We start from the raw sequence: 288,358 nt of genomic DNA, 5'->3' as shown, positions 1-288,358 counted from the left end.
AGTTCCTCAAAAAATTAAAAATAAAACTACCCTACAACCCAGCAATTACACTAGTAGGAATTTATCCAAAGGATACAAAAATGTTGATTTGAAGGGGCACATGTACCCCAATGTTTATAGCAGCACCAATAACAATAGCCACATTGTGGGAAGAGCCCAAATATTCATCAACTGACAAATGGATTAAGAAGATGTGGTATGTAGATATGATGGAATATTACTTGGTGATGAAAAAGAATGAAAAGTTGCCATTTGCAACAACGTGGATGGAACTGGAGGGTATTGTGCTAAGCAAAATAAGTCATTCAGAGAAAGACAGATATCAATCACATGATTTCACTCATATGTGGAATTTGAGAAACTTAAGAGATGATTATAGGGGAAGGGAAGGAAAAATAAGATATCAGAGAGGGAGGCACACCATAAGAGATTTTTAAATACAGAGAACAAGCTGAGGGTTGATGGGGGTAAAGAGCGGGGAAAATGTGTGACGGACATTAGGAGGACACTTGTTGATGAGCACTGGGTGTTATATGTAAGTGATGAATCACTGGATTCTACTCCTGAAGCCAAAACTCCACTGTATGTTAACTATTGAGAATTTCAGATATAAATATTTATACGTATATATGTATACATATGCAATATATATAATAAAAATAAAATATAAAAAATAAAAATAAAAAATAAAAATAAGCCTTCAATAACACATCAGACCAGATGGACTTATTAGATATACACAGAAAAGTCCATCTAAAAGTAGCAGAATATACATTCTTCTCGGGTGCACATGGAAAATTCCAGGAAAAATCATAGGCCACAAACAAGTCATAATAAATTTAAAAGTACTGAAATCATAACAAAGACTAGAGCAGAAATAAATAAAATAGAGACTAAAAAGACAATAAGAAGATCAATGATACTAAGAGCTGGTTCTTTGGAAAGATAAATGAAACTGACATAATTCACCAAGGAGGTGGGGGGAGAAGAGAGAGGATTCAAATAAATAAAATTGGAAATGAAGATGTGACAACTGATACCACAGAAATGCAAAGGATCATAAAGATTATAATGATATGCCAACAAATTGAACAACCCATTGAAATGGATAAATTCCTAGAAATAAACAACCTACCAAGACTGAGTCATGTTGAAATAGAAAACCTGAACAGAACCATACTAGTAAGGAGACTGACTAGTAAGTGTCCATCAATGGATGAATGATAAAAGAATATGATCTATGTATGTAGAGAAGGGACTAGTACAGCCACAAAAAAGAATAAAATGTTGCCATTTGTGACAATGTGGATGGACCTCAAGGGCATAAAGCTAAGTGAAAAAAAAAAAGTCAGAGAAAGACAAATTCCATATAATTCCTCTTATATGTGGAAGATTTAAAACAAAAAATAAGAAAAAAAATAAGCTCATAGATATAAGAAACAGATTTGTGATTCCCAGAGGCAGTAGGTAAGGGCAGGGGAATGGATGAAGAGGGTCAAAAGGTAAAAAATAAATAAAAAATAAACAAATAATAGTCTGAACGCCAGTGTGCCAGGGACAAATAAGAAAAAGGAGAGAGTAGGAGTTCAATCTTCGGAGACTGCATCATGTAGGGTCTTATGAACTATTGTAGAGATTCTGGCTTTTACTCTCAGTAAGATGAAAGCTATTGTAGGGTTTTGAGCAGAGGAGTGATGTGATTTGATATTATTTTTAAAGTACCATTGTATACAGAATAGACTACAGAGAGTCAGAAGCAGGGAGATGAATTTAAAAGGTACCATGGTAATTCAAGCAAGAGACGATAGTGACTCGGACAGTAGCAACAGTGAAGGTGATGAGAAATTATTTTAGTAATATTTTTTTTACAAGGGAGAGGCAACAGGATTTGCTGATGGATTACAGGTAAACTGTGACAAAGCAAAATCCTAGGTTACTGGCTTCAACCATTATGAATATACAGAATGCAAACACACACGTCATAAAGACTAAAACAGCCAACTTTGGTCTTAGTTATGAATCTGCCAAATAAGAAACAAAAAGGCAAACAGAAAACAGTAAGAATATTTGAACTTAAAACGAATACCTCATTTTCTCACTGGTCTAGCATAATTAACTGATTTATTACTGGAAATTCTGATTTTGATTTATCCACTTCCATTAATATTATATAGTATTCTATTAGTGAACATATCATATCATGTTTTCACTTAATGTTATATTGTACATATTTTCCATGTTATTTTTGTATCACTGTAAATGATATTATAATAACCATTTTTATACACAGAGCCTTTTCCTTTTATTGAAAAAATCAAGATAGGACCAGTGGTTCAAAAAGTATGAATATAAAAGGCTTACAAGTTGCCATATGGCTTTTCAAAAAATGAAAATTTTTAGAGTTGTTTGTAGTGTAGAAGCCCCCTTCTTTCACCAAACTCCATGCACTCAATTGCTCAAGGCAAAAACCTCGAAGGCATTCTGACTCTCTAATCAACAAATCCTATTGGATCAACCTTCAACATGTATTCAGAATCTGACTACTTCTCACCACCTCTACTGCTAACTTTCAGCTTTCCTGCTTTCACACTAGTACCTCATAGAGTCTATTCTCATTTTGTCCACTGTCCACTATGCTGACAAAGTGTATAGGAGGTCTGAATCTGAAAGACCAATTATGAGGCCACTGTGATAAATCAGTAGGAAATAATGGTGACTATACATCAGGGTGACAGTAACAGAATTAATGGTAAGTGATCAGATTCTAAGTATACTGAATATATTTTCAAGATACAGAGACAGTAATACTCTAATGAATGGAAGTGAGGTGTAAGAGAATGGTCTTTGTTGGAGATAAAAATTTGGGAGTTGTTGATATATGAGTATTTAGAACCATGAGACTAGGTAAGATCCAAGAAAATGAGTGTCAACAAAACAAAGAAACAAGAGCTAAGCTTCTGGGCACCCCATTATTAGGATGCAGGGAACAGTGAAGGAGTCAGCAAAGGAGTCTGAGGAGGAGCCACAAATAAGGTGAAAAGAAAACCAGGTGAGTCTAGCGTCCTGGAAGCCAGTGAAGAAAAGGAGTGAGGGACTGACTGTTAACAAATACTGTCGATAGGCATGCCTGGGTGGCTCAGTCAGTTAAGCGTCCAACTTCGGCTCGGGTCATGATCTCACGGTTTGTGGGTTTGAGCCCCACATCAGGCTCTGTGCTGACAGCTCAAAAACTAAAGCCTACTTCATATTGTGTCTCCCTCTCTCTCTGTCCCTCCCCCACTCTCTCTCTCCCTCTCTCAAAAATAAATAAACGTTAAAAAAATAAAATAAACAAAAAAACAAATACTGTTGATAGATCAAGTAATGTAAGACTAAGAATTGAGCAGGGGATTTGGAAAGGTGACCTTGAGACCTTGACAACAACAATTTTAGTGGTTATGGTCAAGATGAAACCCTGATGGAGATAAATGTAAGAGAGAATTAAAAGAGAATACAATCAATAAGCAGAGACATTTCTGCAGAATTTTGCTCTAATGCAAAGCAAAGAATGGATTGGTGAGGGAACTAGGGTTGAAGGAGATGTTTTCACTGTTCTTTTTTAATTTTTGTTATTGTTGTTTTAATGAAAGGAACACCCACATACTAATGAGTGTGTTCCAGAAGGGAGTAAAAGAATTGATACTGTGGGATGAAAGGAGTGATGTGTTTCAGTAAACAGTGAAAAATGGGATCCAGTGCACAAGGTAGAGAAATAAGCTTTGGACAGTAGCATTAAAGTTTATTTCTTGTTGCGGGCAAGAAAGCACAAGGTATCAGGCAGATACTGATGATGGGTAGATAGGTGTGAAACTCTGTGGAAGGTTTCTTTTGATTTTCTTTTCTTGTTGTTGTTTATTTATTTACTTTTGAGAGAAAGAGAGAGGAAGAGTGAGCAAGGCAGAGGCAGAGAGAGAGGGAGCAAGAGAATCCCAAGCAGGCTCTGCACTATCAGCGCAGAGCCTGATGTGAGGCTCAAACCTACGAAATGTGGGATCATGACCTAAGCTGAAATCAAGAGTTGGAGGCACTCAGGCACCCCTCTTCTGACTTTCTAATTATTTTAGTAAGACAGGAAGCAAGATGGGAAAGATGAAGAGAATGTGTTGCAGGTTTCAGGCAGGACAAGGAAGTGATAAATCATCTTGTAGGGTGGGAGTATGAATGGGGATGTAAAGCCTGGCATGATTTCTTGGAGACATTCAGAGTGTATCTGAGGTTTATGGTCTTGAATTCAAAGTAAGACCAGTCCTGGAGATGTGATTTCCCTCCTGCCTCATTTAGCTGCACCAGTTGAGGTGTAAAATATGGGGAGCCAAATTTAACCAGGGTTATGATTTTACCAAACAACTACAAAATAAAGAAAGAAGAGCAAGGGAATTATGGGTGCAGTCAATGGCATGATCATAATGACTGCCTGACCATAGGATTTCACCAGGCTGAGAAGTAGGGAGAAGATACCAAGGGATAAAGGAGAAGAGAATGGAGCTGTTATCAATGGACTGGAGGTTCTGGCAGGATCAAAGAATCACTGAAGCTGGGTTTCTAGAGAAAGTAAAATGAAAAGATAAGAGGTGGTAATGACAGAGTAGGCTGCACGAAACTGAGTTTGCGGAAGGTTATATAGTTAGTTGGCAATGACAAGATCTTCATCACATCTCACATCTGATCAACAGCCTCCTGTGCTTGCCTCTGCAAATAAAATAAAGGCTACATCCCTAATGTTAGCTTCAGACACTCTACTCCCAGCCTGCTTCTCGCTGTTTGTCCCTACACCCCACCTCATTACCTTTCCATCCTCATCACTTAAAACACCCTCTAATTCATTCCACTTGAGCCATCCTGACCTCTGTGCTGCTCTTCGGAATGCATTCATGCCTTGAGGTCTGCAGGCTGATGGTCCCCCCAGATTCTCCCCTCCCGTCCTTTAAAGTCCTTACCTAATTGTCTATTTTTCAATAATACCTTCCCTGGCCATCCTAATGAAATTGATCTAACCAGACCCTAACACTTCCTACCCACCTTTCCTGCTTTCTCTGCTCCACCTCATTTGCCATTTTCCAATACTATACAACATACTTATTTTGTTAATTGTCCATCTTTCTTCCACTGGAATATGAGTTTGTGAAGACAGAGATTTGTCTGTTTTAATTGCAACTGTTTTCCCAACATCTAGCATATAATAGAGACTCAATTAATATGCATTGAATGAATGGATTACTTTCATTCATTGTCATTATTTAACTTTTGCTATACTAATAGGTATAAATGTCAAGGTGTTCTTACTTTAATTTTCTGATGGAATTTTAAAGAACTGCTTGTGTATCCTTCGGATTTGAAAAATTACCACTAAATATGAAGTTGGAAAAAAATCAGTCTTGGAGGTTATAAATTGTGCAAATAACCTATAGGAAGGTACCACATTATATATAGAGATATAGACACACAGACACAATATGGATTAATATCCACTATTTTGAAATCCTCTGAACAAGCTAAGTTCTGTTCAACAGGACAGCTGCACGGAGCATTTGAGTCTTTTTGATTTGTTAATACCACAACTGAAATCAAAACTTTGTGTGATGGAATGGACTTCCCCTCTTACTTTAATTTAGCATGTTGCTCTGAGACTTCACAGAAATATTGATGTTTGAGCTGATACTAGGAAAATGGTAAAGTTATACCAAAGTGTCTACTTCTAATTATGAAATAAGCAAACTTAGGTGAATTTTTTTTCTTTTAGATTACAAGTATCTCTGTTATCTTCAAACAGTTTGCACATTGCTGTGCACTAGTGATAACCTGTACCACCAAAAATCTATTTGAGTGATAAGTATCTCCCTATAGCTCATATTGAAGAAGGTCACCTTGAAAACTAAATTTAAGGAAATAAAATGTATTACCAAAATAAACCTAGATCCTAAAGACAAAAAAAAACCCTATATATAAGTACAGTATTCTAGTCAGTACATGTGTTTCTCACAGAAGCATGAGTTAGCAATTCTGAAACCACCTTATATGCATACTAGGATTGAACAAATAAATAAATATATTGTCAATAATGGAAGCCAAGGTTCTTACCATTAGGAGAGGCAGTTACAAAAAAGAAAAGACCGAAGGATTTTCTTGTGTTGGATTAGAATGAGAATAACAGTATAACCTGAATTTTAATATTTTTTCAAATAGGTACGGAAATAATTATAGATGCATATATATATATATATATATATATATATATATATGCATGAGTGGATACGCATACATATAGTTCCTAGTTTTGTCCACTGAAAGGGCCTAGAAGCAATGACATCATAATAGCAACTAAACTGTCTGGCTCCCAAATGTTGGTTTTTAAATACCATTCTCCAGTAAAGGAAACCAGGACCCCTTACAGAAGCAGTAGATTGGAAAGGGAAAATATAAGCCTAGGTGCAAAATAGAAAATTCTGAGCAATAAAATAAATAATAATAAAACTGGATTAAAACCCATATGATAAAATAAATATCCATAAATCTATATTTATAGCTTAAATTTTTAATAAATTAATAAATGGGAAAAAGATACATCTCTTCCTTGCTTCACATACAACCACTGTCACTTTCATTTCTTTCTTTCCTGAGACGGCACGCAATATCTTGAGGTACTGTCAACTCGCAGCATTTCTTAAAATTCTGCTATAAAATTCTGGAGAGGCAACAGAAAAATTTATTTTAGCTCTGCTCCCAGAATCCTGCCTTCTCTCCTTATGATGGGTATGAGCTCTGCTTCTCAAACTGTGCAAGGTCTTCCGGGGAACCACAGGATGGTTGTATCTCTTTATCTCTATCCTATTCAAGCAGCATGAGCAGAATTTAGGGAGATGATCCAGGATGTGGCAGGAATGGGACAAGTTAAAGAAAGAAGAGGAGAAACCTGAGGCTCCCACTGCTAACTGTTTGCATGTTGTCATTCTCCCTCGTGCATTGTTTTCTACCAAGGCTGGAAAAGTGCTTCAGTCTCCATTTGGTTTTCTCTTATGCTTCCCTGTATTCTAGCCATGCCCAATGGACAGTAAAAGATGCCATTTTTCCATTGTTTCACTGTTCCTATAGCAGAATCAAGGATTGCCATTATTGGATCCCTCCTTTTGCTCCCCACCCCCTCCAGGACCAAAATCTGCCACAGTTTGAGATTCTCACAGAGGTATTCTCTACCCAGATCCCCTCTGAGGGAGCTGTCATTAGAACAGCATGTCATTAGGACAACTCAGGATGCACATAATTTACCAGAACAGACACAGAAAACAACAGTATGGTGTCCAATCAAGTGGGTTAATGGTATAAAGACAGATGGCTGTAAACTGACTAACGAGCTTGAGCAAGTACAGAGAATATGAGCTGCAGGCCCTAAACTCCCGCAAGGCCAAGGGGCAGAAAGGCAGTCTTTTTTGCTTGTGCTGCAAAAAAATGGCAAGCTGATCACTTGGAAGCAGAAAACCATCATTCCACGTGAATATAGATTTTAGTGAGCATCTGAATAGCTGGCATTAACCCACCCCCAGAGCAATAGCCAGCAATAACAGATTGTCCCAACAGCCAGCCAAGACTTTTAGCCAAAAATGAGAATCAGAGAGGCTCATTTCTCATATTGTCTCTAATCAGGCAGCATATTAAAATACTTCAGCAAAAGTGAGAGGCTCATCTCTGAAAAAAGAATCATTGTTATTAATTTTCATTTTACACCCAATGCCCTGTCAAGTATTATAAAATTTTTCTGCCTTGGGAGGAAGTGTTTTGGAACATGTTTCTGCTTCCCAGTGCCCAGGTTTCCAGAGCATTCCCCATCCGGACACAGGATTCAAATGGCTCACACTTCAGTTCCTGATCCACTGCATTACACTTAACATTAAATTCATGATTTCCCAAGAAAAGAAGCATTGAACTTATTTCAAAACTCAAGAATATAGCATTTTTAAAGTACTGGCCATAGCTAGTGTAACACACCAAACAGCTACATTTTGCCTGTTCTGCAATGCCATTATTTTCCTAAGGTAGCTCATAAAATTGCTAATCTGAACATGTAAGCTTGATCCTAAATTTTAAAGATGAAATTCTAAAATGCCATGGCGCTTCCGATTCCTGACAGCTGGTTCATTTGCCTATTACCTAACGTCTACCCTCTGGATAGACAATGGGGTGGAGCTCTCCCTACTATCAGTCATGTCATAAGGCATCTGGTCTTCAAGAATATAAAGGGATTTGGGTCTTCATTTTATGCTTCTCTGACCATGTTGTACAGAGGTAGGCAGATGGTCTCTTACAGCAAAATGACCGTGTATCTATATGGTGTCTTCTGTTATCAGACATTTTATTCCACATTCTATGATGAAAATAATACAAACTGTTACAGATGGATGTTCTCATGCCTTAAATATGTGGTCAGATCAGAATTACATTGCTTTTTGACAAACTTCCAAATCAGAGAACAGATAACATATAGACTTCCAAATTAGTATGAAGTTAGATTATGTTTCCAAGCATGAAAATGGCATTTCTGGTCTGGTTGCATTTATGGCTTTTTCAGACAAATACACCTCCACGGCAATGCACTGTTGGGTATAAAATGACTTTTTTTTATGTGCTCCTTCAGAGCAGATGCTATGTCCTCCTCTGCATTAAGAGGCCAAGCCCTAGCATCCATAGTGCAAATGTTTGACACATTTTTTGTTCCGTTTGTGCAAAATAAGAAACTACTGCATTTACAAATATAGTTGTGTCAAAAAATATCTTCAAGAATGTTATTTCTTAGCTTCTTTTGGGAAATCTTCTTTTTTCAAAGTGCATTTTCAGGCCATCTCTTTTTTGCCAGGGGTCATTTCTTCCATCCACCATTTCACGTTTGTAACAGTAGAATAATCTTGCACATCCCTAGGTACCTTCTGGCAACAGACTTCCAGTTCTTTATCACTATAATCTTCCTCCTGGGACATTAATTATCTGCAAGACATTAAAGTTCACATATTCTATCTCTGACTCAAGATCCCATCACAATATTCTGACATACTATTTCTCATAAATTATCTAGTAAATATCCAAGTATTGTTCTCATCTTCCAAAATGGCTTCCTTCATACAATTCCTTCCTTTTCCCTACTCCTTACCCTGAAGTACTTCAACAATGATGACCAGCATTCCTTTTTTCCTCTTAGAAAATCAAATTTTAGGGGCGACTGGGTGGCTCAGTTGGTTGAGCGTCTGACTTCAGCTCAGGTCATAATCTTGCTGTTCATGAGTTCAAGCCCTGCACTGGGTTCTCTGCTGTCAGAGTGGAGCCCACTTCAGATCCTCTGTCCACCTCTCTCTCTGTCCCTCCCCTGTCATGCTCACTCTTTCCTTCTCTCAAAAAAACATTTAAAAATATTTTTTAAAAATGTATAAACAACAAGAGCAAATTTTAGGGAAGTCTCTATGTGAATAATTATTATTGCTGTTGTTGAATGCCAACTATGTGCCAGATAATAAATCATACACTTTTCATACATTATTTAATATAATACAAAGAAAGTCTTAATATTATTCCAACTTTGCTAATAAAGAAACTAAGGCTTACCGAACTGAACTGCTTTGCAAAGATAACAGAGGTAGAAAGAAGCAGTAGCATGGCTCAGATGTGCCTAACTGCAGAGCCCCCCAACACAGCACACTACCGTTCTCTAGCCCTCCTCCTGCCAGTTTCCCTCCTGCTGCTCCTGGCACCCAGGCTATGGTGGCACCAGAAAGCTGCTGTCATGATCTTGGTGAACTCTTCAGTTCTTCCTCCTAAACCTGCCATGATTGTATCATTGTCTGACTTCTTAGTCTCTAGGGTTGAGACTCTGCAAGTTCTAGGCACTTTTTTTTCTTTTTACCATTCTGGGCTATCTAGTACTAACATAGCTTCTTTCTGAGGTGAAAGAAGAGAAATCCCCAATTTTACCTGCAGGTTGACTATAATCATGTAGAGTCCTATATGAACATTGTCTATCACTGGTAATAAAATCAGGATTTGAGAAGATTAGGTATGGGCTCAAGAAAACCAATAGGTTCTTTTACCACATCCCAGAAAGAGTATTTCCTGAATGGACCGCAGTCCCTTGACTCTGCAGATAAGCCATTCCAGTGGTGTTTGGTCACTTGCTGTGACCCCACACTCACTGAAAGACCAAAATGAATATATAAACAGCTGTGCAATTTCTTTCCAAAAGGACTGTATAAATGTCTTAGTTCATAAAATAATTTTTACCAATATACATTTTACTCAGAAGAAATGGCATCTTTGTAGTAAGAATTATCTACTTCTCTTTGTGAAAATTCTAAATGCCATCCCCCCTCATAAACAACAGCTCATGGATATTAGAGAAACTAGTTTTTGTAGACAGATCAAAATTCACAGTTTAATTGTCTATATTCAACATATTTTCTGGAGTTAAAGGTAAAGAGTTTTTCAGGAGGATAAATATATTTTTAATATTCTGCACTACAAAGGGCTCAAGGTTCTTTAGCCAGTGTTCAGACATATTCCGAATCACCACTTACTTGGTTTTCAAGAAGTCCTGATTTTTCCAAGGATTAACTTCCCCTGGATCTGAATGTCCTCAGGGTTACTTATCTATGTAATACAAATGTCCCTCATGCTCTGCCTACTCAGAAATCTTCATTAAAGACTCTTAGTAGTCTTAAAAGTGACATTAAGGATTCTCACCTTTTAAATAACAGAATCTCCATCTCCCCCTTTTCAATATTTATTTATTTTGAGAGAAAGAGAGCATGAGCCAAGGAGGGGCAGAAAGACGGGGAGAGAGAGAATCCCAAGCAGGCTCTACACTGTTAGCACAGAGCCAGATGCAGGGCTCAATCTCATGAACCATGAGATCATGACCTGAATCAAAATCAAGAGTCAGTCCCTTAACCGACTGAGCTACCCAGGCGTCCCCTTCTTTTTAAGTCATACTAAGAGTCCCCATGTTACTTAGTTCTGACTGCTATTACAGAATACCACAGACTGGGTGGCTTATAAACAACCGACACTTATTTCTTACAGTTCTGGAGGCTGGAAGTCTGAAAGCAGGTACCAGCAGGGTTGGGTTCTGGTGTGACCCTCTTCTGGGTTGCAGACTGCTGAGTTTTCATTATGTCCTCACAGAGAAGAGAGCAGAGAGGATGAAACCTCTCTCGTGACTCTTACAAGGGCACTAATCTCATTCACGAAGGCTGTACCTTCATGAACTTATATAATCTTAATTACCTCCACAGGCCCCACTTCCTAACACCATCACACTGAGGGTAGAGTTCAACATATAAATTTGGAGGGGCACAAGCACTCACTCTATAACAGTCCCCAACAGTTGAGAAATGAAGTATCTTACATAGAATATAGTCCCTGAACTGTGGTTCTACAGTTCCTCTCTTTTGACTAAAATTATCCCTGTGTATCTGTCCCATTTTCTAACCTTACTCTACTCAGCAATGCCTCTCTCTGTCAAAGGCTCTGCTCTTCCCCAAACCACTAATGTCCCTCGGGAAATAAATTATCTTCACTCTCCAATGCTAATACATTGGACTTTCCACCATCTTCTGCCAAGTCTTCAGTTTTCACTTGGTGCTCAGGCATAAAGAACCACCTTTGGCAGATATTCAGCCTTGGGAAGGGAGAATCCCACCACAGAGAAACATGGATGCCTGTCCACAGATCTTCTTTATCATACTACCACGAGGAATAGCAATCTGGTAGTGCTACACTGCAGGGTGGCCAAAGGACAGCCTTCCACTGCATTTGGAGTCAAGTTTGTTCTGGCCCACCGTATTTGGATTCCTTGTACATTCATAGGATTTTTCTCTCAAGATCTCAAGAACTAACTGTGTTGGCCATCCTTGCACATGGCTTTTGGTGGACCATCTCAGTCTTTCAACCATGTTTATATATTTCTAAACTCTAATTAAATTCAGGGCCCTAGTAAATCAAGGAATGGCTAGAGCCTTTCCTATGAGAACTTCTTGACAGTTCAAGATCTTGTCTTCCCAGAGGAAACAGAGATGCTCTGGGGGAGTGTGATAAGAAACTTCATGTGCCTCTATGAGTATCAGCCAAAACACCCTCCTACACCTCCAGTTACTAACAGTGCTTAGGCAGAACATTTTAATTCATAAGTATTACTTTGAGACAAAATGTCGTAACTAAATAATTAAAAATTTTTTGATTAGGATTAGGATTAGAAATATAGTTTTCTCAGGAAAAACATATATAGCAATAAGAGTACTTAAAAGGCGAAAGATTTATGCGATCTGCAGAGAAACCAGAGTATACAAGAAGAGTACTTAAGAGAATGGAAAGATATAGTAACCCATGTTCATATACACAACTTGCCAAATGGAAAATCAAAATTACTAGTCTAACTCTATAAATTGTTGGCAAATAACTGGATTAAGAGCGGAGCCAGGAATAATCTACATATATTTCTTTATGGCCCCTCTTCACCAAGAATAAGAGACGTTTGTGCTCTCTACTTTGGAGGATTTGATGTTATTTTCCCAGGGTATTAAAAGTATTAAAATCACTTATTCATACTTCCACTTCTGGTAATCATGGACCAACCACCATATGTTTTATATATACATATATATTTGAAATCATTAGAGTACTAAGTCAGTAAAGACTATCTAGCAGTAGAAATAAACCCAGGCTGGTGAGACTGGCATTTGAGACCACATTTCCAACAAAAGAGGAGCTGAGAATCAGGTTGCTAAATCCTCCTCTCAGACATACATATATATTATTTCTGGTAGGTAATAACATCATCCTAGATTTCAAAATTGGTTACATATTTTATATACACCATCCAGTATTCCATCAAAAATAGCATGATCCATGAGTACACACAGTACTGTGGGAAAGGCACATGGACAAGAAACAATCTGGAGTGTGAGTAAACTGCATGCCGAGAGGCATGAGTAGAGCAAAGGATTACAGCAGTGTAAGGCAGGAGACAGTGAAAAGCCAGGATGTGGAAGGCCATGTCTGTACAACAAAAAGACTGCTTTCTACAGGATGTGTAGGTGAATGTCACCTTTAGATATGTGGCCAAATTACTTCAGGCAATGAGAAACCATTAGCTTTGTGTTCCACAAAGATTTCCCAGCAATACAAATGAAGCACTGCAGGGATGTAAGGCTGGAGCTAGATGTATATCAATTAGGAGATATTAGAAGAGTTTCAGTGAGAGATCAGGAAGAACTATGGAGGGAGAGTCCAAACTGCTTTGAATCCTTTGTTGAAAGAGTTGCGCGCGCACACACACACACACATACACACACACACACACACACGCACACACACGCGCACACACACAGAGTACCACTAAAATATGGGAGCACTAGGGGATTACAACACTTACAGCTCCCAGGAGGTAAGGTGACCATTCACAAAAACCACCACAGGATCTTTAGCCTCGCCTTCAATAGAAATCCACAGGTGGCCCATGAAAACCCCCCAGTTTAACACACAGCATTAACTCTGCAGAGACATCTACAACTTGCAGTTTGCAGCAGTGCTAATAATGAGCTTAGCTCAAATCCCATTTTCATGATACTAATTCTGCATATTTCCACCATTCCATATCAACAAGGTCTTCTACTTCTAGCTCCCCGCTCAGCCCACTTCTACCTTGTTATTGTTTGAAGAAGCTGTTGGCCACCAAACACAATACAGTATGTGATCTAGAATCCAAAGAGCAGAGCCAAGAGGCATCATTTGGGAGACAATCCAAATTAGTGACACCATCTGCCTCTCCTTCTAATAATGTCAAACCGCCCACCCTACTTTGAAAAAAAATGAAAAAAATACATTTTAAGGCCATTTAAAGATACAGAGCTAATTGGTCCCATTGGATTTCCACTTCCACTTCTCCCATCCAGCAATTCCATCCCATCTACCTTTCACTGGTCCTGCCAGCCCAAGACAGAAATGCATAAACTTTGGCCAGAAATCAAAGTTGATTTCCCAAAACGCATTATCAATTTCCTTCAGCTTTGCTTGTTTCCAACTCACTTGGTCATTAATCCAACAAGATTTAAGCTCTGGGTCAACTCCTATTTCAGTTTCTTTCTCTGACTTCCCCAGTTTTGCTGTTCACGAATTCTGCCTCTGCTCACATCTTTGGGTCCTGGATTTCTAACCTCCTGCCCTACCAAACTCCTTTGGAGAAAAAAAAAATCAACATGACAGAGGCCAAGGGGAGCCTAGCCCACCCATGTTCAGTTTTGGCAGTCATGAATAATAAAGTTGAATAATTTGAGGCAAAACATAATAATTCTACAAGATATATGATTTGGGGGGAATTTTTCCCTTCCTGGGAAGGCAGAAGAATGAAATATCACGTTTGGCTGCAGGTATCAGGTTTCATGGAGTTGATGGCATATGTCTGGAAGAATAGGAAATGTTATAGACAGAGGTTCCTGGGTGGCTCATTCAGTGAAGCATCCGACTTTCGCTCAGGTCATGATCTCGCGGTTCATGGGTTCGAGCCCCACATCAGGCTCTGTACTGACAGCTCAGAGCCTGGAGCCTGCTTCGGATTCTGTATCTTTCTCTCTCTGCCCCTCCCCTGCTCACATTCTGTCTCCCTCTCTCAAAAATAAATAAACATTAAATTTTTAAAGAAAATATAATAGACAGTTGAGAAAAGAGCTATGTGAACCAAAGCTACTGAGCAAGAGAGTGATTTGATTGAGTTCTGTGCAGCGATGTGTAGGAGGATTCAGGAAGTGACCTGGGAAAGGCAGGAGAGAAGAGCACTTGGACTAGAGTAACAGGGAAATCTGCTACAGTCGTCAGGCTACAGTTACAGACTAGGCATCAATAATTGTATTGCTGAGTGAACACTGATTTCAAAATAAAATACAGTATCCTGTTTAAGAATAAGACTATTTAAAAATGTTACAGATTACAGCCAGGTCACAAACACTACTGGGATACATATATTCAATCAACTTTTTAAAAATTTTGTTTTTAAAGGATCCCTGAAAAGAAAAAGATGGAGTGTGAGATTTGGCAGAAGTGTTTGACTGAATGTCTGAAATTTAATCAGGTGGTTGCTGAAATTGTCTGGAAAACATTCTGTTTCACAGTTTTATGTTGGCATAAAGAAAGCCTAGGGCAAAAAATAATCAGAATAATCCTCCAGGTGTGGTAAATATTATAGAAGATATTAGAAAACCTGGGTACGAGAGGCTCCACTGCCAAAGAGGACAGTATAAAAGATGATGCCAGAAAATTATTTTGAGAAATACAGCACATCAACATGTACAGATCAGTCACCGCAAGCCTGTGACTTAATATGTCCTATAAATTTGGGCACCTTGAGTTTAAATGTAAACATAAATATGCCAAATATAAAATTTTGGTATAAACATAAAAATGACTTAGCTGAGAAGAGTATGACTGGCAGGTTGCTATTTAGTAAATCATTGTATCAGCGTATCGTGTCTGGCGGCATTTATTCTAAGATCTCTCAGATAAAACTATGCAATATGATAATATCAAGGGAAGCTACCTTTTATGGAGCACTTGCCACTGGACTCCATGCATCTGGTTTTTCATAGGCATTATCTCATTTGTTTCTGTCAATAAACTTATGTGGTCCCCATTTAACAATGAAAAAACTGAGGAAAAGAGATGCACAGCTATATAGAAAGCAGAGACCCACACAAGAATATTCCAGAGCCTGTGCTGCTAAGCCTTCCACTACATGGCTTACATTATGTTTATCAGTCTCCTGTGAGATTAATAACAATAGTGAGGAGAGCAAGAAACAGACGGCAGCAGACATGTATTAATCAGGATTAGATCAGAGTCATGTAAGAGAGAACCCAAAACAGTGGTGTTTTCTGAAAGACAGAAATGTTTCTCTCACATGAAAGAAATTCAGAGTTAAGCATTCCAGACATGGGAGAGCAGCTTCACACTGGCAGACCCCCATTCTGTTATCCTAATACTCCGCTATGCTTGGTATTGTTGCCTCATGTTTCAAAAGGGCTGCTTGCAGCCCTAGGAAACGATTATGGATCCTTACCTAACACCATGCATAAAAATTAACTCAAAATGGATTGCAGACCTAAATAAGAGCTAAAGCTATAAAAATTCTAGGAAAAATAAACATAAAAAATTTTTGTGACCTTGGTTATCCTGTCTGCAACTAGATAGGACACCAAAAGAAAAATCCATTAAGAAAAAGAAATGGAAAAATTGACCTTCAAAACTAAAAACTTCTCTTTAAAAGAAAAAAAAAGGCTGCCTCAGCTCCAGCCAGGGAGCACACAGACAAAAAATAATATGACAAATGGCACACATATTGTCTCTTACGAAGCTTCCTAGAAGTTGCTGCACAGCATTACTACCTATCTCGTTTGTCAGGGTAGAGACAGAGAAACACGTTCAGCTGTAAGGAAATACTGGGAGATGTAGTATTTTGCACATCCATTAAAGGCTATTAAAACCTAGAGGTAATAGAAGAGAACACACTTGGGAAAGGCAACATGGCAAGACATAATTGGACCAGTAAGTAGATCTACAGGTAAAAGAAGGGGTGAAGCCAAAAAGGGCCCCAGTATTCAAATTCTTGCTGAGTACAGGAAGGGTGCTGAATGCCTTGATCAGAGCCAGGGTAGAAAGTAGGAGGACAAACAGACTGGGAGAAGAGCATGCAAAAAAGATGATGAATGACTTCAGGATTATACTATTGCTGAATTATGAACAGAAATCAAACAAATCATTATAACAACGTTTTTTTTCACCACCATAAATGTAGAAATATGATAGTAATTCTGAATCTCTTCAAACATGTAAATATTAAGCATGCAGATGAATTTAAGTATTTTTCCCAATGGAGCACATTTTATAAATGTAAGTATTCAAACATCAATATATATTCCCACCATTATTCTTCAGACTTCATGATCATTGCAGTAAAGTAACATTCGAGTTGTTTGGTGAATATGGGGAAAGGGGTAATGAGAGCAAGACTTGAATGATCAGTTAAGTGACATTCCATGTGTTTCGCTCCAGTTTCACCTGGATAGAGAAAACAGCCTTTTGCCGGATGTACCGGATGCTGTTGTCTTCCAACAGATGCAGGAAATATAAAGATATTAAGTCTGATCTTTTTCCACCTTCATCCAAGAAGCTTTTCCAGGGCAGGAGTCATGTCTTTCTCATCTTGTTTCCCCTCTGCTTGGCTCAGCAGCTATTACAGAACAGTTTTCTCAGTATGTGTGTGTTGACAAATACTGTTGGCATGTCCTGCTCCCTTCAGAATTGTGCTTTGTTTTAAGGGCCTGAATAGCATCACATCAGCCTCTGAATTCCTAGACTTGAAAGTAAAGAAGATGTAAAGTTCCTCAGATCTTGCCTGTTCTGACACATCCATCCTTCTGTGCCACCTTTGCATCAAAGGCTTCTCGGCCTGTATCAATCTCTCCATCTTCCAAATGCCTTAAGATGAATGCAACTTGGATCACACAAGGAATTCTCTCATTCAGTTGCTGCAACCCGGGGTCAGTGACATACTGGCTGAGCAATCCATTGTGAGAAGACAGGGGTTTTCCAGTACCCCAAGAACCAAATGTAGACTGAAGACTATGTGATCTCTGATGATAACATGTCTTTAGTCCCCTGCTAACAATATGGACAGCCACTCCTCTGACAGTTTTGCACTGAGTTCTCCGTTCCCCATTTGTTAGTCTTATTTCATCACTTAAACTGCAAGCTCCCTAAGGCCCAGCATAAGTCTCAATCTTTTGGCTTCCCTCATACAGCACCAAGCCTAGTGTCGTATGCAAGGAAACCTCTGTGAATACAAGAGCTATGGGAGGCAGTCACTCCAGCAGAAATTATCACTGTGGAGTTTCCTAGTAAAGGGCTAAAGATCTGGTGAGTCCCAGAGAGGAAAATGGCCAGACACCAGCCCATCTTCAATTTCTCTTCCCATGTGCATTCAATCCTGGCCAGATTCCTTACCAACAAAGTCCACAAGACAGCACAAAGAATTTAGAGGAAGAGAAAGCTATCTCCATATGATTCCTGGAGCAGTGCTGCCTAGAAGAAGCTGATGAATCACTTAGCCTTCAGAGCCCTTGTTTGTACTCTCCGGTTCCTTTTATTTAAAAAGACAAGGGCGATGCTGATCAAATGACTGAGTTGCACAGCAATGAGTTGCTAATTAAACCCACTTTAAACCTGCCCTAAACCATTAGGTAAATTGTTTCACACTCTTCACAATTACAGTGAACTACAGTCATATTTATACTCTACATTTAGACATTTAGCTTTCCCTGGCCAAAAAGGATCTGCTTTAGGATCTGCCTCACTAATTAATTAATGTTTAAGTCAATAGTGCTTCCAGGCCTTATGGTATTTCAAAAAGGCACATTAGCCTCAATAGCTGGCAGGCAGCTCAAGAAAGAGAAACCTGGCAGAAGGGAAATAGACAAAACCCATGACAGGGAAGGATGGTGTGAAATACCCTGGGAGTAGCCAAAACATCTTGTGAGGTGGGTGGCATACATATAACCTCTGCAGATACCTGTAGGTTCTCTCCTGCCTACTCTCTCCTTCACATTCCACTCCCAATACCTTTGTTCTGGATCACATCATTCTTGGTGTGAACACACGATACCCTAGGAGCCTCTAGTCTCTTTCTCCAGGTCATCCTTCATCCTGCCATCAAACTTATCGTTCCAGAACACATGTCTGATCTTACTCCATCACTCTTCAAAACCCTTGACTAGTTCTCTATTGCTTAGTTGTGCTTAGTTGTAGGATACAGTCAAAACTCATTAGCAAGCAGTATATTGTCCTATACAGCCAAACCTTGGTTTGTGAACATAATTTGTTCTGGAAACATGCTTGCAATCCAAAGCACTTGTATATCAAAGCAGATTTCCCTGTAAGAAATAACGGAAACTCAGATGATTCATTCCACAACCCAAAAATATTCATATAAAAATGATTACAATACTGCAATATAATACCAAATAATAAAGAAAATACAAAATATAAGGGAAAATGAACTAATTAACCTGTACTTTCCTTTGAAAACCTTCGTGGGCTGGTGTGAGGGAGATTAGAGACGATTGTGTAGGATGCCTTTCACTATCAGTAACGGAATCACTGCTATCTATTGGTTCAATGGAATCTTTTTCTTTTCGTGCAACTTTAACAAGGAACCTATCCAATGACACTTTTGCCTTCTTTTGAGGATTTTGCAAAAATGTGACATTACATTGTCATTAAACAGATACATCCCTCACACTGCTACAGCCTGATTCGGGCGGGGCTCTTCTACAAAATTTTGCACTGTTTCCCACATTTTATACATCTCCCTAACCTCACTTGAAGTGAGGGATTCCTCTGCCTTTGTCTCCTCCTCCTCTGTGGAAGAGATGCAGACGTAAACTTCTTAAAAAATCATGCAATTTCAGCCACTCACACACCTCATTCACACTTCTTGACGATTTTCTTCTTAACCTCCATGGTAATCAGCACCTTCCTCTTACCACCTTTCTTTTCAACCTTTTTCTACATGGGGGTCATTGTATACACTCGCACAGATGTTGACTAAGGTATTAATAAACTCTTTTCATATACTGTATTAAATGCAACTGGCAATAAGGCAGCAGAAGAAAGAGATATTTGCAGGCAGCCTGACCTAGAGAGAAGCCAAGCATTCCTAAGCTTACTTGTGTATGGAAGAGCAAAGTCCATAGGTGCTTTGAAGTGACAAAAATATACTAGTGCCAGTTGTGGGCACCTTCCAAAGTTTTGAAAAATCACTGGTTTTTGCCAAACACTGCAGCCTGAGACTGAGCATCCGAGTATGGGAAGCAATCACCCACAATCCCGCAGAGAGAGAGAGACAGAGAGAGAGAGAGAGAGAGAGAGAGAGAAGAACCATTGGCTCAACTGTAATCATGTGACATTCAGTATCATGTACTACTCACTACTCATATTGCAAGACATCACTCATTTATCAAGTTAAAATTTATTAGAAATGTTTGCTCGTCTGAGGAACACTCGCAGAACAGGTCACTCACAATCCAAGGTTTTAAGTGTTTATTCTAACCCCCTGATTCTTTGATGTGAAAAAGGAGGAATAAAATCCTATTCTTTTCAGAATCAAGTCAAATATCCTCTGGGACCCCTTCCCCTATTCTACCTCCCCTAAATTAGAATTAATTGCACCTCCGTGTGGACCTCCATAGTATATTTTCTACCTACTATGTAATACTTACCTCAGTCTGACCAGTGTAGATTATTTTCTGAAAACTTTTAAGCCCTCTTTCCTGGGCTACCCAGAAAGTTTTCTTTGCATCTGGTAGCTCTAGTCTCTCATTTTACCATATGAATATTTTTATTTTTAAAAGCATGTTATAAATAGTTTTAAGTCTTCCAGACTTATTTCTAAGCATATGAAAAATATACATGTTCGAGAAAGAGAGAGAGGGAAATATGCATTTTAAAATTTGGTAATATTCTATATAATAGTTTTTGCTTTATTTATAAATAATTCTGTAAGGCAATTATTTAATTATATTATAAATTTATAAGATGCATGGTATCTATTTACAAGTAATACTCTTTCTTTTTTACTTCAGTGTACATTGAGGGTATTTGCCCATACTGGAACATACAGAGTTACCTCATTGTACTAATGGCTATGTAATATTTCTGTTACACATGTACATATGTTGTACATATTTTGTTACACATGTACATAAGTATGTGCACATATATACACCCTATATATATGCCATAATTAAACAAATCCACTACAGACAGACATTTGTACTGTTTCCATTTGTAGTGAATTATAAATAGTCCTGCAATTAATCTTTTACATACAAGTACATCTTTATGTAAGGTGGCATTGCCCAGTCAAGAAGTAAACATGTGTCAAGGAGCCTGGGTGGCTCAGTCCACTGGATATCAGATCCTGGGGTTGTTGGGTAGAGCCCTGCCTTGGGCTCCCTGCACTCAGCTTGCAGTCTGCTTAAGATTCTCTCCCTCTCTCCCTCCTCCCCTTTCCCCCATATGTCCCTTTCCCCCCTCTTTCTCTCTAAAATAAAAAAAATTAAATTAAAAATTTTTTAAAAGAGGTCAGCATGTTTTAAATTTTTATATGCTTGCCAAATTTCTCACCAAACATACGGCAGCCATCTATATTCCATTTAATAGTGTGGAGAAAGCCTGATGTCTATTCATTCTTAAACTTTGACAGTATGACAGGTAAAAAAATCATATCTCAATGTTGTTTTAATTGCATTTTTTTAACTAAAGAAATTGACCATCTACTCATAAGTTGGATAGCCATGGCATTCTTTCTTCTTTGAATTGACCTTTGATATACTCTATTCACTTCCCTACTGAAGCTTTACTTTTTTTTTTAATTAATCTTCAGGAGTTCTTTAAATAGTCCTTTTGTCAATAGGTTACAAAATTCTCCCAGTTGTCATCTATCATTTATTCTCTTTATATTTTTCTTACAGAAAAGTTTCCTTTTTGATGTAGTATTATTTGCTTTATTTTTCTTCATGGCTTCAGAATATTTTATCATTTTTCATAGACTTTTCCAACAAGAAAAAAAAATTAAATGGCCTCCTGAAAAAATCCACTTCTGCCCACTTATTTGAATCGCCATCTTTATCCTATACTAGATTATCGTATATCTGTTTTTGGAGTTGCACTGTTCAATAGAACTCTTTGTGCTAAAGGAAACGTTCTATGTCTGTGCTGTCTGATGCAGTAGCCACATGTGGCTATTGAACACTGGAAATGTGGTATGGTTAAAAACTAAATTTTTCATCTTAATTTTTAGTTTTAATTAATTTGTATGTAAATAGCCATGTCTAGTTAACGGCTACCATATTTCATAGTGTACTAGATACCAGCACTAGACCACTTCCATCACTAGAGCTGTATTTTTGTTAGATTTATAGTAAAGCAAACAGCATCATTATTCTCCTTTTATTTTTAATTTGTTTTTTCTTTTCTGGTGCAGTTAGTCTTCCAATAAAAGTTTAAAATGAACTTGCTAAGTTAGGAAAAACGTGCAGAGAGAGTTTATTACACTGGAATTAAGTGTATAAATTAGTTTGGGAAGAATTGACACATCCATAATATTGAATCTCATCTGAGATATAGCATGTCTCTCCATTAGAAGGTTTTTACAGTTTTATGAAACCATCGGGGAGGTTTTATAGTTTCGTAAGGTAGGAAGATAGAATGCACATCCAGGAGAACATGCCTAAATCCTCTGAAACTTGGAGTCTGACCCATCTTTGCCATGTAAGCATCTATCTTTTTCCTGTTAACATTTTGGAAATGAAATTCACTTCATTATAACTGTTAAGGCAGGGCCTTAAAGGGGAACTAAGTTCTGTAGGACCACCCAGTGGATGATGTCAAGCAGGATACACAGTGATGATCCTAGTGGGAACTCACACTTGTGTGGCAACTATATGTGCCAGATGCTGCTTTATATGTAGTAACTCATTGAATATTCACAACGCTATTACATAGAGTTATCAGCCCCATTTAACAGATGAAACAATTAGGACCTGTCCTTGCCAGTGATATGCCTATTACATCTTGATGTAGATGGGTTTCAAATCTAGGCAGCCTCCCTCTGGACTATGTTCTCACCACCAAAGTTGCCTGTCTATGGTTGCACCCTGAGGTGTTATCCTAGAGCTACTGAGGCTTGGTACCAAGAAGCATCTTCCGCAGCAAGGGGCCTTTATCTGGTCTCAAAGTAAAGGGGGCAGATGACATCAAATTCAAAGCCTGCTGGGTTTTATTATTTATTATTATTTATTATTCCCAAGCTTTTTCTATCATGGGTTAGAATTTTTTATTATATTTTCTAATAAGTTACTTCTGGAATAAGGAAGTGCTATTGGTTTTTTACACGTTAATCTTATATTTACTAAGATTTACCTTTTATATTTATAAATATATTTATATATTTACTATATTTACTATATTTATATATTTGCTATATTTACTAAGATTTACCTTTTATATTTATAAATATATTTATAAATATGATCTTATATTTACAGTATTTACCTTTTTATTTCTAATGGTTTTTATACCATCTGTAATAAAAGTTATTTTATTAGCTCATAAAAATAGTTAATTCTCATGTCATTAAAAAGTTATCTCCCTTGGGGGCGCCTGGGTGGCGCAGTCGGTTAAGCGTCCGACTTCAGCCAGGTCACGATCTCGCGGTCCGGGAGTTCGAGCCCCGCGTCAGGCTCTGGGCTGATGGCCCGGAGCCTGGAGCCTGGTTTCCGATTCTGTGTCTCCCTCTCTCTCTGCCCCTCCCCTGTTCATGCTCTGTCTCTCTCTGTCCCAAAAATAAATAAACGTTGAAAAAAAAATTTAAAAAAAAAATTAAAAAAAAAAGTTATCTCCTTTGTTACAATACGTATAGCTTATCACTTTTTCTTTTTTTTAATTTTGTTAACATTGATTTATTTTTGAGAGACAGAAACAGAGTGTGAGCAGGGAGGGGCAGAGAGAGATGGAGACACAGAATCCGAAGCAGGCTCTAGGCTCTGCCCTGTGCTCAAACTCACGAACTGTGAGATCATGACCTGAGCCAAAGTAGGTAGCTTAACTGACTGAGCCACCCAGGCGCCCCAGCTTATCACTTTTTCCTCCCATTTTATGTTGACTAGAACTGCCAGAAAGATACTGAATACTAGTCATCCTATTTAACAGAGTGGAAGGTAATTTTAAATTTTTCATAGAAATAATTTTGTTCCTTAAGTATGTTTGCTTTGTGAATGTACATACAGTTTCCTTCCAGGAGCCCCAGTGGACAAACTTGGCAGACCCAATACAGCATCACCATCAGCATGCAAAGCTCCACAGATAATGGGGCTTCCAGTCCAGCTCCCACTATTCTTTTCCCCAGAGACTATGATGGAACTTTTCTGCAAGGATCATGCACAAAATAAACAGAGCTCCATCCCAGGAGCCCTTAGCCACCACACAAAATCAGGAAGGAGCATTTCTACCTCTTCCCTGGGAATTCCCCATGGCCATCAATTGTGTGCTTTCCACTGCTTGCAACAAACACACGGAGTACTAACGCATGACCCGTGTGTTGGTTGGCGCTGCAGAAAACGGAGCTAAGCTATGACTCTTGTCTTCAAGTGACTCACCATCTACTAATAGCCAACATAATGCCAGGTATACTAACGCTATATTGATAGTACACTACCCTATTTTACAAGCTATTCTCATTTGATTCTCAAAACAGAATGATTTATTATTAAATTTATTCTTCCATGCATTACCTTTCTGTCATTACTGTAAATGGGATTTTTATCCCAGTATAACTTCTAACTAGCTACTCATGTACATGTCTGCTATTGATTTTTGCATATTAATTTTATATCTTGCTACTAGGCTGAATTTTTTTATTGTTTGAGTTAGCTTTACTTTGATTCTCTAGAATTTTTCAAGTATGCTATTATGTCATCTGCAAATAAAAGACATGTGGAGAAATTCAAATTCATTGCACCACAATATGTACCAGACCCAGAAGACACAAATGTGTGTGGTCTGGACAATTTTCTAGAAACAACAGAGTAGTATTCTTAATGTTATTTAAAACACACACACACACACACACACACACACACACACACACACACATTTCCTACAGAAAAAGTCATTCTCAAAATAAAAGGCCAATAACAGTGCTGTTAATAGAATTTTAAGGTTAAGAAAGTGATGGTTCACATACTCAATATAGCTTAACACAGAATTCTGCAATAAATTAAAGAATGTCTATTTCAGCAGTGTTCATAGCTATAAAGTGAATAAATCCATAATAAAGAAATGGAAAGAAAGCAACATATGACAATGTTCTGGCTAGTGTTCCAACTGGTGGGAAAATTACCATCACCCAAGAGATAAAATTAAAGATTGTTTGAGTAGCTTCATCAACGCATTTACCACCAAGTCCTTCACAGAAAAGTTGACAAACTTTATCAAAAGTTGGCTTCTTTATCAAACTGCTCATCCTAATATCAGCAACCAACCAATCATCCACTGTCATAGTCTGGTATCAGTTTATAATGTAAGGATTCATTAACAGTCTAGAAGAAACACACATACATTTCAGTATATTTTCTTCAGTTTTATTTGCGATATTTTATACTTCATTGATATTTATAATTTGAAAGACTCTTGAAAAATCTCAGGATAGATCCCTTAAATGTCAGTTACCTGACATTTTTTCTGTATCTTCTATCTACCATTTCTAAGTTTCACAGAAAAATCTTATATTAGACTTTGGCGATGACCTGTTTTATCTTTACCCTCTTCATATATTTCATGTGCTTTGATTACAATCTCCTCAAGACTTTATTTTCCCAAACTGGACATACTTCCTTTGTAGACCTTCTCAAAAAAATAATAAGCTGAAATTAGAAGGGGTCAGAGTTAAGTTACTTGAAAAATTGAAGGACAGTATGTCAGAGAGAAAAACACAAAGACATAAAGAAAAGTGAGGAAGAGAATCAAAGTGGGAGAATTAGGACAGAAAGGTTTTTTCATTGAAGGAGAGGGGTTTCCCTGCTAGTTTCTTCGTCATTTGTATGACTTTCTTTACTTCCTCCTCATTTCAAGAACTATAGTGCCATTCTCACGCGTGTACTTTAGTATTTACGTTCCTAAAATGTTGACTGAGACAGAGAGAAATTACTCACACATTACTGATGAAAACTCTGGAAGTTTAGCCTCTGGTGAGGTGTTTTGCCGACCTGCCTTACCCCCACCTGTTCTGAACATGGTCACATTATTACATCCCCAACTGGCATTTTTGCAGTAGGACATTTTTTGGCAATTTGACTGATGTATATGTTGTACTGCCATCTCTCCCACCACAATAAAGTTCATAGTACAACCCTCTCAGTTCATTACAACCTGTCACTGAAACTGGATTGCCTCATTGCTATAAAACTCATGTTCCATGCATTAGCATAAGAGTAACAGCAACAGCTGATATAAAACCATCGTGGAAAGTCAGAAACTACATGAAAGTGGGATGGATGGCTGAGGAATCAGTTAGAATAAACTAGGTAGGTTCTTAAACAAGTAATATCCTTTTAGGAAATCTGATGAGTAGTATGAGATGGTTTCAGACCTTTCTGAAACAGAAATGACATTCTACTCTGGTTATGCACTCACTCCATGACCAATCTTTGCACATTATCATCACCCATTCTGATCCATTCTGAAACCAAGTGCAAATGGCCAGTCTCTTACAGCCAGGTACCATAACTTAACATCTTTCTGCTTTTTCATTTCTTACTTATTAGGGCACCAATTCCTTCATGTCATGAAGTGTTCTAGGCTTTTAAAACTGACATTTAACTCGCTTCTAATACTATCTAGCTAAAATATAATAAAATTATTTTGCATTATTGAATTTATTTCATAATCACCTTTTGTTTATGACACGGGAAGTGATACTGATTTATATTTAAAATAATGGCAGACAATTTCTAAACAAATTTACATAAGTGAAAAAGTTATTTAAGTAAACATGAAGAAAAGTATTAAGCAAATAATACCAGGGTTTTATGTTTATACGGAAAAATTTTGAAGATCGTATTCAATAACATACATTTTGAAACACCTGTCTATTGGAAAGAGTGCCGTACTGATGTTAGTAAACCTGACATTCTGTCATTTACTATCAGGAAGATATCAGAGAAGTCATGTAATTTCCATATGCTTCAGTTGCTTCATGAAAAAAAAGAAGTTGACCTTCAATAATCTTTCACTGAATAATAATAGCCACCATTATATGACTACTTTTATGGTTCGGACTATGCTAAGTGCACTACATAGGAACTCTCACTTGATTTAATCATCACTACAATCTTGCAAAGGAGATTGTCACCTTCATTTTACAGATCAGGAAAGAGACTCAGAGAGATGAAGTAACATTCTCAAGACTGCACAGCTTGTTACTGATAGAGTGTGGATGGACTCAGGCCCAGCTTTGTCTGACTCTCAACCTGTGTTTCCAGCTTTCCGAGGGTCGCCCACATCTCGGACCCTATTGCAACACCAATGGCAAATATCATCCTGCAAAATCTCTCCAAAGGACTCAATTCAAAGGTTCCTGGAGCTGGGTTAACAGGAAGAAAAATTACAAAGGGCAGCATAGTTCTATATTATTCCTTAAATGTAAATTTTAGGATTAAAAAAGTAACTCATCTTTATGGTATAAAATGCAGAAAGCACAGAAAAGTATAAGGAAGAAAAAAAATAGCACTTCTTATTCTACCACGCATGAAATACCACTTAGCCGTATTTCCTTCCTGTCTTTGTCCCATATATGTATGTTCAACTGCCTAACTCAGTTCCTGGAGCAGTGGAACCTCATTTAAGGACGAATAAAATTTTAGCTGATTATCTTCAGTCTTCCTATTATACCCCTCTGCCCCTTTAGCTACTACAGGAATGACACGAGTACTTTTTCTTGAGCACCTATTATATCAAAGTATATTGCTAGATAATTCCATCCTCATGACCTCTTTATGAAGCAAATACTGTTTTATCATTATTGTTATTTTGTAGATGAGGAGACCGAGGCTTAAAGGGTAAAGCAATCACCTTGCCCAAGGTCACACTAGTTACAGTTACACACATGATCAATATCATGATCAAGCCTCTGCCTAGAGTCACTAGGAAGTATTGCTTGCATGGCAGTGACTCGGTTTAGAGTGAGCATTTGTAGTCCCTAGAAAGCACTGCCAGCATTGCATGGACAACAGAGAAGTGTCCAAACTCAGCGATTCGGAGCCTTGGCAAAAGTTCCAAACTGTTTTCCTCTAAATTTTCACTAAAGAATACTAAGGCCCTCTGATATATCAATGGTATCTTAAGGGATAACCCTAGGAAACCAAAGATTCTCATGTTAAGCAAGGAAACTAGACTGATAAATGTGACATTGAATTCGCTTTCCATAAAAAAGATCTAGAAAAAAATTACGTAACAGAAAAAAACCTAGGAAAATTACACATCATAAAAGGGGTCCCCTGCAAATGTCAGAATATAGTTGCAGTTTTAATGTCAGCATCCTGATTTGCTTTTGGTTATTCTTCAGCTGTAGAATATCACTGCTGAAACAGAAAGATGTGTCTCTCCATTAAATTGGCCCTCTGTCGAAAGACAGATACCATATGTTTTCACTCTTATGTGGATCCTGAGAAACTTAACAGAAGACCATGGGGGAGGGGAAGGAGGAAAAAAAAAAGAGGTTAGAGTGGGAGAGAGCCAAAGCATAAGAGACTCTTAAAAACTGAGAACAAACTGAGGGTTGATGGGGGGTAGGAGGGAGGGAGGGTGGGTGATGGGTATTGAGGAGGGCACCTTTTGGGAGGAGCACTGGGTGTTGTATGGAAACCAATTTGACAATAAATTTCACATATTGAAAAAAAAAAAAGCCTTCATAATAAAAATAAATAAATAAATAAAAATTGGCCCTCTGTCTACAAGTAGACTGAATCAAAACCCAGACATAGAAAACCCCTCACAATGGAGTAATGGCTGATAAATTCTTTAGTATAAAGAGGTGCTACGACACTGCATCTGACGGCATTGAAGTTGACTATTAAAAACAATGTATTAGATATGTTCTGTCAATCCAGCATATGTGGACAGCAGGTTGCTACAACAACCAATAATATCAACACACATCCTAAAGGTTAAGTCATTAAAATTTTAAAGAAAAAATTATATAGGCTTTTTATATTAGGCTTTTTAACTGCATAAAGTACAAATTAGATTAATCACTTACTCCAATGTTGAATTCATTTTGGGTTTTAGTATGTGTTGAAATTGGGAGGAAAACAGATTTTTGTCAATATCCTGGGAAGTGATTTAATGCTAGCCTGATTCTATAGATGAATAAATTATTTAAGATGACTTGACTCTGGAAAATGAAAAGCCACTCTGAATATTTCATTAGATGGCACATGTGAAAGTAAACATAATTCAGATACATTGATATTTGGACACCAACAATTCTCAGTGAATTGATTGTCTTTCCTCATTCAAAATAAAGGCTCTGAATATTTCTGGGGATTAAATTTACTTTAAAGCCATTCAATGAATAATTTAAAGAAAATCTTCCAATATCCTCCAATCTAAGTATACAGAGAAGTCAATAATTCAATGGTTAGTGTACAAAGATTTTCCATCACACATCTCTTTTAAATAAGAGATTTCTATTTATTTTTTCAAATGAGTCCAAAGAAATTTGCTCAATATAAAACATTCTGATAAAGTTCCTAACCCAGCCTTCTTTCTGAAAAGAAAAAATGTTTGTCTCTAAGATTTAACTGCAAAAAAAAAATGTGGTCTGTACATGTAACAATAAAGTGCAGGGGAAAAAAACTGGAGGCTGTTGTGTGTGGGTTTTTTTCCAAACTCTCCCATTATATGTCATTGTGATTCGAAGGTGGGTTTAACTTCTCAAAAGTCTGATCACTGTTAAACCAATTAGATTGTCTGTCAGGTCCTGAAACCTGTCACCTAATAGCACAGAGCCGTCATCACTCAAGGATTTCAACTACACGTCTCATCAGGGTACCTGAGCAAACGCTGACAGGGAAGAAACCCTATGAGTACATGTTTTAAAAGTCAAGTAAATTATTTAAATGCTCTGTCAGAATAGGCAGATGTGATGTGAATTGGGAATCAAGGGAATCTGGACTCCACTGAAGTTTCAATGTAAAAGAAATATATAGCAGTCCCCCGTTATCCACAGATCTGTTCCACCCCCAACCCCCACCATGGATGCCTGAAACCGCGGATAGTACTGAACCCTATATATACTATGCTTTTTTCCTATACATATGTACATACTTACAATAAACTTAATTTATAAATTAGGCACAGTAAGAGATTAATAATAACAACTAATAATAAAATAGAACAATTATAACAATGTACTATAATACTACACTTGATCTTAGCCAAGAGGCCGGGAAGCCATCACAAAAATGTACTGTAATAAAAGTTACGTGAATGTAGGCTCTCTCTTTCTCTCTAAATATCTTATTGCACTATACTCACCCCTTTTCTTATGACGATGTGAGACGGTAAAATACCTATGTGATGAGATGAAGCGAAGAAAATGACGCAGGCACTGTGACGCAGCGCTAGGCTACTGTTGACCCTCTGATGATTCGTCAGGAGAATCGGGAGAATCGTCTGCGTCCTGTCGGAAGTAACGAAACTGCGGATGAGGGAGGACTACTGGATGCCTTTTCATTCAAATTACACTATTCTCCAAGTCGCCTGATTCCAGGCTGGGATTGACCTTCCTGGTGTATCATCACCTTGTAGAGCATTCCTTGGTTAACATTAACAAACGTTAATTTTAACATTAACAAATGCTTGCTTTGGGGCCGATGTGCAGTAAAATAGCAAAGGTGTGTGTTTTGTCATAGGTTCAAATCCTCTGTTGCATTACTCAACCCTCTTAAGCTTCGCTTTTAGGTCTTTGTCCACGGGTTTTTGAAATAGCAATTTTAGAAATCTACTTTATAATGTGGCTATGAGGATTCTGAGATTAAATATACAATATAGATGTTAATTTTTGTTATTAATTTGCATTGGTTTATGAAAATACAACTGGATGTTAGAAATCACAATCTCTGGGTCTAATACCACTTCCATTTACTGCCTGTATGACCCTAAGCAAAACATGTCATCTCTACATGTCATCTTTAAAATGAGAGTAATAATATCTGTCCTGCTTGTATCTCAAAAATGTTGTGTGAATCAACTGAATAATATAAATGAAAGAGCTTTATGGATAATAAGATAAAACTCTAAGGCATTTTTAGTAACAAGCTAAAAATAAAGTAAACCGAGTAACCAAATGAAAGAGAGAATAGTTACTGGGGCTTCTCCTTTCCAGACTTTTCTCTCAACCATGCCAAAAGGTTTTGGGTCACTTTAGAAGCTTTTCAAAACATTTCCTCAGAGCATGAAGCCAAGGAATCTTTGATTATTGTTCCTTGTTTCAGCCAAGAATAGTTTTTTAACCAAATTATAACGTGAAGGAAAGGCAGACACAGCATATTTGTGTCCTAATAGTTAGACACACATCTCCTTGAATTGCAAGCTTCAGAGAAGTTGTTTTGACCTATACTTTTCCTCAGAGACATAAACAAATAATAATCAAGTTTCTCCTGAGCTGATTCTTTACTTTACTAGTGACTAAAATCTATTTAAAGAAGGAAAGTGAGTAGTAATAATGAGAACAGAGGATGCTAGAAGAATTAGAAATGTAATGGAATATGGGGGGGGGGGGGATAACAATGACTTTATCCTGTTAAAAAATGAAGCTAGAATGCTATATATAGAATATAATCCTCAAATGTTAAATCAGTAAAAGAAAATGATCATACTGCTTCCGTGGATGGCAGAAAAGCATAGTGATTCAAAGCACTGGTTTTGGAGTTGATCCATTTGGATCCATTTCAAGATCCACCTCTTACTAGAATGTATTCAACTTCACCAATACTCAGTCTCTTAATCTGTATATCAGGAAAAATAAATCGAGGGGCTATGAGGATTCAATCAGATATGACATGCTTACACTTAGCCCATTTCCAGGAACACATTGATGCCCAGTATATTGACATTATTACAACTAAGGTGAGGATGATGATAAATCTGGAAATGGTTTAGTCCCTGTATTGGTTTCATAGGCTGCCATAACAAATTACTACAAACCTTGTGGCTTAAAATAACAGAAATTTGTTGTCTCACAGTTCTGGAGACCAAAAGTCTGAAATCGAGGAGTTGGTAGGGCCATGCTCTTTCTGAAGGCTCTAGAAGGGAGAATCTATTCCATACCTTCCTCTTAACTTTTGGAGTCGCCATCAATCCCTCCTGCTCCTTGGCTTGTAGACACATCACTCCGATCTCTGTCTCTGTTATCGGAGGGCATTCCTGCTACGTGTTTTTCTCTGTGTGTCTTCTCTTCACATAAGAATACCAATCACATTGGATTAAAGGCCTATCCTTATTTAACTATGATATCATCTTAACTTAATTAAATCTGCAAATGCCATATTGCCAAGTAAGGTCACATTTATAGGTACTGAGGGTTAGGACTTTAACATAGCTTTTTGTGGGACACAATTCATTCACAAAAATCCCTAAAGAAGACGTTAGACATGATGGACTCACACTTAGGCTTTTCCCCCAGGCACATTCTGCATAATTCTGGAAGATACTGCATTTGGTTCTGCAACATTCCTAACCATAAATGATTTAAATGTCAGAAATCATTCAGAATGAAACACAAAACAATTTAAGAAGTGGAAGAGCTGCCTAATAAGGAAATTTAACAAGAGTGAAATAAGTATGTTGGACAAGCAAAATCCACAGGGAAAGAGTGAGAAGTTCAAACCAGTCCAAAAAACAGAATGAGATATTCAGAAAGGATTAAGAGTAACAAACGGGGTAAAATTAAATGAAGAGATGATTTAGAGTGAGAACCAGGGGATTTGTTAGGCTAACAATAGTTCTAATGAATGATGGTCAGACAGAGGAAGTAGTGAAATTACGATCTTTTTAGTCATTAAAAATAGGGAACATGGCATAGGAATTAATTATGGCTCAGCAAGCTGAAGATGTTTATCAATTCCTTGATTTTACATACACCTACATCAGTCTTCTACATGAGGTATGGGAGCCCTCATCCCATCTCAGGATGAAGAGGAGAGCAGCGGTGATATAACAAACAGAAGGTTAAGAACACTCTACCTCTCTTTCTGTTCCCTGTCTTCTAGACCTCATCAGAACACCAGCTCCAATTCTATCACTGATGCCTCATGCTATAAAGTCTACCTTTGCAGGTTCTTCTGAGAGTAAGTGAATTCGCCTAGATAAAATCCTTAGCACAGAGACAGGCACATGGTGGGTTCTCCATAAAGGACAACTACCTGCTTAGACTGTGATCTTCATTTTCAAAGCCTATGGTGCCTTTTTGTGTGTGTGTGTGACAAAGTACGCCAGCTCTTCTATGCATCAATCATGCAACATGCGTTTGTTCAGTATGTGCTATGTCACCCAACAGACCTACTATGTGCCCAGCACAGGGATGGACTGGATAAGGGATTTAAAACTAAGCATAGTGAACATTCTCCATCTCAGAAAATTTCCTACCTCTACACTGTACCTGGCTGCAATTTGAGACATTAGAGGCTAATTTTATGGCTTTTGCATATGCTATAACATAACCTTGAAGGGTTTTTTGTTTTGCTTTGGTTTTTTTTGTTTGCTTGTTTGTTTGTTTGTTTGTTTGTTTTGGCAAATTACTAACTTCATCTCAGTAAACAAAGCAGTGTCAGGAACATTATGTAATCCATTTTCCTCACTCAATAAACTCAGCAAAGTACATCTAAAGGGTCTGAACTCATTAGAGCAGGGCTAACAAAGTGTCTACCACCTAGCATATATACAGAGGCTGATTTTCTGTGGGCACTGAATATATACACGTGTATGGTGTCTGGGAAAGGACTCAGGAATTATGTTTCAGGGAGGGAACGTTCTCCCTCTGTCGGTTCAAAACCTTAGGAGCTCCTTGGGTGAAATTGGCAACTGGCCCGCAGACACAGAGCCAAGGAGAGAGAGAAGACAGAAACCGGCCACCCCAGACTCATGGGCGGCAGTTTTAACAAGCAAGGGAACTCATGAGGCTTTCGCCTTTGGTGACTACAAATGAGTAAATCCGCACACCTGCCTGCCAGACTCTTAAAAGTTTATAGAGAGGTTCTAACAGGGTTCAGCCACATATATCCTCCAGATGGTCTCAACAACACATTGCTCTCTCCTTCCTTGGCTCCTAGTGCAAGAACAGTTGGTGGAGCCACATTCCAGAGAACTAAAGTGTTTTTTTAAAACTCCACTGATAGCTAGAACTTCAAATCAATTATTATTCAATCTTAACACTCTTTTAGTAGGAGTAACAAGATTGTAAGCTAAACAGGATAATAAGAGAAAAGGCTTGGGAATGATTTAGAACTCATCAAACTAGGTGTCTTCACCCATTGCCCTACGTTTAGAGGGACCTCCTACTTTTCTACATGAATGAAGTAGGCTCACATTTCTTACATGCTCACAAAATCAATCTTAAGAACACCAAGGGGAAATGTGATACCAATTTGAATCTGAGCCGAACATTAGTGTTTTATATACTCTAGTTTTGCACAAGAGGTTCTCAGAGAAATGGAAATAGTCTAGAATAAGTTGGGCATCTCATAACAAATCTATGGTGCAAGTATGTATTACTACTTTCTCCATTTTACCAATGAAGAAACTGAGCCATGGAGAGTTTCAGCAGCTAGCCCCGGGTCACAGAACTAGTAAGTGACGTCCTCTGGATTCCAGTGAAGGAGGTCTGACCCCTCTCTGAGGTCTATCAACTCATGTGACTGAATCACAGGTGCAGCTGAGCATGCCGGGAGATGTTGAGAAAAGCATTTGGGGACCAAAGTGAAGTGGCCTTGACTATAAGATACAGAGATTATGATTAATTCCACATGAAAGGATTACCGAGGTAGACATTTTGAACAGGACATACTGAGTCCCCACTTCTCTGCATCATTAGAAAGATGAACAAGAATATGCTCCTTTGGCTGGGTCAAATGTAGCCTGTTCCTCTGAATTTCTGGAACTCTTGTCTTTCTGCATCTCCTGGCTGGGCTATAGAAGCATACACAATTACCTTCTGATGAAGGCTTCAAAATCAATTCAGCTTCTGCTTAAAATGCATAAAGCTGCAAGAGAACATCGCTCCCCCCTAACAACTAGAAAAAGTCAGATAGTCTACAAAATCATAATTTTTCTTGAGGCCATCAGGGAGTTGAGGTTACAAGGCATCAAACAAAGTACAAATGGTACCAAGCTCCTCAGAGGAGGAAGGTCATATGACTATCACCTTTGGAAAAGCCTGGGAAGAAAAGTTGACCACCATAAAAGCAGGTAAGAAAAAGAAGAAGAAGAAGAAAAAGAAAACAGCTACAATTTTAATGACTTTTCAAAGGCCAAATGTGGTCTACCAGCTACCAGCTTAGAACAAAAATTTGAAGTGGCATGGGAGGGATAGGAAATATTCCTACCCCCAGGGACCATGTAAAATCCGTTTCTCAGGGAGAGGTGGAGGCAGAGTCCCTGAGGGAGAGGGAGGTCCTTCCAGTCCCCACTAAGAGTCTTGCACTGAGTAAGCAGTAGGCATCTTTAGCTAGAGGAGAGGCAGGGCTGAGGAGGAATAAATAGCCTTGAGGGGAGGGAGGGTTACTTGGCTTCAGAGTACTGTATGAATACAAAACACAGGTCTGTTACCAGTCGGAGGTAGGGTCACCTGTTATTGAACTATAATTTAGCCTATCATAACTTAATCATCTGCCTAACCTGAATCAACATTATGGAAAAAAAGGGAACTATAGAGTCAATATTGGGAATCTGTACTAGCTCTTGAAATATAGATAAGAGCAACTCTTTCTATGATGGATTTGGGGCTGTAACATCAGTTTCCTGACCTCATTTGTATGATCCTAAGAGTATCCTGAAATTTATACTTCCAAGAAAAATGTTCTAAATATAATGCAATCTTTCAGGAATTTTAATGGTCCATTATTCTGTATCTGTTTGTTGTTGTTCACAAAATTCACCCTTCTAAAAGTTTGTTGCATAACATTAAAATATTTTTACTTAATGAAAATTGTTTCATTTGAGAATCTGGGGGAATTCTTAAACATTCCTGAAACAAATCACTCCTTTTTTTCTGGCTGTTGGCTTGCTTTGTGACTTTTTCTTAACCTATGTAGCAGTGAAATAGGGTGTGGGTAAAGCTGAAGAACTACTAGGAAGATTTTCCAAGCCCTCCCAAGCTTCCTGCCTCGAACTCACCAATGAGCACGAGCATGAGAAGCTAAAGCTAACCCAGCCCTTCTCTTTCTTGCCAACATGTCCACAATGTTTAATAACCACCACCAAATATTCTTTGCCCAGTCTTCAAGCAGTTCTTGGCAGTGGAAATTTAGCCAATTTTTGTCCCTTAAAATTTACCCATAGCAAAGTATAATTTCTTTTTTGCTAAGTGAATGAATCTGAACTCATTTTTTGGCAAAGTATTTTAAAATGCGAATTAAAAAAAAAGACTCAGCAAACATTAATAGAATATCTTCTATATTCAGCTCAACAAGGTATTTTTGAAATGTGAAACCTTTAATAGGTTTAACAGATAACCTTTAATAGGTTTAACAGATAATAATTAAACCTTTAATAGGTTTAACAGATAACAAATGTGCCAGACACTGTTCCAAGCGCTTTATAAATATTTACTCACTTAACCCTCTAACAACTGATGGCAGGAGATACTTATTTTGCAGATAAGTAAACCAAGTGTCAGAGAAGCAAAGTAATCTGTCCAAGGTCACACAGCTGGTAAGTCAGAGAATAGGATTCAAAACCAGGCCATCTGGCTGCAGACTGCAGAGACCTATGACAAAGTTTATGATTACAGGAAGAAGAGAAATGTGGAGGCTCTGTGGGGAGAAATAACCACAGTTTCATAACCTTTATAGGAAAACCAATGAGAATTATAGTGATATTAATATATTCAAACATCAAAGCCAAAGGAGTCCCCATTAATTTCTGAAAAGCTCAACTCCAAGGACCTATGGCTTCCCTCAGACCTCAATTACCTGTGATAATTGGTTGAAGAACAGGTATGCAGAAATACAAATGGGAAACAAGTGTTTCTTGCTATCTAGATACAAATGTGCCAAATAAATCTCAGTCTAACATGTATCATTTATTTCAGCTTAGATTGGAGGTGAACTAAGTTATTATTCCTAGAAATAGCCAAGTAGATAAGGCATCCACTTGCAGTGAAAATCTTTTGGTGCATCCAAGTGGCAACATTCAAACTATAGAAGAAAGGAGACTCTATTTTGGGTTTTTACTGGCCACTCCAAGCCAGCATGTCCCCCTGTGTTACGCGATTTGTCTTCTTGTAACACAGTTGTAAATGCAGTTGTCTGCTCTTATCTATGGAAGGTATGTCTCAAGACCCTCACTGGATGCCTGAAACCACACATAGTACCAAATCCTATATATGTTGGGTTTTATATATATATATATATATATATATATATATATACACACACACATACCTATGACAAAATTTAATTTATAAATTAGGTTCAGTAAGACATTAACAATAATAATAATAAAATAGAACAATTATAACAACACACTGTAATAATAGTTACATGAGTGTAGTCTCTCTCTCTCTCTCTCTCTCTCTCTCTCTCTCTCTCAAAATATCTCACTGTACCGTACTTATCCTTCTTCTTGTTTTGATGTGAGATGATAAAATGTCTGTGTGATGAAATGACTTGAGGTGAATGACGTAGCCAATGTGATAGAGCATTAGGCTACTACCGATCTGGCAGTTCGGCAGAACTGGGGGATTCTGGCAGAATCCAGAACTGGCAGAAGGGGGATTATCTGCTTCTGGATTGTAAGTAACTGAAACTGCAGGAAGTGAAACCATGGATAAGGAGGGATCACTGTATCAATCCAACAAATCACAAACTGGTATGTAAATGTGAATTCATATAATAGTAAGTACATCTTGGTGTGCATAATGAAAACCCACACATAGCGACACTCTCAATGTGCACAAGAAAGTCAAGATTTTTGTGAAATGTAAAAGGAAGCAGTTCTAGTCTGCAACATTATATACAGCTCTGAGTTGAAATCAACAACTATTTCATTGAATAACCTGCAGCTAATATCTGATTAATGACTCTTAATTACCAGGAAGCACTTTAAAAATATGAAGAGCCATATAAATGTTAAGGATATTATCTTCAAAAGTCTCTAGTGCTTTCCTTCAGGCAGGGCAAACAGCTCTTCATTCCCATCTGCCTGTGCATTTATTTTCACTCACCATGAACAATGCCTTCTTTCTTACAATTTTATTTTCTTATTTTTGCAACTCAGAACTAGCTCTCCAGGAGAGTGTATGGCATCTCTGCATGTTTTTTCCTGTGCATACATACCTATAATAAAGCTTAATTTTTAAGTCAGGCACAGTAAGAGATTAATAACAATAATAAAATAGGATAGTTAATAACAATATACTGTAATAAAAGTTATATAGCTGTTGCTCTCTGTCTCTCTCTCAAAATATCCTATTGTGTTGTATTCACCTGTCTTCTTGTGACGATATGAGATGGTAAAACGCCCACATGCTGAGATCATGTGAGGGGAATGACACAGGCACGTAGCATGTGGCTACTCTGCACCTTCTCACGGTTCATCAAAACGAGGACCATCTGCTTCCAGACCATGGGTGACCATCAGTAACTGGGACAGCAGAAAGCAAAACCACAAATAAAGGAACTATTATTGTATTCTACAGCTTGCCAAGCCATGGAATGTGCCTTGAAAAAAGTCACAAAACATATAATTCATTAGAGAAAGCAACAGATCACCCACAAGTGGCATTATCCGCCAACGGGTAATCGACCACCTTAGCTTTCCTGGAGGGAGCCATACGAAATACTACACAAAAAGGAAAAGATAAAATCATAAGCAAAACAAAATTAAACTAAATGCTCTCTATATAAAATGAGATATTCTCAATTACAAAAATATGACAGTTGCCATTCAATATAAATTACTATCCTTCATCACTCTGTCATGCACACGTTAGCTGCCCGATGTGTTCCCACCTGCCACCCATTTGCCCCAAACACAGGAAAAGCATCATCAAGTTTTCTCAAAATAATCCACTTTTATCCCCCCAAAAAGAGAAATGTCTATTGCAACGAAGATTATTCTGCTAGGACTTGAAGAACAGAAGCAGAGAAGAGTAACTGCCAGAGCACAGACAAAAACCAACTTAAAAATTCATGGAGCACATTTTTCTTCCCCCCAAATTTCCTAAAGCCATGCTGCTCCCGGGGCTTTCACTCCGGATCATCCCACCACCCCTATTGCTTTGTATCTACCTGTTATGCACATACATTTCCTTTCTTGTCCTATCTGGTGATTAGGGGACTCTCTTTTCCTTCCCGGGCATGCCCTTTGGGTCTTACTCTCCAACCCAAGCAACTTAATGAAGTTCTCCCCACCACACACAACAAAATTCTCCCTCCCCTGAGAGAAGTCCTGGTGAGGAAACTTTTATCTTGTTACGCTTTCTCTTTCTCTCTCTCTCTCTCTCGCTCTCTCTTTTTAAACCCAGACTATCTTGGGTATACATTGATCTGCTTTAGTGAAGCTGAAAAGAAATTGAACCACTAGAATAAATGTTTCTAAAAGAGGATGTATTTCTGCTTTGCCCATCCCCCACTCTTCTTCTGCCTTCCACTTCCCAATCAGGAAAAGTTCAGAAAACATGGAAGAACACTCAATACGACATAAACCTAGGCAACGTGGCTAAAGAGCAAAGGAAGCTGGTAACCACTTCCACTGCTGATTCTGACATCAAAAGAGTCTAACTTTAGGGAGGTGGACTTGAAAGAAGATCGTTATAATGTTGGTTTCAGGGAATCATTCTGGAAAAGTAGGACTCTGTGAAGCAAGTGTCAGATATTATTATCCACTTGTTACTCCAGCATTGCAGTGGGCAGCACGAATCACTTTTATTTGATAGGCCTTTAGATAGGAAATGACCCCTGAATCCTTTATTTCCACTTGTGCATCACCCCACTTAGCCTCTGTAATGTATCCTCGCTTGGCCCAAATGTGCTTAAAACTACAACCTGGTATTATAAACACACACACGCATGCACGCACGCACACGCACACACACACACAGTGCCTGGAAAATCCAGTCTGTGGAACACAGTCAGGGCAGGTGCAGAGCCAGCAAGGTCTGCAGAGTTTATCTCCAGTTTCTTCCGTCTCCTCGCCTGGGGTCCTGGCATCCCTCCTGGTGATACCTCCACAGGAGGACTTCTCTCTGACTAGCTACAGCCAAGTTTCTAAATCTCTTTGTGGCTCAATTTTCCCATCCACCTAATGAATGTAGTACCATTGAACTGATAGTGTTGTACTCACCATTTAAAAAGTAAAAATATATGTAAAATACTTAACACAGCCCCCAAAACATAGTGGACACTCAATAAACACTGAATATTGTTTTTGTTGTTGGTATCACTTGACTCCTCTTTGACCAAATTACAGAGTAAAAGAGGCCATGGGAGAATCCACCAGGCTCCCTCCAAAACCATATCCCCTGAGAGACAGCAAAGACTTCCCTATCCCAACCAAACCCACTCCACTTTCTCCCAGAAATGTTAAGGTCTTTGCCAACCTCCAAAGAATTGCTACCGTGCCATCAGTCTGAAAGAAGTGCAGATAAACAACATGTGAGAATCAGAACACTGCTTTTACTTCCCCCATCCATAAACTAATGGGCACCACAACAAGCCAGAAAAAAAGCAGTTTCAAGATAAATTTCTGTTAAGGACACTAGCTTGCCTCGCTTGGCCCACTCAGAACCTTGCAGGCTGCCATGAGACCCAGGGGTCCGTTTATAACAAAACCAGGAGGGTTTCTTAAATTCAGCTGTTCTAAAAGTTGACTGACAATAACAGTCCACATCTCTGAGATGTATATTTTACTATTCATAATTATAAAACATGAATCTCACAGGGTATGAGGTAGATTTTTATATTAGTTAATAATTTCTCCTCACTCTAAAAGATAATATTAATTTTTTTTAGTCTGGCTTTAGGCTGAATTCTCATCTGTGTCTCATAGGGTTCTTGTCCTGTGCTATCCATGTTGGAAACTTTGTTTTTGAGTCCCAGGACCTTCTTACTGAATCAGTGCCTTTGTATCAGCTGCAAAGTCATGAGTTTATGAATTTATTTCTATATGTGAATATAGTAAACTCCTGCAGAGACTTGGACATAAGCGTTGGCACATCTCTGCTGTTGAATAGTGTGTACCAAAGCCAGCTCAAGGTTCTTCTTATCAGGGGAGCAGGAATATTCTTGGAGAGGCTCTCTCCTCCTTGTGAGTAGACTAAGAACTCTGGCAGTCTGCAGGGAAGAGGTCAGTCCAACGTCCACACTGGTATGTGGAGAGCCAGAAAATCAGTGGGCGACTGCCATTGCTTCTCCCTGACACAGAGGGAGTACCGGTCCCCTGCTGACTCAGAAATCCATGAGGTCATGTGCGTTTTTGAGAGAAAATAATCCACTGCTTTTATTTTCAGCAGAGGGCAATTCCACTGACATGTGCTTTCAACAAATATTCATTGAGCATCTCTAGGTAAGGCAGATACAATGGTGAAAAGGACAGCATCACCCTTACCTTCCTTGCACTGACACTGATGACAAGCAGAGCATGTTTATGAAGCCCCGACACTCAGACTTCACTCACCAAAAAGCAGTGAGGCCAACACTTGTAGAAAACGTCATCTTTGATCTCATGTTCTCTCTCCTCATGTTCCTCTGGCACTTTTCTTAGATTGCTTTATTTTATTTTATTTTATTTTATTTTATTTTATTTTATTTTATATTTTATTTTTAAGTTTATTTGTTTTTGAGAGAGAGAGAGAGAGAGACAGAGCGTGAGCGCGGGAGGGGCAGAGAGAGTGGGAGACACTGAATCTGAAGCAGGCTCCAGGCTCTGAGCTGTCAGCACAGAAACCCAATGCGGGGCTCGAACTCACAAAGTGCAAGATCACGACCTGAGCCGAAGTCAGAAGCTCAACCAACTGAGCCACCCAGGCTTCTCAGATTTTTATTTTATATTTGGTTTTATTATTTTTATTTTATTTTATTTTATTTTATTTTATTTTATTTTATTTTAGTAAAAGCACATGAAATGTGTCCCCTTACCAAGTTTCTAAGTATACAACACACTATGGTAGACTATGGGCACAACGTTGTACAGCAGATCTCTAGAACTTTGTCATCTTGCCAGACTGAAATCTTACCGTTTAAAGCCAGTTGATTTAGCAACTCCCCAGTTTCTCCACCACCCCCAGCTCTGGAAACCACCATTTCACTTTTTGATTCTATGAACTTGACTACTACGGATACCTCATATAAGTGGAATCATGCAATACATAGCACTCTGCACAGATCCAATCTCATCTGATTGATTTTTTATTTACTTGATTTAATTCATTTCCTTCTTTATCTCTACATTTCTTAAATCACAGCTATTTAAAAACAGGACACATCTGCTTCACCCACACTTACAATACATTCACCATCACCTGAAAAAGAAATATTGCCAACTGCACAGAAACATTTGGAAGGGTCCAAGCCCTGCCGGTACCCACTGGCCTCCTCTTACCAAGGTTTTCAAGGTTTTCAGTTTAACCATGACATTGTATTTTAGAGCTTTTCTAACTCAGACTCCAGAAACAACCCAGGAATATCAGTAGCATCTTCCTCGGGTGGCCTGAGGAACAGAGGTGGCAGGGTCTATCTGCAATCCCGTGGCCCAGTTAGCACACAATTTCATGCCCATGTGGCTTTAAATTGGGGGTCTCATTTCATCCAAATAGCCAAGCGTCCCTGCTAAACAGCACGGTGGTGCACAGAGTAATTACGGCAAAATGCTGCGCCTCCCTATGGGCTCTGGCGGCACAGGACAGTCTTTTAACAACCCCTCTCCCATCCGCTGTCTTAAGGAAAACAGAGGAGCGGAGGCCAGTGGGGGTGGTCATGAGCCTGCATCCTCTTAGTGCCCAGAAGCAGCTGTGCTCCCGTCTGCCTGCACATTTGGGATGCCAGGTGGGGAAGGAACCCCGAATCTTTCCCTTCAGCTGGTCTGGCCTCGCACCCCTGCCGGGTTAGTCTCTGTGAGAGCCAAAGAGCAAAGAGCCTCCTCGCATAAAGCAGGCATTATGAATGCATCTGTTTCGCCAGCTCAGCAAGGCAGCGTGACTGGAGATAAATATTTTTGGCAAATAGTACAACAACTGCTGTCACCGTGTAGGGACACAGTAGTGCCTGAGCAACACAAATAAGTTACTTGGACTTTGGAAATCAAGAGTCGTAACATCAAGAGATGATGGATGGCAGCAGAGAATGAGGCGAAGGGAATGGCTCATGCTCTGCAGGACTGGAAAAGGCTCTTTTCCTTCTGGGAAGCTTTGAAAAACTGGAGGCACAGGAAGGCCAAGGTCTTTGCTCCCTGCCCACAGCCAGATGGATGTGCCACCAGCAAGCACCTGGGCTCTGGGCTGAGGCAGAGGGAGGGGATTAAAGGGCTCTATCTCCAAAGTCAAAAAGAGCCCTTTGCATTCAAGGTGTGATGCATTTAGTAACTTCCTTTCGTCTGAACATTTGCTTTCCATTTCAGGTCAGCTCCTGTGGTCCCCGCAGAACTTTGCAATCTCTCTTTGAAAGGCAGAATTCACACAGAGAGAAGGAGGTGTCCACTCGGGCAGATCAATGGAGTTTTCACCTCAGACAGAAGTCAATTAAATAGATTGGAGGACTTTGGGACTCACAGCCTGAAAAGGTCATGGGTGTGCGTGTGTGTGTGTGTGTGTGTGTGTAGGTATGCGAGCATGTGAATGTGTATATACGTGTGTGAGCATGAGTTTGTGGGCATACTCCCACTCTTTTTACTGTAGTCAGGGAGCTGATCTTTTCTGCTCACTGATGAAGCACTGAAACTTTCACCTTGAGATCAACTACTGTTAACTGCACTCATTATAGACGAACCGACTGACACCCCTTGAGTTTCCAGAGTAACAGAAGCCCTTCAATCTGCCTGGTGCCCCACAAAATGGCTTTACAGCCATTCCCCAGGATATTCCAGGCTCCTCCCTCAGAGCCTTTTTCAAGACTGACAACTTCTCTTCTTTAGGAGTAACTCTGCTGTTGCCAGGGACAATCTGCTCCAAACTTTCTGCTCGTTGTTCCAGCTTCCAAAGGTGAACTACTACTTATCCAGAATGTCCACTACCCTCCTGTCTCTTCATTTTTCCTGAAATTTCAACTGCTTCTCATGGTGGTTTGAACCCCAACCATGCCCTGACCTGAAACCCCGATGAGGCCAGCTCACCTTGGGATCCGTTTTATTCTTTCACACCTACTAACTGTTGTGAGACACACAACACATTTTACCTCTAATCCTGTGAATTCAACAGGCAATAGCACAAAGAGGTTAAGGACACAGGCCTTAGAATCAGTCTGCCTCGGCTCATAATCCCAGTTTCTCCATTAGCTAGTTGTGTGGCTTTGAATTAGCAGCTTCATGCTCCCACACATCAGTTTATTTATCTGCAAAATGGGAATGATAGCAGTACCTGCCTCATCAAATAAGTGTGAGAATTCAATGAGTTAACACAAGGTAAGATGCTTTAAAAATCTTGGCACAAACGTTACTTGTTATTACCTATATGAGAGCTCTGCCAAGTGTATCTTATTCCAATATTCGAAAGGATGAAGCCAAGCCTGGAGAAGTGAGGAGGCTGCACGGAGAGTAAATGGCAAAGCTACATTTTAAATTCAAAAGAACCATTCTCCAGAACCTACGCTCTTGCCTCACTACATGCTGACCCTCCCTTCAGTGACACTCACAGCTAGGCTTTTGTTCTAAGCCTTACCAACTCCTGGGCATAATGAAAGGTAGCCCAAGTAACGGTAACAGTTGATGATGATAGTTATGATTATAAAAGCCTGGGTTTCTCTGCTCCACTACCAGCACATACCCCCGACCACAAGCCTTTTCAAAAGAGAAAAGTGATTTTTTTTCATGTCTTCTGCAGGCAGGAGGTGGAGGGGAAAAAAGAACAAAATGAGACAGGTGAGTCAGGAAGGAAAGAGACCGTGATATTTGGAAGAGAAAGAAACATCTCATTTTCTTAAGAAAAAAAAGTATATTTTCTTGGGGTGCCCAGAAGGCTCAGTAAGTTAAGCTTCCGACTTTGGCTCAGGTCATGACCTCACAGTTTCTGAGTTCCAGCCCCACGTCCGGCTCTGTGCTGACAGCTCAGAGCCTGGAGCCTGCTTTGGATTCTGTGTCTCCCTCTCTCTCTGCTCCTGCCCCGCTCACATTCTGTCTCTCTCTCAAAAATAAGCCTTTAAAAAAAAAGTATACTTTCTTTATTTTCCTTTTTAAAAAAGCTTTCCCTGTGTGGCCTTTTTTTTTTTTACATTAGTTTTGTATTTGAATTTTTCCAAAAATTTGGAAGACTTTTTTTCTAGTGATTACATTCCTATCTATGACTTTACATAGTATATTTAATCCTCTGTTTCTTTTAAGGAGGAGAGGTTTTTTAGAATTATTATAGGTTAAAAATCATTCCTTTATGGTTTGTGCTGCAGGGATCCTTATTTAATAAATCCTTGCCTACTCAAAGTCACAGGGGTGTATTTTTGCAGTACCAATTAACTTTATGCTTTGACCAATGATGAAATTAGCCCATATATTTTTCCTTTCCTTTCACCTCCCTCTACTCTGCTGCCCCATTGAGCTGATATTATCATTTTAGTGTTCGCCTTTGTAATGGAAAGTATACTTGTGCCTTTATCTAGAGGATTACCAAGAACAAGCCTGCGGGAACAGCCTGTGCCCGGTACTAGCAGTAAGAATGCGCATTGTTCACTAGAAAATTTTAAAACAAAAATAAAACCAACTACAAGTCAGTCGGTCACTATTACCCACATTGCACCAGTAATACATGTCAGTGATAAAATATTCTTCCTCATAAGGAGACACCACTCCCACTGCTACATACCCTTTTCCATGTCTCTCAGTTGTTTTATCAGCTTTATAGAATATCTTTTAATGCTTCACTGTAAACGAGAAAAACAACAAAATGATCATAAATTGTTGTCTCTTCATGCTTTTATTTTTTTTAAGTTACTATAATCAAACAATTATTGAGTGATTTCTTTCTTTTTTTTTTTTTTTTTTTAATTTACATCCAGGTTAGTTAGCATATAGTGCAACAATGATTTCAGGAGTAGATTCCTTAGTGCCCCTGACCCATTTAGCCCATCCCCCTCCCACAACCCCTCCCGTAACCCTCTGTTTGTTCTCCATATTTATGAGTCTCTTCTGTTTTGTCCCCCTCACTGTTTTTATATTATTTTTGTTTCCCTTCCCTTATGTTAATCTGTTTTGTCTCTTAAAGTCCTCATATGAGTGAAGTCCTATGATATTTGCCTTTCTCTGACTGACTAGTCTCACTTAGCATAATACCCTCCAGTTCCATCCACATAGTTGCAAATGGCAAGATTTCATTCTTTTTGATTGCCGAGTAATACTCCATTGTATATATATACCACATCTTCTTTATCCATTCATCCATCAATGGACATTTGGGCTCTTTCCATACTTTGGCTATTGTTGATAGTGCTGCTATAAACATGGGGGTGCATGTGTCCCTTCGAAACAGCACACCTGTATCCCGTGGATAAATGCCTAGTAGTGCAATTGCTGGGTGTAGGGTAGTTCTATTTTTAGTTTTTGGAGGAACCTCCATACTGTTTTCCAGAGCGGCTGCACCAGCTTGCATTCCCATATTCATGCCTTTCTAATATTTGTCAGGGTTTATACCATTCATGCTGTGTTCTGTGGCCATATTTGTTTTTGTGCAATGAAATAGACTCAGTGCACACCACCATTTTTCTGTATTTGCCATTTATCTCCTGATTAGCTGAGGTTTATCCTCTCATAGTTTTTTAAAGAAGGGGTCAAAAATTCCCTGCATTCTAACATATTACAAAATGTGTGTCATGCTAATACAGGCATAATATTTTGGCTGGGTATGAAATTCTTAAGTGCTGCCCAGTATTTTCTGTGAAGAAGCCTAAGTCTAGATTCCTGTGTTTGGCTGGAATTTTTCTCTTTTACTTGAGGTTTGCATGTATCATTCTGGGTAAAAGGTTTCCGGGAAATAGCATGCTCTTTCAAACTGTAGATTTTTCTTTCATCCACAAAATTGCCTATTTTTCTGATTCATTATCTCCATTTTTCCTCTTTAGGACACAACTAATGCATATCATTTTTGACTATTTATTCTTTCTAACTTTTTGCTTCTATTTCAGCATGCTCATTTTTATCATGCCCCTTATTGTATTTTCATCAATGTCTGGTTTCTGTTTTGCTACTAATAGTTTTGCTTTAGTTCTATAGCAGTTTTTCTTTCTTTTTTATTTCTATTTGGCTTTGACTTTTTCCTGAACTCTGCCAGCTTACAGTCTATCTTTGTACTCTCTAACCAGCTCCCCTTGATGCCTTATATTTCTGCTTTGTCTCTTTTCTGTGTTAGAGAAATAGCCTCTTTAATTTTTTTTTTAATGACTGGTGAGTATCTGGGTATAATATTCATCTGCAATGTATTTCTAGTGAGCATTCACTATCAGCAACTTGTTTTCCTTTTCTTCTTCTATTAATAACTGTATGTATTTATGATTTTTTCCCACCATTTGAATGAGGTAAGTTTTTCATGAACAAATTGTATATATATGAGGGTCGTGTGGGAAAGGAGCCAGGACGTGGTTTCTCGTGTCCCATGGGAGTATCTATGAGCTTTTTGAGAATTTACTTTTCCCTAGCTGTGGAGTTCATCAGTTGTAGAGAGGTTTATAACGTAAAGACTCCCAGAGTTCCACCCATGATCACAAGGACAGAAAGCTTCTTGCAAATTGTTTTACCTATGTAATTCTTCCTTTGGTCTTGTCCTTCATTTCACAGAACAATACCAAGCAGAGGGAAGACATCTATGCCAGCCGTGAACCTTGTTCCCAATTTCCTCCAAGAGCTTTATCCTCTAGGTGAAACTCTACCTTAGAAAAGCACACAGGTTTCTGGGATCTACTCACATGGACATCTCTTTGATTCCATCCCCACCCATGGGTAGATCACCCCCACTGTTATAATACTTCACCTGCTTTGTTGTTCCAAATATATGTTATCTCTCACTTCTACTGGAGACAGATATTAGGTTTCCATTTCTCATTCTTGCCGCTTTTGGACAAGCCAAAAGGGGAAGAGGGACATCACAATTTGGTATCATCGTCTTCAGAATGGAAATTACTAGATCTTAAGAGAGAACCAATTTTGTAACTAAAAATGACAGAGATCAATAAAAAGAAAGGAAGAAGAAGAAGAAATTTCACTTTCCAGTAGAAAATCTATTCTTCACAAAGAAACCCACAAGAGTCAGTACACACTCTCGGGTATTGGTTGGCTTTTCACTCTAATTACTATTTTTATCAGGAAATCCATGACTAAATCATCTTGTCTAGCATAACTTGTTAACAAGGAGGTCATGTTACTTCAATCCCAGGTATTTGTCATCTCAATAGATGCTAGCAGTTGACAGAAGTTTTAACTCATAGAAGCAGAAAATAGAATAATAATTTCCAGGTGTTGGGGGGAGGGGGAAATAGGGAATTATTTATCAATGTGTATAAAGTTTCAGTTATACAAAGTGAATAAGTTCCAGATATTTCTGTATAACATGGTACCCCTAGTAACAATACAGTATATGCACTGTAAAATATGAGGATCCATTTGATGTTACATATTCTTCCCATCACATTCCCCACCTCACACACACAAGAATATGACAACACTTTTGGAGGTGAAGGAAATTCCTGGTATCTTGGTTGTGGTGATGGTATCCCAGGTATATGCACAGGTCCAAATTTCTCAAGATGTATACATTACATGTGTGGATTTTTTGTGTATCAATTATACCTCAATAAAGCTAAGAACAACACAAAAAATAAACTAAAGTTTTCTTTTAACTGCAATGAGACTGTGACTTATCCCATGATAGTATTGACTGCATTGATTTTGTTTTATTTAAAAATAAAATTCTAACGTGAGAACAGAGAATTAATTAATGGAGGAGAAGAACTAGTTATATCCACCGACTGTCAGCCTTTTTTATTTGTGGGTGGCAGAAAGACTGGTGAGACAAGAGAATTTTCACTGCTGAAAGCATCATAGAATTAGCTGTCATACTTGACATTAATGTTAATTGTGGACAAACTGAATCTTCTGACAGATTTTCTGCAGCCAGTAATTTAGTAAAAGTGCTCTGCTTTGGAACACCAAGAATGTCAGCTAAAGGTCAGCTTCCAGGGCATTGAAATGACCCCTTTCTGTAACAAGATGTTAAAATTGGACTCTTTATGCCTTAGTCTAAAGCTGGAGAAAGCAAACAATAGGTACTAAGTACCCCTGCTTTACAAAGTGCAGGGCATGATCGGCTCTGCAGAACTTGCAAAGTGAATGATAAGAAATCAGTGTTGCCATGATTTTTCATCAACTCTCTTGAGGTATAAAAAAGATGAAAGTTAAAGGGATTGCAGAGAAAAATTACTCGAAAAAATTACAAGACCTGGAGGGCTATAATATTTTCTCTGCCCTTCCTAGAGGGGAAAAAGGGCAAGTAACAGAAGCATCTAGCAAACGGCTAAGAGCATCTAACTTTGATTGCTTAGCATATGTGAGGTCCAAAGACAGATGTCAGACCAATGCTGGAAGAAGTCTGAGGCAAAAAGCTGAAGCTTGTGACTACAGAGTAAAAGCCTACACTGGAAACAAACTACAGTTCACGGTGGGATAAGAGTTTGTGAGTGTTTTCGCGGTGAGATATGGGCCATATTGGGAAGGAAACTGACCCGGAGCTGCCTTCCAGTGGAATTTGCTCAGGCGATTCCCGAAGTGTATGATAGAACCCAAAAGAGAGAGTTAGTATGGGATGAGCTGTTGGATACACAGAGGCTTAGACTCAAATTATGAGAATTACAATTAGAGAACCCAACAGGGGTATTTCTGTGGAAACCACAAAAGCACCTAAAAGAAAATAATAGGCATTAGAGACCTGCCATGAACAGAAGGCACCAGTGCCAGGATTTCACCCCTGTGCAGAGACAACTATGGTTCACTGCTACAATAGATTAGTTTTACCTGTCCTAGAATTTCCTGTAAATGGGTTCATATAGTATGTCCTGTTTCATGTCTGGCTTATTTTGCTCAGAATGATGTTTTTGAGACACATCCACGATGGTGCATGTTATCAGTAGGTTATTTTTCTTTCTTATTGCTGAGTATATCCCATTGAATAATTATAGTTCGATGTGCTTATCTAGAAGCTCTATATGTTTTCCTTTTACATTAGAGTCTATCTTCCAATTCAAACTAATGTTTTATGTATGAAGTATGAATTGAAGTTCCTTTTTTTTTCCATATAGATATCTAGTTGTTCCTGCACCATTTCTTGAAAAGACTCTCATTTGCCCATTAAATTATCCAATTACTGCTGCTACATAACAAACTGCCACAGAAATGAGTGGTTTAGAACAGGTCTTTTAGTTTGGTCACTATTTGGTGGGTCAGGAATTTGAGAAAGGCTCTGCTGGGCAGCTCTTGGAGTTTCTCATGTGAATACACTGAGATGCATGGGATTGCAGCAATCTGAGGGCTCAATTAGCTGGGCGTTAGATGGAGCACACTCACATGACTGGCGTGTTGGCGGTCTCCTGTGAGCCCCGCTGAGAGTAGCAATTAAAATATCTACCTCTGACCTCTCCAGTATGGCAATCATTGGGTAGTCAATCTTACACAATGACTGGCTTCTCCCAAAAGAAATGTCCCAAGAGAAACTGCAGAAGGTGCATAACCTTTCATGACCTACTCTCAGAAATGATACAGTGTCACTTCCATCATATTCTTCTGGTCAAAGCAGTCACAGGCCCATCCAGATTCCAGAGAACCCCACATCCTGATCAGAGAGGTATCTGAGAATTTGTCATCATCTTTAAAACCATAACATCATATGTGTGGGGTCTATTCACACACTTTTTTTGTTTGTTTGTTTTATTGATATTCACCTATCCTTACACCAATAATAATATTTTGATTATTATAATTTAAAATAAACCTTGAAATTGAGCAGTGTAGGTTCCTTATTTTTTAAATTGTTTTGACCACTCTAAGTCCACATTTCCATACCTGCTTGGATTTTAACTGGCATCATATTGAATCCATGGAACAATTTGGGAAGAGTTGATTTCTTAATACTATTCTTTTTTTTTTCCTTCAATATATGAAATTTATTGTCAGATTGGTTTCCATACAACACCCAGTGCTCATCCCAAAAGGCGCCCTCCTCTTAATACTATTCTTAATGCTATTGAAAGTGGTAATAGTTTCAATCCATAAGTGGCATATTTCTCCATGTATTTAGGTCTTTCTATATTCTCAGCATTGTTTTGTCATGTTTCACTTAGAGAATTTACACATCTTTTATCAAACTTATTCCTAGGTATTTCATAATTTTTGATGCTACTGGCAGTGGAATTGACTTTTAATTTCATTTTCCAATTATTTTTTGCTATATTGCATGTGGGAACACAATGGTTTTTATACATTGATCTTGAATTCTGAAACCTTGCTAGATAGATTTACTCGTTATACTTTAATATACTGTATACCTCCAATACAATGTTGAAAAATAGTTTTAGGATTGCTTGTTCTCAAATTTTGGGGTCAAACTTGAAATTTTTTGGTAATTATTTTTTCCTTGGTTTTTTGTTTGTTTGTTTGTTTGTTTCTGCTTCAATCTCACTGTTCCTTACTTCAGGGACTTCAATTATACACAAGCTACACTGACTGATGGTGCTCCCAAAATCTCTGAAGCCCTTTCTTTTTCTCAGGCTCTTCTTCTCTGATTCTATTTGGATAGTTTACTGATCTTTTCTTCTACAGTATCCAATCTTCTGCTAAACTCATCCAGGTCATTTTCCATTTCATATACGTCATGTTTTTCAGTTCCATTTAGTTCTTGTTTTATAATCCCAATTTCTCTGCTGAGATTACCCAACTGTTCACCAATTGTGACAATATTTCCTTTAAATAACTGAATATGTTTCTAATAGCTATTTAAGTTCTTTTCTGTTGATTCCAATGTCTCTGTAATCTCTGGGTCTGTTGCCATTGATTATTTTATCTAATGATTGTAGAGCACATTTTGCTACTTCTTTTCATAGGCCAGAGTAGCCAAGTATCTTGAGTTGTGGCCTTTCTGGAGTTTCAATTAAATGCCTGAAGTTTCAGCAAGATCTATTTTGATTGATCTGAATTTTAATGCCACCCTGAACTCTGTGATCTCCAAAATTTCAAGTCAGCTCACAGTTCCCTAAGTAGTTGTTTGCTTCCAGGCCTTGCAGAATTTCTCTCTACACATGCAGCTGAGTATTTGGCCAAAGATTCAAGGGTTGCATGTGCAGATTTATGGAGCTCTTTTTCTGCCCAGCTTTCTCCTTCCAGGTATCCGTCCCTGCAAGTTCTGACCTTAGCAGCCCCAAACTCTGCCACCTCAGTGCAGTGAGATTGTTGTGCTTTGCTTGGATTTCAGATTCCTGTGCCATGGTCTAAACGTGCCTCCAGTCAGCAATCTGGGGTAGTCACTGGCTCATGTGTTTTCCTTCTTGTAGAGATTGCAGTCTATTACTGCCTGTTGTCCGTCATCTGAAAATAGTTGCTCCATATATATTTGCCTAGCTTGATAGTTGTTTATGTTAGGAGAGGTAGTCAAGTACCAGTTATTGTCATGGCTGGAAGGTCAGTTGACACTTTATTATCTAAGATTGCCTGGAGGCATCAAAAGCTGGTTAAGATTTCATCCCAGTTATAGGAATAAATATCCACAATGTTTGAAAGGACTATAATGAAAATGGTAAACTGGTTCTCCATTTGTACCCTATAGAGTTCAGTGGATTCAGTATACCAGTTACATTTCCGTATCAGAAATGTATGGATGTGTATGGAATAAGAAAGAGAGTATGTTTGGGGAGCACTAATACTTCCCCTTTAATTAGAGAGTGAGGAAATGGTGCCTCATAAAATCTTGATTATAAAAGAATAAAGCTGGAGTGGGTTGGAGCAAGAGAACCTTGAGTTTGGATTCAGTCCCAACTCTATTTCTTATTAGCATTATTGAGCAAGTCATTTAACCTCTCAAAGTCAATGTCCCCTACCATTCCACCTGGATTGCAACACTGGATCCCTCCTTTTTGTCCTGAATAGCAGAATTGAAAATGTGTGCAAACTCTCTACAGATGCTAGTTCTTGTTAGTGGGGAAGTTGATTTAGGAGCTATATGATGTAAAAAAAAATAATAATAATAACATAAAAGCTGTATTCTAGAATGCGGGTACAGATTTTATTCCTAAGTCATTCTTTTCTAAGAATATTTAATACTGGCAGCCCCATTTGTTCAGTGATTGCGACATGCCTGACACTGTTTTGCAGATTAGTTTATTTACTGTCTACCACAAATTTGACTGACAGGTATTAACCTTCTGATTTTGCTAATAAGGAACCATGGCTAAGCAAAGTTAAGAAACTCCCTGAAGGTCAAGTGGCCAGTCAAGAAATCAAACTCAGATTCTTGTGCTTACAAAGCCTAGGTTTTTGCCCTTACACCGCATGGACCATGGGCAATCTTCACTTCTCCAGGCTTCAGAGCTCCCCTCCATGATTTGAATCACCAAAACATGCATAATTGCAACATGATTTTCTAATCTTATTAAACTTCAGGCATAAAGAAGTCTAATCTAATTCTAAGCTAATGTTGAGCTATAGCAGTGTATTTGGTCTGGTTTTCATATTCAGCTTCTGATCTGCTATCAGTAAAGACTTCAATCTGAACAATGATTCTCCTCCTTATTCTAATCAATCACACAGGACTTGGTGCTCAACCTTTTTCTCCTCTATGCTGGTCAAATTCACAGTGAATTTTTAGCTGTATCATCAGTCATTGCTTGTCACGGAGGTAATGAAAATGTAACCTCGGTGGGCATTTTTGAAACAGTCTTCCTATTCTGATGCACCCCCTGTCCACAGAGATAAACTGAAAAACCTTATTGCACACTTATTTGTGCACAGCTCCGCTCACACTGCAGGCATATATTATTTCACCCTACACTTATTAGTACTAATCATCATTTTATCTCTCTTTTTTTTAACCTATACGATCCAAGGCAATAGCATTATCAGCACACAGAGTTGGCCTGAGAAATGAGAAAAGAGAAAACCTTCATGTCTATGTCTGCTTCGACAAGATTTGAAATGGGGACGTGACGGAAAAACACACTTCTGCCTCCCATGCAGAAGCAAAGAGGCCAGCCTTTGCAAGAGGTCGTTCCACAAGCAGCAGTGGACAGAGGGCATATTTGAATAAGCATGTCAAATATATCTGTCAAAGTGATATTTCCCCCACCTCCCTGACAATCACCACACTCAGTGACAGGTAGGACAGTTGGACCTATACTGTGTCTGCGTAAAGCATTGAAGGGAAGAAAGAACTGGCTAGTGAGATTGGCTGTATCACAGCTTCAGAGAGAAGGGAGCTGTTTCCAAATATTCCTGCCATATGTATGGAAATGAAAAGGCACTAACTGACTCATCAGGACAGATGTTCTTCTCCTGGCACAACCTGGAGATCTCACAGGCACCCAAACCCCCATGTCTTTCTGGTCTTAACAATCCTTGATATTTTTTAGCATTAGGTCTCCCAGGGGAACAGGAAACTGACCAGCAGTGATGCATTAACTCGGCTGTCACCTCCAAATCATTTATTTCTCCCCCTGCATATCAGCCACAAGGGTCATTCACCAATCATCTGGCTGAAATACAGGCTTTCAAGGCATGCTGCCTCTTACAGAAATCCAGTTTGTCTCTAGCTCCAAGTTGACCTCTTTTTCAACCTCTTGAATTTAAAATTAATGCAGCATCTCTGTTTACTGCATGATTGAAGACTCCAAACTCTAAAATGTAATCACATGCAAAATGTTAGCAGGGCAAAAGATCAAGGACGTGTATAAGACAACTTGACACATGCAGAGGCCAAGTCAGAAAGGTCAAGTCGGAAAATAAATTGCAACTAGCAAGGGCATGAAAGAGCAGGTGGGCCACGCTTATAAATATATTAGCAATGTGAACAAAGTGTAGACTCCTTAATTATCATGGTGGTGTGGGAGATAGAATAAAAGATAACAAAATGGTGGAGGAATTAAATATCTCCATCATCCCAAGATATATATCCAGTGCTTGAAAACTATTATTCTGCCTTCAGGTTTGACACCCCCAAAATTCATTTGAAAGACTCCAATAATCAGAAGCCTAATTATTCTACACTTGGAAGAAAAAGGGAAGTTGGCCTGATTGAGAAGAACTTGATCAACTGTTTACTGGATGTTTCTGGGTGTCTCAAAGTCACTGCAACTCAACCTATTCAAAACAAAATTCATCACGTTTCCATGAAAAATGATCCCTCTCCCCAAATATTTCCTGTCACTGCCAGTGACATTGTCATTTCCCAAATTTTGGAGCCTCGAAATAACTGAGTTACTTTGACTCATCTCCCTCCCATCCCTAAAGTTAACTGTCACCAGCTTTAGTTGTTTTATTTCCCTCAAAGCTTCTCTTGATCTATCTCTTTCTCTGTATCCACTGATTTAAAAAAAAAAAAAAATCTTTCATCTCACAATTTAACTCTCACATCCTGCGCTTGCCTCTCCAGATCCGCTCATTTTCGACACCACATTTCTTGTGGCGGTTCTTTTTCAAAACCACAAAGGTCTCTGTTTTCTGTCTCATCAGCTCTTCCGCTCCAGCATAGTCTATACAAGATATGGAAGCTTATGTCGTGTGATTTGCCACCTCAGTTCCGTCCTCTTTTCTCCAGCTAAGATCAGCCTCTCAGAATTTATAGTTCTCCCTCCCCCATCAAAGACGCACTGTTTCTTCAAGGACCCACACGGACAAACACACTTACTAGGATCTGTAATTCGATGGACACTCAGGAGCTTGTGCCTCAGCTCCTGGTTCTGGTGTCCAAGTTCTGATTATCATTAGCTACTTGGATCCCTTTGAGTTCTGGTCTTGAAAAGAAAAGCAGCATCTCTTCAGTCCATATTCTATTAGACAGACCTTGGTCAAATGACCCCAAGTTAACTGCAAAGTTCATAAATGCTTTGGGGATTGCCTAAAATTTTGTCCAAGAGTGGAAAAGTCTGAGCCCAGAGTGTCTTTGAATGGGCAGGGAGAAAAATGGATTTACTTTCTGCTCACGGTCTCCACGTAAGGTCCAGCTCACTCAATAAATCGGTCGCCAGTTCAGTTAACCTGCCCTCCCAACCTCTTCCTTTGACCCTTACTCCTGTCTTAGACCTAGGAGTATGTTGACCTTATATTCACCTGGATATTCACCTTTAGATGTTTACTATATTCATTCTATAAATATTCATTGAGTATCAACTATGTGCCAAGTACCACTCTATTGAAAACAAGGAAAGAATACCTGCTTTCGTGGAACACATAAATATACAGCACAATGTTAGGTACCATAGAGACTGTGATGGGTTTGTCATGTGTCTATTTGGCTGGGCTGAACTACATTTCCACTTCTCACATCTTTCCTGTTAGACCAGAGGAGGAGTCTTGGAAGGTGTAGAGAGTTGAAGGGGACCAGCAGCCTTTCCTGTGTAGCTCACACATACTGTTGATGATCTGCTGAGTTAACTTATACCCCTGGCATGAAGTGGTAGCTGGGACTACCTTTCCTGATCCTCCCTCTGCTTCTTTGATACCCAGGCCAGGTTGAGTCCTGGGCTAGGTGTGTGTGTGGCTCCCTGATGAAAGGCTTTGGTTTCTGCAGGATACCCTTCCTTGTCAGCAAGGTCGGAGGCCAAAAATTGGACACAGGTTTCAGTCTGTCCTTGTGGGGTCCCAGGCAGTCCTTGATCTGTCCTCTCCACATCTACCTTCCCCTCCTGACTATGGTAGTATGAACATCAAACTCTGACAACACATGTAGATATCATGTGTATTTCTCTGCTTGAACCCTGATTGATACAGATGCTATGATTGAAAAAAAAAAAAAAAAAAGGTCAGTGGGGCATAGGAGATTTTTTTTTTAATTTTATTTTTTTATTTTTTAAAACTTACATCCAAATTAGTTAGCATACAGTGCAACAATGATTTCAGGAGTAGATTCCTTAGTGCCCCTTACCCATTTAGCCCATCTCCCCATCCCACAACCCCTCCCGTAACCCTCTGTTTGTTCTCCATATTTATGAGTCTCTTCTGTTTTGTCCCTCACCCTGTTTTTATATTATTTTTGTTTCCCTACCCTTATGTTAATCTGTTTTGTCTCTTAAAGTCCTCATATGAGTGAAGTCCTATGATATTTGTCTTTCTCTGACTAATTTGACTTAGCATAATACCCTCCAGTTCCATCCACGTGGTTGCAAATGGCAAGATTTCATTCTTTTTGATTGCTGAGTAATTCTCCATTGTATATATATACCACATCTTCTTTATCCATTCATCCATCGATGGACATTTGGGCTCTTTCCATACTTTGGCTATTGTTGATAGTGCTGCTATAAACATGGGGGTGCATGTGTCCCTTCGAAACAGCACACCTGTATCCCGTGGATAAATGCCTCGTAGTGTAATTGCTGGGTCGTAGGGTAGTTCTATTTTTAGTTTTTGGAGGAACCTCCATACTGTTTTCCAGAGTGGCTGCACCAGCTTGCCTTCCCAGGAGGAGATTATTTTAAATAGGGTAGTCGGATATGTCTCTGTAAGGACGTAACATTTGAACAGAGATCTGAATGAGGGAGTAAATCAGGCCTCAGAGTATGGAGGGAAATTATTCCAAAAGAGGGAATAATCTCAGCAAATGCAAAGGCCCTGGGCCAGGAATAAGTTAGCCTGTTGGAGAAACAAGAAGCCCACGTGACTAGATCAGAGCAGGAAATGCTCTGGCTACTAGGTGAAGAATTGATTGGAGAGTGTCAAGGTGGAAACAGGGAGTCTGGGAAGGGGCTTAGACTATGTAGTATTTGCAGAAGTGATAAGTGTCCGGATTCAATACATATTTTGAAAGTAGAGCTGACAGGAATTGTTGATGAAATAGGTGTGGGTGTGAGGGAAAACAGAAATCAACAATAATTCTTGGTATTTTCCACTGAAGAACCATATGCTAACCCTGGGAGGATCTAAAACTAAGTTTTCATCAACCTCAAGGAAATAGTCTGTTGGTCTGTGTACCTCTCTTCTGCACCCAGAATACTGGATGAATGCTGAATACTCAGCATTTCTTCCTGCCCAAACTCTTCTCAACTCCCCATTTAAATACCTGTGTGTCTTCCATATTCACTCAACTGTGAGCTCTACAGAGGTAAGGATTATTCTTATTTATCTTTTTTTGCCCCAGTCCACTTAGTGCAGTGATTTGTGGAGAATAAGGTTTATTTACATTTTTTGTATTGATTATCGTGAAAAAGATTTGAAACATACAAACTCTTATAAGCTGCCCTAATTCCTTGAAATCACATCATAGAGTGTCTTTAAGGTTTTCTTTTTTGGAAAGTCAAAATGTGCATTTGTTTGCATGGGCTGATTTTTTTTTTTTTTTTTTTTTTTTGAAAATTTCAGGGGTAAGCCAGGAATCAAAGATTATAAAAGAGGAAGCCCTTTTATTCCTGTCATTTGCTTCTTTTAACAAAGTACATTTATATATTAGGCAGATTTTAGGCAACTAATTTCTAATCAAGCCAGCCAAAGCCAATCCAATATCTTACACATGTTGGGTATTAATTAACACAGTTAATTAAAGCAATTTAAAATCTCCCTCTCCTGATTCCATTAGCACTGGATTTTTCAACTAATAAAGAACCTTTCTTAAGTATTATGAATTGTTATGGAAATCACAAATTGCAGAGGCATTTATGAAGGAGAAATAATTTATTCATTAATTACTAAAATTCACTGACCATAAATTTGTCACTGAAATAAAACTGTGGCACTTATGCCCAGATGCACTCATAAATAACTAAATAATTAAACTCACAGCCTCAGAACAAAAGCCTCACAATGGGCACAATGAAATCCAAATAAGTATCTCACAGGACAAAAATAGAACATGTAATAAAAATTATGCTAATCTGCATGTGACCCCTTCAAGAGCTTTTATGCCAGCCGTTTCCAGAAATTCCACTTTGTTTTTCACAACTTATTTCCTGTTCACTGTCCCTTAAGAGTGACACGATATTTGGAGCATCCCAAGGCAGATATTGTCCCTGTCAACACTGTACTGGTTGTGCCAGTGAGGACTGTGGTCTTTCAGCATTCAGGACACAACTCCCAACTGCTCCTTTTACCTCCCAACTGCTCCTTTTATCAGCATGGCCACAAGCCTCCTCCACTGGGCACGAAGGAGAAACAAAGAGGGAGAGAGGAGAACCACCCTTTACTGAGCACCTACTATTCAGTAACTGTGCCCTTAACACCTGGCTTAAATATATTTACTTACTTGGTCCTCATAATAATTTTTCTCCATTTTCAAACAACAAAATTGATATTGAGGGTTTAACCAGTTGCTCAAGGTTGCCCAGGAAAAGACATTTTGCATCCAATTCCTTCTGACTCAGAAGCCCATATCTTGGTACTTGAATGTGGCCTAAAGATAGCACCTCAAGTGCTATCTGATTTGTATCCATCCTCTGGAACATCCTACCCAGACAGCCCTGGGGAGGTCTGAATCTCTCTGTTGGGTCCACTGTGGATAGACCAGCCTGCTGGGAAGGCAGCAGCTCCCCTTTGCATCAAGCTACTTTCCTCAGCCACTTCTCATCTTCAAAGAGCCAATCAATGTATTGAAAGCAACTCAGAGACCTCCGACATACCAGAAGCATGTTAACTGTAAGGTATTGCATACACATGCTGCATTCTTTATTGTGTGAAAATATGGGGAGAGTGGCTATCAGAAGCAGAGGAGGAGCCCTTGGATGATGACTTAGATAAAAGAGGAAATACCAAAATTGTTAGCAATTTCTGCCTCTTCCTGACCTACAAGTTTTTAATAAAAACAGCTGGGCATGGGGCCATAGAACTTCAATTTCTTATCCCTGCCCTCCCAGTTTTTAGCTAAGTTACCTTGTCCAAGACTTTCCTCTCACAGAGCTTCTGTCTCTTCATTTGCAATGAAGTCAACTTCAAATCGTTGTTAGAAGCTCAAATAAGAGTTTGTGTATCTGAAAAGGGTGTAGGTAAATACAGCCCAACTATGTATTTCATTTGAACAATAGAGCAGGTTTTTTAATGTGAATTTGAACTTAAGAGGGTAATACATTCCTAGTTGGCCACAGTCTCCACTGCTCCCTAAGGTCTTATAATAGCCCCACACAATGACAAGATCTATGTGGCCCTTAAGGCATTAAGTTTGCGTCTGATATATTTATATGTCTTCTGCGAACTCTAATAAATTGTAAAAAATGTTATAAATATAACATATTTCTTTGAGGACAATAATCATATCTTCATATCCTCATGTCATGACAGTTTACAACAGAATGCCAAACACATATTGAGCTCTAAATAGAGGTTTCTGGAAATGAAATCATATTGGTGGTATGATGATAGCTCTTGTGGTACACTTGGGGCCCCTGGGTGGCTCAGTCAGTTAAGCATCTGACTCAGACGACTCGGCTCAGGTCATGATCTCACGGTTTGTGAGATCTCTGCCCCTCCTCCTCTCATTCTCTTTCTTTCTTTCTTTTTTTCTTTCTTTCTTTCTCTCTCTTTCTCTCTCTTTCTCTCTCTCTCTCTCTCTCTCTCTCAAAATAAATAAATTAATTTAAAAAAAAGAAGAAGCTGTGGTACTCTCTATGGAGAATTCGTCCTCACAAAGCTGACAAAACTGCAAAACTCTGATTTCCAGGGCCCAAGACACTAACCAGCCTTCTTTTTGCTTTCCAGAAAACCCTCAGATTGTTTTAAAGAAAAAATCTTAATGTTTGGCTTGGGTCAGAAACTTGTATTTGTATTCTGCAGCAATGGTTCAGGTCACGGACATTTTACAAGGAAACCAAATAAGTAAATCAATAGTACAGAAAAGGTTTACCCCAGGGCCCATCTGCTATCCTGTGGTTCATTATAGTACTTAATATTGCCATGATTAGAGTTTCTCTCTTGTGAGTTCAAGGAATAAACAGTATTTTGAATGTATGAAAAATTATTATGTATTCATCTAAACAACTTCCAAAGAATCTTTACACCGCACTGAGCACTGGGTATTGCTTGGTGTGGGAGGCGGGGTGCATGCGGGGGGGTAGAGGGGGGGCAAGCCACTGCCAGAATGTGCAGCATGAATAACAGACCGGGCTAGCTACAGGGCAAGGAAACAAGAAGAATAGCTATTTCAGTCCCACTATTCTCAACTTTCTTTTGCAGCTGGGTGCCTTTATTTCTATCTACCAGCAAAAGAATAAAATGTAAGTAAGAAAATTGTATGTTCTAGACCTCTTACCATTAATTTACATAAATGGAAAAAACCCACAAGTTTACATCAGTTCTACTCCCTTATCCATAATTGGATAGTTCTCTCCAGTGGCTTAAATAATACCTTTCAGCCAGAGCTTTCAGATTGTTCCTTCTTATTAACTTCATTCCTCTTGGTCCCTTGTGAGCTGGGTTAATAACAGGAGCATTACTGTCTTTATGTTGGACCTAAAAAGGGAGACAAAATGATTAACCCCAGGTCCCAATCCAACACTAGAAACTGGGCGCTCTCCCCTGGTTCTGTTTTTCTAGTCCCACATCATACTGTTGAATTGCATACTAGAGTTGCTAAGGATTGCAATCAACAAGATGCACTCTACCAGATATAAGTGGTGGTCAACACAGACACAGGTAGGAGAGAATACATTTCGGCCAAGAGACGTTTGATAGTGTGTCTCAGGAAAAGGTTAATAAACCATCCACTATTCTTACTTTCACTCTGTAAAGTAGTGATGCCAGATATGTGGACCATGGATCACCTGGAAATTTGGAGATAATATAAAGAGGGTAGAAGAATCCATATTTTCAAAACATACATCCTCAAATCTTGTCCATAGATTGTATAAATTTTCTTGCACATAGAGTGGCTACTATTTTTTTTTCACATTTATTCATTTTTGAAAGACAGAGAGAACAGAGCGTGAGCGGGGGAGAGGTAGAGAGAGAGGGAGACAGAATCTGAAGCAGGCTCCAGGCTCTGAACTATAAGCCCGGAACCCGATGCAGGGCTCGAACTCACAAACCACAAGATCATGATCTGAGCCGAAGTTGGACACTCAACTGGCCGAGCCACCCAGGTGCCCCTAGTGGCTACTATTTTTAATCATATATAGCTTATCTATACTGCCCAGTTTATCAAACACCAACAATTTGAAATACTATTAAATTAATTGTGGCCTTGTAAATATGCATCACCCCAATTATTATGAGATGAAACTACAAATGCTATTTCACAGAGTGTATTGGGGAAAAGTGAAGTTTTAAGCAACTAAGCAGTTGGGATCCACTATCCTAAATAAGAATGCTCAAGTCTATATTAAAAATACAATGGGATACAAGGAACTCGGTCTCTTTTTGAGTAATGAATACCTTGAAGCAAAATTTCACCCTTTCTACATGTTATTATTTCCTTCTATACCTTCACATGCCCAATCTTTAAAATGTTTTGATTCCCAAGAAATATTAATTTATTATTTGGTCTTTTCATAGAAGTCATACGCTTTTTATTAGGATTTAAAATTTTTTAAACAAAAAGTCTCTTTTCCCCACTCATTATTTATTTTGGAGACACCTGATTGGGAATTGTAGCTTTGATTTTTTTTTTTTTTTTAGTTTATTTGTATATATAGCAAATCACAGAATCTCCAACACTGGTTTTCTGCTTTCTCTGATAAACACAATGGGTATTTAATCACCATATTCATTTTTGTCAGGTTCTGGTAATTAAGAACATTCTGCATCCCTTAATTTAGAAATAGAACTATAACCAGTGACATAGTCCTTTGTTTCAGAACTGGCCCCAAGGCAGGTAAGTATTATTGATTCTTCTGCAGAAAGAGTTCTAGTTCCTAGAGTTTATTGAGGTAATCCCCAAGCAAACTTACAGGCACAACTCTGATTTCACTATAGACTTCCCACTGGACAATCTATTGAGTTGAAAACCACTGCCCTGCCATAGAAAGCCTGAGAAAAGGGAAGTTGTCATTAAGGGCATTGTACTGATCTTGTTCTATTGTTGGGAAGTCTATGAGAGACTAAAAGTTCAGAAGAGAATAAATCATAACTCTCTTGTGGGATTAGGCCAAAGTCTACCTACGGCAGCCATGGACAGGGCAGTGATTCACAGCTGACGCTGTTGGGATGGTTTAAATGTATCATCACTTTTATTATAACCATTATCATATTGCACATAATGAAACCAAGATTTAAAATAGCACAGTTTTGTTAGGTTTAATTATGAAGTCATTTCAAATGCATATATGCACGCGTGCACACACACACACACACACACACACACAAAGGATGGCATAAATCCTTCTGAAGGTTCTATCCACATATCCCTTTGCTCAGATAATTGATCTTTGTAATCAGAGAAACAATCCTGGATCTCAACCAGGAAATGAGGAAGAAGTGTCAAGAAAAAGTAAAGAACAATAGTGGAATACTTCCTCAAATATGTTATTTCTCAAACTGATGATCAAAATCTCCTGGGGAATTTTTATTTTTTGAATGCAGCTGTTCATCCCTCATGGTTAAAAAGGTTCAACAGTCCTGTGCAGCATCTAGCATTTGTATTTTTAAAAACTTTTCAAATGTTTTTATTTATTTTTGAGAGACAGACAGACAGAGCGAGTGGGGGAGGGGCAGAGAGAGAGAGGGAGACACAGAATTCAAAGCAGGCTCCAGGCTCTGAACTCTCAGCACAGAGCCCAACGTGGGGCTGGAATTCACAAACTGTGAGATTATGACCTGAGCCGAAGTCAGATGCTTAACTGACTGAGCCACCCAGGCGCTCCTAGCGTCTGTATTTTTTTCAACGTTTATTTATTTTTGGGACAGAGAGAGACAGAGCATGAAGGGGGGAGGGGCAGAGAGAGAGGGAGACACAGAATCGGAAACAGGCTCCAGGCTCTGAGCCGTCAGCCCAGAGCCCGACGCGGGGCTCGAACTCACGGACCGCGAGATCGTGACCTGGCTGAAGTCGGACGCCCAACCGACTGCGCCACCCAGGCGCCCCGCGTCTGTATTTTTTTAACCCATAGGATAGCGTCAATAATTAGCCAGATTTGGGTACTACTTACCTGATGTTCTGTTCTTGGATACCACATCCAATTTCATCACCCCCTAGTATGTTCCTGAGCACCCACCAGAATTGCCAATGCAGCACTCAATCCCAGTCTTCCCTACTACCTGAAGCCCAGCTAAAAGCTAATTTCACCACCTCCTCCTTGTTCGCTAGCAGAGAAACAGTAAAGCATAAGCTTGGACTAACCATATCCAATATTTAGTTGATACTCTCTGGCCGAGTTGTTTATAATCTTCATCTGATGACCATTATCTGGGCCAGTCCAGTGGTTCAAAGTTTTCAATGTTAACACCAGTACTAACCAAAGAATAAGAGACTTATGGCCATTTTGAGTGTTAGGCCTCTATTCTGCAGCAGTTACAACAGATTCAAAGAAGCAGACAGAAGGGTAAGGGGGAGCTCCAGCCTTTGCTTTTCCCCTCTTGACTGCACTCCCAATGCTAAGAGCTATCCCCACGGTGACCACACAGCAGTGACAGTATCAAGAGAAGGCTTGGGAGGATCACAAAAGCCTAGTGAATCTCAACTGGGGACCGAGTTTTACTTGGCATTGAGTTGAATCATTTTAGTTCAAAGTGATATATGTTTTTTTTGTTGTTGGTTTTGGTTTCGTTTTAGAGATTAGTGGCCAAAATAGTAACTTTTGTTCCGAATTAGCTGAGGTACCTATCTCTTTTAGAGATACGTATTCTACCAAGATTTCTGCTCTTCTGGAGCTACTTACCCGCTCCAGAGTCTCTGTAAGAACTCTGGTCTCAAACATTCCATGACTTTGGGTAGAACTTATTCAAAGTGTTCAGGGTTATAGGAAGACTGGAGAATAAGAAGACTTCCACCAGCTATCCCACTCCACTTTTCTCGTTCTTGCCATCGTTACTCTCGTCCTCTCTCCCACATCCCCAGCTCTGAAACCTCAAGACCAAGCAGTACCAAAGTCTGGACATAAGGTACATAGAGCTCTGGAGTCAGACTCCCCCAATTCAAATCCCACCCTAGTCAGCACTGTACCTCTGGACAAGACTACTTACCATTACATATGTCATTTGCTCACTGGAAATTGTAATGGTATCTTCGTCACTGGGTTACTGAGAAGATGATACCAGACTATGCATTAGAATACAAAACACAGAATGGGGAACATCATAGGTGCTCATGAATGCCACCCAGGGGGCATTCTGATGATCCACTGAGCTAGTGAAATCATGCTCTGGATCTGATCCCTGCTTCATAAATAAGGATCAGTTCAGTGAGTATATATTATTATTAATACTCAATTAAATACTTGGAAAAATCAAATGCCAGTGATTTTAAGAAACTTGCAGTCCAGACAGGAACATATTACAAACATATAAAACTGGTGATCTGAGAACCAATACACAAAGTGACAGAATTAATAAAATAGAAAATAAAAATTAAGCAGACACATTCCAAGTTGAGTAGTGATATCTCAGGAAAGCATTGTAGAGGAGACATTTTGAACTTGACATGAAAAATGAGAAGTAACAGATAAGTGAGGGGTTAAGAGAAAAGGATGTTTCAAATGTTAGATGTTGTTAGGAAACAAACATTGATTTACATTGGATGGAAATCATGCAAATTAGCAGGTCCATGCAAAACCCTAGCTAAGGTGAGATGGGATGGGTGGGGAGGATGAAGACCAGTGAGGGCCAGAAGGAAGAATTTGTGATGAATCTTACGGGGCACTTGCAGCTTACAATGGACTCTCCTTTGTGTGCCATGAGGACATACAACAGCAGAGGATCTGGAGAAGGTGGAGGGCCTCTGAGAAGCAGCAGCCTGTATGGGAAAGTGCGGTGTGGACTTTAGACCTGTGTGGGATGAATGGAGACAGAACAGGTGAATCCAATAATGTTCCAGAAATACTGTCATGACTTAATCTTTTACATACTAGAAATGTCTATGGCCTTATGAAATTAGAATCACTCATACAAAGGGAAAAGTGTTTCTGTGACATCATCGTGCCCTTGGGTGACTGCAGTGGTGCAGCGGGCCACGCACACATATACAGGAGCCTTTGAGAGGGGGGCACTAGGGGAATAAAAGCAGGGTCTGCCTGGGAGCAACTGGAAAAACATGGGATCCTAGCTTTGCCAGCTACCAGCTGCCAGCTGAGTGACATTGGGCAAGTCACCTAACCTCGCTGAGCTTCAGGGTCCTTCTAGGAAAAGCGTGGACGTTGCCCACGTTAAACAGTTTGTTGTTCAGATTAAAGGGAACATGTACATCACATACAGTAAGCACTCAGTAAATGCTAGACAGTATTGTAACCTACAGTGCAAGGATCTGAACCCGAACAACATTAAGAGTGCAACCCAGAATCGGGAGTCCTCAAAGACCCAATCAGAAAGTCTATATTTTATCTCATTAAAAAATGTTCTTTGAATTTATTTATATTTGCATTATTCGTATTAAAACTTTTCATCCGTTGCTCTTGTGTGGCAGCTACGAAGCCCCTCAGGGGTTGTGTTTGTCTGCCCCCTAGTGGTAACACAAGCCCATTTCAGACAGGTGAACTATCCTTTTGTGGATTAGAAACCAGAGGCCTGGAGAGGTAAAATGACTTCCCCAAGGTCACAGTGTTTTAAGAGGCAGAATTGGAATGCAAACTGCATCACTCCTCTTTATGTTTTGTTCTACCAACTGTAGAAAGCAGAGAGAAGTTTAAGCAGGACGTTTAATGGATACCAAGTACAGATATCCCTTTATTTCACCTCTTAAGCAACAAGGCCATTTTCCTTGAATAATGAAGGGGATTATGTTGCAAGGCTTTCCACCACCCGGCTAACCTCCCATGGTGCCAGGTACAAATGGTTGTGGGGGAACAAAAGGAAGGCTCTAGATGCTTGTGATCAGGGCTAGGCTCCCATGGGCAGAAAGAGCTAAGTTGAACCATATTAAGAAAATCCTGGGGCCCCTGGGTGGCTCAGTCGGTTAGGCGTCCGACTTCGGCTCAGGTCATGATCTCACAGATCGTGAGTTTGAGCCCCGTGTCGGGCTCTGTGCTGACAGCTCAGAGCCTGGAGCCTGCTTTTCATTCTGTGTCTCCCTCTCTCTCTGTCCCTCCCCCGCTTCTGCTCTGTCTCTCTCTGTCTCTCAAAAATGAATAAATGTAAAAGACAAATTTAAAAAAAAAAAAGAAAGAAAATCCTGATGTGGGGGTCACCAAGAATGTTTTCTACCAGGAAACTGGCCACGGTGGGACAGAAGGAATAAAAGTCCTCTCACCTTCACCTGAGTCATGGTGGGCTGGGTACCCTGGGCTTGAGGCCAGATGACCTGGTTGGAATCCCAGTTATGTCTCTCACTTGTTCTGTGGTCTTCAACTAATCTTCAGAGACTCAATTTTGTCAACTGGAAAAGCCTAGTTTGAGAACAAATACTTGAGGAGAAAAAAATGATATTTGAGTACCAAATGCCAATATTTCAAAAGTAAAAGAATTTTTTACATAACAGAGTTTTATATAAATGCAAGTTGAGACCGATTTCAGTTGCACTAAAAGGTGGGCATAAAGTCTAGAGCATTTTAAGAAGTGTTTCGAAGTCATGATGGTTCTGTTGTGAGCAAGGATCTTAACTCTCTGAGGCTTACTAGATGCATCTAAAAATACAATGCACACTTTTCAGGTTAATAATGAGAGTTTGTGGGCATGATGTTTAGATGTTCAAGAAGTGGTAGTTGAATCTAAAATGAGGACAGCCAGCCCTCAATTTTCTTCCACCTAAAACTATAAAATACACAGGGCAGGACCCAGAGAAGAAACTCAAATCATTCCAACTGACAATTTGGCTAGAAGTTCGGTTGGCACACAGGATTATGACTCTGTGGATTTGTAGAAGGATAAATTGGGGACAGTACTACAGACGGGGCACAAATAGGTGGGCTTCTGGACGTCCCATCCCTGATTTAAACTAAGCAGCCACATTTTACATGATTTTATTCGGAGTGAAAAGCTTCTGCCATAAGACACCTGCTCAAAGTATGATGGGAGTGGACCATGGCCCTCATGAGGCCTGGTGGCAAGCCTCATCCTGATTAGCTGGGCCTTCCAACACGTTTCAGAAGTGGCACCGTGAACGCCAACAACTTGTCTCTCAGCGAGGATGGATAATAAGTGAAGGGAAGAGGCCGCGTAGGAGTCACACACGGAGACATCATTCAAGTAGCTGACATGACAAATAGCATACGTACTTTGTGCCAGGCACTGACTCATGCCGAAGATTAATTCAGTTAATGCTCATAATAACTGCATGATTCATGATCCCCATTTTACAGAGGAGGAAACAGAATGGTGAGGCATCCAGAAAGTGAGTAGTGGAGCCCAAGGAAAAGCCACATTTTGGCACCAAAATCTGCACTTGTGGGGCATCTGGGGGACTCGGTTAAGCATCTGACTTTGGCTCAGGTCATAATCTCACGGTTCAAGCCCTATATCAGGCTCTGTGCTGACAGCAGGGCCTGCTTCAAATCTCTTTAGATCCTCTGTCTCCCTCTCCCTCTGCCCTTCCCCCTTTCACACACTCTCTCTCAGAATAAATAAATAAGCATTACAAAAAAAGACTTCACTCTTAACCTCTATGCCATATTCCTTATCCATACAAAAAGGTTGTGTGAAGAACCACGACTATGAAAAAAACAAATAAAAACCTGTCAGTTCCAGTGACATCAGCAATGTCACACTGGTGGACAAGAGACCATAGGCCATTATAAGATGGAACTTTTAGTCAAAATACACTTCTCTGAATTTCCTACCAAGAAAGCCCTAACTGTGGAAAGGTCATGGCAATGTCCCTAACACAGGCCACTTAAAGGGAAACATTCTTCTGGAAGATTATTTCGACCTAAAAATTCACATGTGATCAATATACTTTATAAGTGGGATTGACATTTTTTAAATATTTCAATATTAAAATGGTAACTAACAGTGAAATGGCCTAACCCCACCTCCCCTTCACCCACCACCATCACCACCCATCCAGTGAAATGACCCTCCCATGTTTATCCCACAGTCTCATGTCCTCTGGGGAGAAGCACAACTGTACAAGATGGGAAATCTGTCTGCCATGGCCTGTTGGGTATGTTCTGGAACTTTGTCATATCACTCTCCTCAACAAATCCCATGCTCTTGGATCTACTCTCCCTTTAATGACCTAACAGTGGGGCAGGGGTATCTTCCTACCCTGGAAGAGCCAGTTTTACCATGAAATTAATAAAGCATAAGATTCAGGCCCCTTACTGGTATAGTGATGTGTTGACATAGTCCTAAGATTTGGTAAAGTTTAAAAAAGAGAAATATTTTAACCACAATCAGTTAAGACCTCTGTCTCTTTCCAGTCCTGTTTTCCCTCCATTAGTGTCCCTCCTCTTATCAGACGGCTGTGGAGTGGCCCTGGGCATTTTGAGGATCTAGCTAAAAAGAAGTTGATTCCAGGATTTTATTTGTGTGATATGTCCCCGTGCCTTGTTACTTCTGCATGTTGTTAGCTATCTTGGCATAGGAAGGACTTCCAGGAAATGGCTGTCCTCCTCCATGCTGACCCATTCTACAATGTCATGATGTGACAGTGAAGACAAAAGTCAAATGAGATGTGAATGTGGTCCCACAACATCCAGCTTTAGAAATATTTGGTCAGAGGTTAAAAAAACAAGGATAGAAATGAATAAAACTGAAAGCCACTTTGTGGAAAAATCTTTCAAATCTTACAGTTCATATTTGAAAGAAATTTGTGAGATTTTCCAATTTTGAGAACTTTGGAAATTCACATGGCAGAAACAAAAAAAAAGGTGTGAAGCTGAAAGAAATGTATAAACCATCAGTAATATTTTGCTCAATGATGCTAAAGGAAAGACTAAATTATCTATTGTCTCCATAAACATGCATTACACCATCAAAGTTGAATGAAGAAGTAATCAAAGAGTGCACAGCCAAAACTGTAAGGGAAAATCATTCTACACGTGTGTCGGGCAGTTAATGGGTAAAATACCCTAACTAGACTCTGATGCTCATACAACTTGTCAGCTTTTTCAATTTTGTAATTTCTTGGGATTTTCTTTCGTAAATGTTTACTCTTGTATTTATTTTTGCATTCCCTCTTAAAGAGGGTGACTAATTTTCACAAGCTTGAGGCCCCATCAGTTTGTATCTGCCCCTCCTGCCTCAGTGCCTCACCCCCCAATTTCCTCAGACCATTTGTATGCACCTCCCTCTGATATGTTCTTACCCTAATAAACTACACATTCACTACCTCATTTCATTCGTGTCTTAGTCCCCTCAGGCTGTTGTTGTAAGAGAATACCATGTGTTGGTAGCTTATATACAGAAATTTATTACTCATAGCTTTGGAGGCTGGGAAGTCCTAGATCAGGGCACTGCTTCAGTGTCTGGTGAAATACCCCTTCCTAGTTATTAGATGGCTGTCATTTCGCTATGCCCTCACATGGTGGAAAATACAACTAAGACCTCAATTATAAGAACACTAATCTCATTCTTGAGGGCTCCACTCCCATGACCTAATCACCTCCCCAAAACCCCACCTCCAAATACCACCACAATGAGCATTAGGATTTAACATATGAATGGGGGGTCGTGGACCATTCAGTCTTTAGCAATTCAGGTGTCTGCTTAGACTTCACCATAGCCAAGAATCCTTCCCTTGGTCACTCTGTCTAAAATGGAATCCCCTTTATTTCCCATTACTACCCATTTATACCACTTTACTTCACAACACTTACCACCTGCCATATTTGTGCGTCTCATACCGTGATATAAACTCTGTAAGAGAGGTGTCATCACTTGTTTCGTTCACTGCTTTATCTGCATCTTTGAGCTCAGTGCCTGGCTCATAGTGGGCACTCAATATTTGTGGTTTGAATGAACAAAAATATGTGTGTGTGCATGGAGAGAGAGAAAGAGATGCTGAAATCCAATGAAGGGTTGATCTGCCTAATGAGAACTCTTTGGGCTCAATTAACACTGTGAACATGCAGTTCAAAGAAGGAGCAAGAGCAGCCCTCACGTCCCTGTGGTCCTCATGCCTTTGCCCACTTGGGCCAGCTGCATATTTCATTTTAACAGGTGATAATTCCAGCAGTCTGCTTACTGTTTTCTTGAAGGAGCCCCGGGTAAACAATCTAAAACGAATAAAAATTTTATTTAAAACACTGGCAGTTTTAAAATCAAGACCCAAGTGTTCTAGCAAATAAAGACTTGCCTCCCCCACAGAGTCAGCAAGAAATGGCCGCAGCAGAATCCTCACTGCTAAGTGTACGTGGCTCATTAGCAGAAGAAGCATGGAGATTCCTGAAACATGACAGCCTCTCAAAGCTGGCATACTGGGGGAGAGGCACGGTCTCTCCAGGCCACTGCTTACTGCACTAAAGCCTTCCCTAATCCATTCCTGCACAGTAGAAAAGCCACCTTAACTTTTCCACAATGCTACAAGCCCATAGGAGACAATGATCATTTAAATTTCCTGTTAATCCTTCAGCCGTTCTCTGGTAGGAATCAGCTCTGGGATGTGCTAAGACTACTAATATTGGACTGATGAGAGATTCAAAAGCTGACTAGAAAGTTATAAATCTGGGAGAGGCAAGAGAAGAAAAAAGAAAAAACAAACAAAAACTACTCTGGATTTCCCATCTTGTGCTAACACTGCCACCTAGTGTTATAAATACATAAAAGACATTCTTTTTATAATTGTATGTATTTATAAATACATAAAAGTCAAAATCCTCATCAAGACCAGAATTAGGAACACAGTTGCACTGTATGCTGTCAATCTGCTAAGATTATTCCAATCCTCTTTCATCTAAAAGCTGAAATAAAGGTTCTAGAAGATAGTTTCTTTATCCTTTCTTCCAAAACTCAGCGATCACCATTCTATCTGTCAGCCACTTTTCTAAGAGCTTTACATGAATTAACTCAGTTCTTGGTCACAAGAAGCTCATGAGATATAGTCTATTAGTAACCCACTTATTACTTCTGTTTTACCCATGAGAAAAGCAAGGCATGGAAAGGCCATCAGTCAAGTTTATACCTCTAGTAGACAGCCATACCACAGACCCTGTGACTCTCAACAGTCACTATTTTCTTAACCATTAGACCATCCTGCCCCCATACCCAGTGCTAATCACCATGAAGGCGACACAAAATAATTAGAAAACTTGGATCCAACCATCAAGGAGTTAAGGGACAAAAAAATACAGTTCTTTATGGAAAAAGCGAAACTCAGGTTTGAGACCTAGTGTTTTATCCCATCACCCACTGCTTTTCCTATGGAGATGTGTATCTCTGAGAGTTCAGGTTTCTACCACCAGCTGTATCATAACCAAACAAAAGAGTGAGTCCCACTGCTCATGCTCCAATTCTCCAGCAGATGTAAATGTGTTTCAATACAATCCTTTTCACCTAGGGCAATAAAAATACATTAGAAGGGTGTAAGATGGAAAAAAACCCACATAGGAAAAGACAGACCCAAGTTCCAGTTCTGGTCTGAGACCCCTGAATCAATTCAATTTGCTTCTTTGGGTTTCAGTTGCCAGGACTGTAAACATTTTTAATCCCACCTCTGAAAATCATGTACCACCTCGGTTTAGAAAAAACATCACCCCTTTTATTAATATTTATGTATAATCACACACAAGCACTATAGTAAGTTGTATACAATCAAAAATGCTAAAAATAGAAGGTAAAAAAAGATCAACATAAAAAGCAGAATTTTAAACTATTTATTTATTGGTATAAAACTTTCCTCCTCAAAATTCTTATTTTTCTAGATGTTTTTATAAACACAATTATGAATGAAAATTCCCTAATTTTATAAAATATCTTGGTTGTTGATAAAAAATATATATATTGGAAGAAAACAAAGGATTAGAAGATTTGGGTGTGGGCTTATGTACGGACATCCTTGGTCTGCATGCTGTCACACAGAGGCAGGTGGAAAGTTTGTCCTTGGCTGGTCCTAAGTCCTGACAGTCATTGCTCAACGCTACCTACCGTTTAGGCAAAAGTTTTGTTAAAAATGAGCTAGTAAACTGGAATTAAAATAAAAACTTAAAAAAATGAGTTGGTAAATTTTCATCCTGCTATATTTACTCACTGAATGTTCCATTGGTGTAAACTTAAACATATTGCTTCAAACTCTAAAATATATCATTTGAAAATATTTTTAAACACACTAGTTTCCAATGAAAATTGTTATGCATGAAATATTTACTTTTTTTTTTGCAACAAAACCATATTAACAATGGGAACTTTTCAAACATTAATCTTCAAAATACTCTATGGCCTATGCTTTTTTCAAAAGGAGTTATTTCTTATTCATTTTTTTAATTTATCACCTTTATTGTATAAGAAGATTATGGAGTTTGTTTTTGTACTTTAAATATCTACCAGAAAAACTACGGACAGCCAAGGAAAAGGAAAAGGTCAACAAATTTGGGACACTATTTTGCAAAGGAAAAAATGCATAACATCTTCAAGTTCAACAACTGCCAAAGTAATGAAAACAAAGCCATCGAACATTGTTGCCATCAAGTATAGTAAAGAAAACACCACATGATTTCCATAGTCATTCTCTATTTCATTACAAAGTGGTATTCTAGTCTGGTAAAGATCTTGTTTATAAAGAGTAGAAAAGTGGTTCCCAGGGGCTGGGGGGAAATAGGGACACTTGATAAAAAGGTATAAACTCTGCTACAAGATGAATAAGGTGTGAGGATCTGATGTATAACATGGTGACTTTAGTTGATAACAATGTATTGTATACTTGAAATTTGCTGAAAGTAGAATTTAAATGTTCTCACCCAAAAAAGGGAAGAAATACAGCAGTCTCCCCCTTATCCTCAGGAAATACATTCTAAGCTCCCTAAGTGGATGCCTGAAACCATGGATAGTATGGAACCCTACATATACTCTGTTTTTTCCTATGCACACATACGTAAGATAATGCTTAATTTATAAATTAGGCACAGTAAGAGATTAGCAGTGATTAATAATAAATTATAATAATATACAGTCATAAAAATTATTTGAATGTGGTCCCTCAAAATACCTTACTGTACTCACCCTTTTACTTGTATTGATGTGAGATGACCAAATGCCTACGTAATGAGAGGAAGAGGTGAATGACATAAACATCGTGAGGTAGTTAGGCTACTATTGATTTCTTAGTGATTTCTTAACCATATATCAGAAGGAGGATCACCTGCTTCTGGATCTTGGTTGAGTGATGGTTGGGCGGGGGGTGGTTGGAGGGGAATGTTAACTGAAACCACAGAAAGCAAAAGCCAGGGTAAGGGGGCACCGCTGTATGTGGGGTGATGGATAGGTTACTCGACTCGATCGCAGGACTCCTTTCACAATGTATATGTGTATCTAATAGCTGAGAAAAGATTTTTATAAACTTGACATTTGTGAATTTCTGGCTATAATTTAAAGCTAAAACTTGCAATAGATGAGGCAAAATAGCATAATAATAATGATAATATAATGTGAGATATAATGATATGATATATGATGATTATATATAATGATATAATATGTGAGACGCTTTGTAACTATATCCTGGAATCTCCTTTTTATTCCAAAATACTGTTTCATCAAGGTGTACACATGCACAGTTTTACCATAAATAACTTCTTAAATGTTTGAGAAGTAGAGTGCATGTGAGCAGGTGAGGGGGGAAGGGCAGAGAGAGAGGAGGACAGAAGATCTAAAGGGGGCTCTGTGCTGACAGCAGAAAGCTCAACGCAGGGCTCAAACTCCTGAGCACTGAGATCAGGTCCTGATCCAGTACCCCCACCATAAATAATTTTTAATACAGAAATCATTTACAGGACTTCCGGGTGGCTCAGTTGGTTAAGTGTCTGACTCTCGGTTTCAGCTCAGGTCATGATCTCACGGCTTCAGGGGCTCGAGCCCCACATCGGGCGTCAGGTTCCGCACGGGCAGCGCAGAGCCTGCTTGGGATCCTCTCTCTCTCCCTCTCTGTCCCTCCCCCACTTGCACTGTGTCCGCCTCTCTCAAAATAAATAAATAAACTGGCTGGCACAGTCGTAGAAAGCGTAACTCTTTAAAAAAGAAAAAATAATAATTTATGTTTTCCCGGAAAATAATTTTGTCTTCCGGAATGTTTTCCTGCTGACGGCTCATAAAGAAATAGTTCTTCTTGTATTTCATCACTGAAACAGAATTTAGCAAATACCACACACTAAGATATGTTGGAAATACCTGTACTAGTAGCAAACCTCCTCCAAGGAATTGTTTTCATACTTGTTTCTTCTGGACTTCAGCAATATTTTCTATGCCTCTCCCTATAATACCAGTTGCCAAAGAAATACATGCGTGTCAGGTTCCATCCTTTGGCATTATTTCAGCTTTTTTAACCTCAGCAGGAAGAACAAGACTATTTGTCTTTCTACTATCTGCAAGAGACACTTGTAAACATTTATCGTGATATGTGGTATGTAAAGGACAGATTAAATCTTGACTTTAAACAGCACTGAAAAATTTGTAGAGGTTCTGCTTTTTTTTTTTTTTTAATGTGTATTTTTGAGAGAGACAGAGAGAGTGCGAGCAGGGGAGGGGCAGAAAGAGAGGGAGACACAGAACTCAGAGCAGGCTCCAGGCTCTGAGCACAGAGTCCCGTGCAGGGCTCAAACTCATGAACCAGGAGATCCTGACCTGAGCCCAAGTAGGAAGCTTAACCCACTGAGCCACCCAGGCGCCCCTAGAGGTTCTTCTTCATGCTCTTCACGCTTAGTCTTTTTTTAACCTTGCAAGGTGATGTCACAAGTAAATTGTAATACGTCACAACATGCCAAATGAGGGCACCGTTGTCAACCCCTCCACGGTATGGAATTCCCATTTAGCCTTCAGGGTACCTTGTGTCGTCTGTGCCACAAGTGACTAACACACATAAAGACAGGCATGTGTGTGTCAACCTTTGTATGAAATATGAGAAAAGCTTAATTTTTTTTGAAACATATGTGCTCTCTCAAAAATAAATACACATTAAAAAAATTTTTTTAAATGGGGGCACCTGGGTGGTTCAGTTGGTTAAGTGTCTGACTTTGGCTCAGGTCATGATCTCGAGGTTTGTGGGTTCAAGCTCCATGTTGGGCTCTGTGCTGACAGCTCGGAGCCTGGAACCTGCTTCAGATTCTGTGTCTCCCTCTCTCTCTGCCCCTCTCCCGCTCGTGCTCTGCCTCTCTCTCTCTCCCCCTCTCTCAAAAATAAACATTAAATTTTTTTTAGTTTTAACATAAAACATAAATAAATGTAATATATTCTTCCTACAACACAATGGATCATCTTGCTTGCACCTCATTTTGGAGAGCACTCCCACAAGAAATGCGTTGTGAACTGGAAAAGCAGGCAATGTCCAGGTCATTGGAACCACCACCATCCCACTGAAAATTAAGTCTCCTGGAATTATAAATGCCATTTTACTGCATCTCTTAGTGATGAGCACATATTTATAAATACAATTTGAGAAAAATATTTTTAGTCAGAATCATCCTAATTTACTCCTTTTAAAGAGGCATGAGGGGAGGGTATGAATTCCTGTGCGTGGTTGGTAAATACCAAGGTGACTGTGGAATGCTAACTAAGGGCCCATCCTCATCTCTGGAACCTGTGAAATGTTACATTCTATGAAAAAGGGGCTTTGCAGATGTGATTAAGGATCTAGGGGTGGATCCCCCTTTCCACAAGAAAGAAAGAATTCAAACTACCAGCAGGCTCTATGGTCTTGCTTCATATCCTAAGCTTTGAGGCCAGCTGGCTCCAGGTGGAGAGGCAGAGCCCTGAACAGAGGACACCCCCAGTCCTGTCTGGCTCCCCACTGCTCCTGACTGCCGTCTTTTCAACCACAACATGGCTCTGGAAACCTGCTTCCCACCCAAGGTTCTTCCCATGAAGTTAGTTTCCGGCCTGTGTTCCCATTATCCCAGCCTCCTGCCCATCTTTCCCTCCATCTGGCTGGACTGATCCTGACCTCCAGGGCTAACAACTACCTTCCAGTCTGCTTGGGTTTCTCACACACACACACACACACACACACACACACACACACACACACAGCAGACCTCTTGATCCAGGGAGCGGCATATTTGAAGTGAAGGGATGGATGCTGGAGAGGCATCCTGGGTAAGTTGTACTGCACAGACCTCCAAGCCATTGATCAGATGGGAAAGGGGACACCCCAGTGGATGCTATCATGTAGGGCTGACCAAGTCGAAAGATCAGAGAGGACAATAGGACTGCAGTGAACATCGGCACAGAAACCAGGGAGAACAAAGTGCTTCCACAGACCCTCCAAAGGGCCACGACTCTGCCCCAAGGTAACCAAGGCCAAAGGCCAGGTGCCACCCAAGGGAAAATCCTGATTTGACGGGATCTAAATCTGAAAAAGTTGGAGAGAAGAAATAGACTAGATTTGAGTTTTCTGCCTTCAGATGGACCGGGGCTGTAAGTAGATATTCATTTCAATGACAAAAGTCATTTTCATAGCTGAACTTCATAGTATGAAAATACCACACTTGCTATCATGCCCCTAATTAACCTGGCACATGGCAAGCAATCAATAAACATTTGTGAAGGTGAACCAGGGAGAGGCTCTTTCCTCTCTCTCTCTCTCCTATCCACTTCACCTGGCCTCCTCTTCGGCTTGGGGCTATACTCCCCAGACTACAATTTACACATATTCAGAATGAAGGCATCAAGGACGTCTGAAACCTCACTATACCTCTGAACTTGAAACTGCCACAAAATGAGCATTTTATGACTTGTGATCAGAGGGAGCTCGTTTGATTTGGAGGAAGAAATGGATTTGAGAGCACCCACAGACGTCCTCTGGCCATCTTTGAGGGCTGTTTTCCTGACACCATAGAACAGGTTGAAAAGGTGAATGAGCCTCTGACAAATGTAAGAGGAACTCTCTATTTAGCCTGAAGTGGCAACTGGCAGATCAATGCCTCACATGCAGGTCTGTGACACTGAATTCATTATGGATCTAATAAGGCATTTTAGCTTAAAAAAGAAATGTAGCAGCAAGTGGCACACAAAAATATGCAAGCTAAAAGTCTGAATGTAACCTAGAAAACACTGCTACATTAAATCATTTTCCTGATTTCTGCCAGGCCTCTCCTATGCTCCTATGGAATGTTAAATAAATCCTATTTTTTCTTTAATTTTAATACCAAGAAGTTTTAATAACCTGCCAAAGATTGTATTCTAAAATTGGTGTTGAAAATACTATTGAAGAAGAGCTTTGAGGATCTTGATAGCGTAAGCACTAAAGATTTTCACACAGGGGTGCCTGGGTGGCTTAGTCAGTTAAGTGTCTGACTTTGGCTCAGGTTACAATTTCATGGTTCATGAGTTTGAGCCCCACATCAGGCTCTGTGCTGACAACGCAGAGCCTGCTTAGGATTCTCTCTCCCCCTCTGTCTCTGCTCTTCCCCCAGGCTCTCTCTCTCTCAAAACTAAATAAACATTTTTTAAAAAGCTTCACAGAGAGTTGTCAAACAGATCTTTCAGAGTTATGGGGTCAACTGAATGTGTTAAACAATATCATGGGATTATAACATATAAAATCCAAAATCTTAAGAAGTTTAAAATTTAGTCATAAAGAGATGAGTATTTAACCCTTGATATCCTTTTATGAATTTTTATATAAGAAACCTGAAAAAGTATGACTGTTTTGTACATTCATATTCACAAAGCATTCATAAACTATCATTTCCCAATTTTCCCCCTCATCACCACCATGAGTTGATCTTTGCTTGAACATATTAACTGTTCTAGCAACTACTCCCTCATATGGTCCTTTCCTTGTTGGATATGATAAAATATTCTCATTCCTTCTCCTGTTCTGTGTTGTTCTTTAAGAAACTCACTGGCAAAGGGGCACCTGGGTGGCTCAGTCGGTTGAGCGTCCGACTTTGGCTCAGGTCATGATCTCACTGTTCATGAATTCGAGCCCTGCGTTAGGCTCTGTGCTGACAGCTAAGAGCCTGGAGCCTGCTTCACATTGTGTGTCCGACCCCCTCTCTTTGCCCCTCCCCCACTTGCACTGTCTCTCTCAAAAACAAACATTAAAAAAAAACCTCACTGACAAGGTGTTGATTATGAAAGCAAGACAGAGTCTTGCATAATGCAAATACTCAATTTTCCAGAGCATTCATAAAGGCTAACAACTATGGTACACATTGTGGTTGACTCTGCAACATTTACTCCATGATACTCTAATTAGCAATAGCATGATTTGGAAGTTGGACTCCACTTAACGGGGTCCTGATTACCAAAATATGGGATTACGCTTGGTTCAAATATAGGCAAATAAGCGCAGAGCTCAACACAGGCCTCAAACTCATGAACCGTGAGATCATGTCCTGAGCCGAAATCAAGAGTTGGACACTTAGCCAACTGAGTCACCCAGATGCCCCACCATTTTTTTCTATTTAAACCCAGCTACTTTCAGACCCTTCTCATATGTCAAGTTTACAGTTAAGTCTAAAACGGAACTCTCTCACAACAGTATCAGTCTCTACACTCTCCAAGCTTGAGGTCCCGGAGCTATTTTTTCACTTCAGGTTTTGGAGTCGTGATCTCTCACCTTATTCCTTTTTGTAGTCTCCCTACTTGGGGAGATCCTCATGGCTTCATGGATACACTACCACAAACAGACTACCGAGGAATATTCCCATTCCTCTGCAAAACAGACCAAATGGCGTATGGTTTTGTTGGGAAAACAAAGTAAGGGAACAAATTCTGGGAGTTTGATCTCAACTCAAGGGGTATTTTGTCCCATCTACAAGATCTGCCAAGGTTGTATCTGCTCTTAAAGATTCTATTCAAATAGCAACTCTGCAGTGAAGTCACTTCTGCTCCCTTAGTGTAAAGGACACACGGATTCTCACACACACTATTTCCCTGGCCTCTTATACCATGTACTAGAATCTTGTGGGGGTGTGCCTGTCTCCTCCATACGAGAATAAGGATTGCTTTGTCTTCATCAAATATACTCCCAGCACCTATGTGTTTTATGACAAGAATCTGGAAGTTGGTTTTTCCTGTCCCATACACATGAATTTTAAACACAAATTAGGGTTTTTTTAATGCCATTTTTACTGGTATGAACTGGGACTTGCGTTAGCATGCCTTTAATCTCTCTTTCAGATTGCAGGGATGGATGTTAAAGTGCTAAATAAAACAAGTTGAATCCTAACCCTGACATACCCTTTTAGACACATCCCTCAATTCTAACCGGCAGTGCTTATTATTCTGTTTCTCTTCATTGGAATCCAGATAGTTTCTAATTTGTTTGGCTAGTTCTCACCCTGTGATATAAATGAAAATTAGGTAAAATGCCAAGTTTACATTCTTGAATACAACAAACTTTCATCCTACTTTCCTTTCTGAAGTTAGTGCTGTCCTTGGACACCTTCTCTATTTACTCAGAACCCAGATGAGTCTTCCTGGTTCTCGGCTTTAGTTTTAGCTATATACTGATGGGTTCTACATTCATCTCTGAACCCTTGAACTCCAGACATGCCTAGCCAGCTGCTTACTCGACACTGTCATTTCATGATCTATAGAGTGTTCAACCTTTACCCTGTTTAAAAACCAAACCTCTGATCTCCCTGCCCCACTACCACAAATGTGCTTTACCCACAACCTGACCCCTTCCAAGAAATGAAGATTCCATTTTTTCAGTTCCTCAAGACAATACTATAGACTTTGACTCTTCCCTTTCTCTCCCGTTCCATCCAGTCCATCATCGAATTGTCAGCTTCACCTCCAAGACCCATGCACACGCCATATAATCTGCCTACTCCTCCTTCCCTCCCCTGCCCCTACCCTGTTGAAGAAAACATCTTCTGCTTGGACCATTTCAATAGAATCCAAACTCGTCTCCCTGCTTTTACCTTTGCCCTTCTCCAATCTCTAGTTCACACAGTGGTCTGTAGTCCTTATAAAACGTAATTCATTTCACTCCTCTGCTCAACCCTCCGACATCTCTTTGTCTCATTCAAAGTAAGGTCCAAAGTCCTATAACAGCCCGCTGACCTGTGCCTTCCCTCTCCACATCTCCTACCACCTTTTCATTCTGTTCCAACCCCATGGTTGCTTCGTGAACACAGCATGTATTCTCCTACCTCAAGACTTTTGCACTTGCTCTCCTCTATGTCTGGAATGCTTTCCTCTCAAGTACCTGTAAGGTTTGCTTCCTCATTCCTTCAGGCTTGGCTCAAAGGTCAAAGAGGCAGTCTCTGACAACCCTTACAAAACAAAACAAAACAAAAAAAAACAAAAAACAAGCAAACAAACAAAATGCATGGCCAAACTCTCATTTTCACACTTGTCGATCCTCCTTATACCTTGGGTCATTTGTTTTTCGATGCCCTTATTATAAGTTACATTTTCCTGCATTTATCCTTTCTCTCCCCCCACTTGAAATCTAAGCCCAATCAGAAGCAAGACTTTGTATTGATTTGTTGCTCTATCTACAGTGCCCAAAACTACCTGGGACATAAAGTACAATTAAAAAATACTGAATGACTGAATCTTTCCTTGTTCCTAGATGAAGTAACACATACTCATGTGCTTCTACAAAGGTATCTAGAACCAGTGTCTTAGAAGAAAACCTCTGAAAACTGTCTTAACAATTTATACTAACAAAATTGATATCACTAAGCAAGATAATGTGAGAAACATGAGAAAAAAGTTGTAAGAACATAATGAGATGAAAAGTGAACAGATAAGGTGAAAACACAAGACTGGGGCACCTGGGTGGCTCAGTCGGTTAAGCGTCCAGCTTCGGCTCAGGTCATGATCTCACGGTCCATGAGTTCGAGCCCCACGTTGGGCTCTGTGCTGACAGCTCAAAACCTGGAGCCTGTTTAAGATTCTGTGTTTCCCTCTCTCTCTCACCCTCCCCTGCTCATGCTCTGTCTCTCTCTGTCTCAAAAATAAATAAACGTTAAAAAAAAAGATGAAAACACAAGAGACTTAGATGAAAAGGAGTAACAGAAAAAATGTCAGATCAGAAAACTAAAATCATGATGTAAGAACTAAAGCTTGTGCTACAGGCAAGAAGCAGCAGAATTAACATGACAAATTGAAGCAGTTTATTAATTTCTGCATCTACTACATATTGAGGGCTACTGCGTGTCAGGCAGACAACAAGGCAATAGAAACTCATTTTGGCAAGCATGCAATGAAATGGACAAGCCCATGTGCTGCTCATGGGATCTAAGCTGGTAGCATCTTTCCAGAAACCACTTTGGCAATATATATTGTGACAGTCTTAAAATGCATATATATATATGCATATATATATAAGCATGCACTTATATTCTGGGTCAGTAAATTCATATCTATGACAACATAAAGAGATAAAATGGGGGCACTGGGGTGGCTAAATCAGTTAAGCGTCCAACTGTTGATCTTGGCTTAGGCCATGATCTCACAGTTGGTAAGATAGAGCCTCATGCTGGGCTCTGCACTGGCAACACAGAACCTGCTTGGGATTCTCTCTCTCCCTCTCTCTGCTCCTCCCTCCCTGTGCTCTTTCTCTCAAAATAAACTTTAAAAAAAGAAAAAAGAAAATGATCAAAGAGTCCATTATAGGATTTAAGCTAGAAATACATTTATATGTAAATATGTAATCATTGCATATATTAAAATGCTTACTAGAAACAACTGAAATATGCCCATTAGAATCATCAACTAAATATTAACCATTAATAAAGATAAACAGAAACGATTTTAAGAACACAGAAAAATTCACAATCCAGTGTTAACCAAGAATGTAGGGTAAATGTATACAGAATGAATCCAAACAGAGCTCTTGTCATTGGAGTTCGGGAATTGAGAAATTTATGCTTTGAGGCATTTGATAAATTTTCATCAATAAGCACATTTTTTTAAGATTTTATTTTTAAGTAATCTCTACACCCAACGTGGGGCTTAAACTTACAACTCTGAGATCAAGAATCATGCTCTACCAACTGAGCCAACCAGGTGCCCCAGGAAGCACATTCTTTATTTTAGATTAAATAAAATAAGTACTAAAAAATAAGAGCAAACTAAATTTTAAATTTTCTCCCATATTAGAGCTTATTTCTAACCTATTCCGAATACAGTTCTCATACCCTAGAATTTTCTACTCTACTTTGTTACAAAAGATTCGTGCAAGTTGATATTTTTGCTCAAAACATGCTAGTTTTCTATTCTTACATTGCCATTCCAGATTTCTAAAACAAAGTACGTGTGTTTTTTTCTACATAAATTTTTTTAATATATAAAATTTATTGTCAAGTTAGGTAACATACTATACAGTGTGCTCTTGGCTTCAGGAGTAGATTCCCGTGATACATCACTTACATACAATAGCCGGTGCTCATTCCAACAAGTGCCCTCCTCAATGCCCATCACCCATTGCCTCCCCCTCCCACCCCTGGCTTCTCCACCCCGATCAACCCTCAGTTTGTTCTCTGTATTTAGGAGTTCCTAATGGTTTGCTTCCCTCTCTGTAACTATCTTTTTTCCTTCTCTTCTCCCATGGTCTTCTGTTAAGTTTCTCAAAATCCACATATGACTGAAAACATATGAAGGTTTTTCTAAACCACTATTTTCTTTTATCATTGGGGAAGCAGAAGAATGAAGATTTTAACCAAATGATTCAACAATGTACTATCCACTTCACCTCTTACTATCGAAGTGTACTGCATTCAGAAATAACCTTCCCTCTAAAATAAAGTTCCTAGTGAAAGTTTTCCACATAAAACAACATCAAGAGTATGGTGATAATTTCATAGGTATTCACACACATTTAACTTGTCATATCGTACAGTTTAAATATATGAAGTCGATTATATGTTAGTTTATATCTCAGTAAAGACGCTAAATAAAAAAATATCAAGAAAAGCCACATACTGAAATCGGATTAAAAGGTTTGGGAGGTAGACAAACACACACACAGAGAAGAAAAAGGAGAACCATTCCTTAATGCAACAGCAAGTTTATTTACAAATGCAATGAACAGAAAGGCTTGTTAGTTCCTGGAGAAAACTTTTGGTATACAAACCCTGATGATTTTGTATTAATGAAAAACAGCAGCTTTCTATTGAGAACTGCTTAGCGACAATTCTGAAGAAAATAGAGATCTCTTCATCAAGCAAATAAAATGTCACGTATGCTAAAAGTTTTTCTTAAAAAAAAAAAGCACAATATTACATAGATGAAAAGAAGGATACAGAAGGCAGATTTGTGGGTAGATTTTAGTGACATTTTCTATACGGTTCTGTATTAATTTAGTATACATTACAATAAACAGCAAATGCAATCATATATTTATATTAACTATTTCAAATAATGTTTCAGAACCTTTTTAAAAAAGAAACAATAAAATAACCCTCTTCAAAACACCACTAGAAAGTCAAACTAGATCATTATCAGCGCCAAAAATACTTTGAAGTTCTTATTTTTCCCTTGTGCTTTTTAAGATGCTGACTTCAAAAAGTAAATACTGCACTTTTCCCCCCATACAGAATTACCTTCTTATAAATAAACAACAACAACAAAAACACACGTTCTACCAAGACTATAATGCTCTGATGTAATCTAGAGAGACAAAAAAAAAAAAAAAGTGTTATCCTTTTTAAAAAAGAGCACAAAAGAAATCCAACATGTATTTATAGATCTACATCAGCAGCAACCACCTCTTCTTCTATCTGCAACAGTGCTTTCGCAGGGAGGCTTACATCACATGGCGGTTGGCCGTCCAGCTGATCGGGCAAGGAGAAAAAAAGAAAAGTACTTAGGCCTGAGAAATACTTGAGTATCGCTGCCTGGGATACATAGTGGTAATCACTCAGAGAATGGCCCCGTGAGGTAGAAAGCGTGACCTTGTCACTCACTTAGGGTAAAGCTAGGCAAATCACAGCCTCGTTTCTAAAATTATTTATAAAAATAAACTGCTAATATAGAAATTACACTCAACTCTCTATTATTTGTACTGGAGGAGAGAAAAGGCATGGGTAATTTTCCCCTGAAGATTCCAAAGATCAAATATATTTGGCTTGGGAATTTGATTAAAGAGAGAAAAGCGCACACACATACACACACTCCCGCCATTACATGCCCAGCCTTGCCACTCTCCAACCTCAGTGGTCGCATCCAAAGGACGGGATGCTGGGGAGAGAAGGTTCACAACCCGCTGACAGATAAGAGAGAGTTGACTGAGCTGAAACCATTTTCAAAGCACTCTTCACATAAAGGGCCATATAAATACCTCAGAGTTCAAAAGCAAATGGTTTTGCTGATACCACTTGTAACACCCTTTCACAATAAGGAAGAAACACATGTTACCAGCATCAAGGTTCAAAATATAAACAGCAGTAATAGTTGTCTTTATGTGGCTATAAACAATATGCAATCTATTTGTGCTATCTTATGTTTTATTAACACACAAACAAAAACGTGCTTAGACACAAGCCAGCATGTGAAGTTTTTAAAAAACTCAGTTTTTCCAAAAATGACACTGAAACACCATATAATCAGAATAAATGTTCTCCTTTTTTAAATTTTGTATATACGGCTATATGACTGTATAGCAACAAAGCATAAACTATTCTTTATTACCTTTTTTAAATCATAGGTTTCAAAGTTGGTCATGTTCTGAATCACATAATCAAAGCCCACTGTTAGCTAACAGGAATCAGCTAATGATGAGGGACCAACTCTTTGCCAAAAAACAGCTTACAGTCTACCCAGAAGGATCATTTTAGCTGTCTGTTTTGGTTTGTTGATATCCTCAAGTCATTAGAAGTTTCTCCAAACACTGAGCAGACAGCACAGAATGCTGTCCTGCTTCAGCCATACATCCCTTTCCAATTCCTCACTCTCCACCCCTGACCCACCAGAGTGTGGCTGGCATTGGAGCACTGACCCACTCACCGCAGCCTCTTTGAGGGGGACACACTAAGATTCCTAAAGCCTGGCATCTAAGGCAGGGAGGTTGAGGGGAATGTGGATGCAGGTTCAGGGAAATGCACGGGAACCCGTGGTCTCCTTAGAAGACAAGAAATTTTCTCCCTGATTTGCTCTCTTACATTTGTATCTGAGATAGCAGTCATTGCAGTACAGTTGGTGGTTTCTGATTCTGACTTCAGCTCCTGAGGAGGAGCCTCCGAGGTCACGCTCACAGGCAATGCACTGAGGAACGAGAAAGAACCACCACAGTCAGTCAGCTCAGGAAGTCTTGGGGCACTCTTAGGTAAAAACAAGAAAAGATTGGGCAGAATGCAGCTTCTAAGCTCTTAAATACATTTCAGCAAAGGGGGGGAGAAAAGCCCAAAAGATAATTAGTAGATGAAAATCAAGCCTGCCAGATGAGACATTAAAGAATTCTTAAGTCCAATTTTAAGAGTCAAAATTATCATTCTAAATATACCAAAAGAGTAAAAATGATTTGCTGATTAGCTTGAAAGAATTCAGTCTTCGTTTCTTGTAGGGGAATGTGAGAGGATAAGGCATTGCATGAACTAGTGAGGTAAATGAGGAGTGGGTTTCTGGCACTTTCCTCTGGGGTGGGCAACACCTAGTGTCCCCACTGCACCAGCCTGGCAAGCGTTTGGACGCGGCACTTTCACTTCAAGGCAACATATATCGGTTCCACATGTTCAAACACTAATTACTTTGACTCGTTCTGTTCTGCCCAGGAACCACTCAAGCCAGCAATACACAGGCTTAAACAAGCTGTGGTCTGCGAGACTCCAGGAATAAGAACCAAAGTCTCTTTCTGGCCCAATGCAAGTTCTAGAATCACATAGATGTGTCCCTAAAGATAGATATTGAAGAAAAAAAAAAGTAATTACAGGCTTAGTTCCTATGGGCAGAAACCCACCAGGTGTAAGCAGGCTTTGCAGCTATAAAAATATTTACAATGTTCTTCTTCACATACTCTCCCTAGTAAAGCTAAGCTTTCAGACACTTGGAATTGCATGTCCCCATGCTCTTAACAACACTGGTAAATTTTATTTCAGGTATGCCTATGACAGCATGTTAGATGAAGCATTTATAAGCTGTAAATTTGACTTCTAGAATCTTAACAGATTGGAGGCTGGTAGTACATAGTGTTTCTGGACTTAATTTTTGAAACTAGTTTAAGGTTTGAGAACAGGCAATTTGTGATTCAAAGTGCAGCACAGACTGACGCATGTAGCACGGAGTTTTGTTAGTGACACATCCACACCCAGCGCGCAAAGAAGCCATGCGCTCTCCAAGCAAAGCTTTGCGGGCCTACAGGCTGTCTGTCTCCATCTCACCTTAAAACAATGCAAATGATAACAAAGACCCAGGGACTCGATGATCATGGCGGCTCCTTTGCCCAGAATGTTATTACAGTAGGAGCACATGCGCTTCCCACTGACTGACCTAGATGCGGAACAAGAATGGAAGGGAGGCTTTCATCTGCTCAAATCAAGGTTACTTAAAATCACACTCTGGCATTAACATTAATAACTACTTAGGAAAGTATGTATCTGTGGGAGGAGAGCGGTCACCAGACAATCAAAGTATGCTATGTTGTACCTTGAAGGATCTCCATGGTGGTTCCGAAACCCTTGACACCTATTTGTACAAATGAACAATTTCAGTGTAATTCGTCCATTCTGTACCTCCTGACGTTACTGTCCTTAGATCACATCTTACCATTGCATCCCATCGTACTAGCACAGTAGTGACACAGTGTATCACTGCCCATGCTGCCTCCTTGAGAGAGACATTTCCAGGGCAAAAAAGTCAACAGCCCGTCTCCTATCTGCTCTTGTAGGGCAGAGCTCTCAGATAAGTAAGTGCACACTCTGTCCTCTGCCTTCCTCCAACTCCATAGACTTCATCTCTCCCCACATTTACCACAAATTCGTATCCCTTCTTAATTCAAAACTCCATGATACACACTTTAGAGATCCTGGAACAAGTAACATTATTTTAGATGGCTATGTCTTCTTAACAAATCCCTCATTTGATAGCTAAAAAAAATTCCAATATTAATCACCGTGTTTTTACTCTTTAGTATTTCATTGCAATGGAAAGTACTATATGCCTAGAACTCCCTTCGGAGTATACACATGGCTTCTTGAAGCACTGGGTCTGTGCAGAGGCTAACAAACCTCAAAACCCAACACAGGCTGATGTCTGAGTTTTACTCCACATCAGAAGACAAGCTGAGTCAAGGTCTATGGTTACGACTCCAACCAGTTCCTGCATCATTTAACCTACAGAACTGGGTTCTGTAGTCTGAACAAAATATTGGCAAACTACATAAGTAGCCAGCAATGGTTTGAAAATCAAAAACAAAAAAAGCAGTATCTAACTACTTAACATTTTTTCTCCAGCTTGTTAAAAGTTGCACAGACAATGGAGCTGGGTTATAATGTTTTCCTTTTACACTCAGTTCCTATTAAAAAAAGAGTTTGCATATAGTCTCAATAAAAGTCAAACATTTATAATACTGCTCTTACTCATAAATTTCAAATGCATTCACAAATTACTGTATATTTTTATACTTCCACGTTGAGAACTACACAAGTACGTGTGCACAGACCACAAGCAAACGGGACAGTGGCAATGAAGCACATGTTTCAAAGGTCTCCGATGGCTTCACAAGACATCCGTAAATGCTCTTAGGGCAGCATGGAAAGCTATTAAGAAAACCTTAATTAATTTTGGTAAAGGAACGCTGAATTTGACAGATTCCAAAAGGCTTGGTTTTGGTTTTCACCAGAAAACTTGGACAAGACTCTGGGGAAATTTTAATGAAAAAATACCCCAAGACTAGGGTTCTCACCTGTTGCGTAGCTGGGAGCCCAGCTGTGATGCTGAAGGAGAATGGCTGCGTGGTGCGGGAGAAGGCGCGGTGGTGGTCTTCACAGAACCAGTGGAAGGAGGGGGAACGCTGGAGGATGGATTCCGCATGTAGGCACGGTTTGACGTGGACACCAGCTGAGGTGGTGGGCGACTGAAGTCTTGAACGGAGGAGGAAGCATGGACTCCTGAAGACTGATTGAGCCAAGGGGATGGTTTCCAGGAATTGGATCTTGGGGAATCCAGGTTATCTAGAGATTCACCTCTGAACACAGAAAGGGTTAATTAAGGTTATATAATACATTCAACTAGAATCTATCATTACAGTCACTAAAATATCTACCTTCTGTATTTTGTAAGTAGGTATTAATCTAGCGAGTCCCATTACATATAAAGTTGCCACTAATAACCAAAGTTTCTTTTCATCAGAATCATGATGTTTCATATTCAATTAATCTTCATTTATTTTTATTTACTTGGTGCTTAGATAAAATAAAAAACACCAAAGTGGAAAATATTAATTTTTTAAAAATAAACTACTACATTCTTCCTTTAAATATTCAGCTGAATAGACATACCTTAATTTTTTTTTTTTAATTTTTTTTTTTCAACGTTTATTTATTTTTGGGACAGCGAGAGACAGAGCATGAACGGGGGAGGGGCAGAGAGAGAGGGAGACACAGAATCGGAAACAGGCTCCAGGCTCCGAGCCATCAGCCCAGAGCCTGACACGGGGCTCGAACTCACGGACCACGAGATCGTGACCTGGCTGAAGTCGGACGCTTAACCGACTGCGCCACTCAGGCGCCCCCATACCTTAATTTTTAAAATTGAACCAAAAAATACCATTTTAGGCACTTATATATATATATATATCAGGTGTTAGACGAAACGTAGCCAAAATTTTTATTTTTCACACACTATATACAATTTTTTTATATCTCACAGATGCTACCTTCTCTGTAGGAAAAAGAGCTAGGTAGAACTGGCTTTCAACAGTGTCTGTCTGATTCCAGGGTAATCCAGACCACTCCTACTATGCAGTCCTCATTCACTCACCACCCCAAACCCTGAATTTAGTCAACTCTTCAATGTCTATCTTGTGGAAGCATTCACCAGCTACTTCCCTTAAAGTGAATATGCACTTAATATAGAACTTAGCTCACAAACTGAATTAAATACAACTTCTGGAAAACCTCTCTTAAAGTCGAGTGCTTACATAAATTCTGATCTACAAAGGTTGACTCCAAATTATAAATGGTTAATTTCTAACAGGTCAATTTTGTTACTACATTTAAAACTTGATCTTTTATCCCAAGTGTAAAATACGCATTTTTTTCTTTTATAATTAGAGAAATACTACATCATCATGATGAAAAGGACCCAAGCGGTATAGAGGGGTATCTGAGGGATGAATGTAGACCCCCCGACCACCCTCACTTACCACAATTTACCTGCCCTAATTCCCAGAGGTAACCACTGTTAACTTCTAGACTTCTTCTGTTTACAGAGTTACAAACAGATACAAATTTACGTAAGTACAGCCATGTCTATACACGTATGTAATGTGTTCATGGTTTTAACTTTCTTAACCAACTGGGATTATTCCACAATGCATACTCTTCATAACTCACTTTATTCCATGGAGCATGTATTATATTAGAACCATCTTCACGCCGGTTCATGTGTAGACCGTACTTGAGAGACCCCCCGTGACTCATGCTCTTGGCATCCAGGCCATTGTGTGGTCCCCTCCCACTGATTCTCTCCTTGGCCACGTGACATGCGTGGTCCCCTCCCACTGATTCTCTGCTTGGCCATGTGACACACCTGCACATGAGGGCTTATCCTACCGAAAGGTTTCCCCTCTGAATCCAGGTACCATGTCATGAGGCAGCTCAAGCAGCTATGGGAGAGGCCCATGCAGGAGCAGAGGCTCCTCACCAAGAGCTCCAGATGAGCTCTCAGTGCAGCAACTACATCAGAGGTCAGCAAATTACAGCCCACCATCAGGATATGCACAAATCATGAGCTAAAATATTTTTTATTTTCAAACAGTCATAAAAAAACAACAAAGAATATGTGACAGACACTGATGTGGCCTACAAAGTCAAAATGATGTACTATCTCATCCTTTATCAAAAGAGAAAGTAACTTTTTTTTTTGCCAACACCAGCTCAAAAGGGCTGTCCGAGTGCCCCAACCAACATCATCCAAAGTGCTGCCCAGTCAGTTGTGATAAGAATTGTGACAAGGTAGAATATTACACAACTCTGAAAGAACGGAAGAGACATTGCTGTATCATATACCACCTCAAAACTGGGGTTCATCAATGTGCCATTAGTTGTTTAGCAAGAACTGAGTACACTCCTATTCACAGATATTCTGATTCTTTTCTTTTTACCTATTGCCAATAATACTTAAGTATATATCCTTTGGTCTCTCTTTTGCATATTTATCCAAATACATTCAGAAGATAAAGTGCCAGAAACTAGGTAGCTCACATGGGTACAGACATAAAAGCTTCTGCTGAATACATACTGAAAAACTTTCCACTCAACTGGGAGAAATAATTCCTGTTTCCTTATACCACTGCTAAGACTAGATTGAATTAGTCAATATTTAAGCCTCTACAAATCTTATAAGGAGATACATCATTGTTGTCTTAGGAGTAGCGTTAACCTTTTATATGTTTACTTTCTTTTTCTGTGAACTATCTGTTCATACCACCTGTCTATGTTCCTATAAAGTTGTCGCGATTTATTTATTGATTTATGAAATTTCCTTGTATAGTGAGATAATTATCCCTTGTAACGTGTTCCAAATTTTCCTCAGTTTGTCACCTGGCAAAACACTTAATAAAAGTAGCTTCAGTATTCATTTATCAACATCTTTCAAAATGTTCATCTTCTCATTTTCAATTAATGTATATCTATATGTTTTCCTTAAAGTTACAAAAATTAGGTTTCACACTGTGTAAACACTATTATGATTCCAAATGAACCATTAGCTCATTATAAACAAACAGGCTTAATTTTCTCAGTTCAGCAGCCAAGGAAGGACAAAGAGCAGCATAAATTTTTTAAGCGACTGAATCGTTACTTCAGAATTTCACATCCACCTTTGCAACCTGTTAGCCATGTGTTTTTGTCCAAGTGTATTCCCGGCTTGAGCCACGGTTTCTTTATATGGAAGAACAGAATCACCATCCTTGCCTCAAAACATTTTCCCCAGAGGAAGTCAGATGAGGTAGACAAAGTAACTGGCATATGTCTGGCCCTCAAATAAGCGCTCGAACATGTGCCCAGTCACATTCACTGTGCTGCCCTTTCTCCACTGAATTTTAGATAAGAAAAAATATTACGACAACTCTCCTGTCCAAAGTCCCCCACCTGTCCAGAAATTAAATATCTGCCTCACAGTACAGAAGAGGAATTAACTCCTAAAAACTCTCGCACCTTCTCATAATCCCAGGCAGACAAATGGGCTCCTTGTTGACACTGGAACTGCGCTGTCGGATCCAGCTGTTGTCATTGTGAAGAGATGTTCTCTTCCTCATTTCTTGAAGGATTTGCTGTCTCTCTAACTCTGCTTCTGACGGCACCTGTTCCTTCTTGGAGCTCCTCTGTGATGAGCTAGTGCTCCCAATTCGGTCTAAATATTTACTGCTTCCTAAATTAAAAACATATCAAAAACTGCAGGATTAGCTATTATTTAAAAAAAAAAAAAGGAGGTTGGATAGTGGATAAATTTCCAAATACAATGTAGCAAAAAATATGACATTGTGCACATATGCTAACATCAATTCTCAATAAGACTGCTGCATGGGAACACAGAAGTAAGTCCGCTATTCCTGCGAATTCCAGTTCCACACCCAGAGGCGCGTCACAGGTGCACCCAGAAAGACTTAAGCAGGCTTCCCAAAAAGGAAACAACCAGCATTGATTTCAGTGCTAGTAAGCTTCAAAATGATCATCTAGAAATACTTTCTCTTCCGCTTCTCTTTCCTCATGAAATTAAATCAATCAAACACATGCTCGTCGAAAGCTTGCTGTGACACGTTTTCAAAAAACATATACTCTCTCTGGGGGGAGGAAGATATATATGCCTGCATCTCCAGCTGACATGACTCAAGTCTTCCTGAGTGTACGTTCTAGAATAAGTCATGACCAAATTGTAGGAATAAGAGCACATTCTATCACTGAAATAGCTTTTGTGAAATTGAAAAATAGTCAAGTAACCCAAATGCTAACCGAGGAATGTTATCAGATTTGTTTGTCCTCTAAGAAACTGACAAAGCCAGAATTTGGATGCTGAATATATGAATGACAATTAAGTGAGGTTTTATCCTGAAGGCTTTGTCTCATTGGATAAGCTGATTAATTTCTGATTTGGGTAAAACATCCATAACTTTGAAGTATTTTCCCCCTTTCAACTTGGATTAGGAAATTTCATCTCAGGATTTGTTTCCTTTCACTCTCCACATTTACTGCTGTTGTCATTTTTTTCAAAATTCATGGCACCTCTCTGCATTAGTGAGCAGTGAAAAAGGCCAAAGTTTTCTCATACATACCTACATTTACATTTGTGTATGCATACAGCTTATCAATTTGGTCAGGTTTTTTTTTTTTATTTTTTATTTTTGAAAGAGAGAGAGAGAGAGAGAGAGAGAGTAAGGGAGGGGCAGAAATAGAGGGAGGCACAGATCCGAAGCAGGCTCCAGGCTCTGAGTTGTTAGCACAGAGCCTGACGTGGGGCTCGAACCCACAAACCTGTGAGACCATGACCTGAGCCAAAGTCAGACTCTTAACTGACTGAGCCACCCAGGCACCCCTGGTCAGATTTTAAATTAAACATTTTCTATTTTAGAAGTGCCTTATTGGCATAACTGAGTCTTTCAATAAAATACTTCATTTCATTAGTTCCACTGCCTGCTACTCAGGAGCTTTACAGTTAGTAAAGGGAAGAAAGCAAACATTGAAGATTGAAGTACTTAAAGTTTGATTTTAATTGTGGCTAGGGCAAATTCACGGGGGAAAGAAACTCAGAGATCCAAACAAGTAAGACCAGAGGAACAAGATCAGAGAGCATGTGATAAACTGGGAACTGGGAAAGAAAAAATTTTGGTTTAAGATAAGGGTTCCTGACAGGAAAGACAGCAAAACAGCTGGAAATTTACACCAGGACCAGATAATGGAAGGTCCTATGTGTTAAGGAGAAGGAGGTGATCATAGAACCTAACAAACTAAATTCTATGAGCTTTAACCAGAGGTTACAAACTAGACCAATTAGGGCTATAGATGTGTTGTTTGGCTCACAGAGGTTTTAAATTTTGTTTATCCTTGTCAGCACTTAAAAGATTTTTTAAAATGTGGATTTTCATTAACTTCTCTTTTTTTTTTTTAATTTTTTTTAACGTTTATTTATTTTTGAGACAGAGAGAGACAGAGCATGAATGGGGCAGGGGCAGAGAGAGAGGGAGACACAGAACCGGAAGCAGGCTCCAGGCTCTGAGCCATCAGCCCAGAGCCGGACGCGGGGCTCGAACTCATGGACCGTGAGATCGTGACCTGAGCTGAAGTCGGACGCTTAACCGACTGTGCCACCCAGGCGCCCCTCAATGTTTATTTTTGAAAGAGAGAGGAAGAGAAAGGGAGGGAGAGGGAGCGGGGAGAGAGAATGAGCAGGGGAGGGGCAGAGAGAGAGGGAGACACAGAATCAGAAACAGGCTCCAGGCTCTGAGCCATCAGCCCAGAGCCGGACGCGGGGCTCGAACTCATGGACCGTGAGATCGTGACCTGAGCTGAAGTCGGACGCTTAACTGACTGAGCCACCCAGGCGCCCCAATTAACTTCTCTTTTACAACAGAAACAGTTGGCCCTCACAGGCTTGCGTTCTCCCACAATGCCGCAGCAGGCTGGAGCTGGAAGCAGCTATCCATCAGTGGGCATGTCCACCAAATTCATCTCAATCCTCACCTGGACCTTCGATTCATTCATATAACCGGCCAACACCCTGCTTACCCAAAGACTGATATACAAACCCTGTTCTAAAGTGATGCTTTATGCTTGGGGCTCCTCCCCGCTTAGTTATATAATTTCAGTCACATGCATTCCTTTTATTAATTTTTTAGTTAATTTTTTAATGTTTATTTCTTTTTGAGAGAGAGAGAGAGAGCAAGAGCATGAAAGGGGGAGGGGCAGAGAGAGAAGGAGACAGAATCTGAAGCAAACTCTGAGCTGTCAGCACAGAGCCTGACACAGGGCTCAAACCCACAAACCATGAGATCAAGACCTGAGCCGAAGTCAGATGCTCAACTGACTGAGCCACCCAGGCGCCCCACATGCATTTCTAAAAGCACACTTTATACTAATAATATCAGGTTCCAGCTCATTTTTGCCAAGTTAGTGAAATGATTATCATTTCGGACTTTGGGACACTTGGCACTTAAATGTACAATTTCAAGTTTATAAACAATTTTTAAGTCCCCTGGTATTCTGCAGAAAACTTCTCTGTCCCATTTCCTTGGCTGCAAGATGAAATCTATACAAAACCATCAGCAGCACTGAAAAATGCCCATTTTTCATTAGCTATTTAAAACCATTTTAACCTCCCAGTACCCCCTCCATTATAAAGTAAAGCCAAAATAACCACAAGATAGTTTTGTTTTTATACACAAATGCTAAAAATACTTGGTATTTTAATTATGTAATCTTAATGAATCTGAAATATATTGACTTTAAAAATACTGATCATAGCGTGTGATAGCATAAACAAGCAACTGTGCTGAGGAATTTGGGGGGAAAATTCACATTTACCATTTTTATTTGTAGGGTAATCATCCAGTTCAGTAGTGGATCTGGATTTATTCCTACAACACAAAACACAACATGTTACAGACGTCTCATTAGGAACATCTTTTTTACATTTGCGATGTAAGAACACCAAAAAGATTGCTTTTTAAAGCAGTTGATTTATTTCCTATGTCTGTTGAGAGCAACATTTATTTTCATACTAAGGAATTTTTCATGTTGTACAAGGTAGCAGAAAACAGCGATGTCTCTAAATAAGAAAACAGCTTGATGCTTGAAGCAGATATAAATGTGAAGATCCTCTCCAGTTTGTAGGATGATTAAGCCTATGATTTTTGACCAATCTGTGTACTTTGATTCTCTTCCAGATCTCAATCTCACAGGCTAAACCAGACATCTGTCATCAGATTACCTAACATCATACTGTCCCCCACTTTCTTCATGCTGCCCAAGGGTCAAGAAGTTGACTTTTTGGGCACTAGGGTACTTACTCCGAAACAGCCACTGACCAATGCTATCTTGGCAGTGCAAAGAGGAATTCACCCGTGCTGGCATAGGGAACCTATGAAGTTACCTGACTTTGTAATGGCAACATTTAGGTTTCTGTATCAACCCATGCTGTTCTCATTCTCACTCTGTAAGCATAAGAACTCCAAATGATAGCGGTAATAACGAATAATATATGTTATCATACATACACATAACGTATGCATAGAGCATACATGTGCATATATACAACATATAATAATGTGTAGGACATAATAATGTATCACAACTGTTAGCAACTTTCATGATGGTTTCATTTGTATTAACATAGAAAACACTTTTATTACGAGGTGTCCAGCCACACCTCTTAATGCCCCTCAGCCCATGCTGCATCATAAATGCCTAGCAGTGTTTTATACTTCCAGGAGTTACTGATTTTGCCTCTGCAATCTAATTATTTTCTCAAGGTAATAAGCCACATAAATAAAGATTGTTTAAATATATAAGTAAATGCATATCTTTAAAAAAGAGAGATACACATTTTAATGATCCACAATTACCCAGAAACCTTCACTATAAATAAGGTCATCCATCGCTAAAACATTTTCTAGCTTCATGTCAGCCCATTACTACCTACATATTAATGTTCCCTATCGACTTGGAGTCCTACTCAGTCATCCTCATTGCCCATAGAGATGACTCTTTCCATATATCTAAGGCAAACTTCCTAAAGAAGAAATGTCAGCTCTGAAAACACAAATTAATGGTCATACACTGGGTATTTATAGACAGAGTTCTACCCCGAAGTCCTTAATGGTTTCAGAACTGCAAAGCATTTTAAAGTTACTTTCAAGCATTAAATTTAACATTTCAGGGAATTTTAAGACATATATAACATTTACTGGAATTGACCGGTAGTTCTAATCAGCCTAAGAGAAGGCCGCAATTCTCATTTCAGATGTCCACACATGACTTCGAGTAAGCTTAGGCCATTGCTTGTAACCTCTTTAAAACAAAAATTAAGGTAGATTGCCGAAGATGAACACACTTCTACCCAGCGTCCATTCCCCTGGCATTGTGGCTCCTCCTACATGGAAAGAGGTAGAGTTTTTCTCTCTTCTGTGAACTTGGGCTGGCCTGTGATTTTAGGTAATGGAATGTGGCAGAAGTATTGGCGGGCTCGTTCAGAACCTAGACTGCAAGGAGCCTTGCATGCTTCTTCGCTTTCCCTCTCTCTGTTCAGCCACCACGTACATAAGACTGCACTGGCTTGCTGGGTCTTGAAAGACATATGGCCTAGTTGTCCTCATCATCCCAGCTGACAGTCAGCCAACTCCCCAAAGCAGAGCTGCCTAGTAAACCAGTAGCAGATGTATGAGGAGCCCAATCAATTAGAAGAACTGCCAGTTAGAATCAGCCCCAAAATACCCACAAAACCATGTTAAATCACTTAGTTTAGGGGTAGCTGGTTACACAGCAAAAGCTAGTCCGTACAAAGATCAACCAGCAAGATCTTTGTATCTATCCACCCCCCCACACACAGAAAAAGTTAAAGTAGTCCTACAAAACATCTAGGCAAGCCCTCAAATATTCATTTAAACCAATTATTCCAACCATATTACAATGAGATGTCCTACATACCTGTCACTAGGAAGCAACCCTGGGGATTTTTCCTCTCTCTTTGGTAGATCATAGGAATCAATTGGCCTAAAAAGATAGAGGAGTTTACGGTAAAACTATCAGACTTCAATGCCTTTCCTGAGCTTGAGGAATTGATACCAAAACAATGTTATTCTAGCCTCTTTATGAGACGGCCTCTGGATTAAAAACTAAACACAAGTATTTCAATCAAGCACTGCAGAAAGCAGAACTACTAATAGCATATTTTGCAATTTATTCATCCCACAGATGTATACCTGCTACTGTTCTAGGGCTGGGCTAGAGAAGCAAACAAAACAAAGAAGTATTAAATGTAATTCTTATGTTTCAGTGGGCAGGAAGGCCACAAACACTTAACATAAAGCATGGTATGTCGGGAGAAGGGGTGGGGAAAAGACACATATTTTAGATGAGGTATTCCAGAAAGTCTGAGAAGGTGACATTTGAGCAGAGACTTAAAGAAAATGAGTAAGACAAACAAATATGTGAGGGAAGACGTCTCCAAGCACAGGGACTGAGAAATGCAGAAGTCCTGGGGCAGGATGCATCGGAGAGTTTCAAGGAAGGAAAAGGAGGCCAGTGTGTCTGGAACAGACAGAGTGAGGGGAAGAGTAGTAGGAAGCTAGGTAGACCAAGACCCAGCTCGTGCAAGCCTTCTAGGTTACTACGAGGACTTGGGTGGTGTTCTAACACAACAGAGAGCCATGTGAATAGATGTGAGCAGGGAAGTAAGGTGACAGGATCAGGTATACAATGTAAAGGGTTTCCACTGGGCTGCCTGTGGAGAGAATGGATGGTAGGGATCAACATAGTGCCTCTGGAGTGGGGAACGGATACAACTAAGCCAAGCCAATTTAAAATACGACAGTGCCCTTCGGCTGTGGAACAAACCTTCTATACTGGTATATTCTGACTGAAGTTTCCCTCTCTCTCTCTGCCTGGTGCTTGCGCTCCTCGGCCTCCGCCGGATGCCTCTTCTGCTCCTGCCCTTCCTGATACTGTGGCTCCTCCGGTGTCCTCTCTTTCTCAAGAGTTAGTTGCTCCTGCAGCTTCTTTCTCTGGTCCTCGTCCGCACCCTCCTTTTGCTGCTGGCTCCTCTCCTCTTCTCCTGCTCGGGTTCCTTCCCGGTCCGAGGACTTGGACCCCTCACCCCAGGTGGCTTCCCAGCTGGCAACGGCAGGCTCCCGTGCAGTCAGAGAAATGCTGTTTGAGTTCAGGACCATCAGTTCCTAGGTGACCAGAGAGAACAAGAAACCCGTCCAAATCTGTGTCTTTCTATGATGTCATAAAGACAGATCTATAGTCAGTTTTAGAGACTTTATAGCAGTTGGCCTGGAATTCCACTTGGAATGATGGTAAAAGTTTCACTGCCAACAAAGCCACACATGGGTGACAGAGACAGAAGAAGACAAAGATGCAGTTAGAGTTGATTAACACAATTATTTAATGATACTCTAGAGAAACTAAGAGAAAGGTTGAAACATCAAAGCAAAATTCTGACAAATCAAAGCTCACTGTATTTTCCAAAGAGCTTGTGTTAAGTGAATATGTGGCCAAAGCCAGGTGAAATATAGTATCTTCCGTTTTTCAGCTAATTTCACCAAGACAGAGAACACAGCATACTCCAACACTACCTCATTCAAGTACTTGTAATTCTCTCTCTCAGCTTCCTGCTTAGCCCTTTGCCACTCTTCCCTGAGTTTCTCCTGCTCACGTTGATATTTTTCCTATAAGAAGAGACAGCATGTTAGTTAATTAGTTAATTAACAGGTTAATGATGTTAAACAGAATCTGTTTTACTAGCATTTTTTTCTAGCTCTACCATTCATCTCAATCTTTAAAGGCAGTGATATTATTTTAACCAATAGGACTACCATCCCTAAAGTACAAAATAGCTTATTACATTGGGGTGTCTGGATGGCTCAGTTGGGTAAGCCTCTGACTCTAGATTTTGGCTCAGCTCATGATCTCATGGTTTGTGGGATCAAGCCCCACGTCGGGCTCTGCGCTGACAGCATGGATTCTACTCGGGATTCTCCCTCTGTCTCTCTCTCTCCGCTCGAAATAAATAAACTTAAACAAATAGCTTATATCAAATTAAAACACAGTCTGAGGGAAGGGTAGATACTCAGAATTGAATCTATAGCCACCCTCTACCACAGCTGTAATTGATTAGAGCCCCTTGCTAGCAAGGGGGCTGGATTTCTCTGCAACAGAATAAGCACACAGCGTAAAGGGTGTTAAGTCCTTACAACCCATACACTTCCCACATGTAAGAATTCCACAAAACTGTAGTGCCTCATTCTAAAACATACACGGGGTAAATAATTATTTAAAAAGAGGGCTGGGAAAGTTTCAAAATAGAAATGTAATTAACACAAGATGGGCTACCTATCAAAAGATTTGTTAATTATGAGGTTATTAGCTTTTAACGTTTTTGTTTTTTTTTTAATTTGCTTCACAATGCTGGTTGACAGGGACCAGTTCCTGGGAGCCCATATATTTCTGCTCTACCTGCAGAAGGCGGTCCTGCTCCTTCTGCCACCGCTCCTGCCGCTTCCGCTCCTCCTCTTGATCCCATGCCCAGCGACTCGGGGCACTGAGGGTTGGAACTGGAAGCTAACCAGTCAGAAGAGAAGATGTGCAAACAAGGAAGAACATGTGACATCATTGAGTCGTCTACCGAAGCACTCTCGCTAACATGAATTATTCATACCACCCTTTGCCTAAGCAGTACCAGAGGAGGCTTGGCTTTTCATCTCAAAATAGGTCTTTCCAACTTGGAAAGACTGCTCCTTGATAAATTCTTATGCAACTGAAAATAAGCGATGCTACTCGGTGCTAATTCGGTCCCACCAAGGTCACCTTATTTATTCCAAAAACAAATGAACACTACTTACATCAGGAACCACAGAATCGGAGCTTCCTGTATTGCAGCATGTGGGAAAGGAAAAAGACAATAAGTTTTTTCATTTCTGTGAAATAATTCTTTTCAGAAAGTCTTACCAGCTGTTTGTATGCCAGTATACTAAGGGACATCAACGATTTTTTTTAAACCACAGCAGTATCTTAGTTTTTCTCTTTAATTTCATCTGCTTGTTTTCTACCTCCCAAAGTCAAAGTCATTTAAAAAGAGAGAGAGAGAGAGAGAAACTGTGGATGCCAAAGGTGAACCCTAGCTCCCGTTTCTAGAGCTGAACTGATGGTGTGTTCTAAAGAGGTTTCGGGGTTCTTTTATGAATAGACTTGGTAGTATCTCATAGCTTAGCCTAATAGGGGGAAAAAAAGAATTTCAAGTGTTGCAACATCTACAAATCAAAAATTTTACTTGCCACTGTTCAATTACGATGTGACAGCTCCCAATCACATTTTCCAAGTCTCCTTGCTAATAAGCAACTTTCCTTAAATAAGACCCCACAAAAACATGTTCAAGAAATCTTTCCCTTCCCTCTCCTATTACTTGAAGCACAGATATTCAACTTCATGTGTAAGGCTATGGGCCTAGTATCACTCTTTTTATTCGTAGGAGGACTACATAAATGTGGGTCTGTATGTAGGACAAGGATTATAAACAAGTAAGCAAATTTCATGAAATGCATTATCATACAGTATTTATTTAATTTTCCTGAAACCTCAGCTGTCTGGTAAATTTATTCACTCGCACATTTTTTTTAAGAAAGCTGCTTTGAGACTTAGGAAAAAGTTCTTCCCTAAAATAGCCTGTTGAAGAAAAGTAAGTGAACATTAGAACAGAGCAAGAAAAGGAATTGTTTCAGTTTAGCCAGTTTGGGCTAGGAGTATCACACTGTTTCAATTAAATTACCACAGAAACACAGGAATTTAACAAAAATGTCAAAAACACGAAGGATACTGACACAAATAGACCTTGCACATGCATGGCTGATAAGCTATTCTTATTTATGGTCAAAAAGAAACCTTAATTTGCCAAAGGAAGGCTAGCAGATCTAAAAAAAAAAAAAAAAAAAAAAAAAATCCATGAGTCCAGGAAGTATACTGTAAGACAAGTGTGTAAAGGATTTTTGATCATCTTAAAAGTAAGAAACAACAACATTTAGACACCAACAGCACAATACTCTCTGTGCCATTGCATCTCAAATGTTGGCTATTACTTTTAAGTTCTTGATAGCACAGCACAGCTGGAAATGCATTCGTGAGACAGGGAGTTAGACAGACGTGACAGGGGTAAGAAATGCCACACGCATAGCACATAAGGCAGAGCTGCTCAACTACACCAACACAGTGATTCTCAAGATGCACGTTTTTGGAAGTACAACCAAAATTTACATTTGATTTGCTTTAGAATCCACAGAGCACTCCTAGTAATACTCCAGAGCCATCACCCCAATACTAATAAACAACTCTGCTCTTTATTAAGAGCACGGTCCATAATCAAAAATTAGAGTTTTTATAAATGTTCAACAATTGTATGTTGGTGTAATCTAGTAGTATGCAATTCGTAGGAAGCAGTAAGGCGTAAGTGAAGTTCCTCGTTTCTTACTGTCACCCAGTGGAAAGAAATAAGTGTGTGTTTAACAGCATCTCAATCTTTTAATTAGAAAACCAAAAAAAATTCACAGGTATACAAAGACACGCAAAGACCCATTACCACAGAGGTAGACCCATGAACTGTAAGAAAAGCCTGACGACCCTAGGAAAAGAATGGAAATGGGTTATGTTGCTTGGTCATGACAGCCAATTGAAAGGCTCAGTGCCCAGCACCACAGACGACTAGGAAAGAGTGGAGAATGGGAACAAGTTGATGAAAGTGCATGAATTGTTAGTTTGGTAGTTTACCTTGTTCAAAAAATTGTGATCGCCTTTTTAAGTTTTTCAAAGAAATAGGTTCAGATGCTAGTTGAAAAATACAAAAAAAAAAAAAAAATCAATACCATGTCATTCATTTTAATCTCTCACCACTGGAAAACATTTGACTAATGTCTGCAGCACTAGTTTTAAGATGACAAAACTGATGGCCATAGAAGATATGGATTATTTCAATGTACAGAGACACATATTTTTAGAAGTCTATACTACATTCGGATTAGTAGAGGAACTAATTATTTCATTAATAAATTCTAGCAGATAGCATCATAGTTTCACAGAAGCCCCATGCTAGATCACACAGCTTTAGAGAAATGGACATTAATATGTTTTGCTAGGTTAATCAATCCAAAGTCTAGAAGTCCAAGGAGAATTGTTTGCAACTAAGAGTTTTCACAGTATTAAGTAAAAAATGAACTGAAAAATAGTGGGGAGGAAGACAAGAAAATAAATTAATACCCAGAGAAAGACGAAATAAAAACAAATGCCCAAATTAAAATATTCTTGTATTTTGCCCTAGTAACATCCACTAACTTCAAGTAAATGGAGTTCAGTCCGGTTAAAAAAAAAAAAAAAAAAAAGAGAGAGAGAGAGAGGATGAAAAGATACATTCTGACTTCTACAGATCTGTTGCAAGGTCATGGCAAATGATCATTACACTTCTGTTTAATCATAAAATGTAAATGAAATTATTACTTGACACTAGTTGGTGCTTACTTCTCTTAACATACCCCTCAAATGACAGGCCAGCATACAGTGCCAGTCACTAATGACAAGTTCAGTGTCTTATTATCTGTTTGCTCTGCCTGAATAACTGGTAGAATAGGACCTGGGCATCTTGGATTTAACATCATAAATCAAAAATAAGTCAGGTTAGGGGCACCTGGGTGGTTCTGTTGGTTAAGCATCCGATTCCCAATTTTGGCTGAGATCATGATCTCACGGGTCGTGGCATGGAGCCCCATGTCCACGCAGCGCAGAGCCTACTTGGGATTCTCTCTCCCTCTCTGCCCCTCCCACACTCGTGCTGGCTTGCACGTGTGTGCACGCACCCTCTCTATGTCTCTCAAAATAAATAAACTTAAAAAAAATGTTAGGTTTGCTTACAAAACTTCTTTGATTAAGAATGCAGTATCAGACAATTAAAACACAGTCACTTGTAACCATCAGAAATTTAACACCAAAATAAGTCATCAACAAAGGGAAATTTACAAACTTGGTTTGGCTTTGACCATTATGAACTGGCAAACGCAGGTGCAAAGCCATCAAACTGCTATGAAGACCCAGCCCGACCAGAGCTTAGCTTCATGGTAAAAGGAGTTTTATCTCCTTTGGGTCTCTCTCTCCCTGCCTATGTGAACCAGATCTTTCTTACTTATTTTGTATGCTTAAGGAATAGCACATAGCATGTGGTGACAATTACTTATGAACAGACAGAAGGAGGAAGAGAGCAGTAACTAACTCCCTAAAACAAGATCTCCCTAGATACTACGCCTGCCTTGTCATTACAAATGGGTACTTTTCACTAATAACTGTTATTGCCATTGCTCTACTAAGACTAGCTGCCTATGAACTTGTCCTTTTCACCACAATAAAGGGGAGCAGGAAACTTCATTCATCGTTTCAGATTTAACGAAGATTCCCTCTGCCAACATACCATTGCAAGAAGGCTAATGGCCTCGGGAAACCAGTCTTTCTTATTTGGCTTAGACACACAGGCACTCAAAGCTGCTGGGCATGCTGCCAAAGCGTTGTTTGCAGTTCCTGAACTATTCAAACCCTGGAACTGAATGCCTTTCCACCTGGCTGCAACTGGATCTGCGTGCTAACCTTTTAGTTTCAACTTGCATTGGGATCAGTTTTTCTTTGCCTCTATTCTGACATTAATTTTTATAATAGCAAAACTTGAATGCTAGCGCTTCTATATTATAAATATAGTTACAATGGTGATGTTTACCTTTTGATTCAAAAGTATTACTTTCATCACGAATTCCATTTATTTCCTTGGATTCAGTATTCTGGAAAGGATAAAATGACAGTTAGCATCTATTTCCTCAACTGGACTTTGGGTTTAAATGATGCATATCCCATTGGTGAAAATATCTTAATAAGGTGAGTTTTTCAGGATATTAATGTATTCTTACAGCCTTTTACATCAATAGAAAAAAATTTTCATTATTCTTTAATATTTGTGGAAGGATTAATGACCATCTATCGATAAGCATGAATGACTTTAAATTCAGTCATTCCTTTTCCAAGAAACATGATATGCCAAATAATTAGTTCACTTAGCTTGTATTTATGACTAAGCAACATAAGCACATAAGATTCTTCAGCATTTAAGCATTTCTTACACAATGTAGCAGGAACTCCTTATTGGCTAAAAGAGTATCTTAGATAACAACAACTATATCTAGGGAGTTGATATAAGCATTTATTTGAAATTTTAAATTTAACTGATACTTAGGAAAATGCCTAGACTGTAATTATTTTTCATCAATTAATGTCACTGAATATCTTTTAACCACACATCTAAGTCTAACCATCAAATTCACCTACATAAGAAACTAAACATGCTTCATGAGGTTTTAAAATCAGTACAGTAATTGTGTACAATTTACCTGTAAAGACTAAAGAAAGCATAGACAAATTACAGTGTATAATTCTACATTATTACTACTTCATATCCACAAAGATCTGAGGAATGGGCATAATGATGAAGATTGGTAAGAAATACCCGTAAAACAACAGTACAGGATCTTTTGATTTTACAATTATGTAACTATTATTCTATTAATAGTAATGCCATAGGATTGTCAAAAATACATTTTTACTCTCATTCCTATAAATCATCTTATTCAACTAATGGTTTTTAAAGTAGCATCAAAATGGTTCAAATAAATCCTTTCCCCCACCCACACAGACTTCCTACAGATTCTTTGCTCTACACAAATACTCCCACTTCTCAAAATACTTACAGAATGCTGGAGGCTTTCCGAGAAATCAGTCGTTACTGACAGATTTGAAGATTTGTCTGAGTTGTAAATTCCAGAAGTTGTATCAATCCACTTTGTTTCAGGTGAACCTATAATTTTGGTAGCCATACTGGTGAGATTGAGGGTTTTATGCCGTGTAAATGGCAGGGAAGGTTGGTCTCTGCCCCAGTCTGATTGGCACATGGTGATCAAGAAATGAGTACACATAAATGTTGGAGTGGAAAGAACAAAGTTACTGAATGTACATATACAAAATGAACATGTAGAAGACATACAAACAAATCAGGTAGTGTGTGAAAGAAGTCAAGAGTTCCGTGTTCTGACCAACAGATCACCTTCCAAAAACACAAGGGTTAGATGATGTTAATAATGTAAAGACTAGCAAATTTGCTGAATCTTTCTGTAAGCCAGGATAGAGTATCATATTTTGATATCATACCTTAACAGGTAGGGGGAGGATTAATGCCCTTCTCCATCTAACCTCAACAGCTAAGAAACACAATAATAGAATATATACTGAAAGTTCCTTGAGCATGAACAACAGCAACATGACCAATGACCTACCATGTTCTCTCTCATACCAGTTAGTTATGGTGCTGTAGAGAAAGTAAAATCATAGCGTAATTCTTAATACTCAGCATTATTATATGACTCCCAAATGCAGATGCAATTACAATAGCTTCCAGTTAATATTTGCATTCAAAGTCAGTCTAGCATGTAAATCAGTCGATAAATAATGTAAATTCAGTAAATTTGCTAGTGAAAAGTCTTCAGACAGAATAGTCAAGGAAGTATCATTCAAGACTTGTGACAGCATAACCGCAAAACATCTTGAAGCCAAAAAATTTTTAAAAACGGAGGAAGACGTTATTGAAGCAAGCTGTTAGAACCACTTGCCAAAGACCAGTTCCCGATTTAGAAAGCCAGACGGTGGTAAAACCAACTTACCAGACTTTCCATAGCGCCTGATATCCATTACTAGGTTTCCAGTTTCTTGAGCATTAGCCATGGTCGCCTCCCACTCTTTTGTGTCCTTATATGAAAACTTGGTGTTGTTAACAGCAATAATTTCATCATCTACCTGTAGCTGAGAAAATTCTGCTGGGCTACCTAAATAAAGCAAAATCAATTAAGGAACGAATAATAAAAAATTCTAAGCAAACAAACAACAACAACAACAACAAAATACATGTTCTACCAATTGCTTACTTAAAGAAAAAAATGCCTTCTTAATGTCAACTAACCATCTCTTATATTTTTCAGTTAGGGTAGATCCATGAGGTTTTTTTTTACGTTATCAAATATTTGGGTATCCACAATATACAAAGCAGCAAAGGCATTTTTCACTCCACAGTAAGCATCATCATTAACATGCAAAGGAGAAATAAGCTCATCTATTCAATAAAATTTATTACCTTCCTAGGAACAAAGAAAAATTTTTAATTATTTTTAAATTAAAAATGTGAAATATATTGTACTTGAATTGAGCTTCCAAAACCAAATGTACCCTGGAATGGATTTTTTTTTTTTAAAAGAAAGAGGAAAAGAAAAAGGCAAGGCCACTTAAAACTGCTTACAATTGCCACTTACCATTATCTAATTAAAGTCTTTTTTAAGAACTTTCTTAAATTAAAAAAAAAAAAAACAACAGTGTTAGCATGCACTTTTATATAGCTAAAACATGTAAGTGAGGAACTCCTCTTAACAACAGTAGCTTTCATTTGAATTTTAGGCCTTGTGGTGATATTTTGCTGAAGACTGCCTGGGACTGACTTGATATAACCCCAGATGGGGAAGGACTTTTGTAGAAGTCCTGAAGCATCCTGAGGACACTCCACGGACAACAGATATATTATGATGCTCAGAAAACCATCAATTTATTATACAGCACTTAAATATCCATCACAGACACAGCCAATCATGGAAAGTTCTTTTTGAATTTCCAGTGAGGTGTTGTTTGGTAGCATTTCCAAATATCAAACCTAAAATTTTGACAAACGAATTCTGTAAAGGTCACAAAACTAAGACCCCACAAAACTCAAATTAATTAGGCAAAGAGAAAAAACACTATCAGTCTCAGGGAAGTCTCGGGGAAGAGGATGCACCTCCTGGCTTTACTGCTGCACTTTTCACATGTATTTTCTCCTCCTACAGCAAACACACTAATTTCTGGAGGGGGTTGTGAACAGCATAGGATAACAAGGGGAAGAAAGTTCAGTAGAGCTAAATCAATGATTTACCTGCTTCAATTGATGCAACGAAGATCCCAGAAAACACCCATTTTACTGTAAACCCAAAGTCAAGACCGCTCCCAGGCGTCTGGTGTATGCTGATTCTCATATCACTGAACTGATCCTGAAAACAAATATGAACCAGTGGGATCAGGTGTTGCTGGCACCCGCAAGGAGGAAAGTCTATCCATGAAAGGAGGGAGGCTATATTCAAGGTACACTTGAATTATTTCATGATAGACCAGGAGCATCCATCTTTTTAACTTGGGTTTAGTAAAACCTTCATTTATATAAATATCAGTGAGTTAGCTTTTCTGATAAAATAAGGGAAAACTTCACATTAATAGATATTTTTCTTCACACCAATACTTTAAATCAGTTGGACATTAATAAATCTTGGGCATATGCTCACCATACAACTGGGTTTACTTTATAGACCATTTGCTATTACCCAAATAGGAAAAGAGTAAGAAGCTAGACTGTGTGCTGTTTAAGGGTACAAACTGGCAATCAGTAAATGAGCCCTTGAGATGTAATGCACAGAACAGTGAATACAGACAACACTGTATTATGATCAAACTCGCTAAGAGACTATAACTTAATTATTCCAACCACTAAAAAGAAAATTATGTAAGGTGATCGAGGTGCTAATTATCACTACAATGGCAATCATATTACAATACATAAATGTGTCAAATTAATATACTAACTATATACCTTAAATGCACACAATGTTACAGATCATACATTTTAATAAAATGGCATTTTTGAAAATAGCAAAAAAAGTGTTAACCATTTTAAAAATGCCACCGTACTTCTAGAAAAAGTGTCTCTGACATTTAACATAGCTGCCTAATTTCAAGGGGTTCATTGACACACAATCAGCTAAGCTGTGGGGCGCCTGTGGGACTGACACCACCCCCTAAAGACAGCCTGAAGCTTTGGCAAGGTGTTGTTTGCCCCACAGCCACGCGAAGATCCAGTGATGAGGGCAGAGCCTCCGCACAGCTGTGGGACATGGAGCGATGGCACCTCAGAGGAACCACAGGTCAGATGCCAAGAGGGCCCCTGCTGAGACACGCTGAGCAACAAGTCACAACCTCCTTGAAGTAACAACAGCCAGTGAGCCCAAGAACGACGGCCTCCAGGACAACAGCCAGCCTCCACCACCATACCCCACGGCAGCAAATTCTCAGGGCCACAGACTCACAGCCATTTCCAAAACAAATGTTTTAAGTTTTAAAATATACAATGTCTGTGAACATTTCAGTTATCTTTCATAATTTATGTGTTTCATTTTGGGTCAACAGCAGACATGAATTTTAACTTACCATTCCCAGACTAGTTTCAGTCTTTGATTCCAAATAATTAAGAATTTAGACTAAAAGAAAAAGTTATTCCTAAAGCCACTTAATTTTCCAGAAAAAAAAAAAAAAAAACCCTACACATTCTCCAGTACAACGTGGCCGTGAAAACCGAACCTAGGGCCAATTGGGCAATTCATAAAGCTTTATGCCGAAGTTTTTCCATCTCTAAAACAAGTTTAAAATCCATGTGAGTATATTCTGAGAAAAACTGACATTATATAAGAATTGAAATAGAAGGCAAGGAAGACACTGAACCAAGAACTTACTACATTTATGGACACAGAAGTGCTTTAACATTTACTTATCGTTTGTTCAACATACACTTATTGTACATCTATTCTGTATAAAACACAGTGCCTAGTTCTTGGGAAATAAAGATGGATGAGGCATGGTCCTGGCTCTTGAAAAATAATTATTGACTCTTCAAGAGTTGGGTGTGGAATTATTTTTTAAAAATCTGTAGCTAATGATATAGAAAAGTCTTCATCAGAAAGCTTGTAAAGCAGTTTAAATACAGGAACCCAGATGTAGGTAGTGAGAACACATTAATAATCAGCCTGATGAACACCAATCTCCAGAATAAAGCTCTGCTATGAATAGAAAAAATTACTGGTTAGTTCCAGTCCTTAACCGAAACTACCATACACTTACATTAGAGACGACTCAGTGAAAACAAGCGGTCATCACCACACTTAACCGTCCAAAAAAAAAAAAAAAAAAAAAAATTCGACTTACAGCCATCTACAGAATCTATTGCTATAAAAGGGCACAAAGACAAATGATACATTAGATACTCAAGATACTAACTGATGTTTTTTATCTTGAAAAATAAAAGATATGATGGAGTTCAAATAAATAGTCTCAAACTACATAAAAAGAATACTTTGTGGGAGACAGCAAGTGAACATTATCCTTTTCTACCAAAAATAGGATAAAAGAGAATGAGCTGAAGCTAAAGATGAAAGAGCCTCACAATTTTATTAGACAAGAAGAACTGTCTCACAAAAGGATATTCTTACCTTGGAAAGAAGCCTCTACCTGAACATATTAAATAAAAGGGCAGTAACCACCTCTCAGAAACAGTTAACAGGGAACAGCCTCACTGTGGCTGCCAGCAGCCTGACAGACTGTAAGTGTGTGGGTCCTTAGGACTATATACAGGCAAAGGAGGAAAGAACCCCGGGAGCAATTACAGGTGTTTTTCTATCCATAACCAGGCGACCTCTGGCCTGCTAGAGTCAGGGACTCTAGCAGGAACTTCTCTCTCATAATGATGTTAATTTGCAAGCTTTTTGTTTTGCAAAACCCTATTTTCAAATGAAAATCTTATGTAGACCACTTCCCTCCCAAACCAATCCATAAAAGTAGCTATAATTTCAGTTTCAAGCTGTAATTTCAGTGGCATGGCCTGCCCATTATGGCAGTCCCATAGGCATTGCTGTGGAATCCTCAGACCTTGAATTAGATTAGCAGGGGAACATATCTATAATTATAGTTTAGCATAAACTATTCAGCAGTGATTTCAGTTAGGATTTCTACTTCCCTGTTTATCTCTGCAAGACACATGCCATGTGAATATTCCACAAACAGTCCATGCTTTTCATGCTTCAGAAGATGATGATAAGGGAATTATTACTGCTTGAACTAGATAGAACCAGAAATATAAATTCTTGGGGGAAATCTAGATTCTTGATGACTGATAAAGAACCACGTCAAGTGGTTCCAGTTGTCTATGCAGGAAAAGATATGAGTATGGTTATGAACATATCACCATCTAAAAATAATTTGCCTCAAATTAGATACAATTTAAACAGAAGTATACACTGAAAGCTGAGCTTTTTAGACAACAATATGATGATCTATCTAGAGTAGCAATGACCCATTTAATTTTAGGATATCTGATTAAGTAAGAGTTTCCTCTGACCAAAGATGAGAAGTGGTGGAAAATAGGGTCAGTCTTACGTACTAACAGGTCAGAAAGCTATTCTCCCCAATTTTTCTTTTTTTTTTTTTAATTTTTTTATTGTTTTTATTATTTATTTAAAAAAATTTTTTTTAACGTTTATTTATTTTTGAGACAGAGAGAGACAAAGCATGAACGGGGGAGGGTCAGAGAGAGGGAGACACAGAATCTGAAACAGGGTCCAGGCTCTGGGCTGTCAGCACAGAGCCCGACACGGGGCTCGAACTCACAGACCGCGAGATCATGACCTGAGCAGAAGTTGGCCGCTCAACCGACTGAGCCACCCAGGCACCCTCTCCCCAATTTTTCAATTAGATAAATGTGTTGACTTAAGGGAAGCCTTACTGAAACTGACAAAATTAAAACACTCTATAGTGATAAGTAACAGAGGAAATGTATCAACTTTGATTTTTGTACACATGATTCTTTTGCATCATTTTTTCAGGGTCTGAGTAGGGTGAGAACGTAGGTGGGTGGCCCCAAATCGTGGCACCACTCTGGCACCAGAGCCACTCTCCTTTGCCAGAGGCACATCTATACCTACTGGCTCCACTTCTCCATTCCAAGAGGCAGGTGGTGTTTCCAGCTCTATGGCTTCAACTCAACTCATTTCAAGTTTATCTCTTTCCTACCGAATCTGTTTTCGATCCGCCTTCCAGCAGGCACTACCACCGATTCCTGCTTTCAGAAACGGTCTTCTCTGTCATCCACTATCCCATTTCCCCCGTCTTGTCCTCCATCTGTCTGGCCGCCTCTCACTTTCACTAGTGTGCTCTTCTGCCTGCTCTCCTACGTTCACTTCTTGTTCTTCCCTAGCCAGCCTCCCATCTTTCTGACTACAAGCTTTCCTGAGTTAACCTCTTTCCCTGCTGTGTCTTCAGCTACTGCCTCAGCCCATGATATCCAAAATTAAATTCACGACCTCTTCCCGAACCTACTCTTTTCCACCTCTTGTTTCTCGACTTTGGTCAGTTACATCACGACCTGACCAGATGCCCAAGTTAGCAACACCAGGGGCTCCTCCTCCTTCCCTTCCCACCCCAGCTGCACACAACAGCCCCCACTCTCCACCACACACATGCCTTCATAAAAAGTGCTCCCAAGTCCTCAGTCCATAAATCTATCCTGAATCATCCCATTCTTTCATTGCTCTTCAGGTTACCATCTTAATTTAGAGGGGAGACCACAGCCCAAACTAATGCAGCCAGCTTATCATTGGCTATCCTGCCCCTGCCGTTCTTTCCCTCCATCTTCTACACAGCTACCAGAATTTCAGTCACAGAATATGCCAATTATTATTACTGTATGCCATTTAAAATTGCTGGTAGCTACTTACTACCTATTGGGGAGATTTCAAACTCTACCTTTCAGAAATTCTACATTTCAGATAACCATACAGCTTCCCTCAAAAGCAATTTGAAGAATGACTTTATGAAACAGAAGATATTTCAGTCCCTGTTGGCTCTAAAATTCTAGAGATACAACAAAGTTAACATGAGTTAACATTTGGACACTTAACTTCACATAAGGCAGTTCTCAAATTGGAGCTTCTCATATTTCAAAAAAAAATAGGGTCAGAGAAATTACATTTGTGGCCTAAGCACTTAACCAACCCAAAGCAAGTTATGTAACTTTCAGATCTCAAGTATTTCATCAGTAAAAGTGGGGATAATATCACCTAATTTGCAGTCATTGGGAGGATTAAGTGAAACATTTAAGAGGTACCGAGGTGCATGGCTGCTGTGCCATAATTATTTTCTGTTCCCCATGGAAACAACGTTATATATGTGTATAAATGCTGGTTAAGCAGTTTCCAGATCAACTAAAGAGAATCCTATTTAATGCTCACGTACTTAACTCTGAAGCCAATAGAACTCAGTCAGCATTCAACTAATATAGATCCAGGCACTGTGCTAACAGTGATCAGGACAGGCTTCTTCCTGCCCTCCCTGAGAGAAGAGTCTAGTGAAGGTGACAAGTAAGCACAGTGCATGGGAGGCAGCTATGACACGGTCAGCCCTGGATACTATTCTAAAGGGGCACTATCACAGGCTTGCTGATTAAGAAGCAAACATGAAAAAAGCATCCTTCCTTCCAGGTGTATCATCTGGCTTCTGGGTACAACTTTAAAAAATCTGGGGCAGTGGTTCTGAAATGTGGATCTGGGTGGAGTTTGGGAGAAGAGGTCTCTGACAAGAAAGAACAGGAAACAAAACCCTATGGATGACCAATCAAGGGGAAAGTTATCAAAGTGAATCTGGGAGTCACACTCTCTCCCCTTGCTTCAGGGTCACCTTCAGGATTGCCCTGGAAGCCTGGGTCAGAAAAAGAGGCAAGAAAAGAAACAATACCATAAGAGAAGTACAGGAGAAAAGGGAGTGGAGAGGAATGAAATCCCTGCTTGGCAGTGGAGATGGGAAAGAACCTATAAGGACCTAAATTACCTGCTGGACCAAGTTCATACTTCGGTTTGGTGATCAAGGCCTTGACTGCAATTCGAGTCAGTAAATACAAAAATGCCAACTATGTGTAAAGGCTGTGGAGGGTACAAAGAATACCAGTGAAGGAGAAACGGTGAACACTTAGAACAAGGACGAATTCAGCAAATGACACTTTCAAAGGTGAAAAGTTCAATTCCAACTAGGGGAAGAAGAGGTCCTGATTTACAAAGGAAGTGACCCTCCTGGGCTTTGAAAGAACAGGAGGACTTCACAAGACAAACATGGGTAAAATGAGCATTTTAGAATGTGTGAACAATAAGAACGAATATCTGTGATGTGTTTAAGAAAGCATACTAGGTATTCAAGAAAAAGCAAGTGGTGCGGTATGGCCAGGTCATCTATTTCCAATTCTTTTTTCCACAACATAGTGTGGTGCGGGCGACCTTGAGTCAGACTGCCTGGTTTCAAATCCTGACTCTACCGCTCACTACTCTGTATGGCTTTGGACAAGGAACATGACCACTCCATGCCTCAAATTCCACAACAGCATAACAGGGATACAAGGATCACTGAGGACTAAGAAATAGCTTGAGAATCCTGTCTGGCACATGGTAAGCACTCAGTAAACAGCTGTTACAGCACTATAAAGGGAGTTGGGGACCAGTGTTGAGGGACCACAGCGCTCTCCTGAGTGCTTTGAACTTCACTGAACAGACCACAGAGTGCCACTGGAGGCTTTGCAGCAGAGAAATTACCAAGGGCAGCCTGGCCTCCTGCAAGTCAATCTAACATCAGGCTTGCATAGAATGTACAAATACACATGACTATTTACAAAATATTTGCACTGATGGGGAAAGGGCCTGAGAATCAGGGTAGTGGAAACAAAGATAGAAAAGAACATCATGGGAGATGCTGGAACAAAGAAATGAAAGGACATTACTAGTGAAAGCATGAGTAAGAAGGAGAAAGAAGACCTGAAGAACACTTACAAAGCTACCAAAACATCTAGATGTTCACCCACATATTATCTGTGATTTTTCTATTCTCTGAACACCTAGAATTACAGAGTTTGGACAAACATTTGGAAGGGTGTTGCAAACACCTCTGACTTATTAGTCATTGGCTGTCCTATTCCCAAGGCAAGCAAGCTCCTTCTCAGTGACAAGAGCAGGTGACGGTACCCGAGATGCTTTCTTCATAGTGCAAGCAACTCAGAGACAGGTAAGTCACCGTATGACATATACATGTGTTCAAGAGTTCCAACTGCTTTATTTGGGAAAGCCTAATTTTGCTTGGTAGGATACCATTTCAAGCTTGGAGACAAAGGAGCATAAATCCATTAATGATGAAACCTGGATCCATGCCATGTTAATTCAGGTTCCTCTGAACTGCAATAACCTGGAACACACCCCCACACCACACTTAGCCTCTTGTTCTTAATCCCTGGATGTAGCTAGGCAGCTGCCACCCCGAGGGAGTGACTACCCCCTCATGCACAATACATTAATGAGGCTGTTCTGTTGGGTTTGCTATTTGAAAAGGTGAAGGCAAACACGCAAGTCCCAAGTCCGTAAAACAAAAGACACCTTGTTTCTGTTTTTATTATTCACCCACCAGTACCTTATGTTCTCCGAGTATATACCACAGGCGGTTGTTCTGATCCACTCAAACTTATGATGCTAATGATATCTTTCCCATTCTTTAAAAATGAAGCAAAAAATTTACAACTCATGATTTTTGTAAGCTGAAGAAATATTTTTAGATCTATGTTTGTAAACATGCATGGGAACAACAAAGACATATGCCTAAATGTTAACAACAACTACCTCTAAATGATGGGACAACCAGTGGCTTTCATCATGTATACTTTCCTGCATTCCCAAATTTTCTCAAGAACAAAGGACTCCAAAATCAAAAGAAGACATAAACTTGTAAAGCTTTTCTGTAGTAAATATACCAGACCCAATTATTGCACATAGTTATTTCGTTACTATAACTTAAGCCAAGTTATATACTTGATGCTGTGTCTTGGAAAACACATCTATTCCGGTAAAGCACCAGAGAATGTCTGACAAGTCAAAGAATCACACAAGCTCCTCCATGCCAAGGGGTTCATACAGCTATCAAACTGTTTAACAAAGGTGCTGTTTTGTTTTGTTTTTTTAAAGAAAAGCTTTCTGTTCTCTGGACAACCAACAACTTTTAACTTACATGTAAAACATACTGCATTCATTACCTAGTAATTCTCTTGGTGATTTTAATTAGGAAAAACTATAAATGGCCTCCAGTCATTCTTCATCTGATGGCATATCTTGTTTGGACTCCAAATGTTACAGAACACAACTGTCCTACTGTAACTAAGCCTCAATATTCCCTTTAAGATACAAGAAACGGGACAAAATTGTAGACTTTCTAAATCAGTATTAAGTCACTAGATGGTTTATACAAGGAAAGAAATGCCAAGCCCCTAGAGACCAGCATGTAGCATGTGTACCAATTTCCCCTTGTGGTCAGTTAATTTCCCTGAGAAAGGGCTTTTATTACTCACTTACCTGTTAGGCCTGAATCTATAACCTTCCAAGTGACCCCCACAGCTGAACCAGAGACTGCTGAGTACTAGAAGTATAAGGCAGCAGTTGCTGAAATGAGGAGTAGAGAGTAAAACCAGCCAAACCCTAAAGAGACTCGTCCAGCAAGCCTCGATTCACACACATCATAAGGGTAATCTGGATCCATAAACTCAAAGGTGGAAGAGGCCTCCTTCTTCCCAAGATGTGCTAAAAATAAAATGCAATATTGTTTTCCACATTATCAGCCCAGATAATAATGCCTAGAGGTCAGAAGCATGGTTTGCAGATTGAAATACTTATGTTTCAGAGCAGTGGGTGACGAGGAACCTCCCCAAATTCACCTGTGAGGATCTGGAGACCTCTGTCTGTGGTGAGCTTCCCCCTTCTCCAAGCTCAGACATTAAGTCAGGGCCAGATGGTGAAGACAGTGTGGCTTTAGAAGTGGCAGCCTCTTCCTGGGAAAGCGATGAGAAGGAGGGGGTAGGGGAGGGCAGCTGCATCACACCTTCTCCCACCGCTACTCCCTCTCTCTCACTGGACTTGCTGGTAGCCAGCTGGCTCGTGTCAGGTTTGTGCACAGAGGTGCTGACCAAACTGCTCTGAGTTCTCTTCACATATTCGACATCTCCGTTATACTTCCAGCCATCATCCATCTAAAAATAAAACATCATATTAAGCTTGGCCTTGTTAGATTTCTGTTTAAAAAATACATACACAAAATACTTTAAAACTATAAAAGTAACGTACCTCCCACAGCAACCAATGCTAAAAGTTTGGAGCACGTTCTTTCATGCTAACGGATAGACACATGATGTTTTGGGAGGAGGACTTGTTTTTACAAAAGTGTTGATATTAAAACGGACTTCTGAAACTTTCTTTGCTCATTTACATCATTCTGATGGGTTTAATAGATCTCTAGACTAGACTTTTTAATTATTGAATGCTGTATAGTAGGGATATCTACAAATTAGTCACTTGATATGTATTTAATGTCGTTTCAAGTTTTCTGTAACCTCCAAACTTATTGCAACAAGTACCTACATATTATTACAATTGGAATATTTATTTTCATAGGTTTCCAAAAGTATACTTGTTGACCAAAAGATATTTTATGTATAATAAATGCAATATTAAAAAACCTAATGTAATATATAAATTACATGTATATATATCTGTGTGTGTGTGTGTGTGTGTGTATATATATATATATATATATATATCTTCTCAAAAAATTATAGCAGTGCACTCCTAATGTAATGTACAAGAATGGCTGTGTCTCTACACCCTTGCCAACACCAGACGTTTTCAATGTTTTAAATCTTTGTCGGTCTGATGACTGAAAGCTGTACATTTCATTCTTGCTCTAATGAAGTTGAACATGCTTCAATGTGTTTTATGTCATCAGCCATCTGAATTCCTTCTTCCTTAAACTGGCTACTCATTTCCACATGAGTGCTTATCTTTTTTGTGCTTTTCTAGTGGTTTTCTAGTGCTTATCCTTTCTTACCCATTTGTAGGAGCATGTTAAATCTTACTGATGTTAACCCTACATCTAGAATTCATCTGACTAACATTTTTCTGACTCTATAAATTGTCTTTTGATATGTTAGTAATGAGTCATATATATTTGATTTTTATGCTACCAAATATATCTCTATTTTACTTAATATAATGATTAGGAGTTCCCTGGCTAGTTTATGCAGGTTTTCCTTACCTTAAATATTTCTTTCAAGCTTTTTCTTAGCTTTTAGGATACAATATTGGCAGAAGTAGAAAGAATTTGAACACTGATCTTAAGACACAGAGTTAAAATTAATACATCCACTTTCAGGTATGCATTACTGCTTCATTCTCAGGGCAAACAACTTCATTTTCTATATTCTTAAAAATCCCAATATAACTAGAACCATGAAATACATTTTAATAACCACTTTCAAGCATAGTAAATTCTAATAAAGTGGGTACTCAGAGGAAACTAGAAAGCTGTTCATAAGGCACCTGAAAATATTCAGGTTAAACCATATGAAATTGCTGTTTTGTAGGTCAAAAAGAACTATTAGCATCTTCACATAGTTCAACCTAATACTTTACAAAAGCTGTATTTGAGAAAACATAACACTAAAAAAATGCTCTGCCTTAGAAAGAGCTTATTCATTCTTTAAAATGTTATCAGCCTTACTTTCATTGACTTTAAAGTTTAAAATAGTTCCACAGAGTTGTTATATTTTAAGCATTGAATGTCTTTTGAATCTAAACCGGCTGGAATTGCTTTATACATAAGTTATGTACATTTTATACATCAAGTAAATGGAGCTCAAACTTCTGCATAAGTTTACCAGCACTGTGCTCCTGAGAACAGACTAAATGAACTGGGAACACATTTTTTTTTTTTTTTTTTTTTTTTACCGTGTAGGATCTTGGGAGTGATGAGATTCCCCTTGCCTGAGAGCCAAAAGGTCTAGGCGTGACCACAGATGTTAACCTGGCTGTATCAGTTTTCTGGTAACTTCTGGGGAGAGAGGCTGAAATTCGAGTCGACTCGGTTTGTGTACTCGGTGAATGCTGAGAAGACAAAGCGTCTGGGTGTTGTTCTTCCATGGGGCTCTGAGAAGAAAGCTGAATTTCAGCTGCTGCAGCGTCCTCTCGTTTTGCAAAAGTTGTAGAATCTTGCTTAGGAACTTCTGCAGAATACGTTGTTTCCTTCTCTTCTACTCTTTCACTCTGGTAACTTGCTTCTGACGTGGTCAGTCTAGGGGAAAGCTTTTCTTCATGCAAGATATCATCAGAAGAATGCAACCTCCTTCTTGATACAACTGCAGATGTTTGATTTCGGGATTCCCTTAGCAGAAAGAAGCACACCGTAACCATAAAGTTATGCATTTAGCACAAGGAGGTAGAGACACACGGGTTACTTTAGCAAGAACATAAGACAAAGAATAAAAAGGCTACCGACTTCACACAATAACCAATACAATGGTAATAGAATAAATACATGTGATTTTTTTAGTGCCACACTTAAAAATTGTAAGAACTGGACTTTTTTTTTTAAGCAGGTTCTCAAATACTTCCAAATACTGGAGAGGGATTTTTTTTTAATTGTAAAGAGTTGTTAATAAGAAAATTAAGATATTTAATAAGAGATTCTTCACAAAGCTTTACCCACAAGTTCATAAATCTTCCCAAATTAGCACACTGTAGACATAACTAACTTACAACCAATCTGAACCTTCCAAAAATGTGGCTTCCTTTACAAGATTATGAGCTTTTTTTTTTCCCTGTACACAATTTTAAACAATTTAGTGAAAATAAAAGATTTCCACAAAGGACTCAGACTTCAGGAAGATCAAGTTAGGATATGATTTCACATGGCTTGAGAGAACTCACATGGACAATTGTTACAGATTAAAGACACCATTCATATTTATAGAGAACTTCATGAAACATCCTCGTCACTCCTGTTTAGTAGGGAATACCTTTCAAACTGCATTGCCTTTAAGTGAAAGAAACGATGTTTACCATTTGCTTCTAGGGCACAAAGGAGTTTTGTTTAATTTCGCTTGACAGCACATTTCCTTTTTGACATTATCCATAAAGCATATTTGCCTTCCCCATGACCTAGAAATATTCCAAGGTTTCTCACAGCAACTGCTCTACAGGAAAGTTTAAATTGGACCTTTATCCTGTCACGTTGTAACACCAAAAATACACCCCCTCCCATTTACATTTATATTGTCTTCTTTTAAAATATAATTTTAATCGCACCACTAAAACGTGAAAAGGAACTTTATATTTTACACAATTTGGAAGAGTGGGACCTGGTTTTATTTGGCCACTCCATTCCTAAATTCACTTTAAAAGGAGGAAAAGTAGTTTATTTTCGGCACCAATTATAGCCAACACCATCCAATATCACATGTGAATATACAATGTAAAAATCAGGAAGTAAAGCACACTATATTAAGCGCCCATTTCTTTTGTTAATCCAAGTCACCATTTATTACAGCAATACTTTGCTTTTTCTTTACAGAGCAACATACTGAGACTTTAATGTCTATCTGTTTATGGTTTAATATTGGCATACACCTTCCATCACACTACACTTACATAAAATATGGATTTCTAACACTGGTATCTGCAACCATGAGATGCACTCAGCTTTCTTACCTGTCCTGCAGCATTTCCTTAAATGTCTTAGAGCTTCTCTCAGACTTCTCAAGTGCCTGCTTTTCAATTTCTTCCCTCTCTTCTTTTTTCTTCTGCAGATCTGAAGTGTAGCTTTTTCGACGATCTTTCCATTTTGCAAGGTCCTAACAGAAGAAAATCACATCAGCACAGGCATACCTGAATTCATACACACCCTTTCTAGCAGTGGGAGACTGCCAGAGTATCCCATTACATCGCTGAAACTATTCACTCCAACTTGATGCCAAGGTGCCCTAATTTTGCTTTTTATAGCTGGCGTTTCTGTACCAACCTTTATCTCATGTGTCTGTCTAAAAAACCTGACCTAGTAAGATAGACCCCATTACTGTTTCTCCTGCCTCCCTGACCATTTCACAAAGAACGCTAAGTGCTTGTAATTGGGTGCCAGGTCAGAAATATCAGGAACTGTTTCAAATTTATTCTCATGTCACTCCAATAATCTGTCTGTCATGTGAAATGGCAGATTTCACGAGTACAACTGGGACAGAGCTAGGATTGCAATGGTTAAGCATGACTGCACGCTCTTTCATCTAACGTACACCCAGCTCAATCCAGAAGACCACAAACATGCAGACGCAGAAGATGTGGGTCCCCTCAAGGAACTCTTGGTCTTGAAGGGAAAGAGACTTGTCAATAAAAGTTCAACAGTGAATGTGATGATTGGATTGCACAGGATGGTGGGGGTTTGAAGGAGAGGGAGTGGTCAATTGTACCTGAGGCAGGGGAGGGCAGAGGTTGGAAAGGCTTTCCTGGGGAGGCCAGGCTTGAGTACATGATTTCAAAGCCAGTAAACTCCCCCTACTGACAGGGCAATAAGGAAGACCACACAGGAACAAGTGTATCTGTTTCCCATATTCCCAGGAATAGAAGTCTAACCTAGCTGGCTGACCCCAGGACAATCAACTTAATTTTCCTTCTAAATTAGCCCTAGCAGCCTAAGCTGGTTGTCACACTCAGGAGTTTAAGACATTTTTCTATGTCTCCAAAATAGAGAAATGCCATGTTAAGAATTACTAGTGGCATTTCAGTCCAAACAGAAGCACATACAAGGTCTCAGACTAAACTAAGTTTGCTTTATACCTTTAAGAGTAGACAGGGCCACTCCTGTTTAAAAACAGCCTGAAGCCAATACAAACTACTTCCAAAAAGAACAAAAGCAGTGTACATTTAGTCCCACAAGATAATCAGCATGAATTTTCATCTGACTTGACTTAATGGATAACCTCTCAATAGTTATTTTCATACCCAAACCACCACCATGTATTTTGGCAAAGTGACATTGAATTACTGTTTCTTGATAATTAAATCGAGTTCCCAACTAAAAGAGACACTGGAATTTAGTGTCAGCCAAGGCAGACGGTTCTTCTTCATTTCATAGACTCTAATCTCTCTGAAAATGAAGATTTACTATCTCTGGCCCTCTTGTTCATTTTAACACTCTGCCCCTCCCATAAAGTTGCCCTCAAACTCTTTTGAGTTTGCTCTGTTTAAATTATCTATTGTGTATTTCTAGACACTCCTTTGGTTTGTAACAATTACCTCTTTCAAAAAAAAGGTCAAGCTTTTTTCCTGCAGGAACAAAGCTAAATATTACGTCTATATCCATATAAACATCTGGATATAGGTCAGCTCTGTGAAAACATCTGATTTTGATTCATATCAGCTACTTTTCCAACCCAAATAGTACTCCTAGTTACATTTCTTATTTCTCCCCAAATCTCTATTAACTCTCAGAGCCCCCTTCATCTCTCCCTGCTAATGCCAAGACTGTTCTGGACCCCCTACTCTTCTGCTACCCCTAAACTTTGAGCTAAGTCTCTTCTCTTCACAAGCTTCAATAACAGTCATACTCCAAATTCAACCAACCAAAGCAAGTTAACAAGTTAACCATGCTGTAAGGAAGCAGGTTCACATTTTTTAGAACTCATAGCGAATATGAGAAAATAAACCTCCTATTGTATTTTTCACAGTGACCTTTAAAATAGGCGACAGTAATAGGTCAAAAAGGTAAAATCTTTTACAGGAAGTCGATCACATTTTCTATAGAACTGAATTCTTATCAAGGAAAATCATTTCAAGTATACTGATTTTCATTTAAGAGAAGCAAGGAAGAGTCAAATAAATACATTCTCCCAGTCTTCCCATCTCCCAGTATAAAACGTACTCACATCTTGCCATTTCTGATCTTGTTCTTTTAATTGTGATTTTATTTTCTGCATCTCCTCGTAACGCAGCTGACGCAAGTTCTGAACATCGTCTGCGCTGACATCACTCATGGACTTGCTCCTACGACAAAAATACCCATGGTAACCAAGGTTCACATGACCGGATTAGGGTTAAAACTGGAAGGTTGGGCTTTTATTTGGAAATTCCATCTAAATTTCTGCTGTACGACCTAGACGTTTTACTGATAATATCACAGAAATAGCACTACAGAGATAAATGGGTGTTTTTCCAAAACGAGAAACAAGAGCCTAACACTCAACTCAAGTGTGAATTCTTTTACAAAATGGCTAAATGAACCCTGCATGAGTCTAAAAAATAATCCAATGTTCATATTTGGAGTTGCCCGTGCATAAAGGGATTACTTTAGAAAGAAATATTTACTATACTCATCTGTAATTTTCTGTCTTCCCCAAAGATAATCTTTTAAGGTTTGGCTGCCTTTTCTGGGCACTTATTAAATAATTTAATGATTACCTGATATTTTCTCCTCAAATTCAATACCTTGAATAAATGTGTTGCTTCTTCTCAAGGATTCTCTAAGATCCACCCTACCACTGCCCTGGACTTGTTCTCAAAGCACCACAGGTAGTTTCTAACAGCCAATTATAATAGAATGACTTCTATAGCCCTGTGTTTTATTTTGGCAGATTTCAGGTCTCCCAATATGGATTCCTGCCATGGGTATGTACTGTGGATTAGCTCTCAGTTCACTCTAGATTGGAAACAATGAACAGAGTGGGGTGTTAGATACAGGCATATATGTGTGCTGTCTACACGCACACAGAATGGATGGTAAATTACACTGGAAAGTGGGGTAGTGAGAGGAGTCCGGTATGAATATTGGAGGAATCAAAGAAGACAGAGCTTTTGAAGGTGGGGTATTCAAAATGTGCTTTCCCACAGATCTTTCATAATGCACTTTGGATTTTATTTCATTGAAACAGACTCCACTTTTAGTTATTTAAGTAACTCCACATCCTCTTGGGCCTTTAAACTTTGCCTTCCCCAAGATTTTGTTATCACCACATTTCTTTTATAACATACTTGCCCTTAGTTGGCTCAGGAATTCAACTAGTTTCTATGCAAATGACTCCCAATCCACAGCCCAGGGCCAGATCCTCCCTTTACTCAATTCCAATTACTTGTTGAATAAGTTACCTACATGGATATCCCCTAGGCACCTCAATTGTAAAAGGACCAATTGAAATAATATCCAGGAAGGATTTTGTAAACTATAACTCACTAAACACATGGTTATTGTTGGTGTAGCCAAACTGAATCTTGTCCCCAAACCTGCTTTTCTGCTTGTGGCTGTTAATGGTGTAACCTGCTTCCAATCATCCACATTTGAAACCTAAGAACTATTTTTCACCTTTGCCTCTCCCTTCTCCCTACTTTCAATTAGTTATCAAGTCCTCTTATTCAGTGTCTTTTTCTTTCCACTTCTATTGCCAACACCTAGATCAGAACACAGCCAGCTCTTAGCTAGACTTTTAAAGTAGCTTAAATTATCACCCAGCCTCCAGATCCAGTGAGTCTTTCTTTAACTGTTCCAACATGAAAGCCCTTCACCAGTATATATGCCTTTTTTAAATGCCACTCATTCCTCAAGATCCCTGATACACTCCATTTTGGATGGGTGTAAGCAACTTCCTATTCATTCTCCACTTGAAAGTCTAACAGACAACTCAAACTTGACTTGTAACAGACCAAAACCATGATTATTCACCCCACAATCTACTCATCGGTAAAATTCAACTCCATCCTCCAGATTTTAGGCCAAAATTCTTTGAGTCATCCCAGATTCCTCTCTTTCTCTAATACATCATAATTGATTCCATCATTAAATCCTGTCTACTTTCTAAATATAATGAGGATACAACCACTTCTCACCACCTCTGCCATTACCACCCTGATCCAAGCCATTATATCTCCCACCTGGATTATTACAATAATCAATCTTCCTGTTTCTACACCTTCCTGCCCAAATAGCACATGCTCAATACCACAGCCAGAGGGATGTTCTCAAAATTACACTCAGACCACGACATCCATGTACACTGCACCCATCTGTTTCTTTCCACCTCACACGAGTTAAAAGCAGATTGTTCTAAGATCTAGGACATTGCCTGGATTTTGCCCACCTCTCTGTGCTCATCTCCCACCGTGTTCCCCTTCATTCACCTTGCTCCAGCCAACTGGTTTCCTTGCTCAACCTCTTGCTTTTCTACTTGCTCTTCAACCCACCCAGAAAGCTCTTCAACCAACCATATGGCTTACCTCTCACTTCCAGTCATCTGTTTGAATGTTACCTCAGCATTTCCCTCCCTAACCACCCTATAAAAAAGAGCAAATGCCCCTCTCCCTTGGTCACCTTATCCCTCACCATTTCTCCTCATAGTATTTCTCCATATAGCATTTACTGTCATTTGAAAAGTTTATTTACAAATCACCTGCCTCATCCTGTAAGATTATAAAGCAGGGATTTAGTCTGTCAGCTTCTATATCACCTACACCTAGCAGAGTGCCCAGCCCATGGTAGGTGCTCATATATGTGTTATTCTACAGAATATTCTACCACTTTGGTAGTGATTCCTACCTCTTCCATGCTAAAAGTGGCCTGTCCCTTCTCTCTACTTCTCTAGTGCTTTAGCTATACCTTCCTCCTGGCATTAACACTCAGCATTATAGTGCGTGGTGTGTGTGTGTGTGTGTGTGTGTGTGTGTGTGTGTGCGCTTAGCTTATCTCCCTCATGAGTCCACATGTTATTTGGAGAAAAACACATTGATGTATAACAAGGCACACAGGATACATGCATTTAACATCGATGGCAAGAATGAGGAAAGTTTTATCATATTTAATCAAGCAAAAAATAAACTCGAAATGTTTCTTATGTGTATAACAAATTAAGATTCCCTCCCCAAAGTTTTATAAAGAAAACATTGTAGGATCTACTAAACAGTATTAAGGAATTACATACAGAATACATATATAATTATATATATTGCATCTTTAAAAATATATACCTAACTAGGTATGACTAAATATAAACCAGATTTATGTGAATTTGAAAGTATGAATTAAGTTATAACTGCAAAGAATAAGACTTTTTCTGCTAATACTTTAAAAGACTCACTAAAAAGAGGCAAGAAAAAAATTTTCAGGACCAAGGCATGAGAGGAATCTGGATACCCAACACATAAGGTTATGTATGTTCCAGAAGAAACATGGATATGCTAATACTTTAATAATCTTCCAGTGGGAGGGAAGGCTGGATGGTCTCAGCTGGCCCAGAAATGGCCATGTACGTTCTTTGAGCTTTCATCCTCCTGCACTATAAAACCTTAACAGGTGTCTTTTCAGAAAATACATTCACCATGAGCATATGCTACATCGTCCTCCTGGGAGCTAAGAGCACAGAGCCTGGCACCCAGGAGGCCCCCAGTATGAACCAAGTGAGCCAAACAGAGTAGAAGAGACTAATCCCTCTGTAAGGCAGAAATGGGAGTTCCCTTTGTTCCCTAGGATGTCAAGTTACCTAAATAAAGCCTGAGCACATTCCATGCAGGCTGAATCAAGCACAGGGGACTGCGGTGAGGGTTCCAGGCCTGGAAGTGGCACCAATTTTCACCCTAACCTAACATCACTTAGTTTCTCTGAGCCTCAGGTCCTCATCACTTAAGCCAGAATGGGATTATTATGAGAAAAGGGAAAGGTTATACTGATCATATTTTAAAAACCATCAGGTGCTACACACCAATGATCCTTATTAAGGCAAACATGGCTGCATGGGATCTCTTGAAAACTAACTCCCCAAACAGCTTCAGACTAGAGAGGTCACCCCAGGCCACACTGATAAAATCTAGAACTTTTTGAGTACAGAAGTCTTTCAGCCAGATCATGAAGAATTCTTTCCTTCCTTATCAAAGTTAACAGCATAACATTAAACTTCAGAGGGCTTACTATGTGCCAGCAACACTGGCAAGTGGTCTGCATGGATTATCTTATTAAATGATGTCCTAGTCTGGTTCTACCACTCACTAGCTGTATGTGTGTCCTCAGGAAAGCTGCAATAGCTGTGTCTCTTCATGTCTCTACAATGCATCCAATACCAACCTCTTTACCTCATAGAATTGAGATTAAGGACCAGAGATAGTCTAAGAAGTAATATCTAAGAAGCAAGGGATCAAAAAGGACTAACATGTAGCAAAATTTACTAAATATAAAATCACTGATTGCCTTAAACAGCAAGTAGAAATTCCATGATACTAAGTTTGGGGTCCCCGGGGTCCTGAACTTTCAAGGAAAGAGAGGAATACACTTACTTATGCACTTTTTAAATATATTCCCATTAGGTGCTGTAGGAATTCTCTGAAGCATAATCAGTACTAAAACCTGGATAATAGGCTTTAGAACGGCCACAAACTAGAATGATAATATAAGAAACTTTTCATTTTTAGGTTGATAGTCTAAGTCAGGGTTTCCCTATAGCAGCACTATTGATATTTTGGGCTAGAGAATTATTTACTGTAACAGGCTATCCTGCATCTGGCAGGACAATTTAGCAGGATCCCAGGATGTAAAAGCACTAGGTGCTGGTGGCAAACCTCCATCCCCAACCCATCCGATGTAACTCATCAGAAATGTCTGCAGACACTGCTGAACGTCCCCTAGGGACAAAATCCCCAGAAACTTGCATCAACTTTATTGTCCTTTCCTTTTTGTTTTCTTAGGTGTCCTTACGGTTCTATAGAATCTTTTGGCCAAAACCCATAGGTGAAATATGTATCTCTTAGTTGCCTTTGATTACAACTTCACCTTGAATCAGTTTTCATTTCCTGTTGATCCTGGCAGAAGATTTAATGGCTCAGTCATATCACAAATTATAGCTATATACCCTTACAATAACTTTGTCATTAACAGCTTTGACCAAGAGGCATCATAACCATGTTTTCAAATGTCATGGAACCATACAGACAAATCCATGCGACACAAAAGCACACGTGAGGAAATGACCGCCACATATAAAGCATCAGAGTAAAAATAAAGTGACAGATGTTAAGCGCCAAATAAAAGCAAGCCAAAAGTGAACACTCTAAGACTTCAAAAGGGAATGTACATTTCTCTTTCACCTGGTCCTTACCAAAAGGAAAGCATTCATGCTACAGGCAGGCATTTTTCAATCACAGGATGGTGAGCAATAATGATTTTCCAGGTAAGTATTCTAAGTTCAACCACATACATGTCATCCAAGAAATATCATGAAGAAATATCCCTAGTTTCCTGTGGATAAACATTTACAAACATGTTTATCCACAGGAAACAAGTTCTAGATTAAATGCCTGTACTCAATCCAATTTTTTCTTTTCATCGCAGCAAATCAGTTTAAGGAAATTATTGGTAACCAATAGAACATGGGGGAAAAAAATCCCATGTAAAAGATTTTGATTACAAGTGGTATAAAGCACACTCTAGTTTTCTGAAGACATATTCACATTACTTTCATCAATTTCAATTTACAGACAATCTTGCTTTATTTGTGTTAACCTTGGTGCTAAACTGTAAGAAGAACAGGCTTTTAAAACAAATACTGTACCACACAAGCAACAATCTTGAAATAGTCTACAGAAGGTATTTGCTGCTGCTAGCTAGCTCTAGACCAGAAAAATCCTTAGCTTTCTAAACTTGGTATTTGGGTTTCATTTCTCTTTTCTTAACCCAGTCATACAGGGTATCCCTAAGGAGGAACATGTACAGTCATTGAAATGGCCGCACATGTTTATATTCGCATCAAGTTCTTATACTCAGAAAAACAAACTGTTTAGATTATAAAGCCTTATTAGCAATAAAAATTCTGCAAGTTTTCATTCAAAATGCTTGAAGCTGCAGAGATTTTTTATCAGTTAAAACAGCTTTCCCATGGTGAATTGAGATTAGCAGATGCTTAAGCTTCATGCTGACAATTGCCTTGTTCACCCTCACCAGTGAGAAATCTTTAAGCACTTGAGGAGCTGGATAGGGAATAATGTGCCTTTGCATGGCCCATTGAAAGCATGCTGGGAGCCTGATTTTTAAAATCAGTGGCTGAGAAGTACTTGCAATTAGTTGCCCGGGGCTCAATTACACTTTTGACACCTAGAATGGTTATATTGCTTTAAATAGTAATTTTAGCAAGTTCCAAAATTCCTACACTCTAAAAATTATCCAATGCTATCAAAACTGGAGATTTTTAGAGATGACATAAATCCCAGTAGGGGAATATACTTAGTTACTAAGGCTTAGGCAGATTAAAATATTTGACATACTTAAATTTTCTTCTTATTGGAAAAAACTATTAGCAGTTAGATTCACAAAATTACTGCAAGTCTGATGGAAAATACTGAGATGCAGCCACCTGGTTATCCTGCCCTGAGCATGAATGATTCTCCAGTGTGCAGTAAAAGTATGGCAGCATTTGCTCTTAACTCTCCATTACTCTAGAAAAGGAAAACATTTCCAGAAGAGTTTAAAAGATTTTAATTTTTGCAGATTTGGAAAGCTGATTTGGCGCTGTAACATAGCCATATTATAACTTTTTACCCTAATCAGGAATCATGAAAATACTTCCAAATTCTACTAAGGGAATATTAATGTCATTCACCACCCTGACTAATGAACCTCTCCATAAGCTAGGAGTGTATAGATAATACCACCTGTATGAATTCCAACTTCAAGGTAAATGCTAATATTTCTTTCCATCATAGATTTTTTTCTAAAATACCTTTATTAGGGCTTCAACATCCAGCAGTGAGAATTTTGGTCTATATGGCAATCAAATACCAAACCAAATATATCTAATCTTAGGCAAGTAATTGTGTTACCTTTAATCGACTCCTTAAATTTAAAAAAAAAAAAACTTAGATTTTAAACTTCTAATAAACACAAAACCTACTGCAGTCATATAGCACTTCATGCACTGCACACTTGGATACAGAATTATCATCATTAAGCTGTAAAATTAAGAAAAAAATTCCCCATTTTAAAAAGTTACATGCACAGCACACAGCATCCGCATTTAGTGACATGCCAGGACAGAAGTGCGACGACATGTTATACAAAGGACAAACAATATGCGAAGATTTTTTCTTTTACAGTAAACTAAAAAACTTACCCATTCTCACCATAAATCTTTTGAAAGAGTCTAAGAAATCAGAAAACCAAAAATTAAAAGTCATTTTTCGGTTATGTTAGTTTCTAAATGTTCAATAACTTTAAGATTCTAACCTGAGATGGACAAAACTCAAAAAGTTTTATCACATTTTAATGTCTCAAATTCTAATTGATCTCATATCTCAAGGAATCAAATTAAGCAAGATAAACAGTCTCCTAATTTACCTTGAACCAATAAATCCATAACAGAAAACTTCCTGTTGTCAAGAATAAAATGTTGCATTTGGATCTCGTGATTTTAATCAGCCTTACATTTGTCCATCCCAAAGTTGAACAAGTTGAACATCAAAATGGCAAGTTGCATAACACATAAATGCAGACACATTATGGCCATAATTACATACATGTAAAATTTAGCAGACAGCAAATAACATTCATGCATTTAATAAAGTCTGCACTCAATTTTAAACTAGAAATTTAAAAAGTCACATATTGACAATCCAAGGAACCTAGGTCAAAACCAAAAATTATAATCAAGTTAAATGAAATTTGCAATGCCATATTTCAAGGGACATGGTTACACAGAAATCATACATTCCAAATTATGAGAAACACAGAAAACTAAACTACAACCAGACTGTTTCAGAAATGCCTGGACATGAGACTATAAAGTCTGTAAATGTAACATTTTCATGAAACATCATGTTGCAAATAGTACCATAGTCTTCCTTAAGGCCAAAGGCAAGGCTTATGTTCACACCTTTTTTAAACAGGCCTCAGCTAGCCTCTAGATTTAGCCTCTAGATTTAGAGATGTGCAAATATGGAATTGCACTTTTTCCATGAAATCACTACAGGTTCCTCAAAACAACACAACTTTTTGCAGGATGCTTCAAAATGGCTTGTGACATGCAGAGTTGGGCAACACAATGCCACTTTCTCACACAGAAAAGTTATACAAGACCATCCATTACAAGCCACATCCTTGCAGAAACACACTCTGACCTCTCAACCATGAGCCGTTTCTTGTGCCTAAGTCTGCTGGCCTCCCGGATGGCTTCCCACCTCTGCAGGTCTGCCTCACTGCAGGGGCCAGGGATGAAGCTGACGGGAGGCACGGTGGTCCCCAACTGCCAGGACTGGATCTTGCGAGTCAACAGGTCATCTTTCTTCTGCCGGTAGGAAGGCACTAACACTCTACAGCTCTTTCTTTTTTCTTTGGATGGGCGTGTTCTTTCAAGTACACACAGAAACTTGGCTTGAATTTCTGGAGGAAGAGTCCAGGGTTCAGGGAAAGGAACTGGCTGGTATCTGTCTGGGGCCCCTGACAGAGGCACCTCTTTTTTCTGTGCTGGAAGTCGGCGAACAACCATATCATCTTTCTCTAGATCCGGAAGTACAAGTTCACCTTCTCTACACTGCAGAATTATATCTCGCTCGACAGGATCATCTTGCTCAGAAAACCTTCTAAGATCTTCGAAAGCCCGGAGAACGTACGGATTTGCATGGAAAGCACCAGTCTTTCTGACAAAGAAATCATCATTCTCTAAATCAGGGTCTAGGGTTGACATCTCAAGGTCATCTCTTTTATACCCTGGTGCAGAAAAGAGATTCTTTCTGCGTGTTATGAGCCTGGGGCCGGCAGTGGGATCAATTTTGGTATTTGTTTCAGAAGACAAGATGTCATCAGAATATGTTTGGAGGGCCTGAAGTAATAAAAACTGACTGAAGCACAGAAAAGAAAAAGGAAGGGAGAATCTTATTAAGCTCAGGTAGAACAGGTAATTAGGCAGCAGACCAACTACTCAGTTACCATGGGTGAATTATGTCATGGAGTCACAGGAGGGATTCTTGCTTGGGAGAAAGACTAGCCTTTAATGCCATCACCCGTGACTTTCTTGGATACCATTTAAATAAGCAAATGCAGCGTGTGCTTCTCAAGAAAGGTGGGTGCCGTCCAGGCCAACTGATGGGGCTAAAACGTAGACAGCACACACCTCCCTGATGAATACGTACTTGCTTTTACCCTGCCCGTATTCTGTCACCCACAGTGATATAGCCCCCATCCCAGCGAAGCAGCGATCTTGCAGATTTTAAAGAGTCGGTCATTAAGCACTTTATGCAATAGGCACAGGTAGTCAGCAGAATTAAAAAAATAAAATGCTGTGAAGCATTCAAAAAGACCCCAATGGGGGCACCTCGGTGGCTCAGTCGGTTAGGTGTCCGACTATAGATTTCGGCTCAGGTCATGGTCTCATGGTTCGTGCGGTCGAGCCCAGAGTCGGGCTGCACACTGACAGCGTGGACCCTGCTTGGGATTCTCTCTCTCTTTCCCTCTCTTTCTGACTCTCCCCTGCTCGTGCATGCACAGCTCCCTGTCTTTCTCAAAATAAATAAATAAACTTAAAAAAAAAATCTTTTCTCTGCATTTTCCCACTAGACTTGTGCGCCCTGGTGTCTATCTAAAAGTTATTTTCTGGAGCGCCTGGGTGGCTCAGTCGGTTAAGCGTCTGACTTTGGCCCAGGTCATGATCTCACGGTCTGAGTTTGAGCCCCGCGTCAGGCTCTGTGCTGACAGCTCAGAGCCTGGAGCCTGTTTCAGATTCAGTTCCTCCCTCTCTCTTTCTGCCCCTCCCCTGTTTGTGCTCTGTCTCTGTCTCTCAAAAATAAACATTCAAAGAAAATTTTTAAATAAAAACTTTTTAAAAAAAGTTATTTCCTTTCTCCACATCTCCGTACATAACAAAACCACAGAATTAGGTCAACTTTCACAAAAGCTTTTTAGAAATAATTTTCCAAAAGCACAGACTATGCCACATGTACTATCTTGTACATTACTGTGAAGAATATTTAATTCCATAGACTTCCAAGCTCATATGTTCCCACAGAAAGCAATACGTTATACATTATGCTTTTATGCTAAATGTTATAAGGTTTCATGACCCAGCGCATCATGGTCAGAGATTAAAGTAGCAGCAGAAACTGGCACAGATGTCCCAGGCCAGACTCAAAGCAGGCAGGCTCATGCACACAGGTACACCTGGGCTCGTCCGCGGCACCACTGGCTCTCCTGGCTGCATGGGTGTCCCAGGAGTTCTTGGCCCCTCTGGTAGCCAGTTCCAGCAAGAGTGAACGTCTTTGGCAGTTGCTGTCTAGCCTACGCTTTGCTTTTTGGATTCTACTAAAAATGGAGGAGCTTCTGTGAGAGCCTGAATCCTCATCCTCAGAATCTGAATTCCTCCTACTGTAGAGTGATACAGAGAAAGGAGGGAGGAAAGGAGAAAGAGTTGGAGAAAACTAGAACTACTGAAAATACTGCCGTGCAGAAGGCTTTTTAAGATCCAGATCCTAAGGTTTAAACTTAAACAGCATTTTTTTTTCAGTGATAGAGGTTCTATGGGTATTAAAGGGAAAAGGAACCTTTCTCTTTCCCTCTCGTAAAAAGCACACACAGAACACACCCAGCCAGGGTGCCGAATGAACATTAGAACAACAGAAACATGCACAGAGACAAACCTGAATCCCTGAAATTCTTTATACCATGGTTTGTAAGTTTCTCTTTTTATTCTTTTCCAGTTCACATCTTCTGGGATCCAACATTTGGGAAGAAACTGATCAAAAGCATGCCCTGGGTTTGGCATGATTGGACTTAGCTTTCGCACATAAAGATCATCCTTTACGGTGTTGGGTGTACTTGTCTTTGCTTCTTTCTCTTCCAAGTAACAAGAGGAGTTTGAAGTTTCTTGTACTGTTGGCCAATTCTCCACATTGGTACCCCAAGTTCTCCTCTCATTACTGTTCAAAACATCCAACCAGTTAAGATACTGAATGAGCAGTTTGTGACACAGAACACAAAAGGCATGCTTTCTGGCTCACAAAGTTTATATCACTGAATGAGACAAATTAGTTGCCACTCTATCATGACAGCTCCTAGAACAAAGTTAAGGCATGATAACAGCATCTCATTTTAATCAGAGGATAGCATGATATGCAAGGGCCAAAGATAATTATAAGATGTGTTAAAAAGAGATAAAATTGCAAACAATCTGGGGTGTTATATATTAAAATCAACATAACAGACATTCTGATCTAGGAGAATTTTTCTGACCTCGTCAACTCGTACAGCCCAGTGGCTAATGGGTCAGCAGGAGAAAACCTTTGCGAATAAGAGCTAGGAGAGGTGGTTTTCGAGATGAAACACTCAGGCCTCTTTTTCACTTGGAATCTACGGTTGGCTAAGTCATCCAAAACTACATCAGGCAACCTTCGTTCATCCTCGGAGTCCGAACCACTTTCAGAACCGTATACCTCCTTCTGACAGGAAGCTGCATTGGAAAAATCCCACTCTGCTTTGCTAATTTGATGGGAAATTAAAGGATTCTCTGTGTGTCCACTGAGATCAATCAAACAGGGAAAAAATGGAAGAAAACAACAGCTCACAGTGAAAAGCAGAAGTCATCCAATATGCTGAAAGATGTCAATAAGCTAAAGGCATGTATCTAAAAAAAGAACCAACACACCATAGGCTGACATCCTAAAAGGGAAGAAACACCTTCAGGATATGCATGACTAAAGATAATAGTAAGAAAAAAATGCATTTTCATTAGTGAAATTTTTGGGCTATGAAATACATTTTAAGAACTATTCCTGTTCCCACATTTAAATATCCCTGCAAATTCACAAAGTGCACTGAATTTTAAAACTCCATCATCAGCTCGCATCCCAGTACCTTGGAAATGTTCCATCCGCTTCTGTATAGACCGGGCTTGCCCAACTTCTTCTGTTATCCTCGTATTTGTCCGGCTTTTTCTTCCTCAACGGCGCTGGCACATAGGATGGCTGTCTACTTTTGTTGGGTAAAAAACGATTAAATGGTAAAGCAGATTTTGGTTCAATAGCTGAAATCCTTCGATAGGACATATCGTCTTTATTATAATCCTGCATCTTGGATGGAAATTCAGAATCTGTGTCGCTTTCGCAACCTATAAAAAAAGCACGAGAATTTGCTTTACTCTCCAGATCATTTGTCTAACTGAACCCACACAGCATGCCTGCTTTGTCTTTCCCTTGGAAACCCAGGGCTCTTCTGCTAACTCTGGGGAATATTTTTAGAAATTTGTCATGAAGTTGTGATAAGATCCATTAGGAGGAACTTGCTTTGCATACTGGAGGCACATGCGCTACATTCTTTTACTGTTGAACATTCTAAACAGAAAATGTCCCCATTAACCACTGAACTTCTTTTCTTCCCAATCCTCCTTGACCCTGTGACTGTACATAAAATTTACTGATAGAATACATATGAGTAAAATATAGCAATTGAGTCAAAGACACCTAAAACTAGATCAAAGAGTCATTCAAGGAAAAGTCTGTAATTTAAAATAAAGCACACCATTGTCTCAAATTTCTGTGAGGGCAAGAGAGATAAGGGAGGACATGGAAAAAGCAGTAGAAAGCATAGTATCAGGAAGGGGTTGGCTACATCGTTGTGAGATCCCTACAGGCAAGGGTCACACATTAAACAGGAGGTTGGAACTTCAGTAATCATTTGGTCCAAAGGAATATCAAGCCTCATGTCTAAATGAACACACAAAACTCAAGGATTTTTCTCAGGATGGCCACGAACATTCTGGGAACCTTGTATTTTGATTCCAAAATCAAATCAAATCATTTAAATACAAATTCAAAAGAATACACTGTGATACACCTCAAGGTCAGATAGACACAAATGCTGATCTGTTCTCTTAAATAAATAAGTCTACTCTTGTAAAGACACAGGAAGAAAAGAGACTACAAAATACTACTACAGATCCACGCTGAGTTGTCTCCCTTTTCTACCCTTTTGTTCTTTCTGCCTCCACGTATTTGCAAAGATAGTTTGTAGAGGTTGCCCCCTTCCTGCCAGGGTTCCTTCAGAGGATAGCTGGTACCTGACAGCTGCAGCCTCTGGGCACAGCGAACTCAGGGCAGGTCAACCTGTGCTCAAGGCCATCTGGTCTCCTCCCTCCTGCCTGGCAGAAATCTACAGTAAATAACAATGAGAATGGCCTACAGGAAGTGGTTTCACACACCCTGGGAGACCATGAGGCTGGAATAGGGTAAAGGAGAAAAGGCAAAAAGGGAGGAAGAATGAGCAGCTACGACAGACCGGGAGGGTTAATGGTCAATCATCAGGTGCTTCCATTTTTACCACTTCCTGAATATCCCATTTTGTTGCAAATAAGAAAGGTCTTAGAGGTTCTTGCCCGAATGTGTACATGTGGAATTTTAAACACACAGGGAGATTTTCTACTTTGGAAGTTTTAAAGCTAAAATCTTTTTATTTTTGAGTGCTGTGAAGTTCCCGCAGAGTAAGCAAATATTCTTGATATGGAAAGGGAGTTCGTATAAAACTAAGGAATTTGACTTTTCAGTTTGTTAACTTAAAAATATTATCCTAAGGGGCGGGAGGGTGGGGATCAGTTTGGGACCTCAACCAGGCAGGCAGCAGAATTTCAACATGCTGATTGCAAAAAAGTTTGATCATCCGGGTGACCCTCAGGCTTTTCTCTTCTTCCTCAGTTGTAAGTACCACATCTTCCCTTCCGCAACTCTTCACACAAGCTCTGCAACCCCTTTCCCAAGATCAGGAAGCAGTGTGACAGTGGCCGTCTGCTTTCTGTCACACATACCAGGCATCCAGTCCACCAAGTATCTGAGGAAAGGACTTTAATTCCACACTCGGGACGACTATACTGAACCGACGTAAGTCTGTATATTCATTCCCACATGCCTTCAGTCTTTGCCCCTGTTATTCTTTGTTGGCCAGATATAAATTTAAACACTGAATGTTTTAGGTTATCCAGTCAGGACAAAGGAATATAGCTCATTAAGAATGTCAGCCTCTGCTTTTACAGTTTTAATCACTCAGATGAACTATAAACTCAGATTCATTTCCTTAACCCTGTACTAGTCATCTGGGCCATGAAAATGTCATACCTGGATAGCAGCCACCAACACATGCAACAATAATCATAAAGGGTAACTCTTTGATAGCTACTCATTTTTTTAAAATTTCAAATGCCACTACTACTCTAAAACCTAAAGAGATGGAGTTGTGTTTCACTTAATTTGTTGATTATTTTTCAAAACCAAATACATTGTACATCCATTGCTTTTTTGTAAATTTACATCAGAACAACAACAACAAAGACTGAATTGTAGTTGAGCACTGCGTGCTAAAATATTTAGGCAAAGTCTAATGTACTCTGAAGTGCCTCAAACACCAAGATGGATAATTAATGTATATAGAGGGAGGGGAAGATATGTGGTAAAGCAAGCCCAGTAAAATGTTATGGTAAGAACTAGGGCTTGGAACATGAGTATTCACTGTAAAATTCTTTCAACTTTGTTGAGGTTTTAAATGCTTTATGATAACAACATTAGGAAAAACAAGTAAAAATATAAAAGTAATTATCAAAATAACCAGCAAAGTAAAATCCCTAACAATTTAGCACCAACTCACAACCAGAACTCTCCATTTTTTCATGTCAATGCTAGAAGCACAGAAACTTTACTTGTGGTTTTGATCCATCTGAATTTGAATTGTTAAAAGGTACACAGTCGGGAATTTCTGACCCCATCCAATAGCCATTGTTAGAAGACATGCATTTAAGTAACTGATGTGGCCATAATATTAGGATTTTGAAACTCATAACAAAGTAACTTTCATTTTATGTTCTTTTCTCACTCTGTCCTGGATTCGCTCTGACCCTAATAAAAACAAAAGAGGTTTCCTAACACCATGCTAGTATGGCTACTTAATTTATCGAAGTTTAGCATAATAATCTATTCTGGTAGATATCAATCATTTTTTTTGGACAGAATTACAGGGATATGTTTCCTCCTTTTCCTTAAGAGAAATTTTTTTATCTTTTGGAGAGAAAAGTATTCAGAAACTAGAGCAGAATTTTATAGAAGCTTTCTTTTTTATGTTTAGGTACGTTGGTAAATAGGCCTCATAGCACAGATTATCAAACCTGCATCTGGACAGAAGAGAATCAGGATAGATCATCATTGATAGAACAGGTCACAGTTAATGGTCTCCTACCCACTCTCTTCTAACCATGGAATGAAAAACAATGAAACAATGATCACTCTAGTGGTAATACAGTGAGGAAGCAATGAGAAAGGAAAAGAAAGAAAGAAAAAAAAAAGAAATGGAAAACGAGAAAGAAACCTCCAATATTTTAGTCTCTATGGAAATCCACATCTTTGTAAAATTTTTGCCCCAAATGTTTTTGCTCCATTTTCCTACTCTCTCCTATTTCCAATTTTCTCTTAATAATGCAAACAAGCACAAAATACACTGACAGTCAAAGATGCAACTCACCCTCACGTCCCCCTCTCAGCGTGATATCAGAGGAGCAGCTTGTGAATGACCTAGACCCCAAAGAGTCCAAGCTTTCAAACGAATCTTCTCTCTTATGGTTGCCTGGAGGAGTAGGAAATTCTCCACGTTCAGCACACCAGATATCACCGTAACCACTGTCCCTGCCACTCCTTTTCAGGCACCTGGAGTCTTCAAGAGCCTAAAGGAAAAGTTTTTAAAGAAGAGTGAGTCAGCATAAACTTCCAAAAATGTAATCAGTCATTACTTGTTTGTATAGCTCAAGTTGTGCTATATTTGATAGGTGTGGCAATGAGATTTCTCTGTTAAACATTAAAAAAAATCTGACAAAAATCAGAGTATAAATCTGTAAATGTTTTCCCACAGTATTTGGCACTTAGGTAACAATGAGGAGGTATTCAATAGTATTTAATAAAAGACTACAGTTTATCTAAAAATAAGTGTGGGGGGGCATTTTAATAAAAGAGAAGCTAATAATAGATTCAAATGCTAAAAACCAGTGACTACAGGTATCTGGCAATAAACATGAAAGGAGTCAAAGCAAAAAGTCAACCTTAATTTCCATGTTCCAAAGGAGGTAAGTTAACAAGATTCTAGTCAGCCTACCCTCCAGGAAATATTTGCAGTGTTTAGAATAAAGTAACTTTAACTCATAGTTTCTTAAGAAAAAACTTTAAAAACAGATAAAAGGGCAAGGACAGCAGGCATACACCACAGAGTTCATTCATTTCCACTGATCACAACACCTAGATCTGAGCCAAGGAAAGTAGACTTGTCTGCAGACATTCAAAATTTACTTTCCCTCAATCTTAGTATTTATTTGTTTGGCTCACATGAGAGATAAATAGACAGATAACAAATGTGATTAGCCATAGGTTTGTAAATTATATAGAACTTATTACAAGTATCCTTTTGAGGGTACCTGGCTGGCTTAGTCGGTAGAGCATGCGACTCTTTATCTCAGGGTTATGAGTTCAAGTCCCATGTTGGGTATAGAGATTACTTAAAGGTAAAATCTTTTAAAATTTATATACATTATACAAATATATATAATACATATATAAGCATTATTTTGAATAACATTCCTTTATGAAAAAGTTAATAGCAAAATAAAACTGGACTTTTTTTTTTTTTTTTTTTGAGAGACAGAGAGAGAGCATGAGCTGGGGTGAAGGGCAGAGGGACAGAAAGAGAAAAATCAAAATCTTAAGTAGTCTCACGCGGGGCTCTACCTCACGATCCTGGCATCGGGACCTGGGCCAAAATCAAGAGTCAGACGTTCAACTGACTGAGCTACCCAGGTGCCCCAAAACTGGACTTTTTAAAATTAGGATTTAAGTAAAATTATAAAGCCCTTAGCCTTGTCCTGATACATAGTAATCAAAGAACATCTAATGACTAATTTTTTCATACAACGTCATTAGTATATAAATCAGAAATGCTAGTCTCAGATGAGCAAACTACAGAGACAGTTTAAAGAACGTAGGAATTCCTAACACCCAGATGTAATATGTGAATCTTGATTACTCAGAATTCAGATAAAATGGGCCATGAAAGAAAGCTGGGAGACAATTGGGAAATTCTGAATATGGACTAGGTAATAGATAGTAGGCAACATTTAATAATTTCCTTCAACATAATAGACATTGTAGCTATATGGAAGAATATGCTTACTCTTAAGAGATGCATGCTGAATTTTTAGACATAAGAAATCTACAATTTACCTTGAAATGGTTAAGTAAAAACAGATGAATGGATAGACACATGGGTAAAGCCAGTATGGGAAGTTTTTAACAATTGAACCAGACAGTACATATTTGGGTATTTGTTGTAGTATTCTTTCAACTTTTATAATTATGAACATTTTCAACATATGGATAAAGTTGAAGAAAGAATGTTTACAATGCATCATTAGCAGCTGTCCCGGGCACACTTTTGGCTGAGACTCTGTCAACTCATGGTTCAACTGTTGGACAAATGTATGAAGCACCAATAAGATCTAGTGGATTTACGTGAGCTTTCATATACTTTCGATGCCAGACACCCTGGCATTAGCATTGATATCCTATCATAAAAATGTCAGCACCTACCTTGTACCTTATTTTCAAGGAGATGGGGAAGCTGGGCCTAGTGCTGGTACCACCAAACTAATTCTCAAAATATAAAAAGATTACAATTTTTTAAAATATATCTTTAGCTCTTTCAGGTTTCTTAGACATGCACTTGTGGAAGTATCAGAGTCCTCAACACACAGTGAGATGATTTTTGACCTCATAAAAAGTTATCTTAAAGTTATTGATGATGGGCCACCTCAGTTATAAAAGAACCTGAGTCTGGCCTTGGTGCCTGGTTTTTACGAGGACTTCCCTCTGACAAGTCATCTAAAATGAGTCATCTCCGATTATATGATGACTCAGTTGCAACAGCTCACGAATTTTTTTTTGTTTTTTAATTGACATTCTGGATTGGCCATTAAGCATTATCTACTTCAGTGGGAAACATCTGAACACAATGACTTTGAGTGGAACAGAACAGATGCAAAACAGAGATCATACGTATTTACACACTTCTTACTGCTATCCCCACTCCATAGTAATGGAATGGCAACAACTGAGGTTTGATCAATTTTTTTTTTTTTTTTTTACCTATTCTGGTTGTGACACTGGTGACAGGATACAGCTTTTAATAAAGCATTCCCAGCACAAATGCTGTACTAGGGTTATTCAACCTGAGTCAGACTGCCATAAAAAGAACCAAAGGCTGTGAAGAGAGCACTGATGCAGGAGCCAAAGCCCCACATTATTTTTAACTGGATGTTTTCTTAGCTGACATAACTGTAAGGCAAGGCTCTGCTCATGCCCCAGGCCACCTGCACATTCATCCGTCACAGCCTTATCTTCTTCAACTTCTGTGACCTGTTCATCTGTCTCCATCAGACACTGGTGCTCTAGGATGATGGGCCTTTCGTGACTGTTTTTCCAACATCTAGAACAATGCTCTATAACCTGAATTAACTGTTTCAAAGAATTTGGGTGAAGTACCATCCGCTCCCTACAATTCAAAAATAAAAATCAAGAAGGAATACTTTAATCTTCTTTGCTCTATAATCTCATATTTCTACAGTATATGTGGCCAGACTCAAGCAAAAGGATTTCAAGATCAAAGTAGATGTTAGGCAAGGTGCTCATTTTCATCCTGGCCTAAATTTCTATCTTCCAATCATGGTAACTAACATTTATTACATCCTTACAATGTCCCAGAGACTAATGTTAAATGCCTTATTGGTACAGTACCATTTAATCACCATAAAAACCCATGGAGCAACTACTATGAATCAGATGATGGTATATTATTTTAACTACCTATTTTCTTCTGAGCACTGTAAATTCCCCTGGATAAATATCCCCCTAGAGAACTTAATTTCCCCATTTGGATCCTATAAATGAAAATTTGGCAGAACTATGGTCAGTCCTGGCACTTGACCCTGCTCAAGGAATCCTTGAGCATTCAAAAGCTACAACACTGACTTCAGGACATAAAGGACTGGAAATGTGTTTAAAACAAAAGATTCTAATTTAAGCCCCATATCATGTTTCCTGTAACAGCATTTACTGCTGTCTAGGAAACACAAGCAATATGACAGAATTATGGGGAGGATGGAGTATGGGCATAGAGATCTAATGAAACATGACAACATATTAAGATAGAGAAACTGAGTAACTTCAACACACGGTAGCTATCCTGCAGCACCTCTCTAATACAGGTTGAATTTCCTAATATAGAAAGAGTTAACTTATATCCAGTGCCTTAGAAAGGAAGCAGATATGTCGGTCATTGAATTACTAAAATTAAGAAATAAATTCCTAGACTCCCTCACTGCTTTGCAGTGGCATACAAAGCCAGCAAATAAATAACAATGCTTTCTACCCAGCACAATCCAGAGTGGAGTAAAGATAATAGGAGCTGCCATATTTGTTAGAAGAGGGGAAGAACGAAAAAGGGAAGTGGAAGGAAAGGAATACAGGGAGTGGGGAGGAGGACAAAGCAGTAGTATAAGGAACAGTATTCATTGAATCCAGATGTAGTTTCCTTACCTTAGTCAGAGCTTGTCCTAAAAGATTCTCAAATGCTTTCAAATTAAGATAGGGTCCATTATAGTAGGGGTTACTTTGTGCTTTTCTTCCCAACCAGTACAATGTTATCAAAACCTTGAAAAATGCCATGAAACAACATCAGTCTAGTTAGTAACTAGTTGCAAGTTCAAATGCAGCTGAGCACTCCAGACAGAAGATAGTGTATTTATCTATGGTTGAAAAGTAGGTTTTCTTTTAAATTATGTGAAGGAGAAGGGCCATTAAAAATGTTAATTATTCTTAGATTTCTGTCTCCGAGCACATTCTCAGACCAAAAGCTCAGATGTCAATAGGCATTTGTATAATCTACTAGTTCATCTGAAGGAAAACATTTATGAAGAAAGCAAATTAAACTTCCAAAGCAATAAATTTTTCCAACAAATTTACAGCTTAAACTCTTAAAATCAGGAATTCTCAGCTTCCTTAATAAGGATCTTGAGCTCTTGTATTTTTTTTTAACTAAAGCTGTCACAGTTTTAGAAACTCTTCTAATATGCAGAATGTTAGAGACAGAAGTGTGCACCGAGCAATTACCCGGAGTTCTTACACATTCAGTGTTTTTCCTTAAAGTCTGATCTTGTGGTTTGACTTACACCTCTAAAGATCCTGAAGTGTGTTTTTTGCCTTTCCCACCCTTACTCACATATAAGATGCCACTTCCCAGGTTTCACCTACCCTCCTACACTCTGATGTCAGAGAACATATGGTTTAACCTTATTTAAACATATTTAGAGTTCCTGACTTGTTGGCTACTGTCAGAAATTCCATTAGAAAAAGGATTCAGAGTGTATCAGATATTTTTAGATACCACTGTCTTATTACAGAACATGTAAGTAAAAAACCATTAATAATGTTCCCTTAAATATAGCTTACATTTTTCACTCTCCTATCAGTCTCTTCTTGCCTGTAAAGAAAAGAGAAAATGCCTATTAAGTAACATCTATGAGCCTTCAATTATTAAGTAGAAAAAGGTCTTTTATTCTAAAAATTCTTTTATTCTAAATGAATATTAATACCACCTGGACATTCAAAAACCTTAGACTGCATATTATCCATCAGAATTTTTCAACATTCATTGATTTCATGAAATAGAATGGTCCATTATCTATAAGTAAGTTTGTCTTTTTCTCATTTTTTTCATTATAGATTTTTTAAGTGTACTACTGGCATTTTTTGTATTTTCATTTTAAACAATGTTTAAAACCATTCAAAAAGTGGGGAGAGCAGGAAGCAGGAATCAGTGTGTCCATGCAACAAAAATTGAGAAAAAAAAAAGAGGGGGAGAAAAAGCATTTTTGCAGAGTTTTCTTTTCTATCGTCCATGGGTTTTTCATCCAAGTTACTCAGAGCAAATGCTCAGAGATCAAGGTCCTACAGATGTTGAGAAGTACAATTTAAAAAATGGCCATGAATCTCTGCTTGAAGCGATTTTACTTTGTCACAAGAATCATGAGTTTTCTCCCTCACCTGTAAAAGGGCATGATATTTATGGGAGAAGTTAAAAGGAGGCATATGTCAGCACAATGTTAAATAAGGAACCCTTCATTAACAAAGGGTTACCCTAAACTAATGCACTTCCTGTCATTAGACACACTTATAAGCAGGATTGTTGCTAATTCAGACTGGAGAAGCCAGAACTAGGTGACCTCTAAGGTGGCTTTCTAGCCTAAAGTCTGTAAGTGATGTATATTTGCCAAATAAAATGTATATACATATATGTCCTGTGTACATAGGAGATATATAAAACACATATCTAACATAGAAGACATGTATATAGAAAGGAAAAAGGGGAGAGAATGAGCACACAAATATTTAACTTAGCTTTCAAAGAATCAATGAGACAGCTATGGCCATTCCTTTCCGTAAAACAAACATGAAGTGAAATGGACCCTAGAATAACATGCACCTCCCACCCATCCCAGCACAGAACAAAAATAGAATCCACAAGTTCCCACACTATTGCAGAAATATAAACCGATCAACTACTTTTTAATTTTTAATCCATTTGGTAGTAACTATTCAAGCCAAGTCTATGCATATTCTATGGCCCAGCAATTCCACCCCTAGGTGTCTACTGGACAGAAATGCCTACATATATTCACCAAAAGTCATTTATGAGGTTTACGGAAGCACCTTTCATGACAGAATAAACTGGAAGCTGCACATATGTCTTTAACAATAGGATGGACAAATTACAGGATACCCACAATGAAATATTATATGACCACAAGAGCGGGCAATCTGCAACTGCATGCAACCACATGATTCAGTCTAGCAATGAGAAGCAAAAGCAGCCAAACACAAACAGTACAGACTATTCATAGCAAGTACGAAAACACAGATATAATGAGAGAAGTCAAGAGACCGGTTACCCTTGTGGAGAAGGATGGTGGAATGATTAGAAAAAGAAGGGGGACACTGGTATTTCCCTTTATTTTGATCTAGAAGCTGGCTACCTAAGGGTTCTCTTTCTCTGAGGTCTTTGAATTGTACACTTATAATACATATCCTTTTATATATTTCTATTATACTTCAAAGAGGTAAATGAAAAGAATAAATTGTACAGCCTAAGTGCTCAAATCATAGCTTATCTCCTAAGTAAAAGAAAATCATCTTGTAAAAATCAAAAACATTTAGTTTTAGAAGCAGTTAATGGAGGGGGATCACTAAAAGCTGATCATTAAAAAAACAGCACATAGAGTTGTAAAACATAGAGCTTCTTTTTACCATGATCAACATATACACCCCAGAAATTAAGCACAAAAGAACTATTAATATTCAACACAAAGCATAGGCTACACTGAAAACTGCCATCCAATTAAAATGGGATGCTTTGAGTGGAATATTCTCTTAAGCACAGTGAGGGCAGAAGGAAGAAAGCTCTCTTGAACCCCTGACCTCCTTTCCACTTCCCCTCATGGAGGCTTCTATTCCAACACACTCCTTTGCCATTTACTTTTTATTACAATAAAGCAAACGCTATAAATGCGAGGTATGGGTCTATTCTGTAACAAACATAATAAGCAGTAACCTTGGCACCATAACCTTCCACGCACTTTACATTCTCCTCTATGTATGAGCATTTATAATGCATTCTTGGACACAATGATATGTAGTCCAGTCAAATTAGTATCCTATCACTGAAATGTAATGCCAGGAATTCAAGTAGTCAATGATTTACTGGAGTCAATTGAGGCCACTCTCTGACACATAGCAAACACAATCCACCGCATGGAAGTCAGTAACTAGGTGGCTTCCTTGCCTTCTGTGGCCACCGGGCACAATCCCAAAGCCTTTTAAATAGAACAGGCTCAAAGGGAAGCTCATGGTAACACAGACTTTCCGTGAGCCAGACAAGTTACTGCCCAACACAACAGAACCAAAAATAAGGCAGCCCTATCTACAAAGTTAGTTAATTCCTCCACAAATACTTCAAGAGTTGACATGGTGTAATACCATGTGTAAGAGGATGGACTTTGGGTCAGATCTGGATTGTACTATGTCCTTCTGAGCAATTTGACTCTCAAAGCTTCAGTTTCCTTCTTATGAAACTGGGGATAATGGTCCCCAGTTCAGTAGATGAGGAGGAAATGTACGCAGGTACTTAGCAGAATCCCTACTGTCATGGTAAGTGTTCATCAAGGAACATTATCATTAGACTATAAGCTAGAGAGGGCAGAGCCCATTTATTCACCAAGCTCTGTACAAATGCTTCCTATTGAAGCCATGCTGGACCCAGATATTTAAAATTGCAACCAGCCTGTCTGATACTCCCCACCACTCATCCCTGCTTTATTTCTGTACTTCTAACCATCTACTGCATGCATGCATTCATTACGGCTCTCCTGCACCAGATTCCAAAAGGATTTTTGTGGTTTTGTTTATTGTCATATCTCAGGTGTCTTAAGACAGGTTTACCACTTGGCAACCACATAATATTTTATTAACAATGCCTAGCACAGTGCATGGCACACAGATGCTCTCAAATATTGACTGAATACATTTATTTAGCTTACAAAAATGTAACTTAGCAAGAGAAAGCCTAAAATGATAATAGCTCAGGAGAGTCCTAATAAATATTCATGATGTCAAAGAACAGTTAAATTGCATTACCTTGCTTAAAACATATCCAATTGATTCAAATTGTATTGATACCCATAATTGGGTTTCTTTTTTATTTTTTTAAAAATTTTTTTCAACGTTTTTTATTTATTTTTGGGAAAGAGAGAGACAGAGCATGAATGGGGGAGGAGCAGAGAGAGAGGGAGACACAGAATCGGAAACAGGCTCCAGGCTCTGAGCCATCAGCCCAGAGCCCGACGCGGGGCTCGAACTCATGGACCGCGAGATCGTGACCTGGCTGAAGTCGGACGCTCAACCGACTGCGCCACCCAGGCGCCCCTGGGTTTCTTTTTTAAAATACTATTTCTAAAATTGCAATAAAAGGGAATTCTTTACAACTGTACATCAGTGAGTCCAAAAAGGTAGAGCTTCAAAAACAAAGACCAACTTAAGAGTGCTAAGTACAAAGATAAGGTTTTAGTCCCTGCAATGAAGAGCTTCCCATCAGAGCTCTGAAAGACAAAAGCCAAAAGAATCCAAACTTTCCTTGAAACCCAAATTCACCATCAAAGGGGGTAGAGGTGAAACATTAATAATGTCAATAAATGACTATATTGAATATGTTGCTAGTCTTCTCTGTGTGTCATACACTAATTTTTGAATATTGTGTTTAATATCCAAAAAATCACAAGTAAAACATAGATATAATCCTCCACTGTTATATGAAATAGCTCTGGTAATTTCTTTGCTACCTGACAAAGGGCCAAAAAACATGCCCATCACAGACCTCTGAACCTTCTACTAGAGGTCAGGAAGAAAAGAGGCATAAACTCTCAAGTGAGCCCATCAGTGAACACATCCTTCTGTAACTACCTTATCCTAATAGCTTTTAGGTATCCTTTGAACCAGGAAGTCCTAGGTCTGATTCCTCCTTTATAAGAAATACCATCTTTGAACAAAGGGAAATAAATTCCATGCAGATGTTCTAGCTCTCTTCCAGAGATACCCATGCCAGGTTCTTCCAGGAAGAGCCAGCATAGCTAAGAGGGTAGGCTCTGAGGTCACACCTCTGGGTGTGAATTCTGGCTCCACTTTTACTAGTTGTGAGAATTTGGTCATATTACTGAACTCTCATAGTCTTACCTAGGAACAACACACCAGGTCTTGCTGGGCTTAAATAAGAAATTTAAGAAGTGCTTAACGGAAGCAGATCAAGTAAAGGAGACATTTCAAAACTATCCTCTAATTATCCATCTCAACCAAATAGTGTGGGGAAGAGAAGTGGCCAGAGGACAGTCAAGTTTCCCTACACACAAAATCCTTCCTCAGAAAAGACATTTCTGTGAAGCATAATTCAAGACACTCTCACGTTATGGAAAGTTTTGAACAGTTAATGATCTCTAGAATACAGTCAAACAAAGGGCAAAGCAAACTGGTGGGGTATTACCATCACTGGCCAAACATCCATATTTGCATCAAACCCTCATCATCCATCCTTTTTCTATTGTAAACTGCCTTGGCCAACCCTGTAAATTCTCCAAAAGCTCAAAACTGGAGGAAAAAAAACCTGCTTACATGGCCAAAAATCTGTCTCCCTAATATCTGATAGCACAGTTTGAACACAAAGGATGACATTATAGTTTTATTATAGTTTGGTGTAGCCAGTTGTGTTCTAGGGCCTCATCAAAAGCACAGTAAAACCTTGGTTTGCAAGCATAATTTGTTCCAGAAACATGCTTGTAATCCAAAGCACTTGTATATCAAAGCAAATTTCAAGAACCATTGGCTTAGTTGTAATCACGTGACATTCGGTGTCATGTACTACTCGTGCAAGACATCCCTCGTTTATCAAGTTAAAATTTATTAGAAATGTTTGCTCATCTTGTGGAACACTCACAGAACAAGTTATTCACAATCCAATTTACTATATTTCTAAATACCTTCTATTAATCTGAAGACCTGACCTCAGGTCCACACGCATGCACCCACTACAGCCTATAGTCTCTTCTGGTAGAGTGCAGAGAGCTGGGGCCACACCTGACTCATGGATGTATCTCCGGAATCAGCCACAGGCCTGCACTCAATATGTTCATGTAGAAGTTACCTAAAGCCACTCATAGAGCCAGTCCAGAAAATGAAGGACGAAGAGATGGAGGGAATTTTCCCCCAAATTAGGTAAAACTTCATAGTTTTAAGCATAAACCCACTTCTCTTTTTCTATTCCTCTCCTATATCTTGATACCCCTTTTCCTCAAGGAATCAACTTCCTCATTTGCAACAGTGAAAGGTTCAATCTTCTCATGTTCTGCCACAATATCATAACCCCCTAAGAAATGAATTCTCCATGCTTCAAAATCATCTTTCCTCCATAAATCTCAGCTCCCATCCTGTCAAACCTTTACCAATCGGTAAAGATCAAATACAGTTGTCTTACTCTACCATCAAGGAAACATGATTAAAAACTCGAGCTGGAACGTCTTCTAGAGTGGCATTATTTTTGCTCCAGTTACCATGGTGGAAGACTTCCCTACATCGTACTAGGAAAGATGAGAAGTGTGGTCCCACCTGCCACTCCCCAAAGCTTCTCTGGCTAACAAGGAATCTGAAATTCTATATGGGGCTCAACTATAGCTTCCTACCCACCCATGTCTGCCCTGCCACATGCACTCATTCTTCTCTTGGCCCCTAATCCTACAGCCCTAAGGTCCCCCTTTCTTGACCCTGAATAAGCTTCCACTTTTGTTCCTCAGAACAACTGCAACTCACTGGGTGATTCTGTCCCCTGGCATTCACTTCCTGAGGTAACTTCCCAGAATGAGTAAGGTGGGGATTCCTCCTAGGGGCTCAACCCTTCTAGAGTTAGTCTGCCCTGCCCTGCATGGCACCAGCTGACCTGGATATTGCCTCTTCAGAAACCAGGCTGATGTTAGAGAAACTGGGCTCACAAGATACTTGGTCCCTCTCCAAGCCACTAAGTAATCTCGGCCCTCCAGTTGTTGCTTATGAAGTCTAGCCACCTGTTCACAACTTTAAAAATATTTCAAGAAATGAGGTCCTGAGTCATGATTTCATAAGCAGTCACAAGTAGAAGTGTGTGGACAGCATCTGCTTTAAATCTGTTAGACCTGTATGGGGTAAGCGGGGAGGAACATTTGTGGTAGTAGGAGACAGTGGAGATAGTTCTGAGCAGATGTCCTTCTCATGACAAGAGTACTATCATTTTTACATGTGAAACAAGACCGTCACCTCCAAATGCGAAGAAAAAAAGGAATTATGAGCAACCCTAAAGATACCAAGTGAAATTTTCAGAAACATAGCAAGAAAATAATTTCTACCGCTACTTTCTGAGGAAATGGCTTGCTTTTTTTCCAAATGCAGGAATCAAAGAAGCAACTTAGGAATAGATCAGATAATGACTCCTTTTTTCTATAAACAGAAGCTCTATTTTTCTATTAATGGAATCTCATCCCATTGCATTATTTAATATAGAGCAAATATCACCACCTGTCTCTAATGACTGTTAGATAGGAGGAAGAGATATGTGAATAACAGTTTCAAGGTGAATTCTTAGAATACTGCACTTATTCTTTCTCTCAAAAGCAAGCTGCATTTAAAAAAATGAAATTCTTCCTTTCCTCCCACCTTCATCCCTAAAAATGAAACTGTATTCCATTGGACAATCTTTCAGTAATGTCAGAAACCCATGACTCATAGATTGTAATCCGCCACTGCTGCAAAATTCAGCTCTACCTGAGTGTGGAAGCTGTAAAAATGACACTTGAGAAAATAACATTAAACCTGGAGGTAATTAGTGAGCACAAATAGATAAACTTGATGATTTCTGAATTTACCTATGTGAGAAAAAACTCTTGGAAATTCAACAGTTTTTGCCCTAGCAACATAAAATGCTTCCTCAATCAAATAAGTACCTCTTGTTAAAAATAATTTATTAAATTTCACACCCTCCCACATACTACTAAGAATAGCCAAGTTTTACTTAAAGAGAAAGGAAGAAAACAACATGCATCCAAAGACGCTGACTGGCACACAGTTCCACTTAAAAACTGAAACAGAAGCTAAAAGATGGGTTTTCGCTCTCTCTCAACCACAGATTCTCTGTAATTCTCTTTTACTTCGTGGAGCAAGTGCTTGCTATTACATGAAACCGATTACGCACTGGAGACTCACACATATATATTCCCTATTATATTGCAACCCCAAACCCCAAAACAGGCAACAGGCAATTCTCAACACAAGATTTAGTACCCGTTATGTCTGCTGTGTACTAAATGGAATTATACACTCAACTGTATCAAATGTACTGGGGAGAAGCTAGAGAGGATGTCAATGACAGGCTGAGCCGTAGTTTTACTTCCACAGGTAACAATGCTAGGTAGCAGCAGCAATGGAAATAGCGGGTTTTGGTTTCAGACATGTTAAGGTTGAGACAATTAACAGACACAATAGAAATGTGAATTGCTAATTAGACACACAAGTGAGATGGTCAAGCTAGGAATCTAGGTTGGAGATATAATTTGGGGAACTGTCATCATAGAGACGAAATGTAAGGTCATAATGCTAAAATAGTATCACCTAGAAAATAAGGCTAAATAGAGAAGAGATGTAGGGACTGAGCTCTGGAAAACCCAACATGTAAGGTTTAAGAAATAGAGAAGAGGGGCGCCTGGGTGGCTCAGTCGGTTGGGCGGCCGACTTCGGCTCAGGTCATGATCTCGCGGTCCGTGAGTTCGAGCCCTGCGTCGGGCTCTGTGCTGACAGCTCAGAGCCTGGAGACTGTTTCAGATTCTATGTCTCCCTCTCTCTGACCCTCCCCTGTTCATGCTCTGTCTCTCTCTGTCTCAAAAAAAAAAACGTTAAAAAAAAAAAGAGAGAAGAAACCAGCAAAGCAGACAGAGGACCACCCAGTGTGATGGGAAGAGTGGCACACCAGATGGAAGGGAAGAAAATGGAGGGGCCAACAGGGTCAAAACATGCTGTTAAGAAGAGAGCTGAAGAGTTATTATTGGATTGTTTTTTAAACTCTTATAATATCTTATACATGTACACATAATTATTAAATTACTGGCTGCTTTTCCTCCTCAAAGGAGGAAAAAGAATGAATTATCAACAAAAATCTTGTCAAAACCACTGGTGTCCTAAAGACACAATTTATGAGAATACTGAACTACATAGCTCAGGTGTCCTTCGAGATGCTGTAGCCCATTTTCCAAGTCAGTATGAAGTTCAACTATTAGCCTAAGTCTTCTAGCATCATGATATTGGAACATGCTAAGCGAGGTACTTTCAAAGTCAGTGTTTCTCAAACTATGTGCCACAGAACACGAGAAGCTAGCAAAATTTTAATGGGATTTAAGGTAGAAATTTTTTGTGAAGTGGTGTGTATTTTCTTCTTAAATATACACAATAGCAAATTAAAGTTCTGAGAAGTCCTACAATAAGAAATCCATTTTACTTAGAGTTTGAATTTTTTTTTCATATTTTTGGCACAACTGTTACTAAAATCTTTTTTTTGTATTTTTTAAAATGTTTTATTTATTATTGAGAGACAGAGCGAGACACAGCATGAGCATGGGAGGGGCAGACAGAGGAGGAGACACAGAATTTGAAGCAGGCTCCACACTCTGAACTGTCAGCACAGAGCCCGACGCAGGGCTCGAACCCACCAACAGCGAGATCATGACCTGAGCTGAAGTCGGATGCCCAACCGACTGAGCCACCCAGGCGCCCCTACTAAACTCTTAAAAGACACTGATAGTATTGAAGTATTTTGCAATTGTGTTCTGTTTTAAGCTCACTTTATGCTTAATTATACAATGCATATTAAAATAATTGCCTTTATAAAGCACTTACTATTAACCATTATATTGACTACTGTGTATTATCTCCTTTAATCACCACAGTCATCTAATGATTACCAATTAGGTAACTCAGACTCCAAAAGCTTAAAACTTTCCCAGAGTCATAAAACTATTAAGACTTGATGTGACCCATACTTTCCATAGACTAAAATCCATACTAAGACTGTGTTTTAGCATTAGTGCAGTCGTACTTTTCACCATCATATCTATTTTTATATAACTTACTTCTTTTTTGATTCTGAAAAGAACGATTAACTCTCTACATTATCCTGAAATAGGTCGCTCAATATTTTCTCAAAGTGTTGGCTCAAAAACCTACCTACGGCAGTAGCCATGTCTTGTGTAAACCTGTCTCCTAGAGACAATGTCAGAAGCTCTCCATAACCATCTTTTCTGGAAAAGTTTAGACATATGTTCCACTGTCTTGAACATACAACCCATTTTGGTATTCCACAGATGGAAAATTGCCAAAACGCGTTTTAGGAGACTTCTACGTAAATGAAATACATCACAATAACTCTCAGAGTGAGAGAACAACTACAAAGTGTAGATTCCCCACTTCACCACTGCTAGGCCTTTATGAGTATGGTTTCTGTAAGACAAGTACCCATCAACTATAAATTAATAAGATTACAAATTAATCACAAGATGAAATGGGAAAATTTTTCAGTTAGTTTCATAAAAGGACATTTTCTTATATATAAAAAAAGCTATTATCTACATCTAGGTTTGTGAAAATTAAGATATATTTCAGGTGCCTAGCATGTAAAAACTTACCTACTTCCTGATACACATGAAAATTCTTTGCAGCAAAGCATAAGAGGATATAAATTGTTATCAGTAAGTTATCACTCTGCTAATTCCTCAGCTATAATCAATATTAAATGTGCCGTGTGTGTGTAGAATATAAATCCCGTATTGTCAAAGCGTTACATACTAAACTGTTTGTTCATGTTACACATTCAAAAGTCCCCATATTTCTCAGAAGTAAATTATTCTCGGGGCGCCTGGGTGGCGCAGTCGGTTAAGCGTCCGACTTCAGCCAGGTCACGATCTCGCGGTCCGTGAGTTCGATCCCCGCGTCGGGCTCTGGGCTGATGGCTCAGAGCCTGGAGCCTGTTTCCGATTCTGTGTCTCCCTCTCTCTCTGCCCCTCCCCCGTTCATGCTCTGTCTCTCTCTGTCCCAAAAAATAAATAAACGTTGAAAAAAAAAAAAATTAAAAAAAAAAAAAAAAAAAAAATAAATTATTCTCTCTTGCCTCTAATACTTGTTTCAAAGTTCTAATTTCCACTATGGGAAAAATTAGTATTCCTTCCCCCCTCAAAAAAATCCCCACCCCAATTTTATCATTTCTGTCCTAAATTTTACCATTCTAGATAAGCCTCACTTCAATATTTACCAGAGCAATTCCAAGGTAGAAAAAAAACCCTAAAGTTTTCACAATTTTATTTAATCCAAAGGTTCACAGAGGCAATATAAATTTAGCCCAGGAAGGGTTTCTCAACCTTGGCAGCATTAATATTTTGTTGGGTTTTTTTAGTTTGTTTATTCATTTATTTTTGAAGGAGGGAGAGAGGGAGGAAGGGGTAGAGAGAGAAAGAGAGAGGGAGAGGGAGAGAGAAACGCATGAGCAGGGGAGGGGCAGAGAGAGAGGGAGATACAGAATCCCAAGCAGCCTCCGAACCACCAGCGTAGAGCCCAATGCAGAGCTCAAACTCACGAACCATGAGATCATGATCTGAAATGAAATCAAGAGTCAAGACACTCAACTGACTGAGCCACCCAGGCACCCCAGCATTAAAATTTTTGAACTGTACAGTTCCTCACTGTGGGGGAGTTATACTGTGCATCGCAGGGGGTCAACAGCATTCCTGGCCTTATCCACTGGCTACCAGAAGCACTCTGTTCACACTTGCTATGACAATCAGAAATGTCTCTAGACATTGCCAAACGCCCCGTGGAGGGCAAAATTGCCCATAGTTGAGAACCACAGTGGTAGAGGATCTAAGAATTTATTTTTTTTTTTTTAATTTTTTTTTTTCAACGTTTATTTATTTTTGGGACAGAGAGAGACAGAGCATGAACGGGGGAGGGGCAGAGAGAGAGGGAGACACAGAATCGGAAACAGGCTCCAGGCTCTGAGCCATCAGCCCAGAGCCTGACGCGGGGCTCGAACTCACGGACCGCGAGATCGTGACCTGGCTGAAGTCGGACGCTTAACCGACTGCGCCACCCAGGCGCCCCGAGGATCTAAGAATTTAACTAACTCTTCTTAACCAAATAAAGCATGCCCATCGGCTGAAAATTAGTGGAAAGGGTCATTTAATGATGGCAATCTAGAAAAAGGGATCAAATCTGTGAACAAAACAAATAGCCAAGCAGTGACTACACACCTGAAGAGTTCATAGAAAACATACTATTAGGGGCGCCTGGGTGGCTCAGTCGGTTAAGCATCCGACTTCAGCTCAGGTCACGATCTCACGGTCCGTGAGTTCGAGCCCCGCGTCGGGCTCTGGGCTGATGGCTCAGAGCCTGGAGCCTGCTTCTGATTCTGTGTCTCCCTCTCTCTCTCTCTGCCCCTCCCCTGTTCATGCTCTGTCTCTCTCTGTCTCAAAAATAAACGTTAAAAAAAAAAAAATAAAAAAAAAAAAGAAAACATACTATTAGATGAAAGGGCAAGACTTAACTCAGTGCCTGCATCGTCACTTGACACTCAGCAAATATATACTAAATGCTTGAAGAATTACAACAACCTAGTATAAGCCAGGAGTTGTGTTCTCATTACCCTGGAAAAAAGCATTCCAGCTTGCTTATCCTTCATATTTAAAGTGGTAAGAAATAATGCATCAGATCTTCATTTTTTTCATCACAGTCCTATTAAATTATATCTTATAAAGTCTGATCAACTTAGATGGTCCTCCAATTAAACTCTATTTAAGCCATTATCTAATAATTATATATATGTGTGTGTGTGTGTGTGTCTGTATGTGTATATACATCTGTATACAAAATATATTGTATATTGTTATTTCATAGTGTATTATCATGGATTTTCCTAGTTCAAACACAAATATTCCATGTCTAATTCTTTTTGTTCACAATATTGATAATTTGAGTACTATCGTAGGCTGAATAACAAACATTCCCTTCCCCCAAAATATTCACATCCTAATCCCTGGAATCTGCAAATGTTATCTTGCATGGCAAAAGGGATTTTGCAGGTGTTGTTGCAATTTGTATAAAGCTACCTGCCTTTTATTAGAAAACCAACACCATGCATTATTTAAAACTTTTCCATTTACATATACCACCTGTGACAGATTTTCCATTTCCTATTTAGCCTTCCATATAACACCTGAAATTTCAGAATATCACCAAAGTATCACCAATAATCCTATATAAACCACTGAGAAAGAAAGGACACGCTTCAAAGGAATAACATAATTGGCTTTCAAATGCATATTAACATAACGCTGCCTTTCAATTAACTTTCAAGGTCAATATACATTCAATCTGGATATCCTTCAGACTAGCTGGCATTTATTGCAATCAACTTCAATTTTCCCATTTCATTTCTGAATACTTTTTTGAAACTTCTGAGACTAACGAAATTAATGAGCTCTTTCTTCTTCCCCCTCCTTCACCACATTTAGTCCAAACCAAATTCAACTAATATTTCCCAGACAACTTTTCTCAGACATGCCCTTTACATTCCCACTAGCATTATCCCAGCTTAGAATGCACAATTTAATAAGTTCTTGTCCAGTGCAGGTATCATCTAATCCCCAATCCTGTTCATCCTTCCATGTGTTCTGTCCTGATGAAGGGCTAAGTTTCAGAGCCTGAGAGCTAAAGCCTAATTAACCCAAACAACTTCCTCTCATTCAAACTCACCTCCCTACCAACCAAGTCCTATCAATTCTAGCTCCTAAATATCTCTTATGTTCACCTCTTCCTTCTCAGACCGATTTCCTGTCTTCAGTCTTTCCCCATACCTCAACCTCATCCTCCTTCACAGAGGTGACTCAAGAACCTTCCTAAACTGGAGTGCTATGTCTTCTCCCTTAAAATCCTTATACTTGATGGCTTATTTCCCTTGAGTAAAATACAAACGTGGCATTGGCATTCATGCTGTGGTCAATTTTAGTGACCTCATTTCTTGTCCTGCCCCAGCACAAACCCAACATTCTTTCCATAAAGCATCCTTAGATTACTCTCAACAGTCCTACATGGGACTCCCATCTCTACCTGGGAAACAACAGGAGGTTTTCTCTTTCTAGAAGTCTCCTGACTGTTCTCCCCTTCCTTTGAGCTATTCATTCTTTCAGATTAAGCTCAGATTTCACCTGCCTCTGAAGACTTCCTATATTCTCCTAGAGGCCTCTCCCATGTAAGCCCATGTATAACCAAAGTAGACTGCTTTTAGAGCATTCCATTACACTGTGATGTACCATGGATGTCTCCCAAGTCTCTTCCACTAGACTGTGGAGACAGAATGCTGAATTCAGAATTCAGAGACAGAATGCTGTTCATCTCTGGCTCAGTATTCAAAAAAGACAAAAAAATATTAGTGGGCAGAACAGATTATTCTTCAGCTTCTTCACTCTAAAAATCTATCCAAGAATACAGAACCATTTTTGAGGGGACATTTTAACTAAATCATTTACTCCCTCTCATCTCCATTAAAATTTATGGTTCCCTAGGCCTTACTATTGAACTTATTTTTAGCTACGTGCCCCATTTCCATCTTTCAGCCATTTCCTGTTGTATCCCATACTATACTCCAATTTCAGTCAAGAAAGTCCAACACAAGAGGAGCTGTTAATTCTCACTGCAGAGCCAAATATGCCATTCCTTCAGCCTAAAATGCCAGAATCTGTCACATATTTAATTCTTAAATGTCAATTTCCAGTAAAGTCCCACAAGACAATGTCATATAACTGAAAATACCATCACTCTAGAGAGCTATTGGGTATATATTGATAGTAGTTACAGGAATATGAAGCCATACCATTATTCTTCCACATGTATATATTACTGTTAATATTTGTGTTCTTGTACCACCACCACCAAAGGAACTCTGAGGACTAATCTTTTTCTTGTTATAGACATTATTCATATAACAGGGGTTTTGTTAAGTCTATAAACTTGAGTAGAAAATATGCTTAGGATAACAATTTCACACACCTTCTCTTTAGAGTATTTCCCATTGGTTTATTCCCTATAATTGAAGTTCTCAAGGCATGGTCTCCAGACCAGCAGCATCCACAGTACCTCAGAAATTGTTGGAAATAAAAAATCTCAGGCCTTACTCCATACCTCTGGAATCAGCAACTGTGGAGTTAGGGGTCTAGTAATGTGGCTTACTGAACCCTCCAAGTGATCCCAATGTGTGCTAATGATGGAGAGCCAGTGCCCTAAAAATATACAAAAGTTAAAACTACATCTTAACTGAAACTACAGCTTCAACTAGTTTAGCTACTTCTCTTGAAAAAGGAAGTTAAAATGAAACCTAATTCCTCTAGACTTACCCAACTAGAATTTAAAACAAAAAGCACAGAGAAACTCAAAATTAAGTGAAAAGCCAGAAACTCCTGCCAACAATTTTCAAGTGTGGGCAGAAAAAAAACCTCACATGCTTCACTGTGCTTAGGCATGCTGAAGAGGGCACCATAAAAATGCACTTGATTTGCTGCTGTCACTGCACACTAAGCTGGCTCTCAGGGGGTCTTGGTTCAGGAATCTAAAGGACGGGGAAAGTCATTGAGTTTATTACTTAACACTCCATAAGCACCAACACTCCAAGGGATCCAGAAGAGAACATCTAAGCATAAAAATCATGCATCGAGTCCACAGAACAGAATGTTTCAAGAAGCAAGAACCACAAAAGTGATTTGCTGAAAAGTCAACCACTTCTGGCTTTAAAGGAATACTATTCAGGAGGTTCTAGTTAGTTCCTTTTTGTTGCATTCATCTTATAATTTCCTCATATCATGCATTCCTATTTTAAGTCTGCAAAGAAGAGTAAGTGGTAAGAAACCAGCCTAGACATGTTTTCCTATTGCCTAATCTCTAATTTGTTTGCCCCAGTAAGGAAGTCTGAATTAAATAATGCTGGAATAATTCATCTGACTATGATAAAAGATTAAATGAGCATTAGAAAATCCTACACAGAAAGTTACAATACCAAAGTAGTTTGTGTAAAAACAGTCATGAGTAGGTAGAGCTATAAGGTATTAGATTTAAAACATAAAAACAGAACTTGTTGCAAAGAGGTACAAAACATGGATAAAGAAAAACGAATAGTGGCTGCACCAAAAAAACTAAATTTCCATTGGTAAACTCCCTGCTTTGTATTTTAAAATTTGAAATAATGTGAACATATTCTGGTCTGCTGGTTCAAGCAGGTAGTTTCCTTCAAAACTTCATTCTAGCTCTTATTCAGTTTACTAAATCTAAAATAGAGTAAATAATACATTAAAATGTAGATTAAGTACCAATATGGACAGCCAGTCATTGAAATGAATAAGATTAACACCCCATAAAATGAAATATTACCCTTGTTCAAGTCTTTTGCTTCTGTAGTAAAGCAGGGAGTGAGGTACAGCAGAAATAACTACACCCAAAGCAAGAAGAGGGAATGAAGTCAGGACACTAGTCCTGCAGGTGGCCCTGCAAAAGCCACCTGACTTCTTCTGAGCCACTTTCTTTTTTGTGAAAAAACACATTAAATGAAGATTCTCTTTAGTACCTTCTGGCTCTGAAACTCTGATTTTTACCTCTTACAAAGGAATATTCATCAAAAGTACAGTTTCTGAAATTAACAATTCCCACTGCAAATTTAAAATTGACATGAAAGGCAATATAAAGACTTACTGGTCTGGCGAGAGGGACTTTCTGGTAAGTTCAAATCAGACAAAGAACACTTGTCAACTGTATGACATGACTAAGCATTCCAAACTAATATAAATAGATGTCCTCATATATTACTTTGATTGTAATTGTGTGATAATGTGCTCCAGATTTGAAGGCTGAGAACTCTGAATATTTACCTCCTTGAAAATCTACAATTTTTAAGTCTTATGAAACTAAAAATGCTTTTATTTATTTATTTATTTTTATATATATGAAATTTATTGACAAATTGGTTTCCATACAACACCCAGTGCTCATCCCAAAAGGTGCCCTCCTCAATACCCATCACCCGCCCTCCCCTCCCTCCCACCCCCCATCAACCCTCAGTTTGTTCTCAGTTTTTAACAGTCTCTTATGCTTTGGCTCTCTCCCACTCTAACCTCTTTTTTTTTTTTTTTCCTTCCCCTCCCCCATGGGTTCCTGTTAAGTTTCTCAGGATCCACATAAGAGTGAAACCATATGGTATCTGTCTTTCTCTGTATGGCTTATTTCACTTAGCATAACACTCTCCAGTTCCATCCACGTTGCTACAAAAGGCCATATTTCATTTTTTCTCATTGCCACATAGTATTCCATTGTGTATATATACCACAATTTCTTTATCCATTCATCAGTTGATGGGCATTTAGGCTCTTTCCATAATTTGGCTATTGTTGAGAGTGCTGCTATGAACATTGGGGTACAAGTGCCCCTATGCATCAGTACTCCTGTATCCCTTGGATAAATTCCTAGCAGTGCTATTGCTGGGTCATAGGGTAGGTCTATTTTTAATTTTCTGAGGAACCTCCACACTGCTTTCCAGAGCGGCTGCACCAATTTGCATTCCCACCAACAGTGCAAGAGGGTTCCCGTTTCTCCACATCCTCTCCAGCATCTATAGTCTCCTGATTTGTTCATTTTGGCCACTCTGACTGGCGTGAGGTGATACCTGAGTGTGGTTTTGATTTGTATTTCCCTGATAAGGAGCGACGCTGAACATCTTTTCATGTGCCTGTTGGCCATCTAGATGTCTTCTTTAGAGAAGTGTCTATTCATGTTTTCTGCCCATTTCTTCACTGGGTTATTTGTTTTTCGGGTGTGGAGTTTGGTGAGCTCTTTATAGATTTTAGATACTAGCCCTTTGTCTGATATGTCATTTGCAAATATCTTTTCCCATTCCGTTGGTTGCCTTTTAGTTTTGTTGGTTGTTTCCTTTGTTGTGCAGAAGCTTTTTATCTTCATAAGGTCCCAGTAATTCACTTTTGCTTTTAATTCCCTTGCCTTTGGGGATGTGTCGAGTAAGAGATTGCTACGGCTGAGGTCAGAGAGGTCTTTTCCTGCTTTCTCCTCTAAGGTTCTGATGGTTTCCTGTCTCACATTTAGGTCCTTTATCCATTTTGAGTTTATTTTTGTAAATGGTGTGAGAAAGTGGTCTAGTTTCAACCTTCTGCATGTTGCTGTCCAGTTCTCCCAGCACCATTTGTTAAAGAGGCTGTCTTTTTTCCATTGGATGTTCTTTCCTGCTTTGTCAAAGATGAGTTGGCCATACGTTTGTGGGTCTAGTTCTGGGGTTTCTATTCTATTCCATTGGTCTGTGTGTCTGTTTTTGTGCCAATACCATGCTGTCTTGATGATGACAGCTTTGTAGTAGAGGCTAAAGGCTGGGATTGTGATGCCTCCTGCTTTGGTCTTCTTCTTCAAAATTCCTTTGGCTATTCGGGGCCTTTTGTGGTTCCATATGAATTTTAAAAAATATGGAACGCTTCACGAATTTGCGTGTCATCCTTGCGCAGGGGCCATGCTAACCTTCTCTGTATCGTTCCAATTTTAGTATATGTGCTGCCGAAGCGAGCACTAAAAATGCTTTTAAAATCATAATCGAGGTAACTGATAATTAGTACTCTTCCAAAAAAGCACTCTTCAGACATAAAAAAAATAAGCTTTCTAATGATGTAACCCCAAGTTTCTTCCTTTTTTTTTTTAGAAAGTTTATTTATGAGAGAGAGAGAGAGAAAGAACGTACATGTGAGCAGGGGAGGGGCAGAGAGAGAGGAGAGAGGGAATCCCAAGCAGGCTCAGGCTCAGTGTGTAGCTGGACTTGGAACTCAATCTCACCAATGGAGAGATCATGACCTGAGCCGAAATCAAGAGTTGGACACTTAACCCACTGAGCCACCCAGGCATCCCAAATTTCTTCTTGACGTTTCAACAGACCATAAGAGAAACATCAAATATCAAACTGTCAAATTATTTACTTAGGAGTGGGGGAGGAGGAAGAGAATCATGACCAATATATTTGGGAGTGGAGGCTGAATATTTAAAAGTCCAAAGTGTACCTAAGATAGGTCCTTCCTGATTCCATAATTCCCATCATTTTATTAATTAATTGATTTTCAAACAAGACTTTAGACACTTAGCCAAGATGATTTGCTACTGACATCTTGGGAAAATAATGCTCTTCCTACTTCTATACTTTAATACCACCGTCACTAAAATTAGGAGGACAAAAGAATCTATTTAAAAGTAAGTAATTAAGGAAATAGTAAAAATAACCATTCCTAATAATATTCTAGATTAAAACAAAAATAAATTGTTAGTGGGCTATCCAATACTTTTAGGCATTTTACATTTAGGATGCAGATACAAACGTTTTCACTTTTACCTTTTTCTTTCGAAGAACACTGTTGAATATTATCAGTTATAATGAAGCCAGACGTTTACAACTATTGTCATGACAATCCAAATATCCAAAGAATATACAGTGATCATCAGATAGTCCTAAATCCTTCCATTCCTTAAGATTTAGATTTAATTGGCTTACAGTTCTTAGTCTACTCTAAATATCAAATAAAAAAATGTTTTTAGGGGCGCCTGGGTGGCTCAGTCGGTTAAGCGTCCGACTTCAGCTCAGGTCATGATCTCACGGTCCGTGAGTTCAAGCCCCGCATTGGGCTCTGTGCTGACCGCTCAGAGCCTGGAGCCTGTTTCGGATTCTGTGTCTCCCTCTCTCTCTGACCCTCCCCCGTTCATGCTCTGTCTCTCTCTGTCTCAAAAATAAATAAATGTTAAAAAAAAAAATTAAAAAAAAAATGTTTTTATATATAAGGTCAAGAGTATTTAGAGTCCCTTCCTCTCCCATTCTAGTGTGTTGCATAGATGGAGACTGTGGGAACGTCCCCTGGGTCATACCATCTTCTCCAAGCAAAGGAAACTGCTCTAGTCCCTCTACCAGACCTCTCCTTCCTCCACACCTGCCGATGTCTCTCTCCTGGAAAGGTTTTTCCCTTTTCTTTCTCTTCCTATGGATAAATGCCTTACTTTCCTTTCTTATTCTTCCACGGATGAAATCTAATTGCTTAGTTCATTTAAAATGCACCCTTTCAATCCTTTCTTAAGACTCAGTCAAGCTATTAACCACAAAGTTGTTTTTTTTTTTTTTTTACCCGCATCTTTATTAAGAAACTCTAGGGAATCAGAGACTAAGGATTTAAACTGAGGTGGACATACAAAATTAAGAATACTATGAGGCTGAAAAATATTCCATCGTAGGTATACACCACATTCTCTTTATCCATTCATTCATCCATCAGTGGACATTTAGGTTTGCATATTTTGACTCCTGTGAATAATGCTGCAATAAACATGGGGGATTCTGATTTCAGTTCTTTTGGATATATACCCAGAAGTGGAAATCAGTAGACTAAGTGAAATAAACCAGCCACAAAAGCGTTTACAAACACTGCATGATTCCATTTACATGAGGTATCTACCATGTAGATACTGTTCATCACAGAAACAGTATCATGGCAGTTGCCATGGACTGGGGGAAGGGGAAAATGGCCTACTGCCGCTCAGGTATGTAGTTTCAGTTGTGCAAGTTAAATAAGTTCTGGGAAATCTGGTGTACAACATTGTGCCTAAAGTTAACACTGTATTGTGTGTGCAATTAAAAATTAGTTAAGAGGGTAGTTCTCATGCTAAGTATTCAGACCACAATAAAGAATACTACCATGAGAAAATCCATAAATTAATTAATAATAAATTAATCTAAGAGTCAAAACAGAGCAGCAACTGGGTCCATCCCTCCTCTCACATTTCATGCAAGTGGTTAAGATCCATCCCTAAGAATTCTTTGTGCCTGCCAGTGTTCACACTCTTACCTACCCTATCATCATTCATCAAGTATTTTTTAACTCCACCAAGCTCTAGATATACCAGTTTAGTATTTACCATACAGGTAAAAAAACAAGAGAAAGATAAAAGTTGTCATGTAGGGAGCACCTACATGGCTCGGTCAGTTAAGTGACTGACTCTTGATTTCGGCTCAGGTCATGATCTCATGGTTCAGGAGTTCGAGCCCTGTGTCAAGATTCATATTAACAGTGCAGAGCCTGCTTGGAATCCTCTCTCTCTCCATCTTGCTCTCTCTCTCTGCCCCTCCCCCACTCACTGGCACGTGCACTCTCTCTCTCTAAAAATAAATAAATAAATTTTTAAAAAATGTTAAAAAAAAAAAAAAAGGTCGTCATGTAGATTGTACAAACCACAGGAGTCCAGAGATCCAAGAGCAGTATAAAATTTTACCATAAAAAAAGTATCAATAGTAATAATTAGATAGCTAACATATTTACTAAACGTCAGGCGTCTAAATTCTTTACCTCTAATAACAAATTTAATCCTCACAATGGTCCCTATGCAGCAAGTATTAGTGTTTTTCCGCATTTTACAGGTAAAGAAATTGAAGGACAAAGAGACACAGGAACTGGCCAAAGCCCACACAGGCAGTATTGGCTGAACTGAGACTAGTCACCGTCTGGCTTCTTCTCCTAGTGAAGGGGGGCTTCATGGATGAGGCCAGATGGAGCCTGGCCTCCAAGAATGGCTGTCTTCAGGAGGCAAAAGAGAGGAAGCTGGCTTAACTGACAAAGCTTGTATGGAAGGGGAATAAATGCAGGTATACAAGCAAAAAGTAATCAGAAGGCAAAACACCTTGAAAGTCTGTGGAGTGTGCTTGGAATTGTCATGTTAGACAAGTAGCCATGGTGGGTTCATAGTGAATGCACAGTTCAAGTTTACACACAAGATGTGAGGAAAGCAATGGACAATACCAAATCTCTTTATGAAAATCCATAAGCATGATGCATATCATGAGCATCTAATCATCTGATCAGGGCCAGCAGCAGCTCATCAGGTTGGGAGTACAGGAACAGAGGAGAAAAGGACTCCTGTACACACACAAATGGGCCCCAACCTTCAGAAGTTAGTGTGCCTTTCTGATGTAAAAAAAAAATGTATCTGAGTATAGTTGAAACATGATATTAGTTTTAGGTGTACTCCTTTCTGATTCTTAAAGCACACTAAACCATCAATTCCATGAACTTTTCTTTTTTTTTTTTTTTTTTTCCAACGTTTATTTATTTTTGGGACAGAGAGAGACAGAGCATGAACAGGGGAGGGGCAGAGAGAGAGGGAGACACAGAATCGGAAACAGGCTCCAGGCTCCGAGCCATCAGCCCAGAGCCTGACGCGGGGCTCGAACTCACGGACCGCGAGATCGTGACCTGGCTGAAGTCGGACGCTCAACCGACTGCGCCACCCAGGCGCCCCTCCATGAACTTTTCTTAAGAGATAATTTGACAAGAACTATTTAAGATACTGATAAAAATAAAACATTAGTTCCAGTGCTTTTATTGTATTAGCACTTTCAAATCTAGTGCATGTAAAATTTTATTTCAGCATATACTAAAAACATTCTATCCAAAAGAACCTTCCAGACATGCCCTCTCCTGTTTTTTCATAGCCCTATCACCATCTCACATTATCTTATTTATTCATTATCTGCCCTCTCTATTAGAATATATGCCTAGGAATGATAGGACCCTGTCCTTTTCACCATGAAACGGAATCCCTAATACCTGGAATAGTGCTGGGCACATGGCAGGAGCTCAATAAATGCTTGTTGAACTCATCCATCCATCCATTTATACAGTGATAGAATCAAATACCCTGGTATCACACATGCCTTAAAATATTTTTGTATTTTTTGTTCTTCAACCTCGATAGATAGAAACAGAAGTAGTTTTTTGGTTATAAAAAATTGTGCCAGGCTGAATCAGATATCATTTTGTCAACTTCGTGGGTTTGTTTTCAGTGCTGTTGTTTGGGAGTAGGGTTTCCAAGGAGGGGGAACAGGAAGATAAGTACGTTTTGTTGCATGAATTTAAGTGCAATGTGCCTGAAAATACTCTGTCAGGAGTTGTATATATTCTTTTTTGAATAGTCGTATATGAGAAACATGGAGTTTGGGTTTTAAAAAAGAGGACAGAAAAGAAAAGCAAGCAAGCAACAACGTTTGCTCATTCTATAGCAGAATCCACAGAGTAAATGAGTGGGGTTAGGTACAGCTGACACTGGCCCATGCTGTGAATACCACACAAACAGTGAGAGCCCCAATTTAAGGACCCCAAAGCCAGGACATACAGGGATATTGGATTCTGTACTGATTTGAACATCCCACTGGGTCAAAAGGACAGGCCCATGGTGCTTGTCTTGAAGGCACCCAGTGCCAGTTTTTCCAAAGCAAAGTAATTCCTAGGACAAGAACTCAGGCCTCACGTTTCCAGAAGGTCTACAGGAAACAATGTTGAACTTTAACAAAAAGAGAAATTTTTATTTGTGTTTAAAAGACGGAAAGACAATGGTTAAAGCTATAGTTATCAAGACCATGGGCAGTAGAGGCAGGAAGTTAGGTCAGTGGCACAGGGGACTCCAAAATAGATGCACACTTACGCAGATAATGGAGGGCGCAGAGAAGAACACGAAGAGGAGTGCTTAGCCACTACACTTCCTCTCTACCCTCACTTCCTCAAAGTGTGGCTTTTCTTCTCTACAAATGCTGTTAGCTCTTCACTGAGGACTCTCAAATCGACACATCCAGCCAGAATTTCTGAACAAATACCGTGACGACTCCATTTCCGTGTGGATGCTCTTCTGCCATGTCCAATGCGGTGTGCTGAGGCCTGACTTGCATCTTGCTGCAGAGTCGGCTGCCTTTCCTGTTTCTGCTAACGGTTGCACAGCTCAAAAGCAGATTCTTCTAGCTCCATCATACTAATCAACCCCCATCCTGCCTTACTTGAAACATCTTTGGCATTTCTCCTCATTTACATTTTCACGGCTTTGAGCACTTGTCATCCTTATCAAAACAGCCACAAACGGTGACAATCTCCAAACACCTCTCCAAACCTCCAGCCTCGTCATGCTCAGTTCATTCCGTGTCACATAGGACTTCAGGAGCCACTGATCTCCATCTCTGCTTTGAACATCAGAACCTTCCGCTCAAAAGCTTTTGGAGATGATCTCACCACCTAGGAGGTAACACTTAAACTCCCCAGCCAGGATACTCACAGTACCACTCAAGCTGGGCCCAACCTTTCATTCATCCTGCCTCCAATCTGCCAGCCTAGAGATGCATTCATTCCATGTGCTTCCCATTCTCCACCTCCCCAAAAACAAGGGCCTCAAAAGAAGAGATCTTGTTTTTCTTCACTCATTACGTTAAATCCCAAAGGCTCTGGAAAATGTTTGATTAGAACTTTATACCAATGTGCTAGTCTTCTTGCAGTTCCCTCCTACCTCTCACTCAAATCCCACTCACCTTTTAGATCCACGCTCAAGCCTTACATCTCCCCCAGGACCTCTGTTAAACCCTCACTCCAGTGCGTGACCACCAGCATCTGATGCCAAAATCCTTGTTACTCAAAGTGTGGTCCTTGTTGTCACGACCTGAGAGCTTGGTAGAGATACAAAATCTCAGCCCTGCCTGGACCTCATGAATCAGAATCTGCATTTGAGCCAGTTCCTAAGGTGTTTTACAAGCACATTGAAATTTGAGAAGCACTTGTGTAAAGCACTGTACCTCTAATAAAGTCTAGGTAATTTCTTACCCATAGCTTCTAAAAATTACAAATTCCTCCATAGCTCCAAAACTTCCTTCCTACCCAACCAACTTCACGGAGGTCATGTCTGACAGATATATATTAACACATTTAAAGAAGTCCTTCATTCAATCTTTATATCTTTCATTAAGGCATACTTGAGAGGCAGAACTTTATAGTGGAAAGAACACTGGGTCAGGAGTTGTAATGAGGGTTCCCATTTGAACTAAGCATGTGACCTTGAGCCAGCCACTGAACTTCTCGGTTTCCATATCTGTAAAATCAGGCAACCACCCTATCTTACAAAGCAGTTATAAGATCACACAAGGCATTAACTAAAACATTCAAATGTTATTTTCTTTCTACTCTACTCCACCTCCTCTCTCACAAGCAGTACTTTTCCTCTTTACATATTTAATAGCCTTAAAAATCAAGTGTTTTCTATTATTGCATCCAACCCATCCTACCATTTATTTAAAAGGAAAATTTTTGGGACACCTGGGGGCTCAGTCGGTTAAGCATCCGACTTGGGCTCAGGTCATGATCCCACGGTTCATGGGTTCGAGCTGCACGTCGGCTCTATGGACAGCTCAGAGCCTGGAGCCTGCTTCAGATTCTGTGTCTCCCTCTCTCTCTGCCCCTCCCCTGCCCATGCTCGCTTGCTCACTCTCTCTCTCAAAAAAAATACACATTTTAAAAAAATAAAAGGAAAAATTTCTTTGTATTCTTCTGTATTTATCATGAGCTACTAATAGTTTCATCTGTTTCTGGTAGTCTAAAACATTACATTCACAAAATAGGAGTTTAATAAATATTTCTTCCTACTAATGAAAGGCAATTATGCCTGATGTTTTATGTTTAACAACCAGCAAGAAGCAATTTTTAATAACTTGGTAGGAAAAGAAGTGATTACTCCATTTATCGTAAGTCTTGGTAAAGGGATTTTAAAAGTGCTTCTGTCCTTGAGTCATTTCTTGGCCTTTGCTTTTCCGAGTCACTATCTGATCCCGTACTCTTCTCTGCAATGAGAAAGGAGTTTCATCTTACGGGAATTAGACTGTGCTATTTATTGTTACACTTGATGCTCTGTGCTCACCACCTGTTTCTAACCCCCCAATGGCTACACTGGTAGCAGGACTTCGGGCAGTGCTCTGAAGTAATCTTCCTTTAATCCATTACACTAGGTAACATGACTGTAATTCATCTTTTTGCTTATAGATTGGGCTTTCAAACAAGACTTCAAATTATTTATCATTAGGGCTTTTTATGAGATTTAATATACAATGACCTAAACTATAATAAAAATATTTCATCATATATATATTTTTTTCCATCTTACATGTTTTTAATAAGCACTTATTCCCAACTAAGAATGTTTAGAGGAGGGACTCATAATTTAGCTTGGTTTTAACAAGTAAAATACAGCATCAAATATTGGTAAGAAATTATCATAAATAAATTATTTACCAGTTCTATTTTAAAAGATATTTTCCATGCCAGTGTTATAAAGGTCAAAGTGTGGTAGCATGATCTTGAGCAATTTAGATTAGTAAGGTTTTACAATCCACAGCCTTTAACAGGAATGTTGCATTATCATGGCAAATACAACTGAACTTTCATACGTATCTGTGGGTCAGTCATAAAGCTTATAAAAGAATTTATGTGCACATATCAGTAAAATCCAAAGACCCCACCGTTTTCCAACCAGCCAGTAGTAAGACCACACATGTAGCATATTTCTTCTATTCCAAGGCACACATGGGTTCACTCAACACTCCTAAGATTAGGAGGTCTTATGGGTGATCTTATATTTGATGGCATATTGTATAGCACTATAGCCACTTGATGTTACATAGCTCACAAAGAAGGAAAAACAATTTCAACCATAATGAAAGGATATTTGCCATGTATCAAATGTGGCAATACCAATCATATACACAAATCTACTTTGGGTATAGCTGGCCTAGTTAAAAAAACAACTCAAAAGACAATTTCAGTCATATAGCACTAGAAATAGTAGGGTTTTTTTTTTTAATTGTTTTGACAATATAGTGGAAGGAGTCCAAGCTATGTAGGCAAAGACAGCCCCTGAATTTAACTTCTAGCTCTGTTATTTGCCCAATGTCATACAGCTAAACAAGTTACTCTTCGGACTCATTTTACTTCACCCATCGGAAGCAAAACAGAAGCAAAACGGTAACACCTAGCTGGGCTGTTACTAGGTTCGGGATAATTAATGTGCCTGAGAGCTCTGATCGGGGTTGTCTAAATCTGATTGAGTATTTGAAATACTCTGGACACTCTAGCACAGTGATTTCCTTACCTAGTTGCTATTCATCCCTCCAAACCCAGTGTTTTCCCTTATATCATGCCAATGCTCCCTGAGACACAAAAGCAAACATTAAGATTTTAGAATGCATTTCATCTTCTCCACTATCGGTCTTAAGATTGAGGTAGAAAAGGAGTAGGATTTGCTTTTCTCCTACCACCCAGGGTCCAGGATCTGTACACAATGAATATGAAACACGTAATGGATGTGGCTGACAAGCCACAAGATAGAAGGCCTGCAGGTGAGAGGACCCAATACCCACCCACCCTCATCAGCCCATCAGGACCATGCAGCTTCTAGCTTCCCTAGAGCAGCCTTCACTGGCTCCAGCAGCCCAAGGCTTATATCCATGGATGTCACAGTCTTTAATAAAAATATTTGTTTTCCTGCCTCTTTCTTGCAAGATGAATTCAATGGAGAATGGAAAACATGAGAAAAGATATCAGCTCTATTTCTTTTTTTAATATACTTTATTGTCAAATTGTTTTCCATACAATACCCAGTGCTCATTCCAACAAGTGTCCTCCTCAATGCCCATCACCCACTTTCCCCTCTCCCCCACCCCCCAATCAACCCTCAGTTTGTTCTCTGTATTTAAGAGTCTTATGGTTTGCCTCCCTCCATGTTTATAACTACCCCCCTTCCCCTCCCCCATGGTCTTCTGTTAAGTTTCTCAAGATCCATATATGAGTGAAAACATATGGTATGTCTTTCTCTGACTTACTTCACTTAGCATAATACCCTCCAGTTCCACCCACATTGCTGCAAATGGCCAGATTTCATTCTTTCTCATTGCCAAGTAGTATTCCATTGTATATCAATGGAATACAGCTCTATTTCTTAATCATCTTGCTCCAGATACCCATAAGTCATTGTCATACTATTGCTGTTTCTTCTCCAAGACAGAGACCAAGCCCCTTTGTAAAATGAATTCATCACCAAAATAAACAAAAATCTGGAGACACTCAGGATCTGGTGTCTCAGTCTTTGAAGCCTCACACAAATTTTCATATATATTCTTATTGTGAGTGTGTGTATATGTTCTATTGCACATTTTATAGGTGAATACACACTAGTATACACAAAACAGAGCATGAAATAACTACCCAGTACACATTTTTCTTTCTTGGTATTAAGCCAAAAGTACTCTAGTAACATGTTAGCCAAATTGTTTACCCAGATACAGTGATTCTTTTGAAGATTATTTCCATACCTCAGTCAACTAAAAAGAAAAGATACAGAACAAAAGCATTTCAAAAAATCTACCAGCAATGTTACTGTAATGTAATGAAATAGCAAAATGTAATGACAGTGATACCTGATATTTATTTAGAGATTTCTCCCCCAACCTGCACAAAGCACACAGAGAAAATCCTGGTTAAATTGATAGTGGTTAATGCAGTTATTCACAGCAGCTGCTTCTCCCAGGCCAGCAAGATCCCCTACTTTCCCCCCCTTTTTAGCTTAAGAAAAGCTGGTTGAAGGGTGTCCAGGTGGTCCAGCCAGTAAGCAGCTGACTTCAGCATAGGTCATGATCTCACAGCTGGTAGGTTTGAGCCCCAAATCACAGACCTCCCACTGACAGGATAGAGCCTGCTTGGGATTCTCTCTCTCCCATTCTCTCTGCCTCTCCCCTACTCATGCTTTTTAAGAAGTACGTAAATAATAAAAACTTAAAATAATAATAATAATAATAATAATAACTGGTTTACATGAAGTGTGTTCCAAGCATGTTTTTAATCTTTTTTTTTAATGGAGTTTTATTACACTGTCACTTATGCTTAATGTGGGTTACTTACATTTAGATGGCAAGTATACTTTGTTTCCTTAAAATTCAAGACTTTTCAGTAATCCTTTAGAAACATGCTTTCTTAGGTTTACTGGGCTCATTGGTCAGTGGTGTCTGAAGCAATGGTACTAGGCTCTTAAGAAAAAGAGAGAACACCTCACCCTGCCTCACAGTTTAGTTGGGATACTCAGGTCAGGAAGGATCCTCAAAAAGGTAGGTCTCCATTGACCAGCAGCCAATCCCACCTGGGACAGCTGCTCAGCATGACAAATTATACCTGGGCAGTTACCCTAGAACATCACTACCCCATTAACCTAAACTCTGAAAAATAACCAATAAGGTCAATAAATAACTTAATACCCACTCTTTTTAACATTTTTGATAGTAAAATCAAGTTACATTATCTTGTAAAAAATCAAGTTACATTATGTCAAAGAGCATTAACACAAAAGTATGTTTCCTAGTTTCCTGACTTTCTTGCATTGGGTACAAGTGGAAGTAAGCAGCGAGACTTTTGACCACCCACACAGTGCCTACTGCTATTACTTTTTTAGTGTCTAGAGCAAAAACCATAAATATTTTAGATAATATAATCAAGATTTTATGCTGTTAGTATAGCAGACTCTTGGTGGACAAAACAGAGGGGAGATGCCCCAAAGTGGCAGCTACGTTTTCTGTCTGGTGGAAAACAGGTCTAGCATGTGCATTTGAGTTCCCTAAAGATTATGAACACCTTTTCAAAAGAAACTCACAAGCCCTGCAAAAGCCTTTTGGAGAATAGTGTCTAGCCCTGCCCATCCAAAGGATAACTTCCTCTCCTCGTGGCCAAAATGACACACTTTTCCCAAAAATGAAGGAGGGGAAATGGGACGATTAAAATGAAACAATAAAGTTTTAGATTTGGATTTGTGTGATAGACCGATTCTGGTTTTTATGTACGTTTTGTTTTTAAAATGTGGCAACAAAACTTTTTTAAAAGATTCAAATCAAACTAACATTCACAATTCAGAAAATGTAATAAAAAGTTGGTTGAGGGGCGCCTGGATGGCTCAGTCACTTTAGCTCAGGTCATGATCTCATGGTCCATGAGTTCCAGCCCCGCGTTAGCTCTGTGCTGAGAGCTCAGAGCCTAGAGCCTGCTTCCGATTCTGTGTCTCCCTCTCTCTGACCATCCCCCACTCACACTCTGTCTCACTGTCTCTCTCAAAAAAAAAAAATAAATAAACATTAAAAAAAATTAAAAAAAAAAAAGTTGGTTGAGTTCTCATAGAAGGTAACAGAATTGTTTTGGTCCCACATATACAAGGACAAGAGCAAATAGCTATCTGTTGTTCTCTGGTTTCCAGCTTTGCTATTCTAACAAAATAAATTGTAAAAAGTTGACTAGACATAAATGTAAGAAAAACACACCTGTTTTAATATCTGCTCCCAATTGAAAGAAGGGATAAGTCTCAAAAGACCTAAATTCTCATAAGAAAATATAAAGCCTATAGCTAATTGTCACAATTTAAGGACCCAGGGGCCAGATTTGTTTCCTTCATGTTCTTCCACAGGGAACATGTATCTTCAGAGGGTCAAGAAGGGAAAGACAAATTATGAAAATGATCACAGTTGTAAGTCAACACCATTTATTGAGCACTAGTATATGCCAAATACTTTATACTCTACATCCCTGATCTGTAATCATTACAGCATGTGAGGTAAGGATAGCCCCCAAATGCCTTACTAAGTTCCAAGAGAGCAGCAGTAACATCCATCTTGTTCACGAAGAAGCAAAGTGATCACAGGGAGGAAACTTAACCTAAGGCCATTCAGCTACCAAGTGACTGAATGGGATGGGATTAAACCCATGCCAGGGGACACCTAAATCCCTGCCCACATCTTCGATGCTCATCTTAGATCTGTCCATGACAACTGAGGCACAATGACTGAACTTGTTCCATCCTGGGGGAAGGTGACAGAAACGCAGCCCAAGGTGTAGTAGAAATAGTTCAAATGAAATGTCAAGAAATTTTCAAGTTTCTGTGTGCTCATATTCTTCAAATGGTTACATGTCATAGTCAAAGTTATCGTATCAAAGTCAAAGGTAATTTGTGACTTTTTTCTTACTGGCTTTGATGTTTAATGCTAGGCAAAGGTAAGATGTACCAATGCAGCTAGCCTGGCTTTGGAAGGAATGAGGCTTACTTAGAAACTTGCTGGCAACATTTCTTAAAGTAACTTTCAGGACTCCTTTAAGAAGTTACCTCCAATATCGGTCTCAGCTTTCAAAAATTTCTATTTGTTGCCCTTGAACTTCTACAAGCTACTTCAGCACCTATATAGCCACCATATTTTTCCACCAAAAAGTCTTAAACATACATTTAGATTTATTTCACAAGATGAAGGGATTTGTGATCATGATATGAAAACATTAAAATTTTTCTAAAACTTCTTATAAGCACAGAATATCCTTCAAATGTCCATTAAACATTAGCGGTTGTCATTTTCATGTTAGCATAAAGATTAAGACTTCCACCAACTACTTTGAAAGGCACATGGTCTAAAGTTCCCATTTTACTGTATTATACACTGAGGTGAAGACACATTCTTCTTTTCAATTGTATCCATTTAGACTATGTTGTAATATGCCATATTATTATTCCGGAATGATAAGTGAAAGGCAATAGAAACCAAAGGATCAACGGCTGCTTTGCCTGAACTGTTTTGCAATTTTGAAAGAGAGTAATAAAAAGAAAAACTTGACAAAGAGGAAAAAATAAGTTTCCATCTTTAAAGCCTGGCTTTAAAACATCCAGGAAGTCAAAATAACTAAAATTTAATTTTCAAATAAACACTTAACACTTAAGATGTCGGGAACTAAGGAAATAAGGAATAATGTAATTGTTTCTGTCCTCAAATAGTCTCAAGTCTAGGGAAAAATCAGATGTAGATGAAAACAAAAGTGCTTTGAAAGCCCAGATGAGAAATCAGTGTCACCTCCAATTAAGTGTCTTCCTGATTAAAAAGTTGAAATGGCTTCTCATCTCTATATACTCTGAGAACCCTGTGCATTTATCTCAAAACAATGTACTCTGTGAACTTAAGAAGACATGTCCTTAATTATAACTTGAACCCCACTAAGGGCAGGGCTCTGTACTTTTTGACTGTTAAGAGTGGCATCTGGGAATCTGATACTTAGATGCTACAGAGAAAATGCCCAGTCAATGCCTGATGTGTGACAAACAAGTGAGTGACTCCTGCCCCCAAAGTCTCCCCTTACTGAATTAAGTGCTGTTTTCTACTCTAGCTCCAGAAGTAGATGTAAATACACACACACCCCACACATACACCCTCACACAAATTATCAGGTAAATCATACCACAAGATAGCAAAAAAACTCAAAGAAAAGCAATGCTTAACACCTCGAGTTAATGGTAAAGCTCTCATTTTCAAAAGTGACTGACAGGGCTATCCATACTATGGTGCACGTCATGTCAAAGGTTTGGTTAATTCAACGTATGCAGCCCCACAGGTAATAATTTGAAAGAGAGAAGAATCTCTTCAAGAAAAATCTGTTTCTTTGGTTTAACCCTTCGAAGGATCTCATTATAAAACAAATGCTAGCTGGTCAAGGGAAGTAAATTCTATCACTCCTCCAGGAACTCAAGGTAGCTGCTAAGCAGATGAGCTGCCAAATGAGACTCTGAGGCAATGAGCATGAGCATCGATGGGGTTACTTTTGAATACAAAGACCCTGGCCAGAAAAGTCCACAGCATTCAAGCCCGACCCAGCAAGCCAAGACACAATCAGGCCCTGTGGCTCTGGGGATTTAAGGGAGTGAAGAGCTGAGGATGGAGAGCTGGCTTTCAGAAACTTATTTATCTCTCCAAGAACTTACCAGCAACTAGAAATGGAGAGAAACTAATACTAGATAAAACTTCAGGTATTTTATAGCTTGTCCAGAGTCAGACCTACCTCCTATTCCACAACCTTTCTCTGCGACTAAACACGCTCTTCAATAATCTAACCTTGCGATCAAACAACTTTTGAAAACTGTCCGTACATTTTTGCTGCTGGCCTTAAACAGAGTCTTGGCAACCCAAAAGAATTAATGTCCCCTTTCAGGAATTACCTACCACCAGAGAATAACTGAACAGGACAGAAACGTGTGCAGTGCAAACTTCTTTTCTGTTTCATTCTCTTCTAATTGCTTGGTAGGAAGAGAACATTTTAAAATAGTAACATGAATTGACAGGTGGAAGTCACCATGATCAAGTTACTGATCCAAGTTTGGATATCATTATTAAAAAAAACAAAAACAAACAAAAAAAAACACAGATTGATGTTAAGAAACTCATTTGAAAGACACGAAAAAAAAGTAAAAGCAGGTTTAAGTCAGCAAATGATGAAAATTACTTCAGAGTAGGTATATTTTTACTTACATGAATTAAAATCTTAAATAAATACTCATATACACATTCATATCCCACGCCCGATTTGGCAGACTGTTTAGAGTGCCATCTGGGAACCAGATTCCAGAGAAATGACTTTACAGTATTGCCATAAAATCAAGCACCCTTTTGAAGCTGTACAGAACAGCTAAATCCTTAAATATCACTTTGAGCCTCCTTTATTTTCATGCGGGAAATATGTTAACACTAATTTTGTTTCTAACTACTGTTCCTTTGGCACCTACCATGTGTAAAAAAAATTGATTCCTGCACCCTCCATTTTGATAAGACATTTTTTAAAAACTGAAACATTTGAAGTTACAATTTACACCTAAAATATTAATATCCTAAATGGGAGAGTAAGACTGAATTAGAAAATAATTTTTTTTTCTTTGCATGACTGAAATACTGTGTTCAAAAGCATGGCCATCCTGTAATTGTATTATGAACAGAATGCATCTAAGGAGGAAGTGCTAAAAATTGGACTGGAATGATAAGGGAGCAGAAAGAAGAAACATGCTTACAATCTGCTCACATTCTCAGCTTAAAAATTTCAATATATAATTCGTTAGAGCAATGGTTAAATATATGACTTTGTTTCTGAGTCAAACTGCTAAATGTATAAAATTAAAACCTTTAATAATTCAACTCTCCCTCTCTGCCAACTTCGATTCCTCTAAAACAGGATGACCTCCGAACCACTCTGCTGAGTTGCTTTTTACAACAAGCACTTGCCCTGTGCTGCTTAATGACCAGACCAGGAGATTTGCTACGGGGGCTCTCCAGTGTGCTGTGACGTGATGTGGTGGTCACTGTGCTTGCTTGGCTCCAGGAGTCACAGCACCTCTTCTCTGTGGGCTGTGGCTCTGAGCTCAGTATGGGCATTTAGCAAATGGTTAATAACAATGGTGTCGTTATTCATTGCTACAGAAGCCAAATTTCATGGCCTCAGTAAACATCTCAAGTTCAACCTCAATCTACCATTCATGAAGGTGAACTCACAAATTTGCTCATTAGCCTTTCAGGGCAAAAAAAAAAAGAGGGGGGGGCAAGATGGATCCTACCCATTAAAGTCAGGAATGTCAAAGTTAAAAGTATTAACTGAGGGGTGCCTGGATGGCTCAGTCGGTTAAGCGTCTGACTTCGGCTCAGGCCATGATCTCACGGTTTGTGAGTTTGAGCCCCACATCAGGCTCTCTGCTATCAGGGAAAGCCCACTCGGATCTTCTGTCTCCCTCTCTCTCTGCCCCTCCCCCACTCACCCTCTCCCTCTCTCTCAAAAATAAATACATATCTAAAAAGAAATTTTAGGGGCGCCTGGGTGGCGCAGTCGGTTGAGCGTCCGACTTCAGCCAGGTCACGATCTCGCGGTCTGTGAGTTCGAGCCCCGCATCAGGCTCTGGGCTGATGGCTCAGAGCCTGGAGCCTGTTTCCGATTCTGTGTCTCCCTCTCTCTCTGACCCTCCCCTGTTCATGCTCTGTCTCTCTCTGTCCCACAAATAAATAAACGTTGAAAAAAAAAATTTAAAAAGAAATTTTAAATAGTAACTGATAACAATATATGCAGTCCCAAAATAAATGAGTGACTCAAACACACTTGGAAAAATTCAAGCTACTTCCTGCAAGAAGCAATTGTTAGAAAATTTACATAACATAATATGTATAATTATAGAATTATAGAGTAACCTAGTTCTGTTTGACCAGTAAAAAGTTATTATTGCAAATTAAATTGTAAATCTGGAACTGCTGGAAAATAAATATTTGTACTTAGGGCCTGGATGATTGAAATATCAACAGCTCTTTAAATCGGCAGCCTCTGCTCCTGCTACTCCTTCCTACCCACACACCACTCTCCTAGGCTCCGTGCACCATCCATGTTTTTTACGACTGCTGTCCTCTAACAAAAAATACCTCACATTTGCCAACATGGAGGGCATCCACTGGCCTTTCCTATTAGCTTTCCACGCGTCATGCAAACATGGATCTTAGATCGCACTTGCAGCCCATCTATCAACTGTGCAGTCTTAGCAGCTGAGCTCTGATACAGCATTTAAAATAATTAAGTATTTTGTCCCATTTTTGCTAGTTTTAATGTATACAGAAGAGCAAAATAATAATGTACTGACACATTACTGCAGACTCAAATTATAATAAGATTTCCTTTTAAAGTGGGCAAACATACTACCATGGAGAAATGTAAGTTATTATACTAAATTATTATATTAATGAGTAAAAAGTTATATTTTAGCAGAAAGTACAGTCTGTTGGTCAGTAGCCTTCATTTCCACATGATTGTCTTGCTGGCACCATTGAAATAAGTAAGGAATTTTACGTCTAGGTCAGGGTTTCTCAACCTCAGCACTACTGATATTTCGGGTTGGAAAATTCTTTGTTATGAGGACCATCCCGTTCATGAAAGGGTTTTTAGCAGCATTCTTGACCCACTAGATGCCAGTAGCACTCCCAGCCCAGTTATATCGACAAAACTATCCCTAAACCTTGCCAAACATCCCTTGGAGGGACAAAACTGCCCCCAGGTGAAAACCACTGGTCTAACCAACACCAAGTCCTTCTATCTACAATAAAGAAAGGACAAGATTTGACCTACAGAAATCTCCACATTATGTAAGAACAAAGACTAAAACCTATGAAATGCATGGATATTTACTAGCCAATAATTTGCTTTCCTATATACCTGCTTCCTTTTATAAAAATGCAATCTCGGGGCAGAAGAGCTGTGGCCAACATTTTTAAATAAGCCACTTGCCAGCTTCCTCAAGTCTCATAACCGGGAGGCTCCCATGCTTCCACTGCAGCAGACCCAGGGTCAAGCCCTGTGTTCTTTGGGCCAACAAGACAGAATTCTCAGGGGAAATGTTCCTGAGCAGAGTTGAGGCTCTCAGGCATTCTCACTAGTACTACCTGGGCACGCCTTTATGGACTTGCGGTCTCCACTGAGACAAGTTGTTCTGCATGCTTCCTACTACAGCTGTAACTACGTGACCTCCCAGTTTCAGTTCGTCAGGGATTTAATTTCACTCAAGGCTGTGCCCAGGTACTGACTTTTTTCCTGAACACCGTAGACCCAACATCTCATAAAACAGGCTCCAGGCAAGTTTTGCTCAGAGCATTCTTGGAATTAGAAGCCAACAAACATGTTTTGCCTAATCGGTAGCCTACTCAAACATCTGCTACAGGGTTTCAAAATGGTGTGACTGGGGTAGGGTGGGGGGGGGGTGTTTTTTCCTTAAGTTGTTGCTGTTCATTAAGAATAAAACACTTTGTAAGTGAAAACTTTCTTTGCCCATCAGATAGGTGTCTGGAGAGATTGCTGATTAGTAAAAATAAAACAAATTCATCCATGCAGTAATTTTTCATGGATATCAAGCATGTCTTCGCAATACTGCAGAAGTCAACGTGCCATTTTGGTGATGAAACTTAGGAACAAACTATCTTCCAATTAATCAGAAATGCAGACAGACCCCTCCCTGCTATGCACTTATCAAGGTTGTGTAGTTTAGAAATGCTAATTCAACAGAAGTAGAAGCACATAAGTTCAAAATGGACTGTTTGTTTAAAAATATGTATTGTTAGGCTTTGAAAAGATGAATTCTATCTGAGATTTTAGGTTTTACTGCTAAAAGACCATGTGTACTATGAAACTTACATAGAGAGTTATTTTTCTTTAGGAAAAAATATTGGCCATTTTTAAGATTTTATCATCAATTTTAAATAACTTTTAAAGCTACCACAACAGGGAAATCAACCATATAAACTAAATCTTGCTCTAAAACGGTAGAAACTAATTTTCCCATTTCTATTACTCCTACAGCTAGAATAATATTCTCTCCTTTTGAAAAAAAAAATGTTAATTAGGTTTAAGAGTCGTGATAAAGAGGTAGTCATTATCACAAAATTAAATCATTTTTCTGTCACCATTATCTGGTAACAAAAGTTTATTCCGATTCACTGAAAGCAAATTAGATTTATAGGAAAAAAAATCTCACAGGAGCTTAAAACCAGATTTCCTGAAACCATATACTCCTACATGACACCATTTTCCATCTAAAACACAACGGAGACACCTGTGCACATTTTCACCCCTACTTTCACTTTCTCATCCACACTATTAAAATAGTGAAAAACTGTTCATTTTTAGAAATCCTCCACAACTGACAAGGTCATTAGCATTCCGCCAGGCATTGCTGCCTTCCAGATTACAAAAGAAAGTCTCTTTAACCACTGTCCCAGTCTCATTTTTGTTAGCAAGTCTTAATTCCAAATACATAAAGACCATATGAAAATAATTCTGTTTATAAATATAACGTCTAAGTTTGTTTTATAAGCATAATGGCCATTCTCCCCATTAGAAACCAAACACTACCACGTTGGACAAGCATTAAAATATAAACTACCATTTCAGTTAGTAGAGAGATTTAAAATAACAACATGCCATGATCTCAATTACAGACAGCTTCGATTCACAGTGCCTCAGCTATTTTTTAAATAATCTGTTTTGGAATGAGAACAGAGGAAGACAGAGGAACAATTTTTCAGTCATCATAAAATCTCAGAAATTCTTTGCACTTGAGCCACAAGCCCTAAGCTTAAAAAACATATAACAAACCAGTGAAACTTACCTGACAGTGACTCGGTTTGATAAATCCTGTAGATCCCCAGGATGGAAAAGCTGGGCTTCTTTCAATCCAATCTGTTCACAAGCTTTCAAAAAAACGTTTATATTATCCTGTGAAAAGAAGTGGAAAGTGATTGCTTAGCCGATCTCTCTCTCAAACAAAGGGTACATGTTTTTATGATAGAACTTCTGAGCTTCAAAGTCCAATTACAGCCAGCAAAAAATGAGGCAGCAAGACTAGTGCATACATTTTTTTTTAATTACATGGGCATGTATAGCCTTTCAGTCTTCCAGAGCATTCACAGTAGCGCTAGCTTATGCCTGGGCATACGCTGTTCTGTGATCTTTGTGACCGGCACGTTAAACATTACCTGTTACAGGACAAGTGCCTAGCCACTGAGCAGTAATCTACACTTTGATGTCAGCTCTGCTCTGCAAACAAACGCCCTCTTCCCAGCTTTGCACGACAAGCCTCACCTCTCCTCTTTAAAAATAACTCCAGCTACTGACAGTCACCCACCCAGAAACTGTTGGCAGGGAAGAAATAAGAGGAGGAACATTCTGTTTCTATGATTACAAATTACAGAACGACCGTGGAATACCACACCTGGAATCTGGGTTTGGTTGCTGAGCTGGCTCTTGACAGACAGGGAAACCATACTACAGGACCCAGGAGAAGCCTAACGTTCATTGGCTAAATCGCATAGTTTAGGTGTGGTACATTATTCACACACGCCCTGCACCTGCTTCAGGAACTGCCGCCAAAAAAAAAAAAAAAAAAAAGGAAATCTAGGTTGCCCTCCTGGCTAATTTCACAAACCAAAATCCTCCTTTCACAAACCAATGCTTTCCATTCATGTAAACTGCTGCCCAAACATGGACTACTACAGATACACATTTGGTGGGCAGAATTAGCTGGAGTTTCCCTCTTCTCCTTTATGAGGTTGAGCTTGGGAAGATTGCGTGGGGACTCTACCTTCTCTTGGTTAGGACTCTCAAGGAAGAGAACAGCCTGCTAGCATGCCAACACACATTTGTCCACGTGCACATGCCAGTGCTCTCACACCACATCTGTAGTTTAAGAGGGCCTCCCTGAAACCTCACCTCCCTAACAGCTGGCTCTGAGGAACCAGAAGATAGCCTGCCGCTTGGAAAAAGACAATTACTCTTTTCCCATGCTGAGAAGCCAATCCCCACAAGAAAAGGCAGGGTGGCCTAGCAAAGTGGGAAGGAAAGATACAGAAGCAAGGAGGAAGAAGCTAATTTTAGCAGCATGGATTCCTGGAGAGTGAGGGGATTTAGGGAAAAGGTGAGCAAATGCACAGCAAGAGAAAAGCCACACCAACTACTAGGGACTAAGAGACATTCAAAACAAAATATGTGTGTGGGGGGGGGAGGGGGGTTATTCTAGTGCACTATCAGTAAAAGGCAGCGTGAACTACCTGGCTGAAAGCTAAAATCCATGCTCACTTTAAGTAAGAGGTCAAAGAGCAAAAGAATTTATAAGTCCAAAGTTGAACGGCTCAATGGAAGATGATAAATCTGACTTGGTGGAAAAAAACAAAAGGGGGAAATCACATATTGGCAATATTCCGGAAGGAGCAACAGTGATCATTTTGTTAAGCTCGCATAATTAAAAAAACCCATACAATCTCATTACCCAATGATTCAAATTAACGGTTCTAAAACTGGCCTTCAGAGAAGCAGACAAGAACGAATGGTTTGGTGTTTCAGTACTCCAAATCCCACAGGAAGAAAAGTACTTTTCAAAAGAGGAAGAAAAAAACCATTAGAAGTCTTCCCAACACATACACACACACACACACACACACACAAGAAGTCTTCCCACAAACTCAATTTGGTTGAATGTTTAAAATGTTATAAAACATTATGAGACAGTTAAACAGAAAGTAAGTACAGAAAGTAAGCCGATTGCACTGATTGCCAAAATAGTCCTTCATGTGTTTTCTAAAAACATAATAGCAGTCATCCAGTTGACAAATATATATACAGATTGCTAAGAACAAAACTACATATGCCTCAAAACCCACCCAATTATTTAGAAAGAAACCACTTAAAATCAAAGTGATTATAGTTAATTAGAGATGAAGGGAAAAATAGAATATGATTAAATTCTAGTTTTAAATAAAGCCTTTACATGAAAAAGCAGAGTTTCTCTTAAATAGTTCAATGACACTCAAGTTGACTTTACAAACGAGGCTGCACATGGCCTATGCAGCAGGAACAGGTTGTATTAAGATCACAATTGTAACCTAAATCCAGCTTACTGGACTTGAGCCCACGGGTAATTTATTTTTTGCAATTTCAAAGGACCTAGGCAGAGAGTTCCCTCAGGGAAGATACAGAATTATCAAATGAAATTTTAATGTCTGTTGAACCATCGAGCCACACCCCACTCAACATATTAAAAGGGAAGCGTTTAGTCTTCATTAATGGAATCATTTTCCCTGGAAACTAGCAAAGATAAAGTAAAAACAAAGGACAAACGTGAAAACATCTTCTCATTGGACTGTTAGCCAGGACAGAGCCCAGTAGCTCTGCCACTAACTTTAGAAATAACATTTCTAACATTATTAATGTATCAGCCTTTCTGGCCCTATTGTCCGCCTCTGTGAAATGAGCAGTTTCTGGATCCGTACCCCATTCCCAAGGGCACACACCTCTGTGCCAGCGGAGAGAAGCCCGGCCCTCCCCAGCTCAACCCTTCACACGAGTATTGCATAGCCCAACTTGCAGAAAAGACTTCATGGCAAAAGCCACCACTAAGCATCTGCAATTCCCACACGTTGAGGACGGAAAGTGGCTTCACAAAAACAAAACAAAATGAGGATCCCGGATGATCTGCAATAGCCCCTTTCAGTGTTGTTCTTCTAAGGTAGGAATAAAAGCAGACACTATAAACAGACAAGGTGGAATGGCTCAAGATTTTCACATTCTTCCCCAGAGCCTCTCCATCCCTTTGCCTTGAATCAGTTATAAGGGCAATCATAACAGGGTAAATTAGAGAGAGATTAAGGAGTCAGGAACAGTACCTGCTAACACCTGAAGCAAGATGAGGACTCCATAAAAATTTACCAATATTCCCAGGTTTATAGTAGCGCAGTGCAGTACCTCTACTGATTATCTACCGCTACATAGCTAGTTATCCCAAAACTTAGCAGCTTAAAACAATACAGACTGATACAGTTTCTGAAGGTCAGGAATTCAGGAGTGACCCAAGTTGGATTGTTCTGGCATGGAGGTCCCTGAGCAGGCTGTAGACATCAGGCCAGACTGCAGTCACCTGAAGACCTTCCTGTGGCTTGAAGGAGCCGCTTCCAAAGAGGTGCACTTGTAGGTGGCAAGTTGGGGCTGGTTGTTGGCAGGAAGCCTCAGTTCTGGATCAAATGGACATCTCCATCGGCTGCCTGACAGAGTGAATGATCCAAAGGAAAGCAAGATAGAGGCTGCAGGGTCTCATGGCCTATCTTTTCAAGTCACACAATATTTCCTCAGTATCCTGCTGATGGACTAGGTCAGCCCCATTCAATGCAGGGAGGACTACGCAAGAACATAAATGGCAGGAGGCGGGATCACTGGGGACCAGTTACCACAGTTCACTCTTGAGCCCTAATGGTTCATGTCCTTCCCATATGCAAAATACACTAATCCCTTCCCAAAGCCCTAGAAATATTCACCCCTATACAAGGTGAGCTCCAAGTTCATAATTTCATCTAAATCAATTCTGGCTTTACATGAGGTTCCTCAGGTGGATATCCTTAAGGACAGCCCTCGAATACAGTTCCTCTCAACACGAATACCAGTGAGCTAAAGCAACAAGTTACTTGTTCCCACATACCCAACACAGTGGTGTAGGGTAACCTCTAGATATATTCCAGCTCAAATGTGGAGAAATGAGGGCACACAGGAGTCACTACACCTCAGGAACTCTGAAATCCTGCAAGGCATAGATTGGTAGGTCTTTCATTAGTCTTCAAGGCCAGTGAATTCGTCATGGTTTTTGCTTCATCCTCCGGATTCTTGATTCCCCCTTAAAGTCATCATTTGCTTCCTTGAAAAGTAGTTTGTGTCTGCAGGTATGTAGCTTTCTCAGTCTGCTTTCTGCCTAAAAAAGTTTGGGGGACTAATTTTGTAACCTTCTGTCCTTTTCAGTCTATGTTTACAGCTTCTAAATAGAATTCCCTCAATACCATCTTTTATGAATCCTATTGGCCCTTAATTTCATTAGATAAAAGCCGCACCCACAAATCCCTTCAAGGGGGAACAGCGGCCCTCGTCTTAGTCCACTGAGATGACAGAGGGACATCACCTTTATGCTTCTTAGAAGCCCTGTCATTTGGATGGACTTCCGAGGCACTACTTTGGATCTTTCCAAGATCTTCAAGGATTTTACAGCCACATGCTCACTTTGTCTTCCTGCTAGTGTGCACTTAAGTTGATGTTGGCCTGAAAGCCATTTCTCAATGTTAGCCTCCTTTACTGACTAAAGAGGCTGACGATTTTCAAAACCAGCAATTCCTGTGCCCCTCTTGTTTATCATGTTATTTGCTGTCCCACATTTTACTTAGGATCAGCAAGAGGACGCCAGGCAGCACTTTAGCACACCACCTGGAGGTCTTGGCTAGAACACCTAATTAGGTACAATGTATAGGTACAAGGGAGAGAATCATCGGGACCACGTTAGAAGATGGCTACGGTACTTGAACACAATCATATATTATACATTTCTATGGAATCTTAACTCCTCTCTGTCTCCATTATACATCCTGAAGAGTCACAAGAAGGATAACGTGAGGCCAAAATGAATATTCTCACACTAGACGCAGAGGTAACATGGGTCTTTGGCGACATGAACTCTTTCAGAGCCTTTCACCCCACTTTCCTTCTCAAAGCACTTATCCAGTAACACAGACTCATGTCATTTCAGCAGATTACTTTGCTTTCTTATCAGGGATGGGAGTTGAGGAGAGTATCAGGGGACCAGAGTTGAATGAATAAATTTTAGCAAGCTGCTATCAGTCAATATAAGGGCTCTCTCAGTACTTTTTTCTCTTCGTCCCAAGCCCCCATTCACTCCCACTCCTCTTCACTAAAAGGTGCTTTCTGGCTTGGTCAACTGAGCATCTGAGTCTTGATTTCAGCTCAGATCATGATCCCAGGGTCATGGGATCAAGGCCCAAGTCAGACTCTGTGCTGACCGTGGAACCTGCTTGGGATTCTCTCTAAAAAAAAAAAAAAAAAAACAAAAAAAAAAACGTTTAAAAGATTTAAAAAAAAAAGAAAAGAAAGAAAGAATATACCCTCAAGAATTAAAGAGTTTCCCAAACAAGTACATGTACATGCACATTAATAGCAGCACTATTCACAATAGTCAAAAGGTAGAAAGAGCTAAAATGTACATTTACAGCAATGGATAAACAAACTGTGATATATTCACACAAAGGCATATTAGTCACCCATTTAAAAAAAATGAAGAACTGATACATTTTACAGCATGGATGGACCACCAAAACATTATGCTAAGTAAAAGCTAAACACACACATTTACATATTCCATTTATATGAAATATCCCGCATAGACAGATCCTTAAGAGAAAGAATGCAGATTGGTTGTTGACAGAGGAATTTGGCAAGGGACAGTATGAAATAGGAAGTGACCTAATAGGTAAGAGGTTTCACTGGGGAGGGATGGAAATGTTTGGTGACTGCACAACACAGTGAATATACCATATGCCACTGAATTGTCCACCTTGAAATGGCTGTATTTGTTATGTAAATTTCACCTCCATAAATTTTTTAAAGGAGTGTCTTCTCTAACGTGCTTAAAAATGTAAATGTCCTTGGGGCGCCTGGGTGGCACAGTCGGTTAAGCGTCCGACTTCAGCCAGGTCACGATCTCGCGGTTCGTGAGTTCGAGCCCCGCGTCGGGCTCTGGGCTGATGGCTCAGAGCCTGGAGCCTGTTTCCGATTCTGTGTCTCCCTCTCTCTCTGCCCCTCGCCCGTTCATGCTCTGTCTCTCTCTGTCCCAAAAATAAATAAATGTTGAAAAAAAAAATTAAAAAAAAAAATGTAAATGTCCTTTAAAGTGTTGATTCACTTATGTATCTCATTTACATAAATGGCATTATGGTCCACATTTTTGTCTTAGAGCTTCAACCATTTTGTTACACAAAAGTCTCAATCCTCATTAAAGTCTATACTATACCTTCCTAGGCTCTTACACTGACCAAAGTCATTTTCATTTTCACTTGGAGGAACTTAAAAAAACGTATCTTTCATACATTTCTTTGAAATATATCTTTAATGATATACTTTCAAGACTTCCAACTTCTAGAGGGAATACTTTGTATCAAGAAACCTTAATGTGACAACAAATGGAGAATGTCTATTCATAATGTCAAACCAGTTAGACCCACTTCTGCAAAAGTATAGAGGGTCAAAAATGTCATCAATAAAAATGGATTCTTTACATAAAGACAAAGAGATTTATTACAGAAGCCCTGAATAAGATCAAGATCCTAATTCTGAAAAAGAGTAAAACGGTCTGTGCTCAGGGCTATAGCCGTACAGACAACAAGGGCCATATAGTCAACACCCATAAACAAAACCTAGCTAGAATGACATCACCTGAGAGTGTTCCCTCATCAATGAGCCAAGTGCTCCTCGTGTGCTCACCTGTGCCCTGTTACTCCCAGTAAATTTCTAGGCCTACTTTGAGCAAGATTTTTTTTTTATTAAAAAAGAGAGCACATTATCCAATTCCTCTGAACCTGGGAACATGACGGTGTGGATCAATTTATCGGAAGGCCAAGAGACTTGGTGACCTCAACTCCTTTTCCATTTATGATATGGTACCAAAGCCCCTGTCTCCTCTTTCCCTGGCATTGACAGTGTCAAAAGTTAGAAAGTATATGCCAGCCATCAAGAGGTTGTATCCACTGTTTGAGGCAGAGAAACTGAACTAAATCTCTACGTTAGAATAACAGTCCCTAGCCAGCCACGTCAGAATCTCTAGAGGGAGCACACAGTCACCACACCGGTGATGCTGATGCACACGCTAGACAACAGCCGACCTAGCCTCTGGCCACTCAACACGGAGTCCGCACACCAGCACCATCACTTGGGAGCCTGTGAGACATGCAGACTCTAGCTCCACCCTGGACCCACTCAATCAGAACCCACATGCTAAGAGAATCACTCAGGTGATTTGAGTCTTTGTAGACATAAGTTTTCTGGCAAGTAACAAAATAAGGAAAGTCTGAGCACAGGTCACCTAGGGACCGTGGAGCTCACCAATGCACCACCTCCAAAAGTACTCACATTCCATTCTGGTGATGTACTAATCGTGATCAATCGCAAGTACTCGAAAGCAATTTCCAAGCAGCAAAGTGACTACAATATATCCAAGTGTGCATTTTAATTATATAGTTTCCATTAAGAAAGTGGTGTGGTTGCAATTTTCGTCAGGGGCACTAGTTTTATTATTATTTTAGAGACTTCATCCTCTATTTTATGGCTTAGTGAAGAAATGTAAGCTGTGTTACTAATACCTACATGTTATGATTACAATATGTAGGTAAACCTACAGATCCAACTTCGGTACTTATTTGAGGAAAGTAAGCAGTACGTTTTCCTTCGGTTCTTATCTGTCTGCCAAGAGAAAGCCTCAGTCATGTGCTGATAGATAGCAAAGGATTGGGGGACGAGGAGAGTAATAAGGTTTTGTCACATGTGGAGTGGAGATGGGAATAAGAACCAGCTAGGAATGCTTAAAAGGAATGGCCAAGTGACACTGAGGGCCCAGGGGATTATAGATGATAAACCACCAAGCTGCTGGCGTAGTTTTCTCCAGCACTGCTTGGCAGAGGAGGAGCAAAGACCATACCGAGAGGCAGAACCAAGCACTGGCAAGCAGGGGAAGGGCAAGCAGAGGGCTGTGCTCTGGTAAAAGGGTGGTCACTGAAATGCTTCATCAACCCCGGGTGACAATGAACTACACAGAAGCGGTGACAGGCTGTCACATTGCACCGTGCATTAAGGTACGGTCTTCCATGGTGTTCAGATGAAATTTACATCAAAAATGAAGGAGTTCTCAAACATACTTACTCTTTTGAAAGCAAGAAAAGAAAATGCTGAAATAGAGGCTTAAGAACTTCTGAGACCAGCATGGGGAACAAAAGAAAAATGTTCTGTCGTCAAATTATCCATGTTCTACATTCCAAAGTAAAACAGATACGTAATTGCTTAAAGAAACACATCATAATGATGCCAAAACACATTTTGGGAAGCAGTAAAGCACATTTAATGAAGGAAAACGACACAGTAAAACTTAAGAGCTAGCTGGGAATTCATGCTCCTTCAGTATAACTGCTCCTACCCCCCTTCCGAGAGTCACTTTTACAGGTGATGTGTCTGGATCATCAGCCCTTGTATTTGCTTTTCCAGCCTCAGGGACTCCTTGCTTTATGAGACTGATTCTCTTTTAGTCATTTCTCTGTCAAAAAAAGTCCAAAGACTCCCTCGCTGTAACTGTAAAACACCAATCCTAAATCTGACTACTTAATATGAACTAACTCCCATGAGAGCCCCTTAGCTACTTAGTTCTCCTGCCTCCTACCCTCCACACATTCCCCCAACCTCACATCTTCTCTTCAAATATCCCCAGTTTTCTCAGTGCCCCTTGGCCCTCTGTGACAGTTTTCAGTTCTCATGTCATCCCAACCAGCCCTTCGCTGAATCGCTGATTTTCTCGAGTTAACATCCACTGAACTCTTATCGTATGCCAGGCAGCATTCTGAGGCCCTTTACACAAACTATGTCAAATTCACACTAAAAAAGCTTAGGAAGTCTTATTGTACCCATTTTACACATGAGGAAACTGAGGCTAAGAAGTGTGTGACTTACCCCAGGTCATCCAGTAAGTGGTGGAGTGAGGATTCAAAGCAAACAGTTCAATTCCTGAGTCTGTGCTCTTAACCACTATATTGATTTCCCATTAATGCTATAACAAATCACCGCATCAGTGGCTGAAAACAAGACCAGTTTATTACCCTAAAGCTCTGGAGGTCAGAAGTCCAAAGTCAGTCTCATTGTGGTAAAAATCAAGGTGTTGGCAGGGCTGCATTTCTTTCGGAAGCTCTAGGAGAAAATCCATTTCTTTTCCTTTTCCATCTTCCAGAGGCCCTCTCCTCCACGTTCGAAACCAGCAGCACCAGCCTGAGTCTCTATTGTACCACCATCTGACTAGTTCTTGCTCTCTTCTACTTAATAGGACTCTTGGGATTATCCTGGGCCCACCTAGATAATCCGGGATCCTTTCTTCATCTCAAAGTCAACTGGCTAGCAACCTCAATTCTACCCGGAACCCAATGCTTAACCTCCTCTTACAAGACATTGGCAGGTTCACTGCATTAGAGCATGAACATTATTGGGAGCCATTCTTTCTATGACAACCATCACTGTTCCTTATAGACAATTTCCTTCTCAAAATGAAGCATATGTAACTCTAAACAGGACTCCAGGTGTGGTTAATTATCAAAGTCATCATTTGATGGGTCACTAATAATTGTCCTCTTATAAAATGCAAATGACAGTGATTTTGAAGATTTAGTGAGGAAACAGGTGATTGATTGGCAGATTCTAGGAATATAGTAAGTAGCCAATAAATGGACCTTACTTCTCGTTACAGGCCACAGGTGCTTTGCCTTGTGGCATCTATATGATGCTGTTGGCTAACTGAGATGTACACTGGCAGCAACCAGTTCACAGGGACAAGATAATTCACAGGAAGATGACCTGTGGAGTTTAATGGACCAGGAGGCTAGTGAAATTTAGCATAAACTAAGGTGGATATAAAGAATCTGAAATGCAAATCATAGGATTCTATCAAGTGAGGTTTTATGGATAAAGGCATAAAGTGCACGATTAAGTTTGCAGATAATACAAAACCACTGCTTTCTTGTGATTTTTCCCCCCAAAAACCAAATCTATTCCTGATAAATATCCTTTTGGAGTCTTGCAGCCATCTAGATCACGTTAAATTGCAGATTTTGATATTCAGTACATTAACTATGTCTGATTGTTCCAACATCTACAAACAAGACTAAGCATAATCCCCATGTTTTTATTCCATCCTTTTTTTAAAAAATGAAACTAGCACAAGTACAAAGCCCTAAGGCAAACTGTAGAAACTTCTCTCCAAGTTTATATGGATTTACATTTAGCTCCTTAAAATTGAGCTTTTTTACTCAACTACTTAAGATTTCACCTACAGATATTATCTGGTCTACTTTTCTCCATCTTGACTACAACAAGGCCACAACAGACAGTTGGCAGGAATTAAGACATGTCTAAAAGGGGAGGGGTGGTAAAATGACTGAATAAACCATAAATGAATAAAATGAGCATCATGTCAGGGAAATGATCAGGCAACAAGGAATGCACAGATTCCCATCTTTTCCACAGGACACCCCCACACAATGGTTGCTTTGGGGGCATGCAGGCCTGTTATTGCCACATTCCTTGTGAAGCCGGAGATGAGGATTTTAAATGAAACCTGAGGGTCTGAAAATGTTGGCTCCAATTTTAAAAACAAGCAAAAATGGTTTAAGTCAAACAAAACTCATCATGAGCCACTTCATGACCTCTTGCTGGTCTCCTGAACTCGCCATGGTCCCAACCCGGTAATATTTTTCTTTAGAGCATTTGTGGTGGACAAGGCTGGCTTCTAATGTTACTTTCTTATTAAATAATCACAAACCATCCATCCCTTTAATCATCTTTTCCATCATGTTATCAGGGAACAATATCTAAGACTGACACTGATCACTCTGACATTTGCAAATCTGCAATCTTATGCAAACTGCCTAAGAATAATGTAATACTGTCTAACCAATTATCCGGACACTCCATGGCCAGTCAAGTTGACACACAAAACTAGTCATTACAACTATCAAAACTGTTTTTCAACTGCCCTTCCTGCTTTTCTTCTTAATTTCCTTCAGTCTACTCATCACATACCAATTTGTGATTTTCTTACTTTTACATTTTATTGAGATATAATTCACATACAAGTCATGAATTTAAAGTGTGTGATTCAATGGTTTTTGGTATGTTCACAGATACATGTACATCCTTTACCACAGGCAACCAAAGATCTCTAACAACAAATTAAATTCCTCTCAAAGGTCCCCAGTGGCTTCTCATCATGCTAGAAGTAAAATGTGATCTACCACCAAAGCTGATAGAGCCACATACATCTTTGCTGGCCTACCTCTCCACCTTACTCAGTTCCAGATCCACAGTCCTTGCTGGCCCAGCTTGATCCTGCCTTGATCCCCCCTCGTTTCCTTCTGTCTGGAAAAGTCTCATGATCCCCGTACATTACCCTCCTTCAGTTTATTCAGGTCCCCGATCAAATGTCAACTCCAGAAACAAGATGTCCCTAAGCACTTTCTCTGAAACACTTCTCATACTCAATCATTCGCTATCCATTCACTTTATTTTTCCCAGTGTAATTACTGTCAACTGACGAGGTATTACATATTCTGCATGGTAACTATTAGTACCTGATAAGTTATTACTGACCTGCTGACCATGCTCCATTAGGGAGGAACTTCTCTGCCTTACTTGTGGCTTTGTTCCAAGTTCCAAGAATAGTGCCTGGCACATAGTAGGTGTTCAATAAATACTTTTAGGAAGGGAGGGATAGTCATGGGCCTAAAACCTATCAAATAACTGATGTGTTCATACCAGTCTTAGACCTGGGTTCTATTTCTTATTAACTCCATTTGCTCTAAGGTTTCCAATTTCTACATAACAAAAGGTGCTTAAAGAGAGACATTCTGAGCATTTTCATATCTGAATAAAACTGTCCTGTATGACATAATCCTACTATGAATGAATTTTTCTTTAACTTTACAAGCTAATCATGGTGTTGCTTTAGGAATTCTAATTCATTAATGTTTTTTTAAGATGTTGCCCTCAAGGCTAAAAGTTGGCATACGTTCATCTTAGATTTAAAAACAAGTACGTTTTGGAACTCTAGGGAAATGCTCCTATCTTGTGCCAGTGCCATGACTAACAAATTATGGCCAGAAATAAAACAGGAATTTCCTGATTTACAGTGCTGTATCATTATGAGGGTATTGGAAACAACTTCAATGTTGACACTAAGTTTTTATGTTTTCATTTTTGGTGATACTTATCTTTAACTGGGAGTTGGAGAAAAGTAAGGAGATAAGGAGATTCTTGACGAAATCACCTAAAATTTCTTTATAAATAACTCAATTATCATGGAGTTATTTATAGGCCATTTATATGGAGGTATTAAGGTGGAGGTATTAAATATCCAATATTTGTTACCTTGAAAACAGCCAATGAACAATCTCCATTCAGTCTGTTTTCTTAGACTTGATTATTGTATAATGCTAAAGTATTTCAAAATACTGCTGATCACAGAAATTCCAGGAAAATATACATTAGAAAAGAAATTATTTAAATTAAAATACAACCACAGAAAACGTCATTTTCAATGCATAAAGTGGCCTTATTTTTAGTAAATGGTCAGCCTTTATGCTATAATATCTTACCTAAGCGTAACAATACATTAAATAACACTGTAAGCAGTAACACTATAGTACTCTCCTTTAACTTTATTAAGAAGAAAAAGCACTCCATGTTTTAGTTATTAGTGTTTGTTTTTAAAGAAAATAATCAGATTGACAAGCTAGAAAAATAAAAATAGTTTAAATTTCATTGTACGAGGCATAATTATACAACTTGTAATAGTGGTTCACCCTCCCTTTGAAATTAAAAGATTTCTTTAGTGTAGTTTTAATCATGAAATCACAATTGAGCGATTTTAATCAAGTTTATTGATATCATTAACCTCCGCGGCCTCTACTGGTTTTATTTGTAAAAGAGCTCAGAAGCTTAGTGTCCCATAAACCTCCCTCTCCCAACCCCCTGGGTCCCCTTCCCCTTGGAAAAAGAATGGGATACATAGAGTCACTGCCTGAGAGTGGGTTTTAAAAAGTACATGATAAAACCTGGACAAGCATATTTAAATTTTACAGCTGATTCCTCGGGTGCATTTTCTATTACTGCTGAGAGGGAACAACTAGATGTTTCAATAGTGACCTTGGCACAGACTAGGTTGCACTACCTTGCTGATGTGCCCAAGTGTAGAGGAGAGTGAAGATGAATCAGAAATAATTTTACAGACACAAGAACATTAGCCACTAACAACCTTTTGAAAAATGGCAGTAAGAATGGACCCATAGACTTGTGTGATTTCTTGAAGCAGCTATTATGAAGAGAAGAGAATCTGACTGACATCCAACAGCTTAAGCTAGCTGGCATCTTTTCATTTCCTGCATTCTACAGCATCCCTAAATCAGGAGACAACCTTCCCAGTCTCTATGGTCACACCTTATATATTCCACTCTTGAAAATAATCTGAAAGAGTAACCCTTTAGAGGAAGGATATTCAAATTTGGCCCGTATTTTTCAAGCAAGTGTGGATATAGTAAAGATTTTTAAATTAAGCACACTGACAGACACAAACTTTCAAACAAAAAATGATTCAAACCAAATATTCTTTTTTTTTTTTTAAGTAGATTTCATGCCCAGTGCAGAGCCCAATGTGGGGCTTGAACTCACAACTGTGAGATCAAAACCTGAGCTGAGATCAACAGTCAGTTGCATGCTTAGCCAACTGAGCCACCCAGGGGCCCCTCAAACCAAATTTTCTAGAATACGATTCCTTTTCTCAGAGAAACTGCAATTGAAATAGCAGGCATGAGTAGATCACTCAAATCTATACTCAGTCAACAAACCAGCCCATGCAAAGGGGTAGCGTTTATTTTCTCAACTCTTTATCTCCATGGCTCTCAGCCAGGGATGATTTTACCCCATAGGGGTCATTGGCAATGTCAGAAGACATTTTTAGTGGTCATCCTTTGGGGCTGGGGAGCATGGTGTTACCACCATGTAGTAAGTAAAAGCCAGGGAAGTTGCTAAACATTCTACAATGCACAGGAAAGACCACCCCCTAAACAAAGAATGATCTGGCCCAAAATGTCAATAGTGGTGCCAAGGTTGAGAAACCTTGCTTTAGTAAATACAACTAAATCATCAGGGGTCCAAGACAACTATAAGTCTTGGGATTAATAACTTCCTTGATGTTCTCTGCACATATTGTATTTCAGGCACACTAAGACATCAGATGGTAAACATTATTCTGGTTCAATGACTCTTTTCACCATCAGAATATCTTGCCTGTTTCTCATGGTTTTGTTTTGAGATTGAGTTTTTTAATTCCCAAATAAAGTTTTAGTTTTGAGTTTCAATGAATTGAACATACCCACATTTAACAGCAGCTAATTTTTTGGAAAATTCAGACTGGTTAGATTTTGGGGGGGCATCGCTTTGTGAAGAATATAAAAGAATAGAAAAGATAGGGAAAATCTATTTCTTGAAAAATTAGAACTTAGTATTAAGTTAGAAAAGCCCTATCTCTAGATCTAGGAGAACATGGTTAACGTCTCTCCAAAAGGGAAAGAAAAAATCGTAAAATCATATGAATGTTTCAAGCAAAGCATTCAATATATTTCCAAATCAGCTAAACACCTCTCTCCATATTGTCATTGCTCAGAGGATATTCATGTGTTCCACACAGGTCCACCTACAAACAGTAAACACATCGCCTTGGCTTCAAAGCTAAATACACAGAGTAGCTGACATGAAGTGGATGGAAGTTATAGCTGAAGGAAAGAGATTAAGAATGGAATGATAGAAAATAGGGCTTGGAGCATGGAAATTGTATATTTTTTACTATATTTAATTTAATATGGTGTATCTACCCTAGAGAAACCTCATTCACAGAATCCTCTTTAACCCACACACCTGAACTCAGTGAGCCAAAGGCTACCAGCACTCCAGACTACAACCCATTTTGCCAAGATGACTCCCTTCTCAAGGAACACATCCGTCAGCTGGCCAGTGACCTATGATATTTGTAGCCTGGAAAGACAAGGTAATTTGATTCATTCAGACTCTTCTCTTGGGACCCTCGACTGAGAGACACCATTTCCTATTTGCAATGGGGTAGAAAAAAGTAATCATGTGGAATGTGGCTGCCATATTTATGACTGAACACTGAATTAATGACAGAGTCCTCTGAAAAATCCTGAAAATAAAACACTTCATCTCACTTAGCTTGAAAGCATCTATGCTCTTTTTATTACTAAAAAAAGCATAACTGCATATAAAATTGGTGAATCAGATTAAGGTCTTTGGACATACCAATGTCAATTTCCTGGCTTTAATACTATATCACAATTATGCAAAATATTACCATGAGAGAAACTGGGTGAAGGTCACAGAGGACCTCTTTGTACTGTTTTTTTTTCCAACTTCCCATGAAACTATATTTATCTCAAAAAGTTTTTTAAAAAGCAAGTATCAGATAAAAAATACTACCTAGCTGTATTAGTTTCCTAGTTTCCTACCCATAAACTGGGTAGCTGAAAAAAACAAAGATTTATTGTCTCACAGTTCTGGAGGCTAAAAGTCCAAAATCAAGGTGTCCACAAAGCCATGGGCTCTATAAAACCTGTAAAGAAATTATTCCTTGCCTCTTCCTAGTTTCTTGTGGTTTGCTGGCAATCTTTAGTTTTCCTTGCCTGTAGATGCATCACTTCAGTCCTCAGCTGTCACATGGCATTCCTCCTGGGTGTATCTGTACTCACATAGCCATCTTTTTATAAGGACAACAGTCATATTAGACCAGTTCCCCCCCACCCCCCACCAATTATGACCCCATCTTCACCAACCTTATTCACAAATAATGTCACACCCTGAGGTACTGGGGTTTAGGACTTCAATATGTTATGTTTTGGTGAGTAGGGGTAGAGGGGGAACACAATTCAACCTATAACACTCTTCCTTCAAAGACCTAATTCTGAGGGGTGCCTGCGTGGCTCAGTCGGTTAAGCGGCCTGACTTCGGCTCAGGTCATGATCTCACGGTCGGTGAGTTCAAGCCCCGCGTTGGGCTCTGTGCTGACAGCTCAGAGCCTGGAGCCTGTTTCAGATTCTGTGTCTCCCTCTCTCTGACCCTCCCCCGTTCATGCTCTGTCTCTCTCTGTCTCAAAAATAAACGTTAAAAAAAAAAAAAAAAAGACCTAATTCTGGAGCTTACTATTTTTCACGACTGAACCTTTTTCATTTATTCATTCAAAAAAAAATTTTGCCTCCCATAAATATCAATCATTATGTTGCTGTGAACCAAAAGAAAATTTCTAGTATAAAAAGTCTGGCTCAGACTTTTTATCTTTCTTCTATACACATCGAAAATGAAGGCTTCTAACATATGTTTTCTTGAGGAGTTCTTCAAGGTCAAACTTCATAGTCCAACTACGATTCCTCATGTGTGTTCAATAAATGTCAGGCTATTATAATTCATTGCAGCACATTTATATATCTGGTGTTTTCTTGCCCATTTACTAATTTATTTTCCAGATCCTGCTCCACCACTACAACATTAAGCTCTTTGAGGATAAAGTCCTTCTCTGTCTTTATTCCTCCAATATATCCCTACAAACCAGAAACATTCTTGACCTAGTAGGCACTCAACTATTTGTTAAAAAAATGAATGTGCTACAAAAGGACCTGTATGTCACACTATATAATCCCTTTCTGTCCACATATGACAACCCTACCAGATAGATGCTGGAGCTCTAATGCACACTTCAAACTGAGGTTTCGAGAAGTTTTGACATAACCATCCTGACATACAAGCATGGAAAGAAGGAGTCCATGTGGCATGATAACAACTTCAAACCAACTGTAGTCAATTCTACAACTGTGGTGATTCTTATGCTCCTATACCCCACTAAAAGTGTTCAGTGTCCTATACTTGGGAAATCATCCCATTTAATATTCTGGAAATACATCTCATTTTAGTTTCTAGAGATAAAATCCAAACTAGATAGAATTTTCATGCTTGAAGGAGAAATACTTAGAGAGATTGTTGTATTTAAATATAAAAAAACATTTGGCTTATATCTAATCATAGAATCAGAAGATTGAATAAAACCTCTAGTGGCCAGTAACAACAAACCACCACAATTCAAGAATTCCAAATATGCAGGGTGTTTGAAATCAAAGGCTAATTTCATTTAAAATGTGTATAAATGGGGCGCCTGGGTGGCGCAGTCGGTTAAGCGTCCGACTTCAGCCAGGTCACGATCTCGCGGTCCGTGAGTTCGAGCCCCGCGTCGGGCTCTGGGCTGATGGCTCAGAGCCTGGAGCCTGTTTCCGATTCTGTGTCTCCCTCTCTCTCTGCCCCTCCCCCGTTCATGCTCTGTCTCTCTCTGTCCCAAAAATAAATAAACGTTGAAAAAAAAAAAAAATTTAAAATGTGTATAATTGATCCAAGAAATGACAACTCACAATTTAAATATTAAAGTAAGAAAAACTGGAGACAAAAAGATTTTCAATATAATTCAAACTTTTAATTTTCACAGAAATTATTTCATAAAAATTATTTTCATATAAGACTTAGTTATTTTTATTAAACTGAATGTCTCTTCCTAGAAAGACTTCAAAAACCAAATTTCTTTGGGGAATCTGGGTGGCTCAGTTGGTTAAGCATCTGACTTCAGCTCAGGTCATGATCTCGAGGTTCATGGGTTCGAGACCTGCATCAGGCTCTGTGCTGACAGCTCAGAGCCTGGAGCTTGCTTCAGATTCTGTGTCTCCCTCTCTCTCTGCCCCTGCCCTGCTCATGCTGTCTCTCTCACTCTCTCTCTCAAAAATAAACATTTAAAAAAATTTTTTAATAAAAAAAACAAATTTCTTTAGTTTTATTCCTTAAATAATACCTTCTGACTATGAATTACTGACTACAAATTACTAGAAGTAATTCATACATATATGTATATTGCTATACATTCATATACATATCTTCAATATATAGCAATATATGCATGCCTGATAGGTTTTTTACCTAACCAAATTTGAGACCAATAAAAATATCACGTCATGATAGAAATCATGTCATGATAGAAATGGAATAGAATTAACTTGGTAAGAAAGAAGTAATTCATATTTGAGCCCAGCTGCTCTGAGAACTTTACATATATTCTATGTTTCAAAAGAAAATTATAATTGATCTTTCAAAGAAAAAAGAAAGCTCTAAAACTCTTCTTTCCTTCTCTCCTAGACAGTTATTTTCCAATAATACACAATGTGTGACTAACTTATTCCTATAAAACTGTAATGAGATTTTCATACCAGCTGCAAATCCAGAAATTTTGATGCTGTTACCCTTTAATCCTTCATGCCTCTGACATCTGCAAACACATTGTTGGCCAAAAAAAAAGTTTTTGAATATAAGCAGCTTGTCTATTGTAAAGATGATTTTATCTATCTATCTATCTATCTATCTATCTAATTCCAGGTTATTAGCTGTCTTAAACTTCAGTGTATTATAAAATTAGGGTTTTTTTTATTTCTTTAACGTTTATTTATTTTTGAGAGACAGAGAGAAATAGAGCATGAGCAGGGGAGGAGCAGAGAGGGAGACACAGAATCTGAAGCAGGCTCCAGGCTCTGAGCTGTCAGCATAGAGCCCGATGCGGGGCTCGAACTCACGGACTGCAAGATCATGACCTAAGCTGAAGTCAGATACTTAACTGACTGAGCCACCCAGTGCCCCATAAAATTAGTTTTGTTAAACTGACTTCTTTGATCAGCCTTGAATCTTAGGAGTTGCTAACGTTTTGAAAATAACCCATCATGTATATACTTAATTATAAATTATTTCTTTCAAAGATACAGCCCCACCTTGTTATTGGTCTTTCAATTATTATTGACCCACCAGAGTATCTATGTAATGACAGTGTAGGGTATTTTTCACACACAAAATCTAAATTTAAAGCTAGAAGGAATCTAAAGACTTATCCCATAGTTGTTTCATGGGTAGTATTACTGAGGCAAAGAAGACAGTGACCTACCCAATATCACACAGAACACTGGTAGGAAATCTACTATATAAAACAAAAGTGTTGGAAATACACTCCAAGATCTAAGTGTGCTAAGTGAGAGCCATCCTTAAGCAGAAGCAACAGATACGTAACAACTGGTGAACATCTACAGTTTCCCTAAACTGTGGTCAACTAGCAAACAAGGTATGCAGGGCTGAACTTCAGAAAGAACATGATCATAAACAAATGCAATCTGTGGAAGAAATAAGCCAAGAAAGGGGATATATGAAGTTTGAGGCACAAAAAGCAAAGCAAACAAAAAGTAAAAAAATAAAAGTCTCCTGGCAGAAGGGAAAGGAAAGAACTAAAGGTATAAGGAGAACATAACTAAAAACACTTTTCTTGAGCAAAAACCTCCAAACCTAATTTCTATGATAGTTCCAGATAAAAGTACCGGTCTACACCCATCTTTTTACACTTCAAAAACAAAGAAATCTAGTTTTGAAGATAATTTTTTACTTACCAAACCTGCTATTGGTGTGGACAGTCTATTAATCTTCTTAATGACACCAGGTTTAAGTTTATTAATCAAACTGAAAATAAAGAAATAACACATGCAATTACAAGAATGCCCATATCAGTTTAGTATTAAATCATGTATGTCACTACCCCATCCCCCACATGTGATTCAGAGCCAAGAGCCCAATAAAAGGCAAACAACCAAGAAAACAAGTCAAGAAACACAGTAGGAAGAACGGCACAGCAAACAATAGTCAGTATCTTCTTAGACCATACAGACACTATCTTCAAAGCCATGTCCCTAAAAATAGTTCCACATTTATTAAAGGTAACATTTGATTCTGTTCCAAGAGGCAGTGTAAGAATCTCTTTCATTATAATTTAGTTCTCTTGGACCTAAGAATAATTTTTTCTATCAATCATATTATTTTTTCCTCAAACTGATCTTTATTTTGAAAAGTAGATTCGAACCATATAATTTTGCCAGAGTTATAACATACAATATTAGTTTTAGTGGTGTAACATAGTGATTTGACATTTATATACACTATGAAATGATCACCATTATCAGTCTAGTTACCATCTGTCCTCATACAAAATGTTTATAATATAATTGACTATATTCCCTATGCCGTATTTTACACCTCCATGACTTTATTTTATAACCAGAGTTTATACCTCTTAATCCCCTGCACCTACTTCACCCATTTTCCCTATCCCTTTCCTCTGGCAACTACCAGTTTGTTCTCTGTATTTATGAATCGATTTCTGTTTGTTTGCTCTGCTTGGTTTTTTAGATTCTACATGTAAATGAAATCATGCAGCATTTGTCTTTCCATCTGATTTATTTCACTTAAGCATAAGACCCTCTAAGTCCATCCATGTTGTCACAAATGTATTTTGCCAGATTTAAAGGGTCAGTGGAACTCATCCAAATGGCCAGCAAGTTCTTATTGTTAACTCTTTCAAATATGTGACCAACTGCTTTGTTACCATAGCAGAATGACTGGATAAATATTAAATGTGCCAGAACTCCCCCAAACAAGGCAACAGTTACCTCAGAATCTAATACTGAACACATTTAAGTTGCTATGACAGAATCTGCAAAGATATGTATAAGTCGCTACATTCCAGAACAACAAAAAAAAAGAAGCCATCTTTAAAAACTATAACTTAAGAGTACAATTTTTGGTTCTAAATGTAGTTATCATCAATTGTATGTTATTTGTTGTTGTTGTTTTTCACCAATACAGTGTTAAGCCATGTAGAAATTTAATACTATAGTAATGCTTTTCTACTAATGCTAGCTTGGGTAATTAATCATTAGTCACTGTCAGAAAACAGCAATTTAAAACAGTGATTTTCCTATTCAATAATCTGGGTACAAAAAGCAATTCTTTATTCTGTAAACAGAGCTGCAAAAGGAAAGCAGATATAGGAGAAAGAATCAAACATTCTTAATTTACTGGTCTCCTCTTCACAATGGGCAACAGAAAAAAAAAAATCTGACACTTGTGGAATGTCACTCCTTCAACATTCCAGAGATTTATATATACACTTGAATGTGCTAAAAATAAAGAAGACAAAAGTCTCAACTTAATAACCTTCAGAATGTTGTTCAACGGGAATCAAAATTACAAAACAATGGCTTATGAAGATTTAGACTGGTGAGCTGTTTTCTGTTTTCCTAGTTTCTTCACACAAAGATCTTTAGACAATATACATAATAAAATCACCCCCTCAACTTCAAGCATTTTCTAGAACTGTTACTCTTTGATTCCTTATTTCTTATTTGTACAAAGAAAGCTATGTAGGAAGGAAGGCTTTCTCCCTTTATAGCTGAATTATTTTTCTTTAATCACTAGCTGAGGAGCTAGAAAAGAAGTTGAACAGGTTTATAAGAAATGACAGTTCCAAATTAATTCTTCCAGCTGTTCCCTATTAACCAGGTATTTATTAAGTTCTATTACCAGTGGCATCTTGCAATGCATAGAAGAACTAATAAATGCAACATTACTTAATAGGAACATTATTCTGGCATAGTATAAATCAAGAAATTCATAGAGTTGTTGGCCATTAACTTGGCAGTGACTTTCCTACAGTAACTTGGATCTTAAAATGTAATCCTATGGTGGTGTAAAAAGTTAAAGACTAAAATGAGCTGGGTCAACTTATCAAATGTCAGGAAAGCCTAGCATCAGTTGTCTTCATTAGCAGAAGAATGTCATAAAGTCTTCCTCCACACATTTGAGTCACTGATGACTTTGGCCAGATCACTGTATTTACCTATTTACTTCATTTATCATTCTTATACTACAGTGTTAGTAACATCACAAGCATTTTTTAAAAACAGTTTCTGGAATGAATAATAACACGGCCTACATTCAATTTAGTCAGCAAAAGGAAGTAAGGGATGGAAGTAAAGAAACAGCACAGTTAAATGATGTCTCCCAAAAATGAGTTGACTCCTCCCTCATCAGAAGATTCCACAGCTATTACCTAGAAGCAACACACAGCACAGTGGATTAGCTTCTTTCTTGACTCCTGAGTCCCCTAGCACGTGTAGAAACATGGAAATAGCCACCAGGCAAAAACAACACTCCGCATAACATACAAACGACCTTCTAAAAGTTGTGTCACTAGGAGAAAACATTATTTTGTCAAATGTTAAAGTGGTATTTGTTCTAAGCACTAGAGTATGGAGAAAATGCACATACGGTTTTGGCAAAAACTGAACGTCCCATCAGATTGTGAATCATGAATACTTATTTTCATATACAATTAAAGGAAAAACTTTTAGGATATTTCTTCTAGGGAGAAACATAGATTTCATTAAATCTAAACTTCTGTGAAATTAAAAAAAAATTTTTTTAACGTTGATTCATTTTTGAGAGACGGAGACAAAGCGTGAGCTGGAGTGAGACAGAGAGAAAGGGAGACACAGAATCTGAAGAAGGCTCCAGGTCTGAGCTGTCAGTGCAGAGCCTGGTGCGGGCTCAAACCAACAAACCATGAGATCATGACCTGAGGTGACGTCAATGCTTAACCAACTGAGCCACTCAGGTGACCCTAAACTTCTGTGAAATTTAAGGATATCTAAAAAAAGAGGGGTAGAGGGCGCCTGGGTGGCGCAGTCGGTTAAGTGTCTGACTTCAGCCAGGTCACGATCTCGCGGTCCGTGAGTTCGAGCCCTGCGTCGGGCTCTGGGCTGATGGCTCAGAGCCTGGAGCCTGTTTCTGATTCTGTGTCTCCCTCTCTCTCTGCCCCTCCCCTGTTCATGCTCTGTCTCTCTCTGTCCCAAAAATAAATAAAACGTTGAAAAAAAAAATTAAAAAAAAAAAAAAAAAAAAAGAGGGGTAGAGTCTTAACATCAAATCAAATAAAAAAGCCACACTAGGGAGATACTACTCTCTTTTACAAATAGAACTTCTTTGCATAATAAAGTTTCCTCAGGGCACCTGGGTAGTTCCTTGGTTAAGCATCCAACTCTTGGGTTTGGCTCAGGTCATGAACTCAGGATTTGTGAGATCGAGCCCCGCATCAGGCTCTGTGCTGACAACACGGAGCCTGCTTGGGATTCTTGCTCTCCCTCTCTCTCTGCCCTCTCTCTCTCTCTCAAAATAAATAAATAAACTTAAAAAAAAAAGGTTCTTCAATTACACATGTGAAATTCAAAAAGGCAACACTCACTTCTGGTCACTGGCTCTATTTAAGAATCATATAACATGATAATCTTCCAGATGGTCTCTGTGCACAAGGAACTAAAGGCAGTCAAGGGACCATTTTAACTGCCTGCAAGCAGACCATTCCTCTAATCCTACGCAAAATTATACCTCTACCCCCCCCAAGTCTTCCCTCAGGCCATGGCATAAATCTGATATGTGCTTTTTAGCACATCAGAGGTTTGCTCTTTTGGTTAAGATTAAAACCGGGACAGAAAACACCTAGTCATTTGCTACCTCCTTTGGTAGACCACATTGGCTAAAGCCTGCAACCCCTCTCCCTCAGCTCATCCCTGTACTGTTGTCTACTTCTTTTTCTTCTCTTCTCCAAAACATCCTGCCCACTCCCTCCGAGAGAGCTGAGTTACATAACAGATTGTAGAAAGCTGTCTCTGTTCTGCAACTTTGTCACCAGTGAATGTGACCTGACTTTAAATATAACACCAGGAAAACTGTACATAAAGTTCAATGTAACATCTAGCTTGGTTATAAACAGTTTTAATGAGAGCTAGAACTTGGTGTTCTTAGTCTCCAGAAACTAGTTCTAAATGCCAAACCTTATTTTCCCCTTTACCAGAAAGCCCTTCAGTAGAGGTGGAAAATTTAGAGACATGTTTCAACTTCCTATTTCCAAAGATGTTTCTTCTAAATGCACTAGAGACACTGACCTCAAACAGCATATCAATACATTGAGAGTGAACTTGCTAACCTATGGTCAGTCAGTCACACATACATATTTCTATTATCTTTCTGTTGACAACATTTTCTAAATATCTACCCCCATATTAGTGAAATTTTCCTATTCATAAATTTTTAGAAGACAAAATAAAAATATTATATATTTCCTTACAAATTAAAGGAAAATGACTTTTGTTTTATCTGCTATTTGGCACATCTTTATTTGCCTAGTTTGTTCTAGATGCAAATTCTGGCAACAAACATTTGAATGCTTACTAAAGATAGAGCACTGTGCTAAGGAGACAGTGAAGATATCAAGTACAAGGACATTCTCTCATTGCCAACATCTGGCACTTAGCAAGGTACCTGGTATTGTGAAGGTGCTTTAAAAATGTCTGCAAAAACCCACTAACTTTTAATACAGATATTTTTCTGTGGTTGAAAACCTCTCTGTTCTTTACAAAAATAAATTTAGAAAAAATTTACCTTTAGTTTCACTCAAATGTGAGAAATAGTTTTTGGCTTTTCCCAAAAAGGACACCTGCCCTCTGTTAGGTTTTCTGTTGCCAGACAAATCAAACCTTGATGTTGGTTCCCAATTGTCAAATGTTGATCAAGAGAATAAACTCTCTATCAGATATATTACTTTGGACAGGTTATCCTAAGTAAATTTCTAACTAATATTTTTCATTAATTACCTCCATCTAAATTCATAAGCTATAATATCTTTAAAATAAAAACCACACTGAGAAGTTAGTGATCACATTTCCTTGGGTAAAGTAATAAGCATATGTAATTTAAAATTTTAAAGTTTAGGGGTGCCTGGGTGGCTCAGCTGGTGTTAGGCATCTGACTTCGGCTCAGGTCATGATTTCACAGTTTGTGGGTTCGAGCCCCATGTCAGGCTTTGTGATGACAGCTCAGAGCCTGGAGCCTGCTTCAAATTCTGTGTGGGATACATGGTGGGATCCCTCAGGGTGGGATATACGGTCTCTCTCTCTCTCTGCCCCACCCCTGCATGCACTCTGTCTCTGTCTCTAAAAATGAATAAACGTCAAACAAAATAAATTTAACTTTAAAAACATGCAACATAAACAGTATGGTCACCTTAATATTTTCAAAGACTGGTAGTAAAATAAATCTCAGTTTAATTTCTAGAATTCCTATGGTAGTAACTTTGAATATGGCTGAGTTAGAATACAACACAAATAGTTAACAACAAATGCAAAGATGGGAAAGTGTAAGAGCAACAAATCAGTATCAATACACCTGATAATTATAATTTTATTATGATAGGACCTTCTTATTTAGCCTCATTGGTATGTGCAAAGGATCTCTTAAGTGAGTCAAGAAAAGCTTGAGTGGTTTGACAGCAGATTTCCCTTATTTTAAGCAGCCTTGACAGTTATAGCACTAACAGATAGATATCGCTGGGTGATGAGACATGTCCCAGAGCAAGGGCGCTCTGAGTTCCTGTCCTGGTTCTTGCGTTTACCATTAAGTAACATCTCTAAAGTCCTCTCCACCCCTTCATGTAAATGACAGTGATTCGCTCTTCTCTTGTGGGAGGGACTTGGGTTCGCTCCAATATTCGCCATCGTGAAAATTTTTCCAATGCAGGTCTGTGTGCATACCTTCGCCTGTGCTCCTTACCGTTTCTTATGTTCTGTTTCTAAAAATAAACTCATCAACGCTTTTGATACATGTCTGGAAAGGAATTTGACAATGTGAATCAATTTACTTTTGCACCAGAAGGCAGTGCTCGTGTGCTCACCTCGCGGCGGGATACAGCAGCACCTTTCTCTGCGCTGAGTTCAGCTCCCTGCTACGTGATCTTCCACAGAGCTGCATCCTTCACAACCACACTCTTAAGGCATGCACAACATTTCCCCAACTTTATCTATCACATTATAGATATTTAAGTTGTTTTTGATATTTTCCACTATGAAGAAGCTTTATACGTATTTTCCCCATCTTGCAGTCTTTTTCTTTATGATTCCCAAAAGCAAGGATTATTAAGAAAAGTCCTATAATTTGTATGGTAAGTAAATACATGTTCATATTAATTTAAAAACTAGCACATAATTACTTTGATAGATATTGCCACATTGCTTTTTAGAACTGTACCAGTTTATATTCAATTGGGCATTTTGAGTATATACCATTTCACCATAATATGCCAACATTTTGTAAGATTTCAAATTATTTACTGGCTTCGATTAGAAAATAGTATCTTGTGGGGCACCTGGGTGGCTCAGTCAGTTAAGCATCAGACTTCAGCTCAGGTCATGATCTCATGGTTTGGGAGTTCAAGCCCTGTGTCAGGCTCAGCACTGACAGTGCATGGGATTCTTTCTCTCTCCCTCTCTGCCCTTCCCCAACCTGTGCTCTCTCCCTCAAAATAAATGAATAATCTTTAAAACACACACACACACACATATAGTATCTTCTTTTAGCACAATTACTTACTAATGAAGGCAGAGATTTTACTGTTTATTTCCAGTAGTATTACTTCATTTGTAAAGTATTTAGTCACATCCTTTGTTTATTTGTCTGTTAAGGTTTTCAAATGTATATCTCACCAATTTGTTTGATTAATGATTAAGTCATTTTGCTTCATACATTTTTCTCAGAATGTTATTTGTCAGAATAACTATTTACATATAGTTTTAAATCTATTTTTTGTTCTTATTTCCTCATTCCTTCAAAGGTTAGAATTTTAAACTGCCTCCAAAGATTTTAACTCTAAAATTTTATTTTTTCACCTTTTTATTATCTTAATCTAGGATATTCGGTGGGTTAATAAATTCATTCTTAACCAATTATTTATCCCAATACAATGAATTGAGTGATTCATCTGTTCTTCATGTTTTCATATCTCCTTTATCACAAATATCTATGGGTAAGAATGTATTTTGCACCCTGCCCCTATATTAATATGTACATTTATGTATTTTTTTAACGTTTATTCATTTTTGAGAGACAAAGAGAGATGGAGTGAGCAGGAGAGGGGCAGAGAGAGAGGGAGACACAGAATCTGAAGCAGGCTCCAGGCTCTGCACTGACAGGCTGACAGCAATGAGCCTGGAGTGGGGCTTGAACCCACGAACTGTGAGACCATGACCTGAGCCAAAGTTGGACACTTACCCGACTGAGCCACCCAGGCGCCCCAGTATGTACATTTATAAAGCAACCCATAATTTTTAATTACTTTGCACATTTGTCACATGTTCCTATGTTGGGACAACCTCATTTCGCAGAAACTTTTACTTTTAGAATTTTTTCTATTCTCACCTGTTTATTCTTCCACGTGAATGTTAAAATAATACTCATTAAGAAATGCCTGACTAGGGCCGTTGGGTGGCTCAGTTGGTTGAGCATCAGACTTCGGCTCAGGTCATAATCTCACAGTTTGTAAGTTTGAGCCCTGTGTAGGGCTCCCTGCTGTCAGCATAGAGCCCACTTTGGATCCTTTGTTCCCCCTCTCTCTGCCCCTCCCCTACTCACACTCTCTCTCAAAGATAAACTTTAAAAAATTAAAAAAAAAAAATCCTGGCTAGATTTAATATGAATATTGGACTAAAATTATAAATTAACGGACATCTATTACCCTATGTAGAAATATAATTATCATTTCATTTCTTAAATCTTAGAGTTTACCATTACATTTTCAACATCCAAGATGAAAGTCTCACACATTTCTCTACAGTAAACAGTGTTCTAAACTTTGTTACTATTGCTTTTGTCACCTTAGATCTCACCTAATTTTCTGACCAATGACTGTCAGTATATAAAAATTCTAGAGATTCTCTCATATAAGGAAAATGTTCTACTTTTAATTAATGTGACACCATTATATATTTGTTCTTTTTACAATATCCATTATTTAATTTACTTCTTAATACACTGACTAGAATTATTGTACTTTGTATATTTAATGGCCAACACACTGTTTTCCATGTGCCTACCTAAGTACCTTTATTACAATAAAACTGACTTCAGGAATAACTTCTTACTGATCAACTTTAATAAAATTGCTTACATCTCATACATCTAAGCATACATACTACTTCCTTTTATTTTTAGTAAACCATCATTCTCATTTCTTTCCAGAGGTCTTACCACTGAAATGCCGTATGTTCTCTCAGTAATTATGTTTATGGTGGAAAAATCCTGTAGATGATGCATGCTGGTTCATGAAACAGGACTGAAGCTTTCTAACTTCAAGTTTGAGGCCACAATACAAAAAACCATCTGCAAAATTTGCAGTGAGTCCGTATAATATGACTACTATAACAGAAGTGAATTTTTTTTAATTTTTTAATTTTTTTTTGAGAGAGAGACAGAGAGACAGAGAGACAGAGCGTGAGTGGGGCAGGAGCAGAGAGAGAGGGAGACACAGAATCTGAAGCAGGCTCCAGGCTCCAAGCTATCAGCACAGAACCCAAGGCGGGGCTTGAACCCACAAACCACGAGATCATGACCCGAGCCGAAGTCAGACGCTCAACCAACTGAACCACCCAGGCGCCCCAGAAGTGCATTTTTAAATTGATGTTTAATAAGCTAGCCTTCAACTTAACAAACTATTTTCTTAAAATAATGTTTTGTTATATATAGATAACGAATTACAAAAAAAATGGATTGTGAATCTTAAAAAGAGAACATACAGATTGGCAATCATTAATTACTGCCATGAAGATAAAGCAGTTTAAAATTTTTAAATTGTCTTTATGAACTTGAATATTTGCATCTTTACCTACTGCTGGATTATCAAACAATATAGAAACTTCAAAAAAGTGAAATGAAGAAAAATCATTTTATTACTTAAATTATAAATGGCTATAATATGTATGAGAATCAATGGATAGTGTTGGCATGCTAGAGAGCTCTATGGAAGCAAGTGTCCTCTTCAGAAAATTCAAAACCAGAAAGAACTCTAAGAAAAAGTCTTTATTATTAAAGAAGGGCCTCTGGGCTTCACATGGAACACTGCATAGAAGCCCAAAGGCCCACTGATGTCACTGTCATTCAATGTGTTAGGGTCTCCAACCCTCACAAAAGACAGTGCTCTCTTGTGTGAATGAGAAGTGACAAAGTTCTTTACCTTGCCCTATGTCTTAGAACAATCAACTGAGTATCCCATAGAAAATTAATAGCATTTTTTTAAATAAACCTTCTCCTTCTATTGAATGCATCTTTAACAAAACATCATGTTACTTTTAGGTAGACAGTGTAGTGGTTACATGACAGACATAAATAGAAACAAGATGTCTCAAACCAAACGGGTGAACATCTTGATTCACTCTTTCCAAACAGCAAGCCATGGAAAGAAGGCCTGGTAACAATGTGAGAAGAGTTTTCTCAATCATTTGAGCGAAGTTCAAAGAGATATAAACTTCTGGGGCATGCCTGATTTGAGATAGAGCAAAGACTGGCAATATTCCAGGGATGGGAAATAAAACTGACTAACCAGAGACACACCCAATAAAATTATCTTCAAATGATCTTACTTCATAAAGAGAATAAAGAATGTTTTCGTTTTAGTATTTCCAAGATTGCTATCATAAGATGAGTAACTGTGAAATTACTAACTCATATCACTAGCTATATATGCCTCTACCAAATATGTTTAGAGAAGAGAAATAATTCTGCTAGAACCACAGATCAAGAGAGGCTATGGATATTTATGTAGGTGGCAAATCTCATATTTTTAAAAATATACAGTAAGGTAGTCCTCATGAACACTAATAAACAGTGAAGTTAGGGGACTAATTATTCCCCCAATGAATACTGTCAATAAATAACAAGGAGTTGAAGCCACTTTACAGACTCTTGTCAATCCTTTTACTAATTGGAAAAATTCCCAAATTAGATTTTGTTTCCATCTCACTGTTTAGTAAAGCCAAGAGAGATTACACGTGTAGGGTATACAGTAAAAGAATTACCACAACAGGCTTTAACCAGGACAGTATTCTTTAGCCCTCAGCTCAATTAGATCTCGCAGTCAGTAAACACTAAATGATACTAAAATGATTAACAGGCGATACTAACTTCAATAGTCAATCAGATTTAGGGGCACATTATCCTCATTACTCAGGTGTCTATCTCGTCTGAAGCCTCAGCACAGAGTTTATGCCCAATTTAGACTATCTGAAATGTCAGAACACTGCCAGTTGGGTGGAAGCTATAAATAAGCTCACTTCCTCTAACTCTTGACTTTGATATTTCAGAATCCAGCTAAAAAGGATAAACTGCAACTAATGAATAAAAGACTGCTGAAATTAGATGAAGCAATAACAAAACTCTAATGACGATAACGAACTAGGATGCCTGGAGATTTTTAATAGGCAACAAGCAGATCCTGTATTTCACATGAATCCATTTTTCTGGCAGTGAACCAAGCAGAAGTCAGCCTTCTTCTGTAAGAAAATGAATTAGAATTTTAAAATATCCTAATCATATGTCAGCTAACACTTGAAATCTCTTATGGGTAAAATATTCTCAAAGCTTACTATATTTACCATTAATTTAAGAGTCAGGACTTCTAATACTAGACTCTGAACAGCGGATTTTGCTTTCCTCATAGGCATTATAACTCAGGTGGAGGTGATCAAACAGTGATCCCTGCTTAATCATTTCACAGACCAACCAGGTAGGCTTTTCTTATTTACGGATTTATACAGAATATAGTTACCTAGGCTTTTTTTTCCCCCCAGGATTACACCTTTTAGATTAAATGCTTCATTGACCAGTGGCTGTAAACAATGTGACTCACAATTAAGAGAAAGATTTTTTTTTAACACAAACATGCAATACTTTGATGTCCCTCAATAAACTACAATTGCTGATTACCACAGCTTAATATTTACTTATGCTACTTTTGGAAAACATTCATTTGAAGAATACTGGGCACCAAACACATTGATTAGACTTCTCTGGTAATGCACAAAACCCCCAACTGGTGTTATTCCAGCTAGGAAACAATCTGAGAATGACTTTTGGAAGTTGTGAATTAAAGTGACTTTTTTAAAGCCAATAGATCTCTAAACATGCATCCAAATGTTTGCTGTGTTTAATCTAATAATACCGCTTGTGGTCCAAACAGTTTTTCATCAACTCTGCATATCCTCAGTGGTAACAATATGCTCATCCTCTCAGATTGGGTATAGTTTTTAGAAATCACCTCAAATCATTCAGGGACCAGTTGGTGCATAAACTGCATTTTAAATTAAAAACTCTAAGAGTCTCTCCAGCATGTTTAATGACCTTGTTATTGTTATGCAGGCAATGCCCCAAAAGGAGGAACCCTAAAAAGGATTTAAGTAATAGCTCATCACTGGTAGTATAAACCCACAAAGTGACTTCTTTGAAAAGATCACCAGAGCGCCTGGGTGGCTTAGTCAGTTGAGCGTCCAACTTCAGCTCAGGCCGTGGTCTCATGGTTCATGAGTTCTAGCCCCACACTGGGGTCTGTGCTGATAGCTTGGAGCCTGGAGCCTGCTTTGAATCCTGTGTCTTCCTCTCTCCCTGCCCCTCCCCTGCTCACTCTCACTCTCTTTCTCTCTCTCTCAAAAATAAATAAACATTAAAAACAATTTTTTTTTAAGATCATTTGTTTGGGCTAAATGCTCTCGCATCTCTACAAACCATTCAGTACTTCATAGGCACACTTCCTACCTAATGTTTATCCTGACTTGTGGAGCTTACAACGGACAAAGTTATTTCACTGCAAACCTCTAGATAGTCCATACTCCTAGCTTGGGTAGCTTTAAGATCACATACATCTAACCATCATTTCCCCCCTCCATTTTCTGAATGATTTAGAACACATTTAAATTTTACAGTTTTCAAATTAATATAATTTCCTAACATTGGCCAATTAGAGTGACCACATGGTTTACAAGAATTAGTTTAAACATTATTTGGCAATGGCACTTCTAAATGTGACATCAGAAGAGGACAACTAACACCCCTTAAACTTTATTTGGCCCTTCTTCATATGCCTGTTCTGCTGTATATCAGGTAGAACCACATGAAATTGACATTTCTATAAGTCACAAATGCTTGAATATCAGTAACTTCAGCTGGTTCAACTTAACAACATTGCTCTAAGACAAAAAAAAAAAAGTGTGAACATCTATCAAAAGAGCTGATGAGATATAGGCTGTTATATACATGGCCATCTTCCTAGCAAGAACTTATATTTATGCAAAGTTTGATAGTTTATAAAAACCTTAATATATATATTATGGAACTTTGCAACCCTGTGAGTTAGGCAGATCAGATATGCTGATTTCCATTTCATGGATGAGAAAATAAGGCTCAGATGTTAAATCAATTGCTCAAATGTCCAAAAGTAATGGGGCAAGAAATCAAACCTAAGCCCTTTGACTCCTGATATTTGCTGCAGACAACCTTCCTTTAAAAGGATAATCAAAGTCATCTAAATACAAGTACATATACTCCCAGTGTTTGCTTTGGGACAGATTCCATAAATACCGACGTGGTAAGTGTCTAGATTGGAGTACTTAAGCCCTTTCAAAAACGTGGGTGCATACTCAAGTACATTCTTATAATTTATTTGCTCACTTCTGCAACCTGCACCCTCACCCAAGACTTCATCTTTACATCCCACAGCCCTACCTCTCCCTTACCCCCAAAGGTCACATACCTGGCTAACTGCACTCTGAACCACAGAAGGACAAAGCAGTATACCAAACATATGATGTAGGCCTCATACCATCAATCATGCCAGAAGCCTAGTTTACTTATGATAACCAAAATCTAGGACACGATTTTCAACAATATATTAGCTAAATGTGAATGGCCCATGCATAACTCAACGTGATTGCAGTAATGTAATGACTCCACTTAAAGCTTAAAAGAAAAATTTGCTACTGCTTAAATTTGTTCTACAAGCATCACCCTTTATTGATGAAAAAAAGAAAAAACTTATACTAACTTCTAAACCAGGCAATTCCATATGTTAGAATACTCAGAGTAAGGGAGAGCTGGTGCAATGTAATACAGCTTCCTCCTCAACCACCCACCCCTACTGGCCCATCAAGAAATAACAGAATCTTTCTTGTTTACTAATTTAAAATAATATATATTTCACTAATGCTATCTTTAGATGCAGAGACTGATAATCCCTTCCTGCTGTCTGGTACTGTAGGGGTATCAATTTGCAGAGATCAAATCTCACTTGTTACCAAGAAAACAGATCTGTGACTAAGGTGGCCATGATGACAACTCACAACACACACATACACACCTTTGCTTTTGAAGAATGTTTTCAGTGCTTTAAATACTTACTCACACAACAGAACACCATTCTCTAGAGAAGCTCGAAAATCCTTTGTCTCAAAATTCTTCTCTGTTACTGCCTGAAAGACAGATTTAGGTATTAATGTTCTCTCAATCGGGGTTAATACACAAGTCAAATTCAGCACAAGATTAATAAATACGCATCTAATGTTATACTTGAAAGAATTGCATATATCACCAAAAGTCGTTCCATTTAGGAAATTACATGTAGTTTTAAGTTACAAAGAGAGAGATTAACCATTTTAGTATGAGCAAATATAAAAAGAAAAAAAAAACCATAATGAGAGTTTTCTGTAATGTAACTATCTAATGGCGGATCACCAAAACTTAGAAGCTAAATTTCCAATATGTTTTCTGTAAAAATCCTATGGGCAACCTAGTTTACCAAGAATAAATAAAAATAGATTAAGATATAAACTTGAAATACCAACTATAGATGCATATCACTAATTTCAGTCCCATCCTTAAATTCCTCAAGTTTCATGGCAAAGCAAAACAGCAGAGGGCATGACTCTCCTGAAACAGATTTACGAAATGGTCCTGACTTGCATCATGAGCTCTTTACTGAAACATCGTAGGGAGAAGGCTATTAAATCCCAACACAGAGAGACAAAAGAAAGACATGGAAGATGGTACGTATTTTAAACAGACAATTCCTCCCTTAAGGCTATAACATATGAACAGGCCACCTACAGTCACCACAACCAATGTTCCTTAGCGAAACCACCTGGAAAAATGTCTACAGATCTGGTCTCTTGAGGGTGGAGTAGTTGGGAGGAAAGTGGATCTTACAGAGGATATAGTAGCAGAGAAAATGGAGGCCACGGTGGGAAAAAGCTGGTCCAAGAACAACTCCCAAAACTGGCTCCCTAGCTAACGGTGCGGGAAGAGTATGCTACAATGGCAGTGATGCCAGCAGCCCTAGAGGTGCACCCATCACCTGAAAGCAAGGGCCCTCACTCCACCTGCCACTGCAGGGGAAAAATGGAAATCTGACTCGGGAAGTCCCTAACCTTAAACCCTAAGTGAGCTATAAGGCTCCTGCTGTCCTTACTCACCGCTGCTAGGTTTTCAGCCCACCTAGAGTCCCTGTATGCCTTCCGCATCTTTTCCATAATGCCCAACATTGCTATAGCTAGACATATTATCCGTTAAATGCAAAACAAGTTGTTTTTAGAATAAAAGTTAGTTTCTCATAAGCTGGTTCTATAAATATGGATGGGAGCCTGGGCCAGGAGGTAATACACTCAAACACAAGAAGTAGATCCTTTCCTATACACAGCATTAATCTACAGAAGGCTACATTGCTGCATGAATTAAACATGTGCTGAGTGTCTCTGTTACAGACACTTACCTGGATACTGGGTCGAGATCTAAAGAAAAAAAAAATGCAAGAAGCTCTTCCCTTAAAGACCTCACAGTCACATAAGTAAACACAAAGTATAAAAATGCAATAAAACATATCTAAACAGACTGATACATTCCTTTGGGGGGAAAACCCTAACTGGCCCATGGATTATCCCAGGTACACCATGTAGCACAAAGTCTCTTGAATTTCCCCCAAATAGATCCAAAACAAACTCAAAATAAGCATGGATCCCAACCAGGAAAAACACAGTAACATCTCATTTACCTGAAAACTCCTCTCCAAAGCCAAAAAGGCATAAAAAAGTCCCAAGAACATCCAAAACGGATGTCAAAGTCTATTCTGTCTAGTCATAGGACAGCCCCTCAGAGCCACCAATACTTGATTATCCACCACTGATACAATCTGGTGACTGAGGTTCCCAAATTAACCCAGATTAGAAGCAGTAAGTTACAAGAAAGAAACGTTGTTCGTACTGACACATGGATAGCAGTGAAGACAGTCAACAGTCCTGGATGGGGCCAATCAAGAGGGCATGGCAGCAAATGATGGAATGGAAAGAGAAAGGGCTCATGTCAGACAAAAGTATGTTCATATCCCACTTTCATTACCTAAGAGCTGTGTGACCTTAAGCAAGTTAAATAACCTTTCTGAACCCGTCTACTCATCTCAAACAAGGAAAATAGCACCTACTTATTAGCTTATAATGGCCAAGAGGCTGTGCAATCAAATACTTGAGGGTAGCTAACAGCCATGAAGCTTAACCTCTTTACAGGCACTGACCTGCAAGTTAGCACTCTGACAACACACTCTGATAATTAACCCTCAAAGGAATATCTCTGCACCATACAGAAAGCTTAGTAACATTCAGAATATTAAGTAGAAATAATAAAATATACATATTCAGAAAACCCAACTATCCAGAATAGTTTATTTCCCCACAAAGACTACAGAAAGGCAAAATTCATGGTATGTAGATTTCAGACCACACCCATCCATGTCAAAATATTAGTGTACTCTTGTATATATATGTGTATATCTATAGTATTTTCAAAATCTAAATATTGATAATATAAAACCAGACTCCATTTATACTGTATTTATAAAGAAAACAGAATATAAAAGATAAACAAAGATTTTTAAGTAAGAGTCCATAGATTAAGGACATGGGAATCTGGCATTCTCTGTACATTACTGAAGGTATTATAAAACCATACCACCATTCTAGAAGGCAACTTGGGATATGTATTTGAAGTCTTAAATATGCATACTCTGAGGCACACCAAGTGCAGATCCAGGAATTTATACTACAACAGCAGGACAAGAACACAAAGACATGACAGGATTGTTTCACAGCATTATGTGTAACAGCAACAATTATAAACATCCTAAATGCCCAATAAGAAATTTGTTAAATTAGGTTATAACCACAAAACAGAAAACTACATGAAATTTAAACTCATGTCATGAAAGTAGATCACTTGTAAAGAATACTTAATGTAGGGGCACCTGGGTGGCTCAGTTGGTTAAGCTTCCAACTCTTGATTTCAGCTCAGGTCATGATCCCGGGGTCATGGGATCAAGCCCCACATGAGGCTCTGCACTGAGCATGGAGCCTTCTTAAGATTCATTCTCTCTCTCTCTCTCTCTCTCTCTCTCTCTCTCTCTCTCTCTCTGTGTGTGTCTCTCCTTCCTTCCCTGCCTCCAACCCCTGCCCCACTCACATGCTTTGTCTCTAAAATTAAAAAATTTTTAATTTAATTTAAAAAAGAATACTTAATGTATTAATTACAACTTGCTAGAAAATTACAGAACCATCCACATGCAACCAAAAACCTACAGCATTTTGTAAGTACTCAGCAAGAAAGTATTCCAACTGCATCACACACTAAATGTTCTTAAACTAAAAAAATTAACTTGTCTTCAATCTATATTTAGATTTTTTTTAATCTAAATTAGTGTATTTCACCATGTAATATGCCCTTTAAGATAATCCTCCACTCTTCTGGGTGTAATAGGTAACTCTGTAAGTTAAAAATGTTCCATTAATTTTTTAATTATGTTCCTGGATAAAAGAAAACTGAGTCTTAATATATAATGATTATGTGTGCGAGAGAGACAAAGAAAGCAAATACAGTACTTGAAATGAAAAATGAAAAATTATCTTTAAGTGGTTTAAGAGATTCCCTGGATATTTTCATGAACATTAGAAATTATTCATACTACATATGCTAGCTACCCCAACCTCAGTAATTCAAAACATCTGTTTATTGTAAAGTACAAATTTTTAATTAGCAAATTATATATCCATGTAAATATAAAGTCATCTAAGACCCATCCTAGGGGACTAAAACAAAAAAGTTTTTCCTAGTGTTTTAAACCACAAAAAGAAAGCGTAAATTTATAGCAGGGATGTTTGGTCTACAGGACTACCTGGGCCACATTCCTTAAGAAACATACAATATGGTATCTACTGTTCCCAGTGAGGCCAGCTCAGGAATCCCTGCCCTGCCATTTTCTACCTGTAACTCTGGACAAGCCAGATTAACTTTCTTAATGTTCTCATCTGTGCCATGGAGACACAAAGTACCCTCCCTCATAGGGTGACTGAGAATTAAACAAGATAAAATATATGAAACACTCAACCCTTGCCTCAGGAGGAGCACTGACAAACGTTAGCTAGTGTAATTAGCCATTACCATCCATCTGTAGAATGAAGACAAGAAGTTTCATCTTATCCAACAAACAAAAGTCTGTTTTGCCAGACATGACATCCTTTAATTAAAGGAAGAGACTGATTTACTACATTATAAAAAGCCACTAGACTACCTTCTGTATCCTGGAAAGTGTAAATATTGTAGAAACCTGTAAAGGAACTCAAAATACAGTGAAGGCAGCTTGTTAAAACAATTAAATCATACTTTAAAATATAAACCCATCCTTATTTTAAGAAAGATTCAGTGCGCAGAAATTCCAGAATTTTGAAAGAACAAACTAGAAGTTCTAATCTAACAATTACTATTGTGTTCAAAAATTTTGAACCTTACTCATTAGTAAATTATTTGAGGTGTGATACATTTTACGTAATGAGGTTGTGATTCATAGGAGCTAAATAAATAAAGACTACGTGTTTCCCTCATAAGCTAACAGAAGTCAACACAAACGAGTAATAACCACTGAGTAGTTACAGTCACACCTTGCCTTCTATAAAAACTTGGGTTTTTTCTACTTTTTTGTGCCCCTTTCCATATTTCCCTAATGCAGCTAAATAAAACCATTACCTGAACTAACCTGAGAGGTACATCAGACAAAAAGGCCTGGGGTTTAACCCTGGACCCATCTCAATGGACACACTTTTGACAAGCCACTGCTCAGTCCTCTGATTGAAACAAAAACAAAAAACACTGATACTTGCCCTATCTACTTCACAGCACACAAATGATATGTAGAAATACATGAGCCCTCTAAAAAACAAACAAACAACAACAACAACAGAAAAACCCAAACAAACAAAAAGACTACACACTAGAGTCCAGGCTAGTGCCTCTTCCAGCGTGCGTCCCGTGTACTGACTGGCCATCCTATTGGAAAGTAGCTAAGAAGAAACAGGACCAAGCAGGAAGCTCTTGGGTGAGAAGCTTCCTATGAAGTTAATTACTCTCCAGAGCATATTAAGGGTGGAGCGACAGGCCAAAAGCAGACTCCGCATAAACACCACTACCAAACCTGTCTTACCACCCATAGCCTCCAGAGAAGCCCATGATAGGAAGTTTTCAAAGGGCATATTTTGTGAAAGAAAATATCAGCTAAGTATACAGGCAATAAGTACAAGTTCACAAATTTCAGAAAAAGCCATTTCTTTTGCTATGAAATGTATTAATTTAATAAACAAATGGGAGCTACCTTCACACCCTCTATTGTCTCCTTTATATTTTAATCCTACGGCTGGATGAGATTTCCCACAAAATGTGAGCAACACGCTTCTCTAACGCTCCATCATCTCTCCATTCCAATCCTGACCACATAACCCACATGACTTAAATCCCAAACATTCTGGGAACTTCTCAAAGACCACTTCATACCAGACTGGTTATCAGCAAAACATCCACTAATGCAAGTCAGCAGACACTCATCTCGTTTAAATTTTTCAATTCCTTTCAAGCAGCCATGTAAAAGATGTTTAGAATCCAAAAATGGCTCTCAATCATATTTTTGTGTGAATCACTGAATAAAAACATAGTGCCCATTTAAGTTGTTTTAAAAGAGGGAAAGTGATGTTCGCAACAAAAACTAGGCCATGAGCTTCCGATGGTCTCATAACTGGTTCCAAATGGAGTTACATATTAACTGGTTGATCAACTACTAGATCATATTTAAGATACACATATGATTATCATCATGCCAATCATTTCAACCTAAGTAACGCAAAAAACAAAACAAAACAGAACAAAAACAAAACCCAAGGAACATTTACCCCCAGAAGTCACTGTGGAACACAGGACACACATCATGAAACAATTCACAAAAGATGGGTCTGCCCTAATTTTTCCATTCAAGGGAATGACTGAGTGTTCGCCTTCAAATGAGAGAGCCCATATCAGGCATTGTTTCCACAGCCAGAAGCCCCAGGCCAGTGCACATCAAGGACCTGTCCCGCCTTCGGTCAATTTCTAAAGCTGTCAAAGAATTAAAAACACCTCTCTCTCCTTTCTTCCATTAAAAATCGGGTTTTTAAATTTTTTAATGTTTATTTTTGAGAGAGAGAGAGAGAGACAGAGACAGCGTGAGCAGGAGAGGGGCAGAGAGAGAGAGAGTCACACACAGAATCCGAAGCAGGCTCCAGGCTCTGAGCTGTCAGCACAGAGCCTGACAAGAGACTCGAACCCATGAACCACAAGATCATGACCTGAGCAGAAGTTGGACGCTTAACTGACTGAGCCACCCAGGCACCCCCATTAAAATTCATTTTTGAAGGGGGGCACCTGGGTGGCTTAGTCGGTTAAGCATCTGACTTCAGCTCAGGTCATGAACTTATGGTTTATGAGTTTGAGCCCCGTGTCGGGCTCTGTGCTGACAGTTCAGAGCCTGGAGCCTGCTTCCAATTCTGTGTCTCCCTCTCTCTCTGCCCCTCCCCTGCCTGTGCTGTGTCTCTCTCTGTCTCAAAAATAAATAAACATAAAAAAAATTTTTTTTAATTCATTTTTGAAGCAACTGCTACATGATCCCGACAACTCCACAATACAGGTCCAATTTTCATATCCCATTAGTTGTCTCTATCATGGTTTATGATACAATAACTTTGACAGATCTTACTGGTCACACATGCCAAAAACTTACAAACACAAGGACTGAGGTGCACAATCAAAAGCATTAGGTAGAAACTAAACATAATTCAAATAAAACAAATGTCTACCTCCTAGCTCCTGTCCTGGAGTAAAATTATTGAAAAGGTTATTCACATTGTTAGAGAAGCCAGTTCTTCCTAAAAGGATGGGCCCTGTTCTTTTGAAACTACCTTAATACTGTGTCCCAAATAGAAAGGAACTTGGAGACAAAGAAGATGAGACTGGAACCTTAGGCTCCTTTGTATAATCAAGAGTGAGTCTCTGATTGTCCCCAGGCCTCAGTCTTCTCTGCTGTGGATCAGGTACCCGGATTATGACAGCCAACACTTACTCTGCTTACTTCGTGCACAATCTCCCTTCATTGGCGCAGTAACCCTATGTGGTAGGAGCTCTTAGCCCATTTTTACATGAGGAAACTAAGTTACAATATGGTTGCTTGGGTTGAGATCTAGGTCAGTAAGTAGCTCCCTACCTAACAGGAGTTGAGAATCAAGTCCCAATGTCTATCATTTATCACAGCATGGAGTGAACTCTACAATGTAATCAGGAACCTATGCCCTGGCCATGCCAGTCTACACTGCACAGTCTCCAGGGCAGAACTGTCTTACCCAACTTCCCATTGGTTGAAATACAGTGTACACATACTACTCACTTATGTGAAATTTAATTATTACTCTTCCTTTGAGTATTTACACCACAAACATTTTAAGCAAAATAGAACAAGACCAAAACAAAACAAAAACAAACAGATGGTTACATTTCAAGTGCGTGGGGTAGGGGGTGATGGGAGGGGGGTGGGGAGTGTTTTGGAGGAGGAACCTACCTCAATTCCTGATATCACTTTATTAAAGTAGCCTTCTACTGCATAAGAGCTAACCCATTCTAGTTTTGTCAATAGTTTAAGGATAAACACAAGGATCTATGAAAGCATATCACTCTAGTGATACACCTTTTCAAAAGGGAATATTCCTGTACAGGAGTGCTGACTTGAAGGGGCACATGCACCCCAATGTTTATAGCAGTGTTATCAACAATAGCCAAATTATGGGAAGAGCCCAAATGTCCATCAACTGATGAATGGATTAAGAACATGTGGTGTACCTATATAATGGAATACTACTCGGCGATGAAAAAGAATGGGATCTTGCCATTTGCCATAACATAAATGGAACTGGAGGATATTACGCTAAGCGAAATAAGTAAATCAGAGAGAGACAGATACCACATGACTTCACTCATATATGGAATTTGAGAAACTTATCAGATGATCATAGGGGAAGGGAAAGAAAAAAACAAGATAAAAGCAGAGAGGGAGGCAAACCATTAGAGATTATTAAATCCAGGGAACAAACTAGAAGCTTTGATGGGGGTGGCAGAGTAGGTTGGGTGGGGAAAGTGGGCGATAGGCATGAAGGAAGGCACTTGTTGGGATAAGCATTAGGTGTTATATGTAAGTACTGAATCATTGGATTCTACTCCTAAAGCCAAGATTACACTGTATGTTAACTAACCTGTGAATTAAAAAAAAAAAAAAAAAATTAAAGGGAATATTCCTGGACAAAATGTTAAAAATTGAGAACTTGTCACCACTATGGATTTGCTACCTGAAATTTTATCCAGACTAAACAATATGTTTTAATTTAACTTTCCATTTAAACTATTTCTTAATTTTAACAGAGATACTAAGAAAGTACCCAGTTATTCACTCAAAAATCACATAATGACAGTTGCTATGCACATACCTGGCATGGCGCTTGGCACTAGGAATATAAAAAGTTGAGATGAAGCAATTCTCAGAAATCCCTCTTTAAAAATCTAATCCTGTTTTGAAATGCATACCCAAAATGCTATTTTAAGCCGGGGCATCTCTCTAAAAGGTGATTAACCCTCTGAATTACAGCATGTTCTTGGTTAACTTATATTGTATATTCAGCAAATAATATTGCTTTAAGCAACATAATTCTCAAGTCACTGGCCTCTCTTATGATTTGGCATCGTACTACATAATACCCTGGAGTATACTAGGACTGTTTTTGCCAATACTAATATCACTTGATAGCCAATCCAAAGCTAACTCTCAGTCTTCCAAAATAGTGGTAATCAGAATTGCACAGATCACCGAATTCTAAATGGAATCCAAAAGTCTCCGAATGGTCAAAAATCTAAACCTTTTTCCTGCCCCCATGGTTCCCTTAAGCCCTGAGTCTCAGTGGTTCACATAAGTTACACCTCCCACTTCGCCTTCTCTTGGGAAGGACCCACGGGTCCTCATAAAGCCAGGAAGGAAAAAGAGCAAAATGCAAAGCTCCCAGTTGCATTCCCAGATAATTAAGAGCCAACTATCATTATAAACACTCAAAATTCTCACTCAATCATCATCAGGCCAAATGTCAACTATACTCAGATTTAGAAGTGCAAAAAAAAATGAGTTTAAACATAATTTCTGCTCCAGAAGTGGCCACTTCCCTATACGATTACTAACTCTTAGGATACAGTCTCAAATAATCTTGGCTTAACCAATTATTAATAAGCCAAAAATGAAAAGCAACTGGAAAGAACTAAATAAAACCAAGGGAAGAGGAAGATTTGCTTCAGGGCTGACCATTTATGCGCCAGGTTTCATCTAGATACCAAATCCAAGAGAACCTGTCAGCAGCTAGTTAAGTTCACTGAAAACATCACACACACATGTGCTCAGGTTTTACAGCTATACTTTGTTCAGTTAACGATCACAAAAACTACTTCCAAAGGGTAAAGTATAAAGTACATTTGGTCTATAGATACAGGTTCATACTCCAATTTATGCTGTTGCAGACAATAAGGAAGATATTCCAAGGGAAAAAAACGTCTACAAAAAGCCTAGCCTAGTATATAAATTATTAGTTTTTTCCAGATCAAGGAGTTTTCAAATAACTAGCACACAAGGCACACGTAGATGTGAACATCCATTATCAGGATATTTTAAGTATAGTTCAAATGCTTAATATAATCATGGGTTGTCAAGAGTCAAGAGATGTTCTTTTTTCCAGAAATGTCTCACATACACATTAGCAAGTCTCAACAATTATCTGCTTATCTCCCAGAGAATTACTATGAGAGTCATCACTGTGGGAAACATTCATTTGGGCAAATAGTGTGTCTATATTACAGGTAAGAGTCACTACTTATTTTATATGAACTTCAAATTGATGGTTACATCCCCTGGCACCAATGATATGCTTTAGTCGCCTGTGTAAGTTTGGTATTAAGGAATGGAGCTGAGGTGAGCACTAACACAGGAGTTCCCTAAATGATTCTTGATGGATTCCTATTGCAAGCTAACACTTCAGTCCTTCTGACCCACTTGTCAATCTTCCTTCCACTCAGCAATGAATTTCTAGGAAACAAGAGACAGTTATAATATATTCCTAAGCATATACCCAAGAGAAATAAAAACATGCCCACACAAAATCTTATATATGAATGTTCACAGCAGGATTACTTATATTAGCCAAAGAATAAAAAAAATCCAAATGTTCACCCATGGATGAATGAATAAATAGAATACAGCATAACCATACAGTGGAGGATCATTCAGCCATAAAATGGAACAAAGTACTAATACATGATACAACATGGAGAAACCCTGAAAAACACAGAGCTAAAGGAAAAGAGCCAGACACAAAAAAATTACATATTGTGTGATTCCATTTTATGTGAAATGTCCAGAATAGGCAAATCCAGAGAGACAGAAAGTAGATTAGCGGTTGCCAGAAGGTTAGGGGAAGAGAAGAATGGGGAGTGACCGTTAATGTGTATAAGGTTTCTTTTGAAGGATGACAATATTCTGAAATTAAACAGTGGTGATGGTTGCACAACTCTGTGAATACACCAAACAACAACAACAACAACAACGAATTGTATACTTTAAAAAGTGAATTGTATATGAATTATAGCTCAGTAAATACGCTCTTTAAAAAAAATTGTACACCTAGAAATTTGTGCATTTTACTGAAAGTTAATACGGATGACTTTGAAAAAGATGGTTCTAAAAGGCCTTAGACACTATCTATACCCCATACACAAAAGACAATCAATATGAGTTAAGCCAATAAAGTAATTTCTGTACTCTAAATGCCCACCTCCCTTAAAAAGTTACATGTAATTTCAAAGAAATAGGTCTAAGCTTCCAAAGTGGAGTTTCCTCTACCTGACATAGAAATGTTTGAGTATTAAATTATGATTTTTCCTTTTATATAATAGTACCTATCTTTTGGTTTTTAAATGTGTCATCTTTGCATTGTATCTAAATAATGCCACAACCCTAAGTTTTCTTATGTGCATCTATGCCCTTTTTAGATAATTTGCTTTACTTATATGGTTTCAAAGCAGAACACAAAGAGGGCCACAGCAAATGAGCTTATACACTTCCACATTAGCTCCTGCTGTAAAGTAATTACAGTCCCAACAACAGAATGGTTAGGAAATCAGTTTTCCTCAAACAACCTGCAGGAACAAAGTTTCCCCTAGATTCTCTCCATGGCCTTAACAGATCTTAACAAAGCTTCCAGTTTATTCATGTCAAAAGTAAATATGCTGGGGCGCCTCAGTTGATTAAGTGCCCAACTCTTAGTTTCTGCTCAGGTTCTGATCTCACAGCTCCAAGATCAGGCCCTGCATCGGGCTCGGTGCTGACAGCTCAGAGCCTGCTTGGGATTGTCTCTCTCCCTCTCTCTCTCTGCCCATCCCTGCCCCCAAAGTAAATTTTTAAAAAGTAGATATTCTGATGGCTCCATAACACACCTACTTATTAGTTTAAAAAGTCCTTGACTGGAGCGCCTGGGTGGCGTAGTCAGTTAAGCGTCCAACTTTGGTTGTCATGATCTCACCGTTCATGAGTTTGAGCCCCACATCAGGCTCTGAGCTCACAGCTGGGAGCCTGGAGCTTGCTTCGGATTCTGTTTCTCCCCCTCTCTCTGCCCCTCCCCTGCTTGTGCACTCTTTCTCTCTCCCTCAAAAATAAATAAACCTTAAAAAAAAAAAAGAAAGTCCTTGACTAATAATTTCATTTCTCTTTATTGGAATCCTGTGTTTCAAGGCTACAAAGGTTGAAGCACTGAGAATAATTTTTTAACGCTATTCTGATATATTGAGACATAAAAAGAGTGGTATGTGTGTTCCCTTTTAGGGAAACAGAGGGAAGACTCTGCCCCAAAGAATGAATGAGATTGTTTTACTCAAAAAAATTATCGGTGATCTTGAGAACTGGACCTCAGGAAGTGAGCATGACTTCCCTCAAGCAGTATTGATGACTCCTTCTGCCCCACTGCCCCGTTTACCTCCTGACATTCACAGCACCTAATGGCAAATGTGTATTTGCATTTATGACTCACCTACCAGCCTAAGTTCCTAAAGGAGATTATCACAGCCCATAAGCTGACTCCAACCTGTAAACATGTTTTGTTTGGCTCACACAACATATTGAAGTTGGGAAACAAAAAACAAAGTTCTGGATTGCTAACTTCTCTTTAAAAAAGAAACCATCTGACCACACTGGGCATGCATTACCTCACAGCCCCAACAGGCTGCCCCTGAGTCCATGACAGGCCGGGGGGAGTACACACTCTCCAGACAGTGACAACCCTATGCTGCCATATCAGCTGACCCTTGCCCTTTCTCATTCATATACACAACCTGGCTGGCCCCTGCAGGCATGTCCCTTCGAAACTACATGAGGTTTTTCATTTTATCCTCAAGGCCTAGGACAACTCCTGCCCTGTAGGAAGGACTCTTGCTTGTGGACTCAGAATTTAGCGTGTAGAAGAATCACCTATGGTGCTTGTAGAACAACCCAGGCCTTTCTCTAAGAGGTCCTGATTCAAACTGCCAGCGTCGACACCCAGAAGTTCACCATTTTTAGAAGCACCTTTACTGAGTCTTGCCAAGAATGGTCTCAGATAAACATGGTTTTACTATTAAACCATGGGGTTCTTATGAGTCTTGATTTCCTTATAAGAAAAAGAATGAGGGTGCACTGGGTGGCTCAGTGGGTTAAGCATCCCATTCTTGATTTCAGCTCAGGTCATGATCTCATGGTTCATGAGTTCCAGTCCCACGTCAGGCTCTATGCTGATAGCACAGAGTCGGCTTGGGATCCTCTCTCTCCCTGTCTCTCCCTCTGCCACTCCCCACTTGTGTTCTTTCTCTCTCTCAAAATAAATAAATAAATAAACTTTAAAAAAGAAAAGAATAGATAAGAGAAGAAAAAGCATTTGTAATAAATCACCACAGCTTCTCCCAGCTCCAAATGCTTTGGCTCTTTATTGGAAGTCTAAGGAAAACAAGTGGGAAATTAGTTCCTGTTCTCTGCTACCCCCTGCTGGCATGTTCTTGGTAGGGTAAAGGTATAAACCAGCCCTGGAAATACTGTCCTCTTTTTTTCATTGTTTTAATAGGGTTTTTTTGGTTGTTGTTTTTTTTTGAGAGACAGAGACGGAGTGCGAGTGGGGTAGGGGCAGAGAGAGAGGGATATACAGAATCCGAAGCAGTCTCCAGGCTTTGAGCTGTCAGCACAGAGCCCAACACGGGGTTCAAACCCACACACTGCCAAGTTCATGACCTGAACCAAAGTCAGCCACTTAACCGACTGGGCCACCCAGGCGCCCCCAGTGTCCTCTATTTTTAATGGCTAGATCCAAGTACATAAAAAATACAACAAAATACTTTAACACAAAACCAAGATACATTTGGTGAAAAGGAAAAATAAATACCTCATAATTTTATTTATCAATTATACCTCAATAAAGCTGATTGTTTTTTAAATGTTAATATCACAAGGTTGTCTCCTTTGTTAATTCTATAAGAGCTTCTGGATGTGTTTCTATAAAACTGACTTTGAAACACACAAATATATGCTGAGACTTTTAGTGGAAATATTTGCACATTAAAGTATGCAGTCTGTATAACTGTAGATTTGGGGCCTACTCATGGAACAAATTTCTACCACAATAAAATGCTCCAGAATGGACTTATCTGCACTTCTGGAGAAAGCAAACCCCAGATACAGAAAATGTTCTAGGCCAAACATATGTAATTCACCTTGATTGGGTGAGATTTCCATGATTCCTCCTCTCAATGGTCAGGATGTCTACTCTCTCATCTGATATCGTACCAGGGAGCACATCGTACCAGGGAGCACAAGAATCTGGGTCCTATGAGACTTCTGGGTTTAGTTTACAGATGGATTCTGCTCTCCAAGCCTAGAACTACACTCCAGAAGGGAGATAATACAGGCTGACAGCCAATCATAACAAACTGAAGATCTCTGCCTGGGTGTTCAGGCAAAACTCAGGAGGATCCATAGCAGAGAGCAGTTGGGTGTGACAGGATGTGTGGGAGGCAGGCAAGCATGGTTAATCTGGAAGCTTTCTCATGATTACTTCACCCTCCTCGAAACTGTGAAGCTTAACCTGCCAACCACTCCCTCCTTCAAATTCTTCTTCAGCTCACCTACTCAGAGCTCTTCCTCCACCTTGTAAACTTTGTTCATTCCAATATAAACTCCAAGCAGGTCGTCCTACGTGTACAACTCAGGTCCTACCTGGGACGTCCCTCCGGCCCCACATTCATGGCTCCCAGTTGAGCATTTCCTCTTGAGCACGCTTATATCACCACAGAGCCAGCATGTAAAATAGACCTCACCCTCTCACCCAACACTCAACTGCCACACCTCAATTCACTATTGAAATCATGATACCAACATTCTCCCAGATGCCCAGACTCAAAGCATCAGAATGTACCTTCCCTGTCCATCCAGGTCTGCGTACTTCTCTCCACCAAGGTCTAGCCTTCTTGTCTGGCAGATGTAACATTTCACTATCTCATACTGACTGCACTGCCTAAATTAACCTCCTTTGCATCTACTCTCCTTCAATGCCTGCCTATTGCTCCTTAAAAATCAAAATAAGCTTTTTGTCACAAAAAAACACTGCTCAAAATCTTCCAAAGGTCCATTTGGTCTATAGAATAAGGCCTTCCTATCTGCCTTCAGCCTTTCTCCCCTGGATTCTCACACAGAAATCCTTGATTCTGCCAGAACACAAAAATTCCATGTCCTCCAATATGTTCATCCCTCCATTAAAGTAAAATGTCTTCCCCAAACACTACTGCTCCACAAAGATTCCTTCTACCTCTACATCTTTGTGACACTGATTTTCTGATCCACTAACTCAGAGGTGAGCCATTCTGTCATTATGTAGTTACTTTTCTTCTGTGCTACACAGAAACTTTACTGAAGTGAGCAACTGACATCAAGGTTCTACACATCTTCTCTCTCCCTTCCCACTGAACACCAGTACTTGTAAGTAATAAGAAATAATTAACTTCCTCTAAAGCCAAAGGTTAAAAGAAAAGAGAAACTGTTGCTTGAGGTATTATAGAGAACGGTTAATTCAGATTCAGAGACTAAAAGAGCACACCTCAGGGGTGCCTGGGTGGCTTAGTCGGTTAAGTGTCCGACTTCGGCTCAGGTCATGATCTTGCAACTCTTGAGTTCAAGCCCCACATCAGGCTCTGTGCTGACAGCTCAGAGCCTGGAGCCTCCTTCATATTCTGTGTCTTCCTCTCTCTCTGCCTCTCCCCTGCTCATGCTCTATCTCTCTCTCTCTCTCTCTCTCTCAAAATAAATAAACATTAAATTAAAAAAAAAATTTTTTTAAGAGCACAGCTCAGGAAAAAGACTTTGACTTTCTGAAAAAAAAAAAAAAAAGTTAGGTATGATGAGACGGGGCAAGACCAGGCTACTGCCTGACATCCACAGAAGGCAGCCAGGAAAAGGAGAAGCTGGGCAAGCCAGCCAGCCTCACTGACTCTCAGGCCACAACTCAGAAAGAAGAGTCCCAGATCAGACAGGTGGTACCTATGATGTGGAAAACACTCGGAGTGCCTGAGAGACCTACCCAATATCTTGAGGGAAAAGGGAAAAGCCAAGAGCCAGCATCAACTACCATTTTCCTCCCCTAACAGAGGATGATAGCTAGTCTACAACCTGGAACAGGGAATGGAGTCAGAAGATGGAAAAGCTGGAGGAGAAGAAAAACAGATTCAGTGAAGGTAGTCAGGAGGACTGGCAGTGCTGTATGAAATAATTATCATCCCCCATCAAAAGCAGAGCCAGATGGCAGCCACGGACAATGGGGACACACACAGGCGATATGAAATTTTGATGAATTCCTTAATGGCCACACAATGAAAGCCTCTTTTCCACAAACAAGCTAATAATAGAACAAATGTCAGTACTACACAAAAAAAGACTTAAAATTGCCTTCATTATTTACCCAGCTGTATTTGTACATTTTTCAAAATGTGGTTGTTTAATAAGTGCTTTTGCTGATGAGAATGACCACTGTCTATGGCATGAAAACGAATGTTACTTTTTTGAACCCTAAGCTGCTTCTCCAGATGACTGTATTAATAACTACAAAAGACCAGGTAATTCAGCTACCCATGCACTTGACCCAAAATGATAGCTCTGGCTATGAATGAGGAAGACTTGTACATGCCAGTTCCTAGCATCTCTACATGAGAAATTAAGCAAGGTTACAGCTACTATAAAAATGTATGCTTAACCCTCAGAATGAGCAGACCAGATTACACAAGAGTGCCCACAGTGCCTTATTAACTCTAGCTTGTCTGGGAGAAATGCTCCGATCTACTTCACATTTGCATAAAAGGCCCTCTTTAATGATCTAATCAAAGTCTGAAGTCAAAATAAGACTGAAGGTTACCAGTGTTACCTGCCTTCTATAAGCCTTGACAAAATGCATTCAATCGCCTGGAGAGAGGTTATTCCCCAGGAAGACATTATTTGGAAAGGCACAGCCATTTGATATCTGGGATGAAGTGAAACTCCAGGTCAAAAGAGCTAAAATTGCCTGGCTAACCAGAGGGAACATGAATAGCTATATGCAAGCATGCAGGACCCTAAAGCAACTAGAGAAGAATTAGGTGATTGTAGAACTCCTGCAGGCCATAGGTAAGTAACCTTTTAAATAAGAGACACTGAGTGGGCTAACAACCCTGAAATTTGCTGGTGTCTGTTGGCTTATGAGCCACTCCAAAGAACAAGGGTCCAGGCGGTCCACAGCTAGTGCAGACCAAGCAGACCTGAGCAGACTGTCAACAGCTGGGTTTTCCCAGGTAGGTGTGAGAGGACAACACAGCAGGTTTGAAGGCACGGTCAAGAAAGGGGCTTACTTTAGACTGTGCAGACTATGCTAAGCAAACAAGGGAGGGAAAGACAGGAGGCTGGTAAGAAGGAAGAAAGTAAAGAGGTGTTGACTAAGTAGGTTTAGCTGAAGCTGCAAGGTAAGACACCGAGCAGGCTGCAGAGTGAGACGCTGGGATGTAGCAATGCAAAAGTGAAGGCCTCTCACGAAATAACAACATCCAGGATTAGGACATCAAAAAAAGAGGCTGGAGTAGAAGTGAAAAGACATGGTTTTGGAGGTGAGAGGACTTGATCAGCCCTCCCTCCTGGTCCACGGTGTATATGGCAGGGTTAGGGTGGAATAAAAATAGTGAGGCAGCAGCTCAAGGCCTCACTGAATAAAGAGGAACAAAAATAAGTCAGCATAGTAATGAGGAGGAGGTTACTGGATAGGTAAGCCCGTGGTATAAGGCATAGATATTTCTATGTACACTTTTCAGTTCGCCTCGAAGGGGCCACTGCTTCCAGCCCGGGGAGTATGCAGGGTGTGGGAAAGAGCAAAGTGTACTGGGGAAGGCTACAGGAGAAAAAGAGGACTAGATCTCACATGAAAAGGACGCAAAGAGAAGGCTCAGGAAGGGACAGAAGTTGATACCACAGAATTGTTCCAGAGGGCAGAGTGGAAAGGTCTGGGAGGAAGTATGGGCACCAGTCCAGGAGACCAAGTACTGAGCACCATGACCAAAATTCCTCCATCTTGGGCAGTAACAAAAGCTAACAGGAAGGACATGGAGGTCAGCTGGCTACAAAGATGACCTCTACATGATATTAAACATTTCCTATTACATTTAACAGTGAGTCAGGCCAAGACCGAACAACTCATGCATTTTTTCTTGTGATAAACCATTCCACATTTTGAAACTAAACTGAACAAACATCCTCTACCCAACACACACCCTGGAGACTGATGGGATGAATAATGCTTCAAACATTGGGTCATTAGGTCATAAACAGTGAGATATTTTGGCTATTTTCACATTACCTGAAGCAAAACTAATTTTTTAAAGCTTCTTAAAAACATTCTTCTCAGTCACATATTTGGCTTAGAAAAACCTCCTAGTTTCGCTTAAAGAGCACATGTCAAACAGACTTATCAAAACTTTTCATTTACTAAAATTAAACATCCAGTTTTAAGTGTAATTTTACAGTAAATACTTACAAATGCAACATATAGACGATCCCTTACATATGAAGTATTATCAGAAAAAGTCATCATAGGGGCACCTAGGTGGCTCAGTCAGTTAAGTGTCGGACTTCGGCTCAGGTCATGATCTCACAGTTCGTGAGTTCAAGCCCTGTGTCATGCTCTGTTCTGACAGCTCAGAGTCTGGAGCCTGCTTCACATTCTGTGTCTCCCTCTCTCTCTGCCCCACCCCCACTCTCACTCGCTGTCTCTAAAATAAATAAACATTAAAAACAATTTTTAAAAGAAATAAAATATTTTAATTATTATTCAGTCATTAGAAAATAATTGTTTAGCCATCCATTCACCAAATCACTCTGTGCATTTTCTTAGTCCTATGTTAAAGCAATATAGGAGATAAAATAATTTGCAAACCGAATTTTTTGGAAAAATACATCTTAAACCAGGGATAGGCAAACTAGAGCCTCGTGGCCAAACTGAGACCCACCATCTGTATTTGTAAAGTTTTACTGGAACACAGATTCCAATCAGTAGCAATGAGATTTCTCACTACAATGGGCAGAGAAAACTGAGTAGTCCTAACAGAAATGTATGGTCCATAAAGCCTAAAATATTTACTATTCGGCTCATTACAGAAAAAGTTTGCCAACTTTTGTTATTGACAAATGACCAAGGATTTCATTTATTCATTCAAATACATTAGTGCCAAAATGCTGGGACAGATACAAATGTACAGGAAAGACAGCATGCGCTGAGTGTATTTCAAATACAGGACAAAATAAACAATAAAATACAGGCTTTGGCTCCTGGTGACAGTTCCAGAGGGCCTGCCAAGAGGCCCAGCATAGGCAGAGTGGGCCATGGAAGACCCCAGCCAGGCCCACACTTCCAACAGAAAGGGTAACTCAGCACCTTCCCAGGACTTTGGTGGGAAAGGGTTGCTCGATCCCAACCCAACCAAAGTGAGAAGAATAAGAATGCTCCCCATTGTGAAAATGGACCATGTTTACAATCATTCTATTCTGGAAAACACCTACAGTTTAAGGAAGTGTCAAGAGGCTAGAAATCACATCTGGGACCTGAGCATTTTGTCCTGTGCCTGGGACGGAAGTGAAAATCTGCCCTCGGAGTTATAGACTTCTAGGTGTAGTAAAGCCAACAGGCAGAGAAAGTATACCTTTCTAGAGCTGTCTTCTTCAAGATTTGAACTTTAAGAGAAGATGTGGCGTGGACTGCTTCCTCTTGGCCTAAGTGAAATGATGTTGCCTTGAACTCTAAAGATGAAGCCTGAACTCACAGGAAGAGAAAGGTTGGGTAATTAGAAAACCAAATCTCAGATTTCTTTATAGATGGAGCAAAAACCAAAACAGAGGAAAATGTAAATGCATATGAAGCATGCCCTTCTGGAATTTCCTTAAATATGTGGAATCAATTTCAAGAATTGCAAAAAAACATTCCAAGCATAAAACCCCAACCTCAAGACTCAGGGGAGGGGAGAAAATACAAGTTGAAGAATGAAGGGCAATCTTTAAGCCAGGGGAAGAAGTGTATTCAAATTTTTGGAGTCAGTGATAGGTTTGAAGAAAAAAAAAGAATTGGTAAGTCAGGCCTTCGAGAGCATAGACCAGGCTGTGGACAAGTAGAACAAGGAGAAGACCGAGGAACTCAGCAACCAGCTAGTTACCAGAGAGCTTGGTGTAAAAACTGTCAGAGCAGTTGCTAGCCCCAACTGTGTAAGAGCCAAAAAGGAGGCTGAGAATTCATAGGTTGTTTAAGAAAAGAATAAATGTGTATGGAGATTTGAAGCAAAGAATAGATAGGAAACCAAAGCAAAATGGGATTTGGGACTTTTCAATTGAGCTCCAAGTGCTCAATTTACTGAAGAGATCTTCTTGCTTATATTTAATGTGTCATGAAATTGACAGAAGTAGCAAAAAGCAAGCATAAAAACTGGGAGCTAACTATGGAAACTTTTCAGTCTTTTTCTAAGGAGTTTATCCTAGTGAAATGAATGAAATGGTGCTGTTATTTGTCAAGAAATATAAGCATACACTAGGATTTTTTTTTTTAACGTTTATTTATTTTTGAGACAACGAGAGACAAAGCATGAACGGGGGAGGGTCAGAAAGAAGGAGACACAGAATCTGAAACAGGCTCCAGGCTCTGAGCCGTCAGCACAGAGCCCGACGCAGGGCTCGAACTCACGGACCGTGAGATCGTGACCTGAGCCGAAGTTGGCTGCTTAACCGACTGAGCCACCCAGGCGCCCCATGATTTTTAACACTTATATAGACCTACAGTATACAATCCATTTCAGTTTTCATCCATTTGGCAGAGCATAGCCCATAAGCCTCCTATACCTTAATTCAGCTTAACAATGCTATCCTGGAATTTTAAGATTAGTGTTTGTTTTGATGAATCAGTCATAAGTGCCAAGAGGGTCTCAATTGATAATGTCTTTGCAGATGACATAATTATTTTAATGTTATAAAAGTAACCATTAAATCTTTAACTGGGAGGCAGTGGGGTTAATATTTCAGTCATATGGTAAAATAAATAGGAACAGCAATTACATTTTACATTCCTTCACATATATTTCAATTAAAGAAAAATAAAATAAAACGTAAGTGCCACATAGACCTATGCACTAAAAGATGTAGAATAACTCTGCTTGGGGAGAAAGAAAAAGTTCCAGGGGGAAAAAAGGCCATTTTGTTGGAGTTAGGGAGAGAAAAGGGGGAAAGCACATAAAATCAGAACAAAGCTGTGTTCACTCCAGAGGCCATGCTCCTTTCCCACAATTCTCAGTGGTACTCTGAAACATGGAGTTCAACAAGTATTTGTTGAATGAATACTGCCCTCTGGTGGCTCAGAAGCACTATCCCCCATAAGGGCTTTCACCCAAATTACTGAAACTGTTCTAGAACTTCCCCAAGTCCTTTTCCTTCAAAACTTACCCATGCTTTATTCCAGTCACTTAAGACTGATAATAACAATGTGACCTAATATTTCTGACAAAACAGATCCTAACACAGCCAAGTATTAGCCCTCCCATAAAACCAACGGTCACTTTATACAAACATATCCTATAGTCACTAATAATAAATCCAGAATGGGAACAATACCCTTCATGCTGGCAGAACCTGTAGTATGTCCCTCATTCCCCCCACAGGATAACTAATTGCACATGTACTGCCTTCTCCTAAATGTTCTTCCAGTTCTTTCTCAGTAAGGATTTGTTTTTGATATTGTTTGCACAAATTTTGCCTAGATCCTTCTGTACACATTCTATTAATCTGTCATATATAAAACCCCCTCACACAAAGCCAACTTCAATGTATTTTATCCCTGGGGGGTGAGGGGAGGGTTTGATGAAGCCTCATTTTCCCTTCCTCATTTCCTCATTGACAGACTGAGTCTCCAATTTCTTGTTATTTTTCACCCATTATTTCATACACATAATTATGGCTGATAAAGTTAACAGCCATATCATGACCCACAAAATGGAAGCCACCCCAGTGTTCTGCCCATGTCACAAATGTAAGCCTAAGAAAACCTGCACTTTCAGGAAACAGTGATCGAGGAAACCTAACATACACTACTCACAATCCTCCGACTCAGCTTTAGTTACCTCACTTTACCCTAGAAAATAAGACCTGCTAGCCTTACCAGGAAATCCTTGACCTCCAAGCCAATCACTCCCTGTTTCCATGTTGTTGCTTCTAATTCTCTATAAAACTCATTCTTAGTCCAAATCCCTCAGGAACAGTGCTCCCCTTCTTGTTAGGCACTGTATTTCCCCAACCCATAGATTGTTTTCCCTTGAAAAAATGATACACTCATTACTAAATTGTATTATTTTTTGTCATTTGACATGGCTCACATATACTTCCTCTACATCTAAGCTGTAAAAAACTTCCTCTATCTTTTCTCATTCTTCAATGTTTGCATCAGTCAGCCACCACCACAGGCCTCCACAGAGCTATACATTCAAAGGTAAGCCTGAGGGGGGGTAGGGGTTAAGATGGCGGAGATGTAGGGGAACCAGGATTTCTCTTGTCCCTCAAACACAGCTGTATTAAGGACAGAACACTTGGAACACCCAGGAATTCCTTCTGGGGAGTGACAGAAAAATCTCCACACGTGGAGGGAGACAGCTTGGCGGGACAGAGGTGCATGTATGCGAACTGAGGGACATAAAACAGAGTGGGCACGGAGGGGAGGGATCCCCTCTGTGGAGAGTCAAAGGAAGCCCGAAAGCATGGCTTTCATTTCAACGTGTTCTTCATGAGCCATTTGGCACAAACCATGAACAGCTGAGTACTGAGTTAGTTTCCATAAGATAAATCAAAGTAAATATTCCACAGGCTCTTCTGCTTCCTCTCCTTGACAGGGCCTGGAGGCCACCCAGGACAGGCAGATGAGAAGATTAAAATACACTGCCTGGCTTTCATCTTTTAATTGGTCTCTTTCTTTGGCATTCTTTTGGAAGACAATAGTGTGGGATGAGGCTTTAGTTTCCTTCCACTTTGTACAAACAGGAGTCAACTCTAGCTATACAGTGGAAAGACACTCAAATATGTGGTGTGGTGGCCTCGTTCCCAGTGGCCAGCAGGGTTCACAGAAACTGCAAACCCAGGTTGCATCGAGTTCACATCTGCCTTTTACAGGATGTTTACCAAGTCTATGCAAAATGAAATAAAGGCAAATTCCACGGAAAATCGAAACCAAATGATACTCAGAGGCAAAACCTTTTCCCGTTATCTAACAAATTCTGGGGAAATTACCTGTAGGATAAAGGACTGCAAAGTTATGGAAAACATGCTTACAATTTCCACTATTGCTCTTACACAATAATTTAAAAAATAGCTGAAGTGGAATTTACCAGAGCTAATCCAATAAAGCCCAATGTCCTTGAAGATGAAGCCTTGAAGAGGCCTCTAAGATTTCCTAATAGCTGACATCCAAAGCTCTCTGTAAACTATAAATCACTATATGCAAGATGAGAAAACTAAGTCTCTTCACTGAAAGAGATGAAGTAAAATGGTTACTGGAAAACGGACAGTATGTGGCAATGAGCGCAAGCTTTGGCTTAGACACATCTGTTGTCCCCTTCAGGCTCTGCCGCCCGCCCGTGGCTATGTGAGAGTGTCTAATCCTCTCTTTTCCTCTCATATTGAACCACATTTTCATAAGAAGATTAGCTAATCTCATGCCCTACCCACAAGACTTTCTGCCTTCCATGGTAAAATTTTTTTAAAGGAAAAAAAAATGGCCAAGAATTTCAAAAGTTTGGATACACGAAAAATACTCTTTTCCACTACTGCATGCGGCCACTGGATAAATTTAAGATCTTGCTCATGGGTTTAAAAGTACTGGAGAAGAGGGGCGCCTGGGTGGCTCCGTCGGTTGAGCGTCGGACTTCGGCTCAGGTCACGATCTCACAGCTTGTGAGTTCGAGCCCCGCGTCAGGCTCTGTGCTGACAGCTCAGAGCCTGGAGCCTGCTTCAGATTCTGTGCCTCCCCCTCTCTCTGCCCCACCCCACTCGCATTCTGTCTCTGTCTCTCTCAAATATAAATAAACATTAAAAACAAAACAGACAAAAAAAGTACTGGAGAAGAATAGCTGAACAGGAATCTGTTAAGAAAAACAGACTCATATGACTTCATTAAATGACAATTAGTGCTGGGACACAACCTCTACTCTTTGAAAGACACTGTTAAGAGAGTTAAAAAAAAAAAACAAAACAACTCATGCCACTGAGAGAAATTTTTTGCAAAACATAACTGATAAAGGACTTCTTTCTAGAATATACAAACTCTAGAAAACAATCCAATTTAACAGATGGGCAAATAATCTCAACACTTCATCAGAGAAGATGTATGGATAACAAGCAAAGACGAGCTCAATATCAGTAAAGAGAAAAACTAAAGTTTTGATGTTTGGTTTCTACAGCTTTCAAGTCCTCAGCCCTCCTCTTTCCCTTCACCCCACATCTGGAAAACCTGATAAGAAAACCCATATGCACGATCTGTCCACTGGGACCAATGGAATTTTCAAACCTGCTAAGAAAATACAAGCCTGGCTGAAAAAAAAAAGGGGGGTTCATCCAGACTCCATCCCTCAACTACAGTAAAAGTCCCAATCTACCAAACTCTTCTTTACCATGTTTCGCTCCTGACAAAACTTAAGCTCTTCTCCTTAGTAAGTCCTCTTGCTATTCACTATATGAGTGATAAATTTGATTGCACATCCACTGATGGCTGTGTGTCATTGGTCCCGACATCCACAAATTCCTGGGGGAGAGGGGAGCTACTGCCTAGTGTCCAGCAGAAGATGCTGGGTGCTCAAATAAAGCAATCAGGCATTAGGAAAATGCAGATTAAAACCAGTATATGATGCATGTCTACAAACATACCACTACTATATTGTAAAATGGCTAAAATTTTAAGAACTCCCATTAACAAGCATTGACAAGTGTGTCAAAGAACTGGAACTCTCTCACACTGCTGGTGGAAGTGCAAAATGGTACAGCCAAGGTGGAAAACAGCGTTAATTTTTGATAAAGTTAAACACACTTATGGTAAGACCCATCAATCCCACCCTCAGCACTTACTCAAGTGAAATAAAAAGCCTGTCATGAATATTCACAGTGACTTGATAACTGCCCCAAACTAGAAAGAACCCAAATGTCCTTCAAATGGAAATCAATAAACCATGGTATATCCACATTCCAGGGATGCTACTCAACTATAAAAAGGACTTAAGTACTGATAGAGCCAACAATACTGATAAGTCTTGAATGCATTATGCTAAGTAGAAAACAGCTGGACTCAAAAGACTACAAATAGGATAATTCCACTTATAGGACATTACTGAAATGACAAAACCATAATAACCAGCAAGGACAGAAAACCCATCAGCAGTTGCCAGGGACAGGGGATGAGGAGCAAAGGGACTACAAATGGTACACAACAAAATTTGGTGGGGGGTGGGGGGTGAAATGCCAAATCGTGACTGAGGTGGCACTCATGCCACTGTGTGCATTTCTCAGAAATCAGTATATTAGAAAGGATGAATTTCGGGGTCCTGGGTGACTCAGTCGGTTAAGCGTCTGACTTCGGCTCAGGACATGATCTCACGGATCATGCGTTCCAGCCCCGCATCAGGCTCTGTGCTGACAGCTCAGAGCCTGGAGCCTGCTTCGGATTTTGTGTCTCCCTCTCTCTCTGCCCCTCCCTTGCTCACACACTGTCTCTGTCTCTCTCAAAAAATAAACATAAAAATTTTTTTAATAAAAAACATTTAAAAAATAAATTAAAAAAGGATTTCATTGTCAATCATACCTCAATTTAAAAAAAGACAACAATGCAAAATCAGTTGTCAGAAATGTTGCCATTATCCAAGCTAAAATACAATGATTCTTGTACTGAGAATTAGGGATCACAGGACTGTTTACTAATATTACAGATTTCCACCTCTGCCTCCATGCCTGAGTTGGGGGGTGGGAGTTGGGAATCTGCAGCATTAACAAACCTCCTAGATTACTTTGATGCAGGTGATCCAAAGACTACACTTTGAGCTTGTTCCACAGCAGTATCATGGCAAAAGCTGATACAAATACCCTTCCATCATTTCTTCCTCTGAATAAGCCTTGTTAGTTTCCAAAGTTCAGCAACTCCAGCTGTTCTGCATGTGACCCAGGATGTTACAAAGGCAGAAACAACTGTAAATAGAGGGAACAGGGCTTTCTCACTGGAGGGTGTGGGCATAATAAACATAATCAAATACAAAATGCTGTATAAAGTCTTTCCCAAACTTTAAATTCTAAGAGAGTTATGGATTTCAGATAATCACCTGCTTAGTGTTCCTGAACAGTTTTACCAAGCTGGAAAGACAATAAGGAAATGAAATTGACAGGTGAACATGGAACATGACCACAAAGGTTGGACCTTTGGTCCAAACATGGACCACATGACCAAACAACATCCAAACCAACAATTTCTCTGTGTTTAAGGCAAGCTTCAAATGGAAAAGATAAGGGTCACCCGGGTAGCTCAGTCGGTTAAGCGTCTGACTTCAGCTCAGGTCATGATCTTAGGGTTTGTGAGTGCCAGCCCCATGTCAGGTTCTGTGCTGACAGCTTGGAGCCTGGAGCCTGTTTCGGGGTTCTGTGTCACCCTCTCTCTCTGCCCCTCCCCTGCTCACACTGTCTCTCTCTCTCTTTCTCTCTCAAAAATAAATAAACATTAAAAAAAAATAATGGAGAAAATATCTCCATTTTCTAACACTCATCTACTCCATTTATAACCTAAAGTAGAATATTTATTTTTAGAGAAATACCATGCTAAATTCCCCTGTGTAAACTCACAGGAGTACAGCTGGTCTAATAAAGTGGGAGACGATTCTGAGCATCACTGAAAAGCTATATACTCTCTAAATCCCATCCCCACCCCATCTCCCAAAAAGTCATCATTGAGAGCTTTGCTCTGTGAAACAACATTAGACGACATCCTCAAAAAATAAGGTTTCGGGGCACCTGGGTGGCTCAGTCGGTTAAGCGTCCGACTTCGGCTCAGGTCATGATCTCACGGTCTGTGAGTTCGAGCCCCGCGTCGGGCTCTGTGCTGACAGCTCAGAGCCTGGAGCCTGTTTCAGATTCTGTGTCTCCCTCTCTCTCTGCCCCTCCCCTGTTCACGCTCTGTCTCTCTCTGTCTCAAAAATAAATAAACGTTAAAAAAAAATTAAAAAAAAAAAATAAGGTTCCAAGAATAAATGCATAGCCTTTTATTAGGACATAAAAGAAATCTGGCTAATTTCTACCAAAAATTTTTCAGCAAATTCAATAAGCCTGGCTGACTTAACACTTATTAAACTTAACACTTATTACTCTGTATGTTTGTCTGGTTTATTCACTATTACATCCCAAACACATAGGAAGTTCTATGACTCATAGTAGGTACTCAAATATTTTTGAATGAATATCAAAACATAAAGTGGCTTATAAACATCAATGTAAAACATAACCCCCAGTATATTGAAAATACGATTATACATACTGGTAAGAATTAAATGACAATGGTTAAATTTCCCAGAGGATAATTCCAATTTAAAAAAAAAAAAAATCTTTAAGCAAATGCATCTCTAATTAGTCAAAGGTATTAGAGTAGATTTTTGTAGAGAGGACCTTCCATGGTCTCTATCTCCCACCAGTGGCCATGCTGTCACTCTAATTGTGCATCTTTCTTGTTGTGTGGTGTATATATTCTTAGCTATGTCTCTTCTGAATTCAGCAAAATCTTGAAAAACAAATCTAGGAAAAAAAAAATACTTGGGCTCATTCTATACCATAAATTAGGTCTTAAAAGCTTTTTCTCAATTTTTTTAAATGTTTATTTATTTTTGAGAGAGAGAGCATGAGCAGGGGAGGAGCAGAGAGAGAGGGAGACACAGTCCGAAGGGGGCTCCAGGCTCTGCGCTGTTACCACAGAGACTGACAGGGGACTTGAACCCATGGACCACGAGATCATGACCTCAGCCAAAGTTGGCCGCTTAACCAACTGAGCCATCCAGGCGCCCTGGTCTTACAGTTTTTTCTAAAAAAGAAAGATAAGTTGTTCTTCTCTCAGACCTAAAAATAAAAGTTGTACTACCAGAATTTGATCCAAAAGCAAAACTTCACCACTTTTATATTAAAAGCTTCAATTACAGACCTAAAGTAGAAGTCCACACTACAATTTTAAACACTAATAGGTGAAAAGCTTTTTAAGAAAAACTTGTATGCAGCCTTCAAAGAACTACCACCTTGCTACAGAAAAGCACTACCCTTGGAGAGTAGTTTTTCTTTGAAAAACAATGGCAGGGGGTTGTCCTCAGCTTCTTTACCCAGCACCCCTCTAAGTGGCTAAAAGCTTTAATAATGCAATGCCTTCTCATCTTTGTTAGCTAGTGACACAAGGTTTGAGTTTCACATTCAATTGGTAGCCGCTGTGGAATGCATTAAATAAGGAATGTTTTATCCAGAGCAGAACAAAGCTAATCTTCAGGTGTGGATTGATACAAAGAGAAGAACATTCACAGAACTGAAAAGAGAATCAACACCTAACAAATTCTTACTCCCCCACCTGGGTGTTACATTACCTGCTACATTTCTTCCAGGCTCATTTCCCCCTCCAGTCAAAAACACTTAGAAGGTATTCATCCGAATGCAAAGAAGCCAGTTTGGAAGGCTTGGTTTCTTTGTGTGTAATTCAGATAGAAAAAGGCAAGATCTGAAAAATCTCTTTTTTTTTTTTTTTGACAACTGTAATTACATTAACAATCATAAAAATTAATGAGTAGCAACAGCCACCATTTCATCAAGTCAGTCAAATATTCAGTCTGGAGAAAGGCACATACTTAAAAATTAATATGCTGTACTTGACAACATAATTTTATTCATCCATTCCACCACTCACTGATCATTTACTATGCTCCAGTGGGACGCTAAAGATACTTTCAACAGGAATGTGACTACATCTAACAACGCATATATATTAGTAACCTGATTTTGTATATGCAGTCTTTCCCAAATGTGTGCAGTTTTAGGGAAATGCTGTAAATTTTCCCATCCATTTTTTCAAGTTTATTTGTATATTTTGAGAGAGAGAGAGAAAGAGAGCACATGTGCCACTAACCAGGGGAGGGGCAGAGAGAAAGGGAGAGAGAGAATTTCAAGCAGGCTCTGCACTGTCAGCACAGAGCCCAACGAGGGGTTCGAACTACCGAACCACGAGATCATGACCTGAGTTAAAATCAAGAGTCAGATACTTAACTGACTGAGCCACCCAGGCACCACTCCCTTGTGCCTGGGTGGCTCAATAATATTTAAAAAAAAATTTTTTTTAACGTTTATTTATTTTTGAGACAGAGAGAGACACAGCATGAACGGGGGAGGGTCAGAGAGAGAGGGAGACACAGAATCGGAAGCAGGCTCCAGGCTCTGAGCCATCAGCCCAGAGCCCGACGCGGGGCTCGAACTCGCGGACTGCGAGATCGTGACCTGAGCTGAAGTCGGACGCTCAACCGACTGAGCCACCCAGGCGCCCCAATAATATTTTAATTATTACTTTGCTTCTTCTAGGAAGCACTATGTAAATGACACCCATTTGTGTCTGTGTGTGTTGTATAAGAGGAGACATTTAGGAACAGGGAAGCCAATTTATAAAATGTTCTTCAATTTTTTATGTTACAAGTATCACTTCTCATTGACCACCTTCTTCAACCAAGTTAATAACTCATTCTTTGTCTGTTTAAAGAATAGCATTCCAGCAATGACTGGCGGGGTAACATTTAGATACAGAGCTCTTTCTCAGAAAGCTCACCCACCACTTCAGAGTTTACCCCTAACAACAAAGATGTCTTCGGATTTGTCTTGCTGGTTCAGGCTTCCAAGACCACAGAAGAGAGAATATCTTCCAAAAGAGAGTGTTTAGTTATTTGGGGGAACAACAAGAAAATGCTAGCAGTAGGATGGGGGAGGGAAAGTGTGTAGATCTGCAAAAATAAAGCCCAATTTCCTAAATAAGCTTATTTAAATATTATTTCATGAAAGTACTTATTTTACAGTCATGGACCTCACTTATTTTGGCTTACAAAACATTTTATAACTGAAAGGAAATATAGGATACAAATATGTTTGAACATACTTCTGTTAAAAAGTATACATAAAATTATAAATAACAGGGAGAGGGAGTTGAAATTAACTCAGGTACCATCCACTCACTACTATTTATTGTTGCTAGCAGATTTAATCCAGTAATATCAACAAATTGTTCCTTACATTTTCTTTACAATGAAATCTCTATTCTTTCTTTATTTTTTTAAAATGTTTATTTATTTTTGAGACAGAGAGAGACAGAGCATGAACGGGGGAGGTTCAGAGAGAGAGGGAGACACAGAATCCGAAGCAGGCTCCAGGCTCTGAGCTGTCAGCACAGAGCCCGACGCAGGGCTTGAACCCACAGACCATAAGATCATGACCCGAGCCAAAGTCAGACACTCAACCGACTGAGCCACCCAGGCACCCCTAAATCTCTATTCTTCAAAGAGTACATACTACTTACTCCACTACTCTAATCAAGGTACCACCCTTATGTTGAAACCCAGTAGGTCATTTTCTTTGAATGGGTTTTCTCTGCCTCTCAAAACCTAGGCTACAGGGTGCTTGGGTGGCTCAGCTGGTTGAACATCTGACTCTTGGTTTCACCTCAGGTCATGATCTCATAGTCATGAGATTGAGCCCCACGTCAGGCTCTGTACTGACCATGCAAAGCCTGCTTGGGATTCTCTCTCCTCCTCTCTCTCTGCCTACACCCTGTGTGTGCGTGCACACATGTGCTCTCTCTTTCTCAAAACAATAAATGAACTTTAAAAACAAAACAAAACCCAGGAAAAAAACCCAGTGAGAATACTAACATAGTTGGTCTGAGATGCCATCGTATTTCAGAGTAGTTTTGTGTATCCCCCAATTCTCAAACTGAATTTGGGGAAGGCCAACACATTAGGACTAAAAACCAAGAATTCAGTCCCTCGTTCTGTGTAGTTGTCTTTTTCCACTGTTCTTCACCCTCTGCCTTGAGTTTGCCCACGCACACATGCACAGAAGCACTCTGACCTCTACTGCCAGAGAATGGAACTTTTCCCACAAGTGTCTTTATTTCCATAACATTTTTCCGTGATGTTCACAGCATCCATAGGATTCTCTCTCAAAGTGAAATTCACAGTGAATTCCTTAATGGCCCATGAATGCTGGGCATCTGCCCTTTATGCCCTCATTCAAACAGGAAAAGAGAGGGGCGCCTGGGTGGCGCAGTCGGTTAAGCGTCTGACTTCAGCCAGGTCACGATCTCGCGGTCCGTGAGTTCGAGCCCCGCGTCAGGCTCTGGGCTGATGGCTCAGAGCCTGGAGCCTGTTTCCGATTCTGTGTCTCCCTCTCTCTCTCTGCCCCTCGCCCATTCATGCTCTGTCTCTCTCTGTCCCAAAAATAAATAAACATTGAAAAAAAAAATTAAAAAAAAAAAAAAAAAACAAACAGGAAAAGAGAGAAAAGGTAAGACCAAAGGGTTATGCCATCAGTCTGTCCCTCTTTGTCAGCAAGGAGAATGGCTCTTGGCCACACTAAGCACAAAGATATCCAAGAAGACAAATCTTTTCATCAGGATTCACTAACATTCTTACAAACATCAGGGTTCAGATGGTGAAGAGGGAAGAATGGCTATCAAGTAGATAACTGGTAATGTCGCCATAGGTATACCATAGTTTTTAAATGTTTATTTATTTTTGAGAAAGACAGAGAGTGTGAGCAGGGGAGGGGCAGAGAGAGGGGGACAGAGGATCCAAAGCAGGCTCCATGCTACAGCAGTGAGGCGGACAGGGGCCTGAACTCATGAATCATGAAATCAAGACCTGAGCCAAAGTTGGATGCTCAACTGACTAAGCCACCCAGGCACCCCTAGATCATGTTTTTAAAAAAGTGAATTCACCTGAGTAGCCATCTGAGGGGAAAAATAAAGTTAGATCCATAGCTCATGCCTTACATATAAGTTAATTCCAAGTAAATCAATGATTTTAAAGCATACAAGATGAACCCACAGAATAAGCTAAATAGAACTGGGAGAATTTTTATGCTCCAGAAATGAGAAAGGTCCCTGTGATATAAAACTCAGAAACCATAAAAGAAATGATTAACTCAATTACATATTAAAAAAAAAGAGCTTTTCATAGAAAACCAAAACACAATCAAAACACAACCACCCCCCACCACCACCACCACATACACACACAAACATTTGTAGCTCACATGCTAGACAAAGAAACAAATTCCTTAATAAGTAAAGAGCTCCTAAAAAAGGAGGAAGGAGATATCAGGAGTTCATAGAAAAGACACAAATTGCCCTTAAACATATTAAGATGATCAAATTTACTTATCAGATAAGTACAAAATCAAAACTACAAGATCTGATCTTCATCTTTCTAAGAATAACAACAGGTGTAACAAACCCTCTCCTACATAGTTAGTGGGAGTGTAAACTGACCTTCTAGAAAGGAAAACCAACATTCAGCAGCTGGGAACAATCCTACAATTATGCAAAACGACCTAGGCCCAATCTTAGTCACTGAAGCATTGCTTATAATTACAAATATCAGAAGAAACTTCAGAATCTATCAAAAGAGGACAGGCTAAATAAATTCCAGTCAATGGAATACAATAATGACAAATACTAGATTTTGCAACTGTAAAGAATTTTTTTAACCTTTTGTGCCAATGTACAAGTGTAGCCAAGCTGTGTTGTTAGGCACCAAAAACTGTTGAGTGTATATATTATGTTTCCATTTGTATACCTAAAAATTAAGTCATATATGAAATTTGCAGGCTATCTAAAGTACTTCTATTTCTCAGAAGCATTTGGTTTTCTTTTTCATTTACTATGTGTAGTTGAACTGCATGCTCCCACCAAACAGTGGCAACTCAAGGTGAGACAGAGTTTTCACAGAGGTGAGGAAGGCAGGAGGCTGGCTGTGGGACCAGAACACCAAAGCTGATTATGATATATTTCACTCCTTAGAAAGAGTGCCTAAAAACGGTGAAGTCCAAAATGTTCTTACCACAAATGGAGGCAACTGGAGATTTATTTTTTTAATTTTTTGTGTGTGTTTATTTATTTTTGAGAAAGAGATAGAGTGCGGGTGGGGCAGGGACAGAGAGAGGGAGACACAGAATCTGAAGTAGGCTCCACTCTCTGAGCCATCAGCACAGAACCTGACATGGGGCTCAAACTCAGGAACCGTGAGATCATGACCAGGGCTGAAGTCGGACACTTAAACGACTGAACCACCCAGGTGCCCCTAGAGATTTATTTTTTAACAAGTTTCTACTATAATTGAATGTTGGTGGAGGATTAGCTTGCATTTAAGAGAAGCAGAATGACACCTGAGAGCTTCATTTGGGCTAGAAGGATAATGGGACACCTGGGTGGCTCAGTAGTTTAAGCATTTGACTCTTCATTTTGGCTCAGGTCATAATCTCACAGTTCATGAGTGAGTCTGAGCCCCCTGTTGGGCTCCAGGCTGAGTGCGGAGCCTGCTTGAGATTCTCTCTCTCCCCTGCTCTCTGCCCTTCCCCCACTCATGCTCACTCATGCTCTCTCTCTTCAAAAATAAATTAAAAAAAAAATTTTTAAGAAAGGAAGAATGGGGTGCCTGGGTGACTCAGTTTGTTAAGCATTCAACTTTGGTTCAGGTCATAAGCTCGCAGTTTGTGAGTCTGAGCCCCACATCTGGCTCTCTGCTGTCAGCACAGAGCCTGCTTTGGATCCTCTGTCCCCCTCTCTCTCTCCTCTCCCTGGCTTGCACACACTCTATCTCAAAAATAAACATTTAAAAAAATTAAAACTAAAAAATTTTAAAAAGAAGAAGAATTCATGGTGAATTGGGTGTGGGCAAGACACTGGGAAGCAGGATAGCAGAAAATGAAGTAACAGAAATGAGCCACAGTAGTTATTTTGCAGCTGTCTCTTAACTTAAGGCCATCAGGATGAGTGCCAAAAGCTATTAAATCTCAATTTCCCTACTTCAGGCTACCTTTCTGATTTCCATATTAGTTCAGCCAAGTGTTTCCCCATCTAATCGACACTTCTGTCCTATTAAGAAGTGAGCCCCCAAAAGGGGTGGGGACTGTATATATTCCATATTTTCCCTACCTCTCCTGGACAAAGTGTCAAGGTCTTTCCCTGTTCTAAGGGCCTCTAAATGGGTAAACTTTAGGAAGCCAAGCCTACAATGTACAGCAGTCTGCAATCTCTCCAGGGACCTGAGAATATCCAGGCAGAGCTGTAAGGGAAACCTTGTACCAGAGACGTTCTCTACACCCTTGGCACAGACAACCCTTTCCACCAGATCGTGGCCCTATCCCATATCCTGAAACCTGTGCCAGTGAAGCACATTAAGTCTTTAAGCAGAGTATAATAAAAAGTGGTATAGGGAAAGAACACCCAAAATACAGAAAAAATAAGTCCTTGTTGTCATGGAGCTCATAACCTCTTCGGGATCCAAAGCTGTGAACGCGTGCATGCCAGCCCACACAAGTGGTCTCTCGTTTTCACAACAGCACAGCTTTCACAAACTAAAGATCTGAGTACATAAGCACCAAAGGGTTAGTATGGCAAGTGGCCTGTGACAGATGAGGCCAGCCTGGGCATTGCTACGCTTTTCTTAATCTTATTCCCCTCTATCGTGTAATCTCTCCTCACCTTATCATCCAGACTTCCTGAAAGAGAATTCTACACTCCGTATCACCACCTCTGCATCTCCTATTTACTTCGAGGTGTACTCCACTTTGTTTTCCACCTTCACTCTGAAATTGCTATAATGAAGCCACTAGTGGCTTCCATTCATTTTTCTGAACTTTGATACTGTTCATTTCAATGTTTAACTATTTGTGGGTCACAGACCTTTTTGGAAATCTGATGAATGCTATAGAATTTCTCTCCGGAAGATTCATACACACATACACTGTGCAGAGAATCCAGAAACCTCCTGAAACTTCATCGTAAACCAACTCGGTCAACAGATTCCAGGTTAAGAACCGCTGACCACTTGCTCAGTTTTTACAACTTTTCTTTACAAATTACTCCATTTACATTTTTAACCTCCTTCCTGCGGTCCTCTTCCTGCGCCTACCTCTTAAACATGGTTATGAATTCAGGTTGAGCCTCTCATTCAAAACACTCCCTCTTGCTCATCTATTCTCATGACCTCAGTCATATCAGTGTGCTTAGAAGTTCTAAATCTGTATCTGCAGACCAAACTACACTTCTAAGATTCATGCCTCCATAACTACCACTTGGTGGATAACTCCACTTTGGCTAACATCATACTCAACATGGCCAAAATTACATTCAGTGAATTAGGTTGTCTTTCTATAATCTCTCACTAAGAATGCCAACACAATATGATTCCACTTCTGGGATGGCCAAGTAGCTCCTATCAGACCAACTCTCCCACATACAAAGAAATATAAATTCAAGACTAATATATATTTAAATTTTTTAATGTTTTTTTTTTTTTTTTTTTGAGAGAGAGAGAGAGAGAGACAAAAAGAGTGAGTGAGTGGGGAGGGGCAGAGAGAGAGGGAGACACAGAATCTGAAGCAGGCTCCAGGCTCTGAGCTGTTAGGACAGAGCCCGACACGGCTCGAACCAACAAACCTTGAGATCATGACCTGAGCCAAAGCCAGATGCTTAAGCGACTGAGCCACCCAAGTGCCCCAAGAATAATAAATATTAAAAAAAACAAAAAAAACAAAAAACAACAACAGTTCAGAATGCACTGGAGAGCAGATGAAAAAGGCAATCACTGAAGGTGAGTTGACTTCAGTCAACTGAAAGAGGGAGCTGCACTAAATGAATTTTCAGTTTTTAGGATTTATAGCCCGAAGAAAGGCCCAGTACATACCATGCAAGTGCCAAAAATTCTGGTACAAAACCCACAGTCTCATTGGGCTTCAGAACTAGAGAACAGAGTCCAGGGCAACGGCAGTCACTGGTAAATGAAACAAAATGCCAGGCAAGAGAGGGCTAGAGAGAACAAATATCAAATCTCTACATGGCCTCTGAACCACAGATTACCAGTTGACTCCAAGCACCGCAGCTAAGGTGAGAACAAAGATTTAAGTTGCCATCACTGCGGGAAAACTGAATTTGCAGCCGAATTAGTGCCTGGTTTAACAACAACAACAACAAACATTTTTTGGCAAAATATAACATAATTGAAAGTACCCAAAATTTATTTATAATGTCCAGGATACAATCCAAATTACTTGACATAAAAGAACCATGAAACAGGGGGCTTATTCACAAGGGAAAAGACAGTCAAGGGAGACTCCAAGATGTTCCAGATGTTTTAATTAGCAAGCAAGTATTCTGAAGCAGCTCTCATTCCAACATTCAGGCATAGAAAGCAAAAATGCTCATAATCCTGAAAGAAAAACTCAGCAGAGAAATATAAACTATGAAACTGAGTAACAATGATGTTAAATGAGCCAAATGAAAATTCAGGGACCGAAAATAAAGTATCTGAGATAAAGATTTCACTGGGTGGGATCTGCAGCAGAGTGGAGATGACAAAGAGAAGTCAGTGAACTCTTTGAAGATACCGAAGACATATTAGAGACACATCAATAAAAGTTACTCAATCTAGAGAACAGAAAGATGAAAGATTGCAAAGTGATTTATAGGCATCCGTGGGGTAACATTAAAATGTCTAACACAACTGGGTAACAATTGCGATTGAGTTCCCAGAAAAAGGGAGAGAGAGAATGGAGCAGAAAAATCATTTGACAAAATAATGGGAATGCCTCAAAAATTGGGAAAGGCATTTAGTGATTGCTGAAGAGTGCATCAGAAAGATGGGACCACCAGGGCACCTGGGTGGCTCAGTCAGTTAAGTGTCTGACTTCGGCTCAAGTCATGATCTCAAAGTTTGTGGGTTTGAGCCCCAGGTCAGGCTCTGTGCTTATAGTTGGGAGCCCAGAACCTACTTAGGATTTTGTTGTCTCCCTCCCTCTCTGCCCCTCCCCTGCGCTCATGCTGTCTCTCCCTCTCTCCCTCCCTCCCTCTCTCTCTCTCTCTCTGTCTCTCAAAAGTAAATAAACATCAAAAAAAAAAGATATTTTAAAAGACCTGACCACCAAGTGACCCATGAGCTGGACCTGGGCACTCAGAGGCTCCTCAGCCCCTCCCTTGTCCTTGGAATGTGGCTGCTGCTTGCGTTTCCTGCTCCCAGAGACTGCTCCAAGGGTACGGTCTTGAGATTGTGATTTGGTGTTAAGAAAACCTGCACAGTGTACATGGCTGAACCCAGTTAGGGCCTCTGAAGAGGCCTTTACAATTTGGGAGATGGATGCACGGATCCACTCGTCTTGCTGCTGCCCTGTACAAGACTCACATATAAGCTCTCTGTGCTTATTGAGACTACCCCCTACTAACCTGGAGGTGGCCTCTTTCTTTGGCCCCTCTCTGCCCTCTGAGTATAGGGACCAATTTCAGATTACTCCAGGGAAGCTTCCAGGAGGCTTACCAACCAAAGCAATTCAAGAAGATAAGCAAACCCCAAGCAGGATAGGTACAAAGAACATGCCACATGGGCACATCAGAGCCAAACTGCTAAAACTAAATAGAACCAGAACATCTTGAAGGCAGAGAAGAAAGGAGACCTCGCATGGAGGAGTACACTGATTTCAATTACAAGTTACTTCTCATCAGGGGCAATGAAAGCCAGAAGACAGTGGGACATTAGCGCATTCATTTATTTATTCATCTTTGCAAGGTCAGAGGGGTGGGCAGACACACACACGCGCGCGCGCACACACACACACACATTACCTTTAAAATGCTGAACGAAAATAATGAGTCCACTCAGCTTATAATACCACTGGCTGCCAGCATCCCACATCAAAAACCCGGAGTGAGCTGGACTTCTTCCTCATATTCACCTGCTCTCAGGACTACTGATTCTGCCTCATTTAGGTATATCTGCACCATACCATATCTATCTCAAAAAAAAAAAAAAAAAAAAAAGTGGCTTGAGCCCTCATGTCTCTCCAGAATTGCAGCAATAGTTGTTTACCTAGTCTCTCTGGCCCCTATACACTGTGTTTCACATCACAACTCATGCTAAGAATACAGATTATATCAACCTCTTGCAAAAGTCATTCAACGACCCCCTACTACACTCAAGATAAAATCCAAAGTCTTTAGAACAACATTCTAAGAGTTCTGAGTTTCAGGATCCCTTTATACACTTAATTATTGAAGGTCCCAAAAACCTTTGTTTATGTAGGCTTATCCCTCAGTGTTTACTGTTTTACAAATTTAAAGGGAGGGGCACCTGGCTGGCTTAGTAGGTGGGAGTGTGCAACTCTCAACCTCGAGGTTGTGAGTTTGAGCCCCATGTTGGGTGTAGAGATTGCTTAAAAAATAAAATTGGGGCACACCTGGGTGGCTCAGCCAACTGAGCGTCTGACTCTTGATTTTAGCTCAGGTCATGATCTCTCAGTTTGTGGGATCGAGCCCCCAGTCTGGCTCTGCACTGACAGCAGCACAGAGCCTGCTTGGGATTTTCTCTCTCTCTCTCTCTCTCTCTCTCTCTCTCTCTCTCTCTCAAAATAAATAAACTTTAAAACAAATATATAAGTGGGGTGCCTGGGTAGCTCAGTTGGTTAAGCGTCTGACTTCAGCTCAAGTCATGATCTCACAGTCCATGAGTTTGAGCCCTGCGTCAGGGTCTGTGCTGACAGCTCAGAGCCTGGAGCCTGCTTCTGATTCTCTGTCTCCCTCTCTCTACCTCTTCCCCACTCATACTCTGTCTCTCTCTGTCTCTCAAAAATAAATAAACATTTAGAAAATTTAAATTAAAGAAAAAGGAAACTTAAAGTGAGAAATTTTTCAGATATAAGAATCCATAAGTACATATCCCATTAACCATGATAGCAATGATGTCATCATGTATCATGTAGCCTCTAAAATTCTTAGCATGTTCTCAAGAGAATCCAGAGGAAAAGGCAAATGAAATCTTAGTATAATTTTAAAAATAGTTTTGAACTTGTAGACCTTCCAAAAAGGGGCCTCAGGGGCCTACGGGGTTCTCAGAGAGCACACCTTGAGAACTGCTGCTTTACAGGACCCCCTCCGGCGCCCAGCCGCCCGTGAAAGGTTCAGCTAGCCCAAGCTTCTGGCAATTCCCTGAGCACACCACTTTCTTTGTGCTCTGTACCTCTCCTTAGAAGAAAAGTCTTTCAGTTCCAGATTTCCCAGCTAGCACCTACTCATTCCCAAGACTTTGAATATTGCTTCTTCAGAAAGCATTTCCTAAACTTTCTGATACAGTTTGATTTTCATGTCCCTTCTCTCCTCTCCCATAGCTCCCTCTGCCTCCCTGAATCATGGCATTATCAGACAACTAAACCAAGAAATATAACGGGGGTTACTCATCTCTGTAACCCAGAATTAAGGCCCAGAATTTTATGTACACATTCAACACAAATACATGATCCTTAATGGTTACAGATCTAATAAAGAAATAAAGTCCGTCATTCCCCCAAATTGTAAATACAGAAGTAACAACCTGGTCTGTTAGGCTATAAACAAGCTACTCAACTCATTTCTCGACATTAAAATTATTAGGAGGGTCTCCTTTATAATAGAATTTCAGTTCTAAAGACTGAGCATTTTGGACCTCTTAGGGTTCAAATAAAGTGAAGAAAAGGAAGAAAGGGATGAATGACAGGAATCATTTCTGATGATGAAGAAACAGCTATCAAAATACCTAGTAACCATGTTGAGTCACCAGGAACACATTCCTAGATGATATATGAGGAACTACAAAGGCCTAATTCCCACAGAGAAATAAGAGTGCTCCGATTGGCTGTTTTTCACATAAGTTACAAAATAAGTAATGAAAAATATTGAAGTGGGAAGAAAAATTGAGAAACCTGCAGCAGGCTGATAAATGTCACCACTTGTTTGTCAAGGAGGGCAGCTACAGAAAGGTACAGTCCCCAGGAATGGTGAGTAAAATATCTTACATGTGAGTCCTCTCTTAACTCCAGACCACTCAGTGAATGAATAGGAAGAGGGGAGAAAAAGCAAGTCTACTTCCTTTCCATCAGCGGGGAATGCTGGCCAGTAAAGTCAGAGGGAAGCATCAACAATTTTACACTTTCTTAGGTCATCAAGAATATTAACCGTCTCACTCTAGAATTAAGAGCAGAATTGTGAACACCTTAGGAGGATTTCTACTTTTTGAAGTTTCTAAATCCTGACACATAAAGAATTAAGACATTGGGGAAATCTCATTTTGAAAAATAAAAATCACAAATTATTCACAGTAATATCCATCTTCTAAATATAAACCAGTTTATTGTCAATTTTAAAAATGTATTTCACTGTAAACTATAAGCATGGCTTATATCAATAACAAAAAAATTTCCAACTTAAAAAAATGTTTTTTTAAGTTTGACTCCAAACTAAGACAGAAACACATTAGAATATTTTTATACCAAACATTATTGGGAAAAAAATTCCAATATTTTATGATTTTTTAATCTAAACATCCTCACTTTTCATTACATAGAAAATAGAATCTTAAAATAAAATCATACATAGGGTTGAGTAACGATCAACACTTACAGAAATCCCTACTATACTGACTTCTGGTTTCTAACTTCCAACACTGAATAGCTATAGAACATATAAAATATAGGCAAAGTAGATACAAATTGCCTCTGAATCAGAACTCTCATCAAGTTATTTAATACATTCGGAATAAAATTTTATTTAATACAGTAATAAAATATAAAATAATAAAATAAAATAATTTATAAAAATAACGATCCAAAAGTAAATGTGATCATACTAAGTTTACAAAATATCTAAATGACTACTTCCAGAGGCGCCTGGGTGTCTCAGTTAGTTAAGTGTCCAACTTCAGCTCAGGTCATGATCTCACAAGTTCATGAGTTCAAGCCCTGCATCGAGCTCTGTGCTGACAGCTCAGAGCCTGGAGCCTTCTTCAGATTCTGTGTCTCCCTCTCTCTCTGCCCCTCCCCCACTCGCTCTGTCTCTGTCTCTCAAAAATGAATAAACAGTAAAAAAAAAAAAAAATGCTTTAAAAAAAAAATGACTACTTCCAAATATCCAAAATATATAAGGAAAAATTACTATACTATGAAAAAAGACACTATCCTTACAGATTTGTTCCTGAACTTTTAACTCGATTTAAAGTTCATATTAAAAAATTTGAAAATTAGAGGTTAGAGTGGGAGAGAGCCAAAGCATAAGAGACTGTTAAAAACTGAGAACAAACTGAGGGTTGATGGGGGGTGGGAGGGAGAGGAGGGTGGGTGATGGGTATTGAGGAGGGCACCTTTTGGGATGAGCACTGGGTGTTGTATGGAAACCAATTTGACAATAAATTTCATATATTAAGAAAAAAAAATTTGAAAATTTGAAAGCAAAGCTTTAAATTTCTAAAGAAATTACTAAAAAATCTAATAGCATATTCTACCCAAGAATAAGAGCATGAAAACAAATTTAAAATTATGAAACATTTGTTATAACTCACAATAGCTATTTTATTTCCTCAAAAACAAACAATATTTTAAAATTTTCATTCTACACACATACCTGACCTTGATATCATTATGCTCATTTAAATGGGGGTAATGCCAACTGTAGGGCTCCTCAGGTATGATCATATAAACAAGGCTTGCTAAGTTGGCTACAGAAAAATTTTCTTACACTAATTTTATACTATGAACGCAGAATGCATAAAAGATGGGGATTATGAGGTCAATAAGTACATAATCCACTCTAAATGCTTAACTATATTAAGGTGGAATTAAAGTCTAGAAAGCGTTTCTTTGTAATTCTATAGCAAGCAAGAAGTCCAACTTGAGAAGAGGTCACAGTCATTTATTCTCTTAGCCAACCTGAAGAGTAAAATTAAAATCAAAGCAACTTTTTTGATTAAAAAAAAATATTTAAGAATTCATTGACAGACTTCTTACATTCATCTTCTCTATCCCAAAATCCTTTTTACCAAATATAGAAATCAACAGCAACAAAAAAAATCTAAGGCACCACTGGAGAGAGAAATATCACAGAAAAACAGTACTAGAAAAGGATTCTGGTATAGGGAAGACTATAACAGAATTTCTGTAAGAAGCTAGTCAGGAACTAGTCAACCCTATATATTTTCAAAGGAGATAAACTATATTTTACTCTACCACTATGTCTAATTTGGAGTGCTCATTTAATACACCATGCTGAATTCAGTAAGAATTAAAGTTATACTTTTAAATTTCCAAAATCACTAAACAAAAATGAGACATGTAAGTTCTTTTTTCTAGTTGGAAATATTTCTCAGTGATCAACTTCAACCATGAAACAAATTTTTCCCAAAATCTTATGAGCAAAAACACATATAATCCCTCTATTGTTGCCTTACAAAGATATTTAGAAAGATCCTTTCAAGGACCAGAAGTTATCTAAATTAAAATCAACTTTGTTATTGGATTCTAAATGTATCAAATCATGCAGAGTTAGTAGAAAGAAAGAAAGAAAGAAAGAAAGAAAGAAAGAAAGAAAGAAAGAAGAAAAAGAAAGAAAGCCCAAACTTTTCATTTGGCAAACATTAAGTTCTAGATGTGAACGCAAAGGGACAAAGATATTAATTTTTCCTTATTCATTATGTTACTTGACTTTGTTTGTTTGTTTATTTATTATTTGAGAGAGAGAGAATGTAAGTGGGGGAGAGGGGCAGAGGGAGAGAGAGAATCTTCAGCAGGCTCCACACTGAGCATGGACTGACATGGGGCTCAATCCCACAACCCTGGGGTCATGATCTTAGCCGAAATCAAGAGTCAAACACCACCAACTCAGCCACCTGGTCATCCCTTGACTTAGCTTATATAAAAAAAATCTCCTACGTGTAAATTTTTCTATTTTTGGAACAAGGGATACAGTAACGTTTTAGATCTTTAAACATTTGACATAAAGACCAGAATTGGCCCCAAAACTAAAATACACCACTACTCATCACTAGTACTGATGCTTCACAAGATTTTGAAACTTAAAAGTTTCTCACTTAAATATTTAGAAGTTCTATTTTGCTTCTTAAAGACAAAACAAGCAGTAATTAAATTTGTAGCACAATAAATTCTGTCACTTTTTTTTAAGCATACCTCAGGAAGAATTGCTGTTGATGCCATCAGTCTTGTTGCTGTTTTTACCTTCCAACGGTATGCAGTGTCTTTATCTTGTGTTCCTCAGCATAACATTTTGTAAATGGTTCGTGTAAAGATAATTAAAGGTAAATCTAAACCCATTTTATCTTACAATTAGCGTTTGACTGACAGTTCAAAACATATTAAAGCTCCAAAATTTAAATCCCAAACTGTACTTTAAGTTAAAGAAGCATGTAATACATAAAGAAATAAAAATTATGGCTGAACTCTATTTTACAAATCTGAATTTAAAATACAGGTATCTCAGAGAAAATCCTTCGATAGCTAAGTCTCATATTTAACAACGAGAACAAACTCATGCCATTTGCTCTGATCAAGTAAACGCTACACACGGTCATGAAGGAGATCTCAAAAGCTCCTTAGTAATCATCAATATTCTTGTCCCCTCTATAATAGTCATCTCAGTTACTATCAGCATTGAAAGCAAATGGAAAACTTGGCACACTGGTCACTTTAAAGACACTACTTAACCAGAAGATGCTACAAGCACTCCTTAAAACTCTTAGCATTAAACAAAAAGCAAAAAACTTCCAAAAGGAAAAAAAAAAGGGGGTGGGGGGGTAATTAAAGGGATTTAATAAGAGGTTTCCCTTCTTTATAAACAGGGTCAGGGCTTGCTTTTATTCCCCAAAACCAACTGGTTTCCAACAAGGGAAATTTCTTTCTCCTAGGCATATACCAGAAAATCAATCAATACTTAGTTAAAATTGACAATTAAAAAATTTCAGGGGCGCCTGGGTGATTCAGTTTGTTGGGCGTCCAACTTCAGCTCAGGTCATGATCTTGCCATTTGTGGGTTCGGGCCCTGCATGGGTCTCTGTGCCGACAGCACAGAGCCTGGAGCCTGCTTTGGATTCTGTGTTTCCCTCTCTCTCTACCCCTCCCCTTCTCCCACTCACAGTCCTGTCTGTCTCACTCTCTCTCAAAAATAAATAAACATTAAAAAATAAAAACTTACTTCTACTTGTAATTAAGAAATAGAATAACCTGGAGGAGAATATATTCAATCCATAATGACATCAGGATCAAATCGGAGACCCTCAGCTCCACCATTTGGGAGCTGTGTAGAGGTCCCTTCAGTGGGCTTCAGTTTCCTTATCCTGTAAAAATGGTAACTTCACCTGGCACTCGTAGTGGAGAGGGTTCTGGAAGGATCAGATGAGAACACACAGGGCAGTAGAAGCCCAAAAGCACGAACATCAACTTGAGAGATGTGAACTTGGGACACTTAAATCACACATCTTTGCCCACCCAGTCCTCTTTCCAACAGTTTAATCATTATCTCTCGCTGGCCTTCACAGGTAATTGTGAAAATGTTCTAATCCGGAAGAATGTAAAGGTAATAAGAAAGCAAAGAAACAGCTGAAAATTATATAGTGCTTGTTAAATGATCAGTTTCTAAAAATGCCATGAGTACCACACCAAAGAACTTTTGGAACATTAAGAAATCTAGTTTAACACATGATTAAGGGTGAGTCAAGGTCAGGCATGAGTAGCCATTCAGTTAGACTGTGTCACTTTTACAAACTGGTGGTTAGCAGAGGGAGGGGGTGGGGGGGAATGGGTGACATGGGGGAAGGGTTGTGGGAGATACAGGCTTCCAGTAACGGAATGATAAGTCATGCGGTGAAAGGCACAGCATAGGGAACATGGTCAAGGGCACAGTAACAGCATTGTACAGTGACAGAAGGTAGCTACTCTTGTGAGCACAGCATAATGTTTAGACTCGTTGAATCCGTATGTTGGACCCTGACACTAATTTAATTTTAAAACCAAAAAGAAAAAGAAAAACTATCACTTTTTACTTAACATTAAAATGGCAAGGAGAAAGAATTTTAAAACAAAAGAAAATTTAAAATGGCAGGAGAATAGAATATGAAGTTATAAATTCCATGTATAAAACATTATGATTTCTAGTGGCAGGAAAGCACACCCATTTAAAGAGGGGGGAAAAAAGACTATTCACCTATAAAAGTAACCCTATATTATTACAACAATGTTGTTGTGGGGGGATACTTAAGAATTTCAATAAAGCACAGGATTTATGAGATGTAAATTGTACTCAACAAAATTGTTTAAAATATAAATAAAAATAAAGCATAGAAGAGACGGGAATCATGGGCTTCAAGTGCAAATGCACTCTGAATGTGAGAGTCCTGCCCGTGCCTCCTGGATTCACCACCAGGAGAGGCGGCGGCAGTGGTTGGAAGATGGGTCTAGTTACTAGGCACCCTTTGGGCACTCGATGGTGTCTTCTGATCTTTTCTGGAATCTCACCCTTTCCTTCCTTCTGGTGTCCACATATTCTGCATTCCTCTGTTGTTCTGGTTGAAACAGCTTCTTACATGCCTCATCTCATCCTCCAAACACCATGAAACAGGTTTTACAACCATTGTACAATAAGAAAACTAAAGCACAGAGAGGTTCAGTAACTTGCTCATGGTCACATTCAATAGTTTACAAACCACTTTCATATATACACAGGATTTTATTCTTGACTGCCCAATGTTAAGAAGCCACCTTTCTAAAATTAACATTTGACGATATTTGGTTAACACACCACAAGTTTTGTTTTGTTTTGTTTTGTTTTTTTGGCACCTACTATGTATACCCAGTACTATGGGAAACACAAAGATGAAAAAGCCAGGGTCTCAGCCCTTTAAGTGTTCCCACATAAGGATGGCAAAACAGCGAAGCAAAACTATTTAAAGAAAGGGATATATACACCAGAGGTGAAATCAAGCAGTAGAATAATACATAGAAGAATTGCTCCTAGAAAGAATAATCAAAATTTCTCAGAATAAGTGCACACTGAGGGGGTGCGTGGGTGACTTAATCGATTAAGTGTCCAACTCTTGATTGCACAGGTCATGATCGCACAGTCAATGAGATGGAGCCCCTTGTCGGCCCTTGTGCTGACAATGCAGAGCCTGCTTGGGATCCTCTCTCCCTCTCTCTCTCTGCCCCTTCCCTGCCCATTATAGTAAGAGAAAAGACACTGAGAGGAGAGAAAAGGCAAGATGCAGGGAGTCTCCCAGGGCAGTGACTTAAGGCGCGGCACCCATCAGACACCCCCTGGTGGCTCACCAAAATATAAGTCCCATGAGGCTAGGGACCTTGATCTACCTGTTTGTTGCTGTGTCCTCACTGACTATACTGTCTGGAATACAGTAAGTGCTCAGTGACACTCGATTCATTGTTTTCAATGAATACACAGGCTTTTTTGTTTGTTTACGAGAACATTATAAACTATTAACTACAATTTGAAAATCTAAACAGAATGGATAGACTTCTGAAATCATATGAAGTACCAAAATGAATGCAAGAAGGAATAAATTTTTAATCAGTCCTTCCCTGAAATAAACCCATATATACTTAAATGTTTTTACACATGACAGAATAAGAGAAGAAGCAACACGATTCATTTTTATGAGGCTAATAAAATCTTAATTCCAAATCTTAAGCCGAAAAAAGAAAACTACAGGGCTAATTCCTTAGGAATATAAATGAGAAAAATCTTAGAAAAATATCAAGTAAAAAAGTTAACAAGAGTATTTTTTATAATCATCATCACAAAAAGTTTATTCCAAGAAAGCAAGGTTAGCTTAATATTAGAACATCTATCAGTATATTTCACCACATAAATGAATTGAAGGGGAAAAAAACCCATAAATTTAAAAGATGCCAAAAATGTATGTGATGAAATTCCACATATGATTATGATAAATACTCTCAAAGCCAGAAATAGAAGAGTGAGCTCAATTGATTTTTGATGCTATATACCCCAAACTAGACCACACAGGATAGTAGAAAGGAGGAAACTTCTATACATTCCTCTAAGACAGGAACGAGTCAAACATACCACATCATGCTGCAGGTCCTGACCAATGTAAAAAGAAAAAAAAATATCCAAGATTGGAGGGAATGAGATAAAGTTGTCGTTATTTGGAGATGATCTGATTATGTGCAGAGAAAAATCAATGGGAGAGATGAGTTTCCAAATTGAAGATAAACTTCTGAGTTGTATTTGTCAACACTAACCATTAAATTAGAAGCAGTCATTGAATCAAATACCATACAGGACAGCAAGAAACTATGAAGTTCCCAGATTTAACCTGATAATAAGGACTTCATCCGTAATTTTAAAAACATATTAGGGGCGCCTGGGTGGCGCAGGGGGGGCGGGGGGGGGCGCAGTCGGAAGGTCCGACTTCAGCCAGGTCACGATCTCGCGGTCCGTGGGTTCGAGCCCCGCGTCGGGCTCTGGGCTGATGGCTCAGAGCCTGGAGCCTGTTTCTGATTCTGTGTCTCCCTCTCTCTCTGCCCCTCCCCCATTCATGCTCTGTCTCTCTCTGTCCCAAAAATAAATAAACATTGAAAAAAAAATTAAAAAAAAAAAACATATTAAAGGAATATGTTAAAAGACTTGAAAAATAAAGAAATAACCCTGTTCACAGATGGGATAAAACTATTAAGATGCCAATTCCCCCCCAAACTCATCTAGAAACTCAGGCAATTTCAAGCATATACTGGATTGCTGGAAGAACTCTCTAAACAAATTCCAAACTTTGTTTGAAAAAAATGCAAGTTTACAAATAAGCTAAGTCAACTTTGAAATACTGCAAAAAGAAGGGATTCATACTATCTAATATTTCACATAGCTCAAAGTCAACTAAAATAAAAAACACAGTGATACTGGTACAGCAACAGACAAACAGTAGAGAATCTCTAAATAAATAAATAAATAAATAAATAAGTAAGTAAAATTTTTTTAAAGAACATATTGTACCAAAAAATACTTGGGAGAAGAGTCTAGACTCAAGAACAGGGTTGCTCAACTTCTGCACTACTGGCATTTGGGGTCTGATAAATCTTTGATATTCAGGCCATGTGCACTGGAAGATGGTTCCCAAAATCCCTAATCTCTGCCCACTAGGAGTCAGAGGCACTCCCTACTACAGCTGTGACAACCAAAAATGTCTCCAGATATTCTGAAACATCACCTAGGGGACAAAATCACCCCCAGTGAGAACCAATACTCCAGAAAAATAAGACTATCATTTTGGTCCAAAATTCACCCAGAACAATATAATATTAAAGAGTGATGCTAAGGGGTGCCTGGGTGGCTCAGTCGGTTAAGCATCCAACTTCAGCTCAGGTCATGATCTCAGAGTTTGTGAGTTCGAGCCCGTCAGGCTCTGCGCTGACAGCTCTGAACCTGGACGGAGCCTGCTTCAGATTCTGGGTCTCCCTCTCTCTCGGCCCCTCCCCTGCTCGCTCACTTTCTTTCTCTCTCTCTTTCTCTCTCTCTCTCAAATAAACAAACATTAAAAAAAATCAAGAAAAAAAAAAAAAGACTGATGCTGGGTTCATGTATAGACTGTTGACTCAAGAAGGGAAGAGAAAAGGAGGATCCTGACGTCTAATCTTCACAAGGCAGGTCCTCACACTGCCAGTGTGGCTGTCCTGAACTAAGCTTTTTCACAGCCAACCCAACTGCTGTAACCTTTCCAAGAACCCATATTTTACATCCAAATAAAATGTTGGCTGGGGTTTCTCTCCACTGGCTCTAACTATAAATGTTCTATAGTCTACTGACCACAGGCTAAACATGGCCTCTCAGAAACCCTAACTAGGACAATCTCTCAGTATACAAAAGATGTCTACATTTATTCCAAAGTCATAATATAAGACAAAATGTTACAGTCTAGGTTTTGAAATATAAAAACAGCTTTATGCATTAAATATGCTGAAATTAAAAAAAAAATTAAATCTATCCCAAAGGTGAATAATCATTCTGAATTGCTGGAAAGATGGTCAAAAACATTATAAATGTTAATAGTGCATCTAGAGAAAGCCTAAAACATTTTTACATACACCAGGAAGTGGTAGTATATTAAATACAGCCTTCCTTTCTCTCTCAACTTTAAACCCATCTATCTCTCCTGGATTCAGCATTACAAGCAAGAAGACCCCCAGAGAGAAAACAAGACAGCTGTCACAGGACTATCTCCTTTCAGTAGGAGAGAACTGGGGACCAGCAGTGGAAGAGCCCCAGGTAAGCCTGTGACCACAGTGGCTTCTAGGAAGAAGTGATGCACAAACAGACCTGGATCCCCAAGGGAATAACAGTAGCAGTTTCCATGGCCCCAGGATCAGAGCCAGTAGGGATGTGACCCCTCTATGCAAGGGTACAAGAGCATAAAGAAACCCAGGAGCAGAGGAGTTTCCTGTTGGTGTCTCCAGATAGAACAAGAACCTGCCTGCAGACCCACTGCCTGCCACATGGACAGAAACCACTGAGCCTCCCCCGCATAAGGTGGCCCAGAAGCGGGACCTGAGCTGCAACAAGGAGACAAAGAAAAATAACCACATACCTGCAGTTTTTTGTAACTATGTGTATATTGCATGAACTTAAAAAAAAATAGCACATGAGCTGAAGAAGCATTGGTACTAACAAGTTTAGAAGCCTCAAAAAAATATCAGCCACAGAGCAAAACTACCTAGGGACAGAAAACATGAAAAGATTTGAGGAACAGCAGTAGGAAACCTAAATGCAAACAAAAGGAGTTACAAAGACATGAGATGATAACTAAACAAATTAAGATCACTATACATTAAGTGATCCGTGCAATCTCACCTAAGTTTGTACCTGAGTAACATATAAACACCTCATATTTATGGTATCAGGCTGTGAATTATCTGTTGACTAATGATGCCAGAATTACAAATCTAAATTCACAAGAATAACAGAAAACTATTTATTAGCATCTGTTATCAGAGATGCGGACTATACTCCCGGAAGTCACAAAATTCCTGAGCCATTACAGACTGCTTCCGGTTGTACTGATGGCTATCCTTGTCTCACTCAGCATTTCTTCCTTCCAGAAGCTACACATCTAAGTCACTATCTAAGGCTCAGGTCTCATTCAATAAGAATGTATAGTACATATAAAGCACTGGATTCATTCAACATTTTTCTTTCAGGAAATTTCTATTGAGCCATCATCCAAGCTTCAGGCACGGTCCTGGGTGGTTGGCACCTGTTCTTAAGAAGCTTGAGGCATAATGTATACAGCATGATGACTGTAGTTAATAACTATCGTTAGCATAATAATGTATTGGATATTTGAAAGCTTAAGAGAATATATCTTGAAAGTTCTCAACACAAAAAGAAAAGGTTTGTAATTATGTGAGGTGATGGATGTTAACTAAACACTGTGGTCATCATGTTACAATATATACACATATTATTTTATACATTTTCAACTAATAAAGTTATAGGTCAATTATATCTCAACACTGGGAAAACATAAAAGATTACAGTTTTATTAACTAAAAAAAGAACCTGGGGGCGCCTGGGTGGCTCAGTGGGTTAAGCGTCAGACTTCAGCTCAGGTCATGATCTCATGGTTCGAGGGCTCAGCCCCACGTCGGGCTCTGTGCTGACAGCTCAGAGCCTGGAGCCTGCTTTGGATTCTGTGTCTCCCTCTCTCTCCAATCACTGGATTGCCATAATAAAGCAAAATGGTACATGAAAGGAACCATCGGCAAATATCTGTAGCAGGGACTTTAGTGTCAACCCAACATTGTCAACCTGTTCTTCCTTAGTAACAGAAACCCCATATTATTGGAGACAGTGAGATGTCCAGCTAGAAACATTTTCCAGACTCCCTTGCAGATAATGGTGACCAATGAAAAGTAACTAGAAATATTTAGCTGGGACTCCAAGAAAGTTCTCCTTTGTGCCACTAGCAGAATTTCCTTATGGGTCTTCACCTTGATCTCCTCATGGCCTGGACTAGCCACAAGCACAGATGCTTGACACTTTTTAGTCCCAGGTCATGCCAAATGCAGAGCCGCTGGTCACATCATAAACTCGTGTCCCAAATTAACTCACCCCAAAATGCAATTATCCCCCAAATTATTTCAGTTCTGCGAAGGATTTTAATATCACATTGGCCATGATGAGGACAGAGAGGGTTGCTGTTAACTAGAGTGAAAAATGAAACCTGAATTTTAAATGATTTGGTAATAATCAAGGAGCCAGAAACTCATCTGGAATTTATTAAGCCAAAGTAGATTCATTTCCTTACACAAAAAGGATTACTGTAAATTGCAGTGTGACTGTCAACCACATTCTTTTACCAGATCGGAGGCCAAATTTCAAAAATATCAGCTATTTGGCAAGCTATACCTTTTAGGACTTAAATTTTCCACGTCTAAAAATGTTTGCAAATTGGCTTAAAAACAGGCAGTATAAACTTTATCCTTTGAATAAAACACCTAAAACTGTATTTCCTTTCTTCATGGAAACTATAAAAGCTTCTCTTCACCAAAATAGCTCATTAGGCTCATTTTTAGTAAGACATCATAAAATGTCCTTGGAAAGATCTCACAAGTGCATCTTCCAAATGGAATACAGCAGGGAAACTAAATTAATCAGATGACTCAAAGACACACACACACACAAAACATGAAAAAGTAAACCATTAAGAATAATTGAGATAACAGAAATGTATGGAGACTTGAAAAAACAATTTATGTACAATACATATGAGAAGAAGCAACTTAATGCATGGAATCTACATACCCTAGAGTCTAATCTTGAACTTCAAATAGACAGGAGCTAAGTGGAAGGAAGCAGGGAGTATAAGAACATATGGCAGTGTTTTCAACAGAGCAATAAATATGGAATTCTCCAACTTGAAAAGTCTCAGGCAAGTTGACTAGTCTTAGATTTATTAGTCCACTGACAGAATTAATAGCCAAGAGGTGCTAAAATGGCTCACATGCACATGTGGATCCCCAGAGAGAAGACAATGACAGAAGTACCATAAAGAAACAGAATTCATTACTCTTAAGGCATTTGTTCATTCCAACCTCAAGTTCTCATAAAGCATTATCACAGCTTAAGAACAATATAAAAAGGGCTCAATAAAAACCCATATTCACAAATCAGAGGTTAGGAAAAACATCAAGTTATCTAAGTGCATTTTGGGATACACACACACACACACACACACACACACACACCCTTAAAAATTAGCCATTCTAGGGGTTCCTGGGTGGCTCAGTCGGTTAAGTGTCTGACTTCGGCTCAGGTCATGATCTCACGGTTCGAGGGCTCAGCCCCACGTGGGGCTCTGTGCTGTCAGCTCAGAGCCTGAAGCCTGTTTCGGATTCTGTGTCTCCCTCTCTCTCTGCCCCCCGGCTGCTTGCACTCTGTCTCTGTGTCTCTCAAAAATAAATAAACATTAAAACATAAAAAATAATAAAAAAAAATAAGCCATTCTAGGAAAGGCAAAAAAAAAAAAAGTCATCAATTGGTCCTCATTTCGAATTATATACAAAGTATAATAATAATAATAATGATAATAATAATAATAATATGGGCACCTACCATGTGTTGAGTGCCTACGCATATTCCACATCTTTTCTTCTAAACCCATCACCATCTTGCAATCCTCATTTTATAGTTCTGGGAATTTGGGTTTAGAGAAGCTTTATATTCTGTCCACGGTCACACATTTTACTGCAGCAGCCGGTATATGGCAGCTAAACCTAGTCAGTATTGCCCCAAACCCTGCCACTCTTGCCACTACGCCATGCTGGACCGAAGAGAAGAAACAAAGACACGGCATTCTGAAAACGTTCATCTGCATGATAACTATTTTGTGTGTATATTTAAGAGAAATGCTTTATCTCCTGATCACCTTCTGTTTTCAGATTAACATGATTTTAATTTTCTTAGAGTCACTAAATCGAAACTATGAAGATACTTTTTTCTGAACATTTGAAACAAAATATCTTCCCCAAATTATTGTCAGCTAAAATCCCTGGGGACAGGAGAGACATTTTTCCCCAGTTTATGGAAGAGGAAACTAAATTCAGAAGACTAAAGTGAATTCCTGATGATGTTCAACACACTAAGAGTACTTTATATAGAAGACCGCAATGATTCCTTCAGACCCGTTGTCCGACAACATACTTCCCCTAAGAACGAAGGCTTTGTACCTCTGACAGATCCAGTGATACCAACTGCGCTTAGGGGACGGTTTTGCTAACACAAGTTAATAGCTTGTTTGACACAATGTTGGTTTCTTGGTAGCTCTTCCTCCCTCTTCTCTCATGGCGCTCTTGCCCCTACACTAAGACTTTCCAGAAGGATTTTCTGAAGCTTCATGTGGTTCCCACACTAACACTGTCCAGCTGTACTCTCAACAAGTGAGAGACTAACTACTCTCTTGTCAGATGCAATGGCCTTTGTTCCCACTTTCTTTTCCCACGATCACTTCTTCTAATCCAGAGCACTGTTGATACTCCTCTTCCTTTCTTTCAGGAAAACAATGTTTCCTTAAGATTTCTGACACATTCCTGGTTTTCTGCCTAGCTTTTTGAACATGACCTCCCCTTCTGCTTCCTTTCCACTTAAGAGAAGACATATCCCAAGGCCCAGTCCTTGATCCTCTCTGTGATATGGTCTTTCCCCTCCACTGACCCATTCTGTCCCCAGAATTCCACCATCACCTGATAGAGCACCTCAAGAAAAAATTCAAAGTCTGTATCCACAAATTGGCCTTGTAATTCTCACTACCTTCAGATAAGCACCTTCCACAACCAGTGGACTACTAGTTTCATTGCCCTACCAACAGGGCAATCCAATGGACCCTGGCCAATGATGGTGGTCCAAAGGACCACCATCATCTTTCTGGTCAAGCTCAAGAAGGACTTTCTCTATTAGCTTCCAAATGCCTTTCCTATCCTCAAAATCCCTGCAGATTTGCTGTCTAACATGGTCACATTTATTCCCATGCTGTTCTTGGGCTTATCTCCTCCCTGTCAGGGCAAGCCCCGGAAAGAACCACGATAGCACATACCCTCACCATTCCCCCCTCTCCACACACACCCTGCCTCTAAACCCATCACATTCCAACAGCAGGAAGTTGTTCACATCTTACTGTGAATTTACACATTTTATACTAAGTCTGAGAACTTTCCTATGCTTTTTAACTTAGCTCCAATCTTGAAATACAAAAAAAAAAAAAAGAGAGAGAGAGAGAGAGAGAGAGAGAAAGACAGAGGCACACACATGGACTATCTATGGAATAGCTAATAGCACAAAAGGGTATGTATGTGCCAAAACCACACATACAACTATAACAGAAGGAAACAGAGGAAAGTAAATGAAGCAGTTCAGCTTGAGTTTTTCTGTTAGAAAAAAAATCTAACTTCAGATACTGGTTCTATCAGTATCAGCTGCATGGTGCTGGGAAAGAAACTTCACTTCTTTAATCTTTTCTCATCTGTTAAAAAGTTATATTTACAAATTTTTAATTTATTTTTATTTTTTTAACATAGGCTTCATACCCAGAACGGAGCCCAATGCAGGGCTTGAACTCACAACCCTGAGATCAAAAGTCGGACAATTAACCGACTAAGCCACCCAGGTGCCCCCCCAGGAAATTATATTTATAAAAAGAACAATATCACATAATTCATATGACACCTAGGAGGAATAATGTTTTTTTAAAAAACACGTTAAGAAAAAGTCAGTTTGCATCAAAACAGACAATTAGTTTCAGCTTCTTTTTTCCCCCATTTCTGAAAAAAAGCTCTTTAGAAAACTTCCACTCCTCAGTTTTATGTGCCATTTCAGAATGATTCCTAAAAAAAACCCAAAAAAAAACAAAAACAAAAAAAAACACACAAAATTACAGCACTTTGGAAGCATGAGGTGGGCCTCTGGTGTTTGAGTGGGGCAGAGAAAAAACATTCCTATTCTCAAATTCTTTGAATTATTTTCATTTATTTCTAAAAGGGTAAAGCTGTGTTATGCTTCATTGTCTCAAATTAGTCTCTGGGTTCCTACTCAAGCTGAGGATACTATTCGGTGAGTTGTGAGATCTTTTCATGACAATGCCCCAAGTTGCCTGGTAAAGTACTGTCCCCAGTGCAGGATATTCAGCTAAGGCAGCTCACTTTCAATGTGCTGCTTTATCTTATGATACTTATTTGCAATTTAGGCATCTTTACCATTGGTTGAACAAGGTCAATTACCCATGCTTCAAACCTGCTTTTTAAAAACTTGCTTTGAACTTACTCAATATGGAACCGAAGTTTAAGAAAAGCAAGCAAACAAACAAAAAACCTAACAGAACAAAACAGCTTGTTTCATTCAGTGAAGCACAGCCAGAGTCAGTCAAGTCACAGGATTAACAACATGTCAGGTAAGACATTTGTTGATTCGTCCATTTATTTATCCAACAAACATTTACTGGCATCTAGCAAATACCTGGCACTATTTAAGGCTTGAAAACAAGGTACACCTTTGCACATAAGGCACTTACAGATTCTAGTGACGGTTACAGCCAATCCAAAAAAATATAGCCTATGAAAGCAAACGATAAGTGCTACAAAATTTGAGTGTGGACTGACAGGAGATTGTTATTCTACAGAGAGGAAGGGGAGGAAAGGGAGGAGGAGGTATCATTTGAGCTGAGACCTGAATAAGTGAAAGAAATGTATTCACGCAGGAGGAACAGCAACACCAAAGCCCTAAAATAAAAACCTCTGCACATCTGAGGAATAGCAGGAGGTCAGTATGACTAGAGCCATGGGAAGACACACAGTGACAGCAGATGACATGGGCAAGTGGGACTATTTATTAAAAAAAAGTTTTTTAAACAAAAATGCAGATTTATTCAAAATATAATAGATAGCTATTGTGGGGGGAGGAGGAGGAAGATTTGGAAATGCGATCTCTGGTTACTTTTTTTATTGAAGTATAATTAACGTGCAGTGTTATATTAGCTTCAGGGTACAATATAATGATTCACAATTCTCTGCATTACTCAGTGTTCATCACAGTAAGTGTACTCTTGGTTCCCTTCACCTATTTCACCCATTTCCCCCATCCACCTCCCCCGTGGCATACCCAGTCTGTTCTCTGTATGTAACAGTCGGGTTTTGTTTTGTTTGTCTTTAAGTTTGGTCATTTTATTTCTTAAATTCTGTATGAGTGAAATCATATAGTATATGTCTTTCTCTGATTTGTTTCACTTAACATTATACCTTCTAGGTCCAGTCCATGGTGTGTGGCAAATGACAAGATTTCATTCTTTTTATGGCTGTATAATATTCCATTGTATGTATGCCATATCTTCTTTATTAATTCATCTACTGGTGGACATGTGGGTTGCTTCCACAGTTTGGCTATTGTAAATAAGGCTACAATAAACACAGGGGTGCATACATCTTTTCAAATCAGAGTTTTTGTTTTCCTTGGCTAAATACCTAGTAGTGGTATTACTGGATCATATGATAATTCTATTTTTAATTTTTTGAGGAAGCTCCATTTTGTTTTCCACAGTGGCTGCACCAATTTGCATTCCCAGAAACAGTGCATGAGGGTTCCTTTTTCTCCATATCCTCAACCACACTTATTATTTCTTGTCTTTTGGGGTCTAGCCATTTTGACTGGTATAAGGTGATATCTCAGTGCAGTTTTGATTTGCATCTCCCTGATGAATAGTGATGCTAAGCATCTTTTCATGAGTCTGTTGGCCATTTGTATGTCTTATTTCTAGCTTACACTTTTAAAGAGGAATCTGGCTATTATATTTGAAGCAGGGAGGATGGTGGCTATGGGTAAGAAGTGTCAGATTCTGGATATATTTGAAGAGACAGCCAACTGAATCTCTTTATAGACTAGATGTGGAGTGTGAAAAAACAACAACAACAACTAAGAGTCAATAATGACTCAAAGCTGGGGACCAAAGCAAATGGGTTGAGAGTGGTGCCATGTACAAAGATGGGAAACACTGGGGGAGATGAGTAGGCAGGTGATAGGAAGGGGGAGAAACTCAGAGGTTTTTTGGGGAACAAAGTGGGATGTGCCTACTTGATCTACAATTGGAAATCTTCAGTGTACGTGTGTATACATGTATGTGTGTCACACACACAGGGCAGGGAGAGAGGAAAAGGGAGACACTGTCAACGCCAGGAATACAAAAAGGAAGTCATCGGGGCGCCTGGGTGGCGCAGTCGGTTGAGCGTCCGACTTCAGCCAGGTCACGATCTCGCGGTCCGTGAGTTCGAGCCCCGCGTCGGGCTCTGGGCTGATGGCTCAGAGCCTGGAGCCTGTTTCCGGTTCTGTGTCTCCCTCTCTCTCTGCCCCTCCCCCGTTCATGCTCTGTCTCTCTCTGTCCCAAAAAAAAAACAACATTGAAAAAAAAAAAATTTAAAAAAAAAAAAAAAAAAAAAGGAAGTCATCAGCATATAGAAGGTATATAAAGCTATGGATTTGATAATATCTGCTAGGGAGAGATTATAGACAGAGAAGGCATGGGAAGATGAACCCAGGGATACTGTAATACTTACTGATCAAGTAATCAGGAGGACTAAGCAAAGGAAAATCAGAAACATCAAGTAAAATGGGAGAAAAATCCAGAGAAGAGTTGAAGGAAATGTTTCAAGAAGGAAGATGTGTCTGTGTCTAATGCTTTTGATAGATTGACAATACTTTCTTCGGACACTAAGGTAAGTTCCAAATTGATTGCACACCACTCAAGAAGGCAAAATGTTTGCTTATTTTCTCCTTCCTGTGGTAGAATGAAAGACTTTAAACCCTAGTAAGAAAGAATTCCAGAATCAAAGTTTATAATAAGGAAGGCAATGAGTGTCCTTCCTTGAATATTATGAAATTGTGGTATAACAAAACAAGATCTCTCCTTCCCAGCTCAGACATCTAGATCAAATTTCAACCTTGTCAAGAAGAGAAAATCTTTCATCATGGTCTTTTTTCCAGTACTTACTAGTACTGAATTTCTAGTACTATGAGAAATTTCTAGTATGCCATGGACTACTGAAATGTAGGTCAATAAGAAATTGATACTTTTGGGGGTGCCTGAGTGGCTCAGTTGGTTAAGTGTCCGACTCAATTTCAGTTCAGGTCACGATCTCATGGATCATGAGACTGAGCTCCATGTCAGGCTCTGTGCTGACAGTGAGGAGCCTGCTTAGGATTCTCTCTCTTCCTCTCTCTCTCTCTCTCTCTCTGTCCCTCCCTGGCTTGTATGCATTCACACATGTTCCCTTTCTTGCTTTCTCTCTCAAATAAATAAATATTAAAAAAACAAAGAATTGATACTTTTTGTAAACAGTCTTATAGAAGAACCTAATAGATATAATTATCTCCTGTTGTAGCTCAAAGTATAATTCAATGTCATCATATAAAATGCTTCCTTGGGGCGCCTGGGTGGCTCAGTCGGTTAAGCGTCCGACTTTCAGCTCAGGTCACGATCTCACGGTCCGTGAGTTCGAGCCCCGCGTTGGGCTCTGGGCTGATGATGGCCCAGAGCCTGGAGCCTGCTTCCGATTCTGTGTCTCCCTCTCTCTCTGACCCTCCCCCGTTCATGCTCTGCCTCTCTCTGTCTCAAAAATAAATAAACATTAAAAAAAAAAGAAAAAATTAAAAAAAAATGCTTCCCTTTTACAACACTTTAAATGGTTAACTGAGCATTAATCTGGTTACTTAGATATAGCAGAACACATAAATCTAAAGTGTGCAATTGTTCAGGAATGTCTATCAGCAATTCTATAGTTTATAAAATATTTGATCACCATGTGCTTCCAGGCACCAACATCACAAGACAGAAGCTGCGTTCTAGTGTGAAGGACTTACCATAAACAGAAAATAGTTTATCTTACAGCTTCAGATAGAATGAGCACTGTCTGACCAGTGTTTCTCTGAGACAGTAGAGTGTAGTGATTAAGAGGGCAGGCTGTGGAGTCAAAATGCCTGGGTTCAAATCCCCAACCACCACTTAGTAGTTTCAGTGTTTCCTGAGAAAATTATTTGACTTCTCAGTCCTCTTTTTTCCTCATTGGAGAGAACACCCCTGGTCCTAACAGTCCTTCATTATTAAGGTACGCAGGGACAATACACTTGCCCCGTGTCTTGCACATGTAGAAGGAAAGTACTAGTTGCTTAATTGTCAGTTACTCACCTTCTCGTATAAAACCTTCACAGCCTATTCAAGTCAGCCTATTCTGGCACAGGACAGCCCTCTGTTTATAGAAACATCTTCAAAATACTTGATACTAAGGTCTCACTGTACCCGAACAGTTATTACTAGTGTTGCCCTTTGAACCCACATAGAATTTTTCTAACCTCTGTCCTTATGACAATCCCCACTGTACTTAAAGAGACATAATGTCTGTGCACCATCATCTAATGCACGCAAGCACCAAACTGATCCTCCTCTACACAGAAATGAGAACCGGTCTTCGAGGACCCTACAAGGGAGGATATTACAATCTTTGGAAAGACTGTTTATGGGACTGTGTCATGATTCATCTGTAGAATTTGCTAATGCCCGTCTACTTAGAGAAAAGTGGCAGATTGAGTGTATTAAATCTCTGTTCCCAAAGTCTTGCACAGATGACAACTCTTTTCCTTATTAAGAGCTTTGAGTACATCAGAAATGTTTTAAGAAAACACACACACACACCCAATAATTACCTTCCGAAACTGAAGACTAAGTAGAAGTGCACATATTTTATCACTCTCCTCAAGCTCTAATATACTCTTTGACAGTTAACAGTTTTAAGGAGATCTGCAAGCATTAAGTAAATAAGCCAATCTTTTGACAGGACACAAAACAGTCATTCCTTCAACAAGCATTTGAGAACTTTCTGCCAGGAATTATAGGCTGCAGAACAACAGAAACAACTCAGTCTACAGAAGGTAATACATGAGATGTCTTCCCACAACATCCATTTCTCCAAACTAAAAAGGTTGGACAAAATTTATTAATGTTGCTTTGTTTTCTTACTAACATTCTCAAAACGAGTACTTTTAACTCAAATGCCGTTATGTTTGCCAGCAGTTTTAAACGTGAAGGAGGAGGTAAAAGGAGCCAGTTGTCCTCCACAGGAGTCCCTTACTAGCCAAAGCACTCTTGGCATCCAGAGAGCGAGCCTGCTAGAGCCCTACACAGAACAATGAGACCCAAATGAACCAGATGAAGCAACACGCTCCCTGCCACACACTTGGGACGTTATTCCTCTCAGCCTAAGAGAGGATTTCTGTGTTTTATCAAGGGCTGACGGAATATCGAGGTGCTCCACTCCTCAAAATGGACAAACATTCCATTCTTCATAATTTTGTTGAGAATTCAGAGCGTCTATCTCCAAACAGCCTAAAAAAAACCCAAGACAACTCAGGAGGCACTTCCTTAAGGACCCCCACCATGCCCATGACCTTGGAGATGTGCTTTAGCAGGCCAGGGGCCCTCTGAGCCTTTTGTGACTGCACGCAGAGGAGCCAGAACCCTCCGTGTTCCAGGGCCATCCTTTCTCACTGGAGGAAACCCGATGTATTATCTGTTACATAAATGTTTAGCATCACCAGGGATCTGAGAAGAGGGAGAACATCATGCATGTTTCATCCATTTATTTAGAGAAAAAACACAAATGACAATTTCCAATTCTGGCCAGAATTTGGAGAGCATTAATATATTCATTTATATATACCAGAATGTATCAACCTCCACTCATGGTTGCAAACTAGCACAAAGCTTTCACAGGGTAACTTGGTGAGGTGTCAAGAGCCAAGAAATCAATCATTTCCTTTGACCCAGTGAGTGCATGTCTGTAACTGGTTTGAGGGCACTCCATTTTATTAAAGGTACAAGTTCTTGCACTTCCCCTCATGTTAAGACAAGGCATATTTCGGGGCGCCTGGGTGGCGCAGTCGGTTGAGCGTCCGACTTCAGCCAGGTCACGATCTCGCGGTCCGTGAGTTCGAGCCCCGCGTCAGGCTCTGGGCTGATGGCTCGGAGCCTGGAGCCTGTTTCCGATTCTGTGTCTCCCTCTCTCTCTGCCCCTCCCCGGTTCATGCTCTGTCTCTCTCTGTCCCAAAAATAAATAAACGTTGAAAAAAAAAATTAAAAAAAAAAAAAAAAAAAAAAAAAAAAGACAAGGCATATTTCTAGCTTTCAGTACACAGGTACGTTGAAAAGATCCAGAATAACACTATACTGGAATCCTCCTAGTTGCCCAGGAAACGCCAAGACATGTGTGTGCTTATACCTCCTAGAGTCAGGCTATTTTAATGGCATCCCTGCCCTGGTTTCTATTTGTATGAATCAGTTCCTTCTCAAGAGGATTTTGTGAGTACACACTCATCTCTTGCCATCCTTCCTGTCATAGAATTTTTTTATTTTCAAACAAAGATAGTGTGTTCAAGTAATAGTAAAATGCTACGTGAAGAAAAAAGGAACAACTTGACAATCATGATATTGCTTGGCTGTTCAAAACTACACTAAGAAATCTAAGATGTTAGAAATCAAAAAGGTGGTTGCCTGTAAGAGGGAGAGACTCAAGTGCCCTTCTGGAAGGGAACTTTGTTGAGTGACAAAAATGTCTATAAGTTGATTAAATTTCTGGGGTACACGGGTGTAAAAACATTTGACAAAATTCCCACAACCGTACATTAAAAATCGGTGCATTTCTCTGCATGTAAAGATTACCTGAGTAAAAATAAACTACTCTCAGCAACTTCTAAAAGTTGTGCTGTAGAGAACTTGAAGCTCTTACGCCAAGTTATAAAGTCACAAAGTGGGCAAATGTGTTAGCCCCGCTGCAGCTTGATGCAAATGCTGCCTCTCTGTGAGCTTACCTGACTCCCCAGGCCGACTCAGGCTGCCCCCTCAGTGCCATCACTACAAATTGTGCAAATTTCTACTACTACAGCACTTATCTGACAGTGCTGCTGGGTGTGTTTGTAGGTCTGCTCCTTGTGGGGCATGCCTCCATCTGGAGGTCCAGGAAAGAGGCTCAGAAGGTGGCATTTGAATCAATAAGCCCAGCAAGTGTCCAGTACAGAGTAAGCACATAATAGGCAATCTCTGGGTAACACATTGACTGAATGCAAGTCCCCATGAGGGACAGCATTAATCAGAAGGCAGGAAGAGTGTGCCATGACTCAGGAGCAGGGCTGGAACAGAAGAGAAAATGTTAGGTAAACAGGAAAGTACACACGGCTACTCAGATGAAGGCATATCTTGTAGCTAGCTGGTCCTGACCAAGCAACTAACTGCGCAAGCAATGAACTCAGCTTTAGACCCTGAAGCAAGTTTCTGCTGGGAGAAGAAATAAGTTCTGGTCCTTAAAACCCTATTTTTAAGTTTTGTTAAAGCTGTAGCCTTCAGATTATACTTCCATTCAACAAGCACTTACCAGGAACCATGCCAAATCCCTGAAATAAAGATATTATTCTGGGGGCACCTGGGTGGCTCAGTCAGTAAGCAACTGACTTCGGCTTGGGTCATGATCTCGCAGTTCGTGCGTTCAAGCCCTGTGTCGGACTCTGTGTCTCCCTCTTTCTGCCCCTCCCCCACTCGTACTCTATATCTCTCTCAAAAATAAACATAAAAAAAAAAGATATTGTTCCTTCCCTCAGCTTATAATCTAATATGGAAAAAATGGATAGAATTATAGCATGAGTGCAAAAAGAGAGATCTACACGAGAATAGAGGGGAGGAAGGAATGGGTGCAGTATAGGTGTGGTAGTTGAGAAAAGGCCCCACATAAAGGCTAGCTTTAGCCCAAGCATAGAGGACTGAAGAGGAGTAATGGGTATCAGGCACACAAAGATGAGACTAACTGGCTCCTTTTACCTTCTCCTTCCTTTTTAAACAAGGAATAAGGCATATTCCACACATGATAACCTAGAGGTGAGAAAACAGCTTCCTGTGTGTGGGCAAACTCAAGCAAAGATTAGGAACAATAATTGCTTTTTGGTAAGCATGTCACTTAACCAACACAGCCACCATGGGAGGTCAAGGAAGAAAACAGAGACCTAGTGGGTTTAATTAAGCAGCAGAACCAGGACTTGAACTATGATTTGTTCCCAAACCAGTGAGGGTTTTTTCTTTTCTTTTTTTTTTTTTTTTCCCAATTTCATTGAGATATAATTGACACAGAGTTCAGTATAAGTTAAAAAGTGTAACACATAATGATTTCACATACATATATTGTAAAATGCTTGCCACAGGAAGTTACAATATAGTTACAAAAATAGTTTTTTCCTTGTGGTGAGAAATTTTAGGATCTATATTCTCCTAGCAATTTTCAAATATACCATACAGCAGTGTTAACCATAGTCCTCAGGAACTGGATGAAGTGGTCAAAAAGTATGAATTTCCAATTATAAGACAAATAAGTACTGGGTATGTAGTGTACAAAACAGTGCTCTCATGGGGCACCTGGGTGGCTCAGTCGGTTGAGCGTCCGACTTTGGCTCAGGTCATGATCTCGCAGTTCAAGAGTTCAAGCCCTGCCTCGGGCTCAGTACTGACAGCTCAAAGCCTGGAGCCTGCTTCAGATTCTGTATCTCCCTCTCTCTCTTTGCCCTTCCCCAACATATGCGCGCGCGCTCTCTCTCTCTCTCTCTCTCTCTCAAAAATAAATAAATGCTAAAAAATTTTTTCAAAACAGTGCTCTTAATCTCTATGCCACCTGGCACCTAGGCAAACAGTTATGGAGAAAAGATAAAAAAAAAAATAGATATATAGGCAGAGATGAGATTGTAAGCAACTGTAAATGTTATGGTATGCTTCACACTGCGAAGATGTGAAGGTGATAGACTTTAAAATCTTGGAGCGCCTGGGTGGCCAGCCAGTTAAGCATCTGACTCTTGATTTCAGCTCAGGTCATGATCTCAAGTCAACAGGGAGCCTGCTTGGGATTCTCTCTTTCCTCTCTCTCTGCCCCTCCCCCTTCTGGTACATTCTCTATCTCTGTCTCTGGCTCGCTCTCTCAAATATAAATAAACACTTTTTAAAAATAAAAAATCAGAAAAAGATAAGTGAAATCTATTCATGACTCCCCAGAAAAGAAGGAACTAAAAATCAGGTTTTTATTTTGAAAAAATAATTTTGGCTACAACAGCTAGTATAAGAATTGCTTCTTAACAATTAAATTTTTTTAAAAATTTTAAATGTTTGTTTATTTTTGAGAGAGAGAGAGAAATAGCATGAGTGGGGGAGGGGCAGAGAGAGAGACACACACAGAATCTGAAACAGACTCCAGGCTCTGAGCTGTCAGCAGAGCCGGAAGCGGGACTCAAACTCACAAACTGTGAAATCATGATCTGAGCCGAAGTCGGACACGCAACTGACTGAGCCACCCAGGTGCCCCCAACATTTAAATTTTTAAATAAATTTTTACCATCATAGTATGTCCAGGTTTAACACTGTTCCTTGAAATTATACGAAATTACCAAAAATTCTTCTATGAATTTAGGGACATTTTCAAGTGAATGTTTACATCATTCCACATACATTTGCAAAGCAACAGTACAAATCCATGAAACCTTCATTTAGTCCACAGATAGTGCTGGTGTGCACTGAGGACACATATATCCCAAGCAAACCCTTTCAAACCAGATCACAGGTTGGGAACCATTAGCAGAAAGGATGCAGGTTACAGAGAAAGAGGGAAACCACTTAGAAAGATTTGGAGGTGCATGGAGAAACAGACTAATTGGAAGTAACTGAGGAAGGAGTTATATTCTGGTGCCAGGTCTGGCAATGAGTTCAACTTGGCATCCTTAGGTCCTTCTACAGGATGATGGTGATACTGAAAGAATCAAACTCCGAGATAACAGGAAGCACAGGTAAGCAAGGAGGTGGTAAATTAAGTTAGTCTGTTCTCCAGCCATGAAAATTACTACCGTATATAAACTTCAACCTAAAGAGCAACATTAACCCACAGAATGGAAACTGGCCACCAACCAATGCAATGAGTGATATATCCAGTTTTCAATCTCATTGGTATTTTGTCTGTTCACTACAAAGACTTTTGAATGTCCCAAAACAGAGAGACAGAGGAAACTATTAGGTGTAGAAAATTAGAAGGTGCTCCAGAAAAAGTTTAAAATTAGAGGGTCTGGACAGCACTTTCTACTTCATCACCTACTCCATGACCTTGCTGGAATTAAACTTCCTCTCTGCCTTTGCCTTTAAACTGCTATGTTATTTGGTTTTAAACCAGTGTTTAATCATAAACCAGCTCTGCTACATTATTATATTCCAAACAGCATTTCCAACCAGATAATAATCCAATATCATTATGTTGGATTAAAGAGTGCACATTCCTACATTTGCTTTAAATTGAAATGTTAAACTAGCCCCCCAAAAATACATACACTCTTAACCATTTAAGCACAATTTAAAATAGCCATAAAATTTTAGTTGGTAGAATAACAATCACTGCCCCTTGCCCCACCCTTTCACCTTCCCCTCTCAAAATAAAATAAATAAAACTTTAACTCTGGTTGTGGGAAATAATGTATTAGCTATCACAACAGAATGGAAATGACAAAGAACATACTAACATGGACACTGGCTGTCACTCAAAATTTTACAAGGTTATTGGAGTTCCTCAACCTTGGGTTAGTCAAAGCTGCAGCTGAGAATAAAGGCAGCAAAGTACACCATATAATACATATATGTTTACATATATGAATAACCCACATATGCCTCAATATATGTCGAGAAAAGTACGGTAGAGAAAATGGAGCAGGAGCAAGAATATTAGCATGCAAAAGAAAGACTTACACCATAATCTTCTTCACTTTCCAAAATATGTTATAAGATACACTTTGGAATCGATATTTTATCTTTAAATTAGGGGTTCTCAGAATTAAGAGGTGATTGTGGCAACAAAGGAGTCATCCATTCTGCTTCTTTTGGCAAGAACAATGTTTTAAAATATGTGCTTTAGTTGCAAGGGCAAAGCTAAGGAGACAAATAAATTTGGACACTAACTGGAGAAATAAAGTAAACCTAACAGTAGGCACACTGCTGTCACTCTGAATGCCCAGAGCATGCCCAAAGTGTACATGAATATGTAAAGCGTTCACATATCTTCAATGAGCATACTGCCTTGCTCCCAGTGGCAGGAGGGGGAAAAAAATGACTTGAATGTTAATTTCATTAACTATATTATAATGATATGGCAAAGCCTTTAGAAAAATCGTCTCTTGGGGCGCCTGGGTGGCTCAGTCGGTTGAGCGTCCAACTTTGGCTCCAGTCATCATCTCACAGCCTGTGGGTTCAAGCCCTATATCGGGCTCTGTGCTGACAGCTCAGAGCCTGCAGTCTGCCTCGGATTCTGTGTCTCCCTCTCTCTCTGCTCCTCCCCCACTTACAGTCTGTCTCTGTCTCTCAAAAGCAAATAAACGTTAAAAAAAAAAAAAAAAAGGTAGACTGGTCCTCATTACTTTTATCAGTGGCAGATTGTTCCCTATTTCAGAGATGACAGCAGCTATGGGTTGTTTCTTTTTTATGAGCTTGTTATTTTCTAGAGTTTTGTTCATTTAGTTGTGTTTTTTATACTCTGTTTTTTTTTAATGGATTTCAAAAATGACTATACTTATATAGCTTATTGGGATTGTTTTGGGTCCTACCATGTATTACTTATGTTTGACCCTTATTTACTGATGGCAAGGTAAGCTCTGCTCTTGTACTTGAAGAGACAGGCCTTCTTTGAATGTGTTGGTAGTAGGAAGCAAAACAGTGATGGGTGGTATTGGAAATGATTTTGGAGAAAAGAAGACCAATAGGTTTGGGGCGCCTGGGTGGCTCAGTGGGTTAAACGTCCGACTTCGGCTCAGGTCATGATCTCACGGTCTGTGAGTCGAGCCCCAAGTTGGGCTCTGTGCGGACAGCTCAGAGCCTGGAGCCGGCTTCCAATTCTGTGTCTCCCTCTCTCTCTGCCCCTCCCCCACTCGCGCACGCTCTCTCTCATTCACTCTCTCAAAAATAAATAAACACTAAAAAAAATGTAAAGAAAAATGGTCTCTCTGCTAAAGATGAAAAAAACGCGTTTAGAGGGGACGTTTGAGAGTGGGAAGGTGAGCACATATACCCTGCACTATGATATCTTTTACTGCAACACACTTCCCTAGAGTTTGTTAGATGCAAATTTCTCACAGAAAGCCTACACCATCATGAGCAAGCTAAAACAAACAAGGAATTTTTTAGACTTCAAAAATCTGTATACTAAACGAGGAAAGTGTGAAATCATCCATATTCATAGATTTCCTGAAGCAAATACAGAGCACGCAGATACAAACACCGCATAGGAATCACGTATGACCAAAAGTGTCCCCATAGTTCTTCCCTTCTCTCTCCCTCCGGCCCTAACACTCAAAATCAAAAAGGCAACTTTAATTTCTTTTCTAAAATTATGAAGAACAAATCCTACTAGTGGAAAATTACCTTTGGATGCCCTGGTCTTTCAAAGTTTATGAACGAGGGAAGTCATTTCTCTTAACTGCACTGCTGGAATTTTCCCACTCTCATTTCAATTCAAAATACACTGTTTATTCTTCTCTCAACCTCTGCATACCCTCCCCTCACACCTTCCCCCCACCCCAACCTTCTAAATCACCTTCAGACTAGCTCAAAGTTTCAGTCCAAAAAAGGACATCAACAGCTGATTTCTTGACCCCCCGACTCACATTTCACATTCCTTTATTTACTGTTAGAAATGGAACACTGAAAGTTTATTCTCTTCTTTCCCCCCATATATACATTTGTTTTCTTAAGGACAAATTAATTCTTATTAAACATTGTGTGCTTTGGGAATTCCTAAATATGCTGGTTTTTCCCCCCGCTGGAATAACCTTTAAACCTAATCTGCATTTTTAAATACCTTGAATAAGCCAGCACGTGGCATCTATAACTCCTAAATAACTTCAAGGCTGGTGTAGGCAACAATTTTCTAACAAGCGGTTGTTCCTGGCTCACATCTGTTCTGAAGACTGCCTTAGCATCATTTAAAAAGTCATCTTTTTCATCCAGCAGAACAGCGGGTGCAAGTCCTGGTGTTAACTTTTTTACAGATAAGTGCAACCTTAGGTGTTGACGAAGAAACCTCCTAGAGACCATCTCCATTTCGACGGGGGGAAAAGGGAATGGAAGATCTTGTCCCTAAGGCACAACCGGGGTCAGTGAGTGACCCCAGGAGATCTTAGTCTCATCAACGCCGACTTTGAATAAGTAAAAACCTTGACTCCAGATGCCGCGCGCGAGAAAATATCTCTCCGGATGCGACTTTAGCGTCCAACCTCCTCCACTCACCCTCCCACACCACACACACGAAATACCCTGCGCAGGTAAGTGTCGGGCATCCCCACTGTAACCACCGCAAAGAACCGCTCCGGAGGACGCGGGGCCGACTCTGCCCCTGTGCTGACGTGGTCTGGCTCACAAGGATGCGCGGTCCCCGAACCCAGAGGGCGAACGCTCGGCTCTGCACTGAGCCCTGGCAGAGGAGCTCTGGGGAAGCCAGAGAGGCCGTCGTGGGGAGCGCAGCACTAAGCTCAGCTGGACGTTAAAAGATCAGAGAAGCAGGACTTGCAAAGTCCCCCAAACTGCAAAGCCAATCAGCTGCCACGCGCCGGCGCAGGTCCCGGGAGGAGGCTGGGGCGCAGATCGGCGGGAGCGGCCTCGAGGCCGCAAACTCGTGCGGAAAATGGTAAAGGCACTCACCTCCACCCATCTCTGGGCCTCGGCGAACGCCAGGGCGCAGTCGGCCCCGGCCTCCTCCATCCCTTCCAGGACTAGGGTAAGAGGGAGAGAGAGAGACGCGGTGAGTGCACGGAGGGGCGGGGGGTCCCGCGCGCGTCTGGCCCCGGCGCCCGGCCTCTGCTCAAGCTGCGAGGCTCCCGGGTTCTCTTTCCCTTTGTTGCGCTCTGCAGTTCGCTAAAGTTTCGAACCCACGAGAACCTGAGGACGTGGCTTCCTCTCAACTCCTGAAAACAACCCCGGGGCTCCGGGCAGCCGGACAGGGCGCGGGAGGTGGACGGGGGACTAGAGGCGGCGCGTCTCACCAGCCGGGCAACTGTTTGGACTTCAAAAGTCGCAGCGCCGCAGCCACCGCCCTCCCCGGAATGGCCCCGCCCCAGCCCACCCCGCCGCCCACCGCGAGCCGCAGAGTCGCCGCTTCCGTCCGCCCCCCCTGCGGCTCCCCGGGGCTCCCGGCCGCAGCCGCCTTTGTGGTCAGACTGTCTGGGCCAGGGGATGCCACCGGCCGCCAGGAGGCCGTGGCCGAGACCACGCTCCCGCTCCCGCGCTGCCCGCCCAGACCGCGGCTCCGCCCCGAGGGACGGCGCCCCCACGCCCGCATCCTTCCAGCCTCTGCCCGCCTGGCCGCCTTCCATGTCCCGGGGCCCCGGTAAGAGGCGTCCCCTCGGCTTTCGGCCGCCCGGCCCGCCTGACATACCAGAAATAGCTGCACACAATTGCACCTTTCCGGGCCAAGAAACTTCCCCGGTGGAGGAGCGCGGCCCTCCGCGACGCGCAGCCGCCCAGCCCGCCGCCCTCACCTGCGGCCGGAGCCCGCCGTCCCGCTGCGCGCAGCCCCGCAGCCAGGTGCGCGGCCTTCCCCACCCCAAGTTCTCCGCCCCCTTGTGCCGCCCGGGCCCTCCTGGCGGCAGGTGGGGGTAGTGGCCCGAGCGCGTGCCGCCCATTTCCCCCCATACTAAGCCGGCCCCGCTCCTCCCCGCTTCCAGGTGGGTGAGGTGGAAGGGACCTGGATCGCGTCGCAAAGGATGCGAGCGGGTGGCCACCTGAATTTCTCCCGCGCTCACCCCGAGCGTCGGTCGGTAGGGTGACAGATTATTCAGTGGCCGCAGCGGTCCTGGGTAGGTCCGGGTCTGGAGGCTCGGAGGCTCAAGGCTTACGTTCTCTCTTCACACGAAAGTCAGGTCTTCGGAAAGGAATGTGTTCGTTGGTCTAGTCTCCCTGGGACCTCGCTTGAAACTCCTGAAACCCTGTTTAGGCCACATGTTGATGGCGTCACCTTTGGAGGAAGATAAAGATCTTACTCCCGTAAAGTAAATAACCCCTTACTTTCGTTTTTCCGGTTGATTGATGTCGTTTTTCATCATAAAGAGTAAACAAGTAAGGAGCAGGGAGACTAGTGTAATGAAAAGCTAAAACCTAGCGCCTATAGTTAACAATCGTTTGCATTTTGCCTTATTTGCTTATCACCTTCATTTCCTGCTTAAAGATAGATATTATTATACTTCACCCCAAAATAGTACAATATGAATCTCTTTTTTTTTTTTAAAGGACACTTGTCTACAAAAGCATATTACCATTTTCACCTCTAACCAAAGCTAACAATTACCCAGTGTCAATTTACACCCAATCCGGACTCAAATTCCCCCACTGATCCCAAAATGTCTTTTACAGCTGTCTTACTCAGAACAGAATCCAAACAATGACCACACGTTGCATTTGGTTACATCTTTTTTTAACCTAGAATAGCTTCCTCTTTCAATGCCCCCAACCCGCTCTTTTATTTTTTATTACTGAATTTTTCTAAGTTTTTATTTTAATTCCAGTTAGTTAACATACAATGTTATATTAGTTTCAGGTATACAGTGTGGTGATTCAACACTTCCATACATCACCCTGTGCTCATCAGGACAAGTGCCCTCCTTAATCCCCAGCACCTATTTAACCCATCCCCACACACCCCTCCCCTCTCATAACCATCAGTTTTCTGTATTGAAGAGTCTGTTTCTTGATTTGCCTCTCTCTCGTTCATTCTTTCCCCCTTTGCTTGTTTGTTTTGTTTCTCAAATTCCTGCTTTCTTTTTAAGAATGACATTGTCTTGTTAGACGGACTCCTATGTACTTCTAGTCCAGGAGAAGGACAGACATTCCCCAAGCTTCATAAGAGTTATTGTTACTACAGTTACTATGTACATATACTACACTGTTCAAAGCCACTGCTCTGTAACTTGACCTGAAGCTATGGGGGTAACAGCCCAGGTTGGTAAGAAGCACATAGACACGAATATGAATGACTGAAGTTACCAAGTCACCAGACACGCTGAGCTTCAATTTCCTCGTCTGAAAATTGTGCTGATAATTACTACTTCAAAGTAAATAAGGTTGTGAAAATTAAATAGGATGGTGTATGTAAAAGCCTAGGGCACTGCTTGGCATAGGAGGACACTAAATAAATAATGGTTATTTCCCATTAGTCTCTCTAACAGTAGTGTGTCAAATATGGATTTTTTCCTTATAAATGGGGATTTCATTTATTTGCTCAAGTATTCCCATTGCCAATTTGGTTTCAAATCAGCTCAGGCAGCAGCCATTTCTGTCTCTTTAATGATGCAAATTTGCAAGTCAGAAAACCCAAATCCAAATCTTTGCCTTCTATCAGGCATGAGAGTGAGTGTTTTAACCTTCTGGAAAGATTGAATCAGCCCTATAAAGAAAAGTAACCTGCCTTAGGAGTTTACAATTAAATTCACAACAATAAAACATCAAAAATATTACTCATTTTCCAGGAGAATTGGAGATACTTTCATTATTTAAAAGCAGTACAACTGTCATGTGTTATAGGTTACCGATGAACTGTTGGTGGGAGAAAGTGGTACAATCTTTCTGGAAGGTAATTGGGCAATAAATATTAAAAAGTTTTTTAACTATCCGTGCTCTGTTGCAGCAATTTCACTTCTGGGAATTTATCTTAAGGATATGAAGGAAGATCTATGTGCAAATGAGCATGTGTGGTGGAAACAGATACACTCAAACCTCCCTTTAGAGGAGGGCTGTGGTCAGCAGCCAGACTGCATCTGCCAGCTCCTTGAGGTCGGCCTTAGCTGCAGACCTCTTCTGAGGTCATGGTCCTCCCAGAGTGGCTCTCATCTGGTGATTGAGTGACTGTACTTAGAAAAGCTCAGTCATCTCCACCTAAATGAGTTGAGTACCTCTGATAGGTGCTTCCCATAAACATGAGGCCAGTGTCACAGTTCAGCTTCTCCCTTGCTCTTTCCTCTTCATTGCACAGGGGTCAATCGCTAATAAATACCTGCTCTTCTAATGCCATTTCTGGAGGACTAAACCTTTGATGGCAAGAAGCATTCATTAAAAATGAAAATCCCAAAACAATCTAAGCCAACAACAACAGGGACAGTGGAGTAAATCACGTTTCTTCCATACAGTGAGATATTACACAGTCATTAAAAATGTAAAAGGCGGGGGGCACCCGGGTGGCTCAGTCGGTTAAGGGTACAACTCTTGATTTCGGCTCAGGTCATGATCTCACGGTTTGTGAGTTTAAGCCCCACATTGGGCTCTGCACTGACTGTGCAGAGCCTGCTTGGAATTCGCTCTCTCCCCTCTCTCTCTGCCCCAACCACACTTGCTGTCTCTGTCTCTGTCTCTGTCTCTCTCTCAAAATAAACTTAAAAAAAATGTAAAAGGCTTGGGCACCTGGGTAGCTCAGTAGGTTGAGTTTTGGACTCTTGGTTTTGGCTCAGGCCATGATCTCACGGCTTTGTGAGTTCGAGCCCTGCCTCTGGCTCTGTGCTGATAGCACAGAACCTGCTTGGGATTTTCTCTCTCTCTCTCTCTCTCTCTCTCTCTCTCTTCCCCTCCTCCACTCACGCTGTCTCTGTCTCTCTCAAAATAAGTAAATAAACTTTTTAAAAATGTAAAAGGCAGGGCACCTGGGTGGCTCAGTCCACTAAGTGTCTGACTTCAGCTCAAGTCATGATCTCACGGTCAGTGGGTTTGAGCCCCGTGTCGGGCTCTGTGCTGACAGCTCAGAGCCTGGAGCCTGCTTCGGATTCTGTGCCTCCCTCTATCTCTGTCCATCCCCCACTCACATTGTGTCTCTCTGTGTCTCTCAAAAGTGAATAAACGTTAAAAAAAAATTTTTTTTAACGTAAAAGCCTATTCAGTGACACAGGGGGATGTTTAAAGGTATATAGTGAAGTGGGTAAAATAGCAATGTATAAAGCACCCTAATTTGTGATTATATTTTTAAAATGCTTATTTTCTCACATAGAACAAACTAGAAAAAAACTCCACTTAAATTTTAATGCCAGCTATTTTTAAATGAAGATATGGTACTTCTCTCTCTTTTACAATTTTTTTTTAGCAAGAGACATATATGTTACTTTTATAAACGAGAAAGGAGACGTCCAAATATCTTTTTTGACTATCTCATCCCACAAACTTCAGCTTCCTCCTGCCTTCTCTGACTTGGTAAATAGTACCATGCCTAAAATTTGGGAACTGTGCTGGACTTCTTGTCTCTCACCCCCATGTCTACCCCAATACCACTCCTTTCCATTTATTTCTTAAATATCTCTCCAATTGGCCCCTCTTCTCCATCCCCATTTCCAGTACCTTAGGTCTGGCCCTCATTAGCTCTCAGCTACATTTCACAAATCATATGACCTTTCTAAAATGTAAATCTTACCACACTACCAAAACATCCCACCTCCCTTTACTCCTTCAATGACTCCCAGTTGCCTTCAAGGGCCATTTGATGATTCCTAGAACATTAAGTGTCATCCTTCAGAATTTGCGCCTGCCCACATCTCTAACCACCTGTTTGGGCCCATATTTCTCCCCTTGTGGGAAATGTGCTTCTCTCTCTCCTTGCCTGGCTTTCTCCTCCTTATTCTACCAGGCTCAATTCAGGTCTCTTGCATCTCAGTTTTAAAACATCTTTGCAGATCATCCTGGGCTAGGTTAGTTATCTCTTCTTTATGTAGTCTTTGCCCCTTTCATGAAGTATTATATTTCTATTGTCTATTTTTCTCATTGAACCATGAGCAATAGGAGTGTGTGACACACATCTGGTGTTCAACAACTGTTTATTGATCAACGTGTATGTGGGTGTGGGTGTGTTTATGTATATGTGTGTGTGTGTATATCTATATATCTAGATATATAGATATACACACACACACATATACATATACATATATACACATATATATAATTAATATACTATCACTTTTTTTAATGTTTATTTCCTTTTGAGAGAGAAAGAGAGAGCATGAGCAGGGGAGGGGCAGAGAAAGAGGGAGACACAGAATCCAAAGCAGGCTCCAGGCTCTGAGCTGTCAGCACAGAGCCCGACATGGCACTCAAACTCACGAGTAGTGAGATCATGACCTCAGCCGAAGTTGGACACTTAACCGACTGAGCCACCCAGGCGCCCCAATATACTATCACTCTTAATGCACAGAAAAAATAAAACATTGAGAGCAGAGTAGAAAGTACTGCTGATTACTGCAGCTAATACAAGAATTTCTTTACAGCAGGGTTTCTAAACAGAAGTACAATTAATGCCTTGGGCTAGATAATTCTTTACTATGGGGAATTGTCCTGTGCATTGTAGGATGTTTAGCAGTATCACCAGTCTCTAACCGCTAGGTACTAGGAGCATCCCTGAAAATTCAACAACCAAAAATGTCTCCAGGGATTGCCAGATGTCCCCTCAGTTGAGAACAAGATCACCTCAGGTGAGAACCACTGCTATACAGGAGGTGACTGGCTTTGATAGCTAATGCTTTGGCACTATGAAGTGTAACTCCAGCCCGGGTTTCTTGAAACAAGTGGTAGGGGTAGAGAAGAGATAGCGTGA

At 39.4% G+C, this 288,358-nt stretch overlaps 1 protein-coding gene, 1 non-coding gene and 1 pseudogene across 4 annotated transcripts; 1 reads left to right on the top strand and 2 right to left on the bottom strand.

The window, feature by feature from the left end:
* Positions 1 to 84,378: 84,378 nt before the first annotated feature.
* On the bottom strand, positions 84,379 to 283,748 carry LMO7 (LIM domain 7). Of its 3 annotated transcripts, XM_030312057.1 has the most exons (34): positions 283,542 to 283,748; positions 282,442 to 282,512; positions 213,916 to 213,986; positions 200,205 to 200,274; positions 180,674 to 180,780; positions 143,582 to 143,612; positions 142,670 to 142,783; positions 138,558 to 138,756; positions 134,916 to 135,168; positions 134,295 to 134,579; positions 133,703 to 133,981; positions 133,227 to 133,430; positions 131,192 to 131,911; positions 130,189 to 130,218; positions 122,980 to 123,097; positions 120,773 to 120,915; positions 119,015 to 119,447; positions 116,950 to 117,261; positions 108,277 to 108,391; positions 106,985 to 107,146; positions 106,019 to 106,206; positions 104,998 to 105,058; positions 103,014 to 103,070; positions 101,099 to 101,124; positions 100,713 to 100,817; positions 99,833 to 99,925; positions 99,090 to 99,427; positions 98,181 to 98,246; positions 96,060 to 96,112; positions 92,700 to 92,913; positions 89,225 to 89,506; positions 87,702 to 87,810; positions 86,487 to 86,589; positions 84,379 to 85,160 (listed from the first exon to the last, which is right to left on the bottom strand). In XM_030312057.1, the coding sequence occupies exons 2-34, from the start codon at positions 282,499 to 282,501 to the stop codon at positions 85,138 to 85,140; spliced, it is 5,424 nt and encodes a 1,807-aa protein (XP_030167917.1). In that variant the 5' UTR covers positions 282,502 to 282,512; positions 283,542 to 283,748; the 3' UTR covers positions 84,379 to 85,137. The 3 variants fall into 3 exon arrangements, with proteins under 3 accessions (XP_030167917.1, XP_030167922.1, XP_032448061.1); XM_030312062.1 differs by lacking the exons at positions 130,189 to 130,218; positions 131,192 to 131,911; positions 133,227 to 133,430; positions 133,703 to 133,981; positions 134,295 to 134,579 and having other exon boundaries at positions 283,542 to 283,722; XM_032592170.1 differs by lacking the exons at positions 130,189 to 130,218; positions 131,192 to 131,911; positions 133,227 to 133,430; positions 133,703 to 133,981; positions 134,295 to 134,579 and having other exon boundaries at positions 106,019 to 106,125; positions 283,542 to 283,722.
* On the bottom strand, positions 161,293 to 161,399 carry LOC115526120. Its single transcript, XR_003972542.1, has one exon. It is a non-coding gene; the product is annotated as a U6 spliceosomal RNA (small nuclear RNA).
* LOC115511751 lies at positions 233,249 to 233,794 on the top strand (annotated as a pseudogene).
* Positions 283,749 to 288,358: the final 4,610 nt, after the last annotated feature.

This window comes from Lynx canadensis, chromosome A1, assembly GCF_007474595.2.
Source record: "Lynx canadensis isolate LIC74 chromosome A1, mLynCan4.pri.v2, whole genome shotgun sequence".
Classification (NCBI taxonomy): domain Eukaryota; kingdom Metazoa; phylum Chordata; class Mammalia; order Carnivora; family Felidae; genus Lynx; species Lynx canadensis.
The sequence above is the reverse complement of the archived record's forward strand: the minus strand, read 5'-3'. Positions and strand labels throughout refer to the sequence as shown.

Bases quoted from the DNA above. Each gene is read 5' to 3' on its own strand.
- LMO7 (XM_030312057.1), bottom strand. From the start codon at position 282,501: ATGGAGGAGGCCGGGGCCGACTGCGCCCTGGCGTTCGCCGAGGCCCAG. The intron at 106,207-106,984 runs GTAAGTTGGTTT...TGTGCCAATCAG, and splicing joins CAGGCGCTATGGAAAGTCTG to ACTGGGGCAGAGACCAACCT. The intron at 85,161-86,486 runs GTAAGAGAGCAA...TTGCCCGATCAG, and splicing joins CTGCTATCTCAGATACAAAT to CTGGACGGCCAACCGCCATG.